General features: G+C 50.3%; 5 protein-coding genes and 1 pseudogene across 10 annotated transcripts; 3 read left to right on the forward strand and 3 right to left on the reverse strand.

Annotated features, from left to right (window-relative positions):
- On the forward strand, positions 2,066 to 78,923 carry BAIAP2L1 (BAI1 associated protein 2 like 1). The gene is made up of 14 exons (XM_018040635.1): positions 2,066 to 2,377; positions 30,124 to 30,199; positions 35,684 to 35,770; positions 58,656 to 58,717; positions 58,809 to 58,880; positions 59,399 to 59,536; positions 60,177 to 60,329; positions 62,479 to 62,646; positions 63,556 to 63,703; positions 66,734 to 66,941; positions 67,666 to 67,743; positions 69,089 to 69,269; positions 76,867 to 76,904; positions 77,434 to 78,923. Exons 1-14 carry the CDS (start codon positions 2,327 to 2,329, stop codon positions 77,507 to 77,509), a joined length of 1,536 nt encoding a protein of 511 aa, XP_017896124.1. The 5' UTR covers positions 2,066 to 2,326; the 3' UTR covers positions 77,510 to 78,923.
- On the forward strand, positions 8,438 to 8,896 carry LOC102172860 (annotated as a pseudogene).
- On the reverse strand, positions 79,033 to 85,952 carry BRI3 (brain protein I3). Its single transcript, XM_018040636.1, has 3 exons — positions 85,652 to 85,952; positions 85,056 to 85,158; positions 79,033 to 79,448 (listed from the first exon to the last, which is right to left on the reverse strand). Exons 1-3 carry the CDS (start codon positions 85,788 to 85,790, stop codon positions 79,316 to 79,318), a joined length of 375 nt encoding a protein of 124 aa, XP_017896125.1. The 5' UTR covers positions 85,791 to 85,952; the 3' UTR covers positions 79,033 to 79,315.
- On the forward strand, positions 107,617 to 136,413 carry TECPR1 (tectonin beta-propeller repeat containing 1). Of its 3 annotated transcripts, none has more exons than XM_018040720.1 (25): positions 107,617 to 107,702; positions 112,402 to 112,637; positions 112,884 to 113,066; positions 113,335 to 113,457; positions 114,277 to 114,402; positions 117,352 to 117,526; positions 117,647 to 117,747; positions 118,895 to 118,996; positions 120,135 to 120,280; positions 122,925 to 123,238; positions 123,571 to 123,716; positions 124,137 to 124,292; positions 124,821 to 124,970; positions 125,060 to 125,217; positions 126,050 to 126,183; positions 126,972 to 127,074; positions 130,946 to 131,042; positions 131,117 to 131,196; positions 131,780 to 131,836; positions 132,241 to 132,421; positions 132,716 to 132,851; positions 133,619 to 133,711; positions 134,403 to 134,509; positions 134,669 to 134,788; positions 134,953 to 136,413. In XM_018040720.1, exons 2-25 carry the CDS (start codon positions 112,413 to 112,415, stop codon positions 135,094 to 135,096), a joined length of 3,357 nt encoding a protein of 1,118 aa, XP_017896209.1. In that variant the 5' UTR covers positions 107,617 to 107,702; positions 112,402 to 112,412; the 3' UTR covers positions 135,097 to 136,413. The 3 variants fall into 3 exon arrangements, with proteins under 3 accessions (XP_017896209.1, XP_017896210.1, XP_017896211.1); XM_018040721.1 differs by having other exon boundaries at positions 126,050 to 126,177; XM_018040722.1 differs by lacking the exons at positions 134,669 to 134,788; positions 134,953 to 136,413 and having other exon boundaries at positions 133,590 to 133,711; positions 134,403 to 134,504.
- Positions 136,503 to 140,227, reverse strand: BHLHA15 (basic helix-loop-helix family member a15). The gene is made up of 2 exons (XM_018040723.1): positions 140,148 to 140,227; positions 136,503 to 139,489 (listed from the first exon to the last, which is right to left on the reverse strand). The coding sequence occupies exon 2, from the start codon at positions 139,430 to 139,432 to the stop codon at positions 138,872 to 138,874; it is 561 nt and encodes a 186-aa protein (XP_017896212.1). The 5' UTR covers positions 139,433 to 139,489; positions 140,148 to 140,227; the 3' UTR covers positions 136,503 to 138,871.
- LMTK2 (lemur tyrosine kinase 2) lies at positions 141,566 to 216,182 on the reverse strand. 4 transcript variants are annotated; one of them, XM_018040575.1, is made up of 15 exons: positions 215,790 to 216,182; positions 190,694 to 190,818; positions 187,475 to 187,619; positions 185,449 to 185,522; positions 184,915 to 185,033; positions 180,720 to 180,807; positions 180,449 to 180,532; positions 171,033 to 171,169; positions 164,102 to 164,186; positions 163,032 to 163,153; positions 158,680 to 158,829; positions 154,450 to 157,396; positions 146,347 to 146,479; positions 145,898 to 146,137; positions 141,566 to 145,081 (listed from the first exon to the last, which is right to left on the reverse strand). In XM_018040575.1, exons 1-15 carry the CDS (start codon positions 215,866 to 215,868, stop codon positions 145,053 to 145,055), a joined length of 4,557 nt encoding a protein of 1,518 aa, XP_017896064.1. In that variant the 5' UTR covers positions 215,869 to 216,182; the 3' UTR covers positions 141,566 to 145,052. The 4 variants fall into 4 exon arrangements, with proteins under 4 accessions (XP_017896064.1, XP_017896062.1, XP_017896065.1 ...); XM_018040573.1 differs by having other exon boundaries at positions 215,784 to 216,182; XM_018040576.1 differs by lacking the exon at positions 180,449 to 180,532 and having other exon boundaries at positions 215,784 to 216,182.

The following is a 279,809-nucleotide window of genomic DNA, read 5'->3' on the forward strand; positions in this document are numbered from 1 at the left end:
ACTTGTTTTAAGGTCTTGAGTCAAGGCCAGTACACTTTGTACTTCACTACGGCCCTCAGCAGGGCGCCTGGCACAAAGCAGATAATCAATACTCATTTGTTCTTGGGGACTCAGCGGCACCAGTCCTAATATTGATACAGACCAAGAGCTGACCATTCTCTAAGACTTCTAACGGAGCAACCAGGAAATTATTTCCATACGGGAGATTTCGTTAATATAGATATCTGTTAGGAGGTCTGCCTACACTTGTGAACCTGGCCCTTTGATCAGATTCCAGTCTCAACAAACAAACTGGGCCATCTGAGATGTGCTGGTTTTAAAGCAGTTGGTTAATTGCTATCTCTTCCTGGCTGAGCTGTGTGTTAAAGGTTAAGCCTCTGCTCTCTTTCTGGCTCCTCAGTTGACTGCCTTGCAGCAGAGGGTGAAATGATCCCATTCATCAGAAGGCCTGGAGGGAGGTTCTAACACAAAAGGTGACCGTCCTGCAAAGTTAAGGAAGAGATTTTCAAGTTTAAATGAAAGCTGACAGACATCCTTGAAGAGCCCAATATGAAAAACTGATAATGGTAAGGTCATCAGTTCACTCAATATGGCAAATAAGACCCACCGGGCAAATTTTATGAGTCAGATGCTAAAAACCTGTTAAGGAGAGGTAGCTGCTTCCACTGCTGGAAACCTAAGGGCTCCAACACCCAAGGATCCATTACCTTTTGGTTCTCAATCACAGTACACTTTATAGCTTGCAAAACACGATACCCTTGTCCCGGAATCCAAGTGGTTGATTCTGTCCTAAATCTAGCTGCATCTCATGCTTTTATATCCCCATCTAGGCCAAACAGGGCTTTCTTTGTGTATGTTTCCCAGTGAATTTTATAACAGGAGCAGTTTAGAAGCTTCGTAATAGCCCATAAAAGATAAAGATGAAATTGCACCCAGATAGAAGTTTTTTAGATACAGAATAAGATCTCCTGCTCTGGCTGGGTGAGTATCTCAGATACCAAGCAGTGTTTCAGGCTGGGAGAAGCCTGTTCCGGGTCCTCAGGCTGGGGTTGAGGTGGAGACAGAACAGGGAGTTTCAGGAGCCACCCTAAGGAAGAGCATTACCTCCACTATACCTGCGTTCACTGCTGCTGATGCTAAGTCACTTCAGTCATGTCCGACTCTGTGTGACCCCATAGACAGCAGCCCACCAGGCTCCCCCGTCCCTGGGATTCTCCAGGCCAAGAACACTAGAGTGGGTTGCCATTTCCTCCTCCAATGCATGAAAGTGAAAAGTGAAAGGGAAGTCGCTCTGTCCTGTCCAACTCTTCGAGACCCCATGGACCGCAGCCTACCAGGCTCCTCTGTCCATGGGATTTTCCAAGCAAGAGTACTGGAGTGGGGTGCCATCTTCTTCTCCGACCTGCGTTCACTATGGGCTTCTAAATCTTGTAATGATCTTGTGACTAGCACGGTTATATTGCACTGAATTAAAAGTCCTTCTTAAATCTAAGTTTGAAAACGTACTGCCATTTCTGTAACCAGGCATTTATTGATTTTTTTTCACATTATCAGGAACTTCCAAAAAGGGTTGCAAGAGGCTGCCTCTTTCCCCCACCTATGAGAGCCTTTGTCCCGAGGTCCCTCAGCTCTCTGAGGTCGGGGATACGAGAGGGCAGGAAGGGGTCAAGCAGGGAAATGAGTACAACTGGGGGACGCAGCCCCCGCGGAGAACGTGGGCGTCAGGGCCCCTGTCGCCAGCACTGCGAGGGGCACTAGAGAGCTCTAGGACCACAGAGGGGTGACCGCCTACGGCGCGGGCTGAAAGCAGAACAGCGTCGCGAGCCGGCCACGGACCCCTCACGCGATCTGGATCCCAGCTTTCCAGCGCCTCAGGTGGAGACGCCCCGCCCACTTGGCGCGGCGCGCCTCCGCCCCGCCCACACGGGCCTCACTGCCCCGCCCACCACGGCTCGGCCCGCCTCCGCCCCGCCGCCCAGGCCGCCTCAGGTGGGGCCGCCCCGCCCGCCCGGCCGCCCCGCCCCGCGGCCGCCCCGCCCACCCTGCCCGCCTCAGGTGGGGCCGCCGCGCCCGCCCTGCCCGCTCGGCCGAGTCTGGCCGAGTGAGTCTCCTCAGTTGCTCGCCGGCTGCCGCGGAGGTAGCGCTTCAAGTTTTGACGTTTTGGCCGCCGGGTCGCTCGACTTGCACTTCCCGGCCGACGGCTGTGGAGGCAGCCGACGCTTGAGGGCCCCTCAGCCGCGCCCCGGCGCTCCACAGCCGCCCAGGGTCGGGCGGCCACGAGGCCCGGCCGCGTCCTCCCCCGTTCGCCCGCCCGGCGGCTGCAGCCATGTCGCGGGGGCCGGAGGAGGTGAACCGGCTCACCGAGAGCACCTACCGGGTAAGCGGGCCCGCGACCCTGGGGGCGCCCGGGTTCGAGGGCGGGAGATGCGGAGACTGGGGAGTGGGGGGCCCGGGGTTCCGGGGGCGAAGAGGCTGGGACCGTGGGGGCGTCGGGGTTTGAGGGCGGAAGACTGGGGCTCCAGGGCTCGAGGCTGGGGGTGCGGGGAGAGGTCCGGAGCCCTGGGGAGCCGGGGTTCGCGGTTCGAGGCCGGGGAAGCGGGGAGCCCCGCCGGCGGCCGGCAGTCCTCGCCCGGGGGAACGGTCGGGATCCTTTACCTTCGAGGTGAGGAGGGGACTTGACGCGGGAATGTCCTCCCCTCCCCCTCCTTTCTTTACCCGGTCCCCTCCTCTCCCTCCCGGCGCAGGAGACGCCCGGCAAATTACACATTTCACAACCGAACGTCTTCGGGGCGGGAGGGTCCTGTGTCGCCCTTGGGGCGCGTCCTCCCCCAATCTTTCCCTCGGGGTCGGTGGCCTCGCCGGCGCGGCTACGGCGCCTGAGTTCTCGGAGAGCCGAGCTTGAGTTTCCTCCGAGAATGTAAGGGGGAAACTCCCAGGTAATCAGCCAGCGCCAGGTGAGCGGGGCTCGGCCCTGGCGCCTGCGGGGGCGCCCACGGCCCCAGGACTTCACTGGGAAGGTTTGAGACTCGCTCCCCCCGAGACCCCACCTCACGCAGCTTTACGTTAAATTTGGCTTTCAGATATCGATTATTTGGGGGAGGTTAATGGGAGTCTAAGAACGTCCGAGGTTTGAAGAAAGTTGGCCCAACCTTAAGCAATGCGTTGATGGTCATTCTCTTAACATGCACTTATTACGAGAGAATGTTTCCAGAAACATAGATTTAGGATTAGTGGCCAGTTTAGTAAGTTTAAGTACGTATAAATGAATTCCAGTTTGAAATAAGATATGTGTTTAATCATCTGCTATTAATAGAACACAAAACAACTTGTTTTAATTCGGCTTAGGCTCATGGAACCCAAGTTCTCAAAATGCATTTGTAGCCATTTTTAAGACCCAGAGTTGGGTCATTTGTATAGATTACTTTTTTTTTTTAACCCTAAAATTTAGTTTCTAGATTTACAATTGAATTTACAAGTGAATTCCTGAAATCAGAGTTTATTGACTTTTGTTGGGTAAGAATAAAAGCATGAAAATAGGTTCATAATCCTTTGTTCAAAAGACTGGTTCCCTTTGTCTGAATACACAAATCCTGTCACATGTGGACTATACTGCGTTCACACTAAACACAGTAGATACAGTTGTCATAGCATTCTCAGTAAGCAACTGTGACCAAAATCTGGTCCTTATTCATGTTTCCTTAGAAGAGGGCAGGTTTTAGAAATCCCAGAAATTTGAATGTTAAGGTTTTACCTTTCTGTTGAGATTGTTTAGATGATCCTGAAGATAGTGGGGGTAGGAATGTATGAGCTGTTGACTGTGTTAATATCACGTTGTTACTCTTCAACTTGGGAGTTGTGGCTACTCTGATGACTGTCAATTAAGGACAGTAAAACTACGTTATTGAGGAATGGAGATCATTGCTAATTTGAGTAGAATTGCACACACACACACACACACACCCCAGCCCCCGTGCCTCCAAGAACAGGCTGGTATATCTTTCCAATCTGAGATGAGATATGACTCAGGCTTCTAATCCTAAAGTCACTCATCTCTGCTTTTTCTCCCAGTTCTTCACTGTCACTTTCAGTGGTGACTCAGCAGAGGGGCTGTGCTCAAGTGAATTACAGTCCCACAGATATCAATTTTGCATTACTCAAAGAACTGAGGCAGGAGGAAAAAGGTGTGGATTTCATAGTTTGGGTTATGTGTTTATCGACACTGTTGTTTAGTCGCTAAGTTTTGTTCAACTCTTTGTGACCCCATGGACTGTAGCCCACAGGCTCCTCTGTCCATAGGATTCCCCAGGCAAGAATACTGAAATGGGTTGCCATTTCCTTCTCCATAAAACATTGGAAGTCATTTTCGTATTTTGAAAGGCTGTGATACCCTGACGATCAGAGACCTGTACCTTTGCTTTCCATTCCCAGGTGTCTTAAAACATACTAAAAGCTCACAGATGTTTATTGACTGAATTTAATCACCATTTCCTCGTTAATGTTTTAGGGTCAGGTTTAGGTTGGGATGGTGGGATAATAATTTACAGCCCCAGACAGCAAGTTTATATATAATCTATAAAGTGAATGCCACTAGCTCATGCTTTGACTATGATAGAAATACACAGTGAAATTTCACAGATCTGATTGAAAGCCCAGCATCTTTTCACCACCTCCTCTTCAGGTTCTTCCTCCCCCAACCCCCTCAAAACCAAACCTGAAAACAATTCAAGTTTAATACGGTAAGAGTCTCCCAGCAGTGTGGATGAACCTGGAAAAGAGATCTCCTTGATGTTACCTGGCAAGTTAGAATGTTTTACTAATAGAAATGCAGCCTAACCAGGTGCATTTACAAAAGCCGCCTGCAAATGAGATCTTATGACTCATATGGGTTTTGATATTTTTTAATACTCAAATTTCTCTAACTGAAATAAAGGAATAAATTCTTTAGAGAAAAAGGGGGATTATGAAGTAGTGTGATCTTCTCTATGCAGTATCAAATATCTTTAAATATTTATTTAAACATTTGCTGAGTTTTTTTCAATGTGTACTTAGACAAATGGTTACCAGAGAGCCATACTAAATCCCAGGAGGATGTGTGTTTTATGACTTTACGAGCAAATGGCATGATAGTAGGCCCCAAAATGTCAGGTAGTATCACTGTTGCTAATTAGAATTAAGCCAAAGATCCCTCCCCACACTTCAGCCTATACGACACCCATAATTTCCCTCAGCAGCTTGCTTGTGATTTTGCATGGGTTTTCTGATGAGTGCATGCTTTAGTGGTACAAGGAAGAAGTAAAGTTTAAAAAAAAAAAACCCTTAATTAAAAGTAACCACACACACACAGAAGTAACCACAACCTTGCTGGAAGTTAGACCTGTTGGTCTGAGGAAGTTAAGGAGGGCTGGATGTGATGTCACCCCTGCATTAATCTTGCTGAAGCAGCAGTGATGGGGGAAGGGACACAGAGGTCTTTGTTTAAATGTCACCTCCTCTGAGTCCCACTCAGACAGCTTTAAAATTGAAGACAACCCCATCCGTCTCCCAGTGCCCCCCACACTCATACCTGTAGTGCTCACTGCCTTAGCATATATTGTTGTTCAGTCGCTAAGCCTTGTCTGACTCTTTTGTGACCCCATGGACCGTAGGCCACCAGGCTCCTCTGTCCACGGGATTTCCCAGGCAAGAATCCTAGAGTGGGTAGCCATTTCCTTCTCCAGGTCATCTTCCTGACCCAGGGATCAAACCCGAGTCTCCTACATTGGCAGACAGATTCTTTCCCACTGAGCCCCCAGGGAAACCCTTAGCATATAATATATATTTATTTATCATGTATGTTTATCTCTACTCCAGCTTAAATGTGAGCTCCCAATGGAAAGAAGCTTTGTCTCTGAGCACCTAGCACACAGTTCCTGGCACCTAACAGGTGTACATACTTGATGACGAAATGAGCCTTTAATTAATTTAGTAAGCTCCTATCCTGTGCCAGGCTCCCCTCTCCCTCCCTTGACGCTTCATAGAGCATTTGTTTCATTCTAGTTACACATCAGCCCTCAAGGTGGGCCTGTTTATTTACTGTTGAGAAAGTGAGGCCCAAAGTCTGAGATATCAGTGCCCACAGGCCAGTTCCCCTGCCAGCCTCCATCCCCATTCCTTGGTGTAGGAATTTAGTTTGTGGTAGCCAGCAAACGCGCAAACCAATTCCATTTTCATACTGTGGTGCCTAAGGTGTCCCCCAAAGTTTGTTATTGCTAACTGATCAGCAGCAGCATGCTGTGAACAAACCTTCAAGTAAGAAAATGAGAGACTTTCATTCTTTCACTGGGTAAGGCAAGCAGTCTACACCTGCATGCTCAGTTTTGCTTGTGTAATGGTTTATTTTCTCAGCTTGGGTTTAAGTGGGGATGTTTCAGTGAAAGTCCTGCTTGGCTGGCTTCCAGTGTGGCCTGTGGCATATAGGTCTAGGCTTTGAAGCTGGTGGCTCAGACAGTAAAGAATCTGCCTTCAATTCAGGAGACCCAGGTTCGATCCCTGGGTCGGAAAGATCCCCTGGAGAAGGAAATAGCTACCCACTCCAGTATTCTTGCCTGGAGAATCCCATGGACCAGAGCCTGGTGGGCTCTGGTCCATGGGGTCGCGAAGTTGGACACAACTGAGCAACTAACACTTTCACTTTTTTTTGGGGGGGGAAGCTTTTGGTCAATGTTTATGTTTATTGCTGTTGCTTGTTGGCTACTTGATATTTTCATCTGTTCCCATAACACTGCTTTCTTCAGGTATGCTGAAGATAAAATAGCATCTGCAGAAGCTCAGACAGTTTGGGCTCCATGATGACTAAAAAAGGGAATTGTAAGAATCAGGTGCCAGGTAGCAGAAAGGGTTGCCAGGTATCCAATATTAAACTGCACAGCCCAGTGTTATAACATCTTATCTGTAAACACAAAGCCAAATAATGAGTGTCTTTTCCTGTCATAACATCTTTTCTTGATTGGAAAGAGGTTTTAGAACTATGATAACATTACTATGAGGACAGAGCAGCATCCTTTATTAACAAGGCTGGGGCCACTCACAAGTTCCAGGTTGCCTCTGACTTTGCATGTGTGACATTATTCCAGGCTCGGGCGTTAATTCCTACCCTGCACTTCTGTCGTAATGAACTGCAGGGAGACCTGCAGGGGAAACTGATGAGTGTGCGGTTGAAACCGTGTGGATTGTTTTTCCCTCAGAATTCCACACAGCTATTTATTCTGCAGTTCAATGTAAAACTCATTATAGAAGCAACACAAATATTTGTTGAACTTACCTGTTAACATTTGCAAATACATTTTTATTTCTAAAACTTTTATTTTTACTGAAATACAGGTAAAGACAGAGTGTTAATTTCTACTGTATAGCAGTGATTCAGTTACATGTATATGTACGTTCTTTTTAAAGATCCTTTTCCATTATGGTTCGCAGGATATTGAACATAGTCCCCTATGCTGTACAGTAGGACCTTGTTGTTTAGTAGGACCTAAAACTTTTTATTGAACTTTAATCTACATACTGAAAGGTTTGCTTAGGCCTTTATAGCTCACTAAATTGTCACAAATTGAACCCACATGTGTAACCAGCACCCAGATCAAGAAGTAGACCGTGACCAGGCCCGGAAGCCCCTCTCACGCCCTCTTCCAGGCACTGTACCCACTCCAGGATAGCTACTCTCCTAACTTAGAGCAGCACAGGCTAGTTTGGCTTATCTTGTCTGCCTCATTTCACTCAATATGTTTTTTGGATCCATCCATCCATATCACAGCAGTAGTTGCCATTAGTTTTTCTTTCACTGTGTAGTATTACAAGGTGTGACTGTATCACAGTCTGTTCTTTGAGGGGCGTTTGGATTGTTTTCAGACAACTCAAGGATATTATGAATAGTATGAGTCTGGTGGGCATAGGCCCTCATTTCTCTTGGGTGTCTACACAGAGGAGTGGAGTTCCCGGATTATCAGGTATTTAAATATTTATTCAGCTTTGGCAGAAACTGCTAAGCTGTCTGCCAAAGTGGTTGCATCCGTTTACATTCCCACCAGAAGTGTGTGAGAGTTCCAGTTGGTTGCTCTACAACCTCACCAACAGTTGATATTTTCCTTCCTTTTCATTTTGGCGGCTCTGATGGGTGTATGCAAAAGTTAAAAAAAATAAATAAATTCAAGGTGAAACAGTTTGCCCCAGGCTTGTTGGTTGGAGGTCTGTAACCACAGCAGGAATGCCATCTCCCTGGGGGATTCGAAGACAGATTCAAAGACAGAATAGAGACATAGGGATCAGATGCCCGAGAGAGGCATCAGTGGTAGTGTTCAGTAGAATAAAAAATAAATTTCAGTTTATTGGATTCTCAGACTCTCATAGGTGAACACATCAAAAGGTTTTCTTGTGGGCTCAGGCCCGTGGCGCCGGCAGGATGGACAAGTGTTGCAGTCTTCATGCTGCCAGGAAGCTCCGTAGTCACTGACAAGACCAGAAGTGGTATCATAAACAGTACAAGAAAGCCTATTTGGGCACAGCCCTGAAGGCCAGCCCTTTTGGTGGCACTTCTCATGCCAAGGGAATTGTGCTCGAAAAAGTAGCAGTTGAAGCCAAGCAGCCAGATTCTTCCATCAAGAAGTGTGTCAGGGTTCAGCTAATCAAGAATGGCCCAAAAAAAAAAAAAAAAAAAAATCACTGCTTTTGTACCCAGTGATGGTTGCTTGAATTTTATTGAGGAAAATGGTGAAGTTCTGATTGCTGGATTTGGTTGCAAATATCATGTTGGTGACATTTCTGGAGTCCTCTTTAACGTTGTCAAAGTAGCCAGCGTCTCACTTTTGCCTTTATACAAAGGCAAGAAGGAAAGACCAAGATCATAAATTTTGATGACAAAAGCACGGTAGTAATAAGTTCTCATATACCGGAAAAAAAAAAAGGGTTTTTTTTGTGTAAGAGGTTTAGGGGGCATAGATGAACCATAATTAAATGAACTAGACTGCTGGGGGTGTAGAGTTATTTGAACTTTCTAGTTAATTGAGTATTAAGGAGAGTTATGCTCTGACGGTAAAGCGTCTGCTTGCAGTGCAGGAGACCCGGGTTCGATTCCTGGATTGGGAAGATCCCTGGAGAAGGAAATGGCAATCCACTCCAGCACTCTTGCCTGGAAAATCCCATGGACGGAGGAGCCTGATAGGCTGCAGTCCATGGGGTCGCAAAGAGTCGGACACAACTGAGCGACTTCACTTTCACTTTCATGACCAACCTAGACAGCACATTAAAAAGCAGAGACATTACTTTGCCAACAAAAGTCCGTCTAGTCAAGGCTATGGTTTTTTCAGTAGTCATGTATGGATGTGAGAGTTGGACTGTAAAGAAAGCTGAACACCAAAGAATTGATGCTTTTGAACTGTGGTGTTGGAGAAGACTCTTGAGAGTCCCTTGGACTGCAAGGAGATCCAACCAGTCCATCCTAAAGGAGATCAGTCCTGGGTGTTCATTGGAAGGACTGATGTTGAAGCTGAAACTCCAGTACTTTGGCCACCTGATGGGAAGAGCTGACTCATTTGAAAAGACCCTGATGTTGGGAAAGATTGAGGGCAGGAGGAGAAGGGGATGACAGAGGATGAGATGGTTGGATGGCATCACCAACTCAATTGACATGGGTTTGGGGAAACTCTGGTAGTTGGTGATGGACAGGGAGGCCTGACGTGCTGCGGTTCATGGGGTTGCAAAGAGTCGGACATGACTGAGTGACTGAACCGAACTGAACTGAACTTTTCCTTTCTGTGTGACTTTTCGTAAAAACATACTTTACTGATACAGGCACAATAGACTAGTTTTTAAAAGCATTTCAGTGAGTTACAGTTAAATCAAGAGGCTTCAAGACTAGTACTTTTTTCTAAAGGAAATGTTATTTTTAATTTGGGTCTTCTCCACACTTAGATTGTTCATGCTTGAGAACAAGTCCCCCAGATTATACATCTCTGCATTTCCCACAGTTTCCCATGTTTTATTTATTTGTGTGTGCTGGTTTTAATCTTAGAGGCTCTTGAAAACTGATGTTTTTATATAGATATATATAGAAATAATATAGAAAATATAGGAAAAAACTAAATTTTACTGAGACCAGAGAATTTCCAAAATTTCTGTGGATATTTACACTGAAAGTAAAAGTTACCCAGAATCCCGCACTACTAACTCGTACTGTCACTCCTTCAGATATTTTTCAGTGCGCCTTTCCCTGTCGGTCAGTATTGCGTGCTTCACCTTTTGGAGGACTCTCCATTCTTCGTCAGAATGTATTCATCCACCCGCCTCCTTTTGGACGATAGGTCGTTGCCAGTACCTTGCCATTAAAGTACTGCTGTGAACACTATTGTAGGTGAAACTTAAACAAATCTGGGATCTTTTCCTTAAGCTAAATCCCCTGCAGGAGTTCCGGGGGAGGGGTAGTCAACATATTTGCTATACATTGCAAAACACCCTCCAGGAAACACACCCCAGGCCATGCTGTAATCTGATTGTGTGAGAATGTACTTTTCCTGAACCTCAACCAATTAAGTAGATGTTTTAAAATGGCTTCCTTTATATATATATATATCATATATATAGATATGATATGTATATATCCCATAGAGAGTTTTTTTAAAAAATAGTAAAACATGTATAAAACCTATAACAGGGTAGTTTGTGGACATTGGCCGGGAAAACACCCGAGATTTCATGTCTGGCAGTCGGGTGTAATTTCCCCTATAAACTTTGTACTTGATATGTCTGCAGTAATTACGGCTCTGCAGCCCTTGAGGCCTGTATACTTTTGTTCTTACTTTCCTCAGCCTTGATTTTATCATTCTCTTTACGTTTTCCAGACATTGAGTCTGTCTTTCTGGTGTTCTGGTTATAACTCAAATCTTTGTGGATAAAGGTGAGACTTGTGGAAATGAGATGAAATGTTGCGGTTTCTCTCTCCTTCGAAAGTAAATGAAAAATATCACGAGAATGTGTTCCCCATCCAGGGAGCAAACTTTTTTTTTTTTTTTTTAAAGCACCCCTTGGAGATGTAAGGGATTGCTCATAGCCTTCCAGAGCTATGTGCTGAGAAGGAACAGCTGGTGAGTGAGGGTGCCCTTCGGTTTGTTGCTTAAAATGGTTTTATTTGTGTGGTTCTTTGGAGGTTAAAAGTCCCTAAACAGTAGTAATTCCTTCACTAAAATACGAAAGGATAGCTGTGGTTAACTCTAGGTTAGAGGAAGAGGGGCTTTTATGTCTGCCTTACACTCTGCCTTCTGGAGTGTTTATATTTTATGTGAGTGGATTATGTTTATAATATTTAAGCTAAAAAAAACCCTAGAAATTGATAAATCTACTCCATATTAATAGATAAAAAATTTTAAAAACTAACCTAAAATGTGTCACTTCCTCTGTTTTGCAAACTTTCTAAGGGTAAACCTAATTTTGAATCTTACCATTTTCTCTTAATTTTTCCTTATTGGGGGGCACATGTTTAACTTTTAGTAACTTCAACAACTAGAAAAATTCTAGTTCTTACATCTTTTCAAACTCTTATCCCTGATGTTGCAAGCAAGCAGCTGATCCCCTTCAAGGTGCAGCTGTATCCCTGAATAGTACAAATGCAGGAAGAAGATGTGTGCCAGTAAGAAAAGGTACAAAAGTGGGATTAACAACCTGCCAACGTTAGAAGAGACAGAAGTTCAGATGATAACATAGTGCCTGTAATAAACAGGTGAAAGACTGGGGCTGGAGGTCAGGACAGGTCTCAGCTAATGAGTCCAGCTACAAGCCACCCCTGGGTGCTTCCTTTCCATCTTCTGGACAGAGTGGCCCCTCCTGCGTTACAGGGAGGGAAGCCCCGGTCTGAGGGGAGAGGGGGACCAGAGACCACCCTGGCCACCTGTTGGATGCAGATGCCTGAGGCCTAAGCTAGCCAATGCCTTTCTGGCCACAGAAGTTCAAAGGATGGAAGAAAATCAGGAAAATCACAATGATAATTCTTTATATTTAAGTGCTATAATTAAAAAAACAATTAAAACTTTAATGGTTTTAATGGACCAAATGGTTTATTTTTTCCATGGCTTCATCTTTCACTTGGAGTGCCAGACACAACCATGTCTGACAGTACAGTCTATTTCTAAATGCACAGACACTTTAAACATACAAAATACTTGTTCTTACATGACATTCAGTCCCACTGTTGCGCCGCTAAGACTGACAGCTTCTTCAGCAAACCGACCCATCCTTTGTTACCCCAGAGTCCTGTATGTACTCGATGATGTATTCCTCCGTTTGACCTTGCCTTCAGTTTTCACCCACCTCGTATGATTGTTGTGTCGATTATATGGATACAAAAGTTGTTAGGACAGTGTGTTAACTGCGAGCAGTAGTATTTTTTGTTTGCTAGCCCATAGCCGGAGAAGGCAATGTCACCTCACTGCCTGGAAAGTCCCGTGGACAGAGGAGCCTGGTGGGCTACAGTGCATGGGGTTGCTAAGAGTTGGACACGACTGAGCGACTTCACTTTCACTTTTTGCTTTCATGCACTGGAGAAGAACCCACTCCAGTGTTCTTGCCTGGAGAATCCCCGCACAGAGTCGGACACAACTGAATCGACTTAGCAGCAGCAGCCCATAGCCACCCTACATGAGTTGATTTTCATCTGTCTTGTTTACTGCTTATCCTCAGCATCTAGCAGAGTGACCAACACGTAAGTGGATAAAAGAATAGTATTAATGGCACAAATTTTTCTCTTGGTCAATGAGCTCTACACTCCTTGAGGATTTTTTGAAATCTCTCATTGTGCTGATGGCACAGTAAGAACTTAAAAATATTTGTTGGGTAAACAGAGAAGCTGTGTGCTCATCACACAGTTGAAACGAAACCCTCACCTGCTCCGTGGTGGGTGGAACTGCAGTTGCACTGACAATCCCAGCTACCATGTTCCAAGCGACTGTTAGGGATGCGCCAGCTTCCCGCCTACATTCATTCCTTCAGCGGTTCTCGTGCACCAGCCTGTGCCAAGCACAGAGGTCAGCCATGGGAACCACCCTGGGGAAGGAACAGAGCCTGTGCTGCTCTGAGTTTATAGTTTATGACAGGACAGCAGTGCCCTTCCCTTGCGCCTCAGCCTGCGCGGGGTCATCAGTTCCGCCTCCTCGCGCCTTCTGCACTTGCAGTCCTGGAGGTGGCCTACTTTAACCAGTTCTGTTCTTCGGACTTGTTTACTTTGTCCTAGTGTTGGGAGAAAGGAGGAAAAGAGGGATGTATGAGCAAGTTAAGTTCAAGAGGAGTTCCTTAGGTAGTTTGTAAGCAGTCTTTGTAAAGTTGGCTGTATGGGAGGAGTAGGTGAGAAACAAAACATAGCAAAAGTTTCAGAAGTTTTGATTCCCCTTACCAGCAACAGAACTATATTTAAAACAAGCAAGCTATTTTTACATTATTTTGAGTTTTTGAACTATATTTCTGATTGCAAGGGCTTGGATTTTAATTCAAAGCAGAATGACCCGTCTCATGGGCTCTGATTGAGGGACGTTTGTTAGAATTGTTCAGGTATCATGTAAGAGTAGTGTTTGGAAATAACTACTGAACTAAAAAAAGGAATATCACTGGATATATGAAATCAGTAATTTACTGCTGACCATTGAACAACACGAGTTTGAATTTTCTCAGGTTCACTTATACTTGGATTTTTCTCAGTAGTAAAATCAGTAATGCTGTATTGATGGAATCTGTGGATACAGAGGGCTGACTGTGCTCACATTTTCAACCATGGAGAGAACGGGTGCCCCTAACCCTCTCATTGTTCAAGAGTCAACAGGACTTTGGTCTGGTAAAGTTCCTGTTGCTCGTTACATATCAATACCTGGGGACTTTCTAAACAAACACAACTTGGCACACAAGACATTCTTCCTGTAGTTTCATTGCTTTTAACTCCATGACACACCTTTTTAAATTAATAACTGGGCAGACAGGAACACTTAACCAAATGGTCTAGCACACCCTATAGCCTGCAAAGTATGTGTCTGTTGACAGCTATTTTAAACCTAGTAATTAATCAGTCACTGTTTCCTTAATAAATACCATCTATCTTGGTAAAGTCATATACTTATAAGTGGTATTCAAGTTATATTAAAGATATTTGCATTTCTTATTTTTACTATGTCAATCTAGATTGCCTGGGTATTTTTTTTCATACCCATCTCCCTTAGACTCTGCATTTTCAAGGTCTAAGGGAGCTCTTCCTTCAATCACCTTTGGGTCCTGTATGTCGAGCGTAGGGCCAGGCTCACTGTATGTGGGTCGTAAGGATTGAACAAGGCTATTGTTTCACAGGCCCAAACATGAGGACTTTACAAAGTTGTGTATGTGTTAAGTTGCTCCAGTTCTGTCCAGCTCTTTGTGCCCCCATGGACTGTAGCCCAACGCTCCTCTATCCGTGGGGTTCTCCAGGCAAGAATAATGGTGTGTGTTGCCATTTCCTCCTCCAGGGGCTCTTTCCCACCCAGGGATCAAACCCACGTCTCTTATGTCTCCTGCTTTGGCAAGCAGGTTCATTACCACTAGCATCACTTGGAAAGCCCCTGGAAGTGTGCCAGTCGTTCAGCTATGTCCAGTCTTTGCCACCGCGCGGACTGTAGCCTGTCAGGCCCTCTGTCAGTAGGATTTCCCAGGCAAAGTGAAGTGACCCGTAAGTCCACATTATCTAGTATCTGTCTGTCATTGCCATGATAGATTGATCTCCCCCCCCCCCCCGCCCCGCCCTCGCATGAGTACCAGAAAAGAAGGCGATCTCCAGATTCTGACTGAAAGTTATGTAGTAGTGGTCCTGGCACTGTGGCTATAGGAAGGATTATTTCCCTTCCTTCAAATAAGAACATGGACTTCTAGGAACCAAGCAAAAATGGGTACTAGTATTATCATAGCTGGAATTTCAAGAAGTAATTCTTTTTAACTTCTGACGCTCAGGTATTACTTCCTTTGAAGTTAAAGGTCCAAAAGTTGCTTAAATTCTGGTGCGGTGTCCCTGGATCCCCTTGCTGATAGAAGCCAGTATGGGCCAGGCATTGCTTCCACGTCCGATAACACTGGCAGTTGGCAAGCTGGGATTGCTTGCTCTCGGTGCTGCCCTGAAATTCATGCAGCTGTATGGAGTCACAGTACTGGCTGGACCTTGGACCCAGTATAATCATCTACACTTAAAACCACAAGGAAAAGTGGTTTCAAATGATTCCACTCACAGACAGATGTGAAACTTCTGTCTGGTAAAGTAAAATGAAACTTTATAGTGTTCAATAGGGTTCAGGCTGTTGGGTTTTTTTTCCAAATTATGTTACCAGAGGATCGTGAACACTGATTGCCTATAACATGATTCTCCCTCCACAATTTTCTTAAAAGAACAACCATTGAAACCTAGTGCAGTAGTTTACTGGGCGGGATAGCCCTGGGACATCATTTTCTTGACAGGTTTGATTTTGTCCAAAAGATTTGAACAGTTACAGAACACACTTCTTTCTCACCTCAGTGTATTGGGACCTTTTTATTCTACTTAATTGTGCTTGGCTTCAGAGCAGTTTTGGTGGCCTAAATGAGTAGAGAAGGTGTTTTGTTACAGAACACTGTGTCTTTAAACAATGAAATAAAAGATCCTGGAGATGGGACTGCTTCTAGGTAACGAACCTTAAAGAGGGAGCAGTACATACCTTTCTGGTTCAGATCACTCTGCTTCTCATCACTTGATTGGTTCTTAAGGAGCTTAGGACCTACCAGGTTCTCAGAACTCTCTCAGAATGTTCTAGGAGAGGCTAAGCCCAGAGAGCTGGCCCTGTGCTTTACTAACCACTGGCCCAGTGGCTTCTTGGGAAGAGGCCATGTGGCAGGGGCGGAGCCTGGAACCCTTGGCACCTCATGGCCATTTCTAGCATGCCTTTTCCCCTCTGAATGAAGGACCGGCTTGGCAGAAATAATTATCTATAAGCCAAAGCCTGGTTATGGATGAAGAAAGGAAGGGAAAAAGGAAGGCAAAACAATGTTTAAGTCAAAGTTTCTGAAGCGGGGTTGTGGGGGTCCTCTCCTAGGAAACTGTCCTTCAAGAGGGACACAATAAGGATGTTTTTTGCCTGGAGAAGCTTTGCCAACCTCCTTCCTCAATTGTAGCTGGAGAGACAACCGCTAATCCAGCAGGAGATTCATCTCCAAATGGCTGGGTTTTCTTTTTCTACTAATGGATCGGATTGTTTGAGCGGCGGAAGTTGCTGCTAAAGCTACATGGGCTTAAGTGCTCTTCAGACCAGGAGCATGGTTCCGTCTGGTCCTGGACCAGTGTTCACAGAGGACAGTAGATGGCCTGCGTCTGAGCACATTCGACATTTCAGTGGGCAGCAGGCTAGTCAGAAATTACAGCTCTGTAGCCTTGATGAAGATTACAGTCTTCCCAGGTGTAAGGACAAAAGTCTTCCCAGGTTGCTCAGTGGTAAAGAATCGCCTGCCGGTGTAGGAGACGAAGGAAATGTGAGCTCACCCCTGGGTCAGGAAAGATTCCCTGGAGAAGGAAATGGCAACCCACTCCAGTATTCTTGCCTGAAAAATCCCATAGACCGAGAAGGCAAGTGGGCTACAGTCCACGGGCTCACAAAGAATCGGACAGAACCGAGTGACTGAGTGTGCACATACACTCTGAGCCGCCTGGGATGTTGAGAAGAGGTGTCAAGGATTTGTGCTGTTACTGTCTGTTTTTTGTGGGTTTTTTTTTTAAACATCTTTATTGCAGTGTAACTTATAAACTATAAAATTAACTCATTTTAAATGTACAATTCAATAAATTTTTACAGAATTGTGCAGTTATTACCACAAGCCAATTTACAACATTTCCGTCATCCCACAAAGGTCCTTTGTACCCATTTGCTGTCATTTCTCATCCTCAACCCTAGCCCCGGGCAATCACTAATATATTTTCCTTGTCTTTTCTAGATATTTCATAGGAATGGAATCATACAGAAATAGGTAGTCTTTTGTGACCAGCTTCTTTCACTTTTGGATAATGGAGTTTATCCATGTTGTACTTTACTCACTTTTTATGGCATTTTTATTCCATTTATGGATGTATCATGTACTCTTGCCTAGAAAATCCCATGGACAGAGGAGCCTGGTAGGCTGCAGTCCATGGGGTCACTAAGAGTCAGACACGACTGAGTCACTTCACTTTCTTTTTTCACTTTCATGCATTGGAGAAGGCAATGGCAACCCACTCCAGCACTATTGCCTGGAGAATCCCAGGGACAGCAGAGCCTGGTGGGCTGCCGTCTATGGGTTCGCGCAGAGTTGGACACGACTGAAGCGACTTAGCAGCAGCATGTTTCTTCACCTGTTCACCAGTTAATGGACATTTGAATTGTTGCCAGCAAGATATTTTTTAAAGAGCTATATTATCACCTAAATATTTTTAAAGTAATTTAAATGTCAACTTGGAGAAACGTAGAGTTGGGAAGCAAAATTCACAAGGAAAGAATGGCATTTATAGGCTTTGTAAGCCTGTTATGGGGCTTCTCTGGTGGCTCAGTGATAAAGAATCCACCTACCAATCAATGCAGGAGACATGGGTTCAATCCCTGGATTAGGAAGATCCCCTGGAGGAGGAAATGGCAACCCACTCAAGTATTCTTGCCTGGGAAGTCCCGTAGACAGAAGCCTGATGGACTCCAGTCAGATGAGACTTAGTGACTAAACAACAGCAAAGCCTGTTATGACTTAGTAGGTAAAGGGCAGAGTCTTGCAGCTTCCATGAGCCTCAGGTTGAGTTAATGAAGCCACAAGCAGTGCATTCCCTCACTCTGGGGATCCTGGCTGTGGCTGATCAGCCCGCCTAGTCGTTGAGTCTGTGTGCCCATCAGATGAGCTGAAGGCACTGCATGCAGCTGGTTCATTCAGGAGCACGCACAGCTCTTCAGTTCAGTACATCATTCTAAAAGAATTCAAGAACTGCCACTGTGAGCACATTGGGCATTAGACGGCTCAAGCCTGCGCTTGGTGCTGGAAGTGCAGTGATCCTTGACCTTAATTCATTTCCTTAGTTTTTACTAGGGAGACAGAGTACACAGGTAGTATCCTGTGAGGTAGAGGAAAGCCTTTTGAGGAAAGAGAAGCAAGAAACAGACCTGGAAAGAGGAGGAGGAGGAAGGTCGAGGAAGCATCTCTGAGACCGAGGTGGCCGGGTGTCCAGGAGAAAAGCCTGCAGGCTGGAGAGCAGGATCCTCGCGTTGGCCTGTTGAGAGCACAGCCCAGAGGCCACTATGTCTGGAGCACAGCGATGGGGGTGGGGAGGGGTGGCAGCAGCCCTCGATTGGGGGCTATAGCCGTGCTCTCGGTGCCTGGTCCTGCCCTGTGGTGGAAAGGATAGAAGTCGCTGTTGACTTTCCTCCTTGGTAGACTCGGGCTCTGTGTGTTCTCTATGCTTAGTCATGTCTGACCCTTTGCGACCCCATGGACTGTAGCCCTCCAGGCTCCTGTGTCCCTGGGGATTCTCCAGGCAAGAATACTAGAGTGGGTTGCCATTCCCTTCTCCAGGGGATCAAACCCAGAGATTCCAACCCAGGGATCAAACCCAGGTCTCCCGCATTGCAGGTGGATTCTTTACCAGCTGAGCCACCAGGGAACTACCTTTATCTCTCTTCCCCTGCTTAGATAGTTCAGTCCTGGGTCCTTTTTTAATGCTGAAAAGGGAAACAGTTTATGGTACTTAAACAGTACTCTTCACCTATCAGGCAAAAAAGTATGATAACACCAAGTGTTGGTGATCATGGCAACATAGTATGGTGGTTGTAGGAACACAGAGTGCTGCAGCCACTTTGGAGAAAGTGTTTGACAATATCAAACAAAAATGAAAAATCTATCATGTACTCTGTGCCCCAGCGATTCTGTTTCTCGGTAAATTCTTCCCTGTGTGCACATGGACAGCTTCTTGCCAAACAGTTGGTATTAGCAGTAGCTTGTAAGCCCTCTAAATGTCACTTAGATGAGGAAGTCAAAAAATTGGCTTATGTGGTTGTGGGGGTCTGGAAAATCTGAAATTACAGGGTAAGCCAGCAGCTGGAAGTCCATGAGCAGAATGTCTTCTTCCTCAGGGAAACCTCAGTTCTATTCTTAAAGCCTTTCAATGGATTGAGTGAAGCCCACTCAGATTATGGAGGATAATCTCCTAAAGGCTACTGGTTGTTAACCACATCTTCAGAAGTCCTGCACAGCAACACCTAAATTAGTATTCAGTTGACTAACTAGGTACGGTAGCAGACACACAAGATTAGCCATCACAAAGGGATACAGAAAGAAGTTAAATAGGAATAAACTCAGTTAACACATATCAAGGTCAACAGGTCTCTGAAGTATAACATTGAATTTTAAAAAGAGTAAGATGTGACAGTAAAATTTATTATATGATGCTATTTAATTAATTAAATGCTCAGCAAAATTACCAATCCTGACTAAATATATGTGTGTATAAAATGAGTTAGAAAGTTTCCAGTCAAGTATTGGTTCCCTGTGGGGATGAAAAAAAGATATGAGACTTGAATGGGGTGGTTAAAACACCTTGTGGTTTTTGCCATGTAGTTCTGTAACGTTTTAATTCCTTTTCAACAAATGAAATCAACATGACAGTGTTAACCGTTCATTATTGATTCCCCAAAGGACTATAGGTAGTTGGAGAATCTTCTTTTTCTCCCCTACGCCTTCCCTTTTTTTAAGGGAAGGAAAAGGAGAAAGTCAGAAATATTTGTTTGTCTGGGTAGAACTTGTCCATATTGTGTAACTATTAGAAGATTAATTATACTCATCTAACATCAACATTCAGAAAACTAAGATCATGGCATCTGGTCCCATCACTTCATGGGAAATAGATGGGGAAACAGTGTCAGACTTTATTTTGGGGGGCTCCAAAATCACTGCAGATGGTGACTGCAGCCATGAAATTAAAAGACGCTTACTCCTTGGAAGGAAAGTTATGACCAACCTAGATAGCATATTACAAAGCAGAGACATTACTTGCCAACAAAGGTCCGTCTAGTCAAGGCTATGTTCTTTCCAGTAGTCATATATGGATGTGAGAGTTGGACTGTGAAGAAAGCTGAGCACCAAAGAATTGATGCTTTTGAACTGTGGTGTTGGAGAAGACTCTTGAGAGTCCCTTGGACTGCAAGGAGATCCAACCAGTCCATTTTAAAGGAGATCAGTCCCAGGTGTTCTTTGGAAGGAATGATGCTAAAGCTGAAACTCCAGTACTTTGGCCACCTCACGCAAAGAGCTGACTCATTGGAAAAGACTCTGATGCTGGGAGGGATTGGGGGCAGGAGGAAGAGGGAACAACAGAGGATGAGATGGCTGAATGGCATCACCGACTCAATGGACATGAGTTTTGGTGAACTCCGGGAGTTGGTGATGCACAGGGAGGCCTGGCATGCTGCAATTCATGGGGTCGCAAAGATGACTGAGCAACTGAACTGAACTGAACATCAAGAGGAGTTTCCCTGGTGGCTCAGCAGTAAAAGAATCTGCCTACCAATGCAGGAGGTGTGGGTTCGATCCCGGGTTGGGAAGATCTCCTGGAGAAGGAAATGGCAACCTACCCAGTATTCTTGCCTGGGAAATCCCATGGGCAGGGGAGCCTGGTGGGCTACAGTTCATGAGGTTGCAAAGAGTTGGACATGACATAGTGACTAAACAACAGCAACAAATCAGGGGTAAGGCTACTAGAAACCTTCCCCAAAGAAAATATTGTAGAAACTTGCATAATTTCTTACCCTAAAATAGTGATCTTTGTCATAAAAGCATTTTTATCTCACTTTATTGCATAATCCTCCTCAAAGAACTTATCTGGAGGCCTGAGGGGTGAGTGCAAAGGTTAGTGCCTGGGTCTGACTCTACCTGTTGGACCTTCAGGAAGGTTTTTATATTTCACATCTGAAATTTTCATGTCTCATCTGCAAAATGGGGGTGATAACTGTTGCATTGTTAGGGTCTGAAGAGAGAACCCAAGTGAGGTGCTAGGCCTAGAGCCTGAAACATAGACTCTGGAGCATCAAAATGCATTTCAGAAAGAAAAAAGGAATCGAGCTTCCAACTGGATAGAGCAGATAATAATTATACCTCCAGTTTTCTTGGTACCGCTTCTGGAGGTTTTTGTACTCATGGTCTCTCTCACCCTGACATAACACTTTGAGGCAGGAGAGCCCGGATCATTTGTTTTCACCTTACTGAGAGGAAGCGGTGGTGCCTGGAGACTTCTAAGTAAATAGGAGTGCTCATCCCTCTGAAGAGCAGACTAATAACTTCCGAGCTCCTGTCTTGCAACGTTAGTTACTGTAGTTGACTCAGTGCACTAGGAGTCAGGTGCCCTGTAGAGCGCACAGTAAGTGTTCCATAAATGTTAGTTATTATTCCATGGAATGCTCATACCCATCATGAGGTAAAAATGAGTTTTTGCCATCTTACAGAGGAGACTGGCTCAGCAAGGATAGATGTGATTTGCCCAAGGATTCGAGGCCATGGGGTTTTTATGCCATGTTCCGTGCCCCTCGTGTTCCTGGCTACTGGGATGGCATGTTACAAAGTATCTGTTGTTGTTCACTTGCTAAGCCGTGTCTGACTCTCTGCAACCCTGTGGACTGCAGTATACCAGGCTTCCCTGCCCTCCACTATCTCCTGGAGTTTGCTCAAATTCGTGTCCAATGAGTCTGTAATGCTACCTAACCATCTCATCCTCTGCCACCCCCTCTTCTGCCTTCAATTTTTCCCAGCATCAGGGTCTTTTCCAATGAGTCAGCTCTTCCCATCAGGTGGCCAATGTATTGAAGCTTCAGCTTCAGCAACCGTCCTTCCAATGAGGATTCAGGGTTGATTTTCTTTAGGATTGACTGATTTGATCTTCTTGCTGTCCAAGGGACTCTCTAGAGTCTTCTCCAGCATCACAATTTGAAAGCACCAGTTCTTCGGCACTCAGATGATACTAATTGATCTGTAATACAAGTTGATAGCTGGTAGCCTGGACAGATCATACAGACTGTTCACATTCGACTGGTAGGAAGCATTTTTGTGTATTTATATCTTCAAATATGAGTACTTTTGTTCTAACTTAATAGTTCAAACAAGAACATCTCAGTTGTCTAATTTTCTTGGCTTCTGCTCCCCATTCAAGGTGGGCATGAACACATGGCTCTTCAGACCATCAGTTAGTCCACAGGCATCCGCCCTTTTGCTAGATTTACTCACCATTACTTTCCCTAAGGGCTCCCCAAGGTGGCTCAGTGGTAAAGAACCCACCTGCCAATGCAGGAGATGAGGGTTTGATCCCTGGGTCAGAAAGAGCCCCTGGAGAAAGAAATGGCAACCCACTCCAGTATTGTTGCCTGGGAAATCCCATGGACAGAAGAGCCTGGGAGGCTACAGTCCATTGGGTCACAAAAGAGTTGGACACGACTTAGCAACTAAACAGCAACAGCTTTCTCTAAAGGCAGGGGATGTAATCACATACTGATGATGTCAGTCTAGAAACTGCAGCTTCCAACAACACCTGGAAGAAGGAAGTGAGATTTTCTATTAATACAAATGACTTCTAGCTAGAAGTAATCTCAGTTAGCCCTGTTGTTGTTCAGTCACTCAGTTGTTTGTCTGACTCTTTGTGACCCCATGCACTGCAGCACGTCAGGCTTCCCTCTCCTTCACCATCTCCTAGAGCTTGCTCAGACTCATGTCCGTTGAGTTGGTGATGCCATCCAACCATCTCATCCTCTGTCATCCCCTTCTCCTGCCTTCAGTCATCCCCAGGATCAGCATCTTTTCTAATGAGTCAGCTCTTCACATCAGGTGGCCAAAGTATTGGAGCTTCAGCTTCAGCATCCATCCTTGCAATGAATATTCAGGATTGATGTCCTTTAGGATTGATTGGTTTGATCTTGCAGTCCAAGGGACTCTTAAGAGTCTTTTCCAACACCACAGTTCGAAAGCATCAATTCTTCAGTGCTCAGCCTTCTTTATGGTCCATCTCTTACATCCATACATGACTGGAAACTATAGTTAGCCCTTATGAACAAGTATTTTTGTCACATGAAATTAAAGGGTGCCTTATTTAAGATTTGTGACATTGCTAGATTAATTCACATTGTTTAAAATAAAATATCAAAAATTTCAAAGATACATACAGTACCTGAATCAAATTATAAAAAAACCCATATTAGAGATTCTTAAATCACTTTTAAAGCTTATTCTAGTGTAACTATAACCCACACTTTTCAACTGAGAAAAGTTAAACAGCTGAAATATCAAATAATTTGTCCTTGGTCTTGTAGAGAATTGACAAAAGAAATGAAGAGAGAAACTACTGGTTAGGAATTTGAGATTAGCTCAGTTTAACTATCTGTCTCATCATATTTGTATTTATGCTTTATAAATACCCTGTAGTTTCATCCTGGTAAACGTAATAATTTTCAATAATGAAAGAAAAATCTAAATGGTGAGAAAGTTAAAGCCATCATAAGATTGTGTAATACCTTTTAAAATTATGATCTGTAACTATGCACGAGGCAGAGGAATTGTATGAGCTAAACAGAGCAACTAGAAATCTGGTGGGATGTGCCTGTATTTTTGCAGTGGCCTTTTCCTCAGCCGTCTGGCAACTAGCCAGGGACAGATCCCCGAGGGCCCAGCGCTCTTGTGACAGGACCAGCCCTCTTCACTACGAGGTGCAGCGCAGGTACGGCAGAGCCATCTTTTTTCTCCTAGAAGATCCATGTTCTTCCCTGGATGGAGAGGAAACTCATTTTGGTTCAGACTGTTTTGACACATTATCCCCCTCGCTGAGCAGTAACGTTGGAATACATCCTAGGCTTTTATTATTGATGGTAACAAAATAGTGATTCTTGGCCCAATAATGCCTTTTATAATGTATTTTGTTTTTATACTTGGAATCTTAAGCCTTTTATTCTTAGTGCCAAACTTAAAATGGCTTTGTTCATTACTGCTCTTGATTCTAAATTTGAGTCTCTATAAACAATTCAGTTCTTGGCGAGCCTTGACACAGCATGGCCTTTGACCCAACTACTGCCCTACCCCCTGAGAATTTAGGACCTGTCCAGTTCACAAGGACATCCATTGCTATGATAAAAATTTTGCAAATTGTGAATTTTGACAGCCACACTGCATTTCTGTTCCTGAGTTTAAAAATACACGTACTTCAGCTAAAATAGCTAGATTAATGGCCAACAGCCAGTGGAGAAGTGGATTTTCCACTATTCAAAGAGGCTAGAATTTCCAGGGGAACCATTTCTGTAGCAAAACCTAAAATAAAGAATTGAAGTATATGTTGATCTTCCAAGCTTAAAAATTACTGTATTGTTTTCTCTGAGGTAAATGGTGGTCCCTTGTCTTAGTTGAACTTTTTCCAGTTGAATCATTTGGATAGTGGTTTATGTTTGGTATTAACTTTGGAAGTTCTCATGAATTCATTGTTTTTGAAATTTTAAGAGAGGAATTATATGTAAACAGTCCAAGAATTCTATCAAGAAATCAAATTCTATTTTCCCATTATTTGAGTAAAGCTGATGGCTGGATGGCATCACTGACTCGATGGACGTGAGTCTGAGTGAACTCCGGGAGTTGGTGATGGACAGGGAGGCCTGGCATGCTGTGATTCATGGGGTTGCAAAGAGTTGGACACGACTGAGCGACTGAACTGAACTAAGAATAATCTTAGGAAAGAACACAGAGCTTAGCTTCTTTCTGCTTGTCTGCTAGAAGGCAGGTTGCTCTGTATTGGTATCCTTGTACATATTACCTAGACTCGGGCACGTAAGATTATAGTAAGAATTTTAAATGATGTTTCAAAATAGTTTTATCTTTTTGTTGGAAAGCAACCATTTTCTAAAGAAGTTATTACATTTTAAAACTGAAATCTCATACATTGCCTATGGGAATGTAAAACAGTACAGCCAACTCTGGAAAACAGCTTGGCAGTTTGCTATGAAGTTAAACATCCACCTGCTGTGTGATGCAGCAGTTAACTACCAGGTGTTTATTCTAGAGATAGGGACACTCATGTTCACACACAAGTTTGTACGTGATTGTCCATATCAGGTTTATTTGTAATTGCTGAAAACTGAAAACGACCCAGATGGTTGACGGTGCGATGGATAGACTATGACACAGCCGTACCCTGGACCACTGACAGAAGAGAGAGGAATAAGCTGTTGATACACCCAGCGACTTGGGGGGTTCTCAAGGACATTGTGCTAAGTGGGAAAATCAGTTTCTAAAGGCCACATACTGTACAACTCCACCTATATTACATCCTCACAGTGACAAAATTATGATGATTGCGATCAGCGGTTGCCAGGGGTCAGGGTGGTTGGGCTATAAAGGGGTAGCATCCTGGAGACCTTTGTGTTACTGGGAGAGTTCTGTACCATAATTGTGGTGACGGTTATACAAATCTATACGTGTGATATAATTTCATAGAAACAAGGCACACACCCTGCAAATTAGAGGTATAACAACTGGTAAATCCAAATAAGGTCTGTAGTTTAACTGTGTTGTACCAATGTTGGTTTCCTGGTTTAGATGATGTACTTTGGCCATCCAAGTTCCCATTGGCAGAAGCATGCATGGGACCTTTTATACAGTTTTTATAACTACTTGTGCGCCTTAAGCTATTTCAGAATTAAAAACTTAAAAGAATTGAGGAAAGATGATAAAAATAGCAGCTATGGCGACAGGTCCCCATGATCAGGTGCTGAGACTGACTGGCTTGCCAGGGGACTGGTGAGAGGTCAGCCTCGGCTCTGGGGCTTCATGGCTTCTGGCAGTGAATGAGGCTCAGCTGACTGGCTCCAGCAAGACAAGCTGAGTGGACTTCCAGTTAAGCGTGGCCCATTGACCTCATATGTTTTTCTTCTCTTCCGAGAGTACATTAAAATGATGGCAAAGGAACTTAAACCCCCTGTAAATCCATAGTGTAGACACCTGAGAAAGGAAATATCTGTTGACTAAAAGCCTAAAGACATTTGGGGTGATAGAGATGGACAGAGGTGTGATAACTGCCTTACCCTGAAGAGAGGAGCGCCGCAGAGAACTGAGCCCTTCACCCCAGAGAGCCGCCCAGGCTGCGGAGCAGGCCCCGCAGGAGGAGGGAGCCGCAGGGCCAGGACAGGCGTGACTCAGGCGGCTCGCCTCCAGGCCCCCTGCCTGCCCCAGCCGCCACTGTCACAGCTGCTCCTTCTGCCTGGCAGCCGAGGTGCAGTCTCAGTCCCCAGCCGAGGGACTGAAACTCAGAAGTTAGCACAGTGAGCTGTGGGATACCCAACCGCCTTCCAGACCTGGGAAAGCCGACTCCCTGGTGACTGCCATTCCCCCACCCCCACCCCCAAGGGATAGGAAGTTAGAAGTTTCTCTGGAGAGACCCAGTGGCCCTTGGTTACTGTCTCTTGTCCAGTTTCTTTACAGCTGACTTGCTGTCCAGTTGTTTAGAATGAAGCTGCCTAGTCAGTAGCCACCCTGAATGCACATGCACACACTTCCAGCCAGCGTTTTAGGGCTTGATTCCTAAATACAAACTGATAGTCAAGGATCACCAGACATTTGAGGAATGCCTCCAACATGAAAGACAGTTAGATACCAAACAGTGGGGGACTGGCAGATAATACCCTTCAAATTACAGTTTACTCAGATAAGAGATGATACCACATCCATAAAACAAGAACAGGATGCCTTTTAAAAGGAATAATAAAAAAACTTGAAAGAGCCCAAAAATATATCAAAAGTTTTAAAAACAGAAGAGTTGGAAAGTAAAGTTGAGGCTGTCTGTCAGAGACAGAACAAAAAAATGAAGAATCAGAGGAAAAGGGTAAGATGATTAGAGAATAAATCCAGGTTATATAAAATCCTTCTCAGAGTTCCAGAGAATGAAGAGATGAGAATCAAACAGGAATGTTTTTCAGACCTGAAGCATGTAATTTTCTCTATGGATAGGGTCTGCTTGAGTGCCAGTAAAGTAAATTTAAAAATACCCACAGTGAGGCAGACCACTGTAGTTTCAGAACACAGGAATAAAGAGAAGGGTTCTAGGAATAAGCCCCTTCCCCTGCGCCATCTCATTAAAAAAAAAAAAGTCATATACAAATGACAGCTGACTTCTCAGTAGCAAAACTGGATATTATCACATATATATGGAATTTAGAAAGATGGTAACGATAACCCCGTATGCGAGACAGCAGAAGAGACGCAGATGTACAGAACAGACTTTTTGACTCTGTGGGAGAGGAAGAGGGCGGGATGATTTGGGAGAATGGCATTGAAACATGTACAATATCATATAAGAAATGAATTGTCAGTCTAGGTTTGATGCAGGATACAGGATGCTTGGGGCTGGTGCACTGGGATAACCCAGAGGGATGGTATGGGAAGGGAGGTGGGAGGGGGGTTCAGGAGTGGGAACTTAGGTACACCCGTGGCGGATTCATGTTGATGTATGGCAAAACCAATACAGTATTGTAAAGTAAAAAATAAATAAATCAAAAATAAAATAAAGACAGTGGAGGGCTTCCCTGGTGACTCAGTGGTAAGGAGTCTTCCTTATCCAGCAGGCCTCCCCCTTGCCTCAGAGCAACTAAGCTGGTGCGCCACAGCTGCTGAGCCTGTGCTCCCGAGCCCAGGAGCCTCGGCTACTGGCACACCCTAGAGCCTGTGCTTGCTGCAGCTAGACAAAAGCCTGTGCAGCAACAAAGACCCAGCACAGCTGAAAACAAATAAAATTATTTAAAAGAAATAAAGACAATAATATATAAGGAGCAGTATCTTTTAAATCCTGAGGGAAAATCACTTTCAACCTGAAATACTCTGCCCAGCGAAATACCAATCAAACATCAAGGTGAATATGATTTCAGACACATGGGGACTTACACCTACCTCCTATGTCATTTCTCAGATCATTCTTATAGAATGACCTCCAGCAAATCGGGATGAATGAAGAAAGAGGAAGATGTGGAACCCAGCTAATGAGACTCTCACATGGAGGACCAAAAAGGGACAATGAGGGCAACAGCGTGGCAGGAAACGGTCATGCTGGGCTGAGCAGGAGGACAGAGAGTCCTTGGGGACGTTCTGGGAGAAAAAAAAAAAATTGAAGATTAACTGACAACTTCGGCTTGAAAAATATCAATAGGCTTCTGTTAGATTTCATGGAGTGTGAGGAAGATTCATGGAAAAATCTAAGGAAGCATTGGAATGAGACTTGTTAATCTCAGGAGAAACAAAAAGGTGTAGCAAGAAAGGAAGCACAATTCTTGGCACATTCTTTGCATTGTAGTGACCAGTACTTACAAAGTTTAATAAATATTGACTATTGATTTGCCAGGAAACTGCTGTTATGTAGAAAAGACTGGGAACAAGGAAAGTAGAGCTGTTTACCATAGCAGAAGGCCAGTGATTATTGTCCAAAGTCAAGAAGTCAAGAATATTAATCAAAACGATGGCAGTAAATACAAAAGAGCACTTTCAGTGGAGCTGTTACATGGGAGTAAGGCCAGGGAGGGGTTGAGGCAGGGATTATTTTCCATGATAAGCCTCTATCAGTGTCTAATAAAATGCATCTAATAAAATAAAAGTTGATAAATAAACTTTTAATAATATTAAATGAAAGTTATAATGTTTTTAAATAAAGAACAGTTATAATAAAAGTTATTATGTTTTCTCCCCCACAACATGTAATGGAGAACCTCTTTATCCCCAAGAATACATGCGTCATGTTTTCACCCCTGTGGAAGTTGTGTGGTTTTTTTATTCTTTGTTGCTTGGGCCTCTACAAACAAGGTACACATTTTGGTGGAGGCAGGCAGTAAAGAGGATTTGACTGGCCTATCTGGAAAGATTAATATTGTGAAGCTTATTGTTTGTAGGTGGGACAAATATATTCAGTCACCAAATATATTCAGAGCCTCATAGGAATGATTTCTTGTCTGTAAGATCAGATTTAGGATAGCATTTTTAATGTTCTAAATAGTTGCCTGTCTTATACTTGTCATAGCACTTCTCTCTCTGTTTATGACCTTCTCTTGATGTAGAAATTACGCTTTTAAAAATGAAATCCGTGACATCTGCAGAGATGAGAGCATCATGAAGCCCAGAATGGGAAACCACATCTCCACCTCCACTGCTGTGAGCACAGGGCCTGGTGCCTACTCCACAAATACGTAACGAATGAACTGATGGCCGGGAGAAAATGCCAGTGCCCACCTACAAAGAACGTTCCCGGCTGTCCTGTGTCCTAGAGCCATCCACACCCATCCCCCTCCTAGTAATTAGGCAGAGCAAAAATAGCTCTTAGAAATGTCTGTTCTATTGCTCAAATTCCTGTCCATTGAGTCAGTGATGCTATCTAACCACCTCATCCTATGCCACCCTCTTCTCCTCCCGCCTTCAATCTTTCCCAGCACCAGGGTCTTTTCCAGTGAGTTGCCTCTTCGCATCAGGTGAGGTGGCCAAAGTACTGGAGCTTCAACTTAAGCATCAGTCCTTACAACGAATATTCAGGCTTGATTTCCTTTAGGACTGACTGGTTTGATCTCCTTGCAGTCCAAGGGACTCTCAAGAGTCTTCTTCAACACCACAGTTTGAAAGCATCAATTGTTTGGCACTCATCCTTCTTAATGGACCAAAAATCTTTATTGATAGCCAAAACACTGTCCATATACTTAAGTTCCTGTCATGCACCCATATTTCCTATTACTAGTGTGACGGCCATTAACTTAGCTAAACCCAAAAGGAGCACTGGCTTCTGAACTGACAGCCCCCTGCAGGGTGTGCTTTGTGGGGACTGTATGTCTGCTGCAGACTCCATTCACAGTCCGTTCTAGGCAGCTCCGGGGCAGGCGTGGCCAGGGTCACGTGGCCGCACCAGTTCCCTCAGTCAGGATGGATGTTCTCTTTCCTGCTTTTGAATCAGCATCTGTGACTTTGTGGACGGTACCACTGGGCACACATGGGGATCCTCGGCTATGCAGATGACAACCTCTAAAGGTTACTTGGTCTAGTGGTCACTTATTTTCTTAATTTGGTTTTTTGTTTGCTTTTCAGAATGTAATGGAACAGTTCAATCCTGGGCTACGAAATTTAATAAACCTAGGGAAAAATTATGAAAAAGCTGTTAATGGTAAGTGTCTGTTTTCTAAATTTATAAATATAGAGGGCATACAAAAGCCACTCGTTAAATATTTTACTTAATTATTTTTAAATACTTGCTACTTAATTTCTAAAATATCTTTAAATTGGTACAGTTTATAATTAATCTACAGAACTTTTCAATGGTAGGATATTAGTTTATTTGAAATGACTGAATTGAATAATAGACTACTATAAGTGGCATATCTTAAATATCAGATTTTGCTTTTTGAAACTGCTTAGTCTTTTATATCATTAAAATATAAACATGGTTTCTACTTTATAAACCAGATTCTTTGTAAACCAATATATTAAAAAGGTAGTTAAAATGTTAGGATCCTAAAGCATAGGAATTACTCTCCTTTTTATTTATATAGAAGAATTTCTGTATCTTTGAGTGTATCATTGGTGGGGGGGGGGCAATGTATCACTTTTGCTAGTAATATGAGAAATAGATGTTTAGCCTGAGTAGAAAAACATCTAAATTAAAAGTTGAACTTAGATTCTCATTTAAAATGGACTCAAGCATTAGCTTTTGTCTCTCTGTGAACTAGAGTCAGTTGCTGGTTTGAACAGATTCCGTTTGAGGAAGATGATGTGCGTCTACACGTGCATTCCCCTCCCCAAGGCGGGTGTTGTCAGTGATCACCTTGAAAATAATCATCAAATTCTAACACGGTCAGAACCATTCTCCGTGTGTAGCACGTGTCACCCTCCGCCAAACATTCAGATCCCAGTTTTACCGTCTGCCCTGATTCACTAGGACCAAACTAGAAAGTTTAGTTTCCAACAGTTTGAGATTTGAAGAAGCCTTCAGGTCAAGCTCTGTGTCTCTTCTTCCCGTCTTGCTTCTGTCCTTCACAATACCCCCACCTCCAGCTGCTCCCTGGTGATGTTTTGAAAATAAACCTGCGCCCTCACACCCTCAGCCTGAGCATGTGCCAGGAAAGGGGAGGTGCTGGCAAGACTTGGGACGTGGGATGACAGGCGCTTTGCTGTTGCAGTCGCTGCCCCCATAAACTGCTTGTTGACTTTCCTCTGGATCTTGGTGCTCTCGGCCGGTGTCCAGTGTCAGGAAGTGCAGCAGGCCTGGCCTTTTCCTCCCTCACGCCCCCGGCAGTATGGACGACTTCTGTGGGTGCCCCCTCCCTCTTTTAACAAGCTGGAGCCTTGTTTTGCAAGCTGATTCTCCCCTGATGAGGGGGTGGGGGCCTTCCCTGGTGGCTCAGAAGGTAAAGAATCCACATGTAATGCTAGAGACTCCGGTGTGATCCCTAAGTCAGGAAGATCCCCTGGAGAAGGGAATGGCTACCCACTCCGGTATTTTTGCCTGGAGAATTCCAGGGACAGAAGAGCCTGGCAGGCTACTGTCCATGGGGTCACAAAGCGTTGAACATGACTGAGCGACTAACACTTTCACTTTTTTCTCCCCTGATGATCACCCAGTCACAAGAACACAAAGTTGTCGCCTTATCTCCATCACCATGAAGGAGAGCACTCTGACCTGCAATTGTTTTTTTCCTTTCTAGCATGAGCTGCCTCTCTGAGACAGAGATTTATAAAGTGACGCAGTGAACAGCCCACAGCTTAGCCTCCTGCTAACAGGACTTCTCCCCAGAGGCCTCTTATCACTTTAATACCTCCTGAGGCCTATTTTGCACTTCATAAGGTGTTTCCAGAATTTCTGCAGGCCATCTGTTTTTAGCTGAAGCCACTGAGAAACTTCAATAAAACATGTCAAGTCCTTGGTAAGAATCTGTAGTACAGTCAATGATGCCACGTGTGCAATCAGGCAGCAGGCACTGCTCATGAAGAGCACAATCAGGGGGTCTGAGCAGGAAGTCAGGAGAAGAGCAGGCAGGAGGCGTGCGGGAGCTGAGCGGGCTGACAGGTGGCAGCAGGCAGCCACTGCTCTCTCGTGCTCCAGACAGAAGAGACAGCCTGCAAGCCGAGCCCCGGGGTCCGCACTCGCATGGGTGCAGAGCGTGCAGGAGTAGCAAACTTAAGGTGGAATGAGGTCCCATTATTAGCGTATTTGGATGCAGCATCGGTTACCTGTTGCTGTATAACACGCTGCCCCTGAGTTTGATGGCTTCAGATGACAATAGTTCGCTATTTCCAATGGTCCTGTAGAAGCAGTACAGTTGCCTGTATGCCCGAGACTCTGCACTGCAGTCAGAATCAGCTGGGGCCAGGGCTGGGCTCACCTCCTTTCTCAGGCCTGGGTGGCTGTCCCAAGAGTACAAGCCCCGTGGGAATTATGCCTGCTTCTACCCCATTGGCCAAAGCAAGTCACATGACCAAACCACTCCTCTGTGTCCTAGACAACACCACCAGCTGGGAGGTATGATTCATTGAAGGCCACAATTGTAAAAATCCACGATGAACTCTGTGGAGTGAGACAGGCTCCCCCTGGGCAGTGGGAGGCCACTGAAGCTTTTTGAGCAGAACGGTAACTTAGTGAAAACATATTTTAAGGAAAATTTTTCTGGTGGAAGTGTGTAGTTTAGGTTGATGAAATAGCTGGTCAGCCACTAAATGAAAACCAAAAAGCTTCATTCCTTAAAACAGTAGCTGGTATAAAATCTCTAATATATTCACAAGAGGAAGCACGATTATGAAAATACCAGTTTCTTTTTTTTCTGGATAAATAATTTTTACATTAACACAGCTTTATCATAAAAGCAGGATATTTTACTAGACTAAGAAGGTTTAATAGTTTTAAATATAAGTCAACAGTTAGTGAAACTGGAAAAATTTGAAACTGTTGAAATTGAAAAAATTTCAATGTAGTTTGTGGATACAGACCAAAAATTTTGTTTGTGTTGTGTAATCCTGTATTACCCTTCTCCTGCTAATTTGCTTTTCAGCTTATCAGTACCTCACAATTTTAAATCTTCCCACTAAAATATTACATATATCAAGTTGACAGCTTACTGGCTATAAGCCTTGTTTTTAGGTGGAGTCACCTCTTTTTCAGTGCTAGCTGAGACCAAAGAGTCAAAAAGCACCATGATTTGAACTGAGGAAGTGACCACGCCAGCTGGCCTTGCGTGCACTGCCTCTGTTTCTTCACTGACCGTGGGTCTGGCCCAGAATGTCTCTGCTCTGCTCCCCTTCATGAAACAGGGTGGTAACATCAGCACCCTGTGATGCCGTCTGGTAGATGAATTAACTTAAGTAGCGATTTGGAGAGTCTACCTAAATGCTTTTGTTGTTGCTCTTTATTTATAATTATGCTTTATGATTATCCTCAGTTCAGTTCAGTCGCTCAGTCGTGTCCAACTCCCCGCGACCCCACGGACTGCAGCACGCCAGACTTCCCTGTCTATCACCAACTTCCAGAGTTTACTCAAACTCACATCCATTGAGTCAGTGATGCCACCCAACCATCTCATCCTCTGTTGTCCCCTTCTCCTCCTGCCCTCAATCTTTCCCTGCATCAGGGTCTTTTCAAATGAGTCTGTTCCTCACATCAGGTGGCCAAAGTATTGGAGTTTCAGCTTTTCAGCATCAGTCCTTCCAATGAATATTCAGGACTGATCTCCTTTAGGAGGGACTGGTTGGATCTCCTTGCAGTCCAAGGGACTCTCAAGAGTCTTCTCCAACACCACAGTTCAAAAGCATCAATTCTTCGGCCCTCAGCTTTCTTTATAGTCCAACACTCACATCCACACATGACCACTGGAAAAATCATAGCTTTGACTAGATGGACCTTTGTTGGCAAAGTAATATCTCTGCTTTTTAATATGCTGTCTCGGTTGGTCATAACTTTTCTTCCAAGGAGCCAACATCTTAATTTCATGGCTACAGTCACCATCTGCAGTGATTTTGGAGTCCCCCAAAATAAAGTCTGTCCGTTGTTTCCTTTGTTTTCCCATCTATTTGCCATGAAGTGATGGGACCAGATGCCATGGTCTTCGTTTTCTGAATGTTGAGTTTTAAGCCAACTTTTTCACTCTCCTCTTTCACTTTCATCAAGAGGCTCTTTAGTCCTTTGCTTTCTGCCATCCTTAGTCTTATGAAATAATACTGTGGTAGACCATTACAGTAATACTGTCGGACACGACTGAGTGACTTCCCTTTCACTTTTCACTTTCATGCATTGGAGAAGGAAATGGCAACCCACTCCAGTGTTCTTGCCTGGAAAATCCCAGAGACGGAGGAGCCTGGTGGGCTGCTGTCTGTGGGGCTGCACAGAGTCAGACATGACTGACACAACTTAGCAGCAGCAGCAGCAGCATCTTCAATGAGACTTGTAGGTTAATTAAGTCTATGACTTCTTCCACCTTTTTTCAACTTGAAATATCTTTTAAAATCCATCTTTGAAAACAATTCCTGCTCTACACTGGGGCAGAGTGGCTGATGTGGCCTCAGATTTTCTTCTCAGTGAGAGGAGATTGCTTAGGGCTCTTTTATCTCCAAAATCCTGTGATCTCCAAGGCTCCCAGGCAAAGTGAGGTCTGTGTAAGAAGCCAGCCTTTGAGCAAGATAAAATATTTTCTCCAAAGTCACACTAAATAGCCTAGGTCTTATTGAAAATCTTGCTTACTGCATACCATCAGTCTCCTGAAACCCAGCCTGCTGTAAGGTAAGAGAAGGGATTGGTATTAGCAGCTTCGACTAGTTTGTCCAATACACATGCTCTTATGGCGTTTTTAGATTAACATCCTTTGTTTCCGAAAAGAAACTAACTTGCCCAACAAGGTCATGTTAGTTAGTTGGAAGTAACAGTGGAATTCAAACCCAGATTTGTCTTGCTTCTGACATGCTCTCCAACCACCGCCCACCCCCCCAAAAAAAAGGAAAGAAAAAGTAAACCAAATCAAAAGCAGATTTCTATACCTTATAATGTAGTTTTCAGACTCTGTTTTAAAGGAGAAATGTGATTTTTAAGATAAGTTTTCCTGTCTCTGCCAAAAAGGAGGGGAAAGAAAAGCAGAGCATTCGGTTATTTTTCAGGTAATGGCGTTTTTTGAAATGATAATGTATTTCAGATTTCATACACTTTTCTCCTGGCAACAATATGGTAGTTGCTTGTGCCTTAGATTATCTGTTTCAACAGGAAAAGGTAAAAATGCCGTCAAAGGCCCCGGTGCCTAGGCTACCCCATACAAGCCCCTCCAGCTAACAGTGTTGCAGGCTTGTGTTGCTGTAAGTGACCAGCTGGCTGGAGTGGGCATGTCCCAGCCTGGAGCCTGTGTTAGGAACACAACCGCTCTGGGACTGGCATCAAGAGCAGCTCCTCTGGGCCTCCAGCCCCTGCAGCTGAAGGTTCCCAGGGCTGGTCAGAGACAAGGGTGCCCTGGGTGCTGTCCAGTGTGGGGGTCCGCCACCCAGCACAGCTCTCGAGCACCGCCCCTGCCCTCTCAGCCACGCTCGCCTTGGCCACAAGGGACTCAGGTGTTTGGAAGGAAACCTGTATTGCTTCCTCCTTTCTGTGTGTAAGTGACTGTGTGCCACCTTCCCTCTCTAGCTATGATCCTGGCAGGAAGAGCCTACTACGATGGAGTGGCCAAGATTGGGGAGATTGCCACCGGGTCCCCCGTGTCAACAGAGCTGGGTGAGCTAACCGTCCATTACCTGTCCACCTAACTTGAGCCGCGGTTCCTGGGCTGCCGTCCTGCGAACCTGGAGAAGAGCACATGGGGAAGTGGCACAAATCCAGAGTAGAAAGGGGGCACTCGGGCTCCTTCGCCTCTGCGGTGATGGACTTCTCTGCGGTCTGTCCACGGTGGAGGCTTAGATGAGGGCAGGCCACTGGGAACTGCGCTTCTGCCCCTGAGGTTTGGGCCCCAGGTCCCCCCTGAAGCATGAAGCCCGGGAGCCTTGACCTAGATTCCTAACTGGAGGGGTGAGCACCGGGCCTCCCGCCGCTGGCAGAGCATTTCCTGTGAGTCACCCCGCAGAGTCCGGCTCCTTTACGCTCTGCTCTTGGCCGTCGCTGCTTCCCCAGTCGCCCTGGGTTGTGATTTTTCCGGCTTTGCTGGTATGAATGGATCCCCTGTGCACTCGCGGAGGGTGCGGGCAACCACACCCGGGCGCGCCGAGGCTTCTCCGTACAAAGCTCGCTTACTGTGCCGTCTCCAGAGCCTCACATAGAAGCATCATTTTAAAAACTTGTTGAACACATCTTACTTGACAAAGGGTAACATTTCAGACTTACAGTATGTGTCAGAATTTGAAGGGTTCAGAAAACCAGGGGAAAGGATCGGTACAGTGTGTGTACTTTCTTTTTAAAGAAAAGTACGTCCCTCTCCAGTTAAAAAGTGGACCGGGAAGCAGAGGAGGGGCAAAGGAGCATGTGTTTAAGGTTCAGATAATGGGTTTCTGTGCTAAGTGTCTTGAGGGTTTTTTAGATACAGTGTTTTCCCAAGATCGCTTGGAAAGCTCTTAACTGACCCATAAAAGCCACGGAACAAGTTCGAGGTGTGGTGACGGTTCTGGGGTTGGAGGCTGGGCTGCTGGGTAAGGCAGTGGATATGGGCCCTTGTTAACATTCTCTGATACCTTTTGTACTTAAAGAGTTCATAGTCTTGAAACCTGTAGCCAAAAGCTAAGCCTGAAGTGATGCTAAATGATGAATAAGCCAGTACTGCGATATGTAATAGAATCGGTTACATGCAGAAAATTTTCAAAACCCTGAGTTGTCTTCTGTTGGTGCCATAACTTCTGCATGCTCTGGCAAGATCTGATTTCTGGTAACCCCATTCAAAGTGGATGAATTTAATAAAATACACAGTGTCAAAAAAAATTACATGCTGTTATGTGGACAGAAGCAGTAAAACTTAGGATGTTTGCGGGATGATTGGACTGATTATAGGGTTCCAAAAATAGAACTTAATTAAAAAGAAACATCCTATTTGTGTCAGGCATCAGGCAAAAAAAATGCCTGATCCTTAGGTTAAAACATATGGTGCTTTGACTCACCGTCATTCAGTGTGCCTTTTTAATGTTTTATGGTTCTTGCCACTGTTTGAATAAGACTTCTGTTCCACACCTTACTTGATTCAGCTGTGAGTTCATACTGTTGAATCAACTGTTTCCACAGCAACCGTGTTGTTATAAACATAGTCTTAAAACTTCAGCTTCAGTGAGGAAAGCATTCGTGCGTATGTGTTTCATTCAGAGGGGATGGAAATTACTTGCTGTGTTTCATTTCTGTTCCAAGTTGTCCTTTTCACGTATATTCACTGTATCATATACTTAATTTTCTACTCACAGCCATTCCATGAGAAAGTTCTGTCCTTGTTGGAGTTGCTTTTGGAGGCCTGACATGTTCTGCTTTTGATTCACTTAGTTTATCTTGTTAAAGTTTAGACTAAAATACTCTGCTTCTGTTTAAATTCCTGTATGGAAGAACAGAGGACAATTCATAGGAAAAAGAGAAAGACCTGAAGTAGATTGTGTCTTTCTTGTTTTTCAAGAAGATTCTCTTGTCTGGTTTCTGACCTTGTGGTACTGGTGTTAAGACCTGCAGGGGAGTGTGTGCCCGGACCACACAGCAGGTGGTCTGACTTGAGAATCTGGGTTCCTCACCTCCGCACTTGACTGCACATCCCTGAGGCCAAGGGAAAGGAAAGAGGTAGCCAGTCAGGTCGCTGAAGAAGAAGAAAATGGAACCCGCTCAGTGGGGACCTCTTCGAGAAGGAGATGACCAGGAATCGTTGGTATCCGAGCATCCAAAGCCTGGGGAGGGGCGGCCCGGGTGCTGTTTCGAGCTCATGGTCTAGGGGCCCACCCAGGAACACCAGGTGTCATGGGTCGAGGAAGATGGAAATACGAGAAGTGTTCAGACATAACGTTTGGCTTCTTAGGCCTGTTGCTTAACTTTTGGACTGAGTTTCAGGTAGAAACTCAGATCTTGGTAGGTGCGTGCTGTGAGCACGTTGCCTCGTCTCATCCTCGGGAGTCCGAGCAGTGGACATGACCTCCCAGGTCTACCTCTGAGGGCGGGTGCTCAGCCCGTGTTTCCTCGGGGAGCCCATAGACTAGAAGAGCCAGCGTGGTGGTCATGGCCTCTGCTCGGGCTGAGATAACCTCCTCGGGCAGCCACGTGCGCTGCTGCCAAGCAAGGCGGCAGGGGCTGTGAGGTCGTGACCTCTAGGCGAGTGTGGTGGGCAGCCCAGGTGCCGCCCAGGAACGACCCTGTGAGCAGGCCAGGAGGCCGGCCAGGTCTTCCTTTCCCGTGGGGTGCCCATCGCCTGAGAGAGGCTCAGTGAGGCTCGCATCGCTACAGCGCCGCTGCCAGCCTGCACTGCCGCAGGCCCCCTCCTGAGTGGGGCAGACTGAGGAAGCGGTTCATTCTGGGTGGCTAGGAGATGGGAGAGAGTGTGTTCTGAAGTCTCCTAGACCAGAAAGATGCCTCTCTCGTCACTTCATACGCTCACAAGTGTTTGAGAACTCAAAAATCTGTGCCGCTTGTTTTCATCAGCATTATTCTCTTCCATGAAGTGGGTGATATATTCATAAGAATATACATTTTGCCTTGATTATCCTTGGTTACTCCTGAACAGATTTTTTCAATTCTCTCTATTGTATCTTCATTTTCTATTTCATTAATCTCTACTCTTACCCTTAATTTCTTCCTTGTACCATCTTCGGGATTACTCTACTGTTCTTTTCTAATTTCTGAAATGATACATTTAACTCATTAATTTTAAATATAGGCAAGACCACAAGATGGCCATACAAGTTAAAACTATGCAAAGCCGTCTTAATCAGTGGGAGAAATTATGATTGTCCTGTGACCTTTAAAAATGTTTGTCAGAAACACTAAAAACTCTCTTACTGTCAGTTATAAATGTATAAAGAAATGGAAAATTGACTTGGAACTTTAAAAATTTCTGTTAGCACTGTTTTGTAGGTGTTTTTGGGAGTCTTACACATTTTTATCCGTGCATTTTCAGATACGGTGTTTTCGAAAGGCCTACTGTCTATGGCATTTAGATTTTTTCAAGTCAATTCTGTTGTTTTCAATTTCATTCTGTCTCATTACTATCCAAATTAATTTTATTATATTTTTATAATTGTTTTACTGAGATCTAATTAATGCACAGTACAGTTCACCCATTAAAGTAATATAGTTTAGTGATTTTTAGTATATTCACAAAGTTTTAAATTATCATCAGAGTCAACTTCAGAATATTTTTCTCACTCCAAAAAGAAACCTCATACCCATTAGCAGTCACTTCCCATTCACCTCCAACTCCAGCCATATTTAACCATTAATATATTTTGTCTATTATAGGTATGGTTTTGCTAAACATTTCACATAAATGGAATATTGTATAGATCTGCCACATTTAATTTTATCAGTTGATGGACATTTGGGTTTCTTCTCCCTCTTAGCTACTAAAAATACTGCTACTATGAACATTTGTGTACAAATTTTGTGTTTACCTACATTTTTCCATCTCTTGGGTATACAGTTAGGAGTGGAATTGCTGGTTCATATCGTAACTCTAAATATAACCCTTTGAGGAACTGCCAGATTGTTTTTCAAATGGAATGCACTGTTATACATTCCACCAGACTTCCCAGATAGCACTAGTGGTAAAGAATCTGCCTGCCAATGCAGGAGACACGATAGATAGGGTTCAATCCCTGGCTTGGGAAGAGTCACTGGAGTAGGAAATAGCAACCTACTCCAGTATTCTTGCCTGGAAAATTCCATGAACAGGTGGAGCCTGGAGCGCTTCAGTCCTTGGGGCCACAAAGAGTTGGACATGCCAGAGCACCTGAGCACATACATTCTACCAGCCGTGTATGAGGGGCCCAGTTTCTCTACAGCTTTGCCAGAGCTTGTTACTGTCTGTCTGTTTGGTTTGTTGGTTTTTATTACAGCCGTCCTAGGAAGTATGAAGTACTGCCGCATTTGGACTTTTTTTGATTCACATTTCCTTAGTAGTTAATAATATCAAGCATCTTTTCACATTCTTACTGGCCATTTCATATCTTTGGAGAAAGGTCTGTTCAGATCTTTGCCCATTTTTAATTGGGTTATTTGTCTTTTAGTTACTGCATTTGCTGATCAACTTTTAAAAAAAGCTTTGTTTTCTGTTTTGATCCTTTTTATTATCTATGTAGTTTGGGGTTCTTGACAGTCTAATTCTGCTGATGCTTTGTAGTGCCTCTTGATTATCATTCATGAGAGAGTCTTTCTGGAAGGGTTTTTTTTTTTGTCATCTCATTGTTCTCTTGCATATTGGGGTCGCCTATGGAGGTATAAAAGTTTTGTCATTGAAAGTCACCAAGAAATGAAAAGTAGAAATGCCAAGTAACAGTGGAGCTTCTCTGATTTAAATTATGTTTACTTCTTAGAAAATAAAAATAGTTGATATAATAGGACTTACCATTTGATAAAACTCTTGTAAGATATTTAGAACTTGCAAAGCAATAGAAATGCTCCCTTTATTTTCTGTCATATTCATACAAAGGTATTCTGCCAATTTTGTGGGGAAGTGACTCAGACTTTATAGAAAATACTTTAAATATCTAAAAGTTATAAGCTATTCTAATTGTCTAAAACTTAAGAAATAACAGGAGGTTTTAATTTTCTATAGGTTAGTTATATATCCTTTTCCCAAGGAAGTCATTCCTGATGGTTTTCTTTTGAAACTTAAAGGTCCCTTATGAATAAAGTCTGTTCTCCTATTGTAGAAAATATTGAGAAAGTGTCATTACTTCTTCTCAACTGTAATTGAAACTGATAGAAAAATATTTTAATGATTCAAGAGAAATGCCACATTTTAATCATTTTTGTGCTAAATGCTCTCTTATCACTTGAAGATTCTAATAAGAATTAGCATATATTTTGAAATTGCCTTCAAATTCATTTTACTGAAGCCTCGCCTTTCATCAGTTGTACCTTAACTGAGCAAACTAGAGCCAAGGGGTGGCCAGCACCGATAGGTAACTGAGATGTGAGTGGGACCCGGCCGTGCCCACTTGTTCGTGGTTGTCTGCAGCTGCTGTCAGGGTGCAGAGGATTTTGGCCGCTGAGACCTGAACTGTTTGTGGCCTGGCCCCTGGCAGGCCTTACCTGACAGTGGAAGGCCTGTAGGGCCATCCCGTTGCTTAAGTCAAGACCAGCAACCATGTGAGGGGTTCGATATCCTTCTCTCCAAACAAAAAGCAGCTCCTTAACCACCTGGGTTTAGGACTGCACTTTCTGGGATTGTTCCTACAGACTGCTACTAAGTGCTGGGGTTTCACACACATCACAGCACAGTCCCAGGAACCACAGCGGCCAAACAGCTCAGGGGCAAAACTGCCTTGCCCTGTCAGGAGGGAGGAACGAACAAACAAATGCAAAGCCAAAGACCAGAGCTCTGCAGCCAGGATTTGGCAGGTAAAATATTTTAATCCACTATGTTTGTCAAAGAGTAAGTCATATGAATAATGTTCATGTGACTCAGATCGTCAGGGTGTGTACCTGGAACTGTGCACATAAATCTTTATCGCAGGTACACAGTTCCACTCTAGGAACAGTCCTCGTTTAAAAAAGGAAACTGAAGTTTGTCTGAAACTTCCAGTTTTGTCCTTAAACCAAATGACGTTTATGTTTTAAAACTTAGAAAATATGGAAAAGGTTGGAAAGGGAAAACAGAAATGGTCAGGGGAAAATATTTTGGCAAAATATTCAAAAGAAACTTTGAATCCATTTTTTCATCTTTAAACCATAGAAAAATAAAGCTTGTTCTCATTTATTTCTCAAGGAATAAAAGGAAACTGCTTTGGGGAGCTGACAGATTCCCTGTGAGGTGTAAGAACCTCAAGGTTACGTCTATTTAGACTATGTTACTTTGTTCCAATTCAGCCAGCTATTACATTATTTTCAAGCATCTATTAAATTGTTTAGGCCAATTTCCTAAATTGAGCGCAAAACAGATTTTATCTCTTCAGCATCAGGGAACCTAGACAATCATAGGTTTGCTTTTGTTATTGATATGCAGTTTAAAAAAATGTTTATTACTCTTTTGTCTTGTTGACACTCAAAATCCAACCTGACGGTCTTGGGTCTTAAAAATAAGAGCAGGGGGTCGGAAACCTAAAATATTTTTAAAGAAATGTTGTTTATTCAGAGAAGTATCTCAAACAGATTCCTAAAATTTAGGTAAAACAGAATTAATACCAGAGGCAATGAGAAAGCTAAGTTGAGCCAAAGCAGTTGTTATTGATCAAAACCATTTATCTTTTAGTTGCATGTAAGGCTCACTTTAAAGAGATTAAACTCTTTCCCACAAAAATAGGAAAGAGTTAATAAGGAGTTTATTTTATTTGCTTAACTTTGTGCCTGCCAAATGCATATGAACTCCTTTGCTCACTGTGATAATTCTCTAAAGCAGGTGCTATTATTGTTTTCATTTTACAGATGAGGATACTGATATTCAAAGAGAGTTAGATAACTTGCCAAAGTCCCTCATCTGGTTAATGGCAGGTTAATTGGAGCCCAGGAAGTCTGCCAGCGGTGCCGCCTATTACGCTGATGTAATTTTCTATGTGTCGAAAAGAGGAGCTTTTTCTGACATGATTAATTTTATGGTGTCAGATCATCCTGTCCATTATAGTTCAAATAAAAGGTTGTGTAAAATAGTAAAGCATCATACAATCTGAAACTGATTCTTCATGCAGGAAGTCTGTATTTTGTATTTTTCATCAGATATAATCAAGGCTTTGTATTTCATAGTAGAAACACTTATTACATGACCATTTATTCCAACTTTGTAAATGACTTACCATTTCAGTTTTCAAGTGGCAATTGCTCCTCTTTTGAAGCAAAAAAGGCCTAACTATGGAGAAAGATGGGCTTACAATCTGTGAATCTCTAATTTATAACATCTATATAAACACATACCACGGAAGTCCATGCGTCACCTAGGCACAGTGGTATGCTCAGTCGCTTCAGTCGTGTCCAACTCTGTGACCCCATGGACTGCAGCCCACCAGGCTTCTCTTTTCATGGGATTTTCCAGGCAAGAATACTGGAATGGGATGCCATGCCCTCCTCCAGGGGATCTTCCCGATTGAACCTGCGTCTTCCGTATTGCAGGTGGGGTCTTTACGCTGAGCCACCTGGGAAGCCCCCAGGCATATTGATATAAGTATATATAAATTCCTAAAACTGTGAGAAGGTGTTCTGTATTGTAAATTGTACCTTTCTACAGAGAGGTTATAAGAAAGATATTTCTCCTCCCAGCTTTGAAGTAACGGTATGTGCAGTGATGTATTATAATTAGCAAAAATACAGGTATGAAGCTTCCCTGGCGGCTCAGACGGTAAAGCGTCTGCCTGCAGTGCGGGAGACCCAGGTTCAGTCCCTGGGTCGGGAAGATCCCCTGGAGAAGGAAATGGCACCCCACTGCAGTACTCTTGCCTGGAGAATCCCATGGACCAGAGCCTGGTAGGCTACACTCCATGGGGTCACAAGAGTCGGACACGACTGAGCGACTTCGCTTTCACTTTTCACAGGTATGAAAGGGCTTCCCCGGTGGCTCAGCGGGAAAGAATCCACCTGCCATGCAGGAGATGCAGGTTCAGTCCCTGGGTCAGGAAGATCCCCTGGAGAAGGAAATGCTGCCGCAGAGCAGCGGGTCGGGGGCGCCGCCATCGACAGGTCTCCGCGAGGTGGGGCGGCCCTCGGGGCGCTGCCCGGTGACGGCGTTGTCCCTTTGACGAGAGCCGCCTGCGCCCGCTCCCAAACCCTCGCAGGCGGCTTACTCTATTCGTGGCGCTATGCTCGGCCTGAAATTAGGAGGCAGAAACAAAAACACGAAGTGCTAACGCAGAAAGAGGAGGCGGAGGGACTTTACGCCAAGGAAGGGTGGCTTTGGTCAAAGGCTCCAGACACGCACAGGGTGTGGCCGCTGTGACCGGCTGAGGGGAGGACCACAGGGGTCAAGGGAGAGGGTCGCACCCGCGACCGGAGTGGTCGGAATCGCGGTGTGGGTGCGGCCTGCCCTGACGCTGCCGGACACCTGTTCTCAAGCACACTGGGGGTGCTGTGGGGGTCGTGGGCGGTTCCTTGTGAGCCCAGGAGGGGTTCTGAATGTTTCTGGTCTTCAGCCATTTGGAAGTAAACGCACTTCCTCAGGTACTCTTTCCTGGTCTGAATGACTTAACAGATTATTAAAAGTAAGGAGGCCAGTGCAAATCAACTATCCCTCAATTTAAAAAGAAGAATGCCAAGGAGCACATGAAAAGATGCTCAGCATCATTAGCCATTAGGGATCTGCACGTCATAACCACAGTGAGGTACCACTCCACACCCAACAGCGGCTGTAATTAAAGAGACGCCAGCATGTGCTGGTAGAGAAACGAGAACTCTTGCGCTTTGGTTGGAGGAGGGGGCGGGGTGGGGGGGGCGCGGGGACGGGGATGTGAAATGGAGCAGCTGCATTGGAAAAGAGTTTATCAGTTCCTCAAAACAGGAACTTATGACCCAGCAACTCCACCCCTTAAAGGTCTTATGCCCACACAGAACTTTCACATTATTCCCAGCAGGCACAAGGTGGAAACCACCCAAACGCCTAGTGGCTGATTAATAGATAAAATACTGTGTATCCACACTATGGAATGTCACTCACACATAAAAAAGAATGAAGTCTTGATGCTTGCTAAAACATGGATGGAGCTTGAAAACATCCCAAGTGACAGAAACCAGATTAAAAGGCTACATATTTAAGATTCCACTCATTCAAAAATTCGAATCAGCAAGTCCTTAAGAGAAAAAGCAGATTGGTAGTTGCTGGGGGTTGAGGGAGGGGACAGGGGGAGTGACTGCTTAATAGGTACAGGGTTTCCTTTTCAGGTGATGAAACGTTTTTGAACTGGATAATTGATGGTTGTACGACATTGTGAATGTACTTAATGTCACCATTGGTGAATTTAGGTTATGTGTATTCTGTTGCCAAGAAACATAAGTATGCCACTTCTGTTAAGCCTTCAGTATATGGGGTGCCCTAACTAAGTCACACTAAAAATAATATAATAGACATTGTAATAATTTGAGAGGCTAGTTGTGCACATTTCCCAGCCCTCTGTGAAGGGTTTTAGTTGGCCCCACCCAATTCAGAATGAATAACATGGTAAATGAATTTTGAGGTGCATACTTTGAGTTGTAAAATGAGTGAGTCATTGGGATGTAATGTACAGCAAGATGACTGTAGTCAATAATATCATCATGTATATTTGAAAGTTGCCAAGAGAGTAAAACTTCTTAGCACACAGGATTTGTTGGTAGCACTGTGTGACAGCAGAGGGCAACTAGGCTTCTCGTGGCGATCGTTCTGCTGTGGATGCAAATGCTGCGTCTTCATGTTGTACACCTGGAACTAATGCAGTGTGACATGTCAGCTACACCTCAATAGAGAAGACCTTTTATGAATTTTGTTGGCATTAATGGAAACACAAAATTCAGAAGTCTCACTGAATTCTCACAGCAGTCCTCTGAGGTGGGAGGTATCGTTCCCACTTTTTATAAACAAGAAAATGAGAACTTAGGTTAAATAATCTCACACAGCTAGTTAGTAGTGAAGCTGGGGTTTAAATTTCAATTGGTTGATTCCCTGGTGAACAAAGTGTTTCCTATAGACTTCAAGTCTTAGCTTTAAGGCCTCTCAGTTTCATGACATCTTTAAAAACTCTGTTGGTAATTTTGAATTTGGAATTTTGTACTCCTTAAAGCAGATCCGACAAAAGTTGGATTTCTACGCAGAAAACGAATTACAAAAGTAGTCTTTAAAACCTGGAAGCCTGGGTGTGCAACAGAAGATGTGCACATATTGTTCCGAAATCCAGTGGAAGGAAGTCCCCGGAAGCCAGCACTTGGCATTTTCTATGTATTTGGCTGCCCCGGGTCTTAGTTGCAGCATGTAAACTCTTAGTTGTGGCATGTGGGATCTAGTTCCCTGACCAGGGATGGAACCCTGGCCACCTGCACTGGGAGCTCAGAGTCCTGGCCGCTGGACCACCGGGGAAGTCCCTGGAAGCCAGCATTGTGCACAGTGTAGAAAATGGCCTTGGCACAAGTCCTTCTGTGAAAACCTGCTAACGAGCTGTGAACAGCTGTGCTTACAGTAATGTCTCAGAGGATCCTGAGGCTGGGTATCCTGATGGGAGTCCAGTGGTGTCTGCCCCCACAGCGAGGCAAGGATGAGAGAAGTAGGCTCCAGGATGAGCTTGGGAGTGTTTACTGATGGACTGAAGGAGTATATCAGATAAGGGTGTTGGGCTCCTCCCTTCTGACTCTATGAATCAGATTTCTCTAGGCTTTCTTGAAACCATGACTGTCATTTACAAGCTTAGTAAACTTGATCCCCACCTTCAGGATATCTGCAGCTTAGTATGGGAGATTATGAAAATACACACACAGGTAGCTTTAACACAGGACCAAGGGCCAAGAGTGAAAGGTACAAAGCTATAGGATTCCATGGGAGGGGGTGACCTTATCTGCGGGTGGAGGAGGTGCTGAGTCAGGGGGTGCTGTAATTCCATGGTCAGTCCAGAGACAGAAGGGGGTGTATTCTACTGGAGGGAGCAGAGGGGCGGGATGAGTTCAGCCTGCCCGGATTCAGGGCTCGTGGAGAGGATCATGGGAGATTTTGGATATATAGGTTAGAGTTATTATTTTGAGTGATAGGCTACAGGTTCTGTGTTTCTATGTCTCATTTCAAATTGAAACAAGAGCATTATTAGGACTGAAAGGTTTCTGCATGATGAAAAGCTGACTGATGTTTTAGGAGCATAAGTTCAAAGATTAAAAATTATGAGATGACTAAAGAGGCAAACTAAACGACATGGTTTTACAACTAAAAACTGGACTCTTGATGTCCAGAATAGGTCTGTTCTGGAAGATCCCCTGGAGAAGGAAATGGCAACCCACTCCAGTACTCTGCCTGGAGAATCCCACGGAGGGAGGAGCCTGGTGGGCTACAGTCCATAGGGTCACAAAGAGTCGGACACGACTGAGCGACTTCACTTTCACTTTCATGTTCAATTCAGCAAGCGTTCAATTGATAGGCGTTGTTCTGGTCACTTAGGGATAAATCAACAGGTAAAGGTCCCTGCTCTCGGGAACTTGCATTCTAGTGGGTGGTAAACAGGTCTGACTTGCCAGGTGGTTATAAGGTGAGGGGCTGATGAGTGATGGAAAAGAGGGATGGTATGTAGCCAGTTTGGGCAGGGGGTCAAGGAGGTACCGGCAAGAGGGAGAGCGGCAGGCAGATGTCCAGGGAGAGTAGTGCCTTGGAGGCTGGAGTGCAGCATTCCCGAAGCCTTGTGAGCTTGGGTCGCAGTTTGGAAGCCAGTCTGTAGAGGTGCAGTTAGGGCTGGAGAGAGAGGGGCTGAGTGCTAGAGAGGGGCTTACAGGGGTGGGACACGTCCCGTGGGGCCTTGTGGGTCACGGTAAGAATTGTTGTCTTTTAACCTGAGGTGGGTGGGGAGCTTCTAGAGATTTTGAACCCCAGAATGAAAAGGTTTGACTTAGGCTTTAAAAGGCTCTCTCTGGCTTCTGCCCAAAGAGACTGTAGAGGGTGGGAACAGGGAGACGGGGCGGGAGGCCGTGGCGCCGGTGCAGGCGAGCGGGAATGCCGGGTGGGGCTGGGCATTGGCCGCCAGGTGTGGGGGCCAGGGGTGTAGGGGTCAGGGTGGCTTTCAGAGGCCTCAGGCTTGGATGTCTGCTGGACCCAGTGGAAGTGTGAGTCCAGAGCCCCCTGTGTGAACGTGTAGTTCTCCACCCCTGTGGACAAGACGGGCCCGTTCGCTCCCCCAGGGTCACTGAGACCCGACAGTGTGCCCCGTGGCTTCCCTCGGCTGGAAGGAAGCCAGCAGTTGTGAGCATCACAGTGTGCCAGATGCTTCACTTCTGTCCTTGTCTGAGTCTCGCCGGGTTCTGTCAGGGGCTGTTTGTTTACACATTCACCTCACAGACGGTCCAGGGAGGCAGGGAGCAGCCCTCTCCACCCCCGGAAAGCCTCACAGCCCCAGGAACTTGCCAGTGGGGACCCTTTCCAGAGCGCCCTTCTCCAGTGTGAGCTGGGCTGCAGGCGTGGGGTCCCTGCCATTTGTGGTGGGTCATCATCTTTTGATGGCTCCTTTCCTAAAGCACTTTTTGTTTCGAAAAGTTCAGGTGCCAGAAGCAGGCTGGCCACTGACCACTCTGTTTGACTGGCCACTCGGGCCCGTGTGTGTTTGGGCCACAACAGGTGCGGGAGGCCGGTTGTCACCTGTTGCCTTGGGGAGGCAGTCCTACCACTTTAGCTTTACTTCCTACACAGCTGACACGTTGAGCTGAAATGGCTTCAAGCCACCAGGCCAGCCCTCCCCAGTGTGTCCATGCCTCTCTGATGGCAGCCACACACTGCCCCCACCAACCCAGGCAGCTGTTCCAATAAAAAAAAGCCCTAATAATTAAAGCGTCCCAGCAGATGCTGGGAGACTTGCCTTTCCCTGTATTTCACACATGCTGGGCATCATTCTGTCCTTGGGGCCCAGTAGGAAAATCCAGGTCCTTTCTCATGCTTGAGTGAGGATGCAAGGGGGTCAAGAGCGCAGGCTTGGGGTCAGACATGAGTCCAGATTCCAGCCCCACCGCCTTTAGGACTTGTGTCATTTGGGGGAAAGTCCTCCAAGGCCTCTGTCTGAGCTCCCGCCTCCGCTCAGTGGGTAACAGAGCTACTTCCTCTGAGGTGGTGAGGACTGAGCGAGGCCATTTCTGTGAGGCAGCCTGCACGTGCTGCCCCTGTGAGTGTCAGAGATGTCCTCTCCCCTCTGAGCTGGAAAAGGTAAAGAACGCTGAACTGTTCGAGCACCAAGTTACTCTGCTTGTTCTTGCTCTGAGTTCCCGTTGTCCCTGTGGAGTAAGAGAGAGAATGAAATGGATCCTGGGTTTTGTGGAGTCTCCCTTAAATTCACATCACAGTAGAACTAACCAGCATGCACCGGGGGTGTGTGGGTTTAGATTCATGGCTTTCCCCTGGGAGCAGAAGCTTTGTTTTATTTCGTGTTTTTAAACTTGCCTAATTAGAGCTAGTTGCGTTAAACCGAAACAACTGTAGTCTTTTGAAAAAATTCGCTCAAAAATTTTAAGATGGTTTTTATCTATTAATACTGAATCCTAACTGTTTCTCAGTGACTTTTCTGTGTGTTGTCCTCATCGTTGTGTTTTGGGGTCCTGTTTTAATTTAAATGATTTAAATTTTTCAGGTGTAGCATTTTTAATGTTTAAATGAAAATGCCTACAGTTCATTAGTGACTCTGTAAAAATAACCTGTTGTCACCTTCATTCATTATCACTAATGAGCTTGCTTTCATTTTTATTGGCTTCAGAATGGTTCTTTTAGCCTTAATCTACTAAGCGATGAAAAAGGAAAATGAATAATTAATGTTAATGCACCTCACGTGACATAACTAATCTTTTTTTTTTAATAACTAATCTTTTAATGCTGTATTTTGCACCCACATGTAAGAAGACAACTGCTTGCAATCTGAATATGGATGCAAAACTGATCAATTATCTGATACATAATATATACACTTGAATAAATTAACATTGTTCCTTTAACTAAAATAAGAGAAGTGCATTAACATCCAACTTTTACTATCTTCATTACAAACCCTGTACTTTGTTTAGCTTGACAGCGCTTATTTACAGCAGGTAGGCCAAATTCTTTTAATTGCTAATCAACAATGAAGTAGAAAATGAACATTCAGTTTGCTTCCTGAACCAACCTAATGACAGAATTATCACCTAAACCCCAAATCTCCACCCTACTTAAAATAATACTTAGTTAAAATCTTCTGAATGGACATTTTTACTAGGTATTACCTTAGGTATTGTAAGACTAGATCTCTGATATTGTAGGACTGCATTTGCTCTGCACCTACCTGAAAAGACTTGATTCTAAAATATCCAGAAGGGTTTCTAATGATAATTCCGATTGAGAGTTAAGTCCTGTTGTTAGAATAATTTGTTGTTGTTCAGTCACTAAGTTGAGTCTGACTTTGCGACCCTGTGGGCTGCAGCACACCAGGCTCCTCGTCTTCCACTATCTCCCAAGTTTGTTCCAGTTCATGTCCATTGAGTCAGTGATGCTATCTAACCAGCTGTTGTCCCCTTCTCCTCCTGCCTTCAGTCTTTCCCAGCATCAGGGTCTTTTCCGATCAGTCGGCTCTTCGCATCAGGTGGCCAAAGTATTGGAGCTTCAGCATCAGTCCTTCCAATGAATATTCAGAGTTGGTTTCCTTTAGGTTTAACTGGTTTGATCTCCTTGCTGTCCAAGGGATTCTGAAGAATCTTATCCAGCACCACAATTCCAAAGCACCAATTCTTCAGCGCTCAGCCTTCTCTGTGCTAGGATAATAGTAATATTTTATCTTTAAAAGCATTCTTACATAAGCATGTCAGTCCTATGGGGTTTATTAGTTTCCATTTATTCTTTCTTCAGACCTTATTCAGAAATATGTCTCTTGAAAAAGAAAAAATGTTTTAATGTCTCTTTTTCTAGCACCTCCTTAATCCACTTCTCTTTTACTGCCGCACTTCCCGAACAAGTAGTTTATACCAGCTTCTCCCTCCCTCCATCATCTCTCCCTCCATCTCTCAATCTTTACCAGAAGTCAGGAAGCTGGAAGGTGTCAAATACTAAGTGTCTAGTATGTGTCTTGCTCTTGGTATGTCTCCCTTGTTAGGATACTTAATCCTCACAACTCGGGTTGCCAGGGGTCCGGCACTGAACCCACGGAGTCTAGGATTGTAGCTTCTTGCTTGGTAAACTGAAAATTTTATAAACAAAAATGTCTCGTTTTCTTTTTTTTTTAATTATCTTGTTTGTGGCTCAGGAGCCTCTGAGACTGGACCTCAGTGTTACTAAATCTTGGTGATAAGAAACCAAAGATGCCAGGAATTTGCTCCCGGAGGCCCTGTGGGTAGAAACAACTCCAGGTGATAGCCGGCTCTGCTGAGGCTGCAGATGAATGCCCAGTGCCCAGAGGTTAGGGCCTAGGCATGTGGATTCCACCAAAGTAATTTTTCCTGTAGGCATTTCTGTAACCAGTATGCATATAGCAATAGAATCAAACACTACAGATGCCACCTTCTGAGGGGTCCAGCTTTCACTGGTTTTCTTCTCTTGCCGCCACTGAACTTCCATGCTTTACTGCAGTCAGCCTTCCATTCATTGATTCAGTGTATTCAGTAATGACCAGACCCTTAAGGCCTGTGTGTTCCTGGCAGGCACCTGGGTTGGGGGAGTGGCACACAGGTAAGGGAATCGGGAGACCCTCTTCTCTTCCGTGTGTAACTGCCAGAAGCTTCAGGCACTGCGTGTGTGCTCCTCCCAGTGAGGCGCTGGTTCCTAATCACTGCAGGGCCCACGTGACTGCTGCGGATTTATTTTTACTTAATAGACTTTATTTTTTAGAGTGCTTTTAGGTTTACAGAGAACTGCCGAGACCGCAGAGTCGCCACCCTGCTCTCTCCCCTGCTCGCTGTTCCCTCTGTTTGTAAATCTTGCACAGGCGTGGTGCTACTGCTGCTGCTAAGTCGCTTCAGTTGTGTCCAACTCTGTGCGACCCCATAGACGGCAGCCCATAGGCTCCCCCCGTCCCTGGGATTCTCCAGGCAAGAACACTGCAGTGGGGCACCATCGCCTTCTCCAGTGCATGACAGTGAAAAGGGAAAGTGAAGTCGCTCAGTCGTGTCCGACTCCTAGCGACCCCATGGACTGCGGCCCACCAGGCTCCTCCGTCCATGGGATTCTCCAGGCAAGAGTGCTGGAGTGGGGCGCCATCGCCTTTTCCGACCGGCATGCTGCATTTGTCAAGAATGATGGACCAAGCCTGGCACGTGATGGAGCCTGGCAAGCTCCATGAGCTTGACAGATACATAAAGTGTACCCCTACCGACCTGTGGCAGTCACTGACCCTTTTTTTTTTCCATCAATGTTTCTATAGTTGTGCCTTTTCCAGAATGTTATTTAGCTGGAATTGCATATTAGGCAGCCTTTTCAGACTGGCTTCTTTCACTAAGCAATATATATTTAAAATTCCTCCATCTTTTTGTGGTTTAACAGCTGGTTTCTTTTTAATCCCTGAAGAATATTCAGTTGTACACACGTGCCACAGTTTGTTTATCCACTGAGTTGGGTTGTTTCCAGGTTTTGGCAGTGTGAATAAAGCTGCTTTAGGTATTCATATACAGGTTTTTCCACAGACGTAATATTTCTAGGCATTTGAGTAGACACCTAGGAGTACAATATAGAATAAGACTAGTTTTGAATAATTTGAATATAAGAATAGTTCGAATAAATTCAGTAAGACTGTTTACCTGGGTAAGAAACTGCCTAAGGGTCTTGAAGCTGCAGGAAGGTTCTGCGTTCCTGCCCATCATGAATGAGCGTTCCTCTTGCTCCACAATGGCATTTAGTGTTGTCAGTATTCTGGATTACAACCATTCTGAGGTGTGTGCTGGTATCTTGTTTTAATTTGTAAGTTCCCATATGACATGGAGAGCATCTTGTCATATGCTTATTTGCCATCTGTATAACTTACATTTTAATTGAGCTGTTTTTGTTATGTTTGAGCTTTAAGTGGTCTTTATATTATTTGGGATACAAGTCCTTTATCAGATATGTGTGTTGCGGATATTTCCTCCCAGTCTGTGAACTTGTCTTTTAATTCTACTAACAGTATTCTTTGCGGACCAGAGTTTGTGATTTTAATGAAGTCCAGCTTGCCAGTTTTTTTCTTTCACGGATCATGCTTTTGGCATGATAGCTAAAAACTCAGTGCTAAACCCAAGTCATGCGAATTTTCTCTGGCTTTATCTTCTTAAAGTTGGCATTTTACATTTATGTGTGTGCTCCATCTTGAGTTGCTTTTTATGAAAAATGTAAGGTCAGGCTCTAGATTCATTTCTCTGCAAGTGGGTATCTAGTTGTTTAGCACCCTTTGCTGAAAGGACTGCCCTTTCTCCATTATTTTTGTCCCCCTCGTTGTCTTTGGGTTGCTTTCGAAAATCCTCCTAAATGGAGTGTCAGTTATAACCCACTGTTATTATCCTGGAGTCCTGTTGATGGGTGACGTGGTAAAGTATTGGAGAGGAGGAGCATCCTTTATAATCCCATGTTTAAATCTCCATTTTGATTGTTTTGTGGTGTATTACTGGTTTTTAGTGGGCCACAGTATGGGGGTCATGACCTTCTGAAGAGTTTCTCAGGCTTTTTTCCCTCTCCTTACTTGAGAGAGGAAAGCGAGAGGGGCTGCAGGTAGCTAATTGTCCTTCCCCAGATCAGATAAGGCTTAGAAAAGTGTTTTCCCTGGAGGGCTAGCCTTCCTTACTCAGAACAGAGCAAGAATAGGATAACTCTGGGCAAATTTCAAAACACTTTCCCCTCCCCACCACCAAAAGCCCCAGAGGAATTTTCTCCATTCCTTACAATACAAACCTGGTTGGGGGGGTGGGGAGCCTCCTAGAGGTGAAACTCCTGAGAAGCGAGCCCTTGTTGTTTTTCACTCTCCACACGGAGCCGCTAGTGATTCCTCATTTATCCCTTGCGTTCCTGGCAGCCGTGGCTCCAGCATCAGTTTCTGCTCCCTGTAAACTGATTTTCCACGTCATTCTAATTCTCTGATGAATCTGAGAGTTGTTTTGCAGTGTGTTTAGCTTGTTTTTTGTTGTGAGTAAGGGAGTGACAACTTCAAAGCTTTTTACTCATTGGAGCAGACGCCAGAAGCGCCCTTACAGTTGGTTCTAACCAACAGCAGTCAGGTATGCCTGTTCTCATAATAGATGGATCCTGATGGAGTCCCTTTAACTACAGTATTGTGAAAGGCTGTGAGGTGGAGAAAAGTGGAGTGTATTCTGTTTGATGGAAGGAGATTGAAAATTTTCCTTTGGGGACCCTGGGAATGAAGGGGGCGGTCGATGAGAGAGGAGATGAGCTTAGAAGAGTTTGGTGTCTATTTCTCTCATTCTGTAATTCTTAAGAGTTCTTCCAAAGCATTTAAAAGATATACACACACACACACACACACACACACACACACATATATATATATATATATATATATATATATATAAAATGTATAAGGCTTACCAGGTGTCGCCAATGCTAAAGAATCTGCTGCTGATGCAGGAGACATAAGAGACAGCGGTTCGATCCCTGGGTCAGAAAGATCCCCTGAAGGAGGAAATGGCAACCCACTCCAGTATTCTTGCCTGGAAAATTCCATGGACAGAGGAGCCTGGTGGACTACAGTCCATGGGTCACCAAGAGTCAGACACAGCCAAGCACACATGTTGTATTTGTATAAGGAGCAAAAAATAATAAAACATGGTGAGTAGTTACAAGTTGACAGCCTCGTACATGGATTTTATTTCAGGAAGATGAGTGCTCACCCAGAAAATGGCTTGTTGAGTGGGGGTTTTCTGTTGGCGTATGTCATGCATTATGGGGCTCACTTGCTCCTTCTGCCTGGGCACGCACACCTTACCAGCCAGCATTTCTCTTCAGTGCTCAGGATAGAATCACACCCACCCAAGCCTGTGAAGAGCGTGTTCTGGTTACCACCCGCTCACTCCTTTGGCATCATGCCTATCTGCACGTTGTTCATTTGCACAATTTCCATACTGACAGAGAGAGGAGCCCCTCCATCTACCTGCACCCAGGGAATTGGGTGGACAGTGCTGAGAGATGTTCTGAGACGCTGGCAGGTTGGATCACCTGTTGCTGGTCACTAATGACGGGCTCTGTGCTGCCTCGGTGTTGATGACCCTAAGTGCGCATCTGTTTGTTTGTTTTTTAACATCTCCCACCTGTGTATAATTTGCTTTTACTTTCATTGTATTTTTTCTGCATCACATTAGGTATTTGGAAAACTCTCAGGAAAGGTATAGCCTTTTTACAGTAACTTTTTTTTAAAATCACTTTTCCTTTAATTCATACGGTATAACTTTAGGTCCATCGTGGGTTGGCTTCCACCTTGTCATTTTATTGTCCAATTCCGCTTGAAGTCACATGGAGGAAATAGTGTGTGACTCGGTCATTGCTCTGCACTCTCCAGAAATAACAGATGTTGTGTGTATCCATGATCAAATACAAACGAGAAATAACACTTAGGCCTACAAGTTCTGTGTCCCTGAAGTCTGCTAGTAGTTTCCCTCTGGCCCCTCTAAACTTACGCCATGAACTGATGATCAGTTATCTAGTTGAAAATATATTAATAGTGCCATGACTAATCCACATTTCAGATGAAAACCTTGTGTTCATACAGATAATACTTTTCAAAATTTTGTTTTTTAACTTTTAAAGTCCATACTGCCTATTGGCTAGACCTGTGTATCTTCATACAGTATTGTCCAAAATGTTAGATCTGTTCATGGTTCCTAGAATTCGAGTGATACCACCAAGAGCTATTATTTGTATGAATTTTAGAGAAAAAATTGATGGAAGACATTGACTTTTTAGTTGTCTCAACGTCATGATTTTGAAAAATAGGTATATATTTCAATTCCTTTAATACTACCATTTAAGAATATAATTTATTAAGACTAGGTCACATTACTTACTATGAGTTTCCTCCCAAAATATTGACTCAAAACCTAAAAGGGACAAAGAGGAAATGATTGATCCCGTACCTACGGCGCTGTAGTTCCTGGGACCAACACGTAGATTCCTGTCTGGGCGTTTTCTTAGTTCTGCTCCACTGGATTCTAGGCTATGCTCTCTCAACTGCTCTTTCTTTTTTCAAAACAATTTTTTTCTTCCAAAATGTAATTTATGAAAAAGTAGTTTACGGAGCTAAGAGTAAAACATGTGTGATTCCACATCTCAGACATAAAGTAACACTAGCTTTATTAAGAGTAAACTTCTGTAGATTGAACATAAAGGCTGTTTTCATTTTCTGTTCCAAGATACTCTTTGGGCAGCTTGCACAATCACAGGAAAGATGTTTTTTAATCCTTTTTATGCCTGAGGACTCAGAAGTTGCTGCTCTGAGGTCGGCATTTAAATTCCACCAACAGTGAGGGACTTAGCAGGGGTAGGGTTAGGCGTTCCGTTCCTGCCCGCGGAGTGAATGGTCTGTTTCACTGGGCCCTTCCATCAGGCTCTGCAGTGGGGAGGGGGCGCGGGCAGCCGGGGCTCTCAGGTCAGGCCCAGAACCTGCTTCAGTGGTGCTGGTGTTCTCACAAGCCCAGACTTATGGCAGCATGTATCTTGGAGGTCGATGTTATATAAGATTGTAGAAATTTAAAAATAAATAAATAAAAGATTGTAGAAATTTAAAAATAAATAAAAGATTGTAGAAATGAAGTTCTTGACAACATGAAAAAAAAAATTGTGAACACTTTCCTCCTAGCCTGAATCATTCTGACTGATTTAAACAAAATTATTTTAAGTAGATCTGATTTGCTCGGAATAGGGTGCTTGCTTTTCAAATAATTGGTTTTTGTTGTTGTTTATTATTCATCTCCAACCGGGAGTTATTTATGGGTTTAAAATAGATGTGAAGTTTATTAATATTTCACCTCATTATTTCAATACATGAAACGACATTAATGTAATTATATTCTTGGTCAGATAAAGGCTTCCTTCATGAAGAGCTCTGGTTTGTGTATTTGTTTCATGTTGAGCTTTAGGAGAACTGAATCACAGGATAAATGGAGTCAGGATCACTGAAGATGTACAGTGGGTGCCTCGATACCCTGGCGGGGTCCCTCACTCTCATGATTATCCAGCAAGCAGTTCCTGGAATCACATGGTGCCTAGGGGCTTCTGTACCTCTAACTTATTAACCCGGTTATATCTTCCCAGGAGATTCTCTGTCCCCACCACCCACCATGGTCATTTTCAGCAACACCATTCATGGTGGGCTTCAGGCTGAGGAGTTGGTTTATCTGGGACACCATGGGAGGGAGTGACATTTTACATGTAGAATTGGAGAGCCCCCTGGCACCTGGGAGGAAGAAGATCCAGAAAAGAACGGGTTGGGAGTCATGAGGAACGAGAGCTAGAAAGAGGAGGGCAGCTCCTCCGAGGTCCAGCTGGCAGGTTGACATGTGTGGGGCGGGTGGGGCATCTGGGGAGACTCCCCCACCTCTGCTGGAGCGGGTCATCTAGTGAACACAGACGTCCCGTGTCATCCCCACGGGCCGCCTCTGCTGGGCAGGGGAGGGCTGGCACGTTCGTCACCCAAGGAAACAGGATGAATCAGGGCACAGTTCCACCCCCAAGCTGGCCCAAGCGATGGCACCAGGGAGTGAGTCTTTGTCCATGAGTGTGACACACGGGCAGGGCGTCAGCCCCTAGGACTGGCCGGCTGGCTGCCCGGAGCTGGGGTCAGAGAAGACGGTGAGTGCACTGGTAGGCATGCTGAACACGAGGTGCCCGACAGGATGGCAGGTGGGCGTGTCCAGGACGGGCTGAATTTCTGAGTCTGAAGATGAGGGAAGAGCCTAGGCTGGCCCTCCTGGAGTCAGGTGTTCTCAGGTGTCCCCAGAGCTGGGCACGGTAGAGTCCTTCTCACAGAGGTGCTCGCTGAAGCCCGAGTCCAGTCCGCAGCCTTTCCCTCTTTCCCCGCGCCTGCCGCAGTCACCCTCTTCATTCTGCCTCCTCAACAGCCGCTCAGTTTTGCCCAAAGAGCTCCTTTTCACCTGCCCACTGAACTGAAGGATGGTTCCCCTGGCACATTGTGTGGTTGGTATGACTTGGTGGTGGTCCAGGTGACGCTGTTGCTCCCAGTTCTTGGATATCAGACCCATCTGGTTCCTGTAGAGACCTCCGTCGGCAGAGGGAGGCTCTTGTTCCCTTCTAGAAGCCGGGAGGCAGCACTCTGCTACACACTGCAAGAGATGCGCCTGGAGCATCTAGCTGCTTTTTGGAGCAACAACTCCTTTGTCCTGGAATGTGTAGCCCCAGGAGACAGAACAAGGTCCCTGCTGCGGTTTCCCAGTTTTTTGTTTTGTTTTGTTTTGTTTTAGATTTTCCAGAGCGATAGCAGAACTAATATAAGAAAAAGAAAATAACCTTTATCTTTTATGCCTGACAAATAATCAGATTACCCAGGGGATTAGATCAAAAATGAGTCATTTGTTCCTATAATTAGTTACTATAATGACCAAGATAATCTTTTGTAAGAGAATTTAACAATTAAACCGGATAAGTAGGATTCAGCTTAGGAAATGGGTAAATAGCAAGAGGACAAGGGGAGTTTGAAGACAGAGCCGGCGGGTGTTGTGGGGTGTTGTGTTGTTGTGAGCTGTGCCCGTCGGGTGTCCACCCCTCCTGTTGGGCCACAGCCAGTGTTCCCAGTGCCCCGGGGCCTGGTGCCCACCTGCCCTGGGAGCAGCTGCGGACTAGACTTCATCCACCATTTACTTCCCCTCGTATCTTTACAACACACCACACTGTGGCTTTTCGTCCTAACATCCCTGATTTTGTTCACAGGCCATGTTCTCATAGAGATTTCGAGTATCCACAAGAAACTCAACGAGAGTCTTGATGAAAATGTATGTGAACAGTTTTTCTATTTACCAAATATACTTATTTTATTTTGCTTCAAGTCTCAAACCTGTCTCAATTTTTCACTTGTGTTCACAGTTCAAAAAGTTCCATAAGGAGATTATCTATGAGCTGGAGAAGAAGACAGAGCTTGATGTAAAATATATGAATGTGAGTACCAGATTTTGCTTCACCTGCCTTGGGAGAAGGCAGTGGCACCCTACTCCAGTACTCTTGCCTGGAAAATCCCATGGACGGAGGAGCCTGATAGGCTGCAGTCCATGGGGTCGCTAAGAGTCGGATACGACTGAGCGACTTCACTTTCATTTTTCACTTTCATGCGCTGGAGAAGGAAATGGCAGCCCACTCCAGTATTCTTGCCTGGAGAATCCCAGGGACCGGGGAGTCTGGTGGGCTGCCGTCTGTGGGGTTGCACAGAGTTGGACACGACTGAAGCGACTTAGCAGCAGCAGCAGCAGCCTTGGGTGGAGGGTGCCTGGGGTGGGGAGCCTAGTTTTCAGGGAGGCTGTGCTCACCTGATGGCTGAGCCTAAGGAGAGCTTCCCCACGGTTGAGTTGGTGGCAGCAGCGAATAAGAAGGCCGCAGTACCCCGTTAAAGCACAGCCAGAGTAGCTGCCTGCCAGTGTGCCTGCTGCTTCAGTGAAACAGGCGCAACGTTTACCTTACAGGCGACTCTCAAAAGATACCAAGCAGAGCACAGGCACAGATTAGATTCGCTGGAGAAATCGCAAGCTGAATTGAAGAAGATAAGAAGGAAAAGTCAAGGAGGACGAAATCCATTCAAATATGAATGCAAAGAGATTGAGGTAAACTTTTCAGCGCTGTGTTACTTTATTTTGGGGCGGATGGTTTATACAGTTAATGGGAGGCATGCTCATCTCAGTCAGCCTATACTTTATCCATCAGATGTGCTGCTGCTGAAAGTCAAAAATAAACATTTTGACTTGGTGGGAGCTGAAGGCCGCAGAGTTCCCCAGAGTTAAGAATAATTAGTCAAGAGCAGTAGTGTTTTCTCCTGACTTCGGGAGAGTGATAAGCATTGTGTCCCCATTTTACAGATGGGAAAAGTGAGGCTTTGGTTAACTCACATGGTTGGCAATTGTAAATGTGATTTGATCTTGAACTTTCTGGTTCCAAAACCCATTATTTTCCAGTGAAACATGATCCTGTCCCTGGAGTAAAAGTAATATTTTATGCAAATTGCCAAGTGGAATGTAGGGCCTTTGGCAACCTCTCTCCAGCATGGATCAGGGACCTTAATGAGAATGTTGATATGTGCTCAGATCAGGTTAGGGCTCTGTTGGTCTGTCTAATGTTTATCTGCCCTCAGCATTCACTCCATTATCAAAATAAATCAGCTGTAAAGATAGCAGGAGATAAGTGTCAGGCTGGGTAGCTGTTTGGTTCCTCATGTCATACTTGTATAATTATTATTTATCTTCCTAGTATGTAGAAACCATTACTTCTCGCCAGAATGAAATCCAGAAATTTATTGCAGATGGTTGCAAAGAAGCCCTGCTTGAAGAGAAAAGGCGCTTCTGCTTTCTGGTCGACAAGCACTGCAGCTTTTCAAGTCAGATACACCATTACCACATGCAGGTGGGCGCAAGAGCAAAAGTTTCCCTCACATTTAAACGCCCTCGACGTGCTTCACCTTCTATAGGTGCCCCAGTATAAAGCAAGGGGCTCATTTTGCCAAGGAAAGAATTCTAAGGAAATCATTTTTGACCACCTTGAATGAGCAAGCTTTTAGAAATGTAGATGAAATGGTCAAATGTTTGCTTATCATGTTGAATTTAGTAACACCCATTCATATTTGACCAGTGGCTGAGAAGTGGCACTTTTTCCCCTTTTCTCACCCATGACCCAGCCTCTCTCAGACTTTCCCTGATGCATCTTCAGCGTCAGTGTCTTCACCAGAACCACTGGGGGAGTCCCGCCAGCCCGCACCCCACCTGGGTGGTCTGAAAGGCTCACCAGGGGGCCCATGCAGATGGTGTTGCTGGAAATCCTGCCCTAGGCCACAGACCCCGTCCCAGCTTGAGGACAGCTGGACGGGGCCCTTCTTCACTCTCCTCAGGGTGCATGTGTTCCTGGCGCCATCAGCCCCGTGACTAGCATTGTCGCCCTCCTTCAGCACGCGCAGTTTGAGGTTACCCTTCCAGGAGTCATCACAAACTTTGTCCTAATTTCCTTCCCTCTTTTTTTTTTTTTTTTAATATATAAAACTATGGACTCTATTGGGCTTCTGTAAGCATCCAAAACTAGCAGTGACTGAGGTCGAATATTCACTGTTATTCACGATGAAGTAATTTAGAGAGCACCGCATCATGTGAGAAGCGTTCTAAAAGCTTGAATATAGGGCTGCTTCCTTTTGGGGGGAACCTGGCCTTGTATGCATGCATATATCATAGGTTACATACTCCATAAACTTGAAGGAATATTCAGCTACCAAATCTAAATACCCAAGGTCTCCAATTGTCACAGAAAAGAAAAACAAACCTGCTGCGTTCTGTGATGACATCTGTCCCCAGCACTTCTGTAGTAGCTTCGGCATTGTTTCCATGGTGAGGGTGTCCGCCGGTGGGGGCCGGAAGCAACCTTGAAGCTCTCTGTGACGACACCCCGCCTCCCCCAGTGATGGGGCAACTTAGTCTATTTCCAGAGAGCTCTGGCAGTTGACAGAGTCTTCCGCACACTGCACCTTGGGTCCCAGTTATGTTTGTCCGCGTGACGCAAGCCAGATTCCCTTCTTTCTCTACCAGAAGTCTCTCTGGTGCCTTCCCTGGCCCCAGCGCTTTCAGTGGCTCCTTGGACACAGCAGCCAAGGCCATTGGTCCCTGGCATGTCCAGGCCACAGGCAAGGGACAGGGGTGGGGCGAGAGGCAGGGTTTAGGATTCATATCGGCACCCCCAGACCACGCCTGATGAACACAGAGTCTAGATGAAAACAGTACAATTGTTACGAAAATAGTTTCACAAAAGGTGCTCTACTTCCCTTTTCCAACTAAATTGCCGCCTAGAAAGTGGGGTCTCATAAGGGCTCCCAGGAATCCGGGAGTCCAGTCAGAGGAAGAGCCAGGGTGTGGGAGGCAGGACAGACACCTCTGCCTCTGGGGCTGGGCGGTCTCAGTGCCGTCTTTCTGAGTCTCTGCCGCCCAGCTGCTGCCTGCCCGAGGCCCCTGCCGGCCTGTGGTCAGGACTTCCACTCAGCACTGCGCTGACCCCAGAGAACCACCACGCTCCGCCTCTGGTCCCCCCGTCCCATAGAGCACCTTCTCAGGACAGATCTGAGTCACCCCTCCAGTGCACCAGGCCTCTTTCTCTGGGGTTAAGTCCACTCCTGGTCCTCTTGCTCCCTCAGGGGCGCTTCTCATGGAAGGGGTGGGAGGAAGACACAGGGGTCGGCAGCTCTCGGGCCCCTGAGAAACACGGGGGTTAACACAGATTGCTCCACCTTCCGTCTTAGTTCTGAACTTCTGAACCATCATCAATCCTTGTACTAGCCTGAACTCGACCCACACGGAGGGAGATGGGAAATCCCTTTACAACAGGAGCCTACGTGCTCCTCAGCAAGCAAGACACAGCAGATCCTCACAGCTGCCTCGGCTACTGCCTGAATTCAGCTCCTCGTTCCTGCACTTCGGTGGTGAGCCAGGAGTCTGAGTAGTGGCAGTTACCGTCTGTGTCAGTCCTTCTAACAGTACACGCTTGTCTGTCTTTGGTTTCGTTTCTCTTGAATTTATAGTCTGCAGAACTGATCAATTCCAAACTGCCTCGGTGGCAAGAAACCTGTGGTGATGTCACCAAAGTGCCAGAGAAAATCATGAATATGATTGAAGAAATTAAGACCCCGGTCTCCACCCCGATGTCCGGAACGCCCCTGCCTTCACCCATGATCGAGAGAAGCAGCATGGTAAGAGCTGGTCGTCACCTCAAGATTTCAGCCAGATTTGCACAACAGAGCAAGGCCGCCTTTGTCAGTGGAAATCACAGGCCACCCGTATCACTTCCAGGGCCTACCTTTCCTCACTGTGACTTCACCCTTCCAGCAGCGCAAACACCAGACGTGGCCCCTCTCTCTCCCCGAGGCCGGGCCTGTCCCCAGACACACGCTGTTGCCTGCCACTTCTCCCCCCGCCCAGCGCCAACTGCTGTCCCTACAGAGATGCCCTTGACAGTCTGGCCCGTAACACAGCAGGCAGGGTGATCCTGGCTGGATTGCAAAGGCCAGAACCTCAACAAGCAGCAGAATGTTAGCGACAGAGGATTCTGAAAACTTTCAGGGAGGGGAAAATGGATTACTTATTACAAAGAAAAGAGAATCCCACTGAAACCAGACTTCTTTTTAGAAAACTAGGTGTCAGAAAGTAATGGACTAATGCAGTCAAAATTCTGTGGGAAAATACTTTTAAATGGAGAAGCTCGAGCCAAGCAGCATTTAAAAGGGAGCCTCGAAACCCCCAGAGACAGAAAGTAGATGAGTGCTGTTCAAGGGCTGGGGAAATGGGGAGTAACTGCTTTAAAAAGCGAGGGGACTTCCCTGGGGGGCCAGTGGGTAAGACTCTGCACTTCCACTGCAGGGGCCGAGGGTCCACTCCCTGGTCAGGGAACTAAGATGCACAGGGCAGCCAAAATAAATAAATAGACAGACAAAAGAAGGGGGTATTCTTAACATAATTAAAAATGCGGCATTGCCCTGCAAACGAGAATTTGGGGAAGAAAATGGAATTTAAAGCATGTAATGCAAAACAGCCCTGGGGCTCGATCTCTAATGCCATTGCTGTGTTATACTCGGATTAAACTAATAAGGAATTTTTTACAGGTTGGGCAAGATTGTGACAGCCTTTCTAAATACCCACCAAAGATCCCCGCGGCTCCTTCAGCCAGAGCCTTGACCAGCCCTTTGATCGATCTGTTTAAGAACCCAGCCACAGTCTCACAGGACTCAGAAAGAAAAAATAATTTAACAGGTGAGCTGTTTAGTTGAATTTCCTTTAAAATACCTTTAAATTTCTTAAATATTTAGCTAAGTGTTCCTTGAGATCTACATCCATAGAGTCACAAAGAGTCGGCCATGACTGAAGCAACTTAGCACACGTGCACATCGTGAGCTAGAAGTAAATACGTGTGTGTGGTAGCACTGGCTCCACGCTGGCTCAAGGGAACCCACACCTCCAGAGAGGGTCCAGGTGGATTCTAAAACTGTAAGACATGTTGCGTCAACAGATACGACTTCTATATGCTGATGGATGTTTCCATAGAGTAAACATACTATTCAAAGGTATCACATTTCAATCCATGCAATAAAACAGAGCCTCAGGCTGTGTTCCACATCTACTGGTAGCTGAGATAAAATCTCCTCTTTCCAATGAAACAATGAAACTTGACAGAAATTCACATATCACAGTTGTGGTTCCTGGTCTCACCAGTAGGCTTCGATTGAATTATACTCTGTTTTTCATCATCTCTAACAGAGCATGTCAAAATTCTCCAAGCCAGGCTTCAGCAATACATGAACCATGAACTTTCAGATGTTCAAGCTGGTTTTAGAAAAGGCAGAGGAACCAGAGATCAAATTGCCAACATCTGCTGGATCATGGAAAAAGCAAGAGAGTTCCAGAAAAACATCTATTTCTGCTTTATTGACTATGCCAAAGCCTTTGACTGTGTGGATCACAAGAAACTGTGGAAAATTCTGAAAGAGATGGGAATACCAGACCACCTGACCTGCCTCTTGAGAAACCTGTATGCAGGTCAGGAAGCAACAGTTAGAACTGGACATGGAACAACAGACTGGTTCCAAATAGGAAAAGGAGTACGTCAAGGCTGTATATTGTCTCCCTGCTTATTTAACTTCTATGCAGAGTACATCATGAGAAATGCTGGGCTGGAAGAAGCACAGGCTGGAATCAAGATTGCCGGGAGAAATATCAATAACTCAGATATGTGGATAACACCACCCTTATGGCAGAAAGTGAAGAGGAACCTTCAAAAGCCTCTTGATGAAAGTGAAAGAGGAGAGTGAAAAAGTTGGCTTAAAGCTCAACATTCAGGAAACAAAGATCACAGTATCAGGTCCCATCACTTCATGGCAAATAGATGGGGAAACAGTGTCAGACTTTATTTTGGGGGCTCTAAAATCACTGCAGATGGTGATTGCAGCCATGAAATTAAAAGACACTTACTCCTTGGAAGGAAAGTTATGACCAACCTAGATAGCATATTAAAACACAGAGACATTACTTTGCCAACAAAGGTCCGTCTAGTCAAGGCTATGGTTTTTCCTGTGGTCATGTATGGATGTGAGAGTTGGACTGTGGAGAAAGCTGAGTGCCAAAGAATTGATGCTTTTGAACTGTGGTGTTGGCGAAGACTCTGGAGAGTCCCTTGGACTGCAAGGAGATCCAAGCAGTCCATTCTGAAGGAGATCAACCCTGGGATTTCTTTGGAAGGACTGATGCTGAAGCTGAAACTCCAATACTTTGGCCACCTCATGCGAAGAGTTGACTCATTGGAAAAGACTCTGATGCTGAGAGGGATTGGGGTCAGGAGGAGAAGGGGACGACTGAGGATGAGGTGGCTGGATGGCATCACGGACTCGATGGACATGAGTCTGAGTGAACTCCGGGAGTTAGTGATGGACAGGGAGGCCTGGCATGCTGCAATTCATGGGGTCGCAAAGAGTCGGACACAACTGAGCAACTGAACTGACTGAACAAAGCATCCATGCTTTCTGGAGGCTTCAGTTTCAACTGTTAACGTTTCTTAACCCAGCTGACATGCTCTGAATAAATCAGGAACACATCTTATCTGCAGGCATTTCTGATGGCTTCAGCCAGGCTCCACTCTTGCCTGCAGAACCTTTGGTGTCCAGGACCTCAAGACTGTGGTGGCACTGGGCGTGTGGGGGTCTCACAGGCCCTTTGGGGGAGGAGGTCATGGCAGTCACACAGGGCTCTGCTAGCGAGTGTCCACAGGCTGTCCAGTGCGTGCAGCTGTTGGGGAAGAGATGAGACTTTCAGAACGTCAGCTGCAAAGATGGCACTGTAGTCACTCACCTTTGAATTCTGTATATATAACACAAGGTGAGAGCATACAGCACTGTGTGCAGCCTGGTCATTCACATGATTTTTTGGTTCTTGTTGGAAAAGTTAAATGAAAATCACTGGATTCGGTGCAACCTTGATAATTAGAGTAGACGGCATGTCAAGCAGAGAACAGAGTAGTGTCAAAAATTTCTGAGGACGATGCAGAAAGAGATTCTGCAGTTTTATAGTAAATAGTAGGCTAGTAAAATTTGAGTGGAAAAAAAGGTATCTGGAAAAAAACGTTTCCATTCCATTTTTTTTGTGGGCATTGGGGTGGGCTGGTAAAGACCAGCCCGCGTTTGAGCTGAGACCTGACAGCGCAGCAAAGGCTGTGAAGTCGGGCCGCCCGTATCGGGCTCATCTGGTTCCCGGCTCTGCCTGGGCGCCAAGGGCAGGGTTGGTACGTGGGGTGAGGGGGGCGAGGTCAGCACGTCCTGCCCCACTCTTGGGTGAGCGGCCACACTGTCCCCAGTGTCCTCCTCTCTTGTGGCACAGGCCCTGGACGGTTTGGTCTGACTGAGCTGGTGCCTGACAGCGCTTCTGCGAGCTGTGGTGGGTGAGCGGGGTGGGGAGAGGCGCGGGCCGGGTGGCGTGGAGCACTGGCCTCTATGGGCCATCCCGAGGGACTCCATGCAGGTGAGGCTGGGCCACACGGCTTTATCCTCTTGGTCTGAAGAGCCTTCGGCCACAGGGCTCCTCCTCCGAGAGGCCTCGGGCCAGGCTTAGGCGCCGTCCCTGTCTGTTGCTGTCTGTCCAGCCACAAGTGGAAGTGTGGGGATAGAACCTATTGGCATCTCAGTGGAATGAGTGTGCCGGTGATATGGGGTGGCCAGGTTTCTGGGGTCGGCGCCTTTGAACTCGCCCAGTCATCCTTCTTGGAAAAGTCATCGCTGCCCTGCTCACTTCCGACAGGTTCTTCCATTGACCCCAATTTGCCTCGATCGGTTTCTGTGGCCTCTGGACTGAACATGGTGAAAAAGCAGAAAGTGAAAACCATCTTTCCGCACACGGCCGGCACTAACCAGACCTTGCTCGGCTTCGCGCAGGGAGACGTCATCACGCTGCTCATCTCCGAGGAGAAGGACGGCTGGCTGTACGGGGAGCACGATAGCACCAAAATGTGGGTCCCGGGCTGGGTTGTCCACACCCCGAGGGCTCCCGTCGAGGCCGTCCTTGAGGGCAGATGAGTGCCTCTGCCCCAGCGAGGTCACACTTTAGTGACAGTTCTAGCCTAGTTAGCTGCCATTAGTCTATCCGCATTGTTCCCAAGCTGTTTTCTGTATGTGTGTGCATATAGAGATAAGTTTTTAAAAAATTTTGGCCACACTGCATGGCACATGGGATCTTAGTTCCCCAACCAGGACCTGAGCCTCTACCCCCTGCACTGAAGCATGGAGTCTTGGCCACTGAGCCACCAGGGAAGTCCTATAAATTGGATGCACCAATAGGAGTCACCTCTGAAAGTAAAGGCACTCGTTTGTATGTGACTTCAGATTTCTCAGGATAACGCTCTATGTGAGATCTGGCACGTGAGTAGTGTGAATGCCAGTGTCCTCATTCCAACTGTGTGTGCACAAGCCTTCCTAGAAGGTTAAATTGAGTTTCTGTGTAGATTATTCAGGTACTAAGTTTAAGCCAAAATGGAAACAAAAGACACAAAGGGGATCCAAATAGAAATGACGTGTATGTAAGACGCCTCTGATGGGATGGAATGCAAGTGGCCCAGCCGACCCCCCCACCCCTGGCCCTGAGCAGTCCCCAGGCCGTTCCAGACATGTCTGTGGCCTGCGTGTCCGCCACCAGCACCCCAGCAAGGTTGTATTCCCCCCGCTTTCCGCCTGCAGGAGGGGCTGGTTCCCATCGTCCTACACGAAGCTGCTGGAGGAGAACGAGGAGGAAGCCGCAAGCGAGCTGGCGCCAAGGTAGGAGCGCCTGCGGCTTGGCCAGCAGGGCCCGCGGGACCCCGGGTCCCCAGGCGCATGTGGGTGGATCTGGGCAAGCGTCAGAGCCCGCGGTGACACCACGGCCGGGCTGGCAGGTGCTGCTCCACGTCTGTTCCTTCCCAATTGCCTGTGGTCCTGGTGCTATACCCTCTGCTGGGAAGAGACGCCCCCTTCCTGGCCCACGGCCCCTCCCAGTCCCGCTGCCCCACAGTGAAGTCCCAGGCCACGCACCCGGCCTGTCTGCGCTGGTGAACACATGCCCTGGAACATTCTCCCACGCTTGCCCTCTTCTCTCTTTCCCTCGCCAGCCACCCATCTTCAGTCCCCTCTCAGGCCTTTCCTCCGCCCTCTGCTCAGACACAGGGTCCTCGAGACCTGCCCTCGTCCTTTTTCCTTCTCGTGCTCCCTGAGCCACCATGTCTGCTCCTGTAGCTCGAGTCACATTGAGGGGCTTCACTCAGCGCCTCTGTGTCCCACCCGGGAATGACTGGCACTGCCGCTCAGGAGCTGGCCGCTTGCACTGACCAGCTCATTTCTTTCTCACACAACCGTGCGAGGTGGGGTCCTGGTTGAAAATTGAGGAAACGGGCACAGGGAGCCAGAAGTGATGGAGCCAGGACGAGACTAATGTAGGCAGGTCTCTCCCAGACAAACCGGGAAGACCTCTGTGTGGGTTAGCTGGCTGTCCCGCGGGTCCCCAGAAACACGTCCCAACGGAACGTGGCATCACCTTGGCCACAAACCGCCTCGGCCACGGTGTCTGCCATGTCAGAACAACCCCCCGACCCATCCTGCTGTCCCCAGGACCGCAGACACTGCCCCAAGTCCTTCCATGACCCTTGCTCACGGCCAGCTGTGTCTCTGTCCCTTGTAACACAGCTCGGCTGCCACTGGCCAAGAAACAAGACTGAGTGTCTTTAGGGTGTTGAAACTCTGGAGTGCTTTCGCTGTATTTTCTCCTTAAACTGGATCAAGAGTCAGCCCCTAATGGAGCTAGTTTTCTCTCCTTTTGTCATGTCTTTTGAAGAATTTCTTTTGAGTGTACATGTGCAAGCCAGCAGAAACACTGGCACTCCAGGACTGTTGCCTGGGAAATCCCTTGCACAGAGGAGTCTGGCAGGTTACAGTCCACGGGGTCACACACAGTGGAACATGACTTAGCGACTAAACAGTCAGTCAAGAAGCACTGCAGTGCTGTGTGTTCTAATCTCCTGCCCCACCGCTTGGCTCTCTAATCCATGCGGTTCCTGCGGGAGGAGACGCGGGATGCCTGGGGTGCGGGGGCAGGTCTCCTCTAACCCGTGTCCTGCGTTCCCGTCGCTAGCTTGGCGCCTGTCCGCAGCGTGAGTACCACGAACTTGGCAGAGAAGAGCACCGTCGTGATCCCCCCGCCGGACTACCTGGAGTGTCTGTCCATGGGAGCAGCCACCGCTGAGAAAGGAGACATCTCCCAGAAGGCTTCTAACCATAACGCCCCAGCGCTCAAACCAGAAAGCACACCTCCTGTGAGTAGGGCCCCGATCTGCCGGGCGGGCTCTGGGGTGCAGGCCCCTTTCCCTCTGAGCAGGAAGGGGGTGACCCTCGGGCAGGGCACGCACTTGCTCCCAGGACCTGTAGATTCTGTCTGTCACGCAGCCTTTCAGCCGCCTTAACTTCTGTGGTCCTCTTTGTTTTTATTTCATCTGTAAATGATGGCTGGCACCCATGAGGTCCATCATTTCCCAGACTGTGTCTGGTTTCAAGCTCTCCCTTTTTTTGATCATGTCTGCAATCCTTTCGTCCGATAATCACCTTTCTCTGCACTTTCTTCAGTTTTCATATTGTTTTCTGGAGGAAGACTGAAGGTCCACAGTAGTGATCTAATCACCACACCTTCAGGAACTGTGCTGTGTAAGCCTGGGACTGGGACAGAGGCCATGAGTCACTTCATCATCCCAGAGACAGTGACTTTGTCTTCGAGCCAGGCCCGGTGGGCTCTGGAGGAGCCAAGATAAACAGCCCGGCTCTGGCTCTGCTGGAGCTTAGGCTCTAGTGATAAGATAAGCAGCAGACAGTGAGAGAGAGACAAAAATGTCAGAGCTGGGAGCTCCGTGAGGGAATGGAGCCAGGTGCCATGAGGACAGGGGGTGTGGCAACAACTTGGATGGAGGTCAGGGGTCAGTTTTCCTGGGATGCTGACTCAGTGATGAGGTGGGCTGTGTCCACAGCTGTGGAAGCATCTGGAAGGCAGAGGCGGCCCGGTGCCCCCACTGGCCCCGCCAAAAGCTCTGGGGTGATTCCTGGGGAGCGCTGCCTGCTGAGGCCACCTCCGCAGCCAGAGCCGTGGTCCTGAGGCGGGTGCGACCCTCGAGACCAGGAGCCAAGGGAGGCGCCTCCCAGACAGGAAGAGCCGGAAGTTTACAGCTCCTGGTGGGGTGTACTCGGCAGGAGTCTAGAAGGGGTTCTTGTCCTCTTCCCCACAACATAGATTATACAGCAGAGAAGGCGGAGAGGATGGAGGAAAAGGGGGTGACTGAGAAGGAAGGGGCTGGCCCACCAGGAGCAGGGACGCGGGTCCCCTGTGCCAGAGGGCAGCCTGGGGAGGGGGTGGTGGCCGACATCTGCTATCTCAGCACCACGGGAAAGGTCGCCCTCAGGGCGGGCAGAGTGGCGCTGAGCAGGTTTGAAAGAAGAACCTGTGCCGTAGCTGTTCGCAGAGGGAGACGGTGAGCGTGCTCCGGAGACGAGGGCACATAGGCGGCTGGTGCTGCAATAAGCCCGGGCCGCTTCGACTGCTGCTGCTTCGTCGTGGGTTTGTTCTTTCTGTGGTACTTGCAGCAGCCATGCACCCCACGAGGTGCCACCACCCCCAGGGGCCTCTGTTCGCCTCTGAGTGGTGCCGGGCGGAGTTGGTTACAAGGAATGAGGCTCTGAAAGATGGGCCCTGGGTACGGGGGGACTACGCAGGCTGCAGTGCGGGTGTGGGTCTGGAAACGCCGTTTTAGAATCTCATTCAGAAACGTCTTTGGCGTCTCTCCCTAGATAAGCACACTGCGCGACCCCTTGTTTCCACTGTTATCACTGCAAATCACTCCAGCTTTCTAACTCCAGAAATTACTTTCAGGATAGGGAGCGTTCCCATTTTGTTGGTGAGAGATGTCAAAACTGGAGACGCTGCTTGAAAGGGCAGATCAGAAATGCTATTTCATTAAAGGGCCTGGTATATTTTAAAACAATACTCAAAACTATTTGGAAATGATCTTAAGGCACTTCTAAAAGCATAAAAATTCCTTTTGCTAAAAAAAAAAAATCACCTTACAGTTTGCATGTCACAAAACTCAGGATCCAGGCGCACAGGCGTGGGCCTGCTGGTCTGCAGTGTCGTCTTCTACATTTTCAGCTTTTTTTATGGAAAAATTCACACGCACGTGGAAGTGGAAAGAATAATCTACTGATTTGTTCCCCCAGATATATATATAATTCATTTATAATTCTTGTTTCATCTCTTCCCTACACATTCCCAGATCAGCAAAGCCAATTCCAGACTTCGTATTATTTCATCTGTAAATATGTTAAAGGTCCTCTTTTCTCACGAAACCAACTATCGTATCATTTGAAATTGACATTAACTCCTGGATATCATCACCTGGTCACTTCGAATTTCTGATTGTCTCATTCTGATTGTCTCTTGATGGCATTGTTGTTTGAATCTGGGCCCAGGCCAGCTCCCCACACCATCGCTGGTGACCTGGCCAAGTCCCATGACTCGTCTTTCGTACCTAGAGATCTCCCCCAACTCTCTTCCTGTGTCATCTCTATGTAGAAAACCCAGTTACTAGTGCTAGAGGATGTCCCCAGTCTGGATTTTGCTGGTTACGTCCACATGGTGTCCTTTATTGAGTTCCCCTGTGTCCCTTATTTCCAGCCTGGGGTCAGAATCTGCCGTTGTTTGTTGGCTGGTTTTGTGTGGTGGGAGCATTTCATGTGTGGTGGTGGCCAGTCCGCCTGCGGGCCAGTCTGGTGGTTTCCTTCCGTGATGACAACCATTGACGATAATGACCACCCAGCTCTGTGACTTGATAACGGTTGCACAAACAGACCTCAGATGTAACAGGTTAGCTTCCACACCATCTCAATAAAGAAAGTCACATGAACTTTCTGGTTCCCAGTGCATGTAAGAGTTATGTTTACATACACTGCAGTCTATTGGGTGTGCGATAGCGTTGTGTCTAAAAAAGCAATGTATATACCTTAATTTAAAAATACCTTATTGATAAAAAATGCCAATTAGCTGAGTGTTCAGTGAATCGTAGTAGTGACACTGAAGACCACTAATCAGTGATCACTATGACTATGATAACCTGAAATATTGCAAGGTGTGACACAGAGGCATGAATTGAGCAAATGCCATTGGAAAAATGATGCCAACAGACTTGCCACAAGCCTTCCATTTGTAGGGAGGAAAAAAAACCCAGTATCTGTGAAGCACAGTCAAGTGCAATAAAATGAGGTCTGCCTGTATACTGCCTTTTAAGGTAAAAGAATCTTGCCCTAAAATCATAGCTAACACTGGAATTATAAATGAAAACACATTTTAGCTAACAGCACTGAATTCAGAAAACATGTTTTAACTTTCAGTGTTTTTACCCCGTGGATGAAACTCAATGAAGAAGGCATCGGTGTGGTTCTCACCACACTGAATGGATAGAGTGAAAAAAATCCTGGCTTTAGATGTCGGCACAGTCCGCGATGATATTCGTTATTAAGCATTTGGCAGTTTAAATGTTCTCTAACTTTATTTTTAAACCTCCCTGTTGGCTGGATCATAACAGACTGTCAGGCCCAGGAGGCTGTCTTGAAAAGCACGAGGACCAGCTGGGGAGCTTTGTACACTGCGCCCACCTTTTTATTCCTTCACTTCCTTGAGCAGCAGAGCCTTAAGCACGTCTCTCTCCCGAGGCCCAGGGTGGCCTGTGGCCGCCTCCCACTGTGGCAGGTCCTCATGGAAGCTGCTGCCCTCCCACCAGGACCGGGTGTGCGGCCTAAGCTCACCCCCTGGGCTCCCGTCTATGCAGTCCTGGCGGCCCCCAGGCAGAAGCCCGCTCCCCGCCAGGGTGTCCTGGCGCCCTCGAGTCAGTAACTTAAGGTCTCCCAACAAAGCCTGAAACCCGACGGCTGCACTGGTGAATCCTGTGAAACGCTCAAAGAAGAGTGAATGCCAGACCTGCTCCAGCTGTCCCTGCAGGCGAAGAGGAGGGGCTCCTAGCTCACTGTGTGAGGCCAGCGCAGCCCTGGCACTCGGGTCAGGCCGCCTTATTTCTGTCTCACAGGCCGGAAGGCCTTTTTCAGTCTTTGATTTTATTATGATTAGTGGCCTTTAATTTTTGATTTCTTGGAAGAACATTTAACAGCCCTACCTATCTAATGAAAACGCCCTCCTTGTGTGAGTTCCCACGGTGATTAGTTGTTGCTGGTTTTGCAAATGTCAGAGTAATGAGTGTTGATGAACACTTTCCCTCATGATAAGCGAAACCTTCCATGAAAAGGGACCAGGCATAGAGTTGATACCTACAGCAAGGTCACAGTGACGTTAGCAGCGAACATTTCCATGGCATCAGACTCCGCTGACCGACTGAAACCTTTGGTAAACACGGTCACCTGGCGCACGAAGAGGGCCTGCAGGTCCCGCCGGCCTCGTCCAGGGCGTGTTCCCTGACGAGCCGATTACAGTCCAGGCCTGCACCAGGCTCCAGGGAGACAAAACCAACCTGGGAGTCCAGTCCAGGGAGTGGTGATGAAGGGGCCGTGGAGGAAGTGTGGGGGCAGGAGGCGGGAGGGCTCCAGCTCCAGGGTGGGGCATCCAAAGTGGCTTCCTAGGGGCAAGCACATGAGCTGAGTCCTGGAGGAAGAGCTCTGAGGAAAGCCAAGGCCTTGCAGGCGGCAGCACAGACTCTGGTGACTGGGTGGCGGCTGACTCCTATTCCATTTCCATCGCTTCGTCTCGGGAAGCAATGTTTCACGATCCTCTGCAAACTGCCGGAGATGAATCTGCGTCTCTGTCACAGCCTTGGACGCCGCTGCCTCTGCCCGCCCTGTCCTGTCTGAGACGCGCTCCTGCATCTCATCGGTACCAGGCCAGAGCAGCAGTCAAGCTGCAGGGCGGACGGGTAACCGGTGCTGCCCCAGGAGAGCCCCTCGGGGCAGGTGCAGACGCCTGTTTTTCACTGGGTCCTGGTGGCCTCTTGCAAAGACAGGAGGCACAGAGTCGAGACATCTGTGCGTCAGTAAACCACCCAGAGAGTTGATGGGTCAGACAGAAATGTTCCAGAACCAGGCAGGCCAGCAGAGTGGCCACTGGACACGGGGGCTGCTGAGCACTTGAGAAGTGGAGAATACAAAGAAGGAACCGAGGCTTGGATTTTAAATTCGTGTTTTAGTCACATGGCGAGCAACCACCATATGGGACCGCCAGGTAGAGCTCACCTGAAAGAGAACGAGATTCCATTTAGAAACCGATCTGGAAGGTGATGGTCAAGGAGCAGGTCCCACGACAGGCCCGTCCAGGAGCCCTGAGGGCCGGAGCCTCAGCCCTGGGATTCCGTATCTCAGAGGTTCTCACGCCCGGCGGGGCTGGTAATTCCTCTTCCTTAAGCTGTTTACAGCAGCTGATAACGCTGCAGAAAACCAGGTTCTACCTCAGCCAAACACGGGGGTCCAGGGAAGCTGGCACAGCAGCTTGACGCGGGTATGTGTAGATTTTGCATTCACACAACCACCGAGCACTGTCAGTTACCGCAGTTTTGTTTGAACACCGGGATGCTTAGGGTACCCCTGGGGGCTGCCTCCCAGCGGCCGTGTCCTGGCTGCTGTGAACACTGGGGTGCGTGCAGCTCTTTGAATTACATTCTTATCTGGACATATGCTCAGGGGTGCAATTGCTGGGTCAGAGGGCAAGTCTGTTTTCAGTTTTTAAGGACCCTCCACACTGTTCTCCACAGTGACTACACCATTTTACATCCCTACCAACAGTGGAGGTAGGCTCCCCTTTCCTCACACCCTCTCCAGCGTTTGTCATTTGTAGGCATTTTGACAATGACTGTTGTAGCCGGCTGGAGGGTTGCACCTCGTCGCAGCTTGGATTTGCGTTTCTCTAGTAATTAGTGATGTTGAGCACCTTTCCATGTGCGTGTTGGCCATCTGTGTGTCTTCTCTGGAGAAGTGTCTGTTGGATAAGCCTTCTATCCACCTGTGGATTGAGTTGCTTTTGTTATTGCATTGTACAAGCTGGCTGGGTCAGTGGCTCAGACAGTAAAGAAAACACCTGCAATGCAGGAGACCTGGGTTCGATCCCTTGATCAGGAAGATCCCCTGGAGAAGGAAATGGCTACCCACTCCAGTATTCCTGCCCCGAAAATTCCATGGACAGAGAAGCCTGGCAGCCTTTAGTCCATGGGGTCGCAAAGAGTTGGACACGACTGAGCGGTTAACACTTTCACTTGTATGAGCTATTTGTACATTTTGGAAAGCAAGCTTTTGTTGGCAGAATCGTTTGCAAAGACTTTCTCCCAGACCGTAGGTTGTCTTTCCGTTTTGTTGATGGTTTCCTTCATTGTGCAAAAAGCTTGTAAGTTGGACTAGGTCCCATTTGTTTTGTTTTTGCTTTTCCTTCTATTGCCTTGGGAGACTGAGCTAAGAAAGCAATGCTGCTTTCTATGTGCTATACGATTTTCATGTCAGAGATGCCTTGCCTGACAGCCCTCAGGGTGCTGGGGTGCTCCCAGCGCCGGGCGGGTGTCTTGGTGCCCGCGTGCGTGTGTGCTGCTTGTGCCAACTGGAGCGGGCTCGAGGGGGCATGGGACGCGCACCGGGGCCGGTGGCTTCAGGCGGCCTGTTAAGAGTCATTTTCCCCTCCTTCCTCACGGCACGGGCTGTTACCTCCTGCCACTTCCCCACCAGGGCTGGACTTGGATGCTTCTCCTTCACCGTCCCCAGATGACACAGCTCGTGAGACCCCGACTGAGCTCGGTTCACAGTTCAGTCGAGCTCCAAGGTTTCTGCCTCGAGGGCAGCAGGGGTGCCGACATTCAGCAAGCAGGGCCTTCTCTAAGATGAGGGCACAGAGGGGAGGGGGGACAGTGTCCTGCCCCGGGGACAGGCAGGAAGGGGGTTTCCGCTACCTGCCCTGCAGAGGCCGCGTCCAGGGAGGAAGGCTCAGCAGGAAGGTGGCTTCCCAGGTGGGAGGACACACCCACCACCCCTGAGCCACAGCCGAGACTCGGCCTCCCCCGGGCGCCCTGAGCACACGTGGGGCTGCACAGTGGGCATTGGGGAACGTCTGTAGAATCGTAAATGAGCCCTCCATCCCCCGTAACACAGGAACAGCCTATGCCAAGGCCTGCTGAGTTCGCCCTGTGGGGACAGGCCTGGGGTCATGCTGACAAGTGGGGCAGCTGCTCTGGGCTTCCCCCCGAAAGGGAGACAGGGAATCGGGGTGCCAGGCTGACTGCCCTGGCGGCGGGGTTCCCCCTCGGGATGAGGGGGCTGGCCCCGGGTCCAGGCCACGGTGTCCAGAGGCCCAGGCCCGCAGGCACAGGTCTGAAGCAGCCCTGGGCCCCAGTCCCCCTGTGCCTTGAGGGTCTGTACATCCTGCACCACGCAGAGCCTCCCCCAGGGAGCGCCTGTCACACGGCGTGACACTGCCCCCTCCTGGGCGGCCAGCTCCGACAGCGAGCCGTGCGGCAGCAGCCGGAGCAGAGGTCTGGGGGTTGAGGACACGCCCTCACCTGGCCCCTGGCCACGCCAGGGCTCGGGCGATGGCAGTTGGCACCAGTCTGTGGGCACCAAAACCAACAAGGGTTCCTTTTGCCTTTCTGCTCCTCACGGCATCCGTCAGGACCAGGCTCCTGGAAGCCACCCTCAACCGCCGGCTCTCACCTAGACCAGGCGAGCAGCAGCGTCCAGCGCCTCCCGTTCTGGCCCCGATTCCTCAGGGGGAGTGTAGATGTCTCCTCCCCAGTGAATGGAGACGGGGCAGCTCTCTGCGCTGCTTTCAACAGCGCCGAGGGCTTCAGATGCCTGTACCCTCAAGTCTTACTGAACACGTCCTCTTTCTCTTTCCCACAGAACAATGCAAATGGGTTTGCAAAGCCTCCTTTCCTCAGGTAAGTTAACTTCCTCCCCAAGGGCCTCTCCCCCCAGCTCAGCCCAGGAGGCCTGGGCTCGCGACCTTAGTTCCCGACGAGGGACTGAACTTGGGCCCTTGGCAGTGAAAGTGCTGAGTCCTAACCACCCTGACTGCTAGGGAAGTACCCACCTCTGACAGAGGGGCACCCTCCTCTCTGTGGTCCTGCGTAGGGTGCAGGGGAGGGTCGTGGTGGGAGAGCCTTCCAAGACGGGCTCTCCCTCTGGATCAAGGCAGAAGCCAACCCCATCCAGCGCCTGACCCCCAGCTGCAGAGGAGCCCACAGGCCTGAGGCCTCGGGATCAGTCCACTCCGAGTCCAAAACAAAACAATTAGTGCTTGTAACAGGTGGCGTGGAGAGAACCATCCCAGAGCAGAACTTGATAATGTTCAGGAAACGCCTGAAATTTATAGAAGTGTATGTTACGGAGCAAGGGTAATCACTGGCTGTTTTCAGATCAAATCCCTGTCTTGGAGTATTTCTGCCAACATTTTTTTCTCCCCTGCAGTGGAGAGAACCCCTTTGCTACTGTGAAACTCCGCCCGACAGTGACGAATGACCGCTCAGCACCAATCATCCGATGAGAAGGCGGCCCCAGCATTCTCCTGGTTCCCCGTTGGGCCCCGTTCGGGAACAATAGGTTTGTGTGTGACAAGCGCCATCCAGTTGTAAAACTTCACCAGAGGGCGTCTGATTTTACCTGTATTCTACTTGAGCAAATCAGCACATTTTCTAAGTTAACAGAGTTGGATTTACACATTTCTTTAAGATAAATCATAGTTTAGTTACAACTCAATCATTTAAAAGTTTTTTCCTATTCTGTTCAAAAATAGTAAATTTGGTTCCAATCCTTACTGTATCACTTTTTAATATTCTGATTATTTTTTAATAGCAAGAGTAAAGGATAGTGGATGCTTTTGTGACTGGCTTTCTGCACCCAAATGCAAATGAGATAGTTTTATAAAGCATGTGTTCTTAAATAGCACTGTGTTCAAAGAAAATACTATATAAATTTGCATCCTAGCATGCAAATAATCTTAAGCAATATAAATTATGAGGATATTGTATAACACTTAATTCTTTTAACTTAACTTTAAAATTTCTGTTTACTATAGCCCTAGCCAAGATGAAGCATCCCACAGGTTCTCGCGATTTAGACAGCTCTAGAGCCCTGAGGATCCGCCTGGCTCTATCACAGTCGGGGTCTTAGTACTTGAGTAGTTCTCAGAGGGACTGAGCTTGGTACTCAGTTACCTAACTAGAATGACCTAAGGAAACCCGCCAGGCTGTGCCTCACAGGGGCCTGGTTCACAGGGTGGCACCTGCCTCGGGAGACTCCACAGGCAGGAACCAGGCACCTCTCGCTAACCTAGATGACCAAAATTACCTCCAGCACTGTTTACTCTGAAACCTCTCGGGGTGCAAGTTTCCTTTTCAGTCGGGCCAGCAGCCCGATAAAGCCGGCCGGGGGGTAGCATTTTCAGCCCCACCCCGCGCGCTGGGCCCCGGCAGGCAGTCACAGCAGCGTTGGGCCGTCTCTGTGGTCAGGCCGGCGCCATCTGGAGGAGGGGATGAGGGACAGAAACACACCCAGGCCGGGAACCAAGGGGTCTCGCTCCTGACGACAGCTTTTGGCTCTGCCGTGATGTCATTCCTCGAACGACTGAGCGCAGGCAGACAGCATGAGGCATGGCTGGCGGGCCACGCAGACGCCCCCTCGGGGCAGCTGTCCAGCAGCAGCTGCCGCATCCGCCAGCCCAGACGCTCGGGTCCTCTTCCTTCACGGGACCATTTCCTTCCCACCGTGGAGGCAGGGAGGCATGGTGGGCAGGCTCTGGAGACTCGTGAGTCAGGGGAAGGGGCGGGGGTCCCCAGGCCGCGCACACCCCCCTGCTCACAGGACAGAAGCCAGGCCGTGGGTCCTGGGCATGGGCTGCGTGCCCTGCAGATGTCAAGGTATCAGGCTTCACTGTAAGAATAAAAACTTGAAAACGAGCACTTCTTTGAGCTGTGTAAGGGAAAGTCACCTGAACTGGATGGTGTTGGGGGTCAGGGCTGGTGAGGCTCTTTTGTGACAGCGCGCACACACTGAATAAGCAGAACCAGGTAACCAATGGTATGGATCTCATTTATTTAAAACAGTGTTTCTCCCCTTTCTCAAATTGAAGACTGCGAAAAATAAAAGCAGCGCTTTATTGAGCGTGGTCGCCTGGGAGCGGAGCTGCCGGCGTCCTCACTCCGACCCCTCCCTGTGCCCCTCCTCGCCTGCCCAGTCCACCCGCCTCACTGTACAAAACAGTCCAGAAGCTTCATCAGATAAAGCTATTGTACACGACATTTACATTAGAAAAAGATAGCGGGGTGTGGGAGAGCCAGGTGCGCTCTTCCCTTTAAGTGAAGTTGGCTCCACAGTTGGGGCATCTTCGCTTCCTCAAGGCGAAACAGCAGATGAACCCAAAGGGGAACAGGACGATGGCCAAGAAGATGCCCAGGAAGGTGAACGAGTCCTCCAGGACCCCGACCCTGCGGAGACAAGGGGGCGCGCGGTCAGGGTGCCGCTGCAGAGAAACACGCGGGGGCGCCGGCCGAGCACTTGGCCACGTGCTCTCTCTCAGCAGCAAATGCTGGTTCCTATAAACACTTACATCGCCAAGAACACAAAACCCAAGTCACTTGAAAGTTTTAGACTTACTTTTCCATGCCCTAGAGGGAAATTCAAGAAAAGTGACAGTCTGGATTGTGTGTGGCTTTTACTGGTGGGAGGACGGGGCAGCAGGTTTCAGCAAAAGGTTGAAATCACCCAGGTTCACACCGTGTCACTTACCTTGGGAGGTTTAATCTCAAAGCTCCTCTTGGGGAAAAAGTCACATTAACCCTCCATGTGCCCAGTGTATGACGCCCAGGACCACGAGGGGCCAGCCCCCAACCACATCCCAAGAGGTCACTGCCCAGGGCTGGGGTCCTTCTCCAAGGCCCCCAAGGCGGGTGGAGCAGGAGCTGCCACGCGCCCTGACAGCTGCAGAGACCCCCCGATGCCAGCCCCCAGCCCCAGAACTGTTTCCCTCCCGCCCCGGAGCTGCGGGGGGCGGTGCTGTGGGAGAACCAGGACCCACCCCAGCCCACGCCCTCCCCATCTTCGTGAAGCCCTAGCACCTGCAAACGCCAGCTGGAACAGCCTCAAGGAAACACGCACTCTCTCCAGCAGCCCCAGGATGTTGCGGAAAGCCAAAGAGGGTTCTCAGGGAACCCAATTCTCTGCCCTCCCCTGGAGCCCCGCGTTGAGTTCAGGAAAGGTCCAAGCAGCCCGGCAGTGAAGCCACCCGCGGGCCAGGCCCACCCCAAGGGGAAGCACAGGGCTGGCACCACACCTCTGAGCCCCTGCCTGCCCAGGCCACACCTGCCCAGCTCCCAGAGCCCGCAGCCCAGGAGGCAGGAGCCCCCGCTGAGAAAGCTCTGGGGCCGCGCTTAGGGGGTGGGGGGTGCCACCACCAGGGCCCCACGTGGGCGGGGATGCCCCTCAGGCCACTGGAGCGCAGCTAGGGGGCTGGGGCCCCCTCGGGGCGCCTACCCCACCTCCTCTACCTGTGGTTGAACCCGAGTCACAGCAGTTTGTCCGCTTGGTCCAAACATCCAAGGGGGAAGCAGGAGACAAGGGCCCAGGCCTCCTGCTGGGTCAGCCACACCAGCTGAGACCTTTTGGGAGAGGCCTGCCCCAGAGTCACCGGGTAACTCGTGCCCCTCCAGGAACAGGGGGGCCCAATGACAGACACTCCCCGAGCACTCACCCAGCCTGGACGCCCTGTCATCTCACTTAAGGCCCAAACTGCTAAGAGGCAGAGCCTAGAACCCCGTGCGTCCCCTCGGGGGCTCCAGGAAGGCTGAGGGGCACGCCAGGCTGGAGAAGCCTAGAGGCGTCCACCTCCCCCCAGGGCACGGGCACACGGCCCACAGACAGCCCCTCTGGGACATCTCCTGGCCTCTGGGGTCAAGGGTCAAACAGCAGCAGCCCCACCCCATCAACTCCCCACCCAGACCCAGACCCAGTCTACAGGGCACAGGGGGAGGGGGCAGGCTCTCATCGGGCCTTCTGCAGCCTGAGGGCAGACACAGAGGCCCCCGACAGCCAGCCCTGGTGCTCTGCACGCCTCAGCCAGCAGACCTGCGGCGTCTTCCGTGCAGATCCTTCCCTCCCTCCAGCCGGAGCACAGGGCAGCCCTTCCCACGCCCTTGATGGGAGTCCGGGTTTGATGGGACAACTCCCCCTCAGCCCCCCCCGGGGGGGCCAGGCCACCCCGAGTCTCTGGGGAAGAACAGGGCTGCTCCCCTCAGGCAAGGAGGGAGGCTCTGCTCACACCCGCCCCCGCCGCCCCAGGGACCAGGAGCCTCCGAGCCTCACCTGCACCCTAAGCCCGCACCTGAGCTACAGCCTCAAACACCAAAGGCTCTGAAAGCGGGACTTTTTAATCAAGTTGGTAACAAACTCAGCTCGCAGCCACTGTGACCTCAACTACCGTGTGGCCGTTTACAGTCTTAACGTGTCCACTTCACGGGAACGTATGTCCTGCTGCAGAGATGTTCGCTTCTGACGATGGGTGCTGCCTGCCTGGACCACAAAAGCAGAGTGGGTGTGATTTACTTTTTAAAAACCCAGAATCTTTTAAACTGAGAAACTCAGGCTGGTCTCTAGGCCGATCCTGACACAGCAACAAGCCCCAGGGTACAGACACCCAGTCCCTGCGGACCCCCCGCCCATCCTGCCAGCCCCTCCTGAGCAACCTGGTGTCTCCTCCGAGCCCCTCAGGAGCCCCGATCAGCTCAGCTCTTTACCAACAGCTTCTGAATCCAGACTGAGCAAGGCCCCGTCTGTGTCCCTCCACAATGGAGGTGAGAAAGATATGGAAACTGAAGAAATCAGGCAACTAAACACACGTATCTCGCTGCCTCTGACCTCACGGAGAAGCTGGGCGCTCAGCTGGGTGGGGCTCCCTCCCCAGGAAACTGGATCAAAACCTGGTGGGGCCGCGAACAGCCCAGACCCAGCCAGGGCCCCTGCTCTCTGAGCCCCCGCCCTCCGAGCCCCGGTGGCAGCAGCAGCACCAGCCAGCCTCCTGGGCAGGGGCCGGAAGACTCCGCCTCCTCCACGAGCCATGAGCCCAGAGCCAGGTGGGGACAGGGCAGGGTGCCCCAAAGCACCGGGCAGCCCCCTTCAAAGACCAGGTCACATCTCATCCCCTCAGGACACACATGCCCCACCTGGGGTCCCAGGGCTCCACTCCAAGCAGGCCTCCCCGGGGCAGGTCTCAGGACCTCCAGGGAGGTGAGGAACAGGGGCACCCACAAGGCTCGAGGCCCACAGGGGACTCAGGGAACACCAGGCTCAGTCCAGGACAAGCTGGGCTGGACGCCCCACCAGCTCTACGCACCCCGCCCACTGCAGCCCAGGGCTGGGCTCAGGCTGGGGATGCCCCCTGGGCACGGGAGGATGGGGTGCTGGCCTCCTCACTGCCCTGACTTGCGGGCAGCAGCTGCCCCCTTCGTGCCTGTCTCAGCTTCCAAGACCCTGGCCACCCTGGAGCCCCCTCACCCCCTGGTCACCCCAGAACCAACACCCAGCGGCACCCAGCAGGACCCTGAGCCAGGACGCACCTCTGGCCTCCATGCCGGGGCCGGTGCCGTCTGCACAGGCCCGCCTCCCGCAGCCCTGCCTCCGCGTCCCGCATCCCGGGACAGGCCCCGCACCAGGGGAGGACCGCCTCAGACAAGGCCGAGGCCTGGGCCAGGAGGTACCCGACCCACGGGCCGAGGGTGGTCAGAAGTAGCGTGCGCGCGCTCATCTCCTGCTGCTAAAAACGGGAGACGGGGTCGGGCCACCCACATGGGCTCCGACGGTGGCAGAGGAACAAGCGGCACAGGCCTCGCTCGGAGAATCAAAGACGTGTGACTCCCGCAGACACCTGCCGGGCTCCCACGGCAGGCGGGCTGGGAAGGAAGAAGCACGGTCACAGGACAAGCCGCGTGTCTCCCAATGCACCGCTGTCGCCAGACGGGCCAGCCAGTCCCCAGGGGACCCTCAGCCTCCTCGAGGTGCCGACTCCGCAGACCCACCGAGGCTCCTTGGACACACCTGGCCCCTGGCCTGCAGCAGCGGAGGGCCCTGCGGCAGGGCGGCACCCCCGCAGAGTAGCCCAGCTGCTGCCCTCTGTCCTCCGACGACATCAGGGCCGAGGAGGACACGCCTCAGAGGCAGCGAGGGGGTTAGGCCCGACCGGGGCCCCGAAACTTGTCCTCAGCACACGCGCTCCCCTCTCGTTGCGCCCACTGCCCAGAGGCCGGGAGGAGTGCGACCCCAACCTGTTCTGGATGCAGGGCACCCCCCACCCCAGCCTTCACCAGCCCCGAGCCCACGTCCCTTCCCAGAAGAGCCGAGGGACAGGGCCAAGGGCGGGAGCCGGGGTCCCACTCCATGGGAATCACTCCTGTCCTGAGGAGCCTGGGGATCTCGGCCCCCAGGACCCGTTGCTGGTCTCCTTTCCTCCATCCAGGGCCCGGGGCCAGGCAGACCCCGGAGCCTCCACCAGCGTCCCCCTGCCCAGATGGGGCACCGGGCCTGCCGGCAGCTGGCACGACCAGGACGGGAGCCCGGCTCCCAGGAAGGCTGGGCCCCGCTCCGAAACTCTGAAACCCCAGCTGGAGGGCCCTGCGCCAGGGGCCTTCCTCAGACTCCTTGGCTGCCAGCCTAGCGCCCTCCTTCAACTAGGAGATGGCTCGAGACCGCTCATGCCCAAAACAAGCCCCTGGAGTCACCCAGCTGGGCCGCGCACATGGGCCTGGGCGCCCAGGACCCGTGTGGAAGCCAATCGCGGCGGTTCCCTCTCCCCACCCCACTGTGCCACTTCCCCCGGGGGCTCTCTTGGCCAGGACCAGCCTTGACCCTTGCCCTGTCCCGTGGCACGTGACCAACCTCCCGGGCCACGCCTCCCCACTCCAAGCCCATCCACGTGCCTCCGACCGATCGGCTCTGCCGCCCACAGATGCCCGGGGCAGGGAGCGGCTCTGGAGGCAGCCAGTTGTCTCCCTTCCCCCTTCACGTTCACCAAAGGTCAGACTGTCACCAGCTGTGTCAGAAAACACACCTGTTTCAGGTATGCCATTCAGGGTGCCCCGGCCACTGATACCCAGAGGGCTCTCCCCTGCCCACCGCTCCCTCAGCAAGCACGTGGCTGGCTCCGGGGGTCCAGTTCCGCCCCCATTCCTAGGCGCCCTTCTTCCCCGGCCCTCCAGTCCTCCCTGCACAGCTGATGCCCAAGACTCAAACTGTTAACTTCCCTCGGACGCTGCTCAGGGCCTTCCTGACACACTTTTGAAACTAAGGAAACCAGAGTTTCTCAATTCCATCTCACCAACTCCAACTTCCGCACCCACACCCCCACCCCCACAGGCTGCCCCCTGGCAGACAGAAAACCCAGTTCTGGCCAAGTCTGCCCTGACTTTCGGAACCTTCCATGCACTAGAATCCACTAGAATCCTGAGGGCAGGAAATTTGAGCCCTCAGGACAGCGTCTAGCAGCTACGTCTCAGGCCCTATAAAAACAGAAGATTCTGGTGGCTGGACCTTTAAGGACATAAAATACAGCTCCCACCCAAACAAAGAACCTCGGTGTCCCTGTCCTTGCGCAGCTGCCGGCCAGATGTGGATGGAGCAGCCCTTACCCGTCACCCCCAACCCTCCAGCTCCTCCAAGTCACTGGTCACCTGAGTCTGGGCTCTCCGGCCCATCTCTCCAAATGGACCCTTCCCGGGGATAAGAGAACCTCTGGCCACCTTCGAGAAGCAACCGCAGAGCCCAAAACCAGGGATAGCAGGTGATAAGTCCAACTGCTGACATTTCTGAATCCCATCCCCATGGGGCTCAATGACCCAAAAGCACAGCCCCGGGGGGAGAGGGACGGACAGCCAGTCCCCTCTGCCACATGAACCCTGTAGGGACCCAAGGACCACCGGGCATGCTCTCTCCCACAACGTAGGTCAGCAGCTTGGCCGGAGACTGACCACGACTCCCCCAGATCCTGCCTTTATGAGGCTCTGAGGGTGTCCTTAGTGGCTTCTGGAGCCCCCAGGCCTGGAACATACCTGCAGACTGGGCAGCCTCCGACCACAACGATGGAATTGGCAGGGTACCGGGTGACATTCCGACTGTGGATGTTGTAGACCCTGGGGTGGTGGGTAGGTATCCCTGTAGGCAGAAGACACATGAGAAGGGCGCAGGAAGGAAAGAGGGTCTGAGATCCACTTCTCCTGCCCTCCCCGCTCCCCACCAAATAAACGCTCGCATCCTTTTCAAAGTGGCGACAGCTGCGTCCACTAAGCGCCCACTATGAGCTTTAATTAAACGTTAACTTGGGGACAGTCTCCTTAATAAAGTTAAACCTGCAGAGAGATGGACGTGCTTCCTAGGAAGGGCGAACTGGGCGCGAGCGACCCCGCAGATGGGCTCAGGGCGCTCGGGCGGTGCCCAGATTCGGGGGCCCGACCTCCGGTTCCCGGGGCGGCGCCGTCCCCGACCGCCTGCACTGGCCGGACCCCGGGGTCTCCCCTCGACCGCGCCCCCCACCGCCGCCGCCACGTCCGGAGAAAAGTTGGTTTCGGGGTTAAAGGTCGCGGTGGAACTCCGCCCGAAGTTCGCACCCGGGCCCCCGGCCCGCGCCCCGGGCCCGGCCCCGGCGCACCTGTGACGAGGTAGGGGTAGGGCGGCGGCGGGGCGGCGGCGATGGCGCCGTAGCCGTGCGGGGCGCACGCGAACTCGCCCTGGCCGGCCTCCAGGTTGTAGGCGGGCGGCCGCTCCTGCAGCAGGGGCTTGTGGTCCATGGCGGGCGGCGCCCCCCGCGCCCGGCTCGGCTCCCGCTCGGACTCGCCCCCGGCTGCGGCTCGCTCGGACGCGCGGACGCCCGGCGGCGGGACCCGCGGCTCGCGGGCGGCGGCGGCGGCGGCGGCTGCAGCGGGGCTGGGCCCTGGAGGCGGGCGCCGCGGGCTTCCCCCCGCGCCTCCCCCGCCGGTCACAAGACCTGGGTCACGTGGCGCGGCTCCCGCGGGGGCGGGAGGAGGCGCGGGGGGCGGGGCCAGCGGCACTTAAAGGGGCCGCGCCCTCCCTCCGCCGCCCCGCGGGCCGCTCGTCGACGGAGATCCCGCGCCTCCCCGCTGGACGTCCCGCGGGGGCGGGAGGGGGGGGTGGTGAGGGAGACGCAGGGGGCGGGGCCGCCGGCGCTTAAAGGGGCCGGGCCCCCTTCGGCCGCCTGTTGACGAAGACCCGGCGCGCCTCCCCGGCGGGCGCCCTCACTCCACCTCCGCGGCCTCGGGCCTCACACCCCGAGGAGACCCCCCGACACACGCACACGCACGACTCCCAGAGGCGCCGCGCCAGCGCCGTCACCTTATGGCCTGTCGGCCGCGCCCTCCCAGCGCCAGGTCCTGATCTCGGAGGACGGAGACCCCCAAACCCGCCAGGCGTCCGGGGGCCCGAACCCACCAGTCCTGGAAGAGGGCCGGGGCCCGCGGGCGGGGGCGGCCAGGAGGACGGGCCCGGCGGCTCGGGCCCCCGGGCCGCCCCCTGGTCGTCTTCGCCAGGGGAGGAGGACCGGGAACTCAGCCTCCGGAGCGACCCGGGTCGGGGTCGGGCAGCGTTCAGGGTCAGTGGAAGCTGCGGCGAGCCGGGCCTGCTCGCGCCCAGCTGGCGTCCAGTGCCTCGGTTTTATTTTGATAAATCTGGTCATGTATGGGGCTGTGGCCTCTGATTACATGTACTGCCCTGTTGGGGACAGCGGGCGCTGCCCCCTGCTCTTCCTGGGTCCCCAGTCTTCCCAGAAACCTGGGCAGTACTGACCCCCGGTTCACAGTCCGGAGACAGCTCAGAGGAGAGGAGGGACCTAAACGGGACCGCCAAGGCCTCTGGGCCTCACGCCCTCACGGAAGCCCTGGGCCTGTAGCACGCCAGCGCTTAATAGTTTGGTAATAAACTTGAACCTGACAGACGTGCACGCTGGGGCCACACCATGCCTCCCCCTGCATCCATTCCCCGCCTTCTGCAGCATCGGGGGTTTCCCAGCCTTTCTCACCTGACCAGCACCTTGATCTAGCTCAGGGACAGCTCTCAGACCCCACCTCATTTTTAACTTTTCGTGAGACAGCATCGTGATTCTTTATCAGGAGTGTAGCTCCTGGAACCCCCATCCACACCTGTTATCCCAGTACTGCTCAACTGCGGGCCTCCCAACAAGCCTGTGGGGAGGGACAAGGGGCAGGCAGATGGGGGTGAGGGAGGGGGTCCCAGTCCAGAATGGCGGCTGTACTCGAGTGGCCAGCGACTTCCGGCCAGCAGAGGTCTAGGGAGGCCATGCCTTCCCAGGAGTCTGAGCTGTAACCAACCAGAGTGACAGCAGTGAAACCAAGAGTCCCCCGGCTGCACCCCAGGAAAACTGAGGGCCAGCCCCAAGCCTCACCAAGGAGAGAGAAACAGTAGGCTCTGGGCAGGCCCCCTAATACTGGCCAGCTGTGGACACAAGGTGAGGGGCATCCTTCCTCCGCCCCCCCTCCCCTAAGCCTTTCCTATCCAACTCCAGTTAAGTTGGCAGATGTCCCTTCAATTTCAGGGTTAATTTTCCCTTTCTCCAGTGTCTTTGTTTACAGATCAAACTCCACAGAACCACAGCCTTTGGCTCCCTTCTCTCCCTATAACCGATTTCTACCCCCAGCAGTGCCTCCGCTGGAGCTTGGAAACCCGCATCTGTGAATGAGCGGTCATGGGGTCACCCAACAAGCAGGCCCTTCCCCATCAATCGTGGCTGAGCCAGGGGTGACCTGCTCTCCCAGCTCCGCCTCCCCACCCCAGCACAGACTGCAAGGGACAAAGGTAACTGGTCAGGGATGCAGAAGAGAAGCAGCCAGACAGTAAACTCACAAAGGCAGTGCAGCGAGGCCTGAGCGGTCGTTTAGAGATGCCCAGAGGCCCTGGCTGCCTCACCTGGAAGGAAGGCCTGGGGACAAGCATGCCTGGAAGAGTGAGCTGCGGCCCAGAGAGCAGCAGCCACTACCTGCTGAGACACCGAGCCACCTGACATGGCCCCGCGGGGGAGGCCAAATTGCTGGGAGCTGAAACAGGACAGCAGGAGCATCAGATTTACCATTAGGAAAATGACTGGCAGCAGCGTGGAGTGAAAGGAGGCTGGGGAATCAATGGGGAAGGGACAGCTGGGGAGACAGAGGTGTGAGGGAGGTGGAGAGCCTGTTAAGACCTGGCAACTTCCAGAGTGGATATGGGAGACTCCGGATGCTCAAGTTTCCGGCTCAGGTGACGGCGGTGCCAGGGCCTGGGTGTGGATTGAGAGGAGCCAGCAGAGAAGACACCACACCCCCAATGCAAGGGGCCCAGGTTTGATCCCTGGTCAGGGAACTAGATCCCACATTGCTGCACCTAAGACCTGGCACAGCCAAATAAATAATTTTTTTAAGGTATCAAAAAGGGGAGCCCCAGGGTGGACAGGTAAGGAGGCAAAGGAGCCCAGCAACACTTGAAACATGGAGAGACACTGAGTAAAGGAAAGCATGCGCATCTGAGAGGCACTGCCCTTCAAATACAGACCTGAGACCATCTCAGTGGCCGCTCACCCCCAAGTGTTCTGGAACAGACACTCTGCCCCAGGAGGCACCAACACTAGTGACTGCCCAGCTCATGGAGCTGATGCTTTAATGTGAGGGGGGCGAGTGGTGGGCCAGCTGCAAAGCGGTAGGTGCTAAGCGGGCCGGGCTGGAAGGTACGTAGGTCTAGAAGGAGGTGGGAGAGTCTACCCACAGGAGCTCAAAAGGACCAGCTCGTGTGCGTTGCGAGTTTGCAGGTGTTTGAATGGAAGGGGAAGGAACAGCAGGTTTGTAAGTTGGTAGGAACAATCAGATGCTGAGGGGCAGTGGGAGGAAGGGCTTGGGGAGGAGGAGAAAGAGGATGGGGTCCCTGGCGGGATCCGGGACACGTGGGTGCCTGTGCAGGTGGCGGGTGGGCGGAGGGGACGCTTTCTTCCGATGGCCTCTGTGTGAAACAGGAAGCAAGACCCGCTTCTGGGAGTAACCTCACCTCCAAGCCACCTCCTACGTCAGCTCATCCCGGGGCCATCCCAAGAAGGAGGCACCGGTGTCCCCCAACCACTTAACGAGGAAACCTGGGCAGAGAGGTGGTGGGGCCTTTCCATGGTCCCCGAGCCACGGAAGGTGGGTCTCTGGATCCCAGATTGAGTGCTCTTGACCCTAACGAACCGGGTCTCCATGCCAGGTGCGCCAGAAAGGCCAGCCACTGGATGCTCGTTTTAACACAAACAGTTCTTGAAGAAGACTTGGAAACACCTCCTCGTGGCACAGCAGTAAAGATTCTGCGTGTCAGCGCAGGAGATGCAGGTTCGATCCCTGTTCCAAGAAGATCCCACGTGCAACTAAGCCCATGTGCCACAACTACTGAGCTTGTGCTCTGGAGCCCAGAATCCGTGCCTATGCAAGCCTGCAGGCCCTAGAGCCGCGGCGAAGACCCAGCAAAGTCAAACATTTTTAAAAATAGAAAAGAAAATTACTTCTCTCCTGTGCATATTTTTCAGATCGCTGAAATTCTGCTCCTAATCCACTTTTACATCATGAGTACATTAACCAAAAAACATCTATATTAGCGTTGCCAGTCCCACAGAAGTGGGTTAGGGTTTTAGCTGGTTTGTGTGCGTGTTTTGCTGCGAGCCCTCGGCAGGGGACGTGGTTGGGTCCACATGGTCAGGTAGTGGACGCGCTGTCCCCTGGCTAGGGGCAGCGAAGCTCCCACGGTCCTCCCTGCAGACCTTGACAGTCAGCAAGAACTGTCCTCAGCTGTAGTCAGAGGACACCAAAACCAGGATGGTGCCCTTTCTGGCAGGCTTTGAGAAGTACTAACAGCCCGTCACATGGGCTGCTCACACATTCAAGAAGTTACAACCTCACATGGTTGGGATTGTGGCTAAAAAAAAAAAAGAAGAAGGAAGCAAATAACATTTCAAAATCCAAGACTGTAACTGATTACAGACTGCCTGGCTCAGAGAAAGCCCTTACCAAATATTTGCTAAATGTTTCTCTTAGATAAACGCTGAGTTTTCGGTTTGATGGTAAGCCTGTGGCCAGCCTTACAGTTCTACCAGACAAATCTGTCTAAATATTTTATAAATTAAGTACAGGTGTTTCTTATACCACACAGGCGACAATTTTGTGCAAGTCACGTGGTGAGTCTTACTGAAAGTAAAGGCAAGACCTCGTCCGGTGCACTTTGCAGATACTGCATTTTTTTTTTTTTAATTGAAGACAGTGAAGCCCGTGGCGAGTCTGTGAGAACCAGTTTTACAGCAGCACACGCTCACCTCACGTCTCTGTCACATTTTGGTAGCTGTCCCGATATTTCAAGTCGGTTCGTTATCATTACATTTGTGATGGTGATCTCTGCTCAGTGGTCTTTGATGTCACAGCTGTGACGCACTAAAGGCTCAGATGATGGTATTTTTTAATAAAGTATCTTTAAGGTATGGGGATGGGGGAGGAGGTTCAAAAGGGAGGGGATACATGTATACCTATGGCTGATTCACGTTGAGGTTTGACAGAAGATGGCAAAATTCTGTCAAGCCATTATCCTTCGATAGAAAAATTAAGGTATGTATGTTTTTAGACATAATGCTATTAACAGACTACAGGGTGTTGTAAGCATAACATTTATATGCACTGGGGAAAGAAAAAAAAAAAACTGTGACTCACTTTATTGCGGTGAACCAAAACCCAAAATACCTCTGGGATCCGCCTGGATGTATTACTGTATTTAAATCCATACTGGGACTTCCCTGGTGGTTCAGTGGCTAAGAATCCGCCTGCCAATGTGGGAAACATGGGTTCGATCCCTAGTCCAGGAATGAAGATCCCATGTGCCACGGGGCAACTAAGCCTTCGAACCACAGCTGCTGAGCCTGCAAGCTGTAGAGCCCGTGTTGCCCAAGAAGAGAAGCTACCACAGTGAGGAGCCCACACAGCACAACTGGAGAGGAGCCCCGTCCGCCACAGCTAGAGAAAGCCCAGCGGTGAGCAGGTCACACAGCGCACCTAGACAGGAGCCCCGTCTGCCACAGCTAGAGAAAGCCCATTCGCAGCGACGAAGACCCACTGCAGCCAAAAATGAATAACTTAAGATCTAAGAGTAAAACACCTTCACACCCTTCATCCTCTCAGAGGTGTCCTCTCTGCATATCCTGCCTGGAGGAACACATCCACTCGTGCAGTGGGCCACAGAAGTCATCTCTTGAAGTCAGAATTTCCTAGTAACTCTCACAAGAACAGAGTCAGTTGTGGATGGCAAGTTTCTAGCTAAGTAAGTTACCAAGCACCTGACCTCAACACCTCTGAGCAGCCCTGCAGTACCAGAAGATGTCACTGATGCATCTAGACCAAGCACGGCTGACACACGAGGTCCGCACGTTTGTGGTGGCCACACGCATGGTGAACCGAACGCCTCTCGTTACTGCCACGATCAGAGGAGCAGAGCAGGGTGCTCTGTGGGAGGAAGCGTGCTCCGTCCCCGTTCCGCCTGTCCCACACGCTCCCCATGTGACAAGTCACCTCGCCTCTGGAAGCCCGGCTTCCTTACACAGAGACGCTCAGCATCCCTCAGGATTATAACAGCGTCCCCTCTCCTGGGGGCAGCTTCACCTCACCTTCCACGACAGAAGCGCCGTTTCAAGGGCAAAGTCCACGGGTGTCCCACTCTGAGTGTGGGTGGACACTGCAGGGACCCCCGCCTCGTATCAAGGCTGTGATACTTAGGTACGACCCCAACTTGAGGAGACAGTTCGTCTCCCCACTGAGTCGGGTCCACTGAGCCCCTCGTGTCTTATTTCTGCACCCCAGTGCCTGGAACCTGCCAGATGTTCCATGAACGTCTAACGGAGCTCAAGTTTGCCTGCCTGGGTGAGGGTTCACACCCGGGTCCCTCTGCTCCAGAAACCACGAGGTGTGCCCCTCGGGCTAGAAATAGGTCTGGATCATTCCCGAAGGCCATTCCCAGTTTTACAGAATCAAAGGACCCAGGGACTTCCCTGGTGGGCCAGTGGTTAAGACTCAACCTTCTAATGCAAGGGATGCAGGTTTGATCCCTGGTCCAGAGCTAAGATCCCATATGCCTCGTGGCCAAAAATACAAAACATAAAAAAGAGAAGCAGTGTTGTAACAGACTCAGTAAAGATGTAAAAATGGTCCACATTGAAAAAGTCTTAAGAAGCCAGTGTCCAGATAGTAGGGAGACACTTGTTAAGACGACACCTGCTCTTTGGGACCCGCTCTGTTTTCTGTGATGACAGAGCATCTTTCAGGGGAGAATTTCCACCCTCTGCCACATGTTAGTGAAAGGTACTCAGACTGACAGAAGGGATTTCTCTCTGAAATCTGCCGCCGCATAGACTTGTAACACTTTACCAAAGCAGTGAATTTGGTGACACCTGGGCATATCTCTGGTTGGGGGCAAGTGAATGACCAGTCCCACACCGAGCGGAGAGGGCACGGCCTGGGGTCCGGAGGGGGCCTCTGTGGGCCACCCCCCAGCACGTGATCGCTCAGGGCCCTGCAGGGCGGGGAGGGCCTCGATCCGGGCTCTCCCGGTCATTATTCTGTCAGCGAGCCCTACAACTCGCTTTTCCTGCAAGGGCAGAGAGAAGCAGAAGCCACGCGGCCCTGGCTTTGAAAAACGGGTGGGCCAGGAGGACTGAGGAGGGCAGGGGTCCTCAGGAAGGAGACAGGACCCTCTCCCCCACCCCCTCCATCCCCTCCCCGGCCTGGCTCGCCCTCCCTGCTCCTACCTGCCGCCTGCACGGTGGACATGGCTGGCTTCAGCGAAGGGCCCCTGGGCGGGAGGAGGGAGCCCGCGGACGGGGCCGGGAAGAGCGCCCTTATGCTCCAGCAGAAGAGACCAGGAGGCGGGGGGCGACATGAATGAGGGACGCAGAAGGCCCCGGGGGTGGGGCCATCGCGGGCAGAAGGCCTGGAGGAGTGGGGCAGGGCCGGCCGCGGGGTTCACAGAATGCGGCCTCACAATCCAGGGTTCTCAGGTTCTGAGCCTGTAGTCTCCACCGCTAGGAAGAAGCCAGTCTGGATTCCACCTCTGGCAGCTGGGGCTCTCGGAGAGGAGCCCGTTTAATACCACTGCCCAGGGATCCTTGATAAAAGCCAAGACTTAGGAGTGGTATTCTTGCCTGGAGAGTTCTGTGGACAGAGGAGCCTGGCGGGCTACGGTCCAGGGGGTCGCCAAGAGTCAGACAAGACTGAGCAACGAACACAAAAACAACGAGTGGTAGGGGCTTCCTGGGGGCTGTGCCTGCCAGCGCAGGACACAGGTTCCATCCCTGCGCTGGGAAGACCTCCTGGAGAAGGAAACGGCAACCCACTCCAGTACTCTTGCCTAGCAAATCCCATGGACTGAGGAGCCTGGCGGCCTACGGTCCAGGGGGTCACAGAAGAGTCTCAGAGACGCCAGGTGAGGACCCAAGGGGACAGGCTCTCCCGGTCCCCGAGGGCGGCGGCGGGGGCAGGACTGTCAGCAAGCAGAGGCCCCAGGAAGCAGGCGCCCCTCGAATGGGCCCACTGCTCCCTGCTTTGCTTTCCTGGGTGGCTCCCCTTGCTTTCCAAGGACAAGTTCCTTCTCCGGTTTCCACGGAGACCCAAGGAAAGGCCGGGGGTTCTGCAGCTCCTCCAGGAGGAGGGCTGTGCGTGGAGCCGGCGAGAGGAGCCCAGAGGCATGTCCCGTGATCTCGACTGCCAGTACTTTCAGCTGCTGCCGTGCAAAGCGCTGACAGGTGCGGCACCGCGTGGAGGGTGCCACGGCTCCCCATGGGCCGCCCTGCCCCAGGAACCCACTTCCAAGGCTGGGCTTTCCCTGCAGTTCCCACGATCACACCAGCTGAGCTGGATGCTGCAGCGTAGAACTGGGTCTTGGTGCCTCCGGCTCGGGAACCCCTCACCTCTTATGTAGAAGAGGCGCCCTTTCCTAAAACGGGTCTCCTGTCTTCCTACCTGGAGGAACCAGGGCCTGTAGCCTGTGGCAGGTCTAATGGTGTGGTCTCTCTTTCAAAGGGGACACAGCCTGCTCTTCCATCTCGGGGCTGCATGTCCTGGCCCACTAAGGAGGAGCCCACTTGTAACTGTTTCCTCACCTGTAAAACGAGGTCAGTCAGTTCAGTCGCCCAGTCGTGTCCGACTCTTTGTGACCCCATGGACTGCAGCGTGCCAGTCCCTGTCCATCACCAACTCCCCGAGCTTGCTCGAATTCATGTCCATCAAGTCAGTGATGCCATCCAGCCATCTCATCCTCTGTCGTCCCCTTCTCCTCCCACCTTCAATCTTCCCAGCATCAGGGTCTTTTCCAATGAATGGGCTCTTCGCATCAGATGGCCAAGGTATTGGAGCCTCAGCTTCAGCATCAGTCCTTCCAGTGAACACCCAGGACTGATTTCCTTTGGGATGGACTGGTTGGATCTCCTTGCAGTCCAAGGCACTCCCAAGTAAAATGAGGTACTTCAGCGGATCTCTGAGAGGACACAACAGCTGAGTGTGGGGCTGCCTCGGAGCCCCAGGTGCTGCCGGGGACCCTGCGCAGGACTGCGGCACACGCAGCACTGACCGCAGGTGCGGCCCGACTGCCCTCCCCACCCCCAGCCCGGAAGTTTTGGCGAATGGCTTAAGGTGGGAATTGTCATCGCTCTTGTTACACGTGTATGCAAGGCTTCCCAGGTGGCTCAGTGGTAAAGAATCTGCCTGCAATGCAGCAGGCTCGGGAGATGTGGGTTCAATCCCTGGGTCAGGAAGATCCCCTGGAGAAGGAAATGGCCACCCACTCCAGTATTCTTGCCTGGAGAATCCCATGGACGGAGGAGCCTGGTGGGCTGCAGACCATGGGGTCACAAAGAGTTGGATAAGACTTAGACTAAACAAAAACACGCATACGTGTAATTGATAAGGGGTGACTTTTTCCCCACAGGGGCTCACCTTTCTGTTTTGTTGTGCAATTTGCTTTTTTCCCTGGAGAGCTTTCTCCTCCTTCGAGATCCCATGATCTCTGTCCTCTTTCTGACCAGTGTATATGTCCCTGCTCGTTGAAAGCCCAGCACCCCCCCCCCAGATCAGATAGCAGTTTCCTTTCCCTTGTTGATGATTTCCCAGGAGTGCCCATGTGCCGTGCACTCTGTTGAACTCAATTCTTGTTCAGTGAACCAGATTTTACAAATCTCTCTTTTTGGGCACATCTAAATAACAATTGCAAATATGTTAAAGAGGTTCTCTTATTAAACAGTGTAACCTGCAGTTATAAGTATGGCATGGTTAGATTCTTTTGAATATTGCAAACACCTCAGACAACAAATAAAGCATATATTAATGCAATGATTACCAAGCCAACCTCTTACCCCAAGTAGCAACATCATGGATTTAACTAACATCTTCACTATTCCCTCTCTTTTTTTTTCAAATACCTTTTTCAGGTTACAGCTATATTTATTTTGATACTTTTCCAGGACTGAAGGCCCTGGAGAAGAAGAACACAGTCTCTCATTAAGGTATTTTGGTTACAGATGGAGGAATTCCTGGATGCAGCCGGATCTAGACTGCTCTTCCCAGGGCCCTCAGATTAAAGTTGCTGTTTATAAGTAAACGTCATTTGCTGCATCGATCAGATTTGAAAGCGCAAACCCTTCACTTAGGTTCTTTTCCACCTTGTATCTCCCCTAAAACTATGCCATCTATAGTCCTGCTTGATGGTATTCTGTAACTTCTTATGGAAAAAGTCAAGCGAAATTCTTGGGCCATTACATAATCCATCTCTGGGTTTTTCTGTTTGACTAACGCAGTCCTGTCATTATGAACTAGTGACTTGACCTGTTAGCATTATTAAAGAGTCATGTTTGCTCTGTTAGTGTTGTGTGAAAATTAACAAGGCCGCCTAATGAAATGAAGGGTTGAGTCCTCCTGGACACCTGGGGAGACAGCTGCACGATCCGGGAGCACCCTGCTGAGCCCACCCGCTCCCTGGATGAGTGCTAGGGCAGACCCCACCTGCTTCTCGAGTGACCACCAGTGTGGACACGTCCCATTTTCTGGGAGGCCAGTGGCTTTGTCCCTTGGTCCACAGAAATAAGTAAGCAGTGTCACTTTATAACGGGAGGAGGAACAGCATACCTCTTTGCCAGCAGCTGCCCTCTGGGTTAGCTTTCTGTGCTACCCAGCAGAAAACCACAGACTTAGCAGCTGAACACAGCGCCCCATCAATGATCTCGCAGGTTCTCTGGGTCAGGAGTCCGGGCTCGGCTTCACTGGTCATCTGCTCGGGGATCTCACGAGTTTGCAACCGACTGGGCTGCAGTCTTACCTGGAGGTCTGAGTGACAAGGATCTGCTGTCAGTCCATGCAAGCTGCCGGCCGGATTCACTTCTTGGAAGCTGCTGACTGAGGGAGCCAGCTTCTTGACTGTGGGCCGCCCTTGGATTTAGAGGCTGCCCATGGTCCCCCAGGGGCTGCTCACAGCCTGGCTGTTTGCTTCTGCAAGGCCATCAGAAGAGAGAGTTTCTTGCCTCAAAGAGTGAAGTCCCTCTGCAAAGGGCTTTTACATAAATAAGCCAAGCTCACCCAGGATAATCTTCATTCTGAATAACTCAGACTAGACTGATATGATATTGTAATTACACCTGCCAGATCCCTTTCTCTTTGCATTATTCTGCCAGCTAGAAGGTTGTTACATGTCAGCCCCCATTCGAGGGAAGGAGTTTTATGGGGGGAGAGGTAGAGACCTCAGGGGCCACCCTGAGTAGACAGTGAAGTCAGCGAAAGCTAAACACGGTCTATCACTCCCCCCGCTGCCCAGGCAGCACTAGCGGTAAAGAACCCTCCCGCTAATGCAGGAGGCATGAGAGACCTGAGTTCGATCCCTGTGTCAGGAAGATCCGCTGGAGGAGGGCACGGCAACTCACTCCAGAATAGTGTTCTAGCCTGGAGAATCCCCATGGCCAGAGAAGCCCGGCGGGCTACAGTCCACAGGGTCACAGAGTCTGACATGATTGAAGCGACTTGGCAAGCACACACATACATTACTCCTCCACTTCTGTGTCACAACCACCCTGTGCACCCTTCACAGTAACGGGTCCCTGCAGAGCAGTATGAGCTCACGGGTTGGCCATGGCCCCAGAGGCCACCTCCCTCTAGGCCGCCTGCGCCCTGGCTCCAGTCAGCTGGCCAAAGTCCCTGCTTCCGGGCCTTTGCACTTGATGTTCGCTTTGTCCACTTCCCTCCCCCGCATCCTCACACCTTCACTGTATCCTGGCCTCGGCTAAACTACCGCCCCATCAGAGAAACCCTAACGCCCCGAAAGCCGCGCTGCACCCCTCCCGATCAGATGGCCCCGCAGCTTCAGGGGCCCTTGGTTTCTGCCTGTTTTCTGAACCTGGTTTGGCCGCCCGGTGCAGACTCCACAAGCTAAACAAAACCCGTCACCAGGGATCCTCTTTCACGGTTTGGTTTGCGATCCAAGAATCCTGAGCAGCCGTGTGAACGTGGGCAAATCACTCTCCCTCCAGGAACCCGAGGATGCTGTCAGGTGGGGTTTGGGGGCTGTGTGAACGTGGGGGACCCTGCTCTTTCCCCAAGAGAAGCACCTGCAAAGGATACGGCTCACTTAGGCTCCGTTTTTTGAGGATGACAATGAGATACATGTCTATAATATTTGCTAACTTGGCTTCATGTACTTATTTTCAAGCCACATTCGGGATAAATTATCTTGAAAAAACTTTTTTCACTCTTACTTTTCTGGAGGTGACTTCTAACTCAAGCGTCTCGTCTTCAACATCGGTGTCACTATCATCCCAGAGTTCTCTCTCTGCCTCAGATTCCCAGCTCACCTCGTCTTGCCTTTCTTCCGGACTGTTCCAACTACGGCCTTTTTAAAAATCATGTGTGGGGGACTTCCCTAGTGGTCCAGTGGATAAGATTCCACCTCCCCAATGCATGGGACACAAGTTTGATTCCACAAGCTGAGGGTTGAGGCCAAAAAAAAAAAAAAGAAAAAAAATCGTGTGATGCTGTCATTGGTAAGTCATCCCACTCATGCAAAACTGGGACAGTCACTTTTACTATACATCCTTTTCAAACAGAAAAGAAAAAAACCTTTTAAAATTGTAAAATATAAAACATAGAGAAAAATATAGATGTAAATGTGAATTATTTTAAAGCAAAACATGTAATCACCACATGGGTCAAGAACTAGAATGTTGGCAACAATCCCAAAGCCTCAGTACATCCCTTTAGTGCCACCAAAGGCATCTACATCCTGGTTGCTATGGTAACATTACGGTACTCACTGTCTTGATACTTTGACCATTAAAGTACATCCTCCAATGTTATAATTTCTTGCCTATTTTTGAGTTTCACCATAAAAGGGTCATATAAGGCTCTGTGGGGGTCTGGCTCGCTCACTTGGCACATGTTCAGGATTCATCCATGTTGCTGCATGGCTGTCCTTCCGTTTCTGTTGTTTCCAGTAACATCCCATGTAGAAATACATAGGCCACATGTATTCATCCATTCTACCGGTGACAGACACTCGGGCTGTGCCAGACACGGCTGCTGAGCACGCTCTCACACCCGCTCCTGCTGTGTGTACGATCTAAGGCAATGCTGTCCCCGGGCCAGTCCCAGCTTCGGCATCAGAGATAAGTGATGATGTCAGACCAATTTCCCCAGTGATAGCATCAGCCTACAATTCCAGGTGGCCTGCCTGGGCGGTGTCTCATTGTGGGTTTTATCTGCATGTCTCTGCTTGCTGAGGCTGAGCACTTTTTCCTACATTTACTAACCATCTGTATTCCCCCCGCCCTTTTTTTTTCTTTAAAGTTGATTGGAGTCCTTTGCTTTTTTTTTAAGTGTTTGTCTTGTTCACACTGATTGACAGGCATTCTTTCAATAATCTAGATCCTAGCTCTTTGTTGGCAACGGGTGTTGCAAATATCTTCTCCTGCTCCTGGTTTGCCATTTGGGGGTTTGTTTGTTTGTTAATATTTATTTAAAAATATAAAAACTTTTTATTTTATATTGGAGTATAGCTGATTAACAATGTTGTGATAGTTTCAGGTGAACAGCAAAGGGACTCAGCCATACATGTATCCACTCTCCCCCAAACTCCCCGCCCATCCAGGCTGCTACATAATATTGAGCAGAGTTCTCTGTGCTATACAGTAGGACCTTGTTGGTTATCTATTTTAAATGTAACAGTGTGTATATGTCGATCTCAAGGTGGCTTGCCTTTTCACCCTCTTAATGATCAAGAGAAGTTTTTGATTTTAAAGTAGTTGAAGGGGGAGAGACAAACTGGGAGATTGGGCCTGACGTATACACACTACTATATGTGAAACAGAGAACTAGTAAGAAGCTACTGCATAACACAGGAATTCTACTCAGTACCCTCTAATGTCCTATATGGGAAAAGAATCTAAAAAAGAGTGGATATATGTATACGTACAATTGATCCACTTTGGTGTACAGCAGAAACACAACATTGTCAATAAACTATACTCCAACTAAAAACTCATCACAAAATAATTGAAGAGAACGCTTTCTTTAAAAATTTTTTTTTTCTTTTTAAAGTTTTAATTGCAGGCTAATTACAATATTGTGGTGGTTTTCGCCATACACTCACATGAATCAGCCATGGGTGTACATGAGTTTCCATCCTGACCCTCCCTCCCACCTCCCTCCCCATCCCATCCCTTGGGTCATCCCAGTGCACCAGCCCTGAGCACCCTGTCTCATACATTGAACCTGGACTGGTGATCTATTTCACATATGATAATATACGTTTCAATGCTATTCTCTCAAATCATCCCACCCTCGGCTTCTCCCATAGAGTCCAAAAGTCTGTTGTTTACATCTGTGTCTCTTTTGCTTTCTCACATATAGGGTCATCGTTACCATCTTTCTAAATTACATATACATTAATATGCTGTATTGGTGTTTTTCTTTCTTACTTTGCTCTGTATAATAGGCTCCAGTTTCTTCCACCTCATTAGAACTGATTCAAATGCATTCTTTTTAATAGCTGAGTAATATTCCATGGTGTATGTGTACCACAGCTTTCTTATGCATTTGTCTGCCAATGGACATCTATGTTGCTTCCATAATAAATGCTTTCAAAGACTCTTGTACAGAAGACTCTTGAGAGTCCCTCGGACAGCAAGGAGATCAAACCACTCAATCCTAAAGGAAATCAACCCTGAATATTCATTGGAAGAACAGATGGTTGATGCTGAAGCTCCAATATTTTGGCCACCTGATGTGAAGAGCTGACTCACTGGGAAAGACCCTGATGCCAGGAAAGATTGAGGGCAGGAGAAGGGGGTGATAGAGGATGAGATGGTTGGATGGCATCACCAACTCAATGGACATGAATTTGAGCAAGCTCCGGGAGACACTGAACGATAGGAGAGCCTGACGTGCTGGAATCACAAAGAGTCAGACACGACTTAGCAACGAAATAACAAACTAATTGAGTGTATTAACTTTTTCCTTTAAGGTTGGTGCTTTTTGCATCTCTTTTGTTGAAATCCTCCCTTCCCTCAAGATTGTTAGGATGTTCTCTTAAACTGTCTTCATGATGCTTTGTTTGGTCTCGTACACTTAGCCCTGTGATTAGCGTGGTCATATGTCTTGGTGTGTGCCTCTCGTCTTACCATCTCTTCCAATGAGCATCGCTTTTACTCTCAAAAGTACCTGTAGAATTTCCTTAAGCTTTTCTTCCAGGGCAGACGATACCTGTGCTGTGCAGGGCTGGCCGTGGGCAGGGCTCCACTTCTATACTAGAGAGGTTGCTGATGGGGTCTGGGATGGGAAACGCCACTCTGGAGTAGCTTAGTGAAGAACTTCATCTGCAAATGGCTGTAAATGTCTTCACAATGAAGCACATTTTAGGTGCAACTGGTGTGCTGGAAAAATTTTATTCCTGGAGTCAAATATACAGAACACTCCTTTTTTATGCAGGTCTAACACAGATTGTGGTCTGGTTTTGAATATTCTGTGAGACTAGTGCCATTTGACTTCCCTGGTAGCTCAGAGGGTAAGGAGTCTGCCTGCAACGTGGGAGACCCGGGTTTGATCCCTGGGTGGGAAAGATCCCCTGGAGAAGGAAATGGCAACCCACTCCAGTACTCTTGCCTGAAGAATCCCATGGATGGAGGAGCCTGGCAGGCTACAGTCCATGGAGTCACAGAGAGTCAGACACGACTGAGCGACTTTACTTTATTTCACTTAGTGCTGTGAGAAGCTCCTCAAACTGCTCCTGACCAGTACGCGTCGCCTGGTGGGGTACAGGGTAAAGCATAAGGCAAGTGGAAGGTGGGCCCTGCCTGAAAGGCTTCTGGTGGAGAACAGAGAAAAGGAAAGATATAAGCATCTGAATGCAGAGTTCCAAAGAATAGCAAGAAGAGATAAGAAAGCCGCCTTCAGCGATCAATGCAAAGAAATCGAGGAAAACAACAGAATGGGAAAGACTAGAGATCACTTCAAGAAAATTAGAGATACCAAGGGAACATTTCATGCAAAGATGGGCTCGATAAAGGACAGAAATGGTATAGACCTAACAGAAGCAGAAGATATTAAGAAGAGGTGGCAAGAATACACGGAAGAACTGTACAAAAAAGATCTTCACGACCCAGATAATCATGATGATGTGATCACTAATCTAGAGCCAGACGTCTTGGAATATGAAGTCAAGTGGGCCTTAGAAAGCATCACTACGAACAAAGCTAGTGGAGGTGATGGAATTCCAGTTGAGCTGTTTCAAATCCTGAAAGATGATGCTGTGAAAGTGCTGCACTTAATATGCCAGCAAATGTGGAAAATTCAGCAGTGGACACAGGACCGGAAAAGGTCAGTTTTCATTCCAATCCCAAAGAAAGGCAATGCAAAAGAATGCTCAAACTACCACACAATTGCACTCATCTCACATGCTAGTAAAGTAATGCTCAAAATTCTCCAAGCCAGGCTTCAGCAATACGTGAACCGTGAACTTCCTGATGTTCAAGCTGGTTTTAGAAAAGGCAGAGGAACCAGAGATCAAATTGCCAACATCCGCTGGATCATCAAAAATGCAAGAGAGTTCCAGAAGAAACATCTATTTCTGCTTTATTGACTATGCCAAAGCCTTTGACTGTGTGGATCACAAGAAACTGTGGAAAATTCTTCAAGAGATGGGAATAACAGACCACCTGACCTGCCTCTTGAGAAATCTGTATGCAGGTCAGGAAGCAACAGTTAGAACTGGACATGGAACAACAGACTGGTTCCAAATAGGAAAAGGAGTACGTCAAGGCTGTATATTGTCACCCTGCTTATTTAACTTCTATGCAGAGTACATCATGAGAAACGCTGGACTGGAAGAAGCACAAGCTGGAATCAAGATTGCCGGGAGAAATATCGATAACTCAGATATGCAGATGACACCACCCTTATGGCAGAAAGTGAAGAGCTAAAAAGCCTCTTGATGAAAGTGAAAGAGGAGAGTGAAAAAGTTGGCTTAAAGCTCAACATTCAGAAAATGAAGATCATGGCATCCGGTCCCATCACTTCATGGGAAATAGTTGGGGAAACAGTAGAAACAGTGTCAGACTTTTTTTTTTTTGGCTCCAAAATCATTGCAGATGGTGATTGCAGCCATGAAATTAAAAGATGCTTACTCCTTGGAAGGAAAGTTATGACCAACCTAGATAGCATATTAAAACACAGAGACATTACTTTGCCAACAAAGGTCCGTCTAGTCAAGGCTATGGTTTTTCCTGAGGTCATGTATGGATGTGACAGCTGGACTGTGAAGAAGGCTGAGCGCCAAAGAATTGATGCTTTTGAACTGTGGTGTTGGAGAAGACTCTTCAGAGTCCCTTGGACTGCAAGGAGATCCAACCAGTGCATTTTGAAGATCAACCCTGGGATTTCTTTGGAAGAAATGATGCTAAAGCTGAAGCTCCAGTACTTTGGCCACCTCATGCGAAGAGTTGACTCATTGGAAAAGACTCTGATGGTGGGAGGGATTGGGGGCAGAAGGGGACAACCAAGGATGAGACGGCTGGATGGCATCACGGACTCGATGGATGTGAGTCTGAGTGAACTCCAGGAGTTGGTGATGGACAGGGAGGCCTGGCGTGCTGCGATTCATGGGGTCGCAAAGAGTCGGACACGACTGAGTGACCGAACTGAACTGTATTCCAAAAGGTATATAAATATTAGGGACTTGAAGGTATAAGTGCAAGTTTATTTATTTGGCTGTGCTGGGTCTTAGTTGTGGCATGTGGAATCTAGTTCCCTGACCAGGGATCGAACCAGGGCCCCCTGCATTGGTGGGGAGTCTTAAGCCACCAGACCACCAGGGAAGTCCCATGAATGCAAGTTCTATTTTGTTTGTTGGAGTGTAGCTTATGTTAAGCAAATTAACCTGGGCTTCTTGGTCCACTCCTGACCCTTGTACTTTACCACTGACCTCATCAGTTTATCCTCCTTAACCCTTGATTAGCCGCCTTTATACACCCAACTCAAATAAACCCTTACAGGTTACAGCCTTTTCTGCCTTCTCACGTTATTTCTCTCTCCCCGATTGGACCTTTCCATCCAGATGAAGAGGTCTCTTGACCAATCGGAACCCCCAGTAGGGCCTGACACACAGTAAGCACTCTGAAAATGTTTGTCAAGTGAACATTTGACTCGGCTGTGTTTCCATGATTTTGCGTGACTGGGTGGGGGTCAGGCAGCTGACAGTGACTGTTGCTGGCTCCAGGTTAACTCGCTGTTTGTCTGTTAGAGGTTGTGTAGGTTTTCTCTTAGGTACAGAACATCCACTCTTCACATGAAGGCACGGGTGCCTGACCTGGCTGTGTGAATCTGGACATGCACGCGAGGTTTGAGCTGCACTTTCTACAGTGTTTCTGCGATTTTTTCTCTACAAAAGATGGGGGAAATACCACATTTTTAGCTGGTTTATCTCTTAAGTATCAAGTGAAAAATGAAAGTGTTGAACTTCATTTCATCAGCAGAGTGCAAAGGAAGGAGCTGGATGGCGTGGGCCACCCTGGGGGCTGGCCAGCACTGGCTGAGTGGTGAGAAGGGGTCGTCAAGCCAAGGAGCGAGGCTGCTCAGGGTCCCACCCCAAGAGCGCCAGTTTCACAGCCAACATTTGACTGACTGGCTTTACAGAGGGAGAAACGACTGTAAGCAGAATTAAAGTGAAAAGACTGTGTACCGCTTGTGAGTAAGTGTTTACTCCCAGTGAAAAATAATGTCCACAGAGAAAGGAAACATCAGTGGCTAACAAAGAGAGATGCCATTTCAGTTTAAGAACAACCTAAGCACCTCAGCTTAGCTCACGGTAGACAGCCTACCGTCACGAGAGGGTGAAGACAGCCCCACACATTGCTGATGAGGGGGCTGAAACACAGCCATGGGGTGAGATGTGTGCGAGTCATTTCTGCTAATCTCTGCCCTTTCGTTCAGGCTCTTCCAGCATTTCTCAATGTATGAATTTACCCTTCTATCTGGGGGACTGAAGGAGGGATATTCATTCCTTTAATAAAAATCAAGTACCTGTTGTGTGCTGAGCAATCATAAAGCCCTGGAAATTCCAATATGAGTAAGAGAGGCACTCCCTCGGAATCTCATGGTGTGGTCAGGGAGACAGATGGGAACACAAACTATTGTAATATGACATATGAGGGGCTAGAATGGAGAATGTGCAAAGTATGAGGGTGTAGACTCAGGTCTGTTTTCCCTTGGTAAGATCTGACCTTTGATCTGAGACTTAAGGTGGCATGAGAGAGCAAAGTGGAAGAAGGAAGGTGGGCAGGGCGTGTGGGACAGTGGGTTCTGTGTGGAGGAAGCCCAGTGGTCTGCTGGAGCAAGGGAGGGCCTGCATATTGAGCTCTGCCAAGGCTCAAGCTTAGAGGTTCAGGGGAGCTGAGGCTACCACGGAAGGGGAAGCCAGGTGGGGGAAGCCATCGGGAAGAACCTCAGCTCTTTCCTATGGTTGATGGGCAACCGCTGGAGACATCCAGTCAGCCCATCCTGGCATCAGTCCAGCCATGCCTCTCTGCCCCAAACAGCAGAATATACACAGTAATCCTGAAAGGAGCTCTCTACCAATCATCGGGAAGGGTGCTGGATCCAGAGTCGTTTAGTCTAAAGTGTTTCTGGAACTCTCACAAAGCAGTGATGCAAATGGCCAAGTTAACCAGCCCGATTACACAGAGGTGATAATAACACTAGGAATACGCGAGTCCTCACTGGGACCCAGGCACTGCTGTAAGCGATCTCCACGCACTTCCTCACTTCATCCTCTGCACCACCCAAAGGTGCAGACCATGATATTATTCCCACTTTGTAGATAAGGACACAGGAGCTGAGTGACTCACATAGCAAGCGAGGGACCTGGAATCTGAACCCCGGGGGGAGAAGTGGCAAAGTTAGCATGGAGAAGAAAACAGGAAATGAAAGCTGAGATTTCTAAAAAGCAGAAACCAGAATGAGGATGATCAGTTGTGGTGAGGACAGAAAAATGCAGACCTCCTGACAATAACTGAAAGGTCAGCTCTGCAAAGGCTGGGAGGACTGTGGAGTGGGGGTGGGGTTGGGGGAGGAACATGGGTCCCCAGAAGATCCACTTGTCAGACCCTGAATTCAGGAAAAATGACATGGAACTCTCACAGCACACAGCACTGCAAGGACCTTGGAGAGCTCCTGAGTCCACGGCCTGTCCTGAAGCAGAGCCCAAGGCCAGAGAGGAAGCAGCTACAAAGCGTCACACGCAGAACAGGATCTAGTTCTTTCTACTTTAAGACTAATGTTTCTGCAGACCAGTGGCCATTCACGCTCCTGCTAACAGTACTCCAATTCTCCTTTGAGGAACCACCCCCTCTCTCTGGCTGGGCCCTTATGCTATGGGTCTTAGCTCAAGCTGCTACAGCAAAAATACCACAGACTGGGGAGTTAAACAACAAATATTTCTCACAATTCTGGAAGCTGAGGGTCCAGAATCAAGGCACTAGTAGATATGGCGTCAGGGGACAGCCTGCTTCCTGGCTTGAGGACAGCCACCCTCTTTGCTATAGCATTACAAGAGGCAGGGCTGTGAGGTCTTCTAGTCTGTTTAGAAGGGTTCCACCTTCATGACTTAATCCTCTCAAAGGTCCTGTCTCCAAATGTCCCTTCAGGGATCCGAGTTTCAGTTATGAATCCTGCTGCTAAGTCACTTCAGTTGTATCCGACTCTGTGCGACCCCATAGACGGCAGCCCACCAGGCTCCCCCATCCCTGGGATTCTCCAGGCAAGAACACTGAAGTGGGTTGCCATTTCCTTCTCCAAGGCATGGAAGTGAAATGTGAAAGTGAAGTCACTCAGTCGTGTCTGACTCTTCATGACCCCATGGACTGCGGCCCACCAGGCTCCTCCATCCATGGGATTTTCCAGGCAAGAGTACTGGTGTGGGGTGCCATTGCCTTCTCCGAATGATGAATCCTGGGAGGACATAAACATACCATCCAAAACAACCCACTTCTCCAGGCTCAGTCAGTCCACACATGCCATTCCCTCATCACACACAAGACTCCGCAGAGCCATCCAGGGTGAACCAGAGGCTTCAGCTTTTTCTCCATCTGGAGACAATCCATGTGGGGCTTCCCCTGTGGGTCCCCAGAAAGGAACAAGAACCAGAGAAGAAGGGAGAGAAGCAAGGTCCAACTGATACTGCTTCAGCCTCTGTGTCTGGCTGTGTCTGGCCTTTCCTCAATCGCATCTCCTCTTCTGCTTTCGTTTTTCTTTCTCCAGCCCAACTTTGGGGAAAAAAATCATCTCCTACCTCTCTGGGTTGTTGGAGAGATGAATTGAGAAGGCCCACGTACAGCACTTACACCGGAGCCTGGCACCCATCAAGCACTCACGTGTTGGCATTGCTACATAAAGCTACCTCGCAGTAGATCTTCGAGGGTAGTTAAACACTGGCAGCACAGAACCTGAACAAAACGGTGACTTGTTATTGCTACCACACCATGTTGTACTCACAAAATCACCTGTTCCTGGGATTTCTCCCGAGAAGGTTGAAGCTTTCTGTGTAGGCAAGGCGACGTTTCGCTTAGGTGGAAACCACCTGGACACCTGTTTCGGTGCCTGATTCCAAGCGCCCACAAGCCGGCTCGCGCCACCACCCCCGCCTGCTCCTCCAGTCCCTGCACGGCTGTGCACCCAGGCGCCTCCCGACCCTGCCCCGCTCCTCGCCTGAGGCCCTGAGAATACACCGCCTGCTCCAATGGGTAGACCCTGGGGGCGGCCGGCGGCCTTAGGAGGCGACCGGCCAGGTCCCGGGGGTCTGTGGACCGTGTGCGGGGCCGCCTCGGCCCCGGGAACACGAAAAGCGGGCGGAACCACCGCGGCTTCGCTGCACTTCAGTCAGACCCCGGAAGTGGGCGGGCGCGCGACCCCGCCGAGACCCCGAGGCCGGCTGAGGACGCAGTAGGCCGCAGCCAATAGCGCGCCTGCGGTCTTCTGCGTCACTGCAAAGCTGACCAATGGGCGCGGGTCTGGCTGCCGCTTCCTGCCCACAGTCTCCTCCGCCTCGCGGGAGGGCCGGGCCGCTCTCCAGCCGCCGAGCAGCAATCGCTGCGACCCCGCCCGCGCGGTGCCCCTCTCCCGCAGGTGAGTGCAGCGGCGGCCGGGAGGGGGGACGGGCGCCTCGGTCACTCCTGCAGGTTGGGGCGGCTGAGGCAGCAACTGCGTTTTTCCCACGCGTGCGGAGTGGGGAAGGGGCTGTGCTGGTGCTCTTTGCTGCACACCCGCGGGCGCAGCGCCCCCGCCCCCCTCCCCCCCAGCAACATGACACCCCAACCAGCATCTGCCCTGGAATGACTTGGGAAGTGGCTGGAGGGTGGAGAGGATCGAACCCTCCTCCCCTCCTGTGGGCAGTTATGACAGCAAAGCTGCTTGTCCTAGGATTAGCTCAGGCAGATGGCCAGGGCCGGCGCTGAGATGCTACTGGTGGCCGGGCAAGGGGCCCACCTGTCGCCCCACCACTGGGAAGCAGAGTGAAACCAGGCTGACCGCCCAGATCAGAGAGCCGGGGGTTATTTTCTGAGCTGCCAAATGTGGGAGAGGATGGACCCAGCTCCTCAGGAAGGGCTCAACTGTCTTGCATGTCCTTCTGTTTTCTCCCACCTCTTTGACCCTGACATCGCCTCCCAGCAGCCCTCACAATTGTCAGGCAGGCAGTGAGCCGCTTTAGTAGCAAAGGGTTTTCTCTGTACAGGGGATGGGTGTGACAGGGTGTGATAAAAAGGGGGAAAAAAAAAAGGCAGCAAACGTTGCAGGAAGCAGCCCTAAGGCGACTGGGAAGTTAATGCTTCAGGCTCTCCTTTGGGACTCTGTCCCACACCCCAGCCTACTCTCTCCACCCCCACCTTCCCTTGGGTACGTCCACTTCTCTGAAGGAATCTGTTAATTAACCACGCAGAAAGGCAGATGGTTCTGAGGGTGGCCAGCAAGTCTTCTGAGTAGAATGACTGAGGCACCAACTGGAATTCACCGCGCAGAGTTTCTTGGTGAATCGGAGGTCACTTTCTTGGGAGATGTTGCCTCTACCTCTTCACTTCTACAAAACAAAGAAATCCCAGAATTGTGGAACTGAACGCTTCAACCTCCCATTCAAGAGTCCTCTGACCCAGTGACCCAATGTCCCTAGATGTGTTACCCCATCACCTCACAGCCAGAAACTGGCTCATGAGAAATTGAGACCACATCTTGGCCAAAGGGGTGGGACTAACCAAGGATGGCTAACTCCTATCATCTTTAGCTGGGAAGTGAGGATTTTCCACTCCAGAAGGAGTTTACAAACATCACCCCCAGGTGAGTCTTCTGTTAGCTGCCCAGAAGGCTCAATTATGTCTGTTTGGAAATGACCACTTAGTCATTTCTCTGAAGGAAAGTGTATTTAAGTTCAACATCATCATTCATTGAGCTCAAGATGCAGACTGGGCCTGACCTCACTGGTTACTTGTACAGTGAGCCAAGAAATGTCTTTGAAGACTGGGTTCACATTAAAAATGTCACCATGGGGGACTCCCCTGGTGGCCCAAAGGCTAAGACTCCATGCTACCACATCCCACATGCTGCAACTAAAGATCCCATGTGCTGCAGTTAAGACCTGGCGCAGCCTAATAATAAAACTTTTTTTTTTAATTAAAAACAAATCACCATGGGAACTGACATACTTCCTTCCCCTATGTAAAACTCTTACTTTTCCCCAACAACTTATGAAGAGGATTGTCAAACATAGTCAAATTGAAAGAATTATACACTAAGCACCCACATACTCACCTTCCGCCTAGATTCTACTATTGACAGCTTAACATACTTGCCTTATCGCATACCTATCCACCTATTAGAAGCTTTGTGTTGTTGTGTAGTCGCTAAGTTGTGTCTGACTCTAGGAGCCCTCCAGGCTCCTCTGTCCATGGGCTTTCCCAGGCAAGACTACTGGAGTGGGTTGCCATTTCCTTCTCTAGGGGATCTTCCCAACCCAGGGATCAAACCTGTGTCTCCTGCGTTGGCAGGCGGATTCTTTACCACTGAGCCACCAGGGGAGCGTGACCTAGGACCTTACTTTTAACCTGGAGTATTTGTGACATTTGGCTTCCCTGGAACTGTATTTCCACCTTCGCTCAGGGAGTCAGTGAATGTAGGTGGCAATGATTTTCTGTAACTTTGAATAAACACTCACTTTGTGCAGGGCGCTGGGAGATGCAGAGGAAACGAGGAGGTCAAGGACTCTGACTGACCAGAAAGGGCGTTGATTTTTTGTTTGTTTGTTTTTAAGAGAGAGAAGATTGGCAGTCTGGGAGAGTAAATGCCAAGAAGTAAAATGATTTCAGTAACACTCGTGGAGTTCCTGCTGGGTGCTGAGCACTCTGGTATAACTCTGTGCCTATGTTACCTCTTTCAGGTCTCACAACAACTACATAAGTAGGTCAGTCCTCTACTCTGCCTTTTCCAGATTAGGAGATTGAGGCACAGAGAGGTTAGTCAGTGGACTCTCGGTCATGCTAGAAGGTAGTGGGGCCAGGACCCAAATTCCCACAGTCTGGGTCCAGTGTGACTCTGGGACTCTTGAGTCACAGTATAAATGCTTCAGGGGGAGAGTGGACCCTCAGGCTTGACCAGGGAAGAGCAGAAGGCATCTGGATGTGCCACCACTATCCCAGGAATCCCAGCTCAGGCACCCAGATGAGGTTGCCAGTTTTCAAATGGCTTCAGAAAGCTGGCGTCCTGACTTCCCGTGTGTTTGACCTGGACGTCACACTTCTCCATTCTTCCTGTCGCCACTGCCTGTCCTGGGTGTTTTCCAAAGTTTGGCGTCTGCTCCACTTCCTGACTTCCTATTCTTTACCCTTTAGTCACTTCCTTGCAGCCCACACTCTCTTCTCCACGTTTGTAAGACACACTTTGTTCCAAACGAGCCTAGTTGCTCACAGCAGTTGCTCCTGTTTTCAGAGGCGCTCCGTCACCCGCGTTGCCATTCCAGCTGTCACGCTGTCTGTGCCCCCGGTGTCTCGAGCAGAACAGCCTGGCTCCAGCTGTGAGGCGCCCAGGCTCCGTCTTCTGGTCGCTCCGGCTTCCAAGTCAGACAAGCTGTGCCCTCCTTTTGCGGCGCTGCACGGTCTTGGGTGTGGGGGCTGCTCCATCGGGCAGAGCTGCTCGCTGTGACCCCCCACTGCCCTCCTCCAGCTGCTCTGTTTTGCTGCCGTAGGTCTGGCCACGTGGCCTTGACGTGGCTCCAGGAGTCAAGCTGCAGGGAGCAGCAGCCCCGTCAGCCCCAGGGTTGGGGGGCGGGAGGCGGTCAGTGGTAATGCTGAAAGCTCAGCTTCTCTGTACACCAGTGCCACACTGGATCTCGGAGACAGACCCTGATGCTGGGAAAGACTGAAGGCAAACGGAGAAGAGGGTGGCAGAGGTTAAGATGGTTAGAGAGGTTCACGTCCAACTCAGTGGACATAAACTGGAGCAAACTCCGGGAAATAGTGGAGGACAGAGGATCCTGGCATGGTGCACTCCAGGGGTCGCAGAGTCAGACACAACTTAGCAACTGAGCAACAACAGAGTTCCGGGTGAAGGGAAAAAGGACAGCTTTACCGCTCTGCCAGGCAAAGGGGACCACAGCAGGCTAAATGCCCTCAAGTACGTGTGTCCCTGTGTGGGGAACATAGTGAGAAGTTTTGCAGTAATTGTCCAAAGAGGGTGTGGTAAGCTCATGGACAAGCTGATGGGTTGGTGGTAAGGTCAGCACCACCATCATCAGCCTTCAGCGTCATCAACCTTCGGGTCCAATGGCCTGGGGTCTGCATGCTTGTGGGAAGCGTACTATGCTTAATCATTAACTTCTCCCACCTGGAGGGGGTTTCCATGTCTGCAGGGTAGCTTAAAGGTACTGTGGTGTGTGATGGGGAACCAGGGCCTTGCCCCAAGGCTGCTCTGGACTGTCTCTCCCTGGTCTTGCAGTCCCTTCCTTCCCTAATTACCAACTGCTTGAATTTGCCCCTTGGAACTCAGGGAAGGTCATGGTGGCTGGATGAAGGCCATCCTCTGCAGTCAAAGAAACGGAGGACACAGGAAGGCCTTGTGCCCAGAAGCCCCGCGGGGCTCTGCCGGTGTCAGCGTCAGAGCTCAGGCCTGGGCCTACACACCCTCCATGCAGCAGAAGGGGAGACGAGAGAAGAACAGCAGCAGAGAGCGGCAGGAGGAGGGGGTCAGGGGAGGTGGCCGCCGAAGGCGGGTGAAGACAGGCACCTGCCATCCCTGCCACCCTCTCAGTCAAGGGGCTCCTACAGGACCACACGGGACTCTGGCTGCGGTGCTAGGCCTATGGGGACGCCCCTACCAAACCCAAAGAAGAGGGATCAAGAGGGGCCCCGCCAGCGTGAGGGGGACCCTGTGCACCAGAGGGTGGGGCCTCTGAGGTGGCCTCTCAAGGATTCATTAGATCTGCAACCTGTCATTTATTCTTTAGACAAGGAAGATCCAAATTGTGACTGAATGATAACACTGTTCATTAAACTGGGGGCAGTAGGTATTTGGATGGTATATTTTTTTTTCTCTGGACTTTTTTGTATATTTGGAGAAAAAAAAAAATCCTTACCCTGAGAGGGAGAAAAGGCAAAGAACAGAAAAGGAACCTGGACTGAAGCTGGGCTCTCCCCCTGCTTTGCTGGGGGGTGGGGAGGGTGCTCAGCCCCCTGCAGCAAGAGAGTGTCACCTTGGATTTCCCTGCCTCGCCAGGTGGTCCCCAGGGCCAGGGTCCGAAGCGGCCGTGCCTACAGACCTCACCCTCCTGCCTCTCTCCCCGCAGCCCCCAGGGCCATGCCCAGCTCGGCACTGTGGGCGGTGGACCTGTTCGGCAGGGTGTTCACGCTGTCCACGGCCGGGCACCAATGGGAGCCGTGCAGGGACGCCCAGCTGGAGTTCAAGCGGGTCAGCGCGGCCAGGGACTGCTGCTGGGGCATTGCCTGTGACCACCAGGTGTACGTGCTCGTGGGTGCCAGCGACGTCCCCATCCGCTGCCAGGAGGAGGCCTATGAGAATCAGGTGGGTCCGAGGGGTGGCAGGGTCGCTGGGAGACGGCCCTGCACCCCCGATGCCTGGCCTGTTCCCGCCTGTTGCCTTCATTCTGCTGAGATCAGGCCGTGTAGCCGCTGCAGCCTGCAACCCTGTCCTGTCCTCACCAGGCCACTGGCCGGGTCTGCACAGGCTCTGGGGCGGGTTCCAGGAGCTCGCGACGGCTGTGCCCCAAGCCGCCCGGGCCTGAGGCCAGTCTCTGCCTCCGGCCTGCAGCGCTGGAACCCCATGGGCGGCTTCTGTGAGACGCTCCTGCCGAGTGACCGCTGGCCGTGGAGTGACGTGAGTGGGCTCCAGCACCGGCCGCTGGATGGGGTGGCGCTGCCCTCGCCACACTGGTCGTGGGAGTCGGACTGGTACGTGGACGAGAATTTTGGAGGGGAGCCCACGGAGAAAGGGGTAGGTGAGCTCGGGCCTCGCCGGTGGGGCTGCCCCATCCCCTCAGTGCTGCCCCGTCCCCTCAGTGCTGCCCCCAGCGCCCCGTGGCGTCGGACCTCAGCCTGGGCCCCACGCGCCCCCTGCTTGCTGGATGGGGCCCACAGGGTGACGCTTCAGGCCACGAGCTGCCTCCCCGCCCCTCTTCCGTCCCGTTCCCCCTTCCCCGGCTCTTTCCTGTCCTTCCCCGGGAAACTTCCAGAGGCCCCCCACCCCCACCTTGATGTTTCAGGGGTGGACGTATGCCATCGACTTCCCTGCCACCTACACAAGGGACAAGAAGTGGAATTCCTGTGTGCGGCGCCGGAGGTGGATCCGGTACAGGAGATACAAGTCTCAGGATACCTGGGCCAAGGTCTGGGGACCTGCAGGACCAGGGGGCACGTAGACAGCAGGCCCGAGGCGGGGAGGGCCGCGTGGCCCTCCGGGTCCTGGCCTTTGACCCCGTCCAGTGCTGAATGCTGTGACCCTGTGTCCCTTCCTTTGGGGGATGGCCACTCTGGGAGCTGGGCCGGACTGTGGCCCAGGGCAGCACAGCAGGGCGTTGCCCTGGTCTCTGGACTGCCCTGTCCCGGACTGAGACTCGATCTGGGTACATCTTCCTCCCCAGCCCCCCACCCCACCCCACCCCATGTGGGAGCCACTCAGGCCCTTGTATTTTTCCAGTGACCCAGAAAAACCAACCAAGGGATGTGAGGCCTGGATTGGGGTGCTCAGGGGCCCTGAATGAGAGGAAGGCCTCAGACCCTTGCCCGACCTCTCTGCAGGGCCCATGCCACGAGGTGGGGCCACCGGCCCAGCCTGCCTGGCCCCGGGGTGGGAGCAGCAAGGCAGCACGGCAACAGCCAGGGTCATGGGAGCCCCCAGCCCACAGCCGTGTCCTGGGGTCAGCTCCTTCTCCATGGCGGATGGAGTCACAGCGAAGCAGGGGCCGCCATGAGCCCTCAGGGCCAGCAGTCCAGCCTGGGGCCGGTGGAGGGGAGGACACGGCAGAGGGCCCTCCACCCGATACTGCCCGCCCTGTGGGGTCAGCGGGGCCGGGCTAGAGGACAGAGGGAGCATGCTGAGGGCTGGCGGGCACCTGGGGTGGGGCTCGCAGGAGCAGACCAGCGCCGCCCCGGTCCCAGGCGCCCACGGGCACTGAGGCCTCCTGCCTCCCACCCCTTCGATGCAGATCCCTTCGGAGGACGACCCCCAGCAACTGCCTGACCCCTTCAGCGACCTCTCTGTGGGCGGGTGGGAGGTCACAGACGAGCCCGTGGGCCGCCTGTCCGTGTGGGCCGTGACCCTTCAGGGAAAGGTAAGGCCGCCCCAGAGCTGCGGGTGGGAGGTGGTGGACCGGGCCACCCACACAGCGGGTGGGGGAGAGGCTGCCCTCGCCGGCCTCCTGGGTGAATAAAGGTGGGCGCTCCTCGGGCCCTCCTCCTCACGTCCTGTCCCAGCAGCAGGGGCTTCTGAGCAGGTGGCATGACGCTGGGGGCCCCACAGTCCCCCCTCCTGTGACCCTGCTGTCCTGGGGACCCTCTGGGTCCTCGTCCTCCCGGAGGCCTCTGAGCTCCCCTGCGTGCCTGGTCCTGGCCTGTCCCTCCTCGAGCACCAGGAGCCTTGGTCGGCGCCCACCCTGGGCTGGGTTGCATCAGGCTTGGCTCCTCAGAGCGAGGCTAGGCTCCCTTCCCAGTGCCCTCTGGTGCCTCCCACACAGCAGAGTGTCCCGTATATTAAGGGTGGGTGGGTAGGATGGGTGGATAAGTGGATGGATGCAGAGGGGTCTGGCTAGGTGGGTGTGTGTGTATAAATGGATGGATAGTTACGTGGATGAAAGCATGGACGGGTGGATGAGCAGATGGGTTGGTAGACAGGTATATGGATGAATGGACAGTGGATTACTAGGTGGATGGATGGGTGGGAGGGTAGATAGATGGGTAGATGGGTGGGTGATATATGGATGGCTGTTAGGACGGGTGGGTGATGGATGGATGGATGCAAGGCTTTCGGATGGGTGGATAGATGGGTGGATGGGGGGAGGTTTCGAGAGGAGAGGAGCGTCTTCACTCGGGGAGCTTGCGATCTAGGAAATGTGATGCAAAGAAATGAACCCCACCCCTGCCAGCAGCAGGGGCAGCGACACAGACGGCCCTGGGCGCAGGTGGTCTAACACTTTGTGACTCCTCAGTACTCCGAACACAAACTGACCAAAACTCTCTGCGTGGTTTTGGAACAGTCCCAGCAGGCGTTCATCAGGCCTGCCTCCAGGTCCTGCTCGGTCCAGGCCGAGGCCACCCCATAGTGGCTTTCTCTTAGCCACACTGAAGGGTGCTGGGGAGCTGGACCGGACGCAGTGCTACTGCGGGGCCACCTGGATGCAGAGAGAGGGGAGAACAGGTTTGAGAGCCATGCCGGGTATGAGCCAGCGCTCCCCAGTGTCGCTCCCGCGGTCCATTAAAGGTGGAACCAGGACCTGGGCTTTGGGTGAAGCTGGGCAGACAGTCGGGTCAAACCCAGCAGGCAGCAGGAGGGGGGCTGCCCAGGACTGGTTCTGCAGCATGGGGGGCTGTGGATCCAGCCGCTGGCTTAGTCACTGGATAAACTGTCTGAAGAAGCACCCAGCAAAACTTCATGTGCAAATAGGGCCCATTACATGGAACGCATGTGGGCGATAGTGAGAAAGTTATAACCTATCCACTCCAGTGTCCCTTTTCTCCCTTGGAGAATAGTGTTTATACTAAATCATTGGAAGCGTGTTATTCATTATCATAAGCGAGACAATGTGACATATTTCGAAAATATGGTGCTCTGCTAAGATAGCATAAAGGTTATAAATAAAATTAATGAGTAATAAATATCACTAATTAAGAGTTTTTAAAGAAAAGGTGAGGTGACACGGTTGGAAGGCCTTGGACCCCAGGCGTCCTGGAGCACAGAGACATGCCATCCCCTCCAGATGAAACGAGCCACATAGTTTGGGCAATAGAAGCAGGTGGTTCCATCTTAAATACCTGATTATGCTCCCTGTCATCCAGTTAAGGACAGAACGTTTTGTTGTTGCTACTCAGCTGCTAAGTCCTGTCCGACTCTTTGGACCCCCTGGACTGCAGCACAGCGGGCTTCCCCGTCCTTCCAGTGCTGTCTCCCAGTTTGCTCAGATCCGTGTCCACTGAGTCAGCGATGCCATCTAGCCATCTCATCCTCTGTCGATCCCTTCCCTTTTGGCCTTCAACCTTTCCCGCATCGGGGTCTTTCCCAATGAGGCGGCTCTTCTTATCATGTGGCTAAAGTATTGGAGCTTCAGCATCAGTCCTTGCAAAGAACATTTTGAAGTGAAATGTGTTTCTAGTCGTATCTAACTCTTTTGTGACCCCATGGACTGGAGTCACCCACCAGGCTCCTCTGTCCATGGAATTCTCCAGGCAAGAATACTGGAGTGGGTTGCCAGTTCCTTCTCCAAGGGATCTTCCTGACCCAGGGATTGAACCCGAGTCTCCTACATTGCAGGCAGATTCTTACACCATCTGAGCCACCAGGGAAGCCCAAAGAACATTGTAGTTGTTCACTCACTCAGTTGTGTCTGACTCTTAGCGACCCTATGGACTGCAGCACACCAGGCTTCCCTGTCTTTCACCGTCTCCTGGAGCTTGCTCAAGCTCATGTCCATTGAGTCAGTGACGCCATCCAACTGTATCTCGTCCCCTCCTGCCTTCAATCAGGGTCTTTCCCAACGAGCCGGCCCTTCGCATCAGGTGGCCAAAGTATTGGAGCTTCAGCATCAGTCTTTCTAATGAATATTCAGGATTGATTTCTTTTAGGATCGACTGGTTTGATCTCCTTGCAGCTTAGACATTCCTTAAAAGGAGGCTTGAGGGTTTTCTTATCTAGCCACCCAGGCCCCTGCTTCTTAGAAACAGGTGTGCTGAGAGCATTTGGCCACTAGGGGGCGCAGGACACCCAGGCCAGGGCTGGAGTTCTCACAAGTCCAGCAGTTGACGAAAGAGGTCTGTCCCTGGGACCGCCAAAATCCGCGTGTTGGTGTCACATATTCCAGCATAGGCAGGAGACACCTAATCTGGCGCGAGGCTCTGGGTGGCAGCGGGGACAAGGTGAGGGAGATCTGGGTGGTCCCCTGGAGACCCCGGGTCCTCCGGAGACCCCCGCGTTTGGGCTGTGCACAGGCTGATGCAGACACAGCTGAACTCTGGGAGCTGACCCGGCATGGAGCCCTGGCCTGACCCTGCTGGTATCCCTCGCCTCCCAGGTGTGGTACAGAGAGAACGTCAGCCACCACAACCCCGAAGGCTCGTCGTGGTCCCTGGTGGACACACCCGGGGAGGCGGTTCAGATCAGCTGTGGGCCCCACGACCTGCTGTGGGTGACGCTCTGGGAGGGCCAGGCCTTGGTTCGGGAAGGAATCAACAGGAACAACCCCAAAGGTGGGCGGCTCTGCGTGCTGTGCTGGGAGAGGCGGGCAGGGGGCACCTGGCTTCAACCCCCCACCCACCCTGAGCTCCTAGTGATGGGAGCTGCCTGCACTTCCTCCTGGGGTCGGGTAGGAAGTTCCTGGTCCACAGTGGAGCCTCCCACGTCTGAAAATGGGATCCTGCACGTCTCCACGGGAGTCTGCGTGGTCTGGGCCGTCACTAAGGACCGGAAGGTAAGACAGGGTCCCTGGGGCTGGGTCTGAGGGCTCAGTTTAATGTTGAGGGTTGTGTGGGTTTTTGTCCTTGTGAGTGTGGTCTTAACTCTTCAGGGCTCCCCTAGTGGCCTGGTGGTAAAGAACTCGCCTGCCATTCAGGAGCCACAGGCTGGATCCCTGATCCAGGAAGATCCCACGTGATGCAGAGCAGCTCGGCTTGTGGGCCATAGCTGTTGCGCCCTCGAGCTCCAAGCCCATGCCCTGCCACAAGAGAAGCCGCCGCAGGCGAAGCTCTTGTGCCTCAGCTAGAAGGAGCCCTTGCTCGGACGGCCAGAGAAGGGCCACGCGGCAGCAGGCCCAGCACTGCCAACGGTTAAGAATGCAAATAGAATTCTGCTCTTTAGAGCACAGCTGGCCTCAGCCAAGCCCTGTGCGCTTTTCTGCCGCTGCCACTGGTGATCTCCGAGCCCTTTGGTGAGCCCACCGTCGCCTCGCCTGCACCCCTGTACCAAGCCCAAAATGACTATCCCTCAACAGGCCATAGCATTCCAGATACCAGAAGCAAACTCAGCTAACTGACTGCCTCCCCCTCCTGTCCAGAAGTGCTCATTTTTACCTTATCAGAGGCGAGTCCAGTGAAATACGCTTATTTTGAGTTGCTTTCACAATCTCTTTTCTTCTTGCTTCCACCATCTCTCGTCCCAGGGCATCTTTTCCTTCTTTTTTAAAATAACCATTTGTTTTTCCTGTGCTGGGTCTTGGTTGTTGCAGGGAGCAGGGTCGCCCCCAGCCGCGGCGCGCGGGCCTCCCCCTGCAGGGCTTTCCCTTGTTGCAGAGCCCGGGCCCTGGAGCACATGGGCCTCAGCAGGCGCGGCTCTGGAGACAGGCTCAGTGGTCATGGCACTCGGGCCTGATTGCTCCGTGGCAGGTGGCACCCTCCCGGATCAGGAATCACATCTGTGTCCTGTGCATTGGCAGGGGGATTCTTCACCACTGAGCCACTGGGGAGGCCCAAGGGCATCCTTTCTGAATGGTGTGCTGTGCTCATCTGTGGCCTGAACCAAAGGACCAAATTACTCATTTTCCTGAGACTTTAAAGAAAAAAAAAAAAAACCTTCCATTTGAGTGGCCCTCCAGGGAGGTGTGTTTATTTCTGATTTCCCAGGTTTGGTTCCGAAGAGGCGTCAACTCTCACAACCCCTGTGGCACCAGCTGGATCGAGATGTTTGGAGAAATGATGATGGTGAACGTGGGCCTGAATGACCAGGTGTGTGGCGGGGGCGGCCTCAGAGCGGGTGCCCCCTGCTCCCCACTGTCCCTTTCCACCAGGCCTGCGCGTGAGGCCGCTAGGGCAGGGGTCTAGGGCCAGCACACACTGCAGGCCCACGAGGGCAGCTGGGGGGCCGCTTCCCGCTGAGCCCCAGAGCAGTGGTCACGAGCACGGATCTGGGCGGGGCGTTCACTCTGGAGACTGGGAGGCGTGCTAAGAGGTATCTGCGCACAGGTGAAGGACAAAACATTTTCCAGCTCTAGCAGCGGCATCTCGCCAGCATCGCGAGCACCACAAGCGCGGTTCCTACAGGGCAGCCTCCTCCTCGTAGAGAGAGGCCTGGCTACTTTTAAGACTCGAGGGTGCAGGTGACTCCTTTCCCGTTGCTCTAAAAGCGCTTCCGGGGTGCGGGGGTGGCGGCCTTTCCTGTGCCCACTCACCCTTCTCACCCACCGTGGTGGGCTGGGCACACACGGGCAGGGGCGAGGTGGGTGCTAGCTGGTGCCCACTGGCCTGATCACAGAGGCCGTGGGCCATGACCAAGTGACAGAGGTGCCACGACCTCCACAGCAAGGTCTGCTGGGGCCACGGCTCTGCCTTCGGGCACCCCCAGAGCCAGGGCCCGTCCTCTGGGCCCCTCAGCTACCCATGCACCCACCTTCCTCAGCGCCCAAAGATAGCGGGCAGGAGGCTTGCTCGGCCATCTTCCCCCTAAAAATGAGGTTGGAATCAAGAAGGTTATTTTGCTGATTCAAAAAGAAAAGGCGCATCCTCTGGGTTCACTTGGGGAGCAGCTTCCTTCCCACAAAATGCCACACAGAGGATGGGGACACGGGTGGGAGTCCGTCCCCACGCAGCGCCCACCAGCACTGGCACCTCTGTGGACCCTGGTGCCCCAAAGCCCTGAGTCGGCCTGAGGTCGTGGAGCCAGGGAGGGGTTCCTGCTTCCCTGGGGCTTGGAGCCGTGCCCACCCTGGCCCCTCTGGGCTCTGCTTCGGCACACAGCCCCCAGGCCCTTCCTGGGCACACCCCGAGATGTGTCCTCGACCCGGGGTGCTCGCCCCACACGGTCCCCCCACCCCCTCACAAGGAAGGGGGCTCTGCCCCGCCCGCCCAGCAGTACCTCTCCGTGCAGGTCTGGGGCATCAGCTGCATGGACCGGGCCCTGTACTTCCGTCAGGGCGTCACCCAGAGCGAGCTCAGCGGGAAGACGTGGAAGGTCATCGTCGCCGGCCGGGAGGGCGACCGCTCGCTCTCCGGCAGCTCCTTCGGCCTCCTCAGGTGACAGGCGGCGGGCTTAGCGGGCCGGGCTGGGCGGGCGGGGCAGGAGGAGGCAGGAGTGCGCCAGGCCCGAGCTGTGGCTACCCGCAGCCGTGGGGCCTCCTCACCTCCTGGGCCGGGGTCCTGCTGGGCCCGAGGGCAAGCGCTGCACGTGGGACGCGGAAGCGGGCAGCTCAGCGAGGCCAGGGCGTCCGTCCACATGGGGCCTGGGGCCATCCGGAGCGGGGCTCGCCGTTGGTCTCGAAGCCTCAGGGTCTGGGCGAGGAAAGGCTTCCTTTCCCGGGATGCTCAGGCCCTGTGTCCGAGGAGAGCAGGAAGGAAGGTGCAGGGTCTCTAACCAGGAGGTGAGGCTGGGACTGAGACCAGAACTCCTGGAGGCCCAGCTCCCTGGGACCCCTGCGCCCGGCCTGCAGAGCTTCGTTTTCGAGGCTCTGCTTTTCTCGCAAGGTCCCAGGTGTGCCCAGCCACAGCTCTGGGGACCATGCCCTGGGCTCCCCGGGGTTAGAGGGGAGATGCGGCCCAGCCCTACCCAATGGCCAGGGGAACACTGGCAGGTGACCCAGCACCTCAGCCGAGGCCACCTCTGCTCTGTGACAGGGGCTGCCTGCGTTCACCCTCCCAGCCGCACGGCCTGCGATCCTGTCTGCAGCTCAGGCCCCCCTCAGATGCTGGTCTCCACCCTCTGCTCCCCCAGCTCGGCAGTCAGCACTCGGCTGCACTGTCAGCCTAGAGGGGCCGGGAGGCCGGCCAGTGGGGTTTGCTCAGTTACCTGTGGGTTGCGGCTCTCCAGCCAGTAGTTCTCAAAGTGGTCGGCACATTGGAATCAGCTGAGAACGTCCAAAACCAGTGATGCCAGATCTTTGTGACCTTGGGTTTGTTAACGGCTTCTTAAATATGATACCCAAAGCACAAGAAACTAAAGGAAACATAGATAATTCAGAGTTCATCAACATTAAGAAAATTTTGTTCCTCTAAGGACACTTCAAGAAAATGAAAAATTCGAAAGGATGGGAGAAAATACTGGAAATCATATATTTGACAAGGCCTACTATCGAGAATATATAAACGGCTCTTGCAACTCAACAACAGATAAAAAGAACTGAAAAGGGCCAAGGAGGGACTTCCCTGGTGCTCCCGCAGTGAAGGATCTACCCTGCAACGCCCTTCTTTTCTTGGTTGAGGAACTAGGATCCCGTGTGCCACAATAGAGAGTCCATGAGACACAAAGAAAGATCCCAAAATGAAGATTTCCCGTGCCGCGACTAATACCCAGCGCAGCCAGACACATAAACATATATCTCTAAAAACAGTTCGCATGCCACAATGAAGATCAAATGTCCCATGTGCCACAACTAAGACCCAAGGCAGCCAAATAAATAAAAAATAAAAAGTTGGGAGGAAAAAGACTTAAATAGATACTTTGGAATAGTAGGTACATGAGTGGCCCACAAGCAGAGGAAAAGATGCTCAACGTCATGAGGCGTGAGGGAAACGCAAACAAAACCACGTTACAAAGACAAAATGAAACACGTTGGATACCACTTCACACCCACCAGAACAGATATAATCAAAAACAGAGATAGAATCAGTGTTGACAGGATGTGGAGAAACCGGCACCCACCTGCCCTGCACTGCTGGGGGTGTGATGATGCGGCCACTTCGAATACAGCGTGGCAGCTCCTCAAGAGGTTAAGGACAGAGGACCATAGGACCCAGGAGTTTCAGTCCCAGAAAGAGGCCCAGAAGAACCGGAAACAGACGTTTAAACAAAAATTTGTTCACGAATATTTATCGCAGCACTGATGAGCTTCCCAGGGGTTGCTAGTGGTAAAGAATTCGCCTGCCGATGCAGGAGATGCAGGTTCGATCCCCGGGTCGGGAAAATCCCCTGGAGAAGGAAATGACAACCCACTCCAGTGTTCTCATCTGGAGAATCCCATGGACAGGGGGAGCCTGGTGGGCTAGAGCCCGTGGGGTCGCAAAGAGTCGGATATGCCTAAGCGACTGACACACCCCTTATACTCAAAATAGCCAAAACATGGAAGCAACTCAATGTCTGTCAGTGGAAGAATGGATGGATCAAACTGTATCAAACAGTGTAACAAAAAGGGATGAAGAGCTGACACCGCTACAGCACAGATGACCCTTGCCGTCATTACACTAGGTGACAGCAGACAGTCACAGAAGGCCATAGCCTGGCCAGGACGTGTGTATAAAGTGTCGGGAACAGGCGAGCCCGTGGAGACTGAGAGGAACGGGCGGTTGCCAGGAGGCTGGGGGAAAAGAGGAGAGTGCAGAGTGACTCCGTAATGGTACACGAGTTTCCATCCGGGGCGATGAGAAGGTTCCGGAAGTTGGTTGTGGTTCCAGAACACTGCAAATGTACTTAATGCCACCGCATTTTATAATTTTAAATGGTACATTTTACATCCCATGTTTTTACAATAAAAAAGCCACAATGCTGCTGGATCTCCACCCAAGATGCATTGATTTGGCTGGTCCGGGTGTGACGTAAGACCTTTCCAAGTTCCCAGCGTTCCTGCTCCCTGGGGAGAGAGATTGCTGTCTGGCAGAGAGGCTGATTTGCCCAGGGGGTCACACAGTATGTGTTCAAGTGAGTCACAGGTTTGCCCCCTTCTTCCAGCGCCGGCTGCTTCTTTGGCAACGAAGTGAGGGGCAGTGCTGAGTCCTGTGGTCCCGGCGACACGGATACCTCCTGGGAGGTCCCTGGCCCTGCCTCCAGCCCAGCTGGGGTGCATGGGAAGGAGTCCAAGAAAGGGCCCAGCCATGCAACTGCCAACTTTCCAGAGGCCACCGACCTCTCCTCGCTGACGCTCCTCCCGCTGGGCCTAGAGGAGCCTGACAGCGCGGACTGCCACGCGCTGTGGGCCTGGGTGTCTGGCGGAGGCTGTGCTGTGGAGGCCCACACCACCCTCAAGTGGTTCACCACCCAGTCAGGTAAGCACAGCTGCCCAGTGCCACAGACGGGGCTCGGGGGGATCTGGAGCAAGCCTGGCGCCCCCACCGTGCTCAGTCCCATCTTTCTGGAGCGTTCCGCGACCAGTCAGGCAGTCGGAAAGAAGGGCATTGGCCTGGCGCCCCTCCCTTCCCCGTCCCAGCAGGGGCGGCCATCTCATGCTGACGTTTGGGGGACACCTGCTTCCCCACCAGGGTGAATGATGGCAGGGAGGGGCTCACAGGACATTTCACAGAGATGCTAGCCTAGCCTTCCAGAAAGAAAGGGCCGGCTCTGGGCTGCCGCCCGGCCCTGAAGCTGTGCTGGCTGGCAGGCCTGTGCCCCTCGGTGCAGACGCTCTCGCTGTCCATCACACCGGCCCAGACGGCCGCCTGGCGGAAGCAGATCTTCCAGCAGCTCACGGAAAGGACCAAGCGGGAGCTAGAGAACTTCCAGCACTACGAGCAGGCGGTGGAGCAGGTGCGTGGTGCCTGAGGCACTTCCTCCAGCAGGCATCCATTAAGCGCCTGCTGTATGCCCGCCCTGAGGAGAGTTGTGTGCGGCCCCACTGTGCTCCTGGCCCAGAGGACCTGGCCCCGTCTTGGCTGGTGTGGGTCCCCGCGTTGGGCACAGAACTGCCCGGGGCCTCAGTTTCCCCACCCTGTGCAGCGGGTAGCAGGTGCTGATCCCCAGACTCACAGAACGCCCTGGCTTGGGGCCTGGCCCCGGGCGGGTGTCTGATGATGTCACTTTTGGCCTTAGGATGAAGTGGGGGGGCAGTGCCCCTGAGGCAACGAAGGGAGCAGGGTGGCCCTGGGGTGCCGGCTGCGGGGCTGGAGTGTGGGGCCCCCTGGGGCCCGCCTGTGACTCCGTCCCACTGTGCTCCCGGCTCTGCTCCAGTCTGTGTGGGTGAAGACTGGGGCCCTGCAGTGGTGGTGTGACTGGAAACCCCACAAGTGGATGGACGTCCACGTAGCCCTGGAGCAGCTCACGGGCCACGATGGGGCTCAGGACAGCATCCTCTTCATCTACTACGTGGTCCATGAGGAGAAGAAGGTGGGCGGGGCGTCGTGGGGGGCGGGGCGGGGCGTCGTGGAGGGGCGGGGGCGGGGCGTCGTGGAGGGGCGGGGGCGGGGCGTCGTGGGGGCGGGGGCGGGGCGTCGTGGGGGCGGGGGCGGGGCGTCGTGGGGGGCGGGGGCGGCGCCTCGTGGAGGGGTGGGAGAGGTGGGGGGGGAGGGGTTGCTGTGTCTAGGGGAGGTGTCTTCCAGGAGGGAAAGGAGCTGGTGGCCGCATCCGGGGAGTTGGGGCAGCGTGTGCAGGCCCTCGAGTTCCAGAGGAGGGAGCAGGTCCTGGCGGCAGAGTCAACCTGCCACCAGGGCTGGGGTTTGAACCAAATCAATCCGGTTCTAAACATCAAAAAGGTCACTCAGGTTTCTGCTCAGGAGCGAGCCCCCACAGTGACCATGCCTCCCACCCCGCATGGAGCCCCACCGTTCTGGGGAACCCAAGGCCCTCTGTCCCTGCTCCCCCCACGGCGCCGGGGCTCCACCCAGGGTCCCGCTGACCCCCACCCTCTGCATGCAGTACATCCACGTGTTCCTCAACGAGGTGACGGCGCTGGTCCCCGTGTTCAGTGAGGCCAAGCACTCCTTCGCCCTGTACACCCCCGAGAGAACGCGGCAGAGGTGGCCCGTGCGCCTTGCCGCTGCCACTGAGCAGGACATGAGCGACTGGGTAAGCAGGCGGGGGTCCCTTGGGCAGGGGTGGGGGCCCCCGTCTTGGGGCCAGCCCGGCCTCGCTGACCCGCCTCCCCCCCTTGCCAGCTCACCCTGCTCAACCTGTCCTGCTGCGAGAGCCGGAGGGTGCACGGCCGCCCCTCCCCGCAGGCCATCTGGTCCGTCACCTGCAAGGGGGACATCTTTGTGAGCGAGCCCGGTCCAGACCTCGAGGGCCCTGAGCGCCGGCTGCCCTGTGACCAGATGTGGGTTGGCTGCACCCGACCGGCCTGGGGGCTGGGGGCTGGGGGCTGGGGGCTGGGAGCTGGGGGCTGGCCTGATCCCAGATCTGGGTTCCCGCCAGCCTGGCCTGTGCAAGGACCCCAAGGGGGCATCAGGAACCTGGTGGGGCTGGGGGGTGAGGCAGGTGTGGCCCCCAGGTGGCATTTAAAGCCACGAGGTGGAGTGAGGCCCCCCAGGGGGGCAGCGTGAGTGGAGTCCCGGGACACAGGTCTCCGACTGTGTCCTGCCACTGCCCCCCGGTCACCCAGAGCCCATGAGGACTGGGGGCACGTGGGTGAGGCTGGGCCCACACAGTAGCGAGAAGGCATGTTTCCCACCCTCTGCTTGTCCACTCCTGGTGGCCCTGTGTGCCCGGGGCCCAGACAAGCCCCGCTGCTGACAGTGCAGGGCCTCCGCCCTCAGGAGGCCACCCGGGTGGCCACACACCCCGCATCCAGGAGACTGTGCCCGCCCACACGGTGGCTCACCCTGCTCTGCCATGACCCGCCCCGACCTGGGGTGTGGGAACTCGGGTTGCCGACCTCAGCTCCCCACAACTGTCCCCATTACCCACACAGCTCCACGGACAGGGACTCCTAAAGGCCCTGCCCACTGCAGGTCTGACCAGCTCCTGCGCCCGCTCTGGGCCCCCTTTGCTGGTTAATCCCCCTGGGGAAGCCGAGCAGGTTCCCTCATCCTCAGTCGCGTCCATCACCGGAGACCAAAGCTGAGTCAAACGGGAGCCCTGGCAGGCCGCAGAGGGAGGGGATGAGGCTGGAGAGACCTGCAGGACACGTCCCCCCCCTCACGCTACAGGTTCTGGCGGCAGATAGGCGGCCACCTGCGGGTGGTGGAAGCCAACAGCCGGGGCGTGGTGTGGGGCATCGGCTACAACCACACGGCCTGGGTCTACACGGGTGGCTACGGCGGAGGCTGCTTCCAAGGTGAAGGTGGGCCCTGCTCCCCTGGGCCCACCCCGCTCTAATCCCTGGCTGGCTTCCCTGCCCCCGTGCTGACGCTCGTTTGACGGGTGACCTTCACCTCTGCCAACCTCCACGTCCTGGGGCCAAAGCACACGGCGCAAGCCCACAAAGGCCTGGCCTCCAACAAGCCTTCCTGGGCACCCATGGCTGAGCCGGAGACCGTGCAGGTTTCAGGACAGCTGCCAGAACCACAGTCTCTTGATTCCCAGGCCTAATTCCAGTCCCTCTTTAGAGGGGGCCGTGCCTTAGGGGGTGAGAGCTTGCTGAACCCCCATGAGCTCCCTGCGTCCCAGAGGCAGGGATAAATGGAGGCAGAAGCAAACCCTGAAACGGGACATTTCACGCCCTGGCCCACACGCCCCACAGTGAGGGTGGCTACTCTGTGGAACTGTGGTCTACTGAGACCGCTGGAACACACGTCTACACAGGCTTAATGGCATCCCTGTTTGTGAGGCAGGAATTCCCTCTGTCCCCGTCTTACAGGTTCGTGGGGGTCGTGTGAGGGGTCCGAGGCACCTTTGTTAGTAAGGAGTTGGGGGGGCCCTCATACCTGCCAGGTGCCAGGTAAGTGAGATGGAAGGGGGAAGAGGCTGAGAGGCTGCGGCAGAAAAGTGGCAGGTTCTCCTCCCCCCAGGAAGAGAGAAACCCGAGCCAGCCAGCCCACCAAGCCCTCCAGGGCTGCCTGCCTGCCTGCTCTCACCTGGCTGGGCGGGCAGCAGGTGTGGCTTAGGTCTGACCACCTCCTCTCCCCCCAGGCCTGGCCAGCAGCACCAGCAATGTCTTCACACAGTGGGATGTGAAGTGTGTCCACATCTACGAGAACCAGCGCTGGAACCCTGTCACAGGCTACACCAGCAGGTACGCCACGTGGGCGCTTGCGGAAGCAGGGCCCAGTTGGACAGCCGCGTCCCGAGCAGCGGGAGAGCTGGCGTCCGGCCCCCAACGTGGAACTAACTAGATCCGACTGGCTACACAGGATTTTTCCCCCATGAATCTTTGAGTGTAACATATTTTAAAAACTCACTTATGGGCAGCATAACATATATCAAGCTCATGAAATGTGCATATACATAGATGCGGTGAGATGTGTCTGTCGAAGTACACGTAGACATACATAGATATATCCACATATATCACCGTGTATATGTTTCACCGGGCTAAGTCGCTTCAGTCGTGTCCGACTCTGCAACCCCATGGACTGTAGCCTGCCAGGCGCCTTTGTCCATGGGATTCTCCGGGCAAGAATACTGGAGTGGGTTGCCGTGCTCTCCTCCAGAGGATCTTCCTGACCCGGGGACTGAACTCACATCTACTCCTGCACTGGCAGGTGGGTTCTTTACCACCAGCGCCATCTGGGAAGCCTGTATATTACTGACTTATCAGAAACCAAACCCCAACATAATCACTACCAGGGTCAAGAAATAGAACACGGCCACCCCCTCCCCGTCCCATCTGGTGCTCTTTTTTTAGTTGGGGGAGGGGAGTAATTTAACTTTTTAAAAAAGTGTTGCTTAATGGAAGCTACTGAGGACATTGTAACCTCCACCAAAAATTATTTTAATTCTCCAGACATGAGGCTTTGGGACAGAGAGTCAGTGGCACTGTGTTTGGGACAGAAGTGGAGACACTCTAGAAAAGCTAGATCGCATGCCTCTTCTTAGTTCCTGCCCTCTCAGCATAGAAACATGTTTCTCACACTGTTCTTGGGATATGTTCTTTTGCTTGTTTTAGAAAGTAAATAAGTAGCAGTATTTCTCAGCCCTTAAAGCTGTAGTGTGAGTTCCAGCGGCCAGAGCAGCCTTATCTAAGTTCAGCGTTGGGGAGCCTCCCGGGAAGACTTTGCCCTGTGCGTCTCTCCTTTCCACTGGTCCTGTTATAATAAAACTACAAGAGTTCTCTCCTAAGTAGAGAGTTTTTCTGAGTTCTGTGAGTCATTCTAGCAAATTATCAAGTCTGAGGTAGTGGGAGTCCTACAGCCTGTAGTCAGTCAGTCAGAAGCCCTGTGTGAAGGGAGGCGGTTTTGCTGGGGACTGTGTCCTTTACCTTGTGGGGACCTAGTGGTGTTGCAGTACACCCAGTTGATGTTGGAATTGCCAGTTCTCCGAAGTGGGTGTACCCATCCACACCCTCGGCAGCAGGGCACGCCCCCACATTTTTGCTGTTTTTGTGTGTTGCAGCCATCTTGGTGACCATGAAGTAGTGTCTTCTGTTTCCAGTTGCTGTCTCCTGGCAACTAAATGGGCAAAGGGCCTGTCACATACATGGCACTTGGATACACTTTCCTTTGTAAAATGCCCCTTCGAGTCCTTGTCATGTGTTTTGGTTGGATGAGCTTTTTATTGATTTGCCAGTACTCTTTACATATGAAGGTATGAGCCCTTTGTTACATATTCACTCTATAAGCAGTAACTTTTAATTATTAAATGTAGTCCAATGATGATCTTTTTTTACATAACAATAGAAAGTTAAGTTGCTCAGTCTTGGTGTCTGACTCTTTGCTACCTCATGGACTGTGTAGTCTACTCTAGCCATGGGATTCTCCAGGCAAGAATACTGGAGTGGGTTGCCATTTCCTTCTCCAGGGGATCTTCCTGACCCAGGGATCGAACCCAAGCCTCCCACATTGCAGGCAGACACTTTAACCTCTGAGCCACAAACCCTCTTAAGAAATCTCATTAACCCTAAGGGGATAAATACCTCCTCCTATCTCTGGAACAGCAGTCAGCAGACCTTTTCTATAAAGGACCAGACAGTAAACAGTTCAAGTGTGGTGGGCCTCAGGGTGTCTGTCACAGCAGCTCACTCTGCAGCTGTCTCTTGAAAGCAGTCACAGAAACAAATAAGCATCACTGTCTCCATGAGATGTTTCATCTGGACACAAATTTGAATTGCATATAATTTTCACTTGTCATAAAGCGTTGTCCTTTTTTTCCCAACCATTTAAAAATGTAAAAACCAGCCTTTTCTTGTAGTCTGTGCTGACAGTTGTGATTAGGCCCCTGGGACATGATTGGTCCAGCTTGTTCCAGAAGCTTTACTCCTCTGTCTTATCCGCTTAGGTCTAGAACCCCCTCACCCGTACTTAGTATGTTGTGAGGTAGGCATCAAGTGTTATTGGTCTTTTACTATCCAGTGACCAAACCATTTATTGGAGACTATCCTTCTCCCTTGCATCACAACAGCCATCTTTGTTCTAACTCGGCTGTTCATTTATGTAGATCTTTAAATTTTATGTATTTACTGGCTGTGCTTGGATCCTGGTTGCTGCACTGACTTTCTCTAGTTGTGGTGAGCAGGGCTACTCTTCATTGTGGTGCAGACTTCTCACTGCGGTAGCTTCTCTTGTTGTAGAGCCCAGGCTAGAGGCACATGGGCTTCAGTAGTTGTGGTTAAGTGGATTCAGTTGCCCCATGGCATGTGGAATCTTCCCACAGCAGGGATCAAACCCCTGTCCTGTGCATTGGCAGGATTCTTAACCACTGGACCCCCAAGGAAGTCCTGTGTAGATCTTTTCAATAACATTTTGTGATTTTCTATGAGACGAGGGTCTTGATATCTTAAAAATGGTATTTTTATATTTTTATATGGTTCATATTTTTGATACTAGGATAACTGGCACAAACTTTTAAAAATTTCCTTTCTTTTCAAATTGATGAAAAGTAACACAAAGAATAAAAACTCTGGTCCCACTAACCAGATAGCAGCCACTTTCAGCGTTTCAGTGTTCTTCTACTTGTCCCTGTATGCCTGCGTCTGCTGGTGGTGGGGGCAGCAAGGGGGACAGTCAGGCACGTAGAGATGGTGGGTGACAGCCTCCCGACTCCATCCCTGAGGGTGGACAGGCTTATCTAACCTCTCCTCAGTCGTGGATGTGTGGACCGTTTGTGACCTTTCATACAGACAGTTTAAAGGGTTTCCTCATGTGTAAATATTTGGTCTCTCTGTTCTTCTCAGGAAATCAGGGTTTGAGCTCTTCCAAGGCAGCTTATACACACTGCCTACATGTGTTCTGGAAACCTCTGCCTCAGCTGTGTAGGGTCCACACAGGGTGCTGGCCTGCCTGCCTCTGCCCTTCTTCCTCACTCGCTCCTTGGTCCTTGGGCTCCCACAGGGTCAGAGCCACCCGGGGAGACCACCCTGCACTGTGTGTGCTGGGAGTGTCAGTCAGGCAGTGTGGCTGTAACAAAACACCACGGGCTAATAGCTTCAACAGCAGGCGTCCATCCTCTAGGTTCCAGAGGCCTTGGCGTCTGAGCCAGGTGTCAGCAGGTCTCTTTCCCATGAGGGCCGTGGAGAGGATCTGTTCCAGTCTCCCTCCTGGGTCCAGGGGCCTCGGCTAGTGGTGGCATCACTTAGTCATTACATGGCCTTCTCCTGGTCTTCACATCAGCTTCCTGATTTGGAAAGCTTGAATCCAAGTCTCCCCTTTCATAAGGATGCTGTCATGATGGAGTAGAGCCCACTCAGTAACTGTCTCATCTCAGCCAAGCCCTCTGCAGAGACCCCCTTTCCAAATTAGGTCACGCTCACAGGACACGACCACACACAACGCAAGAGAAGGGGGGTGGGGTCCACAGGCCCCAGGTGGGTGGGCTGGCTGGCTGGTGTCTGGAGCCCCTGTTTCTGCCCACCCCACCCCACCCCACAGGAGATGCAGGCACCTGGGTGGCGGGCGGTGGCTGTGCTGCGTTCCCCTCCGGTGTCACCTTACCCTTCGTGTCCCACGCAGGGGTCTGCCCACCGACCGGTACATGTGGAGTGACGCCACGGGCCTGCAGGAGTGCACCAAGGCCAGCATGAAGCCCCCGTCCCTGCAGTGGACCTGGGTGAGCTCCGGGCTGCGGGTGGGGCAGAGGTTGCAGTAGGGGGTCTGCCCACACCGACCCGCCTGTTCCTCCAGGTTTCTGACTGGTTCGTGGATTTCAGCGTCCCCGGTGGCACAGACCCGGAGGGGTGGCAGTACGCCAGTGACTTCCCCGCGTGAGCGTCTCTCTCTCTCTGTGGGCAGGGGCCCTCAGGGGGGCTGGGGCTCCGAGTGTCAGGCCTGGTGAAGTCAGGCGAAGCCCCTCCACCCTGCCCAGTGGCACAGGCCCTTCACGGTACACAAGTCACGTTCAGATGGAGGACGGAGCCGAGAAAGACAGAGCCAGAGCCTGAGCTGAGGCTTCTAAGCAGATGACGTCTGGCGGGGAGGAGGTTTATCCTGATCTGAGCCTTCCCTTTGACCTCAAGCCCTGAACTTGACTGCTCCCAGAAGAGCGCGCGATACGAGGCCTGGGATGGGGAGGGCTCAGAGGCCCCTTAGCTAGAAACCACCACGCCTCTCCAGGTAGCTGCCATGTCCTGGCCTCAGTGAGGTCCCAGCCCCAGGGAGACCCTGACCACACTCCCGAGGGAGGCCTGGGTGGGGCTGGAGGTCCCTGAAGCAGGAGGATGGTGTCCTATGTTACCTGCTGCCCCTGCTTAGCTCACACTGAGGCCCCAGGAGAAGGAATGAGTGTGTAGCATTGCTTTCTAGAAAATTCCACAGAATGGTGCTGACTTCAGCTTCTTCCTCTTTCAGCTCTTACCACAAGTACAAAACCATGAAGGATTTCGTCAGGAGAAGGTGCTGGGCCAGGTGAGAAGGCAGGTAACTGGGGGGTGTGGCCGCGCCCCTCCCTGCTGGGCCTCACTCCCTGTGGAAGAAAAGGGGAATTTACAACTGGGGAGGAGAAAACAGGATCAAAATAAATGTCAGCCCAGGAAGTGCCCCCGGGCACCCAGGGCTGTTTCTGAAGGGTTTGTTTTCAAGAACAAATAAGAGAAATGTCATTGGCAGGGCCCGCAGGATCCTAGGGGGTGGGGGTAGGGGGCTGGGTTGGAGTGGTGCCAAGGCAGGTCAGACAGCACAGGAGAGTGGTGCCCACTGGGTCCTCCCGGGGTCAGGGGTCTGGTCTAGCTGCCCCTTCTGTCCAGAGCAGCTGGCTCTGGGGCTCCCACCACCACCAGGGTGACCGGGGCTTTGCTCTCTCTGCCGCTCAGAAAGTGCAAGCTGGTGACCAGCGGGCCCTGGCTGGAGGTGACCTCCGTGGCCCTCAGCGACGTGTCCATCATCCCCGAGAGCCCGGGCGCCCACGGGAGCGGGTTGAACATCGCGCTCTGGGCCATCAGTGACAAGGGGGACGTGCTGTGCCGTCTGGGTGTGTCCGAGCTCAACCCCGAGGTGGGCACCCGGTGGGGGAACCCAGGGTCTGCCCAGCCCGCCAGCACCCTCAGGGCTCGGGCGGATTCTTACAGAGACACGCCTCCGCCGTGGAGTAGGGCTGGGCTCTGGCCTCCCCGGGCCTGCCCAGGCGGGTCCCTGGGCCCGGCAGACACCGCACGGGGCCCGAGGGGGTCTCTAGGCCTGCGGGCACTTGGAGCTGACGTCGAGGCTGGCGTAAGGAGCCGTCCGCCCTGGGGCCGGGCGGGCGACAGGCGGGACCGGGCCGCCCTGAGCGTCCCTCCTTCGCCTCAGGGCTTCTGCTGGATGCACGTGGGCACCGACCAGCCCTTCACCTCCGTCTCCATCGGCGCCTGCTACCAGGTGTGGGCCGTGGCGAGGGACGGCTCCGCCTTCTACCGCAGCTCCGTGTCCCCCTCCAGGCCCAACGGTGAGAGCCCGCGCCTCAGGCGGACGCCCTGCGCCCGCCGCCGCCGCCATGTTGTGTCGAGCGCCAGCGGGCGGGTACGGCTACTTCCGCTTCCGGGGGAAGCCGGTTGACGGGTCTCCGTTTGACTCAACAAGCATTTACTGAGTACCGCCTATGAACCGGGCATGAGGCCAGGCTGGGCTACCCCCAGAGTCCACGCCCCCTCTGCTGGGATGACCCAGGGGTGGTCATCCGGTGACGGGGCTGTACTTCACCACCCTCGGCTTCCTGCCTCTTAGGGGACCTTCCTGGGCGCCCCCCTGGCCCATCCACCGTGTCCGCCTTGACTGCCCCCCAGGAGCGAAGGCCAGGCAGGCTTGTTCTTGGCTGGACATCTGGACAGCGTCCGGCACAAGGATTGCTGGGTGGGTGGTGGCTGGCTCATCCGTGCCCTCCACCTGGAGCAGTGGGTTCGCACAGCAGCCTATGGCTGGGTTTCCACCGCATGCCTGGCCGGGCACCTTCCTGTCCCTGTTAGGGCCAGCAGCCCATCAGAAGCTGCCACAGCCTTGGGAAGACCCCGGGCAGGCCAGGGCATTGAAGAGACAGCAGGACCTAGGTCAGCTCCCGCTGGGCCCTGTCACCAGTGTGGTCCGCCTGGTCTGGGGACAGAGGTTGGCTGCACCCGCTTGACCCCGCGAGCTGCAGAAAAGGCCAGGTGTGCTGGGGGCACCTGGGTGACAGGTGTGGTGCTTCCAGGTCCCATCTCAGCCCATCTCCCACCGCAGGCGACTGCTGGTACCACATCCCACCTCCTCCCAAACAGAGGTTGAAGCAGGTGTCCGTGGGGCACACCTCGGTGTTCGCCTTGGATGAAAATGGCAAGTGGCTTCTGATTCCCCTGGGAGGAGGTTCCCTGAGCACCCCAATGAGATGAGACCAGACCGTTGCCCACCAAAGCCCCAGCATGAGACCTTCATGAGCCCCGCGAGAGCTGCCAGTTTGAGGTCGGCCTCCCCACAGGCCCTCCCCAGAGTCATGCAGGGTGGGGAGCACCAGTCCCTCCTCCCCAGGTGCTCAGGCCTGCCTGCGCCTCGGGCACGGAGCACAGCGCCACAGCCCAGGAGCATCTTCTAGATGGTGCCACCCAGGCCTGAGACTCGGAGTTCACCTGCCTGGCCTGGACCATCCCTGCCCCTTACCCCAGGCCACCTCTGAGCGGCTCTGCCCGCGCCCTTTCCTGGCCTGTCATTGTCACAGATGAGCAAGGCGAGGAGCTGGCACCCAACCTTCTTATTCCAGCCCAAGTCACTGTGTCATTTAAAGAACTCCTTGTCCTCAGGTTCTCATGCGTGGACAGAGGACGAGGGTGCCAGCCCAGTCCAGCACGAGAATGATGTAGCGGGGTGCAGGCAGGCCTGGGAGGGCAGGGCCGGCCCAGGCTGCGGGCCGATGTAGAGAGAGACCCTGCCCACCCGTCTTCTCGGTCAGACCTCCCAGCTGCACAGACCCTGCGGGGGGTCCGGACGCTCAGGGTCTCACACCAGTTTCTCACTGACGTTTCTCTCCTAGGGAACCTGTGGTACCGCCAGGGGGTCACGCCCAGCCACCCGCAGGGCGACAGCTGGGAGCACGTGTCCAACAATGTGCGCCACGTGTCTGTGGGGCCCCTGGACCAGGTCTGGGGAGATGGGGATGGAGGGTGGATGCTCCCCTTGGGGGCGGGGACTAGGGGTGTCTGGTTCCCACTCTGGTCCTCCCCACCCCGGCTGCTGTCCCCATGGACCCTGTGCCGCAAGGAGAGGGAGGGAGCAGGCTTCAGCAGGTCTCTGTTCCAGGTCTGGGTCATCGCTGACAAAGTTCAGGGGAGCCACAGCCTGAGCCGTGGAACCGTGTGTCGCCGCACGGGCGTGCAGTCTCTGGAGCCCAAGGGGCAGGGCTGGGATTATGGCATCGGGGTGAGCAGGCATTGGGCGGCTGTGCTGGCCGGGGTCTCCAGGCGCCCAGGGGTTGGGTGGGGAGGGCCCTGGGCAGAGCCCCTTGAGGGTCCGACCCCCTGGAGGGAAAGACTCTGCCCCTTGACCCCCTCATGGCCCTGGGTGATTCCGTTCTCTTCTCCCAGGGGGGCTGGGATCACCTCTCCATCCGGGCCAGTGCCACCAGGGCCCCCGAGAGTTCATCCCAGAAGCCAGCCAGCAAGCAGAATGGGCAGCCCCCGAGCATGGCCTGTGGCCCGTGGGAGACCCCCGGCCCCGTCTGCTGCTGAGGCCACCTCCCCTCACTGGGAGCAGCTATAGCGCTGGGTGCCAAGGACCAACATTGATGCGAAACTTCCTGTCGGAGCCGTGCTCACGCAGAACACCCCGAAATGTGGATCCGGGGGTGGCGTCACCAGGCCCAGACTCTAGAGTCCATGCAGAGAACTTGGCCTAAGGTCACAGCCGCTTCGGAGGCCCTGAAAGCCCAGAAATGTGAAACTGTGGATGCTGCGTTTCCCCGGCTGTGGGGAGAACGTGGGGTGGGGGGTGGGAGGCCCTGTTGCTTTGGCCTCAACTGCCTGCTCCCTGCCCCTCTGCCTCCTGCCTTTCGCGGCGGGAGCCTGGAGCCTTCCAGGAACACTGCCCCAGGGAAGAGGACCCAAGGAGCCCCCTCGGCCCTGGATGGCCCCAGGTGGTATCAGGACCCTTCTCCTCCCCCAAGAAAAATGGCAGTGGGGCTCAGGATGGTTTTTCCTGGGCCCAATCAGTTCTCAGAACAGGGCTCGCAAATAGGACTTCATTTTCTAAGTTAAGGAAGGGGTTGGAAGTAAATGCTGGGGAGGGGTGTCATCTTCCCAGGGTGGACAGGACTGCCAGCCCACTGTCCAGTTGCAAGGTCAGCATCCCCAGCCCTCAGCCAGCCCTTCCCCAGGCGTGGTTGGGGCCAGGGGGCTCCTCTCAAGGCAGATCCTGTTGCAGTGGGTGGAGTGGGTATAGACCACCGGCCTGTGAGAGGAGCCTGGAGGCGGCAGGCCTGAGCCTAGGCCTAGGGAGGCACCCCCCCACCCTGCCCCCAAGCGACCCCACTCCCAGTGTACAGCTGCTTTTTATCAGAAAAAGGGTGCACTTGAAGCCTCAAGTCGGCTTCCCACAACCAGGTGATTTGATTCGTCCGAACCCACGTCCCATCTCTGCTCATTTTGAGACCCTGACGAGCCGACTCCATTGGCCAGCCCGGTAGGCCCGCTGGAAGGGCTCAGCTGTGCGCTGTTCTGCCTCGTGTTTGCTGCCCAGAAGCTGACTCCCTGGGGGGCAATGGAGGAAAGCTGGTGGCCCCTGCCAGGTCGCCTCAAAGTGAGCCCAAGAGGCGGGAGTCGGGGGGCAGCACGGGGAAAGATCGTGAAGGGTCAGCGCCCTCTTATCTGTTTACACTCAAGTTGTCAAGTCTCTCCAAGTGGGCATCACGGCTGCTTCCACAGTGGCGCCTGTTGCTCTGCTGTGAATTGCTGGTTCTCCAGGGCGCCCATTCCACCCCAGCTCAGCATCACTGAACCATCTCGATTCCTTGGATGCTTTATTCAATAAAAACTTAATGCCAGAATGTCAAGGACATGATAATTTTTTTTTTTTTTTACTGCTACCACTATGATTAAAACAACTCCCCACCCACTCGAGCATGGGGCAAAAGCACCAATCACCCCATGGGACCATTTATTTTGGCTTCATTAGTATCTGAAGAGGCCATTAAGAAAAATGAAAGCAAACTGGGGTCATTTAAGAAACATTTTCACCATGACTACAGCGGGGCCACTGGCCGTTCAGTCCCAGGTAGGTTTTCCCCACTGCAAGCTGTAGTTCTGGATTCTCTGCGCCCCGGGCTCACGTAGGTCTGGTCTGCCGGCGGGTCTGTGGCCCCAGGTGCCGGCCCCTGGCTCAGAACGCGTGACACTCCCATGTCAGGAAACAGCCTGGGAGGGCCAGGCCAGGTGTCCTCGCAGGTTCAGCCTGGGCTTGGAGTCCAAGTTGAGGGTCGACGGAGCAGACCCACCAGCAGGCTCGCCCAGCCCCCTCCCCATATTCAACAGTCCGAATCTGGACCGGGACCTTCCGGGCCCCTTTGTGACATGGCCACGGGGCAGGCAGGTGCGCTCTGCCCTCGGAGGAGACGACAGGGCCCTGGAGACCCTCTGGGAAGCAGATGCCAGTTTGGGAGAGAGTCACAAAGGCTCTCGCCCTGCAAGGTGGTAACCCACAGACCCCTGGTCACCAGGTGTGACCTCCTGGATGGAGCCTCTGCTGGGCTGCCCCCACCCCCGTGCTTTTGGCTCAGTCTCTGGCTCATTCAGCAAGTTCAGGGACCAGCTGAGCCCGCCCTGGCCTCCTCAGCCAGAAAAGAGCCTCTAGGCTTGTGGTTCTCCCCGTCCCGTGTTCCAGGCGGCCCCGCCGCCCACAGCAGGGGCACAGGGGCCCCATCTGTCCCCAGCTTGCAGTCGCCCTTGACGTCAGCACGCACTGGTGGACCCCCTGACCACTGACCTTCCTGAGTGGCCTCCCCTGGGGGACAAGCCAGGTGCACCTGGGGTCCATCCTCACCTGTGCTGAAGGTCGGCTGGGGCAAGTGGCCAGGGCTGGACCAGGCCTCCCCGGGCGGGCCTTCCAGAGGGCCTGGCCCTGGGGCCCAGCAGTGGCCAGGCGGCGGGGCCGGGATGGGGGTGTCCAGCTGGTGGATGACCTGGAAAATTGGGACTGAAGCCCCTAATGGCTGTTTCCAGGGGCACCACCTGATGCCCTTGACGCACCCAGGGCTGATGCCAAGACGGGCAGGACATGAAGCGGCTGGGGCCCGGACAGTCAGGGCTGGGAGGCTGATCCCGTCCATCGGTGAGGGGTCCTGGGCTGTGGCCGCCCCACCCCTAGCTAGGCTCAGCCCCTACCCACAGTGCCCACAAGCAGCCTGGCCCCCGGGGGCTCTAGGCCAGCTCCAGCCTTTCTGCAGCCCCTGTGGGTGGGGCGCCCGCCTGAGGGCCGCCCCGTCCCCTCCCCAGGCTGGCCCTGGGCAACCAGACAGGGGAGACGAGCTGCCAGGGCTGAGAGCAGAGTCACCCAGGCCCTCAGGGCCGGCGGGGCAGGAACACCACAGGAGGAAGCATGGCCCGAGGCGGCCAAGATCTGCCAGGCCACCCAGGCCCACCTTTGAGGAGCACCCGGCGGGGGAGGGGAGCCCCGCGGCCCCGCACGGGCCCCCAAGCACAGCCAGGACCCAGGAATATCCTGAAGTCTGTCAGACCTCTGTCTGCCCAGACCCCTGTCTGCCATAGACAGGACCACAGATTCAACAGCGAGCGGCAGACCTGGGGGGACCCTGAAGGAGGCGGGGGGACAGACCCTCCACCTGCAGGGGGAGACCCCCGACCGCTCCGGGGAAACAAGGCCTGAGCAGCCTCTGTCTCTGCTCTCCCACCTGGCCCTGTCTCCAGAGCCCTCAGCACCCTGCTGGCCGCAGACCCTCCACAGTCAGGAGCCCCCACCTGGGAGGAGGGAGCAGAGACCCCCGGCCCTCTAGCCAGACAGGCTCCCTTTAGAATCAGCGGGAAGGAACCTGAAGGGCTTCCACCTGGCAGACGCTGAACGAGAGGCTCCGAGCACCTCCATGCAGCCCCAGTCCCCTCTAGGTCATGCACTGTGTTTGCTCCGTGCCTCAGTTTACCCAGAATGCAGAGGCTGTGGTGTGGGTCGGGGGAAACCCCCTCCCTGGGCCCCTGGTCTCAGCAGTAACTGGGGAACTTACCCAAGCCACCCTGTACATGGAATCTCCCTTTGCCTGGGGAGAGCGGGAGTGATGAGGATTCAGTGACCAAGGCCAGCCCGCTCCTGCCTACAAGATGAAAAAGCGGGTCCTGGGACCTGGAGGAGCTTTGGGCCTCGTGATGTCCAGAGTGGCGGCCTGGACCAGGCCACGATTCACCCAGCCTTGTCCTGGGGGGCTGGCGCGGGTCCGGGGAGGCACTAAGCATCGGGGGCCCCGAGCCCTGGGCGTGGAGGGCCCCGGGCCCGGGCAGCACGCTAGGAGCCCTCGCGGAAGTTGTGGATCTGGGTGGAGTATTTCTGCAGGTGGCCCTCGGGTGGCGCCTCGGCGGCTACGAGCGTGCCCCCGGCAGCCTGCTGCTGCTGCTGATAGTGCTGGTAGAGCTTGGGGCCCGGCCCGTCCAGGCCCGGGAGGCGGCCGCTGGACATGGTCAGGATGGTGGCGGTCAGCGACTTGATGTAGTTCTTGGCCAGTGTGAGGGTCTCGATTTTGGAGAGCTTCTTGTCGGCGCGCACGTGTGGGATGACCTCGCGCAGCGCCTGGAAGGCGTTGTTCAGCTTGTGCATGCGCTGTCGCTCCCGCTCGTTGCTCTCCAGCCGCCGCTGGACGCTGCTCTCCCGCCGGCCCCCCGGCCCCGGCCGCCGGCGCCCGCCCTCCGCCCGCGCCCCCTGAGCCCGCGCCATCCGGCTCCGCAGAGCCTTGGTCGCGTCCGGCCCACCCGAACCCGGCGGTGGCCTGTCGGGCGTCCGCTCCCCTGGGGTGGCTTCTGGGTCTTGCGGAGGTGCCCGGCGCCGGGGTGGCCGACTCTTGGTCTTCATGGCTCCAGACTAGTTGTCCTGCAGGTGGTGGCTCTCAGAGGAAGCGGGCCTTTGGAGCTGAAATCCAGAACACAGGCCACCCCGCAGTCACTCAGCAGGCCAGAGGACATTCAACAGCAGCTGACCGACCACTCATTGCACAGTGACCCCTGAGTCCCATTCATCTCGCGGCGCTGAGATGACCCCACCCCACCCCCACCCCCGGAGCCCCGCTAGACCTCACATTGACCCCTCAGGCGTTTTCCTGATCTTGTGGGAGACACGCTTTGCCCCTAGGCCTTTCTCTGGCCCCATGCCCCTCACTGCCACCTAAGGGCCTCCTGAGCTTAGGTGGCCGGTTGACACTCTGCTGAGACCACCCAGAGGTGCAGCCCCTCCGCCAGAGGCTACGCTGCCTCCTGCTTGCCCGGATGGCCAGACAGCAGCTCGGCCCCACCATGCTCGCCGTCCTGCCCCCAAGACGTCACACACGCAGGGACACTGGTGCCCGAATGGCTGTGGACCTGAGGCGGCTGTCGGGAGGTCAGAGGTGGACCGGTGGCCAGAGGCCGCAGCAGTCCCCAGGTTCACCACGGGGATGGACGGCCGCGGCCCCGGGGGGTGGGGGCGCTGCAGACCAGGACCCCCGACTCAGGTTTTTCCCGCCAGTCACCACCCCGGGTCCTGCCCCAGGGTCCTCTCCCCGCCGCCCCACCCGCACCCCCACCCCCGTTACCTGGGGATCCGCGGCCGCACGCGCTGGGGCTGCCCACGGGGGACAAGGACACGTCGCTTTAGGCACCCCGGGCGGGGCGGCGGCCGCATGTAAATGAGCCCGCGGGGCGGGCGCGGGGCGGGGCCGGAGTCCGTGCGTCCCGCCCGGCTGCGGGGGCGGGGGCGCACCTGCGGGCCGGGAACCGGTGGCCGCCTCCCGGCTCGCCCGGCCCGGCCCGGCCCGGCCCGGCCCGGAGGAGCTCCGGCCTCCGCAGCCCGGCCCGCGGGTCGGATGGGAGCCCGAGGCCTCGCCGCGAGCCCGCCCGAAGGGGGAGCACCCGGCCGTGGGGCTGGGAGCCAAAGTCAAACTCGTGGAGCAGCCGTTTGGCAGTAATGCTAGGGTCCCCAAAAGGCCGCGGCCGCCGCCCTGATAGAACAGCAGCCCGGACGCCCCCGCGCGCTCACCCCACGTTTCGGAAGGACCCCCGCGGCACCCCGGGCTGCGGACCCGCCCCCCGCCAGGCCCGCGGCGCCGGCCCAGGTGCTAGGGGGCGGAAGCTGCCCCGGGGCACCTGCTCCGCCGCCGGTGGGCGGATCACCGGGCAACAACTGGTCAGCGGTTTTCCTTCGGAGGTCTCCCGCGGCGCAGCCGCTTGAGCTCAAAACTGGCTGCCACCTACCTGCTCTGCTTAATCGCCCTTGGCCTCAGCTTCCTCACCTTTGACTGGCAGCACTAAAAGGTGTTAACGGCAGCAACTGCTCAGGGGTTCCTGGGGGCTGAAGGGAGGCAGCCGGAGGGCGAGTGGTACCAACAGTGGCACTCGGCGTGGGCTACCAGCCCCTCCCGGACTCGGGCCCTGCAGGCCCAGGGTCGGCGCTGTCCCTGCACGTCGGGGACAGAGTCCCTCGCTGCCCTTTCTGGGCTCTCTGAATGGGGTTCACAGGCCTCTTCCATCTACCTCCCCAGGGCCACTCCGCAGTTGATGTAACCTGAACCAACCGGGGGCCAGACCCCTGTTTCGGTACAAGGAGGCTGACTTCCCAGCCGGTGGCAGCTCGGACCAGGACATTAAGGGGGGGCCACTCAGGGCGGTTCTGAGCTGATTAGCCACTGGGCTTATTAGAGCTCCATAGAGGCTGGATCTCCGAAATTAAAATGCTTCTGAAGTTCATCCATAAGTGCAAACACCTTGAATTACAGATACTTTACAGCAATGCAAACACTACGCGCCTGTCCCCCAGTGACTATACAAATCCTCGCTCTCGGGAGGGTGGAAGGGGCTGGGTTTAGGTCTGGCACAGCAGAGGGCATTCTGTCTCTAGGGACTAGGGCAGCGAGGGACCCAGGGCTTCAGGCTCCCAGCATCCTCCAGGGCAGGGCCAGGCCACCCACCTCAGGACTCATACAGTGGAACACACAGAATCGGTGCAGCAACAGAGTTTATAAATATATAACTATATTTATTTTGAATATTAAATAGTTTTTAAATTACAAGCAATTTATTTGAATCACACTATGCATCAATATACAGTAAAAATCTTACAATTTAAAAATGTACACAATTTAAACTCAAAGTTCATTAACTTGTTATATTGCCGTGAACCTCTTACAACCGAGTCTAAGCACAACAGTGAAACCTTGGAGGTGGGACAGCCCTGCGGGGCGCCGGCAGCTGGGATGAAGCAGTGGCTACGCACATCGGGCTGTGATTGCCATCTGTCTGTGCCTGTGCCAACCTGAACTTAACTATGTTCCAGCCATTCACATAACAGGTTGTTGGTGATTCAATACTGTCAACACATCTTTTGAGAACTCACTTTTATAACTAAAGAGAGCTTTCCTTTTCGAGAGCCAAAACTTGAGCCAAACCCGCCCCCTCCCCCCCTTACCACTTAGGAACATGTTTCTGAGGTTTTAAATCGGAAGTAACTGTGTACACCCACTCTTGTTTTAAGGCTACCTCTCAGAAGGCTAATCCTCTGAAGCCCATGGTGACGAAGCCCCCGGTGACAAAGCCCCCATCTGCAGCCTCACACACGGTTCACTTCTGGAACTTTCAGAAAACCAGGAGCTGCCTCTCTTGCCCTCGGGCCCTCAGGACAAACATGCCGTAAGTCAATAACCCCAGAGACACCCCATGGGAGGTGGTGATAAAAGGAAGAGGTTTTGAAAGGCGTTTTATGGCAGCAAGACAGAGAAAAAGACTTTTCTGAGATAAATCCATTTCCATAGAAACAATCGCCTGCACATTTAAAAACAGAACAGATGGGCTCTGTTCTCCATTCAGCCTCCTGGAGCTTCTTCAGCCTCAAGATGAACAGCTTCTCACCCAGACATGCAGCCCGGGTCTCAGGAGGATCTGGGGGGAGCACTTTTCCTACCCGTCTCTTTCCGGCTTGTGACTGAGTCACTGGATAACACAAGTTAACACCTAGCTAGGAAGGAGGTGAAGGATAGATTATCGTGGGGTTTAAGACATGTGAACTCCACCAAAGTAAGACAGATCCCAAAGGAGGTCAGGAAATACTGTTGTGAACCAGGTATGATGAACCTCACCGACATCGTCTCGAGAATTCCACCGATGTTTTTCCACTGCATAACTGAGAATAGGAGTGGTTTAGAAACCCACTACTGGTAACCAACTGAGTAAAACGAAACTGAATCAAACAGCAAAGCGTGTGCTGACATCTCAAAAATGGGCTGAAATTTTTAATCTACATAATTTCCTGTACATCATTTCCTGTGTATTGCTTGAGATTTTTCAGAAGAACATGTTAATTCATGTGTTTATTATAAATATAAAGTCTTCCCAACCATGCAACACCACACTAAGACCTACTATTCCAACCCTGCCCCCACCCCCTCGTATAAAATGTTTTTGGCAATTTATGAGTGATACAGACCTTAAATTAAAATGGGAATTACGTTGTTAAAATCTCCTTAATCGTACTGAAAAAGGTACAGCCCCAAAGAATCAATAAATTTACCCTGGGCTGACTGTATAAGACTATATATACTATGGATCTGCTTGATTTTAGTCATTAGAGCTGAACTCCTTAAACCTATAATTAAAAAAAAAAAAAAAAACACAAACTAGTGTAATTGCATCTCATTTTTCTTTCAACCAAGATTGGTAGATGTAAAAATTCAGAACACACAGGAAGTCTCCATAGCAAGAAATTAAGAGTTACAACAGTTTTGGCAAAATTACCTCCTAATGCCCTGTTAGCTGTCTTTTCGACACGCGAGTCCCCAGGTCCAGCTTGGCAGTATGCCGGGCTCACACGGGGGAGGGGAGGGGCGCTCCCACCACCCGGAGTTGGCCTGCTCTGGAAAGTTATTGCTAGTATAAAAAGGGAGCAAGCCCGACTTGATAACGAAGGTCACGATGTACTACGGAAACTCTCGCCAGTGGACACAGCTGCATTGGGGCCCGACGCCCTGCCCACAGCCCGAGGCCTGGAGGGTCGGCCCGGCGTCCTGCTAACACCAGGGAAGGACGTCAGCAAGGAGACCCCCGGGGGAGCGGCCAGCGTGCGGGGCCCATGCTCTGGGGCTCCCCCGCCCACATGCCAGCCTCCCTCCGCACCGGCTGCCATGCTGCAGGCAAAGCAGAACTCAAGGACCGCAGGGTGAGGTCCACTTTTTGCCACGAACGCCGGGCTCCGGCCAACACCACGGCACTGCACTGGACGGGCTCGGTCCTTTCAGAGCAAGGGGAGAACCGGGGGCTTAATGCAGAAGGGAGGGGTCAGTGCAGGTGAGCCCAGGGTGACGGCCACTCAGGCCGCCCCAGGCCCCAACAGGGAGGAGACGCTGCCTGCGGCGGCTCCCCGGTGTCCCATGTCCCTCCTCACAGTCGAGGGGTGTAGTGAGTACCCATGGTTCCAGATACCAGCCTCACCCGGGCGAGACGTGATCCGGACTGGCTCTGGGGGCCGTGAGCAGCTCAACACCTCAAGTGCACAGACAGGAGGAGCCCAGACAGGCCTTGGCTCCCAGAGCCCTTCGTGGAGCAGCTTCTGTGGGCCTGAACGCAGGCGTGACCACAGGGGCCCCCGGCCACCGCCACCTGCACTGCTTAAACCCAACACAGGGGACTCAGGCCCCAGCGGGGAAGGGGCTGGACGTGGCAACTGCAGCCGGCTCTGGGAACCACCCATGATTTGTTCCAAGAGGGTTTTCTGAAAGGCGGGGGAGGGGCGAGTGGGAGAATCATACAGAGGGGCCGCAAGACCCGTCAGCTCCTTGGAGAAGCCTCATCTGTAACAGGGACAGACCACCTTATAGAGAACAGACAGAGATGTGTTTCATTCAATCAACGAAACAGCGCAGTCTTTTCCGACTCATCAAAAATATTTCCTATAAGAACATAAAATACTAACATTCGGAATCATTTATCATTTACGAAAGAGTACCATATGTACAATTCCAACAATTTCTAAAGACAACATAACACTCAAAATACTTAAGCTTTACGAGTACCATGCAGAGCAAACAAACTATAAAACAGAAGAAAAAAAAATCAAACTAGTGGATAGCACCAGCTTGACCTGCCTTATTTTCCTTGAATAATTTAAGATTCTGTACAGTATCAGGAACTCTTAGGACATTTATCCACAGTGCAATTACAGAAAGCAATTAGTGATTTCTTTAAAAACAATAAATATGGCTCACTGGTGCCATTCCCCTTGTGGTCCGCAGGGCCCTGCACACGGACGGGACACACAGGTGTGGATGCGGAGGGCACTCCACGTGGGAACCGGAAGCCGCCTGGAGCCCACGGCCCCCACGTCAGCCCTTCCAGTGCGCAGGGGAGGCCTGGGTGGCGGCCGGTGCAGGAGAACTGGCCGGGCGCCGGCAGCCTCGTCCTGGCCCGGGACACTGCTGCCAGAACAACCTGGGTCCGAGGGGCCTAGGCATCGCCTAGTCTTTCTCTCCGTCTTCGCTGCTTCCTAGGAGAGAGCAAGCAAAGCTGGGTTTTTAAACGGATCATCAAAGGTAAAAATAGCATGGACGGCGTCTGATCTTCGCTGCAGAAAGAGGAACTGAAGCCAAAAGGGTGGCCCCCAGCCACCTGCCCGGCTGCCCGCGGCACCTGCGGGTGCTCTGGCTGACACGTGTGCGCACTCACACGCGGCTCCGTGTCAGAGCTCAGGGCCCCGAACATCTGCCCCGGCCGAGCAGGGGTGACGGCTGCTATCTAATCAGCACAGCGCGGCTGGGGACAAACAAGCGGTCTTTATGTTTCAGAGTTATTGTTTGATCTGCAGACACCACATCAGAAAGTCTACCTACTAACCGCTATCTTCCGATCTAGCCGTGGGGGAGAAAAGGCTCCATATGCCCAGCGACCACCCCACGGGCCCTGCCCATTCCCCCTGCCTCCTGGTGTCAGGCGAAGACCAGGACATAATGGTAAAATCAACATTCCTGGGGCAGGGCCCTAGTGCATTTGGGCTCAAGGCCAACATCACAGCTAAGTGTTCTTCAGAGCCCTTCCCTTGGCGGGGGGGGGGGGGGGGGGGGGGCGCGGGGGGGGGCGGGGCGGGGGCGGGGGGGCGGCGGCGACGGGAGCTGACAGCAAGGGAAAAGGGAGAAGAAAGGGGGGAGCAGCCCTGGTCCCCCAGCCCAGTGGGGCAGAGCCAGCAGGAAGCAGAGGACAGGCCCCGGAGCACGGGGCTGTGAGCCCTTCAGAGAGATCTGCACGACGCTCCCGGGGACGCCGGGACAGCCCCTCAGCAGGGCCGCCAGCGCCTCGGCCTCCTCACCTCCCTGCTCCATGTCCGAATCTGTGAGGTGCGTGAGCGAGAAGCTGGCGATGCTGGCGGGGGTGATGGAGAACCTGGAGTAGGGGGCTGCGTGCGGCCAGCTGGGCTCCGCGCTGCGGGGTGGCGGCGGGGAGAAGTACTTGGAGGTCTGAAGCGCCGGCTTGGAGCTGAGGAGGTGACTTGTCGTCCTTGACAGGAAAGGGTCTGGGGAGAAGTCGTCATCCCACTCGAAGCCTCCGCCTGCAAGTAAGCCAGGACTCACCCTCCTCTCCCCGCCCAGGAGCGGAGCACGGGGAGGGGCCCACAGACCACCCTGGGCGCCCGCGCAGGCCGGCCCCCGCCCGGGGCAGGGGGCTCCCTGAAAGCGGTTATGTGGGGCCATCCTCAGGAACAGTTCACACCCCGCGGATCTTCTGCTGCGTTCTCAGCCGGCCCCCCGAGTGCGGTACCTTCTTCGTCGGTGGAGCTCTCGGAGTTCAGGCCCCGGCTCAGGTGCGGGGAGCCCGCCGCCGGCGCGGGGCTGCTCCGCTCTGGGCTGCGTGCGGCTCCCCCACAGTGGCCCAGCTCTTTGGTCGGGGTTTCCTGAAAAACCCAACACAAGTCCCGTCGGCCCACGCCTGCTCTCGGGGGCGGGCTGAGCAGCTGTGACCCGTGCCTCTCACCCTGGGGCAGGCGGGGGCGGGCCCACACCCCTTCCCTCCCGCTGGACACGCTCGGAACCCCCGCAGACACATCAAGTGGCTCCAGGAGGCAGAGGAGGGCAGTGGGCAGGGCGAGGAGGACGCTGGAGTGAGGACACCAAGCCTGCCCGCCCACCGCACCCCCGACACTTGGGTTCTGGCTCCAGATGCAGAAGGGGGTCTTTTGATGCTCAGAAAAGAGAGGAAATTCCAGATTTTTCTCTTTCCCCGTCTCTTGCTCCCACCACCGGCTACCCCGGGGCCTGTGATCCAGAGGGCAGTGAGCTTCGTCTAAAGCTGGAGGAGCAGGCGGGAGCAGAGGGCAGGGGAACCCTCACCCCCGCTGCCTTTCCCCCGGTCCTCTGGTCTCGCAGCCACGCAGGGCAGTGTAGTAACCCAAATCCCAGTCCTCTGGCAGGAGAACCAAAAAGAGGAGGCCCAAGATGCGGGATGGCCCAGGGGCTCCACAGGGAGCAGGGGGCTCAGCCCGGCTGCGCAGGGCAGGCCTGACCCCAAGCAGCTCACCAGGCTTTGGTGGTGGAACTGCGGGGGGACCACTTCCAAGGCCCAGTCTGGCCAAGGGGCGGTACACGCCCGGGACAGGCTCATAGCACGGCAAAGGCTCTAAAAGGGGACCCCAGACCCAGGGAGGCTGAGTGGAACTCGCGACTTGAACCCAACTGGGTCAATGCCTTCTAGGATGAAAACATCTACATTCTCCACAGAGTCTATAAACAAGACAAAGAATCGGATAATGAAAAAATACAAGGTACAATCGAGAGTCACTCAGCAAACAAAGAATAAGGAAAACCTGGATTTACAGGAGAAAGGACAACAAGCAGATGCCAGCCAAGTCATCCTTAGATGCTAGGATTACCTGAAGAAGACTGTTATAAACGCGCCCCCATACAGTAAGGGAAAACACTCCGGAAGTGAACGGGAACGTCTCAGCAAAAAGAGTGTAAAAGTAACAGAATGCACATTTTGGAATAGAAAAATACAATCATCAAAATTTAAAACTTCACTGCTGCTGCGGCTTCGTCGCTTCAATCGTATCCGACTCTGTGCGACCCCGTAGACGGCAGCCCACGAGGCTCCCCCGTCCCTGGGATCACTAGCTGGACTCAACAGCAGGATGGAGGTGAGAGAGGACATGATGTGCGCATGTGTTCCTCAGAAACGATCCAACCTGAACAGCAGCGAGAACAGAGACTGGAGGGGAGAGGGGATGGAGCCTCAGGGCCTACAGACTAGTTGTTCGGTCACTAAGTCGTGTCCAACTCTTTTGCGACCCCATGGCCTGTAGCCTGCCAGGCTCCTCTGTCCGTGGGGTTTCCCAGGCAAGAATACTTGAGTGGGTTACAATTTCCTCCTCCAGGGGATCTTCCCAAACCAGGGATCGAACTCACATTTCCTGCATTGGCAGGCAGGTTCTTTACCACTGAGCCATCAGGGAAGCGCCTATATAAGAGAGACCAAAATGTATAACACTGGAGTCCCAGAGACAGAGTGGTATAAAATAAATATATATATATACATAAAATATATATGTGTATGTATGAAATAATGCCTGGGAACTTCTGAAACCTGCTGAAAGACACAAAACTATGCGTTCAGAAAGCTCTATAATCTTAAAATGAAACAGAGAAATCTATGCCTGTAATCCAGAAACCCATAATCATACTCCTGAACGACAAAGACTCCTGAGGGCAGTCAGAGACGATGCTGAAAGGAAACACTGTGGCCTGAGGAGTCCACGCTCAGGAAAAATATCCTTAAGAAATGAGTGTGAAATACAGAGACTCTCAGGTGAAGAAAAACCAGGGGAATTTGTGTGGGGGGGTGAAAGCCAAACAAACAGAAGGGAAACGATAACAAGAAGGAAGCTGAAACGTAAGGAATGGAAAAAGAACAGTGGTAACTACCTGAGTGAATATAACCCTATTCCTCTTCAGTTTCTTACAGCATGTTTGATGACTGGAAGTAAAGCAGAGAGTGCTGTGTGATGGGGTGTTCAATGAATAAACATAAGACACTCTGGACCACTTGAAGAAAAGGTCTAGGAGAGGATGAAGGGCCAACAGAGCACGGGAGTTCCTACGTTCCACTTGAAATGGTAAAACACCGATTCTAAGGAGGTTGTGAAATGTACGTACATTGTAACCCCAAGAACATTCCAGAAACTACACGAAAAGAAGACATATAGTAAAAAAATGCAATAAATTAAAGAGAAGACTAAAAACTGTTCCGATTACCAACAGGAAAGCAGAAGAGGAGGGAGACAATGAAGAACTAGTGGGACAAACAGCAACACTGAATAAAGCGGTGGACCTCTGTCCAAACTTGAATAATCCTATTAGACATACGTGGCCTAAAAATACCAAGTAAAAGACAAAAGGGAGGAGGAAATGGCAACCCACTCCAGGATTCCTGCCTGGGAAATCTGGACAGAGGCGCGTGTCGGGCTACAGTCCATGGGGTCACAGAAGAGTTGCATGGGACTTAATGACCAAACAGTGAACAAAAAGACAATAAATTTCAGAACAGATTTTAAAAACCGCCTAACTGTGCTATTCAGAAGAAACTCCTGTTAACTACAAGGATGCAGATATGTATAAAGATGGAAAAAAAGCGACAGCATGCAATTACTAACCAAAAGAAAGCTGGAGCAGCTCTATGACCATCAGACAAAGGAATAAAGAATGACGTCACGGTATGACAGAAAGGTCAGTTCACCAAGAAGATACAATGATTTTAAATGTGTATGCAGCTAACAAGAGAACTGAGAAACAGACACAGCAAAAATGGACAGAAATGAAAAGAGAAACAGACAGATCCGTAATCACAGCCGAAGACTTCAACGAGTACTTCTCACTCAGGAAGAGAACAAGCAGAAACATCAGCAACAGCGCAGAAGAAAGGAACCAAGACCACGTGACATTTAGAGCAATCCGCCCACCAGAGGTGAAACACACATTCTCAGGTGCACATGGACCCTTTACCAGGATAGACCACATTCTGGCTCTGCAAACGAAACAACACATATGAAGGAATTAAAACCCTACAAAACATGTTCTCTGAACAAAACAGATTATACCAGAAATCAGTAACAGAAAGGTTAAAAGTAAAAAACACCCTCCAACCCTTGGAAATTAAATAGTATTTTTTAAAATACGTAATCCTTGGGTCAAAGGGAAAGTCTCAAGGAAAATCAGAAAATATTTTAAATGAAAAACGCAACTTATTGCATTAAATGTTAATAGCAGAACAAAAAAAAGGTCTCAAATTCCTTGCTTCTACTCTAAGAGTCTAGAAAAAGAGCAAAATAAATCCAAAGCAAGCAGAAGACACAAGATAAAATAGAAATTGATAAAATTAAAAAGAAAACAAAGGAAAACATTCCATGAAACCAAAAGCAGTTCTTCACAGAGAGATCAATAAATCCGCACAATCTCTTCCCAGAAGAGGAGGGAATACAGCTCTGACCCCTGACTGATGCCTGTGGGGCGAGGGCACTGACTCCTGCACAGCTGAGGATCCACCTGTAACTGTACCATTGCCCCTTGATATCCAAGGTTCCACATTCACAGACTCAACCAATCTTGGATCGTGTAGTATTTGGTAGGTGTTTAGTGAAAAAACCCACATGTAAGTGGACCCACACCGTTCAAACCTGTGTTATTCAATCGACTGTGACTTTCCAGCTCGCTTTATGAGACCAGCATTACCTTGACACCAAACCAAAGACAGCACCAGAGTAAAGTCAGCCAAGTAGTAAAACACCCCCCAAAATTACAGACCAATATGCAGACCTCATGAAAGCCTCAACAACATAACCAGCAAATTAAATCCAGCAAATCAAACATGTAACAAGAATATCTTACAACCAAGTGGGCTTTACTTTCCAGGAATGGCTCATTAAATATTGAAAAATCAATCAATGTTATGTAAACCCTCTACTGAACACTGTCCTGGAAGTCCTAGTTAGTGTAATAAGGTAAGAAAAAGAAATGAAAGAGATACAGTTTGCAAAAGAATAAACAAACCTGTTCCTATTTGCAGGCAACATGCTTGATCGTGTAGAAAACCACAAGGAATTTGAAAACAAAATTCCTAGAACTGATAAATCAGTCAGCAGGATAGAAAGTCAACATATAAAAATCAACCACATTTCTGTATACTGGCAAGGAGCAAATGGAAGCCAAAATTTTGGTAAGGGGGAAGATACACAGATCAATGGAATAGAGCAGAAAGTCCAGATACAGATCCATTAAAAAAAAATATATGGCCATTTAACTTTTGATGAAGGTGCAAAAGCAATTCAATGGATAGAGAACAGTCTTTTCAACCAAGTGGACATCCATCTGGACGCAAAACAATGAACCCCAACCTAAACATTATACAAAAACTCTCAAAATGTGTGACAGATCTAAATGAAAAATGCAAAACTATATAAAACTTTTAGAGAAAATATTCAGGAGTTAGGGTTTGGTGAAGAACTTAGACATGATACCTAAAGCATGATCCATAAACAGAAAAAAAAAAATTATAAACTGGAATCCATCAAAATTTAAAAACCTTGCTCTGTGAAAGAGAAGCTATAGACTGGGAGGAGTATTTCCAAGCCATGTATCTGACAGAGGACTCTTACCTAGAACTTACAAAGAATTTCCAAAACTCAGAGAGCACAGAGAATCCAACTAGAAAATGGGCGAAAGGGCCATTCACTGAGCATATGGACGGCAGAGAGCACACGAAGAGACAGGCAGCACCCCGATCCGAGAGGCAGACGCAGCGTCAGGCCGCGGCGAAGCACTGCTTCACGTCTGTTAGCAAAGCCAGGATAAAAATGATGGGGGTTCCCCGGCAGAGATTTCTAAGACGCGGTGCTCTCGCCGCCACGGGCCTGAGTCCGTTCCCGGCCTGGGGATCTCAGGTCCCACAGGCCGCACGGCGCAGCCAAAGCAAAACAAACAAGACACGGGAAGCGAGATCGCACATGCGCTGTCCGGCATGAAAACTGATGCAGCCACTCTGGGAACCAGTTTGTCATCTTCCTTAAAAACTAAACACGCACTCTAAACCAACTATTACCATTGTTCAGTCACTAGGTCAACTCTGCAACCCCATGGACCGCAGCATACCAGGCTTCCCTGTCCCACACACACACATCATACAACCCAACAATCACACTCCTGGGCCTTTATCTCAGAAAAGGTAAACATTGTGTCCACACAAAAACCTACCAACAGTTCTTCAAAGCAGCTTTATTTGTGACAGCCCCAAAGCGGAAAAACCAAAATGTGTTTTTGCGGGTAAATGGTTAAAATGATCACATGTCCACAAGATGGAACACGTCTAAAAGGAAGGGTCTACTGCAACAAGCAACAGCTTCCACGGCTCAGGGGAACTGCACTCCGCGTGGCAACAGCCAGCCTCCAAGGTTACGTGCTGTGTCACACACGCTGCTGGTGGGAATGTGCAATGACACAGCGGTGATCAGGGGTGCAGGAGCAAGCACGGGGCATTTTCTGGGGTGAGGGAGCTGCGTCTCTCATGGTTCTGGGGAGTGTGACACGGACGCTGAAGTTTTACAGCATTGTACAAAGAAAAAGGGGTCAATTTTACTGTTTAACTTTTAAAAAGATTTTAAAAATTAATAAAAACAGTTGGTATAAATACTGGCCAGCAGATTAATGAACAAAATGTAACATCCACACAAAGGAACGCTCCTCAGTGATGCACATGCGGCGGTGGGGACTCCCTGACGCTTTAGACTGAGTGAGGCTCTGGACACTCAAGGTCACACACAGTCTAATCCCGCCACCTGGCCTCCCAGGCGGCTCAGCCGTAACGGACCTGCCGCCCAGCACATGAAACGTGGGCTCCATCTCTGGGCCGGGAAGATCCCCTGGAGAAGGAAATGGCAACCCACTCCAGTCTTCTTGCCTGGGAAATCCCGGGGACAGAGGAGCCTGGCGGGCTATACTCTAAGAGAGCCGGACACGACTTAATGACTAAACGGCACCACCACTCCTGCCACTTACACAGAAGCAGCTCAGTGGCTGCCAACGGAGGGATGTGCGGGAACCAGGGACTTAGTGGGGATGGAAGAGTTCTATTACTCTAAGGAGGCCGTTATGGAGAGCACTTACGTGTGTGTGTGTTGGGGGCGGTGGTGTGAAGCAGTAAGAATTACAGACAAGTTTTGTTTTCTTGAATGCTTTTCAGCACTTAGTTTCTGGTGTGTGTATGTGAGTGAAGCGGTAGCAATTACTGGTAAGTTTGGTTTTCTTGAGTGTTTTTCTGTTCTTTAAATTGAAGAAAAATCTTTCCTGACAAAGTATTCTTCCTTATGCTCACTGCATTTTTTTTCTTTTTGAAGGAACATGTCCTTGTAAACCAAATGAACTAAAGAAATGCAACACTCAGACCCCCAGCTCCCCCATCTGCCCCAGGACCTCACAGAGTCTGGGGGCTCTGGGCTGTGACACTACCTCCCACACTGCCAGGCCTGTTGTCATAGTGACCAGCACTGGGATGCTGACAGGCTGATGGTGTGACCGTATGTCACCTTACCTGCAAGTAAGCATCACCATCCACTGTGATGGCCTTGGGAATGCTCTGAGACCAGAGGGGGCAGTGCAAAAGCGCAGGGTCAAACACGCCACCAGGCTCATGGAAGGGCCCGTGAGGAACGCTGGGAGACCCCCACTGCACAGCGAAGCTAAGGAGACCCTGCGTGGGAAGGGCGGCACCCAGACATTCACTTGCTGGGCTGTGATGTCACAAGAAAGTTGAGTCAGCGATCACCAAGCACCCGCTGAGCCAACAGGGAAATACCATGATGCTCAGTGAAAACTCTGGAGCTAAGGAACTCAAACCACTTAAAAACCAAACCACTTCAAAATAGGCTCATGAAGCTGTACAGCAAGAGCAGGAAGGAACCTACCAGCCATCAGTCTGAACCCACGGGCAGCTACGACTCCATGGAAGCTGCACGGGACCAACTGGCCATTGCAGAAGATTTTCAGGACTTTCTTTGGGACCTGACCCACTTTTCCACTCTATGACAAATCTCACACCTACTGAGCGTGTCTCACACCCAATTTCCGTACCTTTGTTCTCATGCCTTGAGTCTGGCTCTTATGCGATCCTGCCCAGTCTCGAGAACCCATCAAAACAACACCCCCTCCCCACCAAGTCACCACACAAGTGCAGCCCTTCCGTAGGCCAGGCAGCGGCTTCCACGGGGGCTGAGTCCACCTCACTGCTGCAACGAGACCCCCAGACATCTTCCCCAGCGCCTGCCCACACTGCTCATAACACACAATTCATAATTCTCGTTATTCCACCTACAGGTCATCCGCTCTGTGAGGGGAACAATTCAAGTGCACCGAGAAGGTGAAGAAAGGCACACGAGAATTTGAACAGCTTTTGACAAAACACAACTTTGAGGCCAGGGGATCCCTTCTCACCCCGCTCCACAGGCACCAACGCTGTCGGTGTCTCCAGGGCTACATGTGAGGCTTGGACAGTTCCAGCCACCCCTGGGCTCTGGGCACTGCTGCCGACCGCCTGCGGACACTCGTCTGCTCTGGAAAGGACGAGTGACTGGGCGGGGCTCTGCCAGGACACCTAGGAGGAGCACGCAGACCGCTCCCCTTCACATGACAGGAGCTCCCAGTGCAGACCTCACTTCTGCATGTTCTTGGAACTGACGCTGTAACCACCCCCAAATTCCTTTTCCTGAGAAATCACAAAACAATCAGTGTCCTCAGACCGGCAGTCAGAAAACCCTAGCACGCTCGTTGCCCCGACACGTGCTGGAATCTCCAACATGACAACCCAGAGGGGACAGGGAACAGATACCTGGTCGAAGAGATAGACTGTGACGTCATCGAAAAATGTCACTGCCTTCCTCTCCCTCCTGCAGCCGGGCGGTGGGTCTGAGGGCTTCAGCAGGCTCCGCAGATGGAGGCCGTCCTCGCGGCTGAGGACCACGGGCACCGGGTGCTCGGCCTCGTCCTCGGACTCGGAGCTCAGGCTGTGCAGGGTGAAGGCCCGCAGGTCCTCGTCTGAGTCTTCACTGTTCTCGTCCTCCTCGTCAGCGTCCATCCCATCCTCGGCGAGGTCCAGCATGCCCGACACGCCGAGCTTCCCCAGGTACTTTCCCTCCACGTCCGGTTCCTTCAGCTTGGGGCCCTCGGAGTGGCCGCACAAGGCCTTCTCTGGCGTCGGGGCCATGGGGCCGCTGCAGCGGAGCGGGGCGTGGGTCAGTGCCAGGAGTTCGTCGGTGTTGGTGCCGGTGGAAGCCAGCGTGCAGGGGGGCTCCTCGGGGGCCTCGAGGTCATCCCCGCTGCTCAGCTCCGAGTTCTGCAGACTCGAGGGGCTGCCGGCCTCATCATCTGGGGGAAGTGTGTGTGTGGGAGCATCAGGGGGAGCTGGTTCTGCGGGTTCTCTGGATTCCAGGTGATGGGAGTTCTGCGGAGCAGGAGGACAGCTAGGGTCAGGCGGGCTGCTGCTGGTGTCCAGGCAGCTGTCCAGGGGGCCAGGACTCTGCGGCAGGACCCCGGGCTCAGGCAGGGGCTGGTCCGCTCCCAGGTTCGACGCCGAGGTGCCCGGGGTTCCCTCCGACCTCCTGTCGGGCTCAGAGTCGTTGTCTGAGAAGTACGCAGAGTCTCGGTGTGAGCCCTGGGACGCAGGTGCGGCGGTCTGCGAGGTCGCCTCCGCGCCTCTGTGGCCATCGGCGGCGTCTGAGATGACGATGACAGGCTTGGGAGGCAGCCTGGCGGGCACGCTCTCACCCACCGAGGCTGTGTCGGGCGCCGCGGCACCCTCGGGGGCTGGATGCAGCGTCCACTCAGGGGACTCCAGGTTCTCCGTCTCGTAGCCGCTGTCCGCTGGCTTGTCGGGGGTCAGGAGTTTCTGTGGTGCATGAGGGCCTAAGGAGCCCAGGAAAGCCTCATGGACATCCACCGAATCCAGGGAGTCCGGGGTCTCCGTGGATGGCTCGGAAGGGGGGCCAGGCGCCGACAAGCTGTCCTCCAGGAGGCTGTCCTGACTGGCCGAGTCTGAGGAGAAGGCGGACACCAAGCCGCCCTCCTCTGCAGCAGCATCTTTACGACCCAGCTGCCCCAGCGCCTCCGCAGCCTCCCGGGCTCTCTCCCGCGGGCCTCGAGGGCCGTGGTCTTCCAAAGGCAGCTGGTTTTTTAAGTTCTGCCTCGATTCTGGAAGGCCGTTCCCTATACTCACCTTGCTGGTGGGGGTGTCCTGGACCAGGCTGGGGTCACTCTGGGTCAGGTTCATGGCCCCCTCCCCCATCTGAGTCAGGGCTGGGGACCCGCTGCCGGTGGGGGCGGGGGTGTCCGACGGGGCGCGCGTGAAGTCTGGGTTTGCCTCTCGGCAGGTGCTGTCTTCACGGACACCGCCCTCTGGACATGTGGGCCTGGCTCCGCCCTGCTTCAGGGCCGCCCCTGGGGGCACATCGTGAGGCGGCCCCTGGGTTTCGAGCGAGGTAGGAGGTACCTGCGGCTGTAGGGAGCAAGGTGAGGCCGCTGCCCCAGCACCACCCTTGGGCGCTGCGCCCGACTCCTTGTCCTGCAGGCTGACGCTCTCCTGCAGTGAAGAGTCCGGTTTATTTTCAGCAAACTTAGGCTCAGCCTCTACAGACTTTCTACTGGGAGTTTCTAACATGGATTCAGGAAAGCCAGCATTTCTGAGTTCTGTCTGCAGATCACTTACATGCTCTTTGCTGGACAAAGAGTCTTTCAGTAAGTTCTTCTCCTGAAGAAATAAAAAGTTTTCTGACAACTCTTCAGTGTCCAGCTGATCAAAACCATCTTGGTGTACGAGTTTGTTTGTGGAGTAAAGAGGCTCGCAGTCAAAAAGCTTACGGGGCTTTTCCTTCTCCAAGTGGCGGGCGATTACGGACTCTTTGGGGTCATCCAAACTTGAACTCAGGGTGGGAGGCTTAAAGTCAGCTTGGATTCCATTTAGTTCCATCAAGTCAAATATTTTTTGGTGACTGGGCAAAGCCTCTGACTTCTCAAGGTCATTAAATAAACTGTTGAAAGGGCTCTCGGGGCCCTTGGTGCTGGGCGCCTCCTCGGGTCTGCTGGCGTCTTTGGGGTCTGCACTGTTCTGGAAGAAATCCTCCTCTGTACTGGACTCCTCAAGCTCCAGGCTCCTGAGCGTCAGACACTGGGACACGCTGTCCCCAAGCCTCTCAGGATTATCCATCTCTGTCGTGAGCAGAGCAGGCGGGTAATCTAGCTCCAAGTTGCTACGGCTTTTTTCTTCTAACTGGATGTAGTAGTCGCTTCCGACAGAAAGGTTGTGGGCGTCGAAAACGGGCACCACCCCGGGGGCCCGCAGGGGGACATCCTGGCCACTGTCATCCTGCTTGCCAGGACCAGGGTCTGAGAGCGAGCTCTCGAATGCTTCCGTGGGGAAGAAGATGCTGGTGTAGGACAAGGCTTCATCCGGGGGGCCCCGGCTACGCTCGTCGAAATGGTCGTGCTTGGCTGCCTCCCAGACGTACTCGAAGCTCAGGCCTTGGCTGGTCTCGGTCACAGTGAGGACCTCCTCCATCTCGCGGCCTAGCCGGTCCCTGGTGAAGTGGTCGAGGATGGGGAAGGCGGCGTTGCTTGCAGCATCTCTGCTGTTTGCGGTGGGCTTGAGCGCGTTCCACTGCTGCTCAAAGTCCACTTCCGGGTCCCTCTGGCTTTGCATCCGCAGGTAGGTGAGCAGCCTGTGCACGTCCTCCGCTGCCGGCCGCTTGTCTGGGGACAGCCAGCAGAACTGCAGGACTTCATACCTGAGCAAGACGGACAGGAGATTAGTGGACAGATGACAAATTGTTTTAAAACAAGAAAAGACCTCACAAGGACCCCCTAGGCCAGCTCTACACCCCAGAAGTCCCAACACTGAATCACCTTGCTGGCCATCGGCAAGAGTCTGGCTCATGGTGAGCTCTGGGGGAAAGTGGAAATGGAGCGCGAGAAAATCTGACCACTGATCTTCTGCGTCCTTACGACCCTGTGCAGCATCACCGCAATTCTTCTGGCCTTGTTGTTTGTTCTTCTGGCATTTTCCAGGCACTCAGCCACTGAATTTACAAGCAGCCCTAAAATGCTCTCCTCTGAACACAACCGCCATCGGTCTCCTGCTTGGTCAAGGATGCACAGGTCTCACGTATGAGACTTCCTCACTCTATTTTGTGAGGACTCACACAGACACACGCCATGGTGACTACTCTCTAACGATTCCCCCGACAGAAAGGAACACCACGACCTTCTGCAGCACATGCTTGCCTCAGGCCACCAAAGGAGCTGAGGGTGGAGGGCAAGAGCAGAAACAGAAGCCCAGAGCAGGTGGCAGCCAGGAGCTGGTCTTCAAAGGGTTGGCTGAATATGGGCAACGCCCTAAACTGCGGCCGTGAGTGGAAGGGAAGACACGACAACAATGTCACAGTATTAAATTTACGGCATAAACATCCAGTTATTCTGGGTGGGTTAGTTCTAGCAAGTCGGGTGAGGGGCTGAGCAGTGCCCATACAGAAGGGCAACCAGGTGCAGGGGCAAGGCCCGCTGAGTACTGGGTGACGCTGACAGGGGCCTCAACACAGGGGGGCCTGACTCTAACTGGAAACCAAGGTAAGAACGGGTCTGGAGACTCTTAAGAAGTAAATTTGTTTTTGCAAAGGTCAACACACATTATGCAAACTGCCTCAGGTGCCAATTCAAACTCGATCACAGCTATGCTATCTGTCTCGTCACACGCTGGGTGTCGCACATACGCCCTCGTTCAAAAACAATTCCACAATAGCAAATGCCCTTAAACTGATTCTTAGAATTAACTGAGACTTAACAAGTTTCTTACTGCATGTGTAAGACTGAAATTCCTGCTGGTTCTACACTTTTTTTCTTAAACAGTATTACATTTTAAAAACTGGATGTTAATTCTAAAATCAGTCATAAATAATATATAAATGATTGCTTTTCGTAACACTTATTGTTGAAAATCAGGGAATATATAACGAAGACTCGTGGAGACAGAATTTCTTCACCTTCTGAGAGAAGGTGACATGAAGTTACCCACCATCTGTCGGAGTAGGGCTGCTCCAGCTGGGGCTTTGGGAGTTTCGTGTCTCTCTCTCGAATGACCTGGTTGAGAACATCTAAGTTGGAGAGGTTGGAATAAGGCTGAGCAGCATTCTCAAAGAGCTCCCAAAGCGTCACACCCAGGGACCTGTGGGGGAATAAAAAAGCACATCTTTCTCTCTTCAGATACTGAATTTTTAATACCCACAGTTTTACATGTACAGTCATTAGTCATTTCAAGCACAAGGGTCTACGGAAGAGGTTATTCAAGACAGCTCTTTAACATGACTTAAAAAGCAAGCACTTCTATGAAGATGTGGACCACAACAAGAACGCCTCCTCAGACTGACTAACAGAATGTTACTTTAGGAGTTCCGGCCAAGGTAAAAAAAAAATTAGATGGAGCCAGAGGGAGTAATCACAGGGAAGCATTCAAATGACTGTCACCTTTAAAACTCAAGGAATCATGAAGATCATCACAAGGGCCTTGGAAGGGTCGGCAGCATGGCTAGATACAGGGTAAGCACCTGGGATTCTGAGGGTTTTGGTGGCGGGGGGGAGTCCCATTCACAACAGTAGTAAGCAGGGGAACTTCCAACGTGACCAAGTCTTCCCTGTTGACCTGTGTGTCTCCTATTGTAGTTATTCTGAGTATCCAGGGCTTTCTGCTATCAGGAAGGATGACTCTTCACTGCTTGGCGGAAGAGGCCACCTGCCCGGGTCACTCACTGCTTGCAGGTGCTGTCCCCACAGGCAAGGGATCACCTTCTCTGTACCTGCCCCACCCTGTCCCCTCGGAAATGGCCTTTGCTGGTGGGTCAGGGGGGATACGTCCTCTACGTGGTCTCCATGTTCCTTCCCACCACTCCCCCTCCTGTCGTGTGTTACAAGCTGTTTTCTGCAGTGGCTCCTAGACCTGGCTGATCGACTGTGTCACCCGGACGCTGGTACTGATCGCCCACCCCCGAGGACCCTTAGCTGGCAGATGCAGGGATGGCTGCAGGCTTAAAAAGCTCTCACGTGACTGTGACTCCTGTCAGACACAGCTACTGATGAGTCACATGACGATGGCTGATACCCACCAGAATAAAAGCTGTATTTGAATACATTAATCTATTATTTGACACTGCAGAGTACAATATAACTTATGAGTTAAATTCTCTTTACGCTCATCTCACAAATCAGTGAGTAAATCAACATATTCAGTATCTAGGTAGAGAGGGCACTTCTATCAAGGAAATAAAAGAACCCGAATCTCTAGTCCAGTTCAAGAAGGGAGATGTGCCCTTGGCACAGAACTGCTAGGAGCAGAGGGCTATCTTGGATAAAAGAAATTTAAGACACTGTCAATGACTTTAGGGAATTACCAACTTATTCAATTAAGGAAAATAAAAAGTTTGCATGAAATGCTAAAGACTGCAAAGGCAGCCTCTGACCGGGGCACAGTGAGTGTTTTCAGCACCTGATCTGATCCTGGGCGAGTACGTCTGCCGACCTCAGCTTCTCCAGACCCCTAAGGCCCTTTCTCTCTCCTCATAAGGCCTGTTCCTGAACCAGCCCTCTCCTCAGCCCTTCCCCTGCTCTTCAGAGAACATGAGGCCTGGGCTTTCTCAGCTCCCCACTCCTAACACCTCTCTCCAGCATCCCTCGTGCGTCTCCTCACGCAGACCACCAAGGAAGATGAGACGTATCCCCCTCTTCAAGGCCCATCCTGCGGCTCCCTATTCCCTCATCTTTCTGCCCAGTCTCCTCAGGAAAAGCAGTATCAGCCACTGCCCACCATTCCCTGTCTCCCTAAGGACCAGCAGCCTGCTTTCTTCTGGGAGGAAAAATGTCCTGCAGCTCTTCTCCCCTCTTCCACCAAACTCATGGAACCAAGACCCTCAGGTTCACCCCCAGCAAAGGGCAGTGTGGTCCTTGCCTCGGGCAGAAGCTGACACCACAGCCAGCCCTGCCGCCAGGGCTTCTCACCCCATCAGAAACAAGGGGCAGGCTCTGTCTCTGGGAACGCAGGCTAAGTCTTCAGGTCAATCACCCCACTGAGAACAGTAACAATATGGACGATGCATGAAAAGCAACTTCTTATGAAACATATGGAATAACAGAGAAGCTGGCAGGGAACTCACTGGACAGAATCTGGAGCTCAGAGAACAAAGGGGAGCGCCACACGGCGTCTGACTGTGGCGCCTGCCGGAGCACAGGGCCTGCGTGCCTGCATCTGTGGTGAGCAAGGCTCGACAGTGCACAGGCCCAAGCCCTGGCCCTACCCAACAGGGGGCCTCACAGAGACGTCCTCACCATGGTGGGGACAAACCCGCTCCCCAGCAGTCTGGGGGGCAAGCTGGCTTGGCACCGAGGCCCTGTGAGTGAGTGCATGTGTGTGACTGTGAGTGTGTGTGTACATGTGTGTTGAGTACAAGTGTGTGTGTGTGCCTGCGGCAGGGGTGGGGGGCAGACAGTCCCGAAGAAGCTGTGACCACAGAGCTGGCCTTACTGGGATTCACAGCCCAAGCTCACACCATCCGAGTGCCCCAAAGACCTCAGGCTGAGTACAGAAAGCCCTGGGCTGCTGTCGCCGCTGATGAGCCAGGACACGCAGAGAGCTGACAAAAGCAGGGGGGCCCCCGCTGAGGGCACGCCCTCCAGTCCAGGCTCCCAGGATCCTCACCACAAGAAGGCCCCGAGGAGACAAGGCACCATCAAGAGCCAGGAAGATCAAATCCAGAAGACCTCAGATACGGGAATTATCGGATGCCGACCACAACCGAACTTTAAAACACTCTGGGACAGTTTTTTAAAAAATCAAATAGACCTCCTAAAACAGAAAAGCCAATTAACTGAACTGTAAAATTCAGTAGAGAGATTTAATAGAGGAATAGACACAGTGGAAGAAGGAATTTTAAAAAGACCAAGAATTAGCAGCTAGAGCCCAGGTCTGAAAAATGATCTAGAGTGTGGCACAGGGAGCTGAAGAGATGGAATACAGAAAGGAGAGAATAAGAGAGAAAAGACAAACCAAGAGGTCGTGACGCATGTCTGATCAGACTTCCAAAAGAAGAAAAAATGGGGTTGAGGCAGTTATTGGGAGGATAAGGGCTGAGAACACCCACCGAAGATATGACATGCCAAGCAGAAAAACAAAAAAGTCCACACCTGTACATATTACAGTGAAACCACACAAAAAAAACAAAAGACCAAGAGAAGAGTTTGAAAGCAGCCACAGAAAAAAGTCATGTTACCTTCAAAGAGCTCAGGGAGACGTACAGCTGACTTCTCAAGACCAACCATGGAAGCCAGAAGACAGTGGAGTGAGGTCTTCAGTACACAGAGAGAAAATAACTGTCATCAAGCAAAATAATACACTTGAAGGATGTGGACAAAACAGAGGTATGCTCAGACCTACAGAAAAAGACCTGCGAGTCTGTTACCAGTGAGACTGCACCATGGGGAATTCTGAAGGACATACTTCAGACAGAAGGAGAGTGAGCCCCAATAGAAGGTCTGAGATTTGGGGGAAATTAAAAAAACATAATAATAAGGCAAAGTGATCTGATTACATGGATAAACCTAACCAAACATTGATGTTAAGAAAAACAACAACATCTTGTGGGGATAAGAGAAAAAAAAGATACCTCACAAGGATGAACATAACTGCATGTGTGTGCGTGTATGGTGTAAATTTAAAGCATGTTAAAATACCCTGGGGTCCTTGTATTGCTCAGAAAGGGGCCAAAGTGAGAACTACTGTTACACTAAGTTAAGTATACATGTTATTTCTAGGGTAGCCAATACAATCACAGCAATAGAGTACACAGCTCCCTAACTACGAGGAAAAGAAAAAAAAAATCCATAAGAAGCTAAGAAGCAAAAACCAGAAAACAAAAAAAGCAGGACAACAGCACCAAAAAATAAGAGTAGATATAAATTTAGAACGCTGTAACAGAAACTGTTAGTCAAAGACCTCTTACATACATCTTTTTTCAACTTCCATTAAACTGCGCTATATCTCAGTGCTATCTAACGGTCCAGACTTCTTTCAGTTTTTTCATTCACTCAATTAATATTTATTAAACGTCGACTATAAACAAGACCCTACAGTAGGCAAAGAAAATAGCCTTGGTTCCTGCTTTTATGGAGATTATTACTGTTGAATGGGTAGAAGTTACTGCATCATTGCAAAGACTGGGATCACGGCTATGATGTCAATAAACTGTCTTTCACATCTTCAGTCGCTGGTATTCCTACATCTCATTCAATTGTTATACTTTCCCTTACGAAAGCACTTGAGAAGAGAGAAGCTAGGACTTTGTTAGTAACAGAAGCCTAATCGAACGGTAAATCGATACATACCAGATGTTACTATATTTAGTTTGATCTGCAGTTAGCAGTCTGTCTTGAAAGCTGGTTACTAATTCTGGAGCAGTCCACCGAAGAGGGAAAATTTTTTTATCATCTGTCTCAATATAATCCTCCTGTTTTGTAAGAAAGCACACAGAATTTTGAATTCTCTAACACTTCTAGTGAGCTCAGTAACTTAATCCTAGGTCATTCTCAGAAAACACATACTCTACCCAAGAACACAAGTCGGAAAAAGAAATGGACACAGAGACAGAGTTTCTGGGCAGAGGGTGGGTGGAGGGTTTCTCTGAATCAGCCTCCTGGGCCTCATGAGCTGGTCTCTGAACCATGAATGCCTGCTCAGTCTCCCTTCCTGGAAAAGGAAGGTACGCTGTGTCTGATGTACAGAACGCGGACTCTGAGCAAAATATCTCGTAAACTATGCTGGGCTGTATCCCTGAGCAGAAGAACAGGGTGGTTAATGAGTAAGAGCGCAGGCTCTCGAATTGGACAGACTGGTTGAATCAACGTTCAACCACCTACCAGCTCTGTGCCTCTTGAGCAAGCAGCAAACATGCTGAGCCTTATTCCTGACCCATAAGACCAGGAAGACGCACCAGCCTTCCCTTTACGGTGAGGACTGCATGTGATCATGCGGGCAAGTCCTTCATAGTGCCCAGGTGGCACACAGCAAGTGCTCAAGATACTGGAGCTACTATGGAGACTAAGGACAGACCTATATTTGCATGAATATATATATATGTATTTTTGCCCCATAGTAAGCTACCTTACTCAGCTGGGCTAAGCAAACACACAGATAAAAATTTCACAGGTACTTTACTTATTTTCTTTGGGGGATATATTCATGACAGAGCTGAAAAACTCAAATCCCAAGCTTACTGATTTGAGCTGAAATTTTATCAAACATGTAACAGAAATATTAATCTATGATGTGTATATTTTATTATATAGCAGCAATAATTATTTACCCTCCCTTTCCCAACAGGCATGGCATTCTGTGATATGACCACTTCATGAGCATTACATTAGATCAGGAGAGAACCCTTAAACTTCTGGCTCACCTTGTACCTGCTGAATCCTATTCCATAATCACCCACTTTCACATTTAAGTCCGAGGTGAGAAAGCAGTTTCGCAGGGCTAAGTCACTGCAAACAGAAAGAGTGAAGCGGACATGAGAACAAGGCGGACCAACACCCAGGATGACACGACGTGGAGCTGCTGCGGGAATCGGCTTTCTTGGGAAATCAGGGTGGTGAGTGTCTTGAGTTCCCTGATAAATAATTCATGTTTTAAAATCCTTTTTCATAGGAAAAGGCAACGCCACATTCCTAATTACTTAAAGAATAGAGATGATCAGGGTTTTTTGTTTTTTGGGTTTTTTTTGGTAAATCACTCTGACTGCTAACAGGTTAAATTCTAAATATATCTGTATCTTGTTCTGCATTGATACCAGACTTATGGCTCATTTCCTGGTATTTTTAGAGTTACCACGGAAGAATTCTAAACTGGCTAATTTGTCTGAATTTATTTTAAATAGCTTACATTACCTGAGTAATAGTCTAGTAGTGGTCTCAACTGCAAGTAAAGAATAAAGTTACAACTTCAAGCATACTAAAATAATCTACATTATTAAAAATGTTTGTTTTAACTCCTTTTTCAAAGATATACAAGCATTATAAGTGATTTAGCCCCCAATTCACTCTCTTCTCTTCCAAACTCTACCTCTCCAATAGGGAGGCAAAGAGCATATTTTCAAAACTGACTTAAAACAATTTACTCAGTTTATTTAAGAACAAATTAGTTTTAAAAACTACCTAACTTGGAAAGTAAAAAACTACTTTTTCTAAAAAATCTTCCCATAGAGACAGCAGATTACATTTTTTTGATTTTAGCTTTAACCCTTGGAATTTTTAAATTATCAATTGGCATATGAATGAAAAAGCCACTGAACTAAAATAGAATTGAAAACCTAACTTACAGTTTTAAATCTTAAATAAAAGTTCTCAGAAACTGAATTTCCATAAGTCCAAAATTTAAAACGTTTGCCTTTATATGGCCAAAAATAAAAAACTATCAAATTCTTATTTTCAGTGATTTTCATTTCCAAAGCTCATGTGTCTGAAATAGAACAAACAACATGGATAAGGACACGAGAGCTAACGCTGATAGAATCCAGGGACAGCCTAGTGCACACCACCACTGATCCCATCATACTATCAGCGCTAATGTTCAGAAAGCACTTTACACACAGGTGTTTCTCCAAGCACCTGATACGTATTAACTCATTTCATCTTCACAACAGGCCTCCCAGGTGGGTACCAGAATGTTCCCCATTTACAGAAAAGGAAACGGAGGTGCAAGGAACTGAAGTGACTCTGCCAGGGTCAGTATTTCTGTCTCTCACCATCAATAACCATCAACGACAACCCATTACCAGTCAGAGCACACTGCTGTCCGTGCGCTGACCTCGTGCTGATCTCAGCAGGCATCCCGTCTCTGTGTCACACCGCGGTGGCTCACAGTATGTCATACGTTGTCACTGTTGTTACATTTGTGATGATGATCTGTGATCACTGACCGTCAGTGTTACTACTATAATTTTTCTGGCATTTTTTAAGCGATAAAAGTTTGAAGTCCAAGATAAGAAAGCAGTTAGATGTATCTAAACCAGTCAGATGCAGTCAACCCCTCTGTACACCATCTTTACAAGCAGTGTTTTCACGGCACTCCACCAGGCCTGTGGAGTGTCTGGGGAAAACCTCGGGACACCTCTAATGTTACAGACAATATGCGAGCACATGGGGGGATCAGTGTCCCAGACCACCACAATAAAGCGACGCTCATGATAAAGCAAGTCTATGAATTGTTAGGTTTCCAAGTGCATAGAAAGGTGATGTTTACACTACACTGTAGTCTATTACGTGTCCAAAAGCAAACACACAAACAAAAAAAATGCTATGCATAAACCTTAATTAAAAATACTTTATCGCTTAAAAATGTCAAAATAATTACGGTAGTAACACTGAAGATCACTGATCACAGATCATCGTAACAAACAACAATGACAAGGTGTGAAATACTGTGAGAGCCACCCGACGGGACAGAGACAGGAAGCGAGCACGCGCTGCTGGAGAGATGTACCGCCAGACCTGCTTGACGAGGGCTGCTGCAGACTTCTGATCTGTGTGTGTGTTTGGGGCGGGGTGGGGCGGCCAGCAAACCCGCAGTGTCTGCGAAGCGTGGTAGAATGAGGTGTGCTGTAGAAACCTCCCATCTCAAGGAGAGAGGTGGCCCCTGGGTTCTGGAGATGAGGAGGGAGGACGGGCGGCCATGTGCGGGCAGCAGCGTGCGGGGCTCTCAGCTGCCTGGCCCCTGGACTGCGAGCAGCACACGCATGGTACTGCGGGTCCTGCCCGAGGCTCTGGGCACCGCCAGCTAGCACTGCTAAGGCCCCTGCAGACAGGCCCTCCTCAACCTTCCCAACACCTCTGTCCTGGGAGCAGAATGAAGATCTGGGTGCCAGCGCCCCTGCCCAGGAGCATGCAGGTCATCTGAGGCCGGGTGGGCCCTGGCACCTTCCACTCCAGCCACTCGAGCCACTCCAGGGCCGCAGGCCGCCTCCCTCCACACCTTTCTCCTCACACACGGTCCCTGCAGGTCTACAGACACGGGGAACGAGAAGCAGGTAAAAGATGAAAAGATATATGTGCAAAGGGCCTGGGACCCTCTGTACACAACACTGTGAAACTCCTACAATTCGACTTACAGTCTCAGAGAGAGAGAGAGAGAGAGGGAGGAGGAAACACCTCTTGTTACCTGAACACTGGGGGTACTGAGTAAGAAAACGATGGTGTGACCAAGCGAATTTCCTCTCAACTCGCCCTCTACCCCACCCCAAACATCCTGGTCCCTGGAGGACAGTGCAAAATTACTGCACAAAGTCAGAGGCCAGCGACCTAGTCTCGGCTCCACCACTCATGAGTGCGCGACTCTGGCGCGTCAGTCAGCACACCAGAGCCTCGTTCTCCTTGGCAAAAAAGAAAAAGGAAAAAAATGAGGGGGTGTGCGCTAACCTGTAAGGGTTAACTCATAAGGTTTTTATAAGGATACAGTTTTTAAACATCAAAACATTCAAAACATCAAAGTGTGTCCAAATTCAAAATGATATAATTCAACTCAAAAGTAGTAAAACATGCATATTCTCCAAGGCCCAATAATGTACCAAGCTAAAGAACAGGAAAACGTAAAGGTGTAACTTTTTAACAGCGGAGGTAACTCTTGACGTCAATGGCTGGTTTGGGTCAGGAAATACAAATATACCCAGTATATTCTTCCTTCAAGTTGAAAAACAGGTCTAGTGGCAAAGCTGCCAACTGACCTGGCCCTCAGAGCTTGGGCTCCGTCCCCCTAGGCAGTAACACGCGCGGTGGCCTCAGTGGTGACTGCAGGGACCCTGCCAGGTGAGCGAAGCGGCAGGTACACGGGAGGAGTGTTCCAAACAGTCTCCCGCCTTGATTCACAAGGAAACATGGCTTGTTCTCAGCTCCCACTGCCGCGAGAGCTTGTCCACCTCCAGGAGATCGGTCTTGTAAAAACAGCTCAGCGGGGCTGCAGCCGTTTTCAAAACCACTCTGTCCTCTATTTAATTAATATTACCCACCAAGGCTTTCCCAGGAACCCGAATTCCTGATCAAAAGAGCAACCTAACATTACTGAATACTCTTCCAGGGCGCGGCCCACATTATCTTATGTAATCCTGACAAAAGCACTTCAGGGCAAGATTACCCGATTTCAGGGAAGAAACCGGCTCAGAGGATTAAGGAAGGAGAGGCCACTTAATAGCTTCAGCTCACTGTACCAACCTGCCGCCAGCAGCCACCACGGCGTAAAAACCAACCCCCATGTGGGCTGTGAAGAGACTGCCGCTTCCCACTGGAAGGTGGCTGCAGCGCTCAGAGGCAGCGGCAGAGCGAGGCCAGGGGATTCAGACGCAGCACAAAGAGGCAACTGGGCTCATTCAGCGTCCCGACAGCTTTCGCCCCTGCTCATTAGGTCCGCCTGCACCACGCTTCTCTTCTGCGACACAGCACAGACAAGGCCTACAACCCAGGCCTATGGCCAGTACTCCCTGACCCTCTCACACACACCTAACCCATAAACTGGGTTCTACAGATGCTGGGCTCCTGTAACACTGGACACCCACACTCTGAGGGCTGGAGGACTTACTAACCTCAGTGTTTCTCAGCAGAAAGTGACTTTTAACTTTAAACTGGGAAAATCCTAAAGAGGGCTTGTGTGTTGTTTTGGCCGCGCCACACAGCATGTGGGATCCTAGTTTCCCGACCAGGAATCGCACCTGCACCCCTGCAGTGGAAGTGCTGCGTCCTAACCACTGGACCGTCAGGGACGTCCCTCAGGAGGTCCTTTCATGCACAGTGCTACCTGGGTACACCTTAAGGCCACGGTCACGTGGGTCTCCAGCTATAAGAGACACGCCCACGCTGCCCGCTGGATGCCCTGTGCCCTTACTCATCACAGTGGCCTGGTGGCTTCTTCCTGCTCCTCCAGGAAGACTGACAGGCCGGGCACAGGAAGTCCCAGGTGCTTGGCCAGCAGGTCAGGAAGGTGCGGAGCATGACACACTGGCAGCGCCTGCTGTTTACGTGGCCTGCGCGGCCGTCACGTTTCTGACTACAGAAATGCAGCCTGCCCAAGACCCAGGCTTAAGTCTCCTCTTAGACAATAAGTACAAATAAAAATTAACTGGGAGCGCCTTACTAGATCAGCTTCCAGTTCGATGCATGGGAAGTTCTATCTCCATCCAACATAGAAAGTTCGACTTTGAGTCAACAAATAAATATTCCAAAGTTCACCTTAAAACCATGCTATTATGTACTCAGTATCTTATAACAACCCAGGATGACAAATAATCGGAAAGCGTGTATGTCACTGAGCCACTCTGCGGCACATCTGGAACACAGCACTGCGAGTCAACTCTGCTTCAGCTTTATAAAATGCCACTGTGGTGTGCTACCACCGAAAAACAAAGCACACAAAACCACATAAGACGCGGCTACTTTTTACAATAAGATGAAACAGCTGTCAATGGTTTCAGGAATTTTTTTTACCTTGAGTTTATGTACCTGAATTACATCCAAATCATGTGAGTTAATTTATCATCTTCATTTGTTTGAAACTAGATTCTAAAGTAAGTAAAACTTTAACCTAAAGAAACTCACAGGAAGGTAACATTTACTTTGCCAATTTTTAAAATATAATCATAGAAACCAACTTGGGCTTTAAACAATTTCCAGTTGTCTTTGATAACTTCATGTTGCTGATTCTGATGTGATCTTCTCTGAAAATGCTCCATTCTCCAAAATCTAAAAATTCCTACACCAAGTATTTAGGTAATAATCACTTGTGTTTTATAAAAGAGTAACAATACAAATATGCTGGGTATTAATCTGTTATGAGGGAAAAAAACAAAATATAAGGTTTTTCCATTATAAAACAAATAGATCTTTATATTTTGAAGTTTTGTGTAAGGGTTTCTGACTTCGGCCTAAAGAAATTCATAATTCTTTCAGGTCTCTTAAAAAGCACCTTATCAGAATGATCTGCTCACTGTGCAAATCAAACAAGATAGATATGTAATAAGAGAGTTAATTTTCCTTCTTCCTACCCTGAAGTAATGTTGAGAATGTGATAGGTATTTTTCCATATCTGTTCACACACACACACACACAGACTCACACAAACCTCCGCAGATGTAAGCATTTTCTCTTTTTAATGGTGTCGTATTTTAAAAACATTTTATATATGTGTGTATATAAAATACACAACCTGTGCAACCTGTGTCCCCACGTCAGTACACACATGTATTCCTTTTCAGGTCTTTTGGTTGTTAAGAGTAAAATGATTTAATTAAAGTCAACTAAAGAGACAGCTCAGTGGTAAAGAACCCACCTGACAATGCAGGAGACTCAGGAGACATGGGTTCAATCCCTGGGTCAGAAAAATCCCCTGGACGAGGAAATGGCAACCCACTTCAGTATTCAGATGGAGGAGCCTGGGGTCAGGGGGAGGGGGCGTGCGGTGCTCGGACATGACTGAGTGTACATGCATGCACGCACACGTGCATACACACACACTTAGCACGCAGGAGTCAGACATGACTGAGCATGCATGCATACATGCACACGCGGGCGCGCGCGTGCACACACACACACACACACACTCTGCCCAATTTGTCCAGAGACCTGAGAAAACATTTCAAACACAAATCAGAGCTGAAAAGCCTGGAGGAGAACAAACAGGAGTCTCTTTCTGAGTTTAAAGAATCATCATCTCAGGACTCAAAGCCCTTTGCCATCCTAATTAAAACAATTATGTGGATGATCTGAACAAACTACGACGCGCTCTGAGAGCTGTGACTGTTCAAGTGGGACCAAAAAGGTCTGGAGAGATGCATTACCCCGACCCCAGGGCTGCTCACACCAACCCCAGCACCCCCGACCAGTCACAGTGGCCTCTCGGAGTGCCGACTAGAGGCCGACACTGGGACCTTCTATCAGAAGAAGACATCAGACCCTCAGAGCCCTCCTCCAGAACCGGAGAGGGCCACAATGTGACAATGGCACCCAGCGGGTGGAGGCGGAGCCTGAGGCTGACTCGAGGGGGATGCTGAGGCAGGGGTCTGGAAGGCAGACCGGAACTGCTCAGTCTCGACTCTGAGCATCACACCCTTTCGCGTGCTTGGAGATTCTGGCAATACCCTCTAGGCCTCATGCTGTATTCAGGCACTCTGTTCCCTGGTGCTGGTTTAGACGGAGCCCAGCTCGACCCTTGTTCTGACCCTGGGCAGGAGGGGACATCTTGTTTATAAATCGAAAGTTCACACCCACAGCTAGTCCTCCTTGGGCTTCCGGCAGAGCCGGTGCCACGTTTGGGGGTGGGTGTGGGGGAGGCGTGCGAGCGGAGGGACCCACCTGTGCAGGAAGTGCCGCTTGTGCATGGCCGCCAGCCCCGCTGCGATCTCGCACGCCAGCCTCTGCAGCAGCATGGTCTGCGCGTCCCCCCGCGCCGGCTCCGGCTCGCCGCCACGCAGGTAAGCCTTCAGGTCGCCCTGTGAGAACCAGCCCAGGTCAGTTTCCAGAGAGGACCGGGGGGACAGACGGGCATCTCAGCTGACAGAGATGCTGATGTGACTTCTTGGAAATTACTCAGATTTGAGCTTAATTAAGAATCTTACTGAACACATTTAAAATTACAAAAACAGCAATTCCAACCAAATACTTCAAAGCTTGAGAAAATGTCCTTCTTCTTTTAGGATCATTCTAAATTCAACATTAGTTTACCTTTGTTATAGAAACACATGGATAACAATGGCTAAAAAATAATAATAATAAATTAAAGATAATTTTACACTGACACAATTCACATTTAGTGTAGATGTACAGAAATTTCCAGGTCACTGAAAGAAGATGATGGAGAGTAAACAAGAGGGGCCATTCACACCACCTTCAAGGATTCCAGGGGAGGTCACATCACAGTAGCTTTCAGGAACAACACAGAGGGAAGGAAAGAAAGAAAAATGGATGGAAAAGGAAGAAAAAGCATTTTCGAGGGCCGGTAATGGCTTCAATTCTTTGCCGGCTCCCCCACAGCCCCTGTGAAAAAGAACACTAAGGCCACTTCAGAAACATTCATGATGTGACTCTAATTAAGTCTGTTCAAAGGACAGGAAATTGAACAAATTCACACTTAGACCCCAGCACACAGGTGTTTCAATGTCCCGGGTACTCTCGAAGGAACCCCCACTCCGCCCCCCACAATACACACACACCTTTCTCGGTTTCTATTTCCTGACTCTCAAGGTGGTATGTCCTGGGGAATTTACCGTGTATCTCTTTGGGGAAATACACCTCTGAGGCAATCTTCCATGTTCTGCTCACCACATGATTAAGTATTTATTGATGTAATATAATTCCAAGGTAAAGCTTTATATATAATCAGTTAATAAAATTTAGAAAAAGCAAGTCAAAAGTTTTCAGTTTTTTTTAATGTGAGTCAAAAAAGATGCCCGAAGAAGAAAATTCCTTGACCGATTAAAAGAATCGAATACCTTCCTAAGGATGGCTACAGAAGACAGCAAACTGATCAAACCTCTCAAATCAGACTTGAGAACAGCCTTCCTCTGCTGCCTTTGCCCACACTCAACACTACGTGTGTTCCAAGGCAACATCAAGTCCACACCAAGAACCTGAATTTGCTTTCATTCCCAGTTTCATTGATCTTTATATGGACGATGATGTTGGTGTCATGGGGTTCTCATGGCTGGGAAAGATTGAAGGCAGAAAGAGAAGAGGGTGACAGAGGATGAGATGGTTGGATGGCATCACCGATTCAACGGACATGAACTTGGGCAAACTCTGGTAGAGGGTGAGGGACGGGAGGCCTGGCGTGCTGCAGTCTGTGGGGTTGCAGAGAGTCGGACACGACGTGGCGAATGAACAACAGCAACACTGGTGTCAATAACTGTTACCATCTGGGCTTTCAAGCAGGAGCCAAGCACTGTGCTGGGAGTTTCTGCACCTGTTACCGCAAATAACTCTCACAATTCGAACCACTTTCCGGACGTGGAAGAGGCTTAGGGAGGGTGAGAGCTTTGCCCAAGGTCACAGAGCTAACAAACAATGGGCCTGCACGTCCACTCTTCGGTTTACCTGCCAAGAAAATTCTGTTTGGTGAGTGAATCCAATTAGTATGCAGAGCAAATCAGTTATCTTACAAGAATGAACGTCAAGTCGACCAGAGTCGACCACACGCTCTCTAGGACTCTCCCCGACTCAGCGGGCTGCTCCACCATGGAGCGGCCGCCCCGGACCAGGCTGGGTGCTCACCCCCACCGCCGTGCTCCTGCTTCTCTGCAAACACGGCCTTTCCCCTTCCGCACCCCCGCACAACTACAAGCTGCTCCAGACCGGAAACACGCTTCCCCGTTAAGAAAAATACAGTCTCCTCACCACCCCAACCCACCTTCACCCAGGCTAGGCTCTGTCCAGCGCAGAAGTGGTGGGAATAAGGGCTTCCCTGGCGGCTCAGAGGTTAAAGTGTCTGCCTGGAATGTGGGAGACCTAGGTTCAACCCCTGGGTTGGGAAGATCCCCTGGAGAAGGAAATGGCAACCCACTCCAGGACTCTTGCCTGGAGAATCCCATGGAGGGAGGAGCCTGGTAGGCTACAGTCCGTGGGGTCACATAGAGTCAGACATGACTGAGCGAGTTCACTTTACTATGGGTGACAATTAAATTAGCCCAGAAAAACTCCAGCAGAAAGCATGGGGCCTACAGGCTCATGGGATTTTCATAAGGTAGCCCACACGGAAACGAAATATGAGAACAGAGAGCTGAAGTTTGTTCACCTTACCAGTGAAATGACAACTTAAAAGGCATCTGCCTAACCCCCTTCCTTCAATGTCCATCTAAGGAAAAAACTACCCTCACACAAAAGTAGGACTATGCTGTTCTGCGTCTGGCTGATTCTCAAAGCAAACAGGAGCTGCTGGCCAACAGCAAACACTTCCCGAGTGATTTTGGCCATGAAGGCAGGAATGGCGGAGTGGGTGTAGCTGTTTTTCAAGGTTACCTAAAGTATATTCCTTACCACTCACTGTTCTTAAGTTATCTTCTCTTCACAATAGGCCACTCCCCAAATTTCACCAGGAGATAAAGTATAATAAACAGAAGGAGATTTTGCTTCAGCTCTGAAGGTTTCCAGCTTGGCAAAAACTCAGTCTCTCCCCACCTGCCCTGGGGTGGGGAGGAGAGGGGGAGGGTGAGCACAGCCCGGGCAAACACGTCTCTAACCTGCGGAGTCAACATCAGCGGTTCCTGAGGAGCAGATCAGCTTCTCCCGGACAAGACCTGCGACAGGCTGGGAGGGGCCCAGGGCTACTTCTATGTTCTAGAAAGAACCCCAGCGCTCTCCTGGCACCACCGTGCTAAAGAAAAATCAGCGTAAGATCTTCAACTACAGCAAAGATGTTTCTATACCTGCTAAAATGGATCCATTCTATCCAGAACGGATGAAGCTGTGAAGTGTAGGCATCTGGCTTACGCTTTAATGATGCTGAGTGAGCCCACTGGGATTATTACTTTGCCCACAATTGCACCCACTCCAGTACTCCTGCCTGGAGAGTCCCATGGACGGAGGAGCCTGGAGGCCTGCAGTCCACGGGGTCGCTGAGGGTCAGACACGACTGAGCTACTTCACTTCACTTTTCACTTTCATGCATTGGAGAAGGAAATGGCAACCCACTCCAGTGTTCTTGCCTGGAGAATCCCAGAGACAGAGGAGCCTGATGGGCTGCCGTCTATGGGGTCACACAGTCGGACTCGACTGAAGTGACTTAGCAGCAGCAGCAGCATTACTTAAAAAGAGAAACACTGAGAACAGCAATGTATTCTGAAACAATACAAAGTTCCCTTTATCCAAGTTTTAAGTATTTCTCACACCCTCCCTAATGCCCTTCCGTAAAAAACTCAAGAAAACCTTAGGACGCTAGATGGCAGCAAAGCGCTGGTACTGAGACCTCAGACACCAGAGTGGTAGCTTGGCCCCCTCTGCACTGAGGCACGTGGACCTTCAGATGCTTCCTCGGGAGGACCTTCCCAAACCCCAACACCGGCTGCCCCGAGTGCTCGGTCCAGCTTTCCTCCGGACACGGAGAACCATGAATTCACTTCAACACGGCGTAAAAACCCACCCAACAAACAAATAGATTAGAAATTACAATTGCTCATACGTTTAACAGAAGGATTTGGGAGAAAACTTTGTTTTTAAACAAAAATTTGACTGAAAGGATGAAGGAATGGCATCGACAGCCACCTGCTCAGCATCCACTGAGGAAATCAAACCTCTGCACCAGGCGGGAGGCCCTGGGAACTGCCAGCCCAAGGGTTCTCACTCCTCACTCGGACTGCGCCTCTTGCCCTCGCCAGCACTCAAGACCCACCTGTCCACGCCCACACCCCCACAGCACCTCCTCCCATCACGAATTACCCTCCCTGAGCCCATCCCATCTCTGCTCATAGAATCTGTGCATGCCCCTCCGCCCGCATACCCAGCTCCTGAGCCCATCCCACCTCCCTCTTATGGACACAGGGCTTTGGGCCTGCCGGCTGGCCTGCCCCCTAACCCCCAACAGGCTTGGCTCCAGCTGCTCCCATCAGCTATCCCCGGCCGCTTCTGCCGGACGCAAGGTCAGCGGTCACCAGCAGAACCCAGTGAGGGCCCGCTCCTTCCTTCCCCACCGGCCTCCTCCTTCTGAGCTCCCCGGTCGCTCCTCTCCAGGCCCCTGTGCAGAACCTCCTCCCTCTCCCTCGTCAGCAGGCGCCGGCACAAGCAGGGCTCTGTCCATGGTCCTCGTCCCTCCTCGCCGCAACACCTGTTCCCGGGTGGGCGTATCATCCCACGGGCACTGAACATCATCTCTCACACGCTTCTCTGGCTCAGACCTCCACCCCCACCCCCGAGCCCCAGGCTCATCTGTCAGCTGCTCACTCGACACCCTTCCCGGGATGCCCGAAAGGCACCTCCAACCCAACGCACAGAGTGCAAAGCTCTGAGATCTGCTCCGTCTCAGGAACTGGCATCTCCGTTTCCCCAGGGCATTCAGCCAAAACCAGAGTCCTCATGCTGGAGTCTGCTGTGTCCCGGGACGCCCACCACCACCCATCACCAAGTCCTGGACCTACAGTCAGAGGGAGCCTGGGCCACGGGGCCCAGGGCAGCAGTCACATGCTGGGAGGACCCTCTCAAACCCCAGCACCAGCTGCCCTGAGTGCTCTGTCCAGGAGGGGCCACTGGCTGGGCCTTGGGAATATGGCACCCCCCCAGCAGCTGCCCACATCGCCCCACCACCAAGCCTGATCATGCCGTGTCGTTGTTTGGCACGTGTCCCCTCTGCGGGCTCTGAGCTGGGGACACTGTCCACGTGTCCCCTCTGCTCCACCGTAAGCCCACGCCCCCTCTCTTCTCCTCACACTCCTGAGGCGCAGGGCACATCACTCATCTCCGTATGTCTGGAAGGGTCCCCGTGTGTGGGCTTACTTCACAAGTTCATTCGTGAACAAGACATGCCATTTCTGAACAAAAGGCCAGTTCAGGGAGGCTTCCCACTGATGGAACACAACTGATGGAACCCTGTACAGGCATTAACCCCACCTGATACAAAAGTATGTAGAATAAAATTAAGCTATCAGTTAAAATCCCCACTTCGCCACGGCAAATATGTGACTCAGACAAGGAGGCGGCCAAGAGAAAGCGTGGTCCTGGGCGTGGCCGGCAGAGCCCTGTTCCTCCCTCGCAGCAGTCTTCTCATCCGTAAAACGAAGTTGCGGCACCTGCTCGGAAGACTCGGTGCCCAGCTCGAGGCCGGCATCGTCGGGGCCCCTCTCCCCGCCATGCCCGAGTGGGCAGGGCCATGCTTCCGTCAGCCCCGGAGCCTCTCCTGAGCTGCTGGAGCCAGCCGGCCACAGAGGCGCGTGGAAGTCTACCCAGATGCCAAAAATGCTCCCTGGCCAAGGAAAGACTCTCATCTCTGCATCTCTGCTTCAGGGTCTGGGGACGGAGGCAGAACTGCTGATTCTCACTGGAAGCAAGATGGAGCGGAGCGGAACCTGCTTCCTTCCGTCACCTCAGCCTGCAGTCTGACCTCCCAGTGGTTGGTCTCTGCTTGACTCCCTTCCAACCGATCCCTCCCAGCAGACGCCAACCTGCCTCCCCAATCGTGGTGCTCTCGCCCACCAGTCCCCAGGTCCCCCCAACCCCACACATGCAAACCATCAAGCTCCCCTGCCTGGCTCACGTGTCCTTGAGACCCTTTCTTGCTGAGCAGAGTCCATCCACCCACCCATCCACATTCAAACCAAATACCACCTTCTTTGTGAAGCCTACCCCAATGAGCCTACTTAGAACTACAAAGAACTACCCAAACCTTTAAATTACAATCAACTTAACAAAATAAGAAAAATGAATAAATGTAACTACCATTTCCTGAGCACACTATGTGCCCAGCGATTCATATTCACCATCTCATGGTTGGGCAGTCCCTGGGAGAGGCAGGATCACCCCTATTTTACAGATGCCTACACTGAGGCTTCATGAGGTTAGGGCCTTTCCAGGGAGACCCACAAGCAGGTGGCAGCATGAGCGTGTGAAGCAGGCCCGCCTGGCCCTCCAGGCAGAAAAGGCAGGACGGGGGTGGCTAGCCATGCTCCCCAGAGCGTGGGGCACAGCCCTCGGTTCCCAGCAGGTGCTCACACACTTTTGCTGAGTGAGTGATCCTGACCCCACTCTCACTGCCCACCCACAGACACACACGGGGCACGCCACAGCCCCCGCGGCCACGCGTTCCACACGGCGCCCTGCGCTGAGCCCTCTGCCCACGAGCACTGCACCACCCTCGGCAGGACACGTCAGTGGCTGCGGGCCAGCTACCAAACCCTGCAGACTTTTTCATTTGCTTTCATAAAAATTCTAAGAGAAAGTGTTTTTCAAAAAGAGACCGGTAATTCCATCTTAGGAATGACCTAAGTAAGTACGAAAACAGTCTCTCCTTTCTCCTCAAGAGATGGTATCTCTGAGCATGCTCCCCGCCTGGTGACAACGCAAGAGGCCAACGTGCCCTCGCCAGCTTCTGACCTGCTGAGAGCCTGTAAAGACAGTGGCCCCTGTCACGGTGGCCGCGGCTACTCGCTTCTGAGCCTGGGCCGGCAGCCTCTGTCCTCTGGACCTTGGCCAGAGGGCGCCTCTGCCTCGGATGGCGTGCCTCTGCTCAGGCCGGCCTCTTTCTGGGAGGGTCCTGGGGCACCCAGGCTGGGAGCAAGGTTCAGAGGAAGCCGGGCTTCGGGGTGCTCTGGGGACATCCCTGCAGTCCAGGCAGGCAGGCATCTCCAGGGCTCACGGGGCCGATGTGAGCTGAGCATTTCTGTCACCCAGCCTCTGAGCATGCTGAGCCCAAGACCTTGACCACAATGCCCCCGGTCAGGCCCAGCCCCTGCTGCTGGGAAGCTGGTCTCTCTGACGTGTACTAGGGTTCAGAGGTGATGAACAGGGAACTGCCCTCAGAGATAGATGTGACCCCACCAGGGGCAAGGTGGGGGGCTCCCTAGGTTAACGGCCTTTCCTTAACACGAGACTGGTCATTCTGAGTACTGACCGACAGACTTTCCACGGGCACCCCAGCCTCTGCCGGGTGTAGGTCACACTGGTAGAGCTCCTTACATAACAGGAACTAATCACCAATGTCTTTTGTGTGTGTGATGAAAACCATGTCACACAAGGCTACCCCCTCAAGCACTTCTCAGTGTCCACTTCTGCGGCATTAAGTCCATCCACACGGTCGTGCAGCCCTCACCCCCATGCACCCTCAGGACTCTCTGCATCTTCCCAAACTCAGACTCTGCTCCCTGCTCAACAGCAACTCCCCCAGCCCCTGGCACCCACCCTGCCACCTCACCCTGGAGGGGCCACTCTGGGAACCCCATGCAAGGGGACTCCTGCAGTACGTGTGGTTTGTGACCTCGCTTATTTCACTGAGCGTAATGTCCTCAAGGTTCATCCATATGGCAGCAGGTATCAGAATTTCCTTCCTTTCTATGGCTGAGTAATATTCCAGCTCATGGACAGACCCAATTTTCCTTATCTGTTCATCCACTGATGGATCCCTGGGCTGCTTTGGCCTCGTGGCTACTATGAATAATGTTGCTATGAACACGGGCATGCAAGTGAGACTCTGTGCTCAACTATCTGAATACGTACCTAGACATGGAACTAAACTCATCACCTGAACCCATTCGGAAGAAAACATCAAGCTTTTACTACTCCAGGAAAAACACCACCACTGCCCAGGAAGACTTTCAGGAATGCACAGACAGGGCGAAGAATAAGAAAATGCCAAAGCACGTGAGCTGGTTTTCTAAGCCACCTCGATTAGCCTGCAAATGTGCCATTTCAGGAAGATGGTGACTCCCATTTATTTCTCTTATGCTCGCTCATGGAGAGTGCTCCCGTTGCTGTTTATAATCAGCATCAGGAGCCAATTAGGGACCCAAAAAAGACCCCATTAGAACAAGCAGGCCTGTCTCATCACGTGAAAATGCATCTTTGGTGTACTTTCTCCACAGGCTGGGCCACCTGTCACACTGGCCACCCAGAACTAGGTTAAAAGGAGTTATTTTCATATTCTATTCAATAATAACCAAGGATCATGCATATTGTACCTCTGATAACAATGAGATACCCAAAATCAACTGTGCAATAAAACTGTCAGAAACACGCCTGGGAACTCCTTCCTCCCTGCTCTCACACCTTTATGAAATAATCCGGCTAAGTGGCAGTTGTCACACGTCTGCCCCCTCTAAGCAGGAGACCCAGAGGACAATGACCAGTTTTCTCTTTGAGTCCTGTGAGAGCAGGGAGCTGCCTTTCTGCAGCAAGTAAGTGTTCCATCAGGAAGCAGCGTCCATGACGGGAGAAGCCAGTGGGGGTGGGGCACAGAGAGCAGTGAGATTAACTCTGGTTTCCTTACAAGGAGAGAGAGCTCTAGGAGGGGTCTCCAGAGGAGAGTTAAGTCCATTGATTCTAAACTTTGTTCCCTAAAGGTGCATGTTGCGACTTCTGGTGTGACCATGCGCCAGAAACAGTGTCTGCAGTAGGAGATGGGGAAAACTAATACAGAAAAGTTTAAGAATCCAAACCAAGGCTAGAAAAAGAGCGAATAGTAAAAGTTGAAACAGGTAGGAGAAACAATAAAAAATAGGCAGGTAACATTCTAAACATCACAGCAGGTACAATAAATACAAATGGACAACCTGTTCCACTTTAAGTGACCAAGACTGACAGATTAATAAAATCCTAACAATAAGCTAGTTACAAGAGATGTCAACCAGCGGATTGGCAGACCTAAACCAGGCAAATTCTAAACCAAAAGAAAGCTGGCAGAGCTACGTTTATATTGTTAAAAAGACCATCCTCAGTAACGCTTTTAATGTTAAAGAGAGTCCCTTCATAATAATAAAAGTCTCACATTACAGGAAGTTGTGTCTAGTCTAAATTTGTGTCCCTGACGCCGTAGGTATCAAAATGTACGAAACAGAATAACTAGAACTGTAAGAAAAAAATAAGGAAAATATGTAATCGGAAGATTTTAATATGCCTCTCAATACCTAATAGAAAACTGACCCAGGCTCCCTCTGCTCTTGCCCCGTCTCCACAAATGAGGAGGAAATAGGAGATTTGAACAGCCTCACAAACTTGACCCAAAAGGTCCACACAGACATATGTACTGATCACCAGAATAAACATTTCCCGCAGCACCTACAATTGAATAAAACGCTGACCCTGGAGTGGAGATGAACGTAGCCGGGAAGAGAGCAGCATCCGACCCCGAGCTGACGAGGACCACCTTTGCTCAGGCACTGAGGCTGGGGGCGAGGGAGGGGAAGAGTTTACTGCAACATAATCCACTGAAAGCGAATATAGACAGTTTGTTAATCATGTTTCTTTGGAATAGAATTGAAAGCCGTCCTTCATCCAGCATTTCAATCTGCCAGAAACACTTCAGTAAAAACTTCTGAAATACGTGACCTTGAACTTGTACTAGAAACTTACCAGGTCACAGAACTCGAACACCAGAAGATAGGGGATTGCTTCTACACACTGTCCGACACATTGGAGGACATTTGGATGCTGAAGGATACTGGTAAAAAATAAAAGTCACAGCAGCGTTCATGAGGAAGCAGGCCAGTAAAACTGTTCAAACAGTAACCCCAAATTGAACATTCTGAACGATTTAAATACGATCAACTGAAAAGTGCACCAGAAGATTATATTTAACAGATGCATTCTAAGTTATGTATTGATTAAATAATTTAAAGGCAAGCAGGTGGATATTTTCACAAATTAAAACAACTTCTATCATTAGAATCTTTTAACTCTGGTAATTTAACTTTATAGCTATCAGTTTGAAGCAGCATTTAAAAGGACTATATTCAATAAGCATTTCAACCTATACGTTAAGTAACCTGGTTACTTCTTAAGCTATCTAGTTCATATACTGGTCTTATAAATCATTGTATATGCAAACATTTTTGAAAAATACGTTGTCTAAAACAAAGCTAAAAGAAAAAAAGATATGCCAAAATGGTTTTTCTTTTTTAAAAAAGTCTTTATTTTGAAGACAATAGTGAAATAAGAGTAAGTTGCAAAGACAGTAGAGGGCCCAGGCTCCCTTCACCCAGTTTTCTCTCCTGGTGGCACCTAACCCAGTGCAACCCTGAAACCAGGGCGCTGGCGCTTGGGAGCAGTGTGCTGTGTGCGCCCGGGTCCTGTTGCCAAGTGTGTAGCTTCATGCAACCACTACACAGTGGAAATACACAACTGCCCCCCACCACGGAGCTCTCTGTGCCACCCTGCTCGGTCACACCCCGACAACCCCCACCAGCCGTCCCTCGGCCCCGGCACCCACTAATCTGGTCTCCTTCCCCACGTCTCATTGTGAGAAGATTATGTAAATGAAATCACACAGTGTGTGGCCACCTGAGGTTGATTTTTTCACGCAACATAATGCCTTCAGGATTACCTAAATTGCTGCCTGCATCAGGGGTCCCCTCTCATTTACCACTGAGCAGAATTCCACGGGTTGGATGGACCAGTTTGTCCAAACCAGTCACCTAGGGATTTTAGTTTTCCCAGTTTGAGGCTATTATAAATAAAGCTCCTATAAACAATCATGCAAGAGATTTTGTGTGGAAGTAAGTTCTCTGAGATAAATGGCCAGGAGTGCAACAGCTAGATTATAGGATGTGACAGTTAATTTTGTGTCAACTTGGCTGGGCCACAGTGCACAGATATTTGGTCAAATGTTGTTCTGGACACTTCTGTGAGGGCGTTTGGGGACGAGATCATCATTAAATCAGTTGACTTTCAGTAAAAGCAGATGGTGCTCCATAATGTGGGTGGGCCTCGTCCAATCAGGTGAAGACCTTAACAGAACAAAGACCAGCCTCCCCCAGTGAGAAGGAATACTGTGAGCAGACGGCCTCCACGCTTGAACTGTAACAGCGGCTCTGCTCCGCGTCTCCAGCCTGCTGGCCCCGCCCTGTGCACCTGCCAGACTCCGTAACTGCATGAGCCATTTCCTTAAAATAAATCACCTACCTACCTATCCTTTCTTCTATCTACCTACCTACCTCCAACTACCCACCTACCTATCTACCTACCTACCTACCTCCAACTACCCACCTACCTATCTATCTACCTACCTACCTCCATCTACCTACCTACCCACCTATCCATCTACCTACCTACCCACCTATCCATCCATCTCTCTCTCTACAGATCCTACTGGCTCGTGTTTCTCTGGAGAACTGTGACTAATACATATGGTGGTTCAGTGTATGTTTAGTTTTGTAACAAAGTGTCTAACTAGTCTACAGTAACTGTACCATCTTCACCTACTTTGAAGAATTCTCTGGTCAAACTATCTAACCCCAGAGATTCTTTTGGAGACTTTTTAGGTTTCAAACTCCATTTCTTTAATAACTCTATTCCAATAACCTATTTCATACTGAGAGAGCTGTGGCGGTCTGTGCTTTTTGAGTAACTGGTGCATTTCACCTAAGCTGTAAACAGATACACTAGAGCTGTTGGTCGCGTCCTGCCAGGGTCTGCCTCGTTCCTGGTGTTAGGAATCTGTGTGTTCTCTCTCTCCTGTTCTCTGCCAGTGTTGTTCGAGGTTTTCCGCTTTTTCTGTCTTTCCGAAGAGCCAGCTTCATGTTTCACTGATTTTTATCTGCCGTCGTTCTGTTTCTGCTCTTTTCTTTAATATCCACTCCTGCTTGCATGGAGTTCATTTTGCTCCTGTTTTTCTGGTCCCTTGACGTATGAGCTGAGATTATCGGTTTGAGACTCCCCTTTTCTCATGTAATCCAACCCCACAGGTAAGACGGTGCTTCCCTGTCCCTGCTTTTGAGGCTTCGTGTCTTTTGTTTTCAGACATTTGACTATGATGTGTGTTGGCACACATTTCTTTGGGTTTATCATATTTGAGATTTGCTCCATTTCTTGAATCTGTAGGTTTGTCTTTGCAAAATGTGGAATAATTTTCAGTGAATACTTCTTCAAACATCTTTTTAAGCCGTCTTCTATCTCCTTTCAATCTGGGTTGTCATGCTCTTTTGTTCAAGCCCCCAAGTCCTTGAGGCATTTTCATTTTTTTAACCTTTTCTTTTTGCTGCATGAATTGGGCAATAAATATTTATCTTCAGCTTCACTGATGTTTCTCCTTCGTCTTCTCCATTCTGCAGCTGAACTCATCCATTGAGTTTTTATTTTGATTACTATTTTTTTCAGTTCTGAAGGGTCCATTCAGGTCTTCTGACATTGTCTATATCCCTGCTGAGGCTCTGCATGTTTTCATTTAAGGGCACTCAAGGCTATGGTTTTTCCTGTGGTCATGTATGGATGTGAGAGTTGGACTGTGAAGAAGGCTGAGCGCTGAAGAATTGATGCGTTTGAACTGTGGTGTTGAAGACTCTTGAGGGTCCCTTGGACTGCACGGAGCTCCAACCAGTCCATTCTGAAGGAGATCAACCCTGGGATTTCTTTGGAAGGAATGATGCTAAAGCTGAAGCTCCAGTACTTTGGACACCTCATGCGAAGAGTTGACTCATTGGAAAAGACTGATGCTGGGAGAGATTGGGGGCAGGAGGAAAAGGGGACGACCCAGGATGAGATGGCTGGATGGCATCACTGACTCGATGGATGTGAGTCTGAGTGAACTCCGGGAGATGGTGATGGACAGGGAGGCCCGACGTGCTGCGATTCATGGGGTCGCAAAGAGTCGGACATGACTGAGCGACTGAACTGAAGCATTTTTACAACGGCTCCTTTAAAAATCCTTGTCAGATAAGCCAAACATCGCTCTCATCTTGGTGTTGGTATTTGTTGTCTTTGTGTATTTGTTTTATTGAAGTATAGTCAATTTTCAATGTTGTGTTAATTTTTGCTATACATCAAAATGATTCTGTTTTACAGATACACACACTTTTTCATATTCTTTTCCATTATGATCTACCTCAGGCTATTGAACATAGGTCCCTGTGCTGTAACAGGTCGACCTGGATGCTTACCTGTTCTCTATACAATACTGTGCATCTGCTAATCCCAAACTCCCAGCCCGGCCTTCCCTCAGTCCCCCTCCCACGTGGCAACTGCACTTCCATTCTCTGCCCGTGAGTCTTTCTGTTTTGTAGATACATTCATTTGCGTCATAGTTTAAATTCCACATTAAGTGCTATCACATGGTATCTGTCTTTGTCTGACTTGCTGCAAATGGCATTATTTCACTCTTTTTTACGGCTGAGTATACTGTACATACCCCCTTCTTCTTTATCCATTCATCTGCTATGAACACTTAGGTGGTTCCTGTGTCTACTGCAAACAGTGCTGCTGTGAACGTGCTGGGGTACATGTACCTTTCTGAATTACAGTTTTGTCCGGATATACCCCCAGGGGTGAGACTGCTGGATCACTATTTTCAGTTTTCTGAGGAATCTCCATACTATTTTCCATAGTGATGGCACTAATTCGCATTCCCACCATCTGCTGCCTATTCTTACTTGTGCTGAGTTTTTCTTGGAAAGATGAGTAATTTCGATTGAAACCTGGACATATTGGGTCTTGTGCTATGAGACTCCGGATCTTATTTAAACTGTGTATTTTACAACCAGAAATCTCAAAGTGGTTTTAAACACCTGATTTTCAACAGACCACATTTAAAAAACATATGCTATGGTTTACTTACTAGTATGGTTCTCCATTTTTCAAAAAAGTGTCTTGCTCCTTCGGGCTTGCGCTTGCTTTTAACTCCTTCACGATTACTCTCGCTACACTAGTGCCTGTGTAGATCTCTCCAAGGAGCACCTAAAGCCAAAGATGAGGAACGGAACAGTTCTTCACGACAGTTTTCATTAAGACCATGCTATCTACCCATTAAAACGTGCTTTAAGTGTCATAAGGGGAAGTGGGGGAGGAGGGAAAACAAATAATTGGAGGAGGATGAAAAGCTTCTAAAATTCCCATCTCTTTTCCATTCTCATCACTCTTATGCCAACAATTAGAAAAGGCTCTGATAAAAAACAAAGGCCTTCTTGGGGAAACTCACACACCCAGAAGTGCTGACACTCACACTCCCACATGGTTTCAGGGACCAATGGAGAAATTCAATTGATGCCACAGTGTGCGGAGAAATGTGCAATGTCACGCATACTAAGACTTAAGCAGCTTTGCATTCTAACAGCGTAACAGGAGGGAAAAAATGAAGGTGAGCAGACTTTACCTTTCCAAACCAGCCATTCCCAATCTCCTGTATGTAGTTCAGACTGTGGCGGGCAACTTGGGACTTCAAACCTTCTGCAGGAAAAAGAACATTTAAGAAGTAAAGATAAGTATTTAACAAAAAGACATAATAAGTATATAACCTATGAAGTATAAATGCTAATATAAACTTAATGTTTGTGATAATAAAGATAGAAATGAATACTTCAGGGCTTCTCTGATGGCTCAGCGGTGAAGAATCAGCCTGCCAGTGCAAGAGACACAGGCTCAATCCCCGATCTGGGAAGATCCCACATGCTGCGGAGCGACTAAGTCCATGGGCCACAGCTACCGAGCCTGTGCCCCAGGGCCCCAGAGCCGCAGCCCCTGAGCCCTCCCAGCCCGCGCACCCCAGGGCCTATGCTCTGCACCAGGAGACGCCGCAGCCACGAGAAGCCCCAGCGCTGCAGCCAGAGAGAGGCCCCGCTTGCGGCAACGAGAGAAAAGCCTACGCCCGCAACACAGGCCGTCAGAGCCGAAACACAAGTCAACAAAATTATAAAAAAGAAATGGCTACAACTAACAGCATTTGTGAAAAAGCATCCTGCCCTGACTCTCAGCTCCAGCACTAAACACTCCCATCAATAGCCCTACTGTAACACCAGCCACCACCACTCACTGGCCTTTACTCAGTCTTTACTTTTACAGGGGCTGGGAGTGGGGTGGGGAGCAGGGATCTCTAGACTGTTCCTCTCTGGAAACACTGAAACTCTTGCCACAAACTCCACCTCATCAGAACTCTGGAAGAAGGTGAAGGTTTAGAGCATTCAAAGGGAACCAGGAGAAAGGCCACTGAAAAAGGGAGAATTTCTTTGTGGGCTTTCATTCACCTACATCCCACCTCCCTCATAGCACATCTTAAAAACAAGCCATGTGCCAGAGTGGGTGCTGGTCCCAGAGGGAGCAGAGCGCCCTCCTTCCCCAGGAACTGTGTTTCTCTTGACCTGACCGGGGCTCCCCTGAAGGCCTGCTGTAGGGGCACCCCTTCTTCCACTGAACTGGGCTCTGTCAGGACGGGGAGGCTTCATGTGCCTCAAAACAACGAAAGCCAGGTGGACAAGGCGCTGCCACCTGGGGCAGAAAACAACGGAGGCAACAATAAACCAGCTAAAGCTTCAGCGAAAAAGCTCAGTGAAAACTGGGGTCGGGTGGGGCGGGGGGGAAGGAGCTCTTTTTAAAAAGCTATTATTACGCATACGGGGTAACTTAGAGAGTCATGTGCATCCTCAGGGAAGGACATCTGCTCAGAAGAGACCCAAGAACAGAGGTGTCACCACCGGCAGGAACTGAAGGCTAAGGCAGAGCTGTCAGCGGCCACGCTGGGCACCTGCCCTGGCACAGACTCAGGCTGTCAGGACCTAGACAGCATCTGTTCCTTGTTCCCTTTTTTTTTTTTTTTTGCATATCATGTTATTCAAAATATCCAGTTTTCAACAGAAAATTGCAAAACAAATAAAGAACAATAAATAGTGGTACATGAACTGCTACAAAGGAAATTTAAAAGAAAGTGTCCCTGAGAAAACAGACACTGGCCTTACTGGACAAGAGCTTAAATCATGTGTCTTAAACACGCTGAAAGAGCTAAAGGAAACCACAGACAAAGAACCACAGGAAATTGAAAGAAGACCAATAAAGTGAGAGAAATTATTAAAGGAGCCAAATAGAGTTTTAGAGCTGAGAGTGCAAGAACTGGAAAAAAAAAAAATCACAAGAGGGGTTCAACAACAGATTTCGGATAATCTGTAAACTTGAAGGCAGGTCAAATGAGATTATCCAGTCTGAGGAGCAGGAAGAAAGAAACAAATGGAAACGTCAATGAACTTAAGTCTGACCGCCAGAACTGAGCTTCACCAAAGAGCAGAAGGCAGAGAAATTAGCAACCAGAGGAGACTCACAGTCCAATCATTCTATGGATTAGTAGCAAGGCTTCCTTTCTCAGGACTCAGAAGTTATTCATGGCAACATGACATCAGGACGGAAGGCCTTACCTACAGAAGGCTGGAACTGTGATGGAGCTGGTAGCGAGACAGTTGGTACTGAAAGTGTGAAGACTTCTGCTGGAGACTGGACAGAGGGCGTGTCTTCTGCTGGTGGTGTAAAATCAATCTCATCATCAAAATTATCTTCAAACTCCTAAAGCAAAGGAAGAGTGATGCTGTATCTAATATAAATCAGCTTGAGAGCAAATACCAAAGATACATGCTAATATGTAAGACATAAACATTTATTCACTCGTTGGGGACACCCTGCCATAATTTTTTTCCCAATTGATATTGCCTTCAAGCAAAAAGCATGAGTAATTGTGTTCTGTGACTCTAAACAGAATAAATAAGATCTGAAATCAATTACATCATATGTAACTTTTAAAACTGATCAACTTGAAGTTAAATGCAAAATTTTCTAAAATGACCCCTAGAACTTATAATTTCCAGGCTCAATATCTGAATTTTAAGTTACTATGAAAGTAAAAGTGTTAGTCACTCAGCCATGTCCAACTCTTTATGACCCCATGGACTGGGGCTAGCCAGGCTCCTCTAACTGTGAGATTCCCCAGGCAAGAACACTGGAGTGGACTTGCCATATTCTTCTCCAAGGGATCTTCCGAACCCAGGGATTGAATCTGGGTCAGTTTAAGGCATTCTTTTTACTACTATTATTCACTTTCACAGATCTCTTTGCATACTGAATCAAAACATTTATTTTTCGACTGTATATGTATTTCTGGTTTCTTGTGATTTCAATCAAAATAAAGACAGTTAAAAGACACAGAAAAAGATATTTAGATATTTTTAAGTGAGTCCTATTCCTCTGGCAAGAGTAACAATGCATAAATGTACTAAACTAGGTAGAAAGACCATCAGGATCTGAACCATGAAGGTCAGTATTAAACTCTGAGGCACATAAGTGCAATGAACATTCTAAGAACACCTGGCTTTCTAAAGATGGCAACTTTAAAATGGAGGCTGCACCAACCGAGCTGCGGAACCCTTTAAGTGACTTTGTCCGGCAGAAAGCTACCCTGACTCCTGCTATCATCATTCAGTGAGCTGGGCCTGTCTTGGTGTCCCTGTTAATTTAACATAGATACAGGTGACTATCAAGGTCACTCATTCAGATAATTAATGAGCATTACCCCGCCAGGCGCCATGACAGAAGCGAACAAGACTGTTTTCCAGCCCTCTACGTGACCAAACTCTTTTCTACCACCTCCCTCAGCCCCACCCCGTGCACGGGAGAAGCTGCCGGGTGTAAGGATGGATGTCGCTGATATAACATTTCATGTTCTCATACCCGTCATAGGTGTTGTCAAGAGCATTAGGGCACTATCACTGTCTACTGGGGAGGGGAGAGGAGGACACTCCAATCTGTGAGGTCACCCCTAAACAGAAGAGCTTCGCCTGGTTTCCCCTTCAGACATTCCTCAAGGTTCTCTTGTTTAAGAAAAGACGTCATCCATCACTCCTAAGCTGGGCAGCGCGTGATACACCATTAGGCAGTAGGTAATTCTAAAGACTGAGAGCGGTAACATAGCATAACAGCAGCAAGGATGGGGCTGTGCGGGGACACTGGGTCACTCTGCGCTACGCCCCCCACTGCCTGGGCACTCTCCAGCAGGCCACTGGCTTGACCAGGATGCAGCCTCCCAAGGGCCGTTCCACTCTGGAACGCCACCCCTCTAAGCCTAAAGGAAAACCACGAGTGCCAGACGATGACTCCCTCCTTCCGTTCCACGGCCTGAAGCTGGGGAGGGTCTTCTGTCCAATGTGGCCCCTGAACCGCTGCAGCAGTCACCTGGGGAAACACACACTCCCTGAGTCTGAGTCGTCACGGACTCCCTGGGCCCATGCTGAGTGTCAGGGGATAAGAACGATTCAAGGCAAGACTGAGGTCTCACGGCGTGAGAGAGACTGGCTTTTGGTTTCAGAAACACTGATCGGCCTTCACGTCTGTCCCTAAAGGGCCAGGTGTCTGTGCGCGGCCCCTCAGTGAGACTGAGTGCCCGCTGCTGCGCCCCCAGGCGGTGCAGTCACCAGGGGCCCCCTGACGGGTCTGCACCAATTCCAGGGCCTCAGCGCTCACGTCCTCTGGGCGGGGAGTCTTCTAGAGACAATGACCCTTGCTAGGGAGTTTTCCTCCAGCCCCCTTCAGCCTTCCTCTCCCCGCAACATGTGTAACACTGGCGTCCAGCCAAAGGGACAGCACGTCTTCCATCCTCAGAGCTGCCACCAGACCCAAGGTAAAGGGGACTCACACGGAAACAGGGGCGAGGCTGGAGAAGTAAGGTCCACGTGTCCACGGAAGAGGGTCCCGCCTGACCTGACCCTCAGTCCTCAGGGCTCACGGGACAGCCCCAAGACCGTCACCAGGCACGAAAGCTCTACCTGCAGGACCATTTTCTCTGCACACACATCCCTCTTTTCCCCCTTCTTTCATGTACTCCTTAATAAGTCTTCACTGAGCCGTAAAGCATCCAGCTGCAAGTTCTAGAGAGGATATCCCAGCTGGCTTCCAGCAGACTCCGCCCAGAAGCTACCACGCCAGCACCTCTATATTATCACACACACACACCCCCCAATCACCCCCCCACTCCGGGCCAGCTTTATTACCAGCAGTGCTCTTTTCTGCTCCTCAGGGAGCTCAGGGCTTGAGGTAAACTCAAAGATGCTGGTCCTGACAAACAAAAGGCACTGAGGGATCCCCTGGCTTCCGTGATTCAACAACCACAAATTCACCAGAGCTTGCAAATTTAGAAAAAGAATCAAAACCAGCCTTCTTCTCCCTACAGGCTTTACACCAAGTGAACTGAATCACCGTTCCTTATTCCTCACTCAGCAAAACTTCCATTAAAACAGGTGGGTGGTTACCGTCCACGAGGCTCGCCGGGGGGGCCAAATGCAGATGGCCTAGTGGACCGTGTACATGAAGCTCCACCCACACACAGCGGGACCACTTGTTTCCATGTGGTCTGGGGCTCACGTGGCCACAATGACAGAGGTGACAGCTAAGCAGCCTTGACAGAGACTGCATGGCCCACAGTACTTACTATTTACAACAGCTTTTTATTTCACTTTAATAGTTACTATCTGGCCCCTTCAGAAAAAAAAAACGAATTGCCACCCCTGTTCCCCAGGGATCATGATATACAGCCATTCTATTGATAAACATATCAGGGGATGACTTTTAAAGTTCCTCCCATCTGTGCTCACCTTAAAGTCTATTTCTGGGTCCTTACAGCAGGATACACAGTTTGCAATTAACACTATTAATATCATTAAACTGCCCACAGAGAGGATCACAAAAGACGTGGTAATTTCTGCAACAGGTGCCTCCCCTGGAAAGAGAAATAAACAATGTTAACACAGGCATTCCAAACTTGACTTTAATAGGCGAATCAATATATTTTCTGCCAGATATAAGTGGGATAAATAATATCCCAGTAATACTATGGGATAAATAATATCCCAGTAATAAAATTATTCTCAAATGCTCAAGATAAAGCTGATGACCAACCTAGGATAAGAAGCTGAGTCTTTTTTTTTTTAACTTCTGATTTCAAAACAATTTTAGATTTACAGCAGAGTTATAGAGACAATGCAGAGAGTACCCGTACACCCTTCCCCCGGCTTCCACTGGCCTGAGCATCTGACATGGCGCGTTTATCAGAGCTAAGACAACAACACGTGTACTACACCACCAGCTGAACCCCCAACTGTACCTGGACTTTACCAGTTTTTCCATCAACACCCTTTTTCTTTGCCAGGATTCAACCGGGGCGACCGACGTTCCATTCACTCATCATGGCCTTAGTCTCATCCGACCTCTGATGTCTCTGCCCATGCTTCACGACTGTCACGCTTCTGAAGAATATCTGTCAGTGACTTTGCAAACTATCCCTCAACTGGGGCCGCCTGATGTCTTCTCAGAACTGGACTGATGTTACAAGTATGTGGGAAGAATCTAGAATACTGCCGGGTGAAACGTCCTTCCCGTGACATCGTATCTGGGCCACGTGATGTTTCGTGAAGCCGGGTCCCGGGGTCCCTGGTGGAGACCACCACAGTGAACAGTCTCCTCTTCCCTCTGCACATCCCTCTCTTCAGAAGCCGGTCACGGAGTCCGGGGCACACGCCCGGGGAGGAGAATTTAGCTGTGCTCCTTGGAGGGGAGCAGAGTTACTGGATGTGCAGGGGTAGGTTAAAGTGACTACAGTCACTGCTAACCGGGGGACGCGCTCTGAGGCTCCGCCCACACACCGGGTCTCTGGAAACCGATACACTGTGATGCTCTAATGCTGATTTTTCTATTTCCCTTAGTCCTTAAACACATACTACTTGGGACTCTTCTGTAAAGGAGAGCCGTCCCTCTTCCTGCACTTTTCAGCCACTGATAAAGTTATGAACTCATAGATACTTATTCTGTCCTATACTTTGGGTGATAATCCATTATTCTCATGACTCTGCAGCTCAGACTGTTCCAGCTTTGGCCCCATGGGGAGCTCTTTCAAGCTGATGCTTGGGTCCTTCGGACATGCCCCCCCCTTTTTTTTTTTACCTCCAACACTTCCTCACTCTGGCGCTACAGGGGGCTCCAGGCTCCCCTTATATTTTCCCTCTTCTGGCTTTAGAATCAGCCACTTCTTCAAGGAGCCCCGGTCATGATAGAGAAGCTGAAAACAACACACCTGTGACTATGGCCTGTGACCAGTTTCTTCTTGGGGGTGGGGGGACAGCTCAGAATAACTTCTACATCTTTAAAGGCGTGTTTCAAAAAGAATCTGCAGTAGACACTGCATGTGAGCCACCAAGAAGAAGCCTGTAACCCCTGTCGGGAGCATCAAGACTCTGACAGCTCACTTTCAGCAGATTCGGTTATCTAGACATCATCTTATTCAAGTAGGCTTACTCTGAACCTTTCTACTTTTTGTTAGAGCAAATTGTTCAGTCTCACCTACTGGTGTTTTACAAAGAAATATACTTTTCTTTCTCTCCTGCTTTGAGATATAACATATAGCATGGTGTACGTTTAAGGTGTACAACATGATAATTTGATACACGTATATATTGTGAAACAATTGCCACGGGAAAGTCAGAAACAAACTTTTCCACCTACGGCTAATCATGTGTTCAAAGGCACCAAGGAGGAAACCTGGAGACAAGTGAAGGAACGATGCCACTGTTTTCCTTAAACAAGACAACAGCCCGTGAAAAGAAAACAAACATCGAGCACACTCCTATGTGAGTAAACCACATTCTCGAGCATGACATGACTTCCCTGAAGAGCAAAGAGCTGCACATCGGTGCAGGACTACACTCCTTCCCAACAGCAAAAGGTCTACTGAGAGAGAGCACTGTGAACCCGCTGTGTCATGGGGGTTCGGACTCCACCGCTGCCTCCCTTCCTAAAGACAACATGGTTAACCAGGGCTGCCTAGAAGCTGCAGGCTCTAGATCAGCAAGACGGAGCACAGAGGGAAGTCCACACATGAGCAAGGAGGACCGCAGAGCTCACCCACCAGGGACACCGGCGTCCCTCGGGGAAGTGAGCCACGCGAGAAGCCTGCGCGGAGGGCCAGCCTCCGGGAACCAAGCCCAGCCCGGCCTGTGCTGCCCGCTGCTGTTGGCTCTCAGAACCGTCTCACTCCCCTGACTCTACAGTAAGGGCCAAAGACCACCCCTGAGGCTTAGGCGGCAAAGCACTCGCATATACGCTGTATCTCACTGATCTTCAAGACGTGCTTTGCCCACTGCAGTCTAAGATCACCACGTGTTAGGGGTATTTTATGCTTGAGAGGAAGCAGTTTTCATTGGCAGCATTTCTTCTTTCTTAATGGCAGAAAAATAAGGGAATGTTATAATTGGTCACATCTGAGATTTCACAGAGGATAAGTACTATTTTCATTTGATCATCAGGACACCAGCTCCATGTCACAAACAAGGACACCAACGTGCCCAGGAACACGAGGTAAGAAGGTGGCCAGGCCAGACTCTGGGTCCAGGGTGCTGGAGACAAGCCCTCCCCTCCGCCCCAATTCCCTCAATATCACATTGTTCTGTCTCACTGCTTTTAACATTCAAAAACAGCCTAACCTAAGTGCTTCAGACAGAAGCCTCTCACTATAATTAGGGCAGTTCACAATCTGGGGGCTCCCCTCCAAACTCCACTGAGCGAACAGTAAACAACTTTTCCCTCTCTTTCCATCCTTTTTATTATCATTACCACCTATCATAACATTTGATCAAAACTGCCTGAGGGCCACAATGATCTGATTCATAAAACTATCTCCTCTGAGTCATCAAGTAGGCATGAAAAGTCATACCCGTGTTAAAAATAACTAGTTATGCTGAGTTTTGCCCATCCATGATAATGTATTTATTTCTGTTATGACACTGCAGGGAGGGAGCTCAAACCCTCCCTGGGCTCTGTGACAACCTAGAGGGGTGGGATGGGGTGGGAGATGAGAGGGAGGTTCAAGAGGGAGGGGACATACACATACTTATGGCTGATTCATGTGGATGCCTGGCAGAAACCAACACAAGATTGTAAGGCAATTATCCTCTAATTAAAAATAAATAATTTTTTTTTTAAAAAAAAGACACTGCAGGGGCCTCTGCTCTGCTGGACTCAGATTTCTTCAATGTACACAAGTCTACTTCACCTCAGTGTCAGCCAGCCCACTGAGAGGATTCTAAATCAATAACCTTAAAAATTTACTAGGTAGCCTCGAGCAGAAATTTTCACAGTTTTACCACTTCTAAAAACAATTTCGTTGACAGTATTTTTCTTTTGATTGACCCAAAGTATTGTGATTTAAAAAGAGAGAAAAAAAGCTCTGTATATCAACAAAGAAAACTCCCATACACAAAAGATCCTGCATAAAATGAAGAAATCAAACCAGCCTCCCATGGGCTGCAAGGTGAGCTGGCTTTGCACAAACCGCAGAGAGGAAGCAAGCTGTAGAAGTGAGGAACTACAAGGAAACCCCCCGTGGCCCCCGCGGTCAGACTGTAAACCGGGCCCTGGAAGGTTCCTGGTTGCGACAGTTAGGCAGGTTGCAACTATGAAGACAGACAGCCTTCCTTTGATGTTCTCAGGCTGCAGCTTTCAGAAACGTGTAAGTCAAACCAATCACTGCCTAAAGAAAAACATCAATAATGACAGGAGTGTCTCCTCCGCACATCGAGGCCGCCTGGCTGATTACAAACTGGGAACAAGGATAATGAGAGGTTTGGGGTGCTTCATACACCTCCCCAAGACTCTGATGCAAAAACAAACAGCATCTCAAAGATACAGTCGGTGTAAGTTTTCATTTTAGTTCCCAAACCATTTTAATAGATATCTATCCAGCACCTGATTTAATAAGTTAGAAAACTTGAGAGACTCAAAGAGGTAGGTGCATATTATCTGCTTTACAGACAGGTAACCTGAGGAACACGATTTCTCAGTAATGACTCAGAGCAAGGGGGGTGTGCCACCCGATCAATAATCCCACCGTTATGAAGCCCTGCCTAGAACCCCCACCAGAACTTGAATACACGCACAATCAACTGAAGAGCCACCTGTGAATCTGTTTTCAAACTACATTAAAATTTTTCAAGGGTCACAGATGAAAGAGAAATGAGGACCAGCGTCAGGCCCCACAGAGGACTGCAACACGCTGACCCTCTCGTTCCGTCACTCCCGCTCGGTTACCGGCTGACACACCTTTACAAAGAAAACTGCCTCCTATTTACTATTCGGTTGCTCAGGGGTTCAAGCCATAAAGGGTGAGACTGAAGCTTCCAATTCTCTAATCACACAGCTCCTTCCTCTAGCCGCCAGTCCCCATCCTGAAGCTACTTAGGGACCTGCCAACATTCGTTCCAACACTCGCACAAGCTGGAAGTAAGACTGCCGGGAGAAATATCAATAACCTCAGATATGCAGGTGACAGCACCCTTATGGCAGAAAGCGAAGAGGAACTGAAGAGCCTCTTGATGAAAGTGAACGAGGAGAGTGAAAAAGCTGGCTTAAATCTCAACATTCAGAAAACGAAGATCATGGCATTCGGTCCCATCACTTCATGGCAAATAGATGGGGAAACAATGGAAACAGTGAGAGACTTTATTTTCTCTGGCTCCAAAATTACTGCAGATGGTGACTGCAGCCATGAAATTAAAGATGCTTGCTCCTTAGAAGAAAAGCTATGACCAACCAAGACAGCATATTAAAAAGCAGAGATTACTGTTTTGCCAACAAAGGTCCATCTAGTCAAAGCTATGGTTTTTCCAGTAGTCATGTGTGGATGTGAGAGTTGGACTATAAAGAAAGCTGAGCACTGAAGAATTAATGCTTTGGAACTGTGGTGTTGGAGAAGACTCTTGAGAGTCCCTTAGAGCGCAAGGAGATCAAACCAGTCAATCCTAAAGGAAATCAGTCCTGAATATTCATTGGAAGGATTGATGCTGAAGCTGAAATGCCAATACTCTGGCCACCTGATGCGAAGAACTGACTCATTGGAAAAGACCCTGATGCTGGCAAAGATTGAAGGCAGGAGAAAGGGAGGACAGAGGATGAGATGGTTGGATGGCATCACTGACTCGATGGACATGAGTTTGAGCAAACTGTAGGAGTTGATGATGAACAGGGAAGCGTGGCGTGCTGCAGTCCAGGGGGTCACAAAGAGTTGGACACGACTGAGTGACTGAACTGAACTGAACATTCGCTTCATTAACATAAATTCAGGTGTGGTGGGAGGGGCTTGTCATTAATAACAGATGCTATCATTCCTCCCAGTCAGGAAATGCCCAGGGCTTTAGGAACTCTGGGCCAGAAAAGGGGAAAAAGACCAAATGGATATATCCTTTTATGTCACAGGTATATATAGCCTAGAAAAGGAATCAAGAAACTATGGTCAGTTTGGTCAGGAAACTACTGGTCACTACCAATAGCTCAAAACGCTGCCCACTGTTAGTTCTGGTATGGCCTGCTAGCTAAAAATAGTATTTACATTCTAAAATAGTTTTAAAAAAATAATAATCATAGTATTTCATGGTTGTTGCTGCTTAGTCACTAAGTCATGTCTGACTCTTTCGCTGCGAACCCATGGACTATAGCCCACCAGCCTCCTCTGTCCATGGAGTCTCCTAGGCAAGAACACTGGAGTGGCTTGCCACTTCCTTCTCCAGGGGATATTCCCCACCCAGGGATGGAACCCATGTCTCCTGCATTGGCAGGTGGATTCTTTACCGTCTGAATCACCAGGGAGCATTATGCACGATGGGACATTCACTACCAATAGCTGATAATGCAAAGGAGCCTCTCCAAAAGAGGAGAGCGAAAAAGCTGGCTTGAAACTCAACATTCAAAAAACTAAGATCATGGCATCCAGTCCCATCACTTCATGGTGAACAGAAGGGGGAAAATTGGAAGCCGTGACAGATTTTATTTTCTGGGGCTCCAAAATCACTGTGGATGGTGACTGCAGCCATGAAAGTAAAAGACGCTTACTCCTTGGAAGGAAAGCTATGACAAACCTAGACAGCATATTAAAAAGCAGAGACATCACTCTGCTGACAAAGGTCCATATAGTCAAAGCTATGGTTTTTCCAGTAGTCATGTACAGATGTGAGAGTTGAACCATAAAGAAGGCTGAGCGCCAAAAAATTAATGCTTTTGAATTGTGTTAGAGAGGACTCTTGAGAGTCCCTTGGACTGCAAGGTGATCAAACCAGTCAATCCTAAAGGAAATCAACCCTGAGTATTCATTTGAAGGACTGACGCTGAAGCTCTGATACTTTGGCCACCTGATGTGAAGAGCTGACTCACTGGAAAAGATCCTAATGCTGGAAAGATCGAGGGCAGGAGAAGGGGGTGACAGAGGATGAGATGGTTGGATGGCGTCACTGACTCAATGAGCATGAATCTGAGCAGACAGACAGGAAGACAGTGAAGGACAGGGAAGCCTGGTGTGCTGCAGTTCATAGGATCGCAAACAGCTGCACACAACCTAGCAACTGAACAACAATGATTCAGAAAGACAATCTGCCATTAGGAGCCTCCAGATGGAGAAACACAGTATCCCCCACTACAGAAGTACAGCCAAAACAGAACCACCCAATAGTAACAAAATATCAAACTTGTATCTGACCAAGCCTCCAGCTCTAAACACCAATTAACAGGAAATAAAGCGGACAGTGGAATGTATTGAATTCCAAAACAAGAACATAACCAGCAAAATTCAGGCTACGAAAAACACTCAAGGAGAAAAACCTGATGAATTACAAGGAGAGAGAGAGAAAGATGAAGAAGGAATTAGAAGAGAGTTTAAGAAAGACATACCAACCAAGTGCAATGTACAGGTGAAACATGATTCAGAATCATCTGAAACATGACTCAAAACCGTAAAAAAAAAAAAAGACAACACTGAGACAGCTGGAAAGCTGTGCACTGACAAGTGGCCGCCTGAGAGGAGCATGGTTCTAGCTCTCCTGGGAAGAATGCGACACTACTTCTGTTTTTAAGAGTTATCTTAACCTCTTACAGATAGTGACCTACTTAGCTATGTCTGAAATTCGCTCCAAGGTAGTATGATGGTAGAGAAAGTGATGGGGGTAGTATGAAGCAAGCTGGCCTCCAGCAGATTCAAACTGGGTGAAAGGTACGAACATGGGAACTCACTGTAGCCCCTGTCTGGTCTTATGTGTGTTTGAAGTTTTTCATGTATTAAATAATTTCTTCACATCTATTAAGTAAAGCTTAAATAGGGGGAGAAAAAAAAAGTAGCTATAACAATTTACAATCCATGTGTCAGTTTGCTGGAAACGCTGTCACGGACCACGAACTGGCACAGACAGTTCTGGAGGCTGCAAGCCCCAGATGAAGGGTGGGCAGGGCTGGTTCCGCGGAGCTGTGGGACACGGCCTGCGGCTCCCCAGCATCTTCACATGGCCTTCCCCTGACGCCTGTCTATCTCTGTATCCAAATGTCCCCTGCACACAAGGGCATGCTCATGCTGGACCACAGCCCTCCTCACGACCTCATCACCTCTGTAAGACCCCGTCTGCAAACCAGGTCACACTCTGAGTTACCAGAGGTTAGGGCTTCAGTGCATGAATTTGGGACGGGTGTTCAGTTTAACCCATCTGCGTATGTTTAAATGAAAACAAGAAAAAAAACCAGCAAGAAAGAGAACAGGTCGGGACAGTGTCACATGAGGTCACCAGGGACCACAGACGGCGCCTCCAGGGAGGACGCCAGGGGTGCTCTGTGTTCTCATCCGTCTCAACAGAAGGGTTTCCCAGCTCATCAGCCCAAAGTCCAAGCTCCTTAACAAGCCCTGCAGAGTCCCCGGCCCTCCAGACCCTGGCCAGGCTCTCCACCTGGAGCAAAGACGCTCCCAGTCCTTTCAGATGGACCCTCTCTCACCTCAGCCTTCCAGTTCACCTTCTCCCCTTCCCCCAAAATCCATCATAGACCTACCAGTTAACAGGATAAACTCAGACTTTCAGGGTCAAACAAATAAGACCAAAAAGTAGCATTCCCTGAGTAACCTGCGCTCTTACTCAGCAAGGGTTCTCCCCATCACCACACACTCTCAGTCCGCAGCCTGGGGCGCCCCCGCCCACGCCAGTTCCCCACACACTCTTCCCCTGTCCATTCGCGTTGCAGAACTAAGAGTTTAGCAAAGCTCTTCCAGGTCTTAAAAGCTGCGTTTCCCCGAACCGACGTTCTCCTGTGATGAGTATCTGCCCCACCCGCCCCGCTCTCCGCACATCTCCTCTCCCGCGAAGCCGCCAGAGCGTCCCGCCCGGCCCTGCAGCAGCAGGAGGCTCGGAGGCCCCTCTCCTGCACGGTGCCGGACGCGGGGAGGCCCCGCACACAAGGAGCCCCTGGGGCCTCCTCTGACACCGGGAACGGGAACCTCAACGGCCGCCTTCACAGACGCGACGCCAGCTCTGCGCAGGTCTGGACGCGGGGCGGCAGCCTGCCCGGGCCCCGTCGCGGACCACCACGGCCGGCAGCTTCCGCGGCAAGACTCGACCGCCGCACACCCTGCAGGCTGGAAGCCCAAGCCCCAGGCCGGCGGGGCCGCCTCCGGAGGCCTCGCCCGGGGCCTGCATTCCTCGACGAGGGCTCGCCGCTTCCTCCCAGCGAGCATCCTATGGCTCCTTGTGTTCAAACTTCCTCTTCGAGTGAGGACTCCAGGCATACTGGGTTAGCAATTAATTAACACCATCACTTCTTCAAAGGCCTGGTCCTCCGATACAGTCAGTCACGTTCCCAAGTTGGAGGGGGCTCAGTTGGGCCCCTAACATGGTAAATGGATTAATTTAGGAACACCATCCCCTCTGGCAGGGGACCCCTCCTTGTCGGCACCAGAGACAAGTATCCGCTGCCTTCCCCTTCCTCACTGGCCTCCCAGGACGCCGTGGTGTGAAAAAGGGAACACACTGAACGGCCGTTAGAGTGAGTGTCAGACACGTGCATCACCCTTCTGCTCTCCACCCTCACCTTCAGGAGACATGCGTGAGACACTCCGGTGTCCACTTGACAATTAAAGCTGGTGCCCACCGGACTGACCAGGCGGAACTCGGGGAAGCGAAGGACCAGCAGTCTTCCAAACCGGTCCTGATATCCAGGCCATCCTCCTTTCCCAACATCCTGACAAGTAGCTCTCCTCCCTGGAGACAAGTCGAATGAATTGTCATCATGCTACTTGAGGAAAAACATTGAGACCACCAGAGCAGATCACACATTTTTATTTAACACCTCAAGATTATAGACCCATCTATCATAACGGTCTCCTGTACACGGAATCTTCAGTCACTAAAGGTTTTCCTGGTCTCTCAATCTAACAATACACTTATTTATAATAACATTCAACACTCTAGACTCTCCCCAGTAAACTCCAATATGAGGCAGGGAAAGTGAAGCCCAGCACTAAATATATCCACCACACAGAATAGCAAGTAGTGTGCTGACATGAAGTGGATACATCAGAGGTTCCACAAAGACCCCGAAGCCAGGACATCAACAGCCCTGAAGAACACACCATGCTGTGTGGCCATCAGTGACGTGCTCTCCAAGCTCAGCCCAGCCCCCTGTTCTCTCACCTGCAGAGACGTGGTGCGCTTTGAGTACCTGGGAATGAGATCATTTCAGATGAAGCTGTTGTTTCTCTCAGCCGTTTCCAATTAAATCTGTTATCAGAGGCTCGTTTCATTCCAATTTTAAAAACACTGACTAGGACAGGGGCTACCACAAAAGAGCAACGGCGGCACGGCCAAGGGAATGGCAGGTTTAGATGGCGCCCGCCAGGCCAAGGCCCCACACCACAGGGAAATGGCAGCAGGAACCACACTTTACGAACCCGACTCTCAATTAGGGTGACGGCATAGCTGGGGTGCGGAGTCATCCACAGTGCCGGGTGTCTGTGACACTCTGCGTCAGGACCTCCCTGCGATCCGGGACGCCAGCTCACCGCCAGGCAGCTCTGGCCCGAGAAGCAGAAACGCAGGGCCAGTGTCCCGGGGCTTCGTCCCTTACAACCGGCCCCTTCGGTGCACCCCCGAGGTCGGGGGAAAGGGACGCTCAGTCTTTCCATGCAACCTCCCGCTGAAGCCTGTAGCATAGTGCAGGCAAGTCAATGGCAGTACTGTGTTCACAACACTTAGCTAATGCACTTTCTGCACAAGAAGGCCAAAAAGGAAACGAGAGACGACCTAGATGCTCCTTACTTCCCAGGCAGGGCTGACCCTTAACATCCTAGGAAAACGTGCCCATCTGTTTCTCTAAAATGTCCTACAACACCTTGATGAAGCGAGTGGTCTTAGAACCTTTCTGACAGGAATTCCTAAGGTCTAACTTAAAACTCTTGCCAATATAATTAAAACACATTTCCAGGCAAAGTGTCTTTAAAACTTCTCTCTTCAGAGAGGAAGCAGATGGGGTCTGGCTGCTGCTAGACTGGCCAAAGGGATGGATGGACTGGAGCAGGGGTACAGAAAATTCACTGTACTCTTCTATTTTCACAAATGTTCAAAATGCTCCATAATAAAGCGCTACCTTCGTAACTAAGCCGGAAACTGCTCACACCACTGGACAAGGTTCTGCAGAGCATCAAGGGAAGAGTCCTGAGGGTTTCCTACCTGAGAATGCCCACTGGTTTTTGTCTTTATATTATACAGAAAAACAGACCTAATCACAATTTAACCCAATACAACTGGGTGTCTCCAGACACTTAGGCGTCCAGCCCAAGACGAGAGACCTACAGATAATCAGAGGAGTCCTGGGGACAGTGTCTCTCTCATGGAAATGGCTATTCCATCACCCAACTGTGATGTTCACACATCAGGAAGCGACCCCAACCCCCAAGATGTTGGCTCATTCAGCAAGTGTTCACCAAGCATCTCCTGCAGGACAGACACCGCTGCAGGTTTCAGAAGCACAGAAGTGGGAAGAACGGAGCCCTGTCCTTGCAGCTTCTGCTCTCCTGCAGGGAGATGGACCACAAGCAAATTAAAAAGCATACAGTACCTGGGATGCTGATGAGCCATGTGGAAAAATAAAGCAGGGGAGACTGTCAAGTCATCAGGGAACACATTCTCATATTAGGGAGTTCACACGAGAGATGATGGTGGTTTGGTCCCAGGTGGTTAGAAAAATAGCTAACACTTAGCAGTGCCTACTATGTTCCAGGCACTGCTTTAATCTCACCCAGCCCCACAACAACCCTTTTGGGAGGGTTGTCTGTCTGAAGCCCCACACTAAAGAGAAGACGATGAGCCTCAGAGAGGCAGAGCTGCTTCTCCCAGGTCACAGAGCTCCCACGGGGTGATGCCCGGATGAGTGGGGAGCGGGAAGCACGCCTCATTCCAGGGCAGTGGGGCGGGGATGCCCAGGACCTGGGGGCAGGGGCGACACAGAGTGTGAGGGGAGGGGTCATGGAGGACCTCCCATCAGTGCCCCTCACTCTTCAACACAGGCAGGCTCTCAAAGATGACCTGACGTCTGAGAAAACCCTCCTGAAAAACAGTCAAAGCAAGTGACAGACCCAGAGAGAGAAAAGGGGGACTTGAAGGACACAGACGGTACAAGGGTTTTAAGAAAAGAAACTATACAAAACTATAATTAATACCCTCAGAAATAAGAGAAGATACTGCACTCATGAGAAGATGCTATTTAGAAGGGAGTGGGGAGGAAAAACTCCTGGAAATAAAACGTAATAGAAAAAAAACAAAGGCAGCCACAGAGTAGCAGGAAGAGATGAAACAAGAACAAAAAGGAGCGTCGAGACTCATTCCAAGGAGCCCAACACTGAACGAAGAGAAGTCCCGGAGGAAAAGGAAAGGAATTTTTAGAAATGTGTGACGAGATTCTTCTGGAACCACACCCACTCTCCAGATTCAAGAGACCCACAGAGCACCTGTCTGGGTGAGTGGGGCGAACGGCAAAAACTCACACCAAGGCATCGCCTTGCCACTTTCCGGAACGCAGAGAGGCAGTCCCCAAAGCTCCCATCCCAGGAGGGCAACCGAGGGCACGCAGGCAGGAAATCAGGTGCCACGGGCCTGGCAGCAGAGCCACCGCCTGGGCCTGGCCCGGGCACAGCCACCGAGAGGAGAGTCAACTCCTGCTGAGGAGGGTGGGACAAATGGATGACACATTCACGAAAAACTCAGGAAATGACAACAACATCCAGGAAACACAAAACATGTCGGAGAAATTTAATCATCAGAAACACGATAGGGCCAGCTGTGAATAATCTGTAGTCACAAAAATATGAACGCTGAGTGCTGATTTAACCAAGAAGTGTAAATAATGATGCTGAGAAGGGGAAGAGTATATGGGTACATACATTCTCTTCTTCCACAGTAGAAACTCAGTATCTACTTAAACCAAGGAACAGTGGTTTAAGCCTGTTCTTCAGCAAGATGAGGGGGAGCAGTGGGATGAGGAAGGCCAGGACAGGGGCTCCCTGGGCTATTTCTATCATAAGCCCCGGAACACTTCCACTTTCAAAGCATGCACGTGCATTAACTTATACACACAGAGAGCACGGGGGAACGGAACAGAAAACAGAGGCGCTGGGCCAGGGGACAAAATTTAAGGAATGGGATGAAGAAACACGGTCAAACAGGAACGATGACGCTGTGGAGGCAGATGGAGACACGGGGCCCAAGCTGCTCAGAACGCAGAGGAGGACGGCATTTAAAAAGTGACCTGAAAAGGAATGTGATGATCAGTAGCAAAAGAACCGAAAGAATGGCTTGCACTTTTACCGAAAGAATGGTTTGTGCTTTTTTTAACTACTCCTGAGTCCCTCGAACTGCAAGGAGATCCAACCAGTCTATCCTAAAGGAAATCAGTCCTGAATACTCATTGGAAGGACTGATGCTGAAGCTGAAACTCCAATACTTTGGTCACCTGATGCGAAGAGCTGACTCATTTGAAAAGACCCTGATGCTGAGAAAGATTGAGGACAGGAGGAGATGGGAACAACAGAGGATGAGATGGTTGGATGGCATCACTGACTCGATGGACATGAGTTTGAGTAAGCTCTGGGAGTCCGTGGTGGACAGGGAGGACTGGCGTGCTGCAGTCCATGGGGTCGCAAAGAGTTGGACACAGCTGAGCGACTGAACTGAAAATTTATACTAACAAAGTTATTCAAAAGTAGAATAAAGCTATGATGCAGCAAAACATACACGTTAAATAGTCATCTATTATAAGTAAACCAGGAGAGGGTCCAGGAGAGAACCCGGAAGCTGCTGCAGCTGCCTGAGCCCTGGGAGGAAGCAGAGCTGAGGAACCACAGGGTCAAGGGCACCCATCAAGGCGCTGGTCTTACAGAGCTGAGGAAAGTGTGTCTAGGACGCCAGGCACATTTCCTGACACCTGCCCAAGACGCTTCACCATGTGTACACAAGCCATCTGCTCACCAGCACTCTTCTTGGGATCCACAGCCTCCAGCAGATTCCTGACAGGGTCCAGGCCTCAATAGCACTGATTTAATCACAGCACCTAAAGTATTTTTCGTGTTCACAAGTGAGGATTTACAAGTTTATGATTACACTTCTTTCAAGTCAGAAATATTTTTTATCACCTTTAATTAAACACTGCAACTCAACTCGGAGGCAGCAGTGGTTGTTCCCACAAATTAAAAAAAAAAAAAAAAAAACAACTAAAGATGAATGTGCTTTTCTGAGCCTTATTATGGAAGTCAGCATGTCAGTCTCCTAACTCATAAGGAATTATCTTTACTATTTCAAGGGTCAACTAAACAATAGATACCTCTGAATTTCACCCAGGACTTTGAGATTAAAAAACGGAAATAAATATCCAGAGGGAAAACAACTGGGAGCAGCCATGCACGCTGATCACTCCAACCAAAGCGTCCTGCAAGATCGAGGCGAGCGCCCGAGAGCTGGGCGGGCGGGCGCCAGGTCCCCTCGGCCACGAGGAAGTCGGGCTCCGACGGCTCCACGGCGGCGTTGAACCGACTGCTTCCCTTCCCTGGGCCCCACCTCCCCCTCCTGAGAACTGGCCTTTCTGCTCTAAAGTTCTCACACAAAGATTTTATAAGTCCAAACCTGGACGAGTCCATCAAGTGTCTCACTTGAACAGTGAGTGAAAAATGGTGAAAACTGGTTATTGAGAACCTTTTATTGAAGTTAATTTCTTTTTTTAAAGCAAACCAAGTTGAATTACAGGCTTCTGGAGTGTACCCTGGCAGCAGGCCTCTGGTGAAGTGTTCTCAGGGCACTATTTTCGTTAAGTTTGTTATTTTTCAGCGCCTCACCAGCAATCAGTGTCCGGGTGCGCTGCGTTTTAATAACGGTCTGAAGTCAGAGTCGGGGGGAGGCACGCGGGGGGGTTCTGGGCCTGGAATCGGCAGGCCGCATCCTTGGAAAGTAACACTTGCTGCTGACCCTGGACCGCTCCAGGAGGCATGCTGCCAGGCAGCCCTGGGAAAAAGGAATTTTTTTTCCTGCTGGAAGGAGCGCAGGTTGAATTTATGGGGGGTTCTGAGGAAGAATCTGCAGCGTGAAAGATGCTTTAAACTTAAATTCAGAGGCTAATCTGAGAGGTAACCAGTAGATCACAACCTTTGGTTTTGTAGTAAGAAGCTGAAGCTACAGAATTTTACAATTACTGGTTGGTCAGAGGAGATATTTCAAATGTGCAGGATAACTGCAAACTCATCCACCTCTGGCTTCTAAGTCCAGAATGGCTTAGAGGTTCACTCACCATAATTAAAGGCTGCAATTACAGCACGTTAACGCAAGCCTCCTGTTCAGTGTAGCAAAAAGGGAAAAAAAGACATTTTCAGGATGGACTTTGAACATGGACCTCAAAGAGGGAAAAAAAAAAAACCTATGAGTTTTTAAAACTGACATCACAGCGGTTTCACTTTGGGCTAAGAGCAACTTCTCTCTCAAAAATCAGTAGCCTAGAAGCTTAAAATGAAATTCTTTTCTCCTATGTTAGGCATACATGTTGCAAAAAAAAAGTCCAAAATTATCTGTACTGGTGTGTGTGGTCGATGATGCTCTTAATCAAACCCAAATCATTATACAGTTGTCACACTGAAGCGTTTTGAGAGCGAGTTTTCTTTCTTTAGCTCATCATACGTTGTACATATCAATACACTCACAGCAAATACATTAAAATACATCAACAAGCTTAAAAAAAAAGTTACCTGTTGAAAAATACAAAATGGGCTACAAATATGAGGCTATTCCAAAAGAATCCGGCTGAGAAAAACTAACTTGTTTTTTTATAGTACAGTGTTAACAACATGGTTATCATACTGCACCGCTGTCCTGTAGGTGGAGAATCAGGGGCTCTCACACGGCGTGCACACCTGTCACCTGGGGAGCCGGGAGCGTCCTGAGTTCCACCTGCTTGAGCCGAGTTTCCCTGCTGGTCTGGGCTGAGACCCGGCAGGCCAGGGCAGGCCCATCGGCACCACAAGGTGCTCAGCTCACAGCGCTGGCAACTGTCTGTCAGGCCACCAGCTCACAGCTCTTTTACTGATTACTTATACAGAGTATTTTTAAAATGTAAAGAGGCTATTATTCACACTGCCTCCCAGAGAATGGGTTAAAATCATGGGGGAAAAGAAAAAAAAGGCCTCTGGAGTGGTAGGTGGTGTGTTTTCCGCCCTGAAGTTTGTGCATTCCTTTGTGGTTATGGCACACGTAACTTCTCACAGGAAGATTCTTCAGAACAACATTCACGTACAGTGACCAGGAGCAGAGATCTCGTCAGATCTTAGGTGTTGACATTAATTTTTAAATTTTAAATTGTTCTTTCTTCCTTGAGTCTCACAAGCTCCCCAAGTCAACAGGTTCCTATTAAATAACTGAGATTATCTCGCCTCCAGTAGAAGACAGGCTTCCCAGGTGGCTCCGTGAGAAAGAACCTGCCTGCAAGGCAGGACACACATGAGACGTGGGCTCAACCCCTGGGTCAGGAAGATACCCTAGAGGAAGGAATGGCAATCTACTCCCCTGTTCTTGCCTGGGGAGCCCCACGCGCAGAGGAGGAGCCTGGCGGGCTACAGTTCAGGAGGTCACAAAGAGTCGGACACGACTGAACGACGCGGAGCGCGTGCAGCACGATCGAGCGTTTCGTGTTGCGGGGTTGGAGAAATCACCACAGAAGTATTACACACGCAGACTTCTGGGCCAACCTCCAGAACTCCAATCCAGCTGGTGCGCTTGGGGGCCCCCAATCTGCATCTCTACAAGCACCCAGCTGATCTTGATGTAAGTGACTCTGTTTTATAAAAACAGCTTTATTTTTTCCTGAAACATTTTCAGCTGAACTGAAACCATGGCCAGGACTGATATCAAACCAATGGGGGCCACCAGGCAGGTGAAAAAGGCCTAAGTGAGCAACGGTATGAATTTAAAGCTGCTGATGCTGGGTGACAGGCACACGACGGTCCGTTATATTCATTATCCTACTTCTGTGTTCTGTTTGAAATTTTCCATAATAAAGAAATGAAAAGAAACCAAAAGCTCTGTGAAAAGATCAAAGCAAGGCTCCAGCCCTCTGTGCTCTTCAAGTGACTTGCCCCTGGACATTTCATCTGAACTTTCACCAATTAAAGGAGTTACCTATAATCCCGTTCAACAATTTCCAAAGCTGCTAAGACTCCCTGAAGTAATTCTAACTGTAGCCTTAAGCTTACAAGGTTTCCCTCATCTTCTTCTAGATGAGGCTGCTCTTGGAGAGAGTAAATAAAAGCTTCCAACAATAATATTTGCTCTAAAAATAATTTCTTGCCAGTACCATTATACCACAAGCACGGGATGTGTAGTATTTACGATGGTGTTAAGAAAAAGTTAAAAGTTGGCCAAGTGACAGGGTCCAACAAGCACAGGGTCCATCCCAGTCGTCCATCCCTCCCTAAGAGGCCCTTGGTCCCACCAAATCCCTCGCTTGCTCTCTTTTCCCAGCACCTGGCATTAGGTATAGGAAGCAGAGGATCAAAACCCTGTTATAAACATCGCAGTAGCAGCGGGCAAATCTGGGGCCCAGATCCCGGTTTCTATTATCACCCTCCAATAAAAGGAAGCCCTAGAGACGTGGACCGGAGCAGGGGAGCCACAGCTTCTCACAGGGCTGGAGAACAAAGAAAGAAAAAAAAGATGGGTATGTGTCTGCAGGACATAGGAGCCAACTGAAAGCTCCCAACGGCCCATTTAAGCAGCAAAATAAATAACAGTATTGAATTACAACCCAAAGTGTAAAAATCAATATCCTCATGTGCATATTCACATAAATAATTGAACAAGGAAATACACGGGAAGAACAGTTAAATCTCCTACACAGAATCCTGAGTAAGTTCTATAGATGCTTCTCCCTCAAGGAGGTGATGAGTTGCTCACGGGGGCCGGGCACACGGGCGCTACGGAGGAGGGCGTGTGTGGCTGCCAGGGGTGGCAGCAGACAAACAGCCCCTCAGCCAAGGGGCCAGGGCCCAGGCGCCGAGAGCACACACCCTCGCCAGGACGTGAGGAGGACGGTGCTGTCGCTCTGCGGGCTTCCTCCCACACAAACACAGCAGCCCAGCCTCATCCCGAGGAAAACATCAAACACGCACCAGCTGGGGGGTAATGCCGCAAAACACCCGACCTCTACTCCGCACGGTGTCAGGATCACCAAAACAGGGAGCAGACTGGAGGGGCCCAAGGAGACGTGACGACCAGACACACGTGGGATCCCGAAACAAGAAAAAGGACCTGAGGGAACCAGGGAAGAAACCTGATACCATCTGGGCGCTGGTTAATAACTGTGCCTTAGAACCAGCTCCTGGTTGTTACAAATGTCAAAAGGGAAAACTGGACAAAGGATACACAGGGACGCTTTGTACCATCTTTGCAACTTTCCTGTAAATCTAGAATTGTTCTAAAAGAAAAAATTTACAACTAAAAATAAAACAACTATAAACGGCCTCCTTCCGGATGAGGGACCGGGCTGGCTGAAGGTAAAGTTAGGAGAATGAGAGGCTCTAAGCTGACACCCTCTCATCTTAATGCATGGACACTTGAGTACTGGTCTGGGAAACTCAGTTCTCCAGCACCACCTTCATCAAACTTCAGCATCACCCACAAACTTCAACAAAAAGTGGGATATCATGCAAACACGAGCAATACTGAGGCTTGCAATCCAGGTGAAGAGACAGGACTTAAAACAGGTGGTAGGAAAAGTCCTGTCTGACTCTCTGCGACCTCGAGGTCTGTAGCCTGGCCAGGCTCCTCTGTCCATGGAATTCTGCCAGCAAAGAGACTGGAGTGGGTTGCCATTTCCTTCTCCAGGCCATCTTCCTGACCCAGGGATCGAACTCCGGTCTCTTGCATTGCAGGCATTCTTTACCATTCGAGCCACCACGAAAAGGCGGGGGGAGAGATAAATTAGGAATTCGGGATTAACACATTCACACATAGTTAAAATAGATAACGAACAAGGACCTACTGTAGAGCACAGGGAACTCGACTCAATATACTGTAATACGCTAAATGGGAAACGAATCTGAAAAGGAACAGCTGTATGTGTAACTGAATCACTCTGCTATACACCTGAAACTAACATAGCATTGTAATCAACTACACTCCAGTATACAATTTTTTTTAAAAGGTGGTATTTGATAAATGCACATGGTAGGCTTGAGCCACAAACCCAAACCTTTTTTTGATGACACAGCTCACTGGTAAGTTTTCTCTGTATTTCTTCCATTTCTTGTAAATTTGTTTACAAAATCATACAAACACATTAGCGTACCAATGTATCCTATACCTTCACGAAAGCCAACATTGTTTAAGGATGAAATGAAAATGAATTTAAAAGTTCCAATGTCAAAAAGAAAAACCAGTTTCCACGTTTTCATCCTGCATCCCCTGGAACCTCTTGCCCCGCAAGGGGACACTCTGGGAGTTCATCAGGGGAGGCAAACCCTAAAGTGTTAGTTGCTCAGTCGTGTCCAACTCTGTGTGACCCCATGGATTGTAGCCCTCCAGACTCCTCTGTCCACGGACTTCTCCAGGCAAGAATACTGCAGTGGGTTGCCATTCCCTTCTCCAGAGGATCTTCCCAACCCAGGAATCAAAGCCAGGTCTCTTGCATTACAGGTGGATTCTCTACCATCTGAGCCACCAGTGGTAAGTCCAGCAATCACTAAGCCTGGGCAAAGAAAAAGGTCTTAGTAGGGAAACTGGGGTTGTAGAGAGGTTAAAAACAAAAGGCAAAAGAAATGACAGCACCTGAGAGACACAAGGGGAAGCGTCAGGCAACTGCGAGCAGAACGCGGAGCATGGGAGATGGGAATCACAGCAGCACATTTTGCAAACTCTGAGCAGATGAATTTAGCTGGTAAAAAAGTGCCTTGAGGGGAATTCCCAGGCAGTCCAGAGGTTAAGACTGCCCCTTCTACCGCAGAGGGCCCAGGTTCCACTCCTGGCCAAGGAACTAAGATCCCACAGGCCTCTTGGTGCAGCCCCCCCCCAAAAAAAAAGCGCGATAAAGTGGGGTGAGCGGAGGCCAGGGCAGCAGAAACCCAGCTGCGATGACCTCCCTGCCCAATGATGCCCAAGCGGGGACCGTAGGCTGGAGGCCAGGGGCTACCCCAGCCCCACCCCAGCACCTGGGGTCTGATCTGATGGTAACTCCAACCTTTTCAAACAAACATAACATAGTAAAATGAAAACGTGCCAAGCTGCCAAAAACAAAATGGAAGGTTTACCACCAGCCGGCTGAAGCCCCAGGGAGGCAGAAGGGGAGCAAACCGCTGTTATGCAGCCAAGGAAGAAAGGGCAAAGGCTTTCGGAGAAGGAAAGGCGCACACCAGGCTGTGGGTTCAAGGCACCTGAGACGTTTGGCATCAGCTGTTCTCAAGTTTCCCCACCTGAATCACAATAAAGTCAAATGAAATTCACAATCTCTGCACTGAGCTAACCTCTGCACAGAACCTTCTTCTGAAAGATCGAGGTTATTTTTCTGATATGCCTGTTCTCTCTGTGGCAAATAACTGTAATGCCAAGGCATGGTTCCAAATTAGTCATTCGCTACAATTTAAAAATACTTCACTCCGATATTTTGCCCCGACACAGATTTCACCGCATTTCCTCAGGGTTCTTACAGCGTCTTCATGTGAGGAGTCGCAGAAAAAGAGAGATGTGGGTCTAAAAACCACCTCAGATAGAGTAGTCTGTTTTCTACCAGGAACGCTTGTCCAGCTTCTCCTTTCTATAATATCCCTTTCCCCGTGTCTGAGTAATACATAAAAATTTCGGAGTGAAGCAACGCTAGAAGCCTGCAAAAACACATGATTTTAAGACTGAGTGAGAGAGAGAGAGAAAGAGAAAGCAAGTCTGTCACATTCATCTCTCCGAATGACATTTTCTAAGGGGAAACCTCAGCCCTGGGCTGGTCCGGGCTCAGCCCAGGTGAACCTCCTGCCTTCACGGATGCTTTCTGCGAGTGTACAATTTTTGTTTGGGATCAAACCAACTAAGATCACCCGTGGTTCCTTTAAATAAGTTAAAACCAGCAGTCGTTCACATCCAAGAGCTTTAGTCATCTTGACATTCAAAAACAGGTTTATTATATAAAAGCACGCTGATCCTGATCCAGATCATCTTAAAAATTTCTAGCATAATTCCCCAAGGCTGTGAATTTCAAGAAGCAACAACACCAGCCTATAGATCATACTTCAGATTTCTCTCTAAAGGATCTCGTCTTCACCCATCACAACTTGTTATTTTGAGAAACAAAGACTTTTTTTTAAAACATGTGTAAGTTTCAGGCACTCCATGTTTAAGCACCTCCCATGCTGAGTTCCTTCCTTGACAACAGCACCTACCATTAGTCAACTCTATGACGACCCGCCAAATCTACAAAGAAATCTATGCTGTCAAGGGCCTGACCTGTAACAGACATGGCTACCATGTGATAGCAACCCCTTAGGTAAATATCATCACCATCCCTTTTTAAAAAGTTGAGTGAGCACTAAGAAGCTCGGAGAGGTCAAGTGACAGGCCAAGGTCTTAAAAGCTATTGAAGTGGCAGAGGAAGGTCTCACACCCAGATCAACTTCAAAGGCCAAGTTCTGGCTGCAGGAACTGCTCCTCCTGTAATCGGTGCATGAATTTTACTCCCAACCGGGCTGAATTCTTTTTATATGCCTGCCTGTAAGGACTTTTTTGAGGACTCGTCTGTTTAACCATTTCAGAACCCTGGGCATCCCCCACGTGACATTTACGTAACAGGGTGGTTTTTTAATTATTATTATTATTAGATACACAGCTGCTATCTCTATGCCCACAGGAGACACAGAGGGCCCAAGGACTCTAAATTTCAAGAGAACTGCAGCAACAGCAAAACTGCAGAGATTTGATAACTTCAATGCTGATGCTACAAAGTTGCTGGCCCTATTTCCTATTACTAGGCAAATAAGAGTACTTATTTAACCCCAAAGTATCACAAATTGAAAGCAATTAACAGTGTTTCCAGCCTAAATCAGATCTCAAGCCTCACAGTCATGTAGACTGACAAGAATCTGCACGAAAAACCTGTTGAAAATAATTTTTATTTCTCAGAAGCTGTTAAACAAAAAATCACACTTTAAAGAGCACTTCCTTTACTTCAGAAATCTTTTTCAAGATACAAGCTTGTTTGTTTAATCTAAAATAAAAGCCCAGGTTTCACAAGCTACTGTTTAATCAGTAGCTGAGTCCCACCGGGTTCACAGACTTCCATGAAGTCCTGGATCTGGAGCTGCTAAAAGCTTTCTCTGTGTTCTGCGACCTAACATGCCACAGAACATGCAAGTGGGTTTCCCGATCTCACCACGATCCTGATATTAATAACAAGCGGTGGACTTGAAGGAATGCCTCACGTGTACCCGATCTTTCTTTATGATGTGAATTCAGAGAGTCTTGCAAAAGGCACCTAAGTATCTTCCAAGAGAAGAAAGGTAGGAATGACTTAACTGTCATCTTAGTTTGGTAACTGAAGTGCGTGTGTAAAAAACAGTGGACTTCCTCTTTACGTAAGCTTCCTAAGTGAGGACCAGCTCTTGCAGAAATACAGATTCTCAGAAAAGGAACCCCCCCCCCCAACTGAAGTGTGTGTGTGTGTGCGTGCGTGCGTGCGTGTGTGTGTAAGTAACAGTGGTCTTCTCTTTACGCAAGCTTCCTAAGTGAGGACCAGTCCTTGCAGAAACACAGATTCTCAGAAAAGGAGCCCCCACCCTAGGGAGGACATAAGGGACGTAAGTGATAAAGAGATCCACCGCCACAATTCAACGAAGAAATGCCTTCGTGCCTGATGGCAAAGGCAATCTGCATATTCACAAAGCTCACCGTGATTGATGGGTAAATGATCTTTTTTCAACTTCAGAATCTAGAAACGATTTTGGATGACAAAGAAATCTTTGGATAAACGAACTTCAATTTAAAAGCCAAATTTTAGTTAACCATCTCATTTCCCCATGGCAAAGGCTAAATTGCAAGTATTTTTTCCAACCTATTGTTGATAAGCCATGCTTTCTCCAAAACACTATTAACTAGTTAGAACTTTAAGCAGCATTAAGACCAAGGGGGCAAAGACCCAACACAATGGATCTACTCGGAATCTGAAAGTGGCCAGACTTCCCTGCGGAAGGAGTACAGGCCCCCAGTTAATCAAAAGCTTTAAGAGTTACTGTTGTCAATGTTTAACTGTTTTTTTATCTCCCATCTATGTTTCAGAGGGCTTCTTCTTTCTTGATCATCGAGCTCACTTACCAGGACTAGCTCAAAGGTTTCTTTATTTCTCTTGATCTAATACATCTTGGTCAAGAATCCATCTCCATTACCAGCATTAAAAATCTCTTTTGAACGGAAATACAAACTGCCAGATCTATGTGAGATTGTGCATCCTTCCCAAGAATTTAACCCTGGCAGGTACTTGTCACCATATGCCGCAAGTCTCACCATAAGACCCTCCAAGCAACGAACACGAAGGGAGAATCTACAAGAGCTGGTATATGGCACCAAATAGCTCTTTATGTTTTATTTAATGCCAAGATTTGACATTTCTACTTACAGATTAATTTTCCGGATTGCTCTGTCTCACTCCAACAAAAACATCAATTTTTTTACTCGTACCTCCATAAAATTTTAAAAGAAGGGAATAAAATACATGTTAAGAGATTTATAGGCAGACACACTTCCAAAGGTTCCTACACAGAATGTTTCCCAAAATATGCAAAAGTTCGATGAACTGCAAAGTCATCTGGACACTTCCTGAATCCCGTCTGCATCCATATTCTTTATCCACTATCCTACTATGCAGCCAATTTTCCATTTCACCATGAATATCTCTCCATATCAACATCGACACTCCTCCCTATAGCCTTTTATAACTTCCCAGGTACTTTCAGGGACTCTTACCCGGGCTGCCTACACTCCTCATAATGCTCACTCTTTATCTATCAGATCAGAAAACAGCGTTCACCTCACAAATATCTGATTTAAGGCAGTGGCTGAAATTTAGTGATACACTGTATGTTACAATGGTAACAGTTAATACTCCACTAAAGGGCACTCAATGACATAACCTGGTGTGTCTCTGTAAACAATTATATTTAGCTTCCATTGTAGATGTGCTTGAAAAATGTCTTTTCTAGAGACAGTACCTTCCACTTTCTGTACCCAGTTAACTTCATTCTAAAATAACTCTTGACCTCAAGAGTATTCTAAACAGCTAAGAGACTTGATATGGTAAAGGAGAAAAATCACACAACTAGGGGAATCTAAGACCTGGGTTTTACTTGTGGCTCCACCTACAATTTAGCTGTGTCACCTTGGGTAGGTCATTGGACCCCCAGAGCCTCACTATCTTCAACTGCAAAACGGTAAAAATTGGACTAAATTTTCTTTAAGGCCTCTTCTATCTCTAAAATCCCATGATTCTGTGAAATTTCAGTCTTCTCTCAATTCAAAGATCGGCAGCAGCAGATAACACCAAATTAGCCTAGATTATTTTTTTCCTTAAAAAAAAAATTATCCAACTTGAGGTGCGTTTCTGGACTGAAGTTTTATCGGGGAAAATAAACCACAAACGAAAACGATGGGAGAAAAATAAAAAGAAAATCACACACTGACATAGCTAAAATAGAAACTTCAATCACCCCCTGGGCCATTTTGTCAATAGTTATTCAAAGGCTGCTACTCTAATCACTGGCTTCCTAAAATAAAGATATTTATAGAGCTGCTTCCTTCTCATCCCCAGAGATCCAATTCGAATAAAAAGCACAGCGTTTTGAAATCAATTGACAACTTCGGAAAGAGTTGCAGGGAGCGAAGGAAACTCTGCGAAGCTCTCCAAACTCATTTGTATTTAAAAGTACGATTAGGGCTAAGAAACGGTTCTTATTATAAGATGTGAGGGGGAAAAAAAGCACAGGAGGCAGGTGACATCTGGGGAAGGAAGCTGAACTGCCGGGAAGCGATGTAGGCTGAGGACCTTCGGGCAACAGGTCCAGAGCCGGGACCGCAGCCTACCCGGGGGAGGGGTTGGGGGCTGCCTCCCGGCCAGCAGCCTCCGCCGGAGCCCCATCCGCAGCGCCTCGCCCCCGCTTCGGCCCTGGAGAGGCAGCCCGCCCCCAGCTCACGCCCCTGCGGCAGAACCTCGCCTCAGCACGGGCTCCGCCAGGCCTCCCGCCCCGGGCAGGCCCTCCGCTTCCCCGGCGCCGAGGCCGGGCCGAGCCCGCCGACTCCTCCCCGGCCGCCCCCCGCCGCCGCTCCCCGCCCCGGGCCCGCTCACCTGCACCTGTTTGCGGAAGTGGAGCGGCCCCGGCGCGGCCCACGGCCAGGAGCAGCAGCAGCAGCGGCGGCGGCGGCCCCGGCATCTCGCCCGCCGCGCGGCCCCGGGGGCCGACTCTCGGGTCGCCCTCCCTCCTGTCCGTCGGTCTGTCCCTCGGTCGGTCCTGCCTCCCTTCGCTGCCTCAGCGGCACCCGCGCCGGGTGCTCTCGGGCACGCGTCGCTTCAGCCACACCTCAGCCCGGCTCCTGGTCCGCGCCCACCGCTCCGACCTCGGAAACACCATCCTTCCCGCCCGTCCGCCTGCCCGCGCCGCCGCCTCTCAGCAGCAGCAACGGCAGCCGCTCTCCGGAGCCGCGGGCCCCGGCGGCCGCGCTCCCACCGCCATGATGGGCTGCGTCATGTGACGTAGGGAGGGGGGGCGGGACGCCGTGATAGACAGCCCGTCCCGCCAGTCGTCAGTTCCACACTGGCCCTGGAGGCCCCGCCCACCGCCCTGGCTGAGGGACGGTGGCCGCCGGTGCGCCCCCTGCAGACACAGACGTGCATGGGCAGCAGGTGATGCCAGCAATTATTTTAAAAAAAAAAATTTTTTTTTAAAGGTAAGTATAAGAAGACAATGAAAAGCATCCAGAATCCGTCCTGAATTTTTTTCTCCGTATTTTAAAAACGTGTAAAAATAGGCCCCTTTTGTCTTTAGCCTTTTTTACTTGTAAATAGGCGTTTTAGACTCTTCTTAGGTTGACCTATTCAGCCACGGAGGAACTATGGGATTTTTTATTTCAGTTCGACAAGAATAGAATACTGTCTCCCCTCGCACCCGCTAATTCAGCTCCTGAGCTCAAGCTGTTCCCCTTGACAAGAGTGCCCTTCCTGTCCTTTCTTTGCCACCTGGCACGCTCCCTTTCCCTGGTGGAGACTCTCCTGAAGAATGCAGTCATCTAAGGAGGCCTCTCCCAACCCCAGGAGAAATGACTGTCATCTCCTAGTGCCCTGCTGTGGCCCTGGCCCCACTGCTATCCCAGCTGCCAGGCTGTATTGTTCCTGTGACTGTGAGCTCCCCGAGGACAGGAACGGTGCACGTGTCAGCGGCCGGTGCCTGGCATCGGTGGGAGGCCTGGCTCCAGGAGGCATTCTCTACAGGAGTACTGCCTGGCCTGGATGCCTGCCTCTCCCCACCAAGAGACAAGGCCCAGCCAGCAGGTGAGGAGAGACCATCCTACTGCAGAAAGAATTATTTTCCAGGTAGAAATAATAATGAGCAGAAGCTTGGGAGCTGGGAAAATGCTGGGCTTTTCCAAAGAACGCACTCATAGTCCAGTGTGTGCGTGAGAGGGACTGACTTGAATCTTATCAGATGGGGCGCTACCAACTGGCTGCAGGGGGGCCTCCCCAGTTCTCCGGACGCCTCAAGTCCATCTTGAATGCCAGCTCTCTGCGGTGCTGATCCCTTGAGGACACACAGACCATGTCCAGGGAATATTTGTTGGACATATAAGGCAAGACAGTAAACACCTAAGTGAACAAATAGCTGGAATGTGGAAGTGCTGGGTTAAAGTATCCATGGCTGTCTGCTGATCTCTATGTACAAAAGGAAAGGAAGGCAAAGGTCGAGAAACGAGACAGTCACCTGTTGTGCTTCTACTTTCTACTGGGATCAGGAAGCTCCGGACTTCGAGTTTCAGGGAGCCGGGGAGTGCTCACACTGTGCCCAGGGAGGAGTCCCTGGATGTGTTCACAGCAGTGCTGGCTCAGCCAAAGCCCTGCCTCATAATCCTCGTGGTTGTTAATCATAATTAAAGTGCACTCCAACCACAACACATCAGATCACAATCCCAAAGCAGGTTTCGTTATTATTCAAGTGGCCCAAAAGGTTTTTAGAAAACGTGTTTCCTTTCCACTTCACAGAAGAGGGTTAAGGTACACATCCCTTGCACGGTGTCTGATAGAAACCTTTACCCAACAAACTGCCTCACTGCTCACACCTTTGCCCAGTACTTCTCTTGAAGTCTTGAAGACTTCCAGTTAGAGAATTTACAAAGCAAATGAGAACCTGTTTGCTTTGTTCAGTTTCCTCTAGGAGTCACAAATGGCAACCCACTCCAGTGTTCTTGCCTGGAGAATCCCAGGGACGGGGGAGCCTGGTGGGCTGCCGTCTATGGGGTCGCACAGAGTCGGACACGACTGAAGCGACTTAGCAGCAGCAGCAGCAGGAGTCACGAAACAGCCTCTGGAACAACTCAGGATTGGATCCCTAAAGCGAGGAGCCATGTCTTCAGTATTCCTAAGGCTATTCTCCCCTGCGCTCAGTTCTTTGCAGTGTTTCTTTTAAGCCAAGCCACCACTTGAATGATGACACAGCCGTTGTCTGTCCTGCCGGCAAGCTCAGGCTGAGGGCTGGATTCACGGGGATATAGATTTTGTTAAGTACTGGAGAAGCGTGCATCTCTGGGGATCTGGCATTCAGCAGGTACCCCAAATGTTTGCAGGGCTGAGCTGGATCGAATGGGTGAATCCAGAGGGTTCTGGCAGTGGTATCCATAAGGGTCCTGTCAGTGGTATATAAATAGACAGAAAATCATAAGTGTTGGGGAGAATGTTTAGGAATTGAGCCCCTGTTCTTTGTGGATGGGAATATAAAAGGGCACAGCCGATTCGGAAAATAATCTGACAGTTCCTCAAAATATTAACACAGTCACCACACGACCCAACAAATCTACTCCTAGATATATCCCTACTATAAGTGAAGACATATGTCCACATCAAACCGTGTCCACTGACATTCACAGCAGCATTATTTATAATAACTAAAAGATGGAAACTACACAAATGTCCATCAACTGAATGAATTGACAAAATGTTATATCCTTGAAGTGGAATATTATACAGCAATAAAAAGGAGTGGCATGCTGATACATGTTACAACATAGAGGAACCTTGAAAACATACGCTTAGAGAAAAGAGCCAGTCACAAATGTTCATATATTTTATGATTCCATTTTTATAAGGTATTCAGGTTAAGCAGATCCACAGAGATAGAAATTAGGTGTGTGACTGCCTAAGGCCAAGGCAAGAAATGAGGATTGACTGCTAATAGGTATGGGGTTTCTTTGGGGGCTGTTTGAAATATTCTAAAAAATTAAGAATGGTGATCATTGCACAACTCTGTGAATATACTAAAATCCATTTTAAAGGAGTGAATTTTGTGGTTTGTGAATTATATGTCAAAGTTGTTATTAAAAGCAAAGGTTACAAATACTAAAAAGTCAATTATGTTACTACATTTACTGTTATCTATGCTTCGGGGTTATTTACATCTATCATAGCTATACAACAGAAATGCTCTATAACACTGAATTATTGCCCACTTCTTGCCAACTCTGACTCCTATGCTATCATGCCTGTAGCTTGAGTATTTACACCATGGAAATTGGCAAACAGTACCAATCAGAGCTCTTTTCCCCCTAGAGAACCATTTGTTACTGGTCTTGCCATAGGGCACCCTCCATAAGGTCCCTATGACTGCCCATTCCTGACCTGAATCCTTCTGTGGTTGCATTACTTTAATTCAGCTCTGAGCAAATAAAGAGACCACACAGCTTGGAAATCACCTCTTCCTAGTCCTCCACCACTGAAACAAAGGCCACACACCTCATCCCCAACTCTCCTCCTAAATGCCTTTGTGTGACATTCTCACCTTTTGTTGCCTCTTAGATTCTTTGTCTACAGCTGAGTCAAGGACAGCTCACCGGAAGTGGTGGCCATTCAGAGCCTAGAGTCACCACCCATTTATGGAGGAGGGGAAGGGCACCAATATGGTAAAATGAATGAATGAATAATGCTATCCGCAAGATAAGTTACAGGATTTATAAAAACTACTCAACAGACAGTGAGGTTCAGGAAGGGGATACCACTTTAAAATCGCGTTATGAGCATATTTTCCCCAAGCTCAACCGGGTGAATGCCTTCTTTTGGAAGAGAGTTTTACCTAACAGTGACTTATGAATCACTTTCTGTGTGTCAGGCGCTGCTCTAAGCATTGTGTAAGTAATAACTCTTTAAACTTTATCTAATTTTAGGATATTTTCATCATCCCTAAAAGAAACTCTCTACGCGTTTGCTGCCACTGCCCATTGCGTCCCTCCTCCTAGTCCTCAAAAACCACCCATCTACTTTTTGTCTGTATATCTGGCTGCTCAGAATCTGGCTGGCTGAAGTGGACCCATGAGAGGACTCCTAGGTGCCAGAGAATGGCGGAGACATTAGATAGATGGACCCTGAGTCTCGGAATGACTCCATGCAGCAGAGCTCCCAACCCGACCTACCTCATTAGACTGTGCCGAGCCGAGCATGCCCGCTCAGTCGTGTCTGACTCTTGGCGACCCCGTGGACTGTAGCCCTCCAGACTCCTCCATCCATGGGATTTTCCAGGCCAGAATACTGGAGTGGGTTGCCATTTCCTCCTCCAGGGGATCTTCCCAACCCAGAGATAAATGCCTCCTGTGTCTCTTGCATTGGCAGGCAGATTCTTCACCACCGAGCCATCTGGGAGGCCCTTCGTCTCTATGGATTTACCTACTCTGGGCGTTTCCTATAAATGGCATCATTCAATATGTGGCTTTTTGTGACTAGCATAAGCTACTGACATTCCCTTTTTACAGACGAGGAAACTGAGAAACAGGGGTTAAGTACTTCAGGGAAGGTCACACAGCTAGTAAGTGGCAGAGGTAGGATCCAAACTCAGGCAGCCTGGCTCCAGAGTCCTTGCTGAGTTTCAAAATGAAAACTGAATAATGTCAGGGACTTCCCTGGTGGTCCAAGGCTAACACTCCACATTTCCAACGCAGGGGCCCCGGGGTTCGATTCCCAGTCAGGGAACTAGATCCCACATGCCGCAACTAAATATTCTGCCTGCCACAACGAAGATCAAAGATCCCACGTGCTGCAACTAAAAAAAATCGTGCACACCACCATGAAAACCCGATGCAGCCAAATAAATAGATATATATTTTTTTAAACTGAGTAACGTCAAAAGCATATACTGAAGACCTTTTGTGAATAGGGCTGTGGGCCAAATTGCCCTACGTGTGCTCCCCAGGCCCTCTTAGGGGCTGCTTTCTGGTGGGGGCTGAGGTAGGGGTGGGGGAAATAAATAGTACCCTGCAGGCAGTGGTTGTTCAATAAAGTAAATCTGTTCATTGCGAGAGACAGAAGCTCCTCCAGCGATGAACACTTGGGTTTCTTTTCTCTTTGGCCTGCCCAGCAGCTAATTCCTACCCCGTATTGAGAAAGCAACTGATAGGAACCTTGGCAGTCAGGAGGTCACCTGCCACCATGAGGTCTAGGGAGCAGGCGTGCCCTCTGGGGCCCCAGCGGCCAGGACACAGAGTATGGTTCCAGGTCCAGGGTGGTGTCAGCAGCTGCGTCATCCAGACTCACGCTCCCCTCCTGCCCTGCCCCTTTGGTGGCTGCTTGTGTCCCGGGACCAAGCCCAGCTCTTTTGTGGCTGTCCACTGCTCTCCTGCCACTTCTTGGCCCTGTGTATCCTCTCAGAGCATCATCAGAGGATCCTTGAAACCAAGTCTCCACTACTTCTGCGAGCTTCTGCCAGGATCCCTGGCGGCTCCTCCTTGTGGGTCCAGCCAGCGCCAGACCCTCAGGAATTCATTAAGCGTCAGCTACCGTTGGTCCTACCGTTGGTCCTTGCACTGGGGACCCCTCTCTGTTGAGTTATCGGCTATATCCTCACTGCTGGAACGCTCCCATCACCAGTGGATCTCCGGCCACCGCTGCTGAGTAGCTGTGGGTTTGTGGCTTGTCAGGACCCAGGTGGGCTGATGCCCAAGTGTCCAGCCGATGTACCACCTCAGAGCCTGCAGGCTAAGCTAGAGGCAGGGCTGGATGGGCAACCACCCCCACACCCCGGAAGCTTCTCCGGAAAATCGGCTAGATACAGGGTTTTACTGTGATGCCTTCTGCTTCTCTCTGGGCTTCCCAGGTGGCACAATGGCCAAGAATCCACCAGTCAATGCAGGAGACAAGAGAAATGCAGGTTCAATCCCTGGATTGAGACGATCCCCTGGAGTAGGAAATGGCTAGCTGCTCCAATATTCTTGCCTGGAGAATCCCATGGAGAGAGGAGCCTGGTGGGCTGCAGCCCACAGGGTTGCAAAGAGTCGGATGCAGCTGAGCGAGCACACACCCTGCATCTCTGTCACCTCCTCTGCGCTCTCATCTGACCACCACCGCCCGCCGGGTCACCACGTCCCTCTGCACCCCTCCCTTCTGCCCCCATCCACCTCCCGCGGCGTCATCTTCCCAGGCAAAGGGAAGATGCGAACCACTCTTCCTAAGGGTGTCAGCGGCGCCTGTCCACCCAAGGCCTCCCACGGGACGGCCGGCAGCCCTTCCTGCCTCTGTACTACTCACACGGAGCCTCTCGCCTAGGAGGTGTTCCCTCCACCTAGAAGGCCCTTCCTTCTTGCTGCTGATGCAACTTGCGTCTGCCCTCCACACGCCTCTTCAGGTTCCTCCCCCAGTGTCTGTGGACTGAGGGCTTCTCCGAGCAGGGCGTGCGCTCTGCTCCTCACCCATCGCTCACTGGTGATGTCAACAAACGTAGGAGGTGGCTGTGACGCATTGGGCAGGGCTCCAGGCACCAGAACGAACACGAAGACAAGGCCTCTGCTGTTGGGAGTTAGTGTTCTAGAACGAGGAGAGCTAGGCTGCTTCGGGAGGCCCTGTCTGGCTCAGCGTCCCTTGCCCCAAGCCCGTAAAACAGAGGCTGACGTACAGGGGTGACCACCCCCATCAGCCCCGCCAGGCCGGCCTATGCAGGGGAGTTTCACCAGGGCAGGGCTGGCACGTGAGCCCCAGGTGGTTGGGCAGGTCGGGTGGGATCTCGCCCGGACCCATCAGCTGGTGAACATCATCCTTCTTCGGCACTGGGCCAGAAGGGGATTTCACGAGGCAAGGCGTGGAAACTTCGAGGCAGAGGGACTCCTAGTTTCCAGCAATACCACCCAGTCCCATCTGAGGTGCCTGGGGTGTTCCAGAGAGGGGGCAATGGAAGGAGAACTTTCTTTATTTTTTTTGTCTGACCTCCAAGGCTGGGGAAACAAAGCCTTGATGGGACCCCAAAGACAGCGACAAGTAAGGAATCAGCTCTTCCAGAAGCAAACTGGTCAGAAATGGGGCTCAGTCACCCAGATAAACCACAGGCCGCTGTTTGCAGCTGATGCCTGATCCTGCGGGCTCTTTGGGACTCCTCGCCCAGTGGGAAGCCTCGGATCACGAGTGGTGCCCTGCGCTCCACCCCAGCTGCCGGGGCCCAAGTCACTTCCTGTACCTCCCCGTGCCCCACCTGCTTGTGCCTGAGGCTGTTTAGGGTGGTTCCTTCTCTGATGCTCAATGAATTTATCACTTTCTAGCACAGGGAGCTGTGGCCATTTTTTAAATTGCCAGGCTTGATTGGAAAACGGCCTTTTTGCTGCTCCTTGCGCACCCGGTTGTAACCATGAACCACGGCTCTCCCGCGAGGGTGAGTGTGTGTCCCTCTCTCCGATTCCAGGGACAGACAAACCAGACACCGCTGAGGCTGCTCCGTCATGAGCTGTGTCCCGGGAGACACACAGACATGTCCTGTGCGTTACTTCCCTGCATCCCAGTAGGGCCCTCTGGGGCTGGAGCCGCGCCCAGTTTGCAGGTGCGGGAAGTGCGGCATTTTAGTTTTCCCTGAGGATGAAGAGACTGTGGGATGATTTGGGGGGTGGAGCTGTTTGTTTCTGGCTGTTCTGGGTCTTGGTTGCAGCTCAGGCTTCTCTAGTTGAGGGCAGTAGTTGCCTCACAGCACGTGGGATCTTAGTCTCCCAACCAGGGACCAAACCCGTCTTCCCTGCATTGGAAGGCGGATTCTTAACCCCTGGAGCACCAGGGAAGTTCTCGAGCGGCTTTTGATCAGCAGCAGGAAGGGCTCACAGGGAGACTGACCTTCCTCCATGAACTTCACTTGGGTCCAGGACTATAGTCTCCCTCCTCACTCCCTGGTCTCTTCTTGGGGGAAAATGGCCTTGTCCCAGCTGTTCACCTTTCCTCAGGGATAGCAAGGCTGCTGCCAGTGGACAGGTAAGGCTCGTCTCAGTCCAGAGGGGCTGGCGGGACCCCAGGAAGGACAGGGCAGAGGGGGTCCCGATGTCGGGGACCGACAGCAGGTCTGTCCTAGGACCTGAGAAGACAAACCACCTCCAGCAGCCCTTCAGCTGGAGGCGGAGATTTCTGGCTCCCGGGAATGCTGGGCGTGGGTGTGTGGACACCTCCGGGCACCCCTGGAACCGGCCTTTGTCCTCCTCTGCGGGTGCTGCGTTTATGTGGGTCGTGCTCGGCCACACCCCAGACTCCTTTGAGAACAAGCACCGGGAACTTTCTTCTTATCAAGATGGATAAGGAATGGGAGCCATGTAAGCTAATGATTCCCAGGCAGAAAACCAAGCGCGAACTCCTTTACCCTTCAAGAAAGCATTTCAAGGACTTCCCTGGTGGCTCAGCGGCAAGGAATCATCTGCCTGACAATGCAGAAGACATGGGTTCGATCCCTGACCCGGGAAGATGCCACATGCCTCGCAGCAGCTAAGCCTGTGTGCCACAACTATTGAGCCTGCGCTCTAGAGCCCGGGAACCGCAACCCCTGAGCTCAGGTGCCAACTCCTGAAGCCCTTTCACCTTAAGAGCCCAGGTTCTGCAACGACAGAAGCTACTGAACTGAGAAGCCTGTGAAAGCAGAGGGGAGCCCCAGCTCCCCACAACTGGAGAAAAGCCCGGGCAATGACGAAGACCCAGCACAGCCAAAGGAGGCAAATGAGTAATAAAAAGAAAGCATCTCAAGGAAAGGACTCGAGGCCTCCTGAGCCATTTATATCCAGGCTGCTGAGAGAGCTGAAGGAGGCGGGGAGCGGCACTGTCCCCAGAGGTTGCCCTGGCTGATGAGAGGCCTGGCCAGGGAACCAGGGCCCAACAGTGCTGGCTGTTCGGTACCCAGCAGGGTCTCACGGCCTTGTACCGGCCCTGAGCGCAGAGACGCGAACGGGGAGACCTAACAACCAGAAAATCACAATCACAGTGAGGCCACATGAGAAAGGGAAGTACAAGGCAGGAGGCTGAGCCTGGCCAGAGGCCAGAAGGCCTTAAAACACAAGAAGGGGGATCAGGTAGAAGTGATCGGACTGGAGTGACCACATTAATGAGGGGAAATGCCGTGTTGCCATATTAAGTCAGAGGAGGCAGTGTAGTCCCATATTCATATTCATAAGCAAATCATTCATATTCATAAGGACTGGGAGGAAGTCACCAAACCACTAGGGTACTAACCTGGTTATCTCTAAGTGCAGAACTATGGATGCGTCTCCATTTTTTTTCTGCCTTCCTCTATTTATTAATCTATTCATTTCTTTCTCTCTTTTTTTGGTACTTTCTTGCTTTTCTGTAATGAGCCTGAAGTATTTCTTAGGGGAAAAGGCAAAGCTTTGCTTTCTGTGTGTGTTTATTTTTGTTTTTAAGCCGAGGGATTTTCACAGACTCGACTCAGCGACATCCAGGCAGGAACGACAGAGACCTGGTCACCAGCATCACCTCCCGAGTAGAGAATCGTGAAGAATTTTTAAAACTGGCTTTCTCTCATGGAAGATCTTCCAGGTGACCCGGGGACAATAATATCCTTCTCTAAACATTTGTGTTCGAAGCGTGAGGGTGCCGCTGCTCCTGGCCGAGCCAGTCCGTGCTTTATGGTACACCTTGAGCTCCGCTCGCTTGATTATGACCTGTTACCCTCACCCAACTCCCCAAATCTGCTGCCTGCTGCGAGGTGTTAAAAAAAAAAAAAAAAGTCCTTTTTTAGAGAGATAATTGACTCGGCTGAGGGCAGTGGGGTGTTTTGTTTCTGGTGGGGGGGGTTGGCCGCGTTCCCTGTATTCTGTCCGCATCCGCCTCGAGGTTGCTGTTGTCCGGTGGTGGTGGGAGCTCTTCGATCTGGTCCTGCTATGTTGTTTCTGAGCAAGGTATAGAACTGCGGAGACGAAACTGTATTTGTTGTGTCTTCATTCAAATCTGGGTGTCTGTGTCTGTGTGCAGAGAGAAGCTGGAGCCGCTAGCTGGCTTCTCTGGAGACGGACGAGACATCCTGTGCAGATTTTGAAGCATCGCAGCAAAGATGGGCACCTTTCCATGAGTCCGGTGTGAGGACTTGGTGGGGGGCGGGGGGGTCCAGGCTCCAGGCCACCCGCATGGGCTGCCTTCTTTATGCGAGAGCAGGGCAGGGCTGGCTGGTCAGTCTTCTCTGTATTGATTACAATTATCAGTGGACCGAGAGAGATGATGTTTGGCAGTTGGTTACTTGGCTTTAGTCCTGCTAACATAGACCCAGCAGCGAGAGTCTTTGAAGACCCTGGGCTCTCAGCAAGCAGACGTTTTCAAATGATGATTATGCTAAAATATATAAAACGTGGAACACGACGCTTTATTTTTAGGTGGGCAGGTCGGTGGCGTTAAGTGCATTCACGATCCATCTTCAGAACCTTTTCATCTTTCCAAACCAAAATGCTGCCCCCATTAAACAATCACTCCCCATCCCCCACCTGGCGCTCAGCATTCTGCCTTCTGTCGTGATGAATCTGACTCTCCTAAGTGCCTCATGTGCGTGGAATCACATAATATTTGTCCTTTTGTGACCGGTTTATTTCACTGAGCATACGTCTTCTAGCTTGGCCCATGTTGTAGCAGGCGTCAAAATTTCCTTCCTTTTTAAGGCTGAATAATACTCCATTGTAAGGACAGATCGCACGGCGTTTATCCATTCATCTGTTGATGGACACACAGGTGGCTTCCACCCTTCAGCTATTATGAATAACACTACTTAGGGACGTGGATGTGCAAATATCTCATGTCCCTGCTATCGATTCTTTGGGGGTTTAGATACACCCAGAAATGGAATTGCGGAGCCAGCAGGCATTTTATTTAATATTAATAAGAAATGGAGACGAGGCCAGTTGGGAAGTCCTCTGGCTCCTGGTCCTCGGTGTCAACAACACTTGCATCCAGGAAGGACCCCAGAGGTTTAGGAACTGCAGGACTGCAGAACCCCAGAACATCAGGCGGAGCTGGAAGGGTGTTCAGAGGCGTGGAGCCCAGCACTCTCTGTGGACGAAGAACCTGCACTGAGTTCAGGTCTCATCGTGAGGCAGTTCCTCTGTGCTGGTCGTGAAGCCCGAGCCTGTCTCCTCTCGAGGATAAAAAAGAGAAAGCCAGAACTCCAGGGCAGGAGTTTTAGGGGGGATTTCCTGCTGGATCGGGGCTCCCTGCTCCCTGTGACCAGCTCGCCACACACGCACATGCTTCTCCGTGGGATGGAGGTGAACCTCACAAGGCACCACACGGGCTTGGCGACGTCCCAAGGGACAGGCACCGTAAAGCATTAAAAGGCACAACTGATTAAACCTTGAAGATGCCCCCTGTCCATCAGAGATTCCCCTCTACACAGACATAAACCAGAGGCTCCGTTCAGCAAAAAGCTATCTGAGATTGTGTTTTGGCGACAGCTGTGGGGGAATGCCAGAGATGGGTGTCATGGCCTCTTATCATTCTTTCTGGCTGCCAGTGCCAACAGAGAGGCTGCCGAGCATTTCCCAGCCTCCTGTGAAGCTAGGGTCCTGCCACGCGACCATATTCCACCAACTGGATGCACAGCTGCCTAGTCAGAGGCTAGAAAGAGAAGCAGGTAGCAAGCACATCCACTCTGAAATGGGGTGTCTGAAACTGCATCTAGTACCAGATTGTGGGGAGGAAAGGGGTTGCTGCTTGCTTCTAAAGGGGGTATCCGACCTAAACTGACTCTAGTGTGCTGGGGGCTTGTTCCTGGTGGTGGAAACTCCAAGCCAGGTTCTCCAGTCTTCCTGGAGATTCTGTGAACACCCTTTATCCATGTTCTGCTCAAACGGGCTAGAATTAGTCTCTGTGGTTACAACTGAGAACCCAAGCTGATTCATCAGATTACTGGTTATCAGTTAGAAATTAGGTTCAGCTGTGAATATGGGTGACTCCCAAACAAGAGAGCCTTAAACAAGACAACGGTTTATTCCTTTCTCATTTAAAAGTCTGATCAAACAGTCTTGGCAGCACAAAGGCCTCAGATATCCTGGCTCCTTTGTGTCCCACTCTGCCATCCCTAATGGCAACCCACTCCATTGTTCTTGCCTGGAGAATCCCAGGGATGGGGAAGCCTGGTGGGCTGCCGTCTATGGGGTCGCACAGAGTCGTACACGATTGAAGTGACTTAGCAGCAGCAGTAGCCATCCCTAAGGTCTGGTCCCACCTTCATGGTCCAAGGTGGCAATCGGACCTCCAGCCATCATATTCACATTCCAGATTACAAACTGGAAGTAAGGACAAAGAAGGGGCAAAAAGTTTGTGACGGCTATCTTTCCAGGAAGGTTCTTGGAAACTTAAACCTCATTAGCCATTCTGGAATTTGATAGTGGGTAATGGCTGCACTATCAAAAGCAAGAGAGTTCCAGAAAAACATCTATTTCTGCTTTATTGACTATGCCAAAGCCTTTGACTGTGTGAATCACCACAAACTGTGGAAAATTCTTTAAGAGATGGGAATACCAGACCACCTGACCTGCCTCTTGAGAAACCTGTATGCAGGTCAGGAAGCAACAGTTAGAACTGGACATGGAACAACAGACTGGTTCCAAATAGGAAAAGGAATATGTCAAGGCTGTATATTGTCACCCTGCTTATTTAACTTCTATGCAGAGTACATCATGAGAAACGCTGGGCTGGAAGAAGCACAAGCTGGAATCAAGATTGCCAGGAGAAATATCAATAACCTCAGATAAGCAGCTGACTTCAGAAAGTGAAGAGGAACTAAAGAGCCTCTTGATGAAAGTGAAAGAGGAGAGTGAAAAAGTCCCTTAAAGCTCAAAATTCAGAAAACTAAGATCATGGCATCCAGTCCCGTCACTTCATGGCAGATAGATGGGGAAACAGTGGAAACAGTGGCTGACTTTATTTTTGGGGGCTCCAAAATCACTGCAGATGGTGATTGCAGCCATGAAATTAAAAGCTGCTTACACTTGGAAGAAAAGTTATGACCCACCTAGACAGCATATTCAAAAGCAGAGACATTGCTTTGCCAACAAAGGTCCATCTAGTCAAGCCTATGGTTTTTCCAGTGATCATGTATGGATGTGAGAGGTGGGCTATAAAGAAAGCTGAGTGCCAAAGAATTGATGCTTTTGAACTGTGGTATTGGAGAAGACTCTTGAGAATCCCTTGGACTGCAAGGAAATCCATCCAGTCCATCCTAAAGGAGATCAGTCCTGAGTGTTCATTGGAAGGACTGATGTTGAGGCTGAAACTCCAATTCTTTGGCCACCTGATGGGAAGAGCTGACTCATTGGAAAAGACCCTGATGCTGGGAAAGATTGAGGGCAGGAGGAGAAGGGGACAACAGAGGATGAGATGGTTGGATGACATCATCGGCTTGATGGACATGGGTTTGGGTGGACTCCAGGAGTTGGTGATGGGCAGGGAGGCCTGGAGTGCTGCGGTTCATGGGGTCACAAAGAGTTGGACATGACTGAGCAACTGAACTGAACTGAATGGCTGTACAACTTTGTGAATGACACTGAAACCACTGAAATTCCCTTTTTAAAAAGTGTGGATTTTATGATACATGAATTACGTTTCAATTAAAAACAAAACTCATTGGTCAGAACTTAGACACGTGGCCGTACCTAGCTGCAAGGAAGCTGGGGAATGTAGGCTCTTTGTCTATGTGGCTGCGTGGCCAGCTAAGACTTAAGGCTTTCATTTACTGGGAAATTAAGGACCAGCAGATATGGTAGACAGCTGGCAGCCTCTCCCAGAGTGAAGAAACACAGAAGAGCATCTCCAAACACTTAGAAGGTTTAGGTCTTATCCTTCAGCACTCCCATGCCAGCCAGAGTCCAAGAATTAGTGCCATTGTTTTCATAAACACACATCCCCCCAGTTTCTTATGACTAAGCCCTAGTCAACTACAAGTAGGGAATTTTAGCAAGTGGCCTACAAAAGACAAGGTGAAGATGCCTCGCTGATAGGTGGCATGAATAATACACTCGTCCCAGGACTCCCCTGGTGGTCTAAGGGCTAAGACTCCACACTCCCAATGCAGGGGGCCCCAGGTTCCCTCCCTGGTCAGGGAACTAGATCCCACATGCCGCAACTAAAGATCCCCTGTGCTGCAACAGAGATGGAAGAGGCTGTGTGCCACAGCTAAGACCGAGAGCAGCCAAGTCAAGAAATTTTATATTAAAAAGAAAAGGAATGCACTCATCCCGAGAGCCCTTCTATGTGCCACCTTTGAGATCTGGGCATCAGAAGTCTGTGTGGTGCCCAGGCCAAAGGCATCAACATCACCTGGGAACATGTTGGAAAGGCACCTTCTCAGGCCCCAGCCTGGACCTCCAGCAACAGAAACTGGGGGTGGGGCCCACGATCTGTGTCTAAACCAGCCTCTGAGGGGTGAGGGGTGGGCGATAGATGCTGATGTTTGAGAGCCGCCCCTCCCAAGGCCACATACAAGGACGCAGGACCTCTGCCCCTCACATAGCTGTCTTCACAGGGTTGCCTTTGTCCCTGAGTGCAATTCCCAGCATCCAGAGCAGTACCTGGCACATTGTAGGTGCTTAAGAATTATTTGTGGAATGAATGAATGAGATGCTCCTGGCTCTCACGAAGCAAGCGGTCCACTGAAACTCATTGCCGATTTTGCCTTTGCTGGGGGGGGACATGGTTCACCACCACCCACCCACCCTCATTCCCTGTCTGCTACATCACATTCTACATGAGACAATTATTTTCAAATTTAGGGCCAAAAAAGCTTGCTTCCCCGAGAAATGCATATTCTATCAGCCAAGGTCCCTCAGGATCCAGATGGCACCCTCCGAATAGAATCATTTTAGGAGAGTTTATTTACAACGGAGCTGTTTACAAAGGTGTGGATGACAACAGTTGAGTTGTTATCATCCCTGGCTGGAAAGAGTAGGGAAGAAGGGGTTACCAGAACCTAGGAGGGGAGAAAGCTAGGAACATAGGGATGACTTCCACTTGAGATGACAGCCAACTCAAGGCAACTTGACCTCGAAGGAGGAGGGGGAGATGACTAGCCCTACCTCACTCTCCTCTCACCTCTGATCTTGTGCCAGAGCTCTGGTGGAGTGAACCCAGCTAGAAGCTGGAGGGCACAGGAACCTGCTGGTGTAGTCTACATGGCTCCACTTCCCAGGGCAGAGAATGTCCCAGGGAAGGGTTGAAAGTAGATCTGATGCAATAAAGGGGAGATGTCTGGCATCTCTGACAGTCAGCAAATGACTGATGGTGTTCCCCTTCTCACTTTGCCTGCCAGGAAGCTCCGAGCCAAGTAAGAGAATCGTGTACAGCAACTATGTCAGCCTTTGACTGCTTTTTGACTTTGGTACCTAGCTGTCACTATCCCCTTCCATTTAATTGGCCCTGATTCCGTCCTCCTGAGTTGTGATGATCTTGTTGCACAATTTCCTTTCGTAAGCCATCTCAGACTTTGTGGCAGGAATCCTGGCACAGATATGAGTTTTTAAAATTAAAAATAACATCAAATGGCTAATCTGTGCCAGATTTTATAATAGATGCAACAGGATGTAAAAAATAAAATAGGTGAGATGCAGCCTCTCTCCTCAAGGAATCCACGTCACCATACAAAGTAACTGAATTTCACATTTAAATGTGAACAGCCGCATGTGGCTAAAGGCTACGTACCAGACAACACAGACACAGCTCCACAGAATTCCGTTCTCTCTTAGTGGCAGCATCTTTTGAGTGATACATCTTTCTAAAAGGCAGATAATTCTGACAGCTCACCAAATGTACCAGGGCCATCACTTGAAACATTTCCCACACGTATTTTTCGGCATTTCTGAGAAAAGGTTCATCTCAGAGACATAAAGGAACGGGGACTAAATATGCAAGGAGAGAGGAGGGTGGACAAATATTGGGGGGATTTATAAAGAATGCTGACCTACAGCAAACCAAAACACTTCTACACAGAAAACAAAACCATCAACAAAATGAAAAGGCATCCTTCAGAATGGGAGAAAATACTTGCAAGTCGTATATCTGATAAAATGACTTATGCCCCCAATATATAAAGAACTTATACAACTCAACAGCAAAAACAAACAATCCAATTAAAAATTGGCAGAGGAACAGAACACTTTTTTTTTCAAGGCCAATATACAGGTGGCCAACAGGTCCATGAAAAGGTGCTCAGGATCACTGATCACCAGGAAAATGCACAGCAAAACCACAATGAGCTATTGTCTCACACCTGTTAGGAGGGCGGTCATCAAAATGGCAAGAGGCAAGTATCAAGAAAAGGGAAACTTGTGCTCTGTCACCAGGGATATAAATTGCTGCAGCCACTATGGAAAGGAGCACGGTGGGTCCTGAAAAAGTTAAAAAGAGAACTTCCACATGATCCAGCAATCCCCCGTCTGGGTATTTATCTAAAGGAAACAAAATCACTTATCTTGAAAAGTTACCAGGATGGAGTGAAGAGGGCAGACCAGTCAGGAGAGAACACTTGCACCGTTCAAGCAGGAAGTGATGGGCTGGGTGGCGACGGCAGAGATGAAGAGAAAGGGGAGGACTGGAGAAAGCCTTCCTAGACGTAGCTCACAGAGCACGGCCATCAGGACTTCCCTGGTGGTCCGCTGGCTAAGATTCTGCGCTTCCAACGCAGGGGGCCTGGGTCCACCCTTGGTGGAACTGGACCCCACATGCCGCAAATAAGATCAAAGATCCCATGGGCCTCAACTACAATCTGGTATAGACAATAAATAAAATAAAATAAAAAAAAGAACGTGGTCATCAATTGCATGGGGGAGGAGGGGAGGCATGCGAGTGGCTCTGAGTTTCTGGCTTGGGCAGCTGCCCACTTGCGTTAGCCACAGCCCAGCCCCATGCACCCACATATTAACTAATTCAATCATGCCATCAACCCAATGAGGGAGGTACTGTCACCAACTTGATTTTTTTTTTTTAACTTGATTTTACAGACAAGGAAATGGAGGCAGAGAGATTAAGTAACTTGCCCAGAGGCACACAGCAAGCTGGGATTCATACCCAGGCAGCTAGTTACAAGGTCTTTAAGCTAAATCATCATACTACACGGAGTCTCTGCAGTAAACACCAGACTAAGAAAAAGAAGAGAAAACAACCCCAAATATCTGTACCTATGGATTACAACTGTGTACAAAACCCAAGGCCCTCAAGAAAGATTAAAAGAACATTCAGAGAGATTGTGGAATTTAATGATGTGCCAGTATTTTTTTCCCTTGAAATTCCCTTGAGTTCCTCATTTAAAAAAGATAAGTCCAGGACTTCCCTAGCTGTCCAGTGATTAAGATTCTGTGTTTCCACTGCAGGGTGCATAAATTCAATCCTCGGTCAGAAAACTAAGATTCCACATGCTGCTCCTGGTGCGAAAAAAAACAAAAACATTTTTTTTTAATCTTAAAAACAGGTAGAGCTTCTGAGACAGGCAATAGTCAAAGGTTTCTGTCCCTTATCACCAGGGCTTGATGTGGCGTCTGCAGAATTCTCCCTTATTGCTACAAGATTGAATGCTGCCTGGGGGTTCTACCTCTCAGCCAGAGCTGCACTAAGGAGGGGAGAGCGGACCCTGTAGAGACTCCTAAAGAGGAGACTTTCCCTCAAGTCACCGTGAGGCCCAACGTGTGACTTCTGGCCCATCTGAAAGGACGCTGGGACACTTTGAACCTCTGAGCTCATTTACTCAGACATGCAACGCCCAACATGGCCTCTTTTTCCTGCAGTTCAGGTTCTATGAGTTGGGGACGGAGTTCCAGGTGGATTGATCGTTCCCCATCTCAGCCCTTTTATTCCATCACCTGGGCGGTAACAAGGCAGTTCTTGGGCCGGTTAAACTGACATGGTTCCCTCCGTATCCCCAACGGCTGTATTCAATGCTCACTAAAAATGCTGGCTAGAGGCTGATTGACTGACTGCTGGAATGAATGAACGCATGCGAGCAATAAGGAAACAGTGTCAGAAATACGACCTGATTGGAGCTGTAAATACGCAGAGAGCCCCCGAGGCACCCAGCCAGCCTGGGGTCCCGCACGGGGCCAGAGCAGACTTCTGGAGTGACTTAAGGACAGAGCTCAGGGCTCTCTGTACAGGGGAAGACCAGGGGCGAGTGTGAGAGCCGGTGTGCGGCGTGTGGCAGGGTGTGTGCTAGCGCCCAGACGGGGTGGGAGTGGGGAGAGTGGAGGCAAGCCCACAGGGTGAGGGGGCGGCGAGTCCAGGGTTTGGACTCTGTCCAGTCCACCGTCAGGGACCCCAGGGGTTTTTTCACTCAACTTCTGGCTGGGGACGTGTCAAACATACGAACATAGATGACGGACTATAAGGACAGCTCGCCATCCCCGACCCCCAGCACACATACTTGTCACCAGCTTTCGCGAACCTTCAGCTCAAGGCCAGCCCCCGTCTCATCCCCATCTGCCCCTTGCCCTGTTACTCGGCAAATTCCAGACACCCTACCTTTTTTATTTGCCAATATTTCACCTGGCATCGCCAAGGTAAACGTGTCTTATTTAAAAAACAATCCACAATACCACCATCACCAAAAATAAACAATTCCTTAATATCTTCAACCCTCCACTGAAGGTTTGGAATGGAGAAACAGATGACAGTCTGATTGACGTCTTTCGGAACGGGGGGAGGAGGGAGGATGAGCAGGGAGAAGGGAGGCGGGAACCAGCTGGCAGGCTGTGCGTTCCTCCAGGGGAGAGCTGACTCCGGCCGGGACATGGGCTGAGCTGTGGAGACGACGTAAGGGCTCAGATGTGAATGGCATTGGGGGGTACAGTCCCCCCCACCATGTGGGGTAGAAAGATCCCCTGGAGAAGGAGATGGCTACCCACTCCAGTATCCTTGCCTCGAAAATTCCACGGACAGAGGAGCCTGGCAGGCCACCGTCCATGGGATCGCAAAGAGTGGGACACGACTGAGTGGCTAACACTTTCACACGTGGGATCTGCTTCAGTGACCAGGGGTCAAACTCACGCCCCCTGCACTGGCAGCACGGAGTAACCACTGAACTGTCAGGAAGTCCCGCTCCTTCCATTCTTGTTTGGAAAGGCTCCCAGATGCCCAGGGAGCCACTGATGGGCAAGTTCAAGGAAGACTGATGGGAGGACCATGAACAGGGTGCCCCAGTGTTTCTGGGGAACTCAACTGGGGCTTTTCAGACCTGCCTCCCTGGCCCCTTCTTGGCTTTGCTGAAAGGCAGTGGTGATTTCAAAGCCTCCAAAGTCAGCGTTATGCTAAACAGTCCATAGACAGTAAAGGACTGATCTCGTCCACAAAGAGGTCTGGCCTTTGCCCTTGGATCCTAGGCAGTGACCTGTAATCCATGGAATGTCTGTGCTGACGATAAGAGTGTCTTCACTCACCTGGAGGCCTTGGGCCACACCAGGCAGTCTAGGAATGTGGCTAATGGCAGGGCCTTGGGGCTTCCCTGGTGGCTCAGAGGTTAAAGCATCTGCCTGGAATGAGGGAGACCCAGGTTTGATCCCTGGGTCGGGAAGATCCCCTGGGGAAGGAAATGGCAACCTGCTCCAGTACTCTTGCCTGGAGAATCCCATGGAGGGAGGAGCCTGGTAGGCTACAGTCCATGGGGTCGCAAAGAGTCGGTCACGACTGAGCAACTTCACTTTCACTGGGGCCATGCGGTATTAGCTTGACTTCTAGAACTCAGGCATTATTCACATTTCACCAGCTGTCCCACGGATGTCCTTTCTTCTGTTCCTGGGGCCAACCCAGGATACCATAAGTGCTTTTATCTTCCAGGTTTACTGAGATACAGTTGACACACTTCACCAAGTTTAAGGTGTTCGATGTGATGATTCGACCCACATTCATCACAGAATGAACATCACGGTACGCTGAGTGAGCACGAGAAACTGGAAGCTGGTCAAGTCCTGATGGTTCTGGGCTGGGTGTGGCAGAGGCGGGGCTCGGAGCTCTGTCTTGTCGTGTGGTGTGGCCATTGTTGGTCCGTGTGTATTTCTCATTCAGTCACTCAGTCGTGTCCAACTTTGCAACCCCATGGGCTGCAGCACGCCAGGCTTCCCTATCCTTCACCATCTCCCAGAGCTCGCTCAAATTCACGTCCGTTGAGTCGGTGATGCCATCCAGCTCTCATCCTCTGTCGTCCCCTTCTCCTCCTGCCTTCAATCTTTCCCAGCATCAGGGTCTTTTCTAATGAGTTGGCTCTTCCCATCAGATGGCCAAAGCATGGGCGCTTCAGCTTCAGCATCTGAATGTATACTCAGGTCTGTATGTATATTCAGAGGCGATCCCTGCCTGCTTCAGTATTGATTTCTCCTGTCTCTTCCCTTTCTTTTGCAAAGCGTAGGCTCTCCTCGATATACATGGGGATAACCACCCACCAGCAGGGCTGTGGGCTTCCCCTCCATGTCCAGGGAGGGATTGGAAAGCTGTTTCCATCTTTCCCGCAGGAGCCCCAGGCCAGTGGGAAACAAGGGCGGTGCTGGAGGAGCAGACCACCCGCCCCAACTGCAGGCAAGGAGGAAGGGCATGATCTGCTGAGGATTTAATAATAATAATAAGCTTGGTCCAACATTCATCTGATTTTTCTGATCACCTTGTGCCAACAACTCTCAGTGATGTCAATGATGAAATACTCCTCTTTGGGAAGAAAAAGGATTATGGTTGGTCTACTTTTTGTTCAGTTTGCTGCAGTTACTGTTGGGTTTTAAAAACATAGATGTAAATTCAAATTTGCATATCTTTATTTCTTTTTTAAAAAAGATTGGTTTATTTATTTGGCTACGCTGGGTGTTAGTTGCGGCACTCAGGATCTTCAATCTTTGCTTCTGCATGAGAACTCTTCGTTGCAGCATGTGGGATTTAGTTTCCTGACCAGAAATCAAACCTGGGTCCTCCGTGTTGGGAGCTCGGAGTCTTAGCCACTGGGTGGCCAGGGATGTCCCCCACTTCTTTATTAAAGAGCACTGCACTCTCCATGGAGGTTAACGCAGAGCTCACGCGTAGGCAGCTGGTCCCACCAGGCACAGACCACTCTGGAACGGTGCAGAGCTGTTAGAGCCAGCCTTTGGTATCGCTTGTGTCTCTCGCGCCTGTGGTGTTTCTTCATCTTTCAGGGACAGAGATTATAAAGACCAGACCCAGAACTTGAGTTTCTTCAGTTCTGTCCTCTCACGTGACCACCTGGGCATTTGCATTTCGTTTTAGAACCGTGAAACAGAGTGTGAACTGCAAGGTGTGATGTTTTTATTAAGTGTTAACATTTAGTTCACATGTGAAATAGTTTACTGATTTGGGATCACATTTTCAAAAATAGAAATGAATTCTTTCCTAAATCGTTGATGGCTTGAAAAGCAAGGAACAAATCTAGAAAATAATCGTCTTTCCATAATTATTACTGAAGACAATTTTGTCTTCTAGAGAAGGGGAGTGTTAAACATAATCTGAGCAGGGGGCTTCCCTGGTGGTCCAGTGGCTAAGACTCCACACTCCCAATGCAGGGAGGCCAGGGTTCGATCCCTGGTCAGGGAACTAGATCCTGCACATGGCAGCAGAGACCTGGCAGAGCCAAATAAATAAAAATAATCTGGTCAGCATCACATGAACTTGGCCCACCAAGCCCCAGGGGCTGGGGGTAGATTATGGGTGGGCCTTTGGGGACCATGAAAATGTTTTGAAACTAGACTGAGGTGGTGTTTGTACAACATTGCGAATGTACTAAATGCCACCAAATTGTTCTCTTTAAAATAGTTTCGTGTTGTGTGGATTTCATCTTCATAAAAAGAGAAGGAAAAAAAAAAAAAACAACAACTTCGTGGGCCTCATGGAAAAGGTACAAACCACGAGATGCCAGAGATGCCGCCTCCTTATCCTGGGTGGGGGCAGGGAGAGGCTGCAGGTCTGCCCTTTCAGGAGGCTGTCGGCCCGGGGGTGAGCAGCCGGCTGCCCCGTGCCAGGCCAGGGCAGCTGTGTGGTGGCTCTGCGTGGTCCTAGCTAGGAGTGGGCACACACAGTCAGGAAGGGGCAGTTCTCGGCTGAGTCCGCACTGGCTGTGCTGGGGCTGCAGGGGTGGTGGTCAGAGATCTCCTGTCACCTACGGTCTGCCCGTTGCCGGTTTGCGTGCTGAGTTTCACTGGAAGGCGTGGGCAGTAACACTCCCGCGCTCCCACGAGCGGTGAGTGCCGTGGAAGGGCGAGGTGGCAGGGGAGCAGGTGAATTGTCTGCATCCAAGAATTCGCGCTCTGAGCCGCAGTTCTGTGCTGGCGGAGCCCTGGGCTTTCCGCCTGCCTCGGCCAAGTCCTGGGGCTGCTCCATTTGTGGGCTGAGTGGCGGGTACACCCCCAGTCCAGGGACCATCGTGACAAGCCCCTCCTCCTGCCCCTTCCCATTCGCCTCTGCGCCCCACCCCTGATCTCTCAATGCCTCCCTTTCACCCTGAGACCCGCCTGCCCTCGGCCCCCACTCCCCACCTCCACAGGGGGGCCCTCGAGTGGGAGCTGGGCTTCCCTAGGTGGAACATTCCTTCCTGGAGGGGTCCTGCCCCACCTCCGGGGGGACGGGGCGAGGGGGGCGGGCGGAGGGGGGGAAGGGCGCGGGGGGTGGGGGGAAGGGCGCGGGGGGTGGGGGGAAGGGCGCGGGGGGTGGGGGGAAGGGCGCGGGGGGTGGGGGGGCGAGACACGCCCAGAACACCTGGGCCCATCTGCCAGGATGCCCCATATCTCCCAGTAGGACGAGACCCAGCGCCCTGGGTTTCGTTCCTGTAGAAAACAAAAATCCTCCATTGACCTAAACCTGAAAAATAAGCCCAGCCCGGCGCTGCTGAGGGCAGGCCCCGAAACCAGCGACATTCTTCTGTGTAGCCCTGGGCTCGGAGATCAGGGCTCCTAACCTCCGTTCCTGAAGAATGTTCACTTGAGCACTTCAAGGGGAAGGCCGGAGCCAGGGGCTAAATGGTGCTTTCTCAGAAACTTCTGAGCCCAAGAGCAACCGGAGTGCTGGAGAGAGAGCGGGGGAGCCCCAAACAGCACCAGGCTGGGGTGGCCTGGATCCGCCTGTGATGGGGGGGACGCTGGGGGCACGGCCCGGCCTGGGAGCCCCCCCACTGCACGGCCAGCGGGTCCGCTGTGTGTGCAGCCCAGTCTGACCGAGGCTCCCCGGTGCCCCCTGGCCCAGGCCCCACCACTTCTTGCCTGGGAGGATGGAGACAGCACCTGCTGCCTCCTCCTTGCCTGCTGGGGTGGGTTCAGTAGTGTTCCCCGCCAAATTCACATCCACATGGAGCCTCAGGTTAGGCCTTGACTTGGACTGTTAGGACCAAACTGGAGCCAGGACAGGCTCTAAGGGGCAGGCCAGGCCTGAGGTTTAGTCTCTAGAACAGCTGAGGCACTGGAAACTCCCGCAGGCGGTGTAGCTCAACCTATCAGAAAAATCCCCGTAGCCCCCGTCGGCGCCAGACCGGAGCCAATCCGGATAGGGATGCGAGGTTTAATAGTCCCGCGCCCATACGGTTTAGCCAATCAGCCATGCTGCTACAGGAACAAAGAACCGTCTGTATAAAAGTAGATGTGATTGAGAGCTCAGGGCTCTTGTCGGATTCCACTGTGCTGGATGAGACCTGGGCCCTGGCTCGAGCTAGCAATAAACCCCTTTATGCTTTTGCATTGCTGTGGACGTCTTATTCTCTCAGTTTTGGGGACTCGGACTTCGGGCACAACAGGACACAGGGTCCCTGTGGATGTGGTCACTTAAGCATCTCTGGCAGAAATCACGCTGGGTTGAGGGTGGATCCAATCTCCATTGACCGGGTCAGGACACAGAGACACCCGGGGAAGCAGGTCACGTGACACAGCCAAGGAAGGCCTGGGGCCAGGCGAAGCTGGAAGAGACAGGGAGGAGCCTGGCCCCGCTGACACCTTGATGTCGGACTCTTGCCTCCCGAATACGGCTTCCCAGGTGGCCTGCCAATCCAGGTGACTCTGATGGTAAAGAGTCTGCCTGCAGTGCAGGAAGCCTGGGTTCAATCCCTGGGTCGGGAAGATCTCCCTGGAGGAGGAAATGGCAACCCACTCCAGCATTCTTGCCTGGAGAATCCCATGGACAGAGGTGCCTGGCGGGCTCCAGCCCGTGTTGTCGCAAAGAGTCGGACACAACTGAAGCAACTGAGCACGCACATACGCACTCCAGAATAGGAGAATGTATTTCTGTTCCTTAAGCCACCGAGTCCGTGTGCTCTATTACAGAAGACCCAGGACGCTCATGCGCTTGCCCTCCGACCTGCTGCCCGTCCCCACCTTGGGGGGGATCGTGAGGTCCCCGTCCCATGGCATCAGGCCCCTGCGTGGCTCTCCAGCCACCTCTCCCTCCCTGGACTCCACCCCTGAACTGTCACCTCCTTGAAAACTTCCACTTCCGGAAAGTTCTGTTCCCAGAAAACCTGCTGAGTTTGTTCCCACCTCGGGAACCTTCACGTTGATTGTTCCCTCTTCCCAGAACGCCCTTCCTCTGGGTCGGTGGATCTCCACAGGGGCGATTTCACCCACAGGGGATATTTGACTATGTCTAGAGGCATTTCTGGTTTCTGAGACTTGGTGCAAAGGTGGGGAGGGGGTTGCTCCTCATCACCCCACAGGGCACAGGACGCCCCCACTGCCGAGAGCTCTCCTGCCCCAACGTCCACAGTGCCACAGCAGGGCAACTCAGCCCAGGCCTTTCCTCCACTCGGTCCTCCTCTTTTCGGCCTCTGCTCGAAGGCCACCTGTTCTCACAGGCCCTCCAGACCATCCTACAGAAACGGGGCACCTCCCGTCACCCCCGGTCCCATCACACGGCTTTGCTCTCTTCACGGCCGCCCCTGTCATTGTCTGAAATCATCTTGCTTATTTATTTTTACTTGATGTCTGTCTTTCCTCTGCTAGGACACCCCGGCGGATTTCACAGCCACTGAGGATGGAAATTTGTATTGTCTAGCCACCTCCCTACCAGTCCTCACCCCCGCAGCCCCCACGGAGTCATTAATTGAAAGTCTGTTCTTTTCCACTTAGCTAACAGATACTCTTTCCCTTCTCCCAGGTCTTTGTGTAGAGCTGAACGCTGCCGGCCTGAACCTGTCTGAAAGACTGTCACTCGGCACAGTTCTTCCAGCACTTTCTAGTCCTGCCAAGGCGATGAGGGCGGCTGTGGAGGCAGGTCAGCCTCACCTCCCATGAAACAGACAGTCCTCCCCGAGTGCACGTTCCCAACCGCGCGTTTCCTCCTGGCCTAGGCACGGGACCCTAGAAACAGGAGATGCTGGCACCCAGGTCCCTACCCTTCCACTTCGTTCAGAATGAGAACCCCAAGATAACAGGAAGGGGACTGTTATGGGCTCAACTGTTGTTGCGTTGTTGAAGTCATTCAGAGGTGTCCGACTCTTGGGACCTCGTGGACTGTAGCCCTGCAAGGCTCCTCTGTCCCTGGGATTCCCCAGGCAAGAATGCTGGAGTCTCCTCCAAATTCATGGGCTGAAGTCTCAAGCCCCAGGACTTTAGAATGTGACTCTAGTTGGAGATGGGGCCTCTAAAGAGGTGATTCAATTAAATGAGGTCATATGGGTGGGTCCCAAACTCTTATGACTCATGTCCTTATAATTAGAAGACAGAGAAGCACGGGGGAATACCAGGTGGAGACACGGGGTGGGAGGGGGGGACGGCCGTCTCTAAGCCAAGGAGAGAGGCCTGGAAGAAACCCACCCTGTCGACACCCTCGTCTTGGACTTCTTCCCCCCGGAACTGTGAGAAGATTAACTTGTGTTGTTTAAGCTGCCCAGTCTGTGGACTGCTGACAGCCCTGGCAAGGAGACACGGGCCAACCCCTCACTAACTGTGTACTCCTGGGCAGGTCTGCCTGATCTCCCCACGGTTCACTTTTTCCATTGGTGAGATGGAGATTGTAAGACTGATACTATATACCTACTTTATAGGACTGTTATGAACAGTGAATGAGTCAATATTTCTTGAACCCTAAAGGCGTGCCAAGCCTTTGCTAATGATTTGTTATGCATTTATCTTGTTAAATCCTCACAACAACTCCTTGAAATAACTTCTGTTATGCCCATGTTTATGGTTCGGGAAACTGAGATCCAGAGAGATCATGTAACTTGCCCAGTTTCACACCGTTGATACGTATGCTGTCTACTTTTATTGTGACAAAATGTAAATAACATAAAACTTATCATTGTGACCATCGTAAGTGATACAGTTCAGTGGCCTTAGGTACGTTCATGGTGTTTGTACAACCATCACTGGTATTTCCAGAACTTTTTCATTATCCCAGACATAAACTTCGCCGCTATTAATCAGTAATTCTTCATCCTCCGTTCCTCGCATTTTCTGTGCTTTTTAATGTTTGCGTCCTGAGCTGGAATTCTGGAAGGCCAGGTACCCAAAGCATCTCATCCACTCACGTGTCAGGCCACTGATACTGGCTGGAGCCGCTGGACTCTTAGGGGAGTGGGGCTGCGGGCTGGAACACCTACACCCAGCCTCTTCAGGAGGCCTGGGCTTCCTGCAAAAATAGGGAGTGGATTCTGAAGGCAAGTGCTGAGAGAAAGGGAGAAAGAGAGAAGGAGTGGGGAGGGGAGGAGGGGAGAGAAGGAAGAAAAAGACGAAGGAGAAGCTGCATCCGTTCTGTGGCCTTGTCCCAGAAGTCACACGGCCTCCCTCTGCCCGTGCTGCTCTGCTGAACGGGGCAGCGCCGGGTCCAGATTCCCAGCGACGGCAACTGACTCCACTTCTCAGGGGAGGCAAGTCAGTCGGGTTCTGTAAGGAGAGCACGGAGGATGAATAAATACATCGGTGAGGCCATCTTCGGAAAACAAAATCTGTTGCGCGTGAGGAGGCTGAATGCACGCGTGCCCGGACGATTCTATGTACGGATATGACCGTGGATGGATGTGGCTGGGCGTGGAGGAGCTGAGTTCTGGGCTTAATGGGAATATAGGATTGTTCATAGTGGGGGAAAGGGAGTGAAGGTGGTCAACGCAGCCTGGAGAAGGGCCCAAGGCTTGGCTGCTCCTGTTTGTCACATGTGGCCAGCGCTGTGAGGTGGAGTCCATGGGACTCAACAAAGTGATGCCTTGTGACCCACAGGGCCGTGACCATCCAGCCCACGTGTCTGGGAGCCAGAGCAACGAGCCCAACAGAGAGCCAACGTGGAGGTAAGTTTAGAATCTACTCCGTTTAGCAGAATCTAAAGGTGGTCTCACAGATTAATGTGGAAGGGTTGGCTGCTTTGATTAATGATGCTGGGACAAATGGTTAGGTTATTGTAAATGAGAACAAAATTAGACTTCTTAGCTCCTACTTTATGGTATTGAAATACATTCCAGATGGATTAAAGAGTTTAATTAAAAGCCATAAAGAAACAAGACATTTAGTAGAAAATGTTTATCTGATCCTGGGGAGGGGAAGGTCTTTCTGAGCATAAAAGGGAACGAATTATCAATAAAGGAAGCAACTAATAAGGAATATACTCTGTGGAGTTGTTTGTAAAAAAGGAAAAGTCAGGATCTACTTGAAAAGAGGTCAAATAAGTTATGGGAGGAATTTCCCTGGAGGTCCAGCAGTTGGAACTCTGCACGTTGACTGCAGGGGCATGGGTTTGATCCCTGGTTGGGGAACTAAGATCCCACAAGGCAGGTGGCAAGGCCAAAAAAAAAAAAAAGATAAGTTATTGGATATATCTATTGGAGATAATAGAAAATATATATTGGCCTACATGGAAAGAGAAAAACTAAGGGACATGCTCATGCTGTATTAAATGAAAAAAGTGGAAAGCAAAATATTATAATTATATCATGCATATTAAAAAGCAGAGACATTACTTTGCCAACAAATGTCCATCTGGTCAAGGCTATGGTTTTTCCAGTGGTCATGTATGGATGTGAGAGTTGGACTGTGAAGAAAGCTGAGCGCTGAAGAAGTGATGCTTTTGAACTGTGGTGCTGGAGAAGACTCTTGAGAGTCCCTTGGACTGCAAGGAGATCCAACCAGTCCATCCTAAAGGAGATCAGTCCTGAGTGTTCATTGGAAGGACTGATGCTAAAGCTGAAACTCCAGTACTTTGGCCACCTCATGCGAAGAGTTGACTCATTGGAAAAGACCCTGATGCTGGGAGGGATTGGGGGCAGGAGGAGAAGGGGATGACAGAAGATGAGATGGCTGGATGGCATCACCGACTTAATGGACATGAGTTTGAGTGAACTCCGGGAATTGGTGATGGACAGGGAGGCTTGGCGTGCTGCAATTCATGGGGTCGCAAAGAGTTGGACACGACTGAGCGACTGAGCTGAACTGATGCTTTGCTGTGATTTTGGTGATGGCTGAGGTTCTGTTGCTTACTCTGTATTCAGCACTGTGCTCAGTGCTTCATACGCATCCTGTTATTGAAATTTCCCCAATGACCCTATGAGGTAGGCACAGCTAATATTCCCAATTTACAGGTTAGAAGGCTGAGGTATAGAGAAATTCATTCCTTTGCCTGAGGTGGCAGTTAAGCAAAGGAGCTGGCCTTGTTACCCAAGTGTCCCCATCTCCATAGCCCTGGCGAAAATTCACTTGACAGCGGTGAATTTCCACTTTTGTAAGAAACCGGCCCCTCGAAAATGAATGGAACAGAGGGAAACTGGAAGGATAAAGGTTTAAATGTCACCTCTGGTTATAGGTAGGTGGTGAGGTGACTTTCCACACTTTCTACAAATTCAAAGAAAAACAAGTTTATAAAACCCATATAAAAGAAGAGTCATGTGCCATATATAAGTCCACAGAGGCATGTCCTAAAGACTTTTCCCCTCTCAGGGTCTCCAAGGAACCTGTAACCGTGGGCCCTGGGGTCCCCATGAAAAGACACACTCATAAATGCCCCGAGCAGCATAGGGCGCCGGAAGACGCCTGGAAAGCCCTTCGTGGTGAATGGCTGTAGTGGAAGTCTCTTGAAAGCAGTTTCTGAAATGCACTGCCACTGCCCTAAGGGCAAGGAACCTGCTGCGACAGGGAAACGCTGCTCTTTGTATTTAAGGGGAGCCCCTCAGCGCGGCCCCTCTGACTCACACCTGAGGACCCCTCACAGGGCACGCCATCAGAAGGGCCACCAGGTGGCGCGCGGGAGCCCGACTCGCTGACTGGTCCAGCCGCTGCACGACCCTGGTTGCCATGGATACAGCCGGGCGGAGCGGAGCCCCACTGGATCCGCGAAGGAAGCAGCCTGGTCTCAACTGTTTGCCACCATCCAGTTAAAATCCCCACCCATCGCCCCCACTTCTGTCGCCCCACCCCCAGGCCTCGGAGTCCCTGTCTTTAAAAGGCAGGGACTGAGGAGGAGTGGAAAACAAAAAGGGAAACATTTTTAGGGCTGCTTTTTTTCTTATCACTAATTATGGAACTATTCAAACGTACAGACAACTACATGGAGTGAAATGAACACTCATGAACCCTCCACCCAGAATAAATATGTGTTAACGTTTCCGACTTTCAAGAAATCCCCTTTGCCTCTCTCCTGGAGCTCATGTTCCTCTGCTTGGAGGCCAGCCCTACCCTGAAGTGGCCTGTATCCTTCCTGCCCGGGCTTTTCTGCTTGAGCGACCTCAGTAGTATCCATAAACAATGGACAGCATTGTCTTTTGTTTCCAAATGTACCGTTTCACGCTAAACAGTCTTGTAACTGCTTTCTCACCCAGCATGTTGAGATCTATTCTTGATAGCTGTTCGTTTTAACTGCCTGAACGTTCTTCGTTTTAACACATCCATTTTTGCTTTGCTTATGTATGGTGATTTCTGTTCCTTCCAATTTGGGGGCTTTTACAAACAGTGCTATAGTGAGCATCTTTGCACTCTGTGCCCAGTGACCCATGCAAGACATCCTCTCTGGAATATGTCTAGAAACACAAGTCCTGGATGGCGAGAGATGAGCAGCCTCCAGTCACTAGGCATTTTTGTGAGTGAGTGAGGCAGTCTCTGCTCCCACCAGCAGGGTGCGAGTTCCTATTTCCCCACATCTGCATCAGGACTTAGTGTTGTTATCCTTTCCGTATTTCAGTTTGATGCCTTCCTGACTTCTCCTCAGGGAGGTGAGAGGTGGCTCATTGCTAACTGTGACTGACCTCTGAACTGCATCCCTAGGTGGACATTTGAAAACTCATCCTGCAGCTTCTCCTTTTGCACAGACCTGTGGGGAGCAGGACAGGCTGCCGCCCTGCATACCACCAGTTTTCTCCAAGTGCCCACAGTATCATCAGAATGAATGCCCCTGACCACACTCCTTGTCATCTCTGCTTGTTGCCTTCCTCCCAGCCCGTCTCCTTCCTCACTGCATTCATAATCTGCCAGCAGAGTCAGCAGAACAGGACCAGCTTCCTGGGCGAGTGACACGTGCTTCTGGCAGGACCCCATGCTCAGAGGAGCCCCACATTCAGCTTCATGCTCTGCTCTCACTCTTGAAACTCTGAATAGTTTTCTCCTTGCACTTGTTTGTGGGTGGAGTCAGATGGAACAATGGAGCAGGTGTGTGAACAGGGGAAATGCCTGAAGCAGACACATCCACGGTGGTTGGTCACCCCGTGTGCTTAATGGCATTCATGATGCTGATGGACCCATGAGGTGAGGGAGTTCAGGGAGGCTCAAAGCTAGGAGAAGGAGTAAGCAAAGCGGGGTCCATCCATGCCGTGGAATGTTACTCAGCCTCAAAAGGAAGAAAATTCTTCCTCTTCTTTTTTGCTGCTCAGCTTGCAGGATCTTGGTTCACCAACCAGAGATTGAACCCGGGCCCTCAGTAGTGAAAGTGTGGAGTCCTAACCACTGGACCACCAGGGAATCCCCTTTTTAAAAAGCATTTGTTGCTTTCTCTTTTTTGGCCACCTGCATACAGTACCTCAGTTCCCCCAAGCAGGAATCAAATCCACACCGCCTGCAATGGAAGTGTGGAGTCCTAACCACTGGATGGCTAGGGAAGTCCCAGCCTCAAAAGGAAGAAAATTCTGACACCTGCTGTAATATGGATGAGCCTTGAGGACCTTGGGCTCAGTGAAACAAGCCAGTCACAAAAGGGCAAATGATGTATTAATATGATTCCACGGACATGAGTTTCCTCCAACAGTCACATTCAAGAGACAGAAAGCAGGAGGGAGGTTGCCAGGGGGTGGAGGAAGGGATGACGAGGGGTCGCCGTTCAGTGGAAGCAGAGTTCCCGTTTAGGAAGATGGAAAAGTTCCGGAGACGATGGCAGGGATGGCTGCACGGCAGTGTGAATGCCTTTAATGCCGTTGAACTGTACTCTTGATAAACGGCTAAGATGGTAAATATTATGTTAGATATATTTTACCTTAATAAAAACCATCACCAACAACCACCAAAGAAAATCCACAAGCCTTGAAATTAGCTGGGACACGTTTCCCGCTGGAGGAAAGGCAGGTGCAAATGGCAGCCTGGAGCTGGGAACGTGCCGGTATAACCCCCGCGAAGGAGCCCAGCGCCCTTGCGTGCAGAGCGCCTCGGAAAAGACCGAGGCGCGCTCCCCGCCGGCTCTTCAGAGCAGAGGCAGAGGCAAGAGGCAGAGGAGAGTCTCCCTCCCGTGAGGCTCCGTCCTCACTCTGCCTCTCAAGCTGAATCAGCTGCATTGTCACCGAACAAAGGGAAGAACAAGCAAAAATCCTCCGCACCAGCGTCCGGCCTTCGCTCACCTGCAGGTATATCTTTACACAGCTGGAGTCAACACAGAGACACTTCTGGATCCTGCCTGTTTCACTTTAATGTTGCGGACATTCTGCATACACGGCTGCAGCCCCCGTGGCGGTTATTTTTAAGAGTTTTTAACATCCCATCTGGTCTATGTATCATCATTTATTTTGCCCTTCTCCTACTTTTGGACGGGTGGCCTGTTTTTAATCTCTCACCCCTTCAAGGAGTGGCCTGGCCAGCTGAGCACTTTCCTGCATCAAGATTTCGTCCTTGGGCTTCTTCCAGTGCTTAAGAATCCACCTGCCAATGGCGCAGAGGACACGTGTTCAATCCCTGATCCTGGAAGACCCCCCATGCGGCAGAGCAACTAAGGCCATGCGCCGCAGCTACTGAGCCCACACGTCCTAGGCCTGCGCTCTGCAGCAAGAGAAGCCGCTGTGATGAGCAGCCCGACCGCTGCAAATAGAGAGCAGCTCCCGCTCACCGCAACGAGAGAAAGCCCATGGTCGGCAACGAAGACCCAGTGCAGCCAAAAATAAATAAATAGATAAACAAATTTGAGAGGGTGCACGCTGACCACATCCCAAACGGTCTCCAAGAACCCCAGGAGCTAAAGCAGCCGCTCAAAGGGCCAAGGCTAGGGAAGGACCTGAGCCTTTAGGGGACCCCAAGAGGACCCCCAGAAGGGAGCAGATGCCGTGTGACACGGGCACCTACATGGGCTAAATAGGATGCTAGCAAACTTTGGCGAGGGCAAGTGCAAGTTCAGGGGGACCAGAGCCCGCCTCAAGTTCCATAATTTCCCAGGACTCAGAGAACTCAGCAAAGCCACCACACTCATGGTGATGGTTTATTACAGCAAAAGGATATATATTACAGTCAGCGAAGGGCAGAGGCTCAAGCAGCAGAGTCCAGGCGGGTTCCACGCAGAGGTGGTTAATATCCAATGTGTATAACATTATATATGTTGGCTAATAACCCCTTATCAGATATGAGCTTTATGAAGTGGGAGGTGAGGCCACTGGCTGAGGGGGTGTTGGGAGGAGGTAAGGGGCAGGGATCTGAGGGTGGAGAAGAGAAGGGGGAGTCTGAAACAGTTACTGCAGAGTGCAGGGGAGCCACGCGGCCGCAGAGTCGCCCAGGAGCGCCATGGGCCCTGGGCGATGGCTGTGGAACAGGTACAGCAGAACCCCCGGGCCTGCTGACTCTCCCGCCCTCCTGCTCCACCCCCACCCCCACCCCCTCCCTAGCTGCTCAGCGCCAGACCCAGAGAGAGCACCTTCATGTGCCCCTGAAATCCTGCCGCCCAGATCAGCGGGCCACTGATCAGCATCACTGAGTGGTACCAACGTACATGTGGTAGAGGGTGCCCATGTGTAGGCGTCTGAATTTAACAGATATCAGTCTACAGACTGCCAGACCTCAGCCCAGGGAATGGAAAGCAGCTGTGGGGCGTGTTCACGAGATCCAGGGCTCTGGGAGGGTGGCTTCAAAGCAGCTTTGTGGTCATCTCCCTCTGATTTTGAAGGATGGCCTTGTCCCCACGGCCGGTCCAGGTGGAGAACCAGAGCCCACCTCCTGCCTCCCCCGCTCTGGCCCCTGTCGGTGCCATCTGTGCCTGAGAATGGCTCGCCCCACGTGGCTGGCTCTGTTTCTGAGAATCAGCCAGGGGATGAAGCATCTCTGATGTGGAACCCACGGGAGACCCACACGCATGAAGCAAGCAGACCAGACCGAAAAAAAAGGAGGTCCAAAATAGATCGTCTATGGCAGAGAATGACTTAGTGCCAGAATGGAAAAGACTGACCAAACGGGGCCATTTCCAGGCCCCCTGAGGGAACGCGCACGTGGAGAACGGGGAGTCCAGGGGCAAGAGTGCAGAGAAGGGACCCAGGGGACCTCTCCGGAGCTCTCTCTCCACGTGGGCAGTGCCGCCTTCCCCCTGGGCCTCATCGCCGGCCTGTCCCTCGAGGGGCCTCGAGGAAGCACAGGAGCCGCTGGGAAGGATGACACTGGGGGCTCTGAACCTCTCTCCTGGGCTGGTCTCAGGGCTGAGACCAGGCCCAGCCCTGGGGAAGCCTACCACCCAGGGCTCTCTGCCTAAAAGAGGTCCGAGAGCCACGATCCCAGGAACAGCCTGCCTTTCTCCAAGGGGGCCTTAACCCCAAACAGTGAGTCACTGGGGCATTATTTCCAGATCGATGTGGGCACCTGCGGGGTGCAGACGGCCAGGCTGCAGACACCACCTCCCAGGACGCACTGAAGTCAGAACCCATGCAAATCACTTGGAAGGAAGACCTTACTAGAAAAATACAATGATATGCGTGTCAGGACATTTCTAAGAACAGTAGGAGAAAAACCATGGGGGTTTCCAAGAAAATGGCTTTTTAAATGTTAAGCAAAACCACAGGCAGCAAAGGAAAAAATAGATAAATTGGAATACCTCCGAATTTAAAACCTGTGTGCATCTAAGGACACCATTGGCAGAGTGAGAAAGTAACCCATGGGGAATATTAGATGCAAAGCTTATGTCTGATAAGGGGTTAATATCCAACACATATAAAGAACTCCTACAATTCAACAATCCCCCAAACAATATGGCTGTGCTGTGCTTAGTCACTCAGTCGTGTCTGACTCTTTCCGACCCCATGGACTGCAGCCGGCCAGGCTCCTCTGTCCATGGGGATTCTCCAGGCAAGAATACTGGAATCGGTTGCCATGCCCTCCTCCAGGGGATCTTCCCGACCCAGGGATCTTCATTGTTATGCCCAGAGTCCGAGTTCCCAAAACTGAGAGAATAAGACGTCCACAGCAATGCAAAAGCATAAAGGGGTTTATTACTAGCTCCAACCAGGGCCCAGGTTTCATCCAGCACAGTGGAATCCGACAAGGGCCCCGAGCTCTGAATCACATATACTTTTATACAGACGGTTCTTTGTTTCTGTAACAGCATAGCTGATTGGTTAAACCGTAAGCCCGCGCGGGACTTTTAAACCTCGCATCCCTATCTGGATTGGCTCGGGTCTGGCGTGGGCGGGGGCTACGGGAATCTTTCTAATTGGTCTAGCTACACTGCTTGTGGGAGTTCCCAGAGCCTCAGCTTTTCTCAGGCCTAGCCTGCCCCTTAGAGCCTGTCCTGGCTTCAGTTTGGTCCTAACATTCATATAATGATATGATTAATAACACGCAAAGGATTCAGGTCAACATTTTTCCAAAGAAGATATACAAATGGTTAACAGGAAAAGATGTTTAATATGTCTAATCATTCAGTTCAGTTCAGTCGCTCAGTCGTGTCCGACTCTGCGACCCCATGAATCGCAGCAGGCCAGGCCTCCCTGTCCATCACCAACTCCCGGAGTTCACTCAGACTCACGTCCATCGAGTCAGTGATGCCATCCAGCCATCTCATCCTCTGTCGTCCCCTTCTCCTCCTGCCCCCAATCCCTCCCAGCATCAGAGTCTTTTCCAATGAGTCAACTCTTCGCATGAGGTGGCCAAAGTACTGGAGTTTCAGCTCTAATCATTAGAGAAATGCAAATAAAAACCTCAATGAGATACCACTTCACACCCAGAGGGTGTCTACTACATTAAAAAAAAAAAAAAAGACAATGACAAGTGCTGATGAGTATGTGGGAAAATTAGAACCCTGGTGCCCTGTGTTGGGAATGTAAAATGATGAAGCTGCTGTGGAAAACAAGAGGATGTTTCCTCAAAAAACTAAAAATAGAATTACCATACGATCCAGCAATTTCATTTCTGGGTATACATGCAAAAGAATTGAAAGCAGGGTCTGAAGAGAGATTTTCCCACCAATATTCACAGCAGCATTATTCACAACAGCTAAAATGGGGAAGCAATACAAGAGTTCATGGCAGATGAATAAATAAGCAAAAGGCTGTAACAAGGGAATGCAATTCAATGACCCCGGGGCAGGTGACTTAATCCCTCAGAGGCTTTGTTTCTCTATCTGTAAAACAGGTGAGTAACACCAACGTTTACACGCTTGTTTTGAGGGTCTAACTCTGAGCCATCCAGTATGACAGCATCTGTGTGCTATACTGGAGTGGGTTGCCATTCCCTCCTCCAGGACATCTTCACCCCAAAACTGAGGTGCTGGGGCTTCCCTAATGGTTCAGCTGGTAAAGAACCCGCCTCCAACACAGGAGATGTGGAGACACAGGTTCGATCCCTGGGTCGGGGAAATTCTGACACCTGCTACAACACGGATGGGCTTTCATGGGCTTCCCTGGTGGCTCAGAGGTTAAAGCGTCTGCCTGCAATGCTGGAGACCTGGGTTCGATCCCTGGGTCGGGAAGATCCCCTGGAGAAGGAAATGACAACCCACTCCAGTATTCTTGCTGGAGAATCCCATGGACGGAGGAGCCTGGTGGGCTACAGTCCACAGGGTTGCAAAGAGTCGGACACGACTGAGCGACTTCAGTTTCACTTTCATGACATGGATGAACTTTTGAGGACACTGTGCAGAGTGAAAGAAACCAGTCACAAAAGGACAAATTCTGTGCGATTCACCTGCAGTCGTCAAATTCACAGAGACAGGAAGTGGAATGGTGGTTGCAGGGTCGGGGCAGGGGAGGGAAGGGAGTTAGTGTGTAACAGGGATAGTCTCAGCTGTATTGACACAAGTGTTATGGGAATGGATGGTAGTGATGACTGCACAACGTGAATGAACTTCATGCGACCGAATGGTACACGTGAAAATGGTTAGGATGGTCAATTTTATGGCACGCGTATTTTAACACAATGAAGAAAAAAATTTAATTAAAATACAGAAACACTACTGAACTTCAAGAAAAAAATTGAGCACAAGATTTCCTTTCATCAGTTTGGGGGGAAATCTGGAGATCTGCCAACCTGAGGGTCAGTCAGCAGCTTTGGGGTCAACATCATTGAGGGTCCCCAAGAGCCCAGGAGACAAGACCCCCTCCACTGACAGGGAGGGAACAAACCAGGGAATCCCACTCTCGTTTCCTCTTTTCAGCATCCGAGTCTACACTGTTTCTGTTCCTTTGCTCCCGAAACAAAACCTGAGCTGCCAGGCACAGGACCTGTTTGTCCCGCCGACGCTGGCAGGCAGGCCCTGTCCCAGGCACCGTCTGTCTGCTCGCAGCGGGGGCAAGTTAGCACATTTCAGAGCCTCTCTGCTCCCCCTGCTGCCTGCTCGTCTCTTGGCTCAGCCTGCATCCTGGGGCGCAGCCCAGCACTTTGTCCTTTGTCCTTGGCTCTGGGCTTAAGGAGAAGTTTAAACTTTCTGCTTAAATCATGAGAAATCTGATCTGGCTAAGCATCTTCCCCAGATTTAGACACTTTTCCAGGTTTGTTTGCAAATATCAGGTGCATTCCCTCAAGATAAAAATAGCGAGAGGTGATGGCTTGGCAGGTCCTGCTGCCACGGGTCCCCTTTGAATGCCAGGCCCGGGGTCTCTGCACCGGCTCAGCCGAAGGTGCATGACGGTGGGAAATCCTGCAGGAGGCGGCACTCTGCTTCCTGGTCACCCGGAGTGCCCCATCCAGGGGTACCCAAAGGTGAGCCTGCAGAATCTCTCCACCTTTCTCCAGGAGGAGCCTGGAGGCCAAGTTTGTGCTGCCAGACACAGGGGGACAAGTGATTTCTGCTGTCAAGTCCCTGGAGGGTGGGGACTAATTGGAGAACTGAGGCTGGGGGCGGGGTGTGAGGGCAGGTGCTGAGCATCTCTGAGGGGCCTTTTCTCGGTGGGCTCAGCAGCCTCTTTCAGGCCAGACCCTAGGGATGAACTGACAGGAACAGCACCTGTGGACCACAGTTTCCCCTTCAGTACCATGTGCCCATAAGGCCGTCAGCAAACTTGCCCTGAAAGATCCCTTAGCCGTGAACTCTGCCCTTAGGACCAGCAAGCTGGTCCCGGCGATGGCATGGCTGACGGTTAAGAGCCAGATCCTACAGTCAGCAGCCTTGAGCAAACCTTTTCACCTCGCTGAGCCTCAGTGTCCTCATCTATAAGATGGGGATATTAAAAGAATATTCTCTCCTATATGACTTTATTACTGTTACATTTTAACAAGTGGAGATAGACTCCCCACGCCCCTCAAAGTAAACCGATGCCTAAGATAATTTCAAAGACATAACAGCTATGAGGAAAACAAAACAGGGAAAACAAACTCAATTTGAGAGCAAAATAATAATATGCAGATGAGGACATTCCTAAGGTCTGTAGGAGAAAAACCATGGTGGTTTCCAATTGAGTGGTCTTTTAAATTTTAAGATTCAAAAATTAAGATTTAATTACCTAAGAAATACACAGCTTACACATAATACCCTCTCCATGTGAAAATTTGAAACGTCACATATCAAGTAGCCTGAAGTAGCTCCAGAGAGGGGCTGGGACTCGCCCAGGACCCCACCCGCATCCCGGGCATCTATTTTTATTGATTCCTGCCTGCGTCATCCTGCTCCCAAGGGGATGGGTTAGTTCACCATAGAGGACTTGCCTTGGCCCGTCATAAAAGAGATTTATAGGTTCTCTGACCTGTTAATTAGATAAGGGCTTTTGAGTTCCACAGAAAGGCCGCACTGTCACCTGCTCTCTGAGGGGAAGCCCTTCCCAGGCAGAACCCCGGCCCCACCACGGCTATTTCTGGCTTCCTCGGGGAAGAGTCACAGTGACAAGGCAGAAAGGCTCTCCCTTACGTCCTCCGTGGCTGCAAACCCTACACCTCTTTCCAAAGCATTAGCTCAGCGTGGTGGCGGCAGGGTCCAGGGATCCACTTTTCTTGATTAAACAGAACGCATCTGCCGACCAGCAGATCCGGATTCCAGGCTTGGTGCTGGGCTGGATTCAGCGTCTGTGGGGTCCCGCTGGCAGGCAGGCAGTGCCAGTCAGCCCCGGGGCTGGTGGGCAAGAGGGCATGTCCTGTCCCCAGCCCACGTGTGGGTGGGTCAGCACTGGGCCAGGCCCCAAATGTGGGGTTCTTTTCTGAGGACACCTCCCTCACCCCCAGACTCCAAACTCCCAGGCCCGATTTTGATTTCAAGTGTTCGCAGAGGGAGACTGGAGACAAAACAGTCTGGAACAAGGAGACTCCCTCTTGCTGGTTATTTCTCGGCCCAGCCATGCCGATGACCAATACTGTCTTCCCAAAGGCCATGGAGGCTGTTTTCCATGGGCAAAGGTGAGGGGTCTGCCCTCTTCCCCAAGACGAGGGGTCCTGGGGTGTCAGAGCAGCTGGGCCTTAAGCACTCAGTCCAGTCTTCTTGCTTTCAGATGAGGAAACTGAGGCTCAGAGGGGGCTGGTTTCCCCATGGCCATCGCAGGGCTTCCAGACTCTGCTGCTGGCCCGGAGACCACAGCTCCTCCCGCAGCATCCGGGATTCAAAGGGAGCGATCACCTCCAGAGACGGCACAGGGTCCTGGGTAAGAGCACAGGTCCTGGGCTCAGTATGCCCAGCCTCACTCTCTGCTTGGCCACTTATGAACCCCAGGACACCAAACAGCCGTTTACTTCCCATTTAATAGCCATTCAGCTTTAGAGAGTTCGTGTGTAAGACAGAGATAAAAATAGAAGCTGTTTCATACAACAGAGCCCACAGTCTGACATGTGGTTAACCGCTCAGTAACTTCTGGATATTATTGTTATTAATTTTGACATTTTTCATTGAGACTTCTTTGTGAATCAGAGAAAGTTTATATTCTGGGAAAGGAAATGAGACTCTTCTGTTGCTATCTGTGGCCAGGTCTGTAAATCTGAAATATTGCTTCAGTTGCCATTAGCAACCAAAAACACCTATAGTCTATAAATAAAAAAGTCTATTTGTGATGACTATTTCTAGACGTGGATATCTTGGCTCCTCTAGAAAAGGATATTTGATATGAGTGCCTCAGATGGTACAGAATCTGCCTGAATTAAGGAGACCCGGGTTTGATCCCTGAATCGGGAAGATCCCCTGGAGAAGGGCATGGCTACCCACTCCAGTATTCTTGCCTGGAGAATTCCGTGGACAGAGGAGCCTAACGAGCTATAGTTCGTGGGGTTGCAAAGAGTCGGACACAGCTGAGAGACTGTAGAATCGCACAGGACAGACAGACCAACGCTTTCACGTTCACTTTCTATAACGATTATATGCCAAATACACGCGTGAGAGCTAAGTGACTTTAGTCATGTCTGACTCTTTGTGACCCTATGAACCATGGACTGCCAGGCTCCTCCATCCATGGGATCTTTTAGGCATGAACATTGGAGTGGGTCGCCATGCCCTCCTCCAGGGGATCTTCCCCACCCAGGGGTCGAACCCAAGTCTTGTATGTCTCCTGCTCTGGCAGGCGGGTTCTTTACCACCAGCGCCACCTGGGAGTCCACACACATCCTGCAAAAACACCAAATCCCTTCACAGCCACCGGTGCGGTTAGAGCGGCATTATTCACAGTAACTTGAAGGCAGAGATAACTAAACGCCCACCCCTGGATGAATGGACACATCCTGGAATATTACTTGACCATGAAAAGGAATGAAATACAGGTGCTACAACATAGATGAAGCTTGAAAACATTATGCTCAATGAAATAAGCCAGATACAAAAGGACAAATATTCTAAAATTCCATGTATATGCTACATTAAGAACAGGCCAATCTATAAAGAGAAAGTAGATTGGCGGTTGTCAGGGAAGAAAGAAGGGGGAGAGTGAGGAGCAATGGTTTATTGGTATGGGGTTTCCTTTTCAGGGTGATGAAAGTGTTCTGGAAATAGAGCGGTGGCTGTACAACATTGTGAGTATGCTTGATTCCACTGAATTGTTCACTTTTAAATGATTAACATTATGTCGTGTGAATTTCATCTCAACACACACACCCGTTACCTGCCTATAAGGAATTTTCATGGGGATAGCAAATAAGGGCCGAGGGCACTGATTTAAAGTTGGGCCACACCTCAAGTTAAAGAAAAAATAACCCTTAAGGGTCTCTGTAGTCTTTTTCAGAATCTGGCAGCCTTAATCACAAAGACTTCTTTTGCCAGGAGGGCTTATCCAGCAAGAACCCTGATGCTGTCAGGGAGTCAGGACAAGAGCGGCTTCACCAGAGAAAAGCACTTAGGTGAGAATTCCCCAACGTGACCCTCATTTATTATTAACACTATCATTATTTTTATAGAAGCCCCAGTCTAACATATTTCAAGATCTTTAATTTCTCCAGACCCAAGCCTGTAAGCAGGGCTGTGATTCTCAAGCAGGGGTGATGTCACCCGACCTGGAGACGCCTCTAGTTGTCACAACTTGGGGGGAGGGCTGCTCTGGGCACCTGGTGGATAGAGGCCAGGGGTGCTGTTAGACACCCTCCGTGCACAGGACGGCCGCCTACCGTGAAGGGTGATCCTGTGAGGAGCCCTGCAGTGGGCTGGTGGCTTGTGTGTGTTGGGGAGGAGACCTAGACCCTGGGATCCCCAATCCGGAGTAACTTTCAACCTTTTTCAAAAGGAAGACTCTTGGTTGGGAGAATATATTTACAGATTCTCAAGGCTCCACAGACCTCTGAGAAGCAATGACTTCAGAATCTCAATTCTCATTCAGTGAAAATCTATCGATTGCAAAGTCAGCATTAGAATAAAGGGTTGGTGCTTAAGCTGCTAACATGATTGTTTAAAAGACTGGAAGGTGGCCCTCAAGGAACTTTCTGGGCTGATGGAAATGTCCCCTGTCTTGATCTTGGTGGAGCGTATACGAAAGAAATCCATCAGAATCTATACACCGCAATTAAAACAAACAGCTGGGGAATAAGGGTAGCTGAATGGGATGTAAACGGAATAAACTTTATCAGTACTGTATAATTTCACCCTGATGCGCCTATATTTCCTTAATATCCAGAAAAAGACATTTTTTAAAGCAGGGAAAAGGAAGGACTAATAATCAAATGCAACCTGCAGAAAGACCCCTTCATTGTACACCTGAGCCAAGGCCATGGGGGCGGGCAGAGGAAGGCTGAGAGTTAAGCTCCCCAGGCAATATTCCCTCCAAACACAAGGCTTGGGACCATGTAGAGCTGGTTCTGAGATCCTGGGGCAAGTTACTTAATCCCTCAGAGACTTTGTTTCTTTATCTGCAAAATGGGTGAATAACACCAATATGTACAAGCTGGCTTCGAGAGTCTAATGCTGAGTTATCCAGCAATGATAACTACTAGCCACTAATGTCAATTTCACTGTAAATACATTTAAATTAAACCTCAGTCCTTCAGTCCTACTGGCCACATTTCAAGGGTTCAGTAACCACAAGCGGCTAGTGGCTCCTACATTGGATGGCGCAAATACAGGACACGTCCACAGTGATAGAAGGTTCTGTTGGACAACACTGGTCTGGGGCACAACAGTGCCTGGTGTACCATTAGGACCCAAGCAGGCCAGCTGTGATCACAATTATGATTCACTGTGAACTCTCAAATCTAACACTGCAGGGCTGAGGGAAATGAGGGGAGAGTCTCTCGCTGAGAACTCAGAAAAAGGAGAAGAAATAGTGGAGGTTTTGCTGGTGAGGAGAAGAGAACAGAGCTCTCATGGCTTCTGCTCCCCTCCAGGACGGATGCTGGTCAAACACCTGCCTGGCATCAGCAGGAGACCGCAGCGGCACACGTGCACGCCTCTTCCTCCTTCAGAGACAGAGGCCACGGAAATGGTCGGGAGATCTGTGGTTACCTTCACGTCCTGGGACTGGCAAGGGGTGTGGCTCTCCATCCATTGGATACAATATTTCTGAATCATGAAAAATGTTGCTGAGATAACCTTCATTTGTTCTGGGCAATTCTATTTCTAAAATTCAACTGCATTGATTAAAAAGGTGTAGTGTGTGTGTGTGTGTGTGTGTGTGTGTGTGTGTAGTGTGTGTGTGTGTGTGTGTGCGCGCGTGTGTGTGTAGTGTGCAGTCAGCTCTTTGGAGCTACAGAGAAAGAACCAGAATTATTTTGCCCTTGGCAGTATCATCCTCATTAAAACCTGATTTCATTCACTCCATGAAAGTGAAGCCTGGGGGAGGAGGTGAAGGATAAGTGTGTCTGGGGGAGCTTTGGGCAGCATTTCCTAATTTAGAGAGACAGGGTCGCCTCCTCGGGACTGCTTGATCCAGCTGCCAGCTTGGGGTCCGAAGTGAAGGCAAACGGGGACCTCCACCGGAAGTCCGGTTCCCTGGACGCACGTGCTGGGGGGTGGGAAGGCCAGGGTGTCTGGCTGCTTATTGCACGTCAGCGGCAGCCCGACAAGCGCGATCCCATTTCAGCACCTTGCAAGGCCCTCTGCCAAGCACATCTATTTTGGATTCCGCAGCTGCGATCACACTCTCGGGCGGGCGTGAAGAGAGGAACCTCGGGACTTTCCAACCCCACCCACAAGGGCACTCTTTCCTCCTAGCCCCTGCCTCTGAGTCCTGCTGATGGGGCCCCTCCATTCCGAGGACCGTCCACACTGTCCATGGGCACTGTGAGGCTGACCTGTCAAGGGGTGGTTGAACCATCAGTGTGCAATTAGCAGTTTCCTGGGTCATTTGAGAGCACCCTCCGCGTATGTGCACCCAGAAATGCCACCCTTGTGGCAGAGGGGACTATGACACTCCTTGTCTGTAAGAGCCCGGAGCGATGCTGTAAGTGGGTTATCAAGTGCCTCTCACTCCCTCGGCAAAAAGTCTTGAGGGAGAAGGCGTGATGCTACACAGCTCAGCAAAGTGGGATACGAAATGGGGCTTTTTGAACCTCTAGGTATCTGGCTCAGCTTGCATCCAGGGGAGACACCCAAAGGTCACCTCCTCCCACCTCCCCACAGGAGAAGCCGGGAGTCCTGGTCTGTCCCTGAAGAGGTGAGCACCAGAGAGCCTGTGGGCAGCTAAAAACCCAGGTCATCCCCAAGGTCATCAGTGGTATTTACCATCAGCCCATGACCACATCTCCAACATGACCCCATTGCAGGCTGCACCGCGGTGCCCACAGACCAAGACCAGCCTGCAGAGTGTTGTGATTGACCCACGCAGAGTTTGAAAAAAAATTGTCCCTAACGGCCAATGTTGGAGATTTCAAGTGGGCAGGGGGAGGCCCTGTATTATCAGATTCTCCTGAAAAATCAGAATCTCTGGCCACACTGAGCCCATTCAGGTAAGTGACCAAAAGGCTGGGGTTCAGCGGTGGCTATCAGCCTTAGAGTTGGTCACTGTGCCCAGGGCCTCTCTCCCAGGGGCCGCGTCTGCCCAGACCCTGTGGGTACACACAGGCTCCATTCCTGCTCAGGGACTGCAATTACTCCCGAAGGCGGTTGCAACCAGGAAGGACTCCTCAGAGCCCACGCCTGAGACTCAGGACAGCCTCCCAAACGTTTATGAGGTACTTTCCCACACAGAGCCTCACTTAACTCTGGTAAAAGCCCTCCAGAAGGAAAGGAGAAATATGGTAATTATCTGCAGGGGGAGATCATTCAGCCCAGATAAATCTGCCTAGCAAATGGCCCGAGATTCCTGCAGAAGGAACCCCTCCACCGGGAGGAAGGGGCTCGGGTAATCAGAAAAGATGAGCTGGCTTGGATCACTGGGGACTTCTTGCTCCTGGGTTAAAACAGTGATATAGCGAGCCCATTAACTGTAGAGTCCAAACGAACTGGATGGGTGAGAGGAGAGGGAGTTAGGAGCCAAACGGTGGGAGTTGATGGAGGTGGGAGGCGAGAGGTCGCGCGGTGCGGCCAGGACGCAGCCCCGCGGGCAACAGCGACCCCTGGTGGCCGTGACGAAGCAGGCTCCCCAAGTTCCCTGAGCCTTCACGGTGAAACTGACCGACAGCTGGGTGGGCACCGCGCACCAGCCAACGCACAAAACCCGTGCTTTTAAATACCTCTCCCGACAACCCTGGGATTACTGCTATTATCACTACTCCTTTCCACGGCTGAGAATCGAGTCAACGTCTTACCATACCCCATAGCTGTGTGGATTTAGAGCAGAGGCGACCTGGCTACCCCACGCAGGGCTGACCCACTTTAAAAACATAAGTGGGGCTCCCTAGGTGGTCCAATGGTTGGGAGTCCGCCTACAAAGCGGGGGACACGGGGTTCAGTTCCTGGTGCTCAAAGACCCCAACTAAGATCCCTTAGTTGCACAGCAACTAAGCTGTTGCACGGCAAGAACTGAAGCTCGGGTGCCTAGAGCCCACGTTCCACCCAGAAGCCCAGGCGAATCCCAAGGAGTGAGTCGCCCCCACCTGCCACAACTAGAGAAAGCCTGCACAGCAACAAAGAGCCCTGTGTGCCTCGACAAAGACCCAGAGCAGCCAAAAATAATTTAAAATAAGTAAATAATTTTTTTTTTAACTAAAAAGAAAAGCAGAAGCAGATCCAGCCATTCCACTCCCGGGGATATGCTCCAAAGAACTGAAGGCAGGACTAGATCTTTGCTCACCCTCGGTCACAGCAGTATTATTTTACAAGACTAAAGGACAGAAGCAACATGAGAAATTTCCATCAATGGATGAACGGTGGCCCGTCCATACGATGGAAGAGTATTCAGCCCTAAAAAGGAGGAAAGTTCTAACACCTTCTACAACAGGGACGGACCGTGAGGAAAGGATCCCAAAAGAAAGAAATAGTCGCAAAAGGACAAATACTGTATGATTCCACTGAGATGAGGTCCCTAGGGTTGTCAAATTCACTTAGAGAATAGAATGCTGGGTGCCAGGGGCTGGGGGAGGGGGATGGGACATTAGTGTTCAGTGGGGCCAGAGTTTCAGTTTAGAAAGATGAAACTGTGGAGATCCAGGAGGGGCTGCAGTGTGAATATACTCAACGCCACTGACCTGTATACTCCCCCCTAACGGAGCAAGGATCAGATACTCTCCCTCTCTCGCTCCCTGCAGCCTTCCGTGCCTCACGACACACATGAAAGGAAAGAATTCTGCTGCTGGGCCCTGTTCCAGGTGAGGCCGGTGGCTGCAGACATCTCTCATTCCTCGTCCCAGAGCAGAGCCGGAATCCACTTTGTCACTGCAGACTCGGGCTCAGGGAAGCTCAGGCTTGGCAGGGGCAGGTGGGGGCTCTCCTCTGGCTTGGTGGTCAACCTTAGCCAGTGTCACCCCCCAACTCAACAACCTCTCCACATTTACCACCTTCCGCTCCATCCTGGCTCTCCAGAGAGCAGCCAGGCCCCTTCGGCCAGGAGTGGACCTAGGGCTTGAGGTCTCCTCTGAGCCTGCAGAACTGGGGTTGGAAGTTCCACAGGGCAGCAGGGTGCCGGGTGCCTTTGTGATGAAAGGAATCAGACCCCTCGCAGTTTGTCTCATAATCAGCCACTGAGTTGACAGCTTGATCCAAGAATTCTCTGCACAGTCTCTAAAAAAGATATATTTTTGGTCTTGCCTGCTTGGACTACAGTCTTTTTGTATTCTTGCCTTCAACATGTTCCTTCTCAGCCTGATTTACAACAAATTCCTTGCACAGAATTCCCAGGTAGGATGTTCCACGAAGCAGGTTCTTCATGACCTTGGTCTGAATCAAGTCCCTAGGAAACCCTTCACGGCAACCCCCTCTCTCCGAGCCATTTCCTTTATCCGGCTTGGTCTCTGGGACTCAAGGGGGACTCTGCTGAAGCCTGTTTTCAGAAGCATGGGGGGGTGTGTGTGTGTGTGTGTGTGTACTACTTGTGTGGCTACTTACCACCACTCACCTCAAATACTAATAATTCATATTTGGAACCAGATGCCGCATTTTATGAGTGGTTCGCAGTTCACAGATGGTGGCTGTGTAAACAAGACTGATGACTGTCTGCACTGGGGATCAGCAGTGTGCTCACACCCGCGCTGACGGCGTCTTTCCCCAGGGCCGGCTCACTCGCTTTCCTTGGATCTGAAACCACAGACTTCTCCTGTGCCTTCTGGATCTTGTGTTAAGGCGTCAATGCTTTTTTTTTTTTTTTTTTTTGCTGGATGATTCTGAGACATCTGAATATGTGTTTGATGTATATTACAGTGAATACAGAAAAGCAAATACCTTACTCTCCTTGTGGAAGTTAATTTTTTAAAGGGGAAATAAAAGAACATGCAGGATGTTCATCAAATCTGGCAATTCGTAAGATGTCATTTTATTTTTTAACAGATGGATGACATTGCGCCCACTTCCCTACGTTGTCAAGACTGTGGATCAAAGACATCACGTGAAGGGAAGATCCTGTGGTATTTTTTTTTTAATTTATATGAATCCACTACTTGTAATCCCACATTCTATTTTCATGAATCCCTATTTAGCATGAGCTGGTTCCCAAAATGATGATATTTAGCCCCAAATTGGGGTTTCGGTTCAGACTTATGCATTGGAAACAGGATTTGGTGGGAGAAGTGAATATAAAGTAGAGAGAAGTGTAAAATGGAGAATTTCAGGTTAAGGAGCAAGGATGCTGAACTGGAAAAACTGCCCAGAGGCAGAGCAGCCCCATATGAAGAGAGGGGTCTCTGCCCCACAGAGTGGTCCGGACCTGGAGCATCCGGAATTTTCTCTGCAGACGTCACAGGAGCAGTGGCCTCGGGAGAAGCCAGTATGGGTAAGACAGAGATGGGCAGAATGGATGACCCTCTAGTCCCTTCTGCAAGAGGCCCAGAAAGGATCAGCAGACACCAGTCATGGCTGGTAGTCAGCAGCTATGCCTCAAACCGTGAAACACTGTCTGTGTGCAGAGTGATCAGGTGGTCACCAGAGCCGAGCTTCAGGACCTCCCAGCAACGACATGCTTCCAGCCCCACTGCACGCCGTGCCAGGAGGGGGCACCTGACCGTCGAGGCTTGAGCACTGGACTTCAGCTACCAAGTAAGGGGACAGTCCTCCCGAGGACGCGTCTGCTGCTGCTACCAGCTGCTGTTAACAGTTTGTGAGAGTCCCTCAAACCACTCTGAGTCAGGTGATTTGCTGGAAGGACTCACAGAACTCACCGCGGGCTGTGGTTTATATCAAGGGTGCAGGAGAAAGTCAGCCCAGTGAACCGGCCCGGGGAACTGGCACACGGACAGGCCCAGCGAACCGGCCCGGGGAACCGGCCCAGGGAACCAGCACACGGACAGGTCCAGGGAACCGGCCCAGGGAACCAGCACACGGACAGGTCCAGGGAACCGGCCCGGGGAACCGGCACACGGACAGGTCCAGGGAACCGGCCCACGGACAGGTCCGGGGGTTGCACGTGCAGAGACCCTGCCGGCCCCTCCGTGGAGTCACGCGGGTGGCGTCACGCAGTTGGCGAGGCTCACTTGAGCTCCGGTGTCCAGGGCTTTTGTTGCGGCACCATCACACACGACCTGATGGCTCAGCTCTCCGGCCCCTCCTGGAGAAGGGGCTACCTGCCCCTGGATTCTGACAAAGACGCTCCTTGGCTGAACTTTAGGCATGCTCCTCTGAGCCCTCTTCTCCACTAGGCGTCCAAGAACTGCAAACTTGTGACACAAACACTTCTATCCCCGTCCCCTAGTTCCCATGCCAAGTTCAGTTCAGTTCAGTTCGTGTCCGACTCTTTGCGAACCCACGGACTGTAGCAAGCCAGGCCTCCCTGTCCATCACCAACTCTTGGAGCTTGGTCAAACTCATGTCCATCAAGTCGGTGATGCCATCCAACCATCTCATCCTCTATCGTCCCCTCCTCCTCCCACCTTCAATCTTTCCCAGCATCAGGGTCTTTTAAAATGAGTCACTTCTTTGCATCAGCTGGCCAAAGTATTGGAGTTTCAGCTTCAGCATCAGTCCTTCCAATGAACACTCAGGACTGATCTCCTTTAGGATGGACTGGTTGGATTTTCTTGCAGTCCAAGGGACTCTCAAGAGTCTTCTGCAACACCACAGTTCAAAAGCATCAATTTTTTGGTGCTCAGCTTTCTTTATAATCCACCTCTCACATCCATACATGACTACTGGAAAAACCATAGCCTTGACTAGACAGACTTTTGGTGACAAAGTAATGTCTCTACTTTTTAATATGCTGTCTAGGTTGGTCATAACTTTCCTTCCAAGGGGTAAGTGCCATCTGCAGTGATTTTGGAGCCCCCCAAAATAAAGTCAGCCGCTGTTTCCACTGTTTCCCCATCTGTTTGCCATGAAGTGATGGGACCAGATGCCATGATCTTCGTTTTCTGAATGTTGAGCTTTAAGCCAACTTTTTCACTCTCCTCTTTCACTTTCATCAGGAGGCTTTTTAGTTCTTCTTCACTTTCTGCCATAAGGGTGGTGTCATCTGCATATCTGAGGTTATTGATATTTCTTCCAGCAGTCTTGATTCCAGCTTGTGCTTCTTCCAGCCCAGCGTTTCTCATGATGTACTCTGCATAGAAGTGAAATAAGCAGGCTGACACTATACAGCCTTGACGTACTCCTTTTCCTATTTGGAACCAGTCTATTGTTCCATGTCCAGTTCTAACTGTTGCTTCCTGACTTGCATACATGTTTCTCAAGAGGCAGGTTAGGTGGTCTGGTATTCCCATCTCTTGAAGAATTTTCCAGTTTGTGGTGATCCACACAGTCAAAGGCTTTGGCATAGTCAGTAAAGCAGAAATAGATGTTTTTCTGGAACTCTCTTGATTTTTCAGTGATCCAACGGATGTTGGCAATTTGATCTCTGATTTCTCTGCCTTTTCTAAATCTAGCTTGAACAGCTGGAAGTTCATGGTTCACGTATTGTTGAAGCCTGGCTTGGAGAATTTTGAGCATTACTTTACTAGCGTGTGAGATGAGTGCAATTGTGCAGTAGTTTGAGCATTCTTTGGCATTGCCTTTCTTTGGGATTGGAATGAAAACTGACCTTTTCTAGTCCTGTGGCCACTGCTGCATTTTCCAAATTTGCTGGCATATTGAGTGCAGCACTTTCACCACAGGACTGGAAAAGTGCTGCACCCCATACCAAGGGATTTGAGCAAATAGTCGCCTGGTGTCTCTGGAATGACCAAACCACCCCAGAGCCCTGAAGTTCCTGCCTGGGAAAGCTCGAGGCGGACAAAATAATTTGCTGCTTAGAGATACTCTGGCCCAACACCCGTTTTGCCTAAGAGTTCTCATCAGGAGGAACCAGGAGGGTCTGGGGTCCTGCAAGGACAGTCAGACACCACTGGTTGGGTGTCTTTATTGTGCTTCCTGGATGAAAACACTTTAAAAATTATTGTGCTAAGGACACTTAACACGAGATCTACCCTCTTAACAAATCTGCAAGTGAACAATAACACAGTATTGTTAACTATAGACAGAATGTTGAACAGAACTAGAACTTAGGGAAAGACTTCTCCCAACCTCCTTTAGAAGCTGAGAAAACCGAGGTTTGGCGAGGGCAGCTGGCCTGCCCAAGACAATAGATACACACGCATGGAGGTGCGCACGGTGCACAGAACTGCCTCGGGCACCTCCTTCCACAGGCTCCTTATGAAGCCTCGAGCTGCACTGACGGGCAGGTCTCACTCTGACCATCTGCTGCTGCTGCTCAGCCGCTCAGTCGTGTCAGACTCTGCAACCATGGGCTGCAGCACGCCAGGCTCCCTGTCCTTCACTGTCTCCCAGAGCTAGCTCAAACGCATGTCTACTGAGTCAGTGGTGCCATCCAGCCATCTCATCCTCTGTCGTCCCCTTCTTCTCCTGCCCTCAATCTTTCCCAGCATCAGGGTCTTTTCCAATGAGTCAGCTCTTCGCATCAGGTGGCCACAGTATTGGAGCTTCAGCTTCAGCATCAGTCCTTCCAATGAATATTCAGGCTTGATTTCCTTTAGGATTGACTGGTTTGATCTCCCTGCTATCCAGGGGACTCTCAAGAGTCTTCTCCAGCACCACAGTTCGGAAGCATCAATTATTCCACTGGCACTCAGCCCTCTTTATGTCCAGCTCTAATTTATGACCGTTACAGTTGCGGAAACAGACTCAGAGATGACAGGGCTCGGCTGAGATCACGCAGCCTCTGAACTGATGGTCACCTGACATGTCCTTCACATGCGTGTGCCAGTCTCAGAATGTGCTGGAGCGGGGGGCAGGGCTGCAGCCCCCCAGCCCAACAGGGCCCCAGCCATCTCCAAGTCTCCCTCCGCTGGAGACGGCTGGCCTTCGGATTGCAAAGCAACTCATTTGTTGAAACAAGAAAGATGTCTAAATGCTTTGCCAGAAGAGATTCGGGCAGATGTTAATAAACCTCCAAACTTTCCCTAGTGATGGGTATACGGCAATGTGAGAATATGGGTTTGTTAGGCAGTAATACTGAGACGTTCCACATCTTATTTGCACGTTGGTGTTTATTTTCTTGTTTGTTTATTGTCCCCCTTCCCTGGAAGGTTAGCTTCATGGTAGTGGGGATCTCGTGTCTTAATCGACACTCTGTATTCAGAGTCTTTGTTTTTTAACAAACAAATCTAAAGGGTTTTCTTTTGGGCTAACCTTGTGGCATGCAGGATCTTAGTTCCCCTACCAGGGATCGAACCCATGCCCACTGCGGTGGAAGCATGGAGTCTCAACCATTGGACAACCAGGGAAGTCCCTATCTTCAGCATCTTGAACAACAAAGTTGTGCTAAATGAATGATATCCCACCCATGAGAACAGACACACAAACAACTCCGTGACATGTGCTTAAGCTCCAGCCGAAACCCCAGCTTTTCAAAGGAAGGATTTGATCAAATCTGACCTGGATTAAATTGGTCTGAAGACCTTGATGCTGGGAAAGAGTGAAAGCAGGAGGAGAAGGGGACAACAGAGGATGAGATGGTTGGATGGCATCACTAACTCAATGGACATGAGTTTGAGCAAGCTCAAACTTGCTCAGGCAACGTGGGTTTGATCCCTGGGTCGGGAAGTTTCCCCTGGAGGAGGCCATGGCAACCCACTCCAGTATGCACATGCTGGTGATGGCGTGCTGCAGTCCATGGGGTCGCAAAGAGTAGGACACAACGGAGCCACCGAACAATAACAACCGTCAACACACAACCGAATCTTTCCTTATTTGCTTTTTATCTGGGCAATGTTTAATTGGGCTGCTTATGATAATGTTTGTTTTGGGAAGGCTTTCACTATGTCCATGTTAACATATTTTGGTTTTGTGGACTGATTTTCTTCATTTAAATTACAGCCCTCTTGCAGTCATTTTGTGCCCTCTGCTGATGATGCTCTGGTTTCCACTCCAGGATTCTTGTGCCCTCTGACTTGCCTTACTCTGGTGACATCTACAGGCAGCTGCAAAATTTATGCCACAAACAGCATTACGAAGGAGGGGCTTCCTTGATGGCTCAGCTGGTAAAGAATCCGCCTTCAATGCGGGAGACCTGGGTTTGATCCCTGGGTTGGGAAGATCCCCTGGAGAAGGGAAAGGCTACCCGCTCCAGTGCTCTGGCCTGGAGAATTCCATGGAATGTATAGTCCATGGGGTTGCAAAGAGTCAGACACGACTGAGCGACTTTCCCTTCACTGGAGAACTCAGGGTTCCACTGGAAATAAATATTCTGGTGTACACACACAATTCTTTAAATTGTGTACTTATTTTTAATAGGAAATTTTATTTATTTATCTATTTATTTTTTGGCCTGCCCTGCAGCATGTGGGATCTTAGTTCCCTGACCAGGGATTGAACCCACGCCCCCTGCATTGGAAGCACTGGACTGTCAGGGAAGTCCCCGGTACATACTTTTTATCAAAAAATCTCAGTACTTTATATAGTCTTTAACCAAAAATTCTCCTAGTAGCTTACAGTTTTTAAAAAACTGTGGAGATCTCTTCTACTTCTGGCCAAGATGGAACAGTAGGGACTAGATGGCCCTTCCTACCTTAAGTACCTACAAAACTGGACAAAACATAGAACACAGCAGCTGTTAGACACTGGATGGCAGGCAGTGTAGGACAGTGATCCCCGACGGAGGAGGAAATGAGGCAGAGAGCTCGCAGGCTGCACTTCGGGGACTGGGGACCCGGGCTGCGCCTGGAAGTCTCTCTGAGTTGAGAGCTTGGGAAGGGCAGAGCCGCAAGAGCTTGCAGGGCAGAGTGCCAGGGAGGAGAGGGCAGTCAGAAAGCCAGTTCAGGAGATTTGCAAAGGAGCCCCGTTAAGTCCTCAGCTGAGCATCACCAGCGCATACATACTGGAGTGAGTTGCCATGGGCTCCTCCAGGGGAACCTTCCCAACCCAGGGATCGAACACACGCTGCTTAAGTCACCTGCGCTGGCAGGTGAGTTCTTGGCCACTAGTGCCACCTGGGAAGCCCAGACAACCACGCCATTATGTAACAATTGGCACATTTGTGTCACACCTAGATGTGTGCGTTCTTTGTTTTCCAGAAATGATTCAAGAGCTGAGGATTTCAGTGTTGGCATCATCTATTTACTTAAATGCATAGCTAAATTCACTTTCTCTAAATGCACAGGCTATGTGTTGCCCAAGTGCTAAACAGTCCTCATGGATCCCCTAGGGCACTGCTGAACATGTCTTATTTCCAGAGTTTATTCATTTTTTTCTGTTGCTAGAAGTGGTTCATGTTTCTTGAAAAAAATAAAAAAAATCGCCTCAGTCTTGCAAGCTAAGGGAACGGTGTGGTCCTCATCCACTGCCTTTGTGATGCTCTAAAGAACGCTGACTTTCAGGCCAGGTCGGGGATCTCTCCTCTAATCAGTCAGGCGTCTCTTCTCTCCTCTGTGTCTGGGACATTAATGCCGCTTGGCATCGCCATCTTTCACTCGGGGAGTGACTGTGCATCATTAGGAAAGGCTCAACTCCCGTAAGAAGCAAGACCAGCAAAAAAATTCATTGTGTCCCGGTTTTCTAGACAGCATCCTTCAAGATCGCACCCAGTTGCTTAATAATTTAGCCATTTGGGCGAAGTTCTCATTAGAATAGGTCAAAAGCATGAATAATTCAGGCACTGGCGAATCACACTGCTCAGCTGTGCTGACACTGGCCAAAAAGACCACACGCGCCTACAAGGAGGCTCGAAGCGGCCAGATCAGGTGGCTGGGTCATGGTGACACCAAATTTGGTTAATGGGAATCCCAGGTCAGATCCAGAGGTGTCAAGCTACAGGCACTGCCTGCTGTGTTTTGCAGCTCACTGAAGTCTGAAATGTCTCATCAAGTAAAAATTCCTGCCAGGAAACCACACTCTATACCTCTAGTCCTTTCTCTCTATTTCCCCAGTACACTCAATGCTCAAACCCCAACACATCTTCATCCCCTGCAGGTGAACTTGCTTCTTCACTGAGAAAGTAGAAATCATCAGAAGAGAGCTTTAGGGGACTTCCCTGATGGTCCAGTGGGTCAGACACCATCCTTTCAGCACAGGGGCCTGGGTTCGATTCCTGGTCGGGAAACTAGATCCCACACGTGGAAACTAAGAAGCCCCCATGCCTGAACAAAGACCCCATGAGCCACAACTGAGACCCAGAGCAACCAAAATAAATAATTTTTTTAAAAAAAGAGAGAGCATTTTGCCCTTCCCCAATTCCATATGTCATTACCAGCATCTGCAACCCACACACTCTGCTTTTTATTCTATGCATAAGACGCTCTAGCCCTGTCCTACCCAAGGCAACTCCTCGAAGTAGACTCAAGGACCCCACCCCCTCCTGCCCACTCAAGGACCCCAACCCCTCCTGCCCACTCAAGGACATCACTCCACTCACTCTCCCCTCCCCTTAGTCACGGATTTTTCATTACCTAAGAAATCTTTCTCATCGGCCTACAAATATGCTGTTATTGATCCTGTCTTTAAAACTTCAGGAATACCTCTGAGATATTGCAGGTTTGGTTCCAAACCACCGAGATAAAGCACATCTTCCAATAAAGCCAGTCATTATGACTGTTCAGTTTCCCAGCACATATAAAAGTTATGTTTGCACGATACCATAGCCTATTAAGTGGGCAATACTATTACGTCTTAAAAAAAAAGTCCATACCTTAATTTAAAAATACTTTATTGCTAAAAAAGGCTAACCATTATCTGAGCCTTCAGCAAGTTGTAACAGTAGTGACATTAAAGATCCCAGATCACTATAACAAATACAATAGCAGTGAGGAAATTTGGAAATTACAAGAATTACCTAAATGTGACACAGAGACACGATGTGAGCAAATGCTGTTGGAAAAAAAAAAAAAAAGCGCTATAGACTTGCTCGACTCAGGACTGCCACAAACATTCAATCTGTAAAATGGGCAATATATGTAAGCACAATAAAATGAAGTGTGCCAGTCATTCTCAATACAAATGGCAAATAAACTGTCTTACTTAATTCGGGCAGCTAGAACAGAATACTGCAGACTGGGCGGCTTAAACAAAGGCAATGAGGGCTGGGAAGTCCAAGATCAAGGTGCTGACAGATTGGTGTCTGGTGAGAACCCTCTTCCTGATTCACAGCTGACACCTTCAGGTTGTGTCCTCAGCTGGCAAAAGTGAGCAAGGAAGCTCCCAGGGGTCTCTTTGACAAGGGCACTAATCGAACTCACGAGGGCTGCACCCTCACGACCTAATCGCCTCCCAAAGACCCCGCCTCTCAATATCATCACATGAGGATTAGGTTTCAACCTCTGAACTTGAGGAGATACATTCAGCCTGTACCATAGTGACATGAAGAGATGCTGAGCATCATAGTCATTAGGTGAATGAAAATTAAAATCACAAGGTGCCACTGCAAACCAATGAAAACATCTTAATTTAAAAAATTTAAAAACAGCAGTACCAAGTGTTGGCGAGGATATGGAGGGACTGGAACTCTCTTCACTGCTGGAGTCACTTTCTCCGTGTGAACCAGAGTTCACACTGGTAAGATATCTCGGGCTCTTGGGATTTTTTCAACATGCTTTCTCTCCTGAATTTAAAATTATTTGGAAAACAGGTTGGCAGTGTCCTATAACTACTCTAAGACCCAGATTTTCCACTCCAGCTTCCTCCACTGAAGCATCGGGATTTCCAAGGCATGCCCTCCATCCCACCCTACAAAACACAGCAACAACCATCACAGCCACCACCACCTGCTACAACACAACCCGTGTTGGCAGCAGGGCTGTCCCCAGAGCCCGCCCCCGCCGTATCCAAGGACCTCTTGCCAAGAAGTTTCTGGGCAATTTTTCAGTAGAAACCAATCCCTGAAGTTTTTGCAATCTGACCAACCCTGTGATTTATTTATCACATCAATGTATCACTTTTTGACCAAGGGCAAAAAATATCAGGAGATCCCCAAACTGCTCAGGCACATATGAAATCTTAGAGGAGAAAAGAAACAAAATGCTTTAGATGGCTGATTTTTTCATGAAAGAGAAATGCGAGCATCTCCATCTCAACTTACTGATGGGCTGGAGGTAACATTTAATGGAGACTAAGTGACTTAATTAAGGAGAAATCGCATGAAACCCAGCGTGAGGAGAGAGGCCACAGCTCTTACTCCAGGGGTACCCTCTTCTTATCTGTCTGCTCTTCCCTAACATGCAGACGTTAGGGCAGGGCAGCTCCTTGAATTGAACAGACATCCCCCCAAGAATCAGATCCCCAGGAAAACCATCCACTAAGAGAAATTTCAAGAAAATTGTCATTGTCATAACAACTGTCATGTCATGTCATTGAGCATTGCCATCCAGAAGTTCTGGAGACCACAGACAAAGGGCCGGGTCCAAATCTAGGAGACTGTTCTAGAGCCTCAGGGCTCCCTCAGGTTCTTATCTAGATATGACCTTGAACAGATACACGAGCAGAAGACGCAGGATACCCTCACTCTGACTTTCCCAGCTGTCTGACCTCGGGGAAGTCACCCAAGCTCTTAGAACATCACTTTTCTTATTCATTCACGTAATAAACTTTTTAAGAGTCTCATGCCTTGCCGACTGAGCTAGCCGGGCCACAATAATAATACACACACAATAATTTACACAATAAATTTTTAAAATACGACCCTCTCTACATAAGTAGATTTGCTACTGAAAATTGAAACCGCATATCAAAAAAATTTTATTAAAATTCAACATGCTGCTCTGATAATGCTCTAGTCAAAATACCCGGTGTTTGTTTTCTGTACATTCCTTCCACACAAGTTGATTCGCTTTACATCCTTGATACTGGGTTTCCTCTTAGGGACTTGAGGCTTCTAAAACAGGCAGTACTTGAGACCTACTAGTGCTTCTTTGTGTCAGATCAAAGTGGAACTAAAGGATATTCAAGTCATTCAAATACAGTCTACATAGAGTCCTTACAAATCACCTGTATTAAGGCAGAAAAGAGGTGCCTTGCATCACAGAACTTACAATATAGGTTATTGAAATATTGGTACAGTCTGTCCTATATAGTATAAATTTTTATGATGTAAAATTTACACTAGCATGAGTAATAAAAGATTAACTGGTTGACTTATTAACTGACATAGAAATAATAAAAATGAGTGTGTACATCACAGAGCCCCAGAGACCTCACTATGTATGTAAGATAATAGAAACATATATATGTTGGTCCCTACCCCTGGCTCCTGGCACAGAGCTCCTGGACACTTGTAATTTCCTAAGTGATAAGAGCACTGGGAGCATCTTTCGTTGCTACTATTTGGTCTTTAACTCTGGTTCACAACACCAGCTCATCAGCGCCTTAGAATTTCCCAGGTGACGGGAATCTCTTTTGTTCTAACAAGGGCTCCTAGACGAGGGCTGGTCAACAGAACGACCAAGCCAGGATTAGAAACTTGGAGCTTCAGCCCCACCCCACATCCTCCAGAGAGGGCAGAGGAGCTGGAAATCGAGCTAATGATTGACCCTGCCTACGTGAGGAAGCCTCCATAAAGTCCCCAAAGTGTGGAGCTGGGAAGCCTCACCTGGTGAACATGTGAAGATGCCGGGGGGCGCAGCTTGCCTGCAGGGGGCACGAAGCTCTGGGCAGCTTCCCATCTACCTTGTCCTACCCATCTCTCCCCTCGGGATGTTCATCTGTACCCTTGATCATATCTGTTTATAATAAACCAGCAAACAGTAAGACAACTCTTTTCCCAAGTCTTCTGAGCTGCTCTAGCAAATTAATCCAACCCAAGAGGGGGTTGTGGGAACCTCTGACTTACAGCTGGTCAGTCAGAGGCACAGGTGACAACCTAGACTCCAGGTGGACAGTGTCAGCAGAATTGAGTTAAATTGCAGGACAGCCAGCTGGTGTTGCAGAGAACTGCTCATAGTGGAGAAAACCCAGCATGCACAGCTGCTGTCCGAAGTGCTGTGAGTGGGGTGGGAAGGTGAGCGTGAAGGAGACACACAGGAGAGGATGCCGTTGCGGCAGTCGCAGGCTGTTCAAGACGGGAGGGAGTGCAGCCCACGAACTCCGAAGGTGAGGGAGGACCGGGAAGGTGTGAGCACACCTCAATGTCAGCATTTTCTTCCTGCAGTGCTCCTCAAAGCCCGAGGAGACCCCAGCAGAGGTTAATGTGCAAATAAACTATGATTGATGTTTGCCATGAATTCCACTGAGTCATTATAGCAAATTTCAAAGAGGGGAAAAAAAGACATGAGAAGTGCTGTCATCTTTGGGATTACTTAAGGCATGAGACGGGCAGGCAGAGAGGAGGAATTGTCCTCTCCTGCAATATTTGGGTGAAAAATGCTGTGTATTGTCCTCTGAGAGCCAGTAAGAAGGCTGAGGGGAGGGGTACAGGGGCCCCTGAAGGCAACAAGAGGTCTAAGGACACCCAGAATGCCAGTTGGATCATTACTGAAGCCTGGAGTGATGGATCCAATGTTCCAAACACGGGATACAGTCCTAACAGAAACCTGGAGGAAGAACACAAAGGTGAGAGGAACTAAAACCCAGAAACATCAGCTTTCTCACAAGTGGGAACCCTTTCCCGAACCAGCACTTTCTGCAAGGCCACTGGCAGCTGGCGTCTTAAAAAATATTCCTGGGACATCCCTGGCAGTCCAGCGGTTAAGACAAATGCCTTTTCATAGCAACTGAACCACAGCTGTGGCTTCTTGTTTGTTTTTAACATTTTTGGCAGAGGAGACTGACATTTGGAGAGTTCTTTTTTCAAAAAATAAAACTTTCGTATTGGCTTATTTATTCGGCTGTGCTGGGTCTTCGCTGTGGTGTGTGGGCTTGTCTGGCTGCCCCTGGCTCTAGAGCTCGAGCGGTCCGTAGTTGCCGCGCATATGGACTCTCCAGTTGTGGCACGCGGGCTTAGTTGTTTCATGGCAAGTGGGATCTTAGTCTTTGACCAGGGATCAAACCCACATCCCCTTCGTTGGAAGGCAGTTTCTCAATCCCTGGACCACGACAGAAGTGCCTGCAGAGTTCTTTACACATTCTCACAGCAGCCTCTCTGTTGACTGCGGCCAGGACAGGCCCTTCTTTCTGAATAATGATCATCTCACTGGGACTCTGCTCTCTGTGTCTGACAAAAGCAGCAGGTAGTCCAGTCAGTTTAGAAAGAGCGGGGAGCCAGGGAGATTTCAGTAGGAAGAAAAGGACTGGCACATTCTCTGAAATTCAGCTTAGTTTCCTCATCTGTAAGGAAACATGAATACCTGACTTTTGGGAACATTCTGAGCTGTGAGATACACAAGGGTCTAACACACATTTTAAGTGGATAGGCTGTGTACGGCTTTTTGCAAGAGCAAAATAGGTAACATGTGAAAAATGACTAGCTTTTATCATCTTACATGTCAGTATTGCTGGGTCAACAATGTTGCTGTCTAGTTGCTCAGTCGTGTCTCTTTGTGACCCCATGGACTGTAGCCCGCCAGGCTCCTCTGTCCATGGGATTTCCCAGGCAAGAATACTGGAGGGGCTTCATATTTCCTTCTCCACGGGATTTTTCCCAACCCAGAGGTCAAACCTGCATCTTCTGCACTGGTAAGTAGACTCTTTACCACTGAGCGCCCTGGGAAGCCCCAACAATGTTTGGATAAATAATAAAACAATGACATATACAATTCATAAATTGTTATATTTTAAACCCCCAAAGTTTGTTTTCTTATTTCTTTTTAGCAAACACTTTGTAATTTTATAATAATATTCTCACACAATATTCTACTGTCAATAATAAGCTCAGGGACTAAAAATTAAAGTGTAATTATATTCAAAGTATGATGTTTGAATATATTTTCATCAAAAACACATAATAAAGGTAAAACATTTAACAATCAAAATTATTTGTGTATGTTTTCACAAAATTGTTTTCTTCTGAAGCATTCAAAGTCAGCTACAAACAAATGGTAAAATACAGACTATAGTTAACAAAAACCAAAATTTTAATCAAAATGATTTAAATAAAATGAAAGTGTTTAATGTTTTAAAATACTCACAGAATTTCATTGCTAAGCTAAGCTGCTTCAGTCGTGTCCGACTCTCTGCAACCCCATAGACAGCAGCCCACCAGGCTCCCCCATCCCTGAGATTCTCCAGGCAGGAACACTGGAGTGGGTTGCCATTTCCTTCTCCAATGCATGAAAGTGAAAAGTGAAAGTGAAGTCGAAGTCGCTCAGTGATGCCTGACTCTTAGTGACCCCATGGACTGCAGCCTACCAGGCTCCTCTGTCCATGGGATTTTCCAGGCAAGAGTACTGGGGTGGGTGCCATAAACCTTATTAAATTCTTCTAAACAGGAAATAGTTCACAATTCTAGTATTCAATGTCTAACTAGTTGTCAATGTAAAAAAATCGATATCACACTTTTCTCATGTTACATCTAAACCTATATGGACACAAATCAAAAATAACATGAGTTGTTTAATACTGCAAATTTTCCATAGTCATCATGTGGGATTGTTTTAAATGACAAGCTACTTTGTAAATACCTCTGAAACTACAAATTAAAACACCAAGAGAAGGAAAAAAAACAAGACATTCAGCACTACCAGGAAACAATACTTTGTTATATGAGAATCCATCATAGTCAACGTATCTGAAAAAGGACTTGACAGCTTAATTAATTTTGTCTTTTGTTTCTTTCCTAAGATTCCTGCCACTCAAATCCACCCTCCTCCCCATTCTCTGAGATCAGGAGTGACACAGACTCCGTATCTCCAGAGTAGTCTTGTTTTGAGGACACAGAGCAAGAGATGTGAAGAAGCTTTTCCCTGGGGCCTGAGCTGTGTTAGCTGGGCAAGCGGATGCTCAGTTACACGTCACCCAGGCTCAAATGACAGGAGGGCCTGGGTTTCCCTCTCTTTTCCTTTCTCCATTCTCCTCCCCTTCTTCTTTATCTGTATTTAACCTTCACACACACACACACACACCCCACACTACATACAAGCCAGGCTAGTGACTTGTTCATTCATTTACTGGAAGTGTCAGTCTTGCCAGGTATCACAGGAGTGCCAACAGTTCTAAGAGCAGTCCAGATACTTGTTATGCTAAGTCAAGCTCCCCTAATGTGATCATATCTTGAAGTACTATATCCTGTCTTGCCCTTAGAAATCCCCCAAGTGCATATATACAGTGGAATAATTGCTGTTGTTTACTTGCTCAGTCACGTCTGACTCTTTTGCAACCCCATGAACTGTAGCCCGTCAGGCTCCTCTGTCTATGGGATTTCCCAGGCAAGAATACTGGAGCAGATTGCCATTTTCTTCTCCTGGGATCTTCGCAATCCACGGATCAAACCTGTGTCTCCTGCACTGATAGGTGGTTTCTTCACCACTGGGGCCACCTGGGAGGCCACACTGGAATACTACTCAGTCAGGAAAAAGAACCAGAAATGCCATCAGCAACAACATGGATACAACTAAAGATGATCATCCTAAGGGAAGTAAATCAGAGAGAGAAAGACAGATGCCACATGATACCGCTCATATGTGAGACCTAGAATATGACACAAATTAACTTATCCATGAAACAGAAGCAGAACCAGGGACATAGAGAACAGACTTATGGTTGCCAAGGGGGAAGGGTTGGGGGAAGGATGGGCTGGGAGTTTGGGGGTAGCAGATGTAAGCTATTATATATAGAATGGATAAACAAAAAGGTCCTACTGTGTGTAGCACAGGGAATTATATTCTATATCCTGTGATAAACCATAATGGAAAAAAATATTTTTAGAAAAGAATGCATATATGTATAACTGAATCACTTTGCTATACAGCGAAAATTAACACAACACTGTAAATCAACTATACTTCAATTAAAAAAAAAATTCTCCCTAAGGAAACAGGTCCAGACCACACTAACCCTGGATCTTAAGTCAATTATCGAGGGGAACAGGTGGGTGGGCTTCCCTGGTGACTCAACAGTATTTGCAGCATTGTGGGATCTAGTTCCCTGACCAGGGATTGAACCCAGGACGTCTGCACTGGGAGCATGAAGTCTTAGCCACAGGACCACCAGGGAAGTCTCTGGACATTGCTGAACTTAAGACTTCAGATTCCCACCTGGCCCACCTTACAGCTATGAGGCCAGGCCCTCTGTTCTCCTCTGCTGGAGCCCCTGGTGCTAGTAAGAGCCAGGCCCTGAGGGCTGAAGGTGGACCAGACACACATACAGCGCCTGCTTCTCAGGAAATTCCAAGAAAACCAAGAAGTAAACCAAATAAATTCAGACCATGGTAAGCATTCTTGAGAAACCAAACACAGAGTGATGAGATTAATGGGGCTGTCATGGAGGGAAAAAAAGGTTTTCCTCCAATCTCTTAGGTTCAGTTCATGGGACCTGTGAATTAAACTGACAAAAAAACAGGTTAACAGGAGAAAAGGTAAAACTTTATTTTACCTGCAGGGAGTTCACAGGAAAGAAGTGACACACAAAGACGCAATTAAGCTGGGGGATTACATGCCATCTTAACAAAGAACGTTGAATTCTGGGGAAGTGATTAGACAAAGGGAAGGGGATTTAGGCTTCTTGGGGTAATAGATCACAGGGAAGTGACTGGGAAATATATGGAGAACTAACAGACAATAAAGGTTCTTTTAGAAAAGTCTGTTTATGCAGACTCTTCTTTGCATCAGCGCTCTACTTAAAAAAAAAATTATTTATGTATTTGGCCTTGCTTGGTCTTAGTTAGATTCACAGGTTAATGGTCAGAGCACATATGAAAAGAGAACTCAGAACTCTGACCCACCATCTGCAGCAACCACCCAGTGGAAGTCAGCCTGTCAGTCAGACTTGTAACAAATCAGACCACCATCTCCAGCAAGTAATCCAGGAAGCCAAACCAATGCCCGTAACAACTGGCCCCAAACAGTGGAGACTGGATTAATGACTGACAGCTCCCTTCACTTTGGCCCTTGCTTCCAACTTAGGACCAACCAGAGAAAGCCAAACATGCTCCCAACATGCTCACATAGGTTGTCCGGCTTCTATCAGCCGGGCTCTGGCTGCTCCCAGGTGACAGCCTCCTATCAGAGCATACCTGAGTCTTCCTCTTTTTCCACTGTCAAACCTTCCTGCTCCTCTGCCAGCCTTCGGGGCCCTGCCAAACACAGGAGATGGTGCCTCCCTTGCTGCAGGATGCTCTGAGCTAAGAGCCCTTGCCGGCGCTCATTTTGTTTACATCCACATGGGGAAACAGGCTTGAGCAAACAATAGACTCTGACCCTCCTCGCGTGCATCTTACTTCCCAGAGGGCAAGAGACGCAATTCAAGCAACCACAGCAAGAAGGACCAGCAGCTGCTGAGATTTGCTGCTGAGAGAAGCACGGTGGTTCAACCGCCTCTGAAGTCGGGTCTGACCTACTCTTCGAGTCTGGGACGGCTTCCTGGAAGAAGTAACGCTTGAGTAGAGCTATAAAGGCTGTGTGTATGAGACACCTAAGAAGTGAGAGGAAAGAGAAGAGTGTTCCAGGCAAAGATAACAGTAAAACAAGGCCATGGCTGGTGGAAGGCTGGGTAACTTGAGGGTCTGATGTGGGAGACAGGGTGAGATGAGGCTGGAGAAGTCTGCAGGGGATGGATCAGGAAGGGTCTTCAAGGCTGTGGGAAGGACTTTTGTCTTTATTCCAAGAGCAAGTGGAACCCAGAGAAGGGCTTGTGGTCTGGCAGAAGAGGTCAGGGGGAAGGGGCAGAGGGGAGCCATAAGCTTGGTGTTTTAGGTTGAAGCGTGTCCCCCTAAAAGATACGCTGAAGTCCTAACCCGCGTACCTCATACAGTGACTTATTTAAAAAAAAGGTCACTGCAGGTGTGTAATTAGTTAAGATGCGGTCATACTATAGTCGGGCGGGCATCTGATCCATTACGATTGGGGTCCCTGTAAGAAGAGGACACAAAGGGGGAAGATGGCCAGGGGGTGACGG

The sequence above is a fragment of the Capra hircus genome, chromosome 25 (assembly GCF_001704415.2).
Source record: "Capra hircus breed San Clemente chromosome 25, ASM170441v1, whole genome shotgun sequence".
Lineage (NCBI taxonomy): Eukaryota > Metazoa > Chordata > Mammalia > Artiodactyla > Bovidae > Capra > Capra hircus.

Coding starts and splice junctions, on each gene's coding strand:
- BAIAP2L1 (XM_018040635.1), top strand. CDS start 2,327: ATGTCGCGGGGGCCGGAGGAGGTGAACCGGCTCACCGAGAGCACCTAC. Junction 35,771..58,655: donor CCCCGTGTCAACAGAGCTGG/GTGAGCTAACCG, acceptor TTTTGTTCACAG/GCCATGTTCTCATAGAGATT. Junction 58,718..58,808: donor ACGAGAGTCTTGATGAAAAT/GTATGTGAACAG, acceptor TTGTGTTCACAG/TTCAAAAAGTTCCATAAGGA.
- BRI3 (XM_018040636.1), bottom strand. CDS start 85,790: ATGGACCACAAGCCCCTGCTGCAGGAGCGGCCGCCCGCCTACAACCTG. Junction 85,159..85,651: donor CTACCCCTACCTCGTCACAG/GTGCGCCGGGGC, acceptor TTCTGCCTACAG/GGATACCTACCCACCACCCC. Junction 79,449..85,055: donor GGAGGCTGCCCAGTCTGCAG/GTATGTTCCAGG, acceptor TTGTCTCCGCAG/GGTCGGGGTCCTGGAGGACT.
- TECPR1 (XM_018040720.1), top strand. CDS start 112,413: ATGCCCAGCTCGGCACTGTGGGCGGTGGACCTGTTCGGCAGGGTGTTC. Junction 117,748..118,894: donor CCGTCACTAAGGACCGGAAG/GTAAGACAGGGT, acceptor CTGATTTCCCAG/GTTTGGTTCCGAAGAGGCGT. Junction 131,837..132,240: donor AGGAGAAGGTGCTGGGCCAG/GTGAGAAGGCAG, acceptor TCTGCCGCTCAG/AAAGTGCAAGCTGGTGACCA.
- BHLHA15 (XM_018040723.1), bottom strand. CDS start 139,432: ATGAAGACCAAGAGTCGGCCACCCCGGCGCCGGGCACCTCCGCAAGAC.
- LMTK2 (XM_018040573.1), bottom strand. CDS start 215,868: ATGCCGGGGCCGCCGCCGCCGCTGCTGCTGCTGCTCCTGGCCGTGGGC. Junction 180,808..184,914: donor AAAAATGGAGAACCATACTA/GTAAGTAAACCA, acceptor ATTTTTTACCAG/TATCCTTCAGCATCCAAATG. Junction 158,830..163,031: donor ACTAAATATAGTAACATCTG/GTATGTATCGAT, acceptor ATTCCCCCACAG/GTCCCTGGGTGTGACGCTTT.